This window comes from Boleophthalmus pectinirostris, unplaced genomic scaffold (genome assembly GCF_026225935.1).
Source record: "Boleophthalmus pectinirostris isolate CB_2022bp ecotype Guang Dong unplaced genomic scaffold, ASM2622593v1 HiC_scaffold_9, whole genome shotgun sequence".
Taxonomy (NCBI): Eukaryota; Metazoa; Chordata; class Actinopteri; order Gobiiformes; family Gobiidae; genus Boleophthalmus; species Boleophthalmus pectinirostris.
In genome coordinates, this window is record NW_026571541.1 from 18,385,085 (window position 1) to 18,673,442 (window position 288,358).

General features: G+C 37.5%; 6 protein-coding genes and 2 long non-coding RNA genes across 11 annotated transcripts; 5 read left to right on the forward strand and 3 right to left on the reverse strand.

Moving 5' to 3' along the window:
- Positions 1–8,293: 8,293 nt before the first annotated feature.
- LOC129407291 (uncharacterized) lies at positions 8,294–51,909 on the reverse strand. Its single transcript, XR_008631481.1, has 5 exons — positions 51,853–51,909; positions 43,899–44,010; positions 39,969–40,021; positions 38,376–38,433; positions 8,294–8,497 (listed from the first exon to the last, which is right to left on the reverse strand). It is a non-coding gene; the product is annotated as an uncharacterized LOC129407291 (long non-coding RNA).
- Positions 51,910–56,520: 4,611 nt separating this feature from the next.
- snx19b (sorting nexin 19b) lies at positions 56,521–85,563 on the reverse strand. The gene is given in 15 exon segments (XM_055166909.1): positions 56,521–59,029; positions 59,148–59,235; positions 59,764–59,948; positions 77,699–77,828; positions 78,715–78,874; positions 78,960–79,053; positions 79,439–79,560; positions 80,097–80,216; positions 80,298–80,398; positions 81,236–81,431; positions 81,844–82,464; positions 82,466–83,005; positions 83,843–84,037; positions 84,350–84,603; positions 85,484–85,563. Coding segments are annotated over 14 exon segments (2,880 nt in total). The 5' UTR covers positions 84,554–84,603; positions 85,484–85,563; the 3' UTR covers positions 56,521–58,905.
- Positions 84,847–91,822, forward strand: il4i1 (interleukin 4 induced 1). The gene is made up of 8 exons (XM_055166910.1): positions 84,847–85,157; positions 88,094–88,187; positions 88,560–88,780; positions 89,540–89,652; positions 89,747–89,948; positions 90,397–90,465; positions 90,591–90,727; positions 90,979–91,822. Exons 2-8 carry the CDS (start codon positions 88,169–88,171, stop codon positions 91,742–91,744), a joined length of 1,527 nt encoding a protein of 508 aa, XP_055022885.1. The 5' UTR covers positions 84,847–85,157; positions 88,094–88,168; the 3' UTR covers positions 91,745–91,822.
- A 2,209-nt stretch (positions 91,823–94,031) lies between these two features.
- Positions 94,032–94,938, reverse strand: timm8b (translocase of inner mitochondrial membrane 8 homolog B (yeast)). Its single transcript, XM_020926882.2, has 2 exons — positions 94,692–94,938; positions 94,032–94,280 (listed from the first exon to the last, which is right to left on the reverse strand). The coding sequence occupies exons 1-2, from the start codon at positions 94,791–94,793 to the stop codon at positions 94,113–94,115; spliced, it is 270 nt and encodes an 89-aa protein (XP_020782541.1). The 5' UTR covers positions 94,794–94,938; the 3' UTR covers positions 94,032–94,112.
- Positions 94,939–95,179: 241 nt separating this feature from the next.
- Positions 95,180–99,466, forward strand: sdhdb (succinate dehydrogenase complex, subunit D, integral membrane protein b). The gene is made up of 4 exons (XM_020926855.2): positions 95,180–95,333; positions 96,088–96,198; positions 96,889–97,039; positions 97,831–99,466. Exons 1-4 carry the CDS (start codon positions 95,285–95,287, stop codon positions 97,994–97,996), a joined length of 477 nt encoding a protein of 158 aa, XP_020782514.1. The 5' UTR covers positions 95,180–95,284; the 3' UTR covers positions 97,997–99,466.
- A 6,243-nt stretch (positions 99,467–105,709) lies between these two features.
- Positions 105,710–110,680, forward strand: bco2b (beta-carotene oxygenase 2b). The gene is made up of 12 exons (XM_020926794.2): positions 105,710–106,939; positions 107,010–107,211; positions 107,283–107,494; positions 107,852–107,967; positions 108,064–108,166; positions 108,273–108,401; positions 108,475–108,635; positions 108,722–108,889; positions 108,960–109,097; positions 109,645–109,827; positions 109,903–110,013; positions 110,134–110,680. The coding sequence occupies exons 1-12, from the start codon at positions 106,906–106,908 to the stop codon at positions 110,248–110,250; spliced, it is 1,674 nt and encodes a 557-aa protein (XP_020782453.1). The 5' UTR covers positions 105,710–106,905; the 3' UTR covers positions 110,251–110,680.
- Positions 110,681–113,230: 2,550 nt separating this feature from the next.
- sorl1 (sortilin-related receptor, L(DLR class) A repeats containing) lies at positions 113,231–191,323 on the forward strand. Of its 4 annotated transcripts, none has more exons than XM_020926823.2 (48): positions 113,231–113,585; positions 125,566–125,682; positions 125,763–125,897; positions 131,651–131,812; positions 132,862–132,929; positions 141,050–141,230; positions 153,534–153,635; positions 154,146–154,315; positions 155,535–155,727; positions 156,644–156,761; positions 159,393–159,466; positions 159,916–160,004; positions 161,134–161,312; positions 161,961–162,147; positions 163,123–163,251; positions 163,558–163,643; positions 164,359–164,531; positions 164,827–164,958; positions 165,038–165,129; positions 165,640–165,886; positions 166,685–166,823; positions 167,681–167,854; positions 168,322–168,435; positions 168,523–168,645; positions 169,242–169,361; positions 170,293–170,418; positions 171,191–171,301; positions 171,416–171,547; positions 172,596–172,727; positions 172,900–173,034; positions 176,257–176,409; positions 177,171–177,347; positions 177,820–177,948; positions 178,060–178,186; positions 178,943–179,112; positions 179,860–179,972; positions 180,075–180,179; positions 180,255–180,321; positions 180,580–180,662; positions 180,761–180,854; positions 180,937–181,127; positions 181,575–181,697; positions 183,218–183,382; positions 184,221–184,395; positions 184,481–184,587; positions 185,061–185,253; positions 187,440–187,658; positions 187,971–191,323. In XM_020926823.2, the coding sequence occupies exons 1-48, from the start codon at positions 113,271–113,273 to the stop codon at positions 188,054–188,056; spliced, it is 6,732 nt and encodes a 2,243-aa protein (XP_020782482.1). In that variant the 5' UTR covers positions 113,231–113,270; the 3' UTR covers positions 188,057–191,323. The 4 variants fall into 4 exon arrangements, with proteins under 4 accessions (XP_020782482.1, XP_020782484.1, XP_020782483.1 ...); XM_020926825.2 differs by having other exon boundaries at positions 187,989–191,323; XM_020926824.2 differs by having other exon boundaries at positions 180,764–180,854.
- A 1,341-nt stretch (positions 191,324–192,664) lies between these two features.
- LOC129407300 (uncharacterized) lies at positions 192,665–224,520 on the forward strand. The gene is made up of 3 exons (XR_008631484.1): positions 192,665–192,806; positions 210,894–211,029; positions 224,371–224,520. It is a non-coding gene; the product is annotated as an uncharacterized LOC129407300 (long non-coding RNA).
- The last annotated feature ends 63,838 nt before the right edge of the window (positions 224,521–288,358 follow it).

Genomic DNA, 288,358 nt, shown 5'->3' on the forward strand with positions numbered 1-288,358 from the left:
TATGACATCATGTGTTCGTACAGTGGGGTCATGCCTATAGCGTTAAATGTGTTTGTGACAGTGAGAGGAGGGAGGGGGCGGAGCTACAGGACAGGACTGTGTTATGGCAGCTGTGTGAGCCCTGAGCCTGTTTCTAATGTGACAGGGCTGCTTCAAAGGCCTGCACATACAAGACAGAGGAACTGAGTTTGATCAAGTATCACATATCAGTCAAAAGAACACAGTGAAATAAGGGTCAACACACACCATTAATCACAGACATCTTGAAAGGGGCAGTTTTTTATGTTATAATGAAAAAAAGTGTCTTGCCCCAGTACAGACATATAGGCCTGGACAATTCAATTGAAATTGAAATTGGAATTGAAATTTAAATTAAGCCATGTATAACCATCGAGAGGTCTGCAGTCAGTCCTTTGTCAATGAACACGTGGTTTGAAGCAGAGATCAGACCTTGAAGGAAGAAAGTTGTCTTTTTTAGTTAATTGAGTGAATTGAGTTAAACTGAGTTAATAATATTAAATGTCTGAAGATCAGTATGTCATATATCAATATAGTCCTGTTGTAAAAGCAGTTCAAAATGAGACTGATGTGAGCTGTCTGCATTATAAAGTATTTTTTATCATCACATGAACCAGGAAGTAAGGTTGGTACACTGTTTGCATGTTGTCGTTTCCATTGCAGCGAAAGTCTGAGTTTTAGAATGTGCTAATAAACTGGAATGGGGAATAGGCTTGAAAAACTGCAGTGGTTAAAAATGAACTAGATATGTTTTTCACATTTTGGGAGAGCAAAAATCTGGTACAGCACGTTTAAAACAATTTCTCTGCTACAAGACCTAAAAGTTTCATGGCACTGGATTGAGTGCAGTGATTATAAAATAAGTGTAAATTCCAGGTCCTGAATCTGCCCCTTGCTTAACTGCATCATTGTTCCTCTAAAACAGAAATCAAGAGGTGTATAGCACTGATGTGGTATGACATCACATCTCCAGATTTTTGCCCCTGGGTTTCTGTAGTAGTGGTACTGTAGTCAATTTCCTGCAAGTCTCTATATAAGAAAATAGTATGACCTGACTGTTTACATCCTGTTTCCTATCTAAGAGGCTGCAGTGAACTGTATATTCACTCAGGACCGGGAGTGTCGAGAGTTTATCATTATCAGATGGTCATGTAAACAGATGCTAAGTCAACCTCTGTTTGAAATGTTTTAGATATTTTCACACCAGACACACAACCTTTGACCTATAAGATTTGAAAAGCATTTATGGTAATTTCCAATATATTGCAAACTGTTACTCTCTAGTGAGACCTTCAGCTGTTTGTCTGGGAAACTGGAACCAATAAAAGTGTCTTCTTTTTTATCCAGACGTATTTTTCTGTCGGACTACATGAAGAGTGAAACTGTGGGTTGTTCGACATCTGGATCCACTCCAGTATTATCAACAAATTGCTGATCAAAGCTGAATAATCAAAGTGTGACTCTTATGTCATAGACAGTGCTAGTAAAGGCGGACATGGTATATGAAGCATGTGAAAGGAATCTCAAACATATTTAACCAAAAGCAGAAGTCAGGCTGAAATGTGGCCAAAGAGTTTACCCCCGAGTCAGGGATTTGTGGTTATTGGTGGATTATGACAAGCCACAAAAAAATCCTGCAAGCCTTTCCTCAATCAGATTGGCAGTTTACATACATTTTCCTTTAAGTTAAAACCAAGCACTTACCTAATCATTGTTGAGGTTTGGTTTGCTCTCTATAGGTTATTTGGGGAAGGAGGTTGCGAAGAAGTTGTAAATACATAAAAGCTATAAAAGTTATATTCTTGCTCTCATTGTTTCAAGCTACAGTGGCCATACTGTACGACATGTTACTGGAGGTCCCCTAACTATCAAAAATATACACCTACAACTGGCAATATTTACTAAAGCAAAAATGCTCCGCAGTTTGTGTAAAACAATACGCAGACATAGAAAATACAACTTGACAGAGTGTTTGGTGATCAGACATCTCTGTTTCATACTTTAAAAAGAACATCTGAACATTTGAGGACAAGGTCCCACCAGTTTTTTACACCGGGTTTACTAAGTGCGACTTGGATGCAGTTTTGGACCTGCAACAATTCAAAAGTGATTAAAATCTATGCATAGTCTTCAGTCACCCTGTAAATCCAACATTAGATTCTATTCATACAACTGATTAAAAACATTTGGTAGAATCAAAAATATGTGAAAATATTAGGTGAAATGAATAGTGACAGTTCTTGTTTTCGTAACCTCCATTGTCCACTGACTTGTCTCAACTCCCCCAGTGGTGACAGAGAAAGATGCACATACAACACTTTTCTTTATTCTTCTTTATTAAGACAGGATTAGCCTCGTGCAGCTCTCTCTGTGCAAACACATGGGCTCTGCAAATAACTCATCTCTCCATTCTGCTGGAAGCGTAGAGAATGCACTAAACCAACGCATGAAGTCATAGTGTCAGTGTGAAACTCCCTTCAGTCACGTATGGAAATCTCAACACAACACTTTACACTTAATATAAGTACTACTCTTTAAATCTGGTGGAGGGTCCGCTAACTGCTTGTTTCCATGAATATTAGACTCTCCCTGGAATATTCCACAGTATGTCATTGAACTTATCATTTTTGCTTATTACACACACTTTTAAAGCCCAGAGTGGGCTCCCCCTCCACTGATCTTACCTGTAACTTAGCCTGCTTGTTTCCATGAAAATAGATAGAGGTAATTAAGGTGTAATTATTATAAAGTGGTACTCAATTCATCACAACACCACTGTCTGTTGCCCTTCCCACATTGCATTTGAGGCAGGCTTGTGATCCCTCATACTTTTTTCTTTTTACTTAAAACTTGTAAAAGCAAGCATTAACAGCCTTGACAGTACTGACCCGAGTCTACAAAATAGGACCGGCTGCAACAATTTGGGGTGTCTCCAGTCTCTCCAGCTACCCCCCCATCATTCCAGTGCAATCTGCCATTCATCACTGTCAAACAAAATGTAGCGCTGTTCCAAATAGTTGAGTCTGACAGAGCCTGTTTAAAACATGACAGTATGGTTGGAGTTTTACAGATATGATTCACCCTAAAACAGGAGTGTAGAGCTAAATGTAAGTGATGCTATCCGTCTTTACAACAGGACCATATGATAGCTACTATACTGTCTATGCTTCGACTCAGTGAATCATATAGGATAACCTTATACATATACAGTAATGTAGCCGTATATGAGTTAAGAGCAGATGTTATTTATTTTCATTCTTCTATCTTAACATAGTGTGTGTTTGACCGTATATTCCCAGCATGAATGAGTAATAAGTACTCAGACTGAAAATTGTGGTATTATTTTTCAGTCTCAGAGACCACTCCTAAGTCGCACAGGGATTAAATTCATATAATTGAACTGTCCTGGGGCATTAAGATCAACATGATATGACCAGCTTTTTCAGTGTAAATGTTTAGTTTATTTTTTGCTAAAATGTGGTTGTGTGGTTGTGTGTCTTATGTAGTTCTTATTTTATTTATTTATTATGGACAGCATATGTGGACATATGGACAGCATCCATCCATCCATTTTCGTCTGCTTATCCGGGGCCGGGTCGCGGGGGCAGCAGCCTAAGCAGGGACTCCCACACTTCCTTCACCCCAGACATGTCCTCCAGCTCCTCCGGGGGGGGCCCCGAGGCGTTCCCAGGCCAGCCGAGAGACATAGTCCCTCCAGCGTGTCCTGGGTCTTCCCCGGGGCCTCCTCCCGGTGGGACATGCCCGGAACACCTCACGAGGGAGGCGCCCAGGAGACATCCGGAATAGATGCCCGAGCCACCTCAACTGGCTCCTCTCTACGTGGAGGAGCAGCGGCTCTACTCCGAGCTCCTCCCGTGTGACTGAGCTCCTCACCTTATCTCTAAGGGAGCGCCCAGCCACCCTGCGGAGGAAACTCATTTCGACCGCTTGTATCCGCGATCTCATCCTTTCTGTCACTACCCAAAGCTCATAACCATAGGTGAGAGTAGGAACGAAGACTGACCGGTAAATCGAGAGCTTCGCCTTTCGACTCAGCTCCCGCTTCACCACAACGGTCCGATACAGCGACCGCATCACTGCAGACCCTACAGGGCCCACATTATGCTATTTTCTGATCTATGTTATAACGTTGTTCCCTCATCAAAAACTTTCCAGGAGTTGTGTTTTTTTCAGTCACACATTATAACACACAAACACTGCATATGTAAGCTGTCTTCTCTCCAACAGAAAACACTTTGATCCACCTTGTGATGTCATGTGGTAATAATACAGGAAGTGCTCCACTGTGTTTATTAACTCCATACACCTTCACTAAAATTGTTTTAATAGTTTCAGGTCTGGAATTGCCAATCTCTACTGAACTAAAGCTAAAACATAGCTGTTAACTTGAAAACCACTTCATGACATCACAAGATGGAACAGAGCATTTTGAGATTTGCAGATGTAGACAGACTAACAATAAATAGTTACTCAAATATGTGCGAATAAAGGAAAACCCAACTGCACTTCTGTTTTTGATGAGGTAACAACACATGGCTGAAAGAGTCTATTTTGTGTAATATAGAAACTGTGATGAACACATGTATATATGTAACAGTGATAGCCAGTGTGACCAATTTCCATCTTCAGTCTCTCAGCAGGTTGAAGTCAAACAGTCTACACAGGACAGGGGGCTATCCTGTCACAATCCAAACACATGCATTTAAATTAATTTGGTAATACACATTTCCCTTTGTAAATAAAAGATGTAATGGTTATTGTGTCAACTACATTTAGTAGCAGTGCTGTCCAAAACCCTGCCACAGGTTTATTGGGTAGATGACTTAATTTATGCATATGAACACTGATTGGTCATAAAATAGAACAAAAATATATAACATGTCTTAATGGTGTACTGTGTTGCAAGTAGAAGGTCCAAGTCCGCCACATGCAACTACTATGTTACATTATAATTCAGATCTGTGGAGAGTCTCCCCTATGTACAGAAGGAATTACTGTATTTTTGAGCAATAGAAACACCCATATTGAATAAATACTAGATGTATACATTTAATTGTTGTCAAGTAGGTAGCAGACCTTAAAAGTAACAGTAACAGCACTTTTAAGTAACAGGTCAGATCCATGAAGAGGCAAGCCTGCTTTTCCCCCCATGAAAAAAGAATCTGTAATTGTGTATAAGATGCTTAATGCCATAGTGTGGAACATTCAAGGCAAACCAATAGTACAAAAACGCATGGCACACAAAACGATTTTCAAATGATTGAATTTTCATTGGCATCCACAGACACTGAATCACTTTTTAAAAAAATACATCTTATCCCACCACGGTTGGCCTGTGTTAGCCTGAAATGTGTCTTCAGGAATCGTTTTGCTCTCTGATCAGGTCCAAAACAAATATGTTTTGAAAATGAAAACGCCCAGAATCTGTAGAAAACCAGCACATACTGATTCACACGCTATAGTGATATATTAACTCTGTCACATGATGCTACCTTGTTACAAGTGAATTTCTATAAGCGCCATTTACATTATTACATTATTACAGTGGTCATGTTGGAATACACAGAACTGGCACATCAACTAAACAAGAGGTGCAAAAACAGTCCCACCTTTGGATTGGATTAAGAGTTCCTCCTTTCTCTCATAGTTAGAAGTCATCCAAAAGTAAAAAAGCATGAGAATGATCCTCCCCTCTATGTCTTATGACAGAAAAACAATTGTCTCACTCAAACTTTAAAGGGCCCATATTATGCAATTCTCTGATCCACGACAGAAAAACAATTGTCTCACTCAAACTTTAAAGGGCCCATATTATGCAATTCTCTGATCCACGTTATAATGTTAAACATACCTGGAGTTGTGTTTCATTCACACGTTTGAGTTATCCTGCATTCCTGCATTATTTGTCTACATCTCAAAAGCTCAAAAGCTCCGTTCCAAGTGAACATCTACCTTTTACCTTTAGTTCAGCTGGGCAATTCCAGGACTGAAGTTATCCAAATGATATTTATATTTATTTATTAAAAGGGATAGGGCATGCAGTGTTTGTATATTAAATATTTGTGAATGAAACAAAACACAAATCCAGGTATGTTTTTGATGAGGAAACAACATTATGACATAGATCAGAAAACAGCATAATATGGGCATAAATATATATGATTTAAGCAACATGTTTGATAAAACCAAATCCATAAAGTGTTCCATATTTATTATATATCAGTCAGTGCACCTCAATCATATGAATACATTCCAATGAGAATCCATGCAGAAATGAAACGCCCAATGTGAAAACAGGTCCTTGAGCTGAGCTGCATGGAGGACATCTGAAACAGGTTTTGTACAGACAACTTGACGGTGCCCACCTCGCCATCCTGAGACAAATGCCAGATCTGAGCCATTATTTGTTTAAATGTGAAGAAAGCCACAGAAACTCACGAGCAGATGCCACGCAAACATCTGGCTCCATGTGCCGCTATGATATCATTCTGCACCCCCCATTTAAGATCCACTAAAGAGAAAAGGCTTTGGTAAAACTACTACTAGACTCTATGTGTACTTTCAGCTGGGATTTACCGGTCATAAAAAGACAATAACAACCATATTTTTGTTTTCAATCACTCATATTCAGGTACAAACTGTTCACTAATTTACATAAAATTGCAAGCAGTGTTGTTTGCAAATGTTTACAGATGTAGTGAAGACTCCAAGGTGGATCTTAGGCTTTAGACTTCAAGAGGAAGGGCAATAACAAGATGTCAGTAATGTAGAATTGTTCAGTGTTGACAAAAATAAGTAATAAGAAGACACATGATGTATTTTGTAAAAAGGAAAGGAAAGAGAATTCCTCAAATATAGACATTTTGCTGTAATGTAACACTAAAACAAGCAAAGAGAACGCTTCATTCCCAAACCTGACCTTTTTCTCTAGATGCTGTTTATGCATAAAACACATTTCAATTTTGGTGAGGTTCTTCAAAGCGTAATTTAATTTAAAAATACTGGGCATACAATCTAAAAAGTCAATCACCAAAGACTACATAAAAACGAAAAAATATGGTCCTTCATTGGTACAGACATCAGTAGGCCTAGCTAAGAAATATATTAGTATTTTCCAACTGTATGTTGTCATCCATAAAGAAAAACATGAAAGAGTCAAGGTTAAAGTGGCACTATTAATAATGAGAGCATTGATTACATAGCGTGTAATGATTTAGACTAATCCATAAGAGATTATGGACCTGGAAACAACAAGAGAGCCCCTCACCAATCATTATCGACTGAGTCCTATCTCCACGCAGGAGCTCTGCATTGCCAGCTTAAGCTCCTCATCCATCAGCTCCACTGGTGTGATGTAGAAGGACCTCCAGGAAGACCACATGGGACCAGGCACTGACAAGAGCCATGACTCAACCACATACTATGGAGTCAACAAGCCCAGGACTGTACCACCACTGAGACAACAGCACATGACCTAATATCTAATGTGGTCTGTTTAAGAAATGAGATCAGGTAGAGCATCCACTAATAACAACCCTAGTAATGAGGGATGGAGGGTGCCTTGCCTGCACGCTGAAATCCTCCGTATAAGACTTATAGTCTAGTCAACAGTCCTTGATGTGCAATCAAAATAGTTTATTTTAGTGACAAAATAAAACTTCTCTCACCTCAGATTAACAATGCTTATTGCTTTGTTAACTGCTTTTACAGAAGTCCTGAAAAGTTTTAAAGTCCTGTGTGTCATTATTTCTTTTTTCCTTGTTAGACCCCAAACTCTGGGAGGTAAAACTAGACTAGATTTCTGTACAGAATTGGAAAAACATGTTGTTTTAGCTGGCTAGGCAAATTCTAGCACAAACATATGGCAAAATTAATATTCACATTGTAGTAGTATAACCATAGTTGCAGAGAGTCTCATCATTTTGGTCTTAAAATGTCTGTATCAACCCGCTTTGCATGATGTTGGTGTTTTTATTTAGCTATTTTGCTCATAGATAAATTCCTATTCCTAGTATGGACCTGGCTCCAAATTCGCCTCTATAACTGCGAGAATCATGAGCTTCATTTGACTGGAGTCGAATGCTATTTCTTTATACAATCTATGAGTATAACATAGCACTTAAACCCATTGACCCCAAAAGCAGCAGACACAACGGAGAACAAATCAAGAGCTTCTATATTCTCTACTGAAGTCCAGGGAGAAGAGCCATACAGCAGCAGATACAGTGAGTAGATTATAAGTGTTTCAGTGGCAGGACAGAGCTGTGCCCCTTTTTCCAGTTCATTTATCATGCTCAGATTGCACTTGTACAGTACAGAGTGGAGCAGAGGGAGGGGCAGACCGCAGAGGATGTAGATGACTTGCACACAAGATTTCTAATAAAACCTGCTCAGAAGACAAAGACTGTTTCCACGCACAGCTTCAGTTATCCAACAGGAGTCTGGACCAGTGACAGCTCTGGAAAATCACAAAAATCTGTTACAATTATGAAACATTTGGCAAATGCTGCACTAAAAGAAAAGAGGTAAGAGCTAAGGTATGAAGAAAAATATTTATACACACTACATCACTGAATACCAACGCTTGAGTGCATGCATATCCTATTCTTCATTTTAGACAAAGTTGTAAAAATATAAAGGTGAGCTATGTAACTTTTCTAGATCCATCCGTGCTTTGTTTTGAATGTTCCAAGGTATGGTTCTTCGAACACTCCTATAATTGAATAAATGTAAGTTAGATATGTTTTATGACATATTGTGGACCATTTTAGGCAAAGTAGAATTGTCTACATGGAGACAAGCATGCGGTATCGGGAAAAGTTACATAGTGCACCTTTAAAGAAGACCTATTGTGCTTATTGTGCTATATATGTAGTTATAATCTGACACCCATGGATCATTATGTTATAATTTGCACATTTTAAATCACAATATTAATCTACAATGAGTTAATAAAAGAAAAGGTCTGCGTTAAAATTCTGCGGTGCCCAATGGGAGCTGACAGCCTGTAAATGTCACCACAACAAAGAGCGGGTCCCTCCAATGGATAGTTGCAGATCACACTAGGGAGCAGCATTTTTTTTCTTTTTCATTTGTACCAAAATGAATGCACAATGATAAAGAAAATAAAAATGAAGAATGAAGTAAATAGGTGTATGCCAGTGGCAGTGAAAACTTGGATTAAGTGGCAATATGCGTCTTGAAAATGTGATAAAAGATTGTTCAAACATGCACAAATCACTTCAAATACAGGGTTAATGGTGAGGGGAAACAACTATAAAATGGCTAAAAAGTTTATTTTAGAAAGTCGATTTTGCATAATAGGTCTGCTTTGAGAAGACCATAAGCAAAATAGCATTGAAAAGATGATGTTATGATGCATCCAATAAAGCACAAGGACACAGCAACAGCACTGGTTGGAGCGGAGATTGAATACCTTAGTTGCCTCATTGATCTATCTGCAAATTTTTCTGTAATTCAAAACATGGTATGCTAAGCCTCAGACACTATTCTATCCTACAGTTGTAGGATATGATTATAGGATATGATTATTATGGAAAAGCCATGCAAGCAACATGTAATCATGTGATAAGTTTTGTATCCGCTGGCTTCACAAACAAATTGTTCAAGTGTATTTCAACATGAGTTTTAATAAGAGTCTTCTCTGTAATACAGCTGCTGAGGTATTATTATCAGTTTGACTCATGGTTTAAATCAAAATGACAGGAAACAAGCTGCAACCTCCAATCTCCACTCCACCATCTGAAACTACTGTTATGTTTATGAGACCTGTACAGTAACTATGGCACCAGCCCATGGTGACGTCAAAAACACCTTTCTAATCAGCCTCCTCTCAAAATGTGTAGTGTGTGTCCATCTGTCATTTAAAGTCTTTTCATGTCAGGAATGTTGGAATTTAAAAAAGATAGTATTTACAGAACTGATCATTAATATTCACTGTCCTTGATATACATTAATACATAAATAAATACATACATAACTTGTTTAACTACCTACCCCCTTGTCTCGTTTCTTGCCATTTGAATCCTCTGCTAAAGCGAATCCACTGCCATCTTATTTTTTTTAAAAGGTGCACTATACTTTTTTTCTACACGACATAAAAATTACCTATCAGGTTAGATCTGTGGAGAGGAGACTCTTGCTCACAGTAAGAATGCATGATTTTCAAGCCATTTCCATATTATAGACTAATAAATAAATATATACAGTATATTTAACGTGTAACTTGGTAACTTTCCAGGCAAAGCTACGGCACTCACACTTGCAAGTGTGGATTTCCAACTGAACTTTTTTCTCTTATCAATCAGTTGGCTGCTCTCGTGTTACATGAGATGCCTTACCAACCACAATCACAATATGATGACTGCAATGGAAGGTATCTTACTTAGATTATTTTTTTAATAAGTTACTCCAACTGCCCTTCAGTGATCTCTCTTCCTCATTAACTCTAAGCTTCTCATTTTCTTGTATTGACTCAAACTTAGACTCGATGTGATACAGCTGTAAAGAGGTCAATCTCCAGCTGTGCCTCATGTCCGTCACACACAAAAAACAACTGTTATTGTTCATTAATATAATCATTTCAGTAATAAGAGCTTTTCTAAAGGAACTGTTTACAGAATTGGCAGATCCAAATACTTTTCACCTTTTATTCTTCCTTTTTCCGCTTGTTAAATCTGTGTTGTTTATCTTCACGGTCCAAGCACAGAGGTCAATGAGGGAATCAACTATTAAATTATTTTAATACATAAGCCAATATTATGTGGAGAAGGAACACCTGTTTAGCATTGTTACTTTGAAGTTCTACAATACATATTCTACATTCAACAGAGCTACATTCAAGTAATAAAAGTACCAACAAAAGGTTCTATTCATTCAGTTTTTTCCTTTCTACAGCAATTTTCTTTAACAACTTCACTCACTAATATCATTACTATTACTTATTTTATTAGTTTTCTATTTATTTACTCTTCTCTTAAGCATCGTTGCCCCATTCAGTGTATAGGTCGCAAATACATTTCTATTGTAACAAAAACTGATGTTACCACTTTAACTAATGACAACTGATTTCAATTAATTACAAATCGTGTTAAAGTTTGATGCTATGCTGTAGAACATTTAAGGCAAAGCTAAATCTCAGTGGAGACAATTGGGTGATGGACCCTCCACCAGAGAAGTTACATAATACATCATGTAAAATTCTCCAGTACAACTTAGTAAAACATTGTGTAAAATTACTGCAATTAAATATATAGCTGCCTATAAAGCTGTTACATTTACAGTCTGAGTTTAACCTCCTTAAATGCATAACTCTATATATTGGCCCAGTGTGTCTGGACAGGTTATTTTGTCTTGCTTGCTTGGCGCACTCACGTGTATGCCTGACTGACAGCACCTGGGACACATTACCTGCAGTGGAGTCCCCCATTGATCCTCAGTTCTCCCCTGTGCTCGGGCTGTGGGACTTGTAAACAGTGGGGGTTAGCTTTTACAGCTAACACCTGCCCCGTATAGGCCAGAGGTATACTGTTCAACAACTCCACAATTAACCTGAAGAATGAGCCACTGCCTTCACTACATTCTTAATGCATATGTCATCGCAAGACAACTCACGATCATTTCTACCCTGAGGTGAGGTAATACAATGAAAGCACTTTTATGTACACAGGCATTAAAATGCTCTCATCTGCTTGCAATCACCATTTAATTATTTATTTAGCATAACGCATCTTTAAACCAGGCTAAAGTATCGGATAAGTGTCTTGCCCAACAACACAACAATGGTGTGGAATTTTGGAAACAGAAAGTGAAGAGCACAACAGTTACATTTTATTGTGATTATTGCTTTGGTCTTGTTTAGGGATCACCCTGCCACGTTTAAATGGTCCGTATTAGGCTATTTTCTGATCTATGTTATAATGTTGTTTCCTCATCAAAAGTGCAGTTGTGTTTTGTTTTCATTCAGGAATTCTTCTCTTAAACAGAAAACACTTTGTTTCACTTTGTGATGTCATGTGGTAATACAGGAGGTGCTCCAGAATCCATACACCTTCATTAGGATCAATTTGATCATTTCAATCCTGGAACTGCCAATCTCTACTGAACAGTAAAAGTAGTCCTTAACTTGAAAACTACTGCTTCATGACTTCACAATGTGGAATAGAGCAATAAGGATAACTCAAGGATAACTTTTAATCATGGTGCTATAATGACCATCTACATTCTAACAAAAGTTCCTATCAAAGTATCATTGTAAACATCTGTGTCACTGTCAAGACAAGACTCCACTGGGACAGCAGCAGCACAGTGTTCAGAGAGACTATTTGTGCAGTTGGCAGCCACATTACATAAACCATGCACAAAAGGTTAAATATTTCAGTTTGGGTAAGGCAAGGCAAGGCAAGTTTATTTGTATAGTGCAATTCGTACACAAAGTAATCCATGCTTTACGGAATAAGAAAGAAATTAAAACCACAATAAAAACAAATCAGAACATAAATTGCTCAAGCAGCATTGAAGGATGGATCAAATACAGAGGACACATTTCTCTACTATCAGTCAGCCCTGTGGCTAAACTAGCAACTTACCACCAAGATAAGAAATTTAAATCACAATTTTTTCAACATCATTCATGCATTAAAACCACAGGCTGTATAAAAACACACTTCCCCTTTCCTCCTTGGTGGGTGGGAAAGCAGAAAACACAGCTTAAGGCCATAGCTTCATAAAAGTGACAGCTCACTGACAGAGGCTTCAAACAGGAGTGATCCTAGCAACAGGCCAAAACATTTCACACAGGGTTACATATTTATTCACAACATGCTGGAAGAAAATCCATTCACTTAGGTTTCTTTAGCCCATCAAAGTTGTGCTGATAGAGTGAACAGTTGTGAAGACAACATAATACAGCTAACTGTAAATGTGGTTAGCATTGTTTGACATGTGCAGACTTTTACAGTGTCAGTGAAGGAGCCGTGGAGAGGGAGCTCATCACTTCACCAGAGTTTTGTGTTACTGATCTGACGGTGAGAAAACCACAGTCTTTAAGGGCTTACTTAAGAAACACTGCAGTCATTACTGGACAGTGTGAGATGTTGAAACATACTAGTGGATATCTCAAGTCTGTTTGACTGAGTGTGTTTAGCAAATAACAAGTTGAGTGGCTAGCACTGTCCTGTCACAACAAGAAGGTCGTGGGATCAGTTTCCCCATCAGCCCAAAACATGCACCACAGCTAAAATCCTCCAGGTGTCTGCTCCCAAAAGTCACCCAAGCGGTATTGAAGCACGGGTCAAATGCAGAGGACAATTTTCCTATGGGGACAGTAAACTACCTTCAGTTTAATACAGTGAAGTCCACTTGACCATGTAAATATGTTTGTTAATCTACTTAAAAGGTCCTATATTAGCGTTAAGACATATTATAATGCTGTTACCTCCTTAAAACATACCTGGCATTGTGTTTTGTTTCATTAACATGTTTGGACCTGCATAATTATGTTGTCTGCATCTCCAAAGCTCATAATGGTCTGTTCCACCTTGTGATGTCATGTAGTGGTAGTTCAAAGTTAAGAGCGATCAATTTCCTTTTGTTCTATAGAAATGGGCAACTCCAGGTAATCCAACTTCATGTATACCACATAACATCTAAGGTGGAACAGGATTTGTGTGTTACATGTGAATATGAATGAAATAAAACACAACTCCAGGTATGCTTTTGGTGAGGAAAAAACATTATAACATAGATCAGAAATTGCTTAATATGGGCCCATTAAATGTATACTTTACTGTCAACATTTTCAATTTTAGTGTTCACGCAGACTCTTCCATCTATCCCTGCCTCTTTATTTCATACTGGACTGCCTTGTCGTCTCTAAAACAACCCTAAATTTATCAAAATAAGCAGCTATTTGATCTCTCACCCAGGAGACTTTGAAAATCCTAAAATGGATGACAGTGATGTTATCTTATCTCTAAACAGCTTTACCTTTAACACCTTCTCTTACCCTGGTCCAAAAGGCTCTCTTTACTGATTACAGCATTCTTTGTCAGCGCAAAAAGATAAATTATGCTGCGTAGTTCTTCAATGAACTGGGCTGGCTGGGGTCTATTTGTTATCAGTGTTAGGGCCTCGTCAAAACCACAACATACACTTTGTCACTGTGAAAACCCATAACTATCTTCCCGTAAATGTTAGGAGCAGATGAGCGATGATGTCCTGAAGCGACACAGGAAAGTGTTGTTGTATAGAGAAGCAAGTACCTGTCTGCACCTTCAAGTACAGTAGGATGTGAATCTGAGGCAAAAAATGTACACACAAATACCCCAAATCCTATGAAAAAACGTATGTGACTTATTGTTTAACTTTCTTATATCACAATGTCAGATTTTAATGTAACAATTATTATTGTGAGAAGAAATATCACAATTTCATGATTATTAAAGGGTACATATTATGCTACTTTTTTCTCTATGTTAAAATTTAGTTTCCTCATCACAAACCAACCTGAAGTTGTGTTTTAATTCATTCACACATTAACCCTGCATATTTAGGCTGTGTTGTTCACTCACATAAAAAACACTCTGTTCCACCTTCTGATGTACTGTGATTATAATACAGGAAGTGCTCCACTGCATTTTTAACCTCCATACACCTTCACTAGAATCATTTTGATAATTTTAGCCCAAGAATTGCCAGTCTTCTGAAATAAAGGTAAAATGTAGCTGTTAACTTGAAAACTACCACTGCATGGCATCATAAGGTGGCACAGGGCATTTTGAGCCTTGGAGATGTGGGCAGACAAATAATAAAGGGTTACTTGAACATGTGTGAACACTACTCCAGGTATGTTTTGAGGAGGTAACAGCAATATAACATGACTTAAAGTTCACAAGAGTCAATTTCACATAATATGAGACCTTTAATAGACAATTAAATCGTTACAATCATTGTTGAATAGTCGCAAATATTGACACACTGCTTTTTCACCTGCTCTGCCTTTGTTTAGAGATCTTGTGTGGCCTAGACAGTTGTGTTACAGACTGAGTACGTGTTTATTGAATATAGAGTAATTTGTTTTATGTTGTTGGAGTTTTTTGTTGCTTTTTATCCCTGGATAATCAAGTGAAAGAGGTGAGGAGCTAAAACAACATCTACACAGACAGACCCAGCTGCGAATGTCTCTGCACCTTGTAAACATTCTCACATGGTCCACAGACTCTGTTTACCTGAGACCCACATGTTTTGTAATGTCACCACAAGCTGCACAGTTTTACCATTTTCATCAGATTATCAAGCTTAAATGTCCCATATCAGTGTTTCCCAAAGACTGGGTTGTGACTCTCAGGTGAGTCGCAAGAGATTTCTTTGGGTCACCTTGTCACGATCTGCATGTAGGTCTGCAATATACAGGGCTACATTTAATGTCCAAATAGATTACTTATGGATCCTTTTGTTGCTGGTTCAATTACTGTTTTTCATTGTTTAAAACTTGAGTAAGATTAATTGTTCAGAGAGACACGATCACCCAGTCAACAATAAAATATCCTCATTAATGCTCAATAATGGTTAAATCCACCTTTATTTTGTGATTTACAAATAATGTCTACTGACTTGGGTTATGAAAGTTTGTGACTATTAAAATATGGGTCCCCAGAAAAAAGCTTGGGAAACACTGTCCTATATTATGCAAAATTGACTCTTGTGAGCTCTAAGTTATTTTCTAATGTTGTTACCTAATCAAAAACATACCTGGATATGTGTTTTGTTTTATTTCACACATTTGAGTTATTATTAGCCTGTATACATCTCTCAAGTTCTAAATGCTCTGTTCCACCTTGTGATGTCATGAAGTGGTAATTAACAGCTACTGAGCAAAAGGTAAAAATCTTTTAGGTAAAAACTGAGTAAAATGTAAAAGTCTTTTGCTCAGGAGAGATTGGCAATTCCAGGGCTCAGACTACCTAAATGAAGTAAAGGTGTATGGAGTTTAAAAACACAGTGAAGCACTTCCTTTATTACCACATGACATCACAAGGTGGAAAAGAATGTTTTCCATCTGAGAGAAGAACACAGTCTAAATATACAGGTGTTGTGTGTGAAACAAAACAAATTCCAGGTACGTTTCTGATGGCCCATCTTCCATTTATTCAATCACAAGTGTTTTAACTGCTAAAATGTCTTGCATTCTCATAGCAAATGGGCTTGCTTTTCCACAGACCTGACCTAGAGCTTGGTCTAAACTTGATGAACATTCCAGGCGACACAGTTACATCTCCATGGAAACAAGCTAGAGACAAAACTTCCATTAGAAAAGTGACATAATACTCCTTTAGTCATTTCACCAAAACAAAGGCTTTCTACATTGCACATATAACAAGAAGCAGCTACACATAATCCTTCATGTAGATGTACTCAGAAAAACATGTATTCTTGGAAAATCGTTAATAAATACTCAATTTGTTGTACATGGCATATGGAAAACATTATTGAGCTAATGTACTGTGCTCATTCCCAAGACTTGATTTGATCCCATTTACTGTCAAATGTTACAAACTACACCTTCTATTGATTTCCTGTTCTTAGGTGGATTTTATTGTGCTGTTTTTGAATACGTCATGTGTCCTTTACAATTATTGTGATCCACCGCAGAGATTTTCTACTGGGACAAAGGAATTATATAAGAGCAAGAGAGGCGTAACATTTTTAATAGCCATTGTAATTAATAAGGGAGTAAAATTTTTACTTATTAGAAAAATATTAATGTCATAATGGCATAATAATGAGGTAAAATGCTGAGGAAGAGACTGTTTACACCATCATTATAAATAGTAAAACAAATTATCTTATTAAAAAAAAACATTGTCTCTATTATGATTACCAAGTTTATTTCCATACTGTGGAATAATCAAGGCAAAACAGTAATATCTCCATGGAGACAAGCAGGTGGCGGATACTGATTATCAACAAGACAAATATCGGATATTGTTTATGGAAAAAAACCAAACATATAATGCTATGTTTCCGAACTGGTGAAATTAGGGAACTTGCATAATCCTTGCGTGACTTTAACAAATTCCTTTACAGTCAATGTCGTATAAATCAGTGACTTAGAATAGGTCTGCACGATGTCTGTGAAAATACCAAAACTACACACTACATAGTTGACAGCATGCTTTGTATCAATGTTGACTGATTGGAAAACATATTTAATTTTGATTGAATTTAGCTAGTCTTTGGTCCAACTGGCACTGGTACCAGAGTAACAGGGATAGGTTTCAGAGCATTTGCACTGAGGCTGCTGTACTGTTGAGTTTGGATGACCTCATGTTTTCAGTTGTGAGAGTGTGAGAGTGCAGGGTACAGCGCATGGCGCCTGGTCAGGCTCTGGCCTGAGCTTGTTGCATGACGGACGGGTAACAGAGGCACTGGCACAGGGCTCCACAGCTGCTCCCGGAGGTGGGTTTGTGCTGCCAACACTGACTACATTCACTCTTCACATTCCTTTTAAAAAGCCTATATTATACTATTTTCTGAACCATGTTATAATGCTGTTTCCTCATCATAAACATACCCAGAGTTGTGTTTTGCTTCATTCACAAATGTTTAACACATAAAACCTGCATATTTAGACTGATATCTTCTCTCAAACAGAAAACACTCTGTTTCACCTCGTGATGTCATGATAATACAGGAAGTGCTCCACTGTGTTTTTCAACTCCATAATACACCTTCACTAGAATAATTTGCATAATTTCAGCTCTGGAATTGCCAATCTCTACAACACAAAAGGTAAAAGGTAGCTGTTAATTTGAGCACTACCGCTTCATGACATCACAAGGTGGAACAGAGCATTTTGAGCTTTGGAGAGATAGACTAATAATAGAAGGTTCCTCAGACATGTGTGAATGAAACAAAACACAACTTCAGGTATGTTTGTGAGGAGATAACAAAGTTCTAACATGTCTTAATTTTGTGCGATATAGGACCTTAAACATGGGTACACGGTTTTAGTATTTAAAATGTACAGTTATTTCAGCATAGTATTCAAGTTAAGTATAATAAGGATGGACCACAAAATAAAATAAGAAGAATAAGAAAAACAATAAGAAAAATAATAAACAGAAGGAGTGGTGGAAGAAACACAAATGTTCAACTGCTGTTAAAAGCCTTTGTTTCTTGTAGACTTCATGAAAACTTTTACTCAAGAAAGAGTATGGTTGTAAAACATCAAAATCAAGTAAAAGTATGATGTCTGCTTTGAGACAAAAACACAAAAACCTCAAATAAACACTGCAAGACACTTCACGCACTGAGGCTCTGGTGGTTCTGTTATGTGTTGAGAAGCCAACTTGGCACAGTGTGCCCCAGGGCGGATGTGGTAAGAAGTATTTGTTTAGCAGACATATTTGTGGAGTTTTGTTTAAATCATTAAATATGTAGCGTGTCAGTTAAGTAATCACTGTGTTGAGAGGGGAAAAAGTTACGAAAAATATGCTCTTATGTGGCAAACATTTCAAGGCAATAAAAAGTCTATCTTATTGATACAGCTGATGTCAACAACAACAACATTCCCTGGGAGTGTGACACTAACTGCTCTGTCTGAAGCTTTCTAACTCAAGTTAGACTTTAATCTAACCATAAGCTAGCTATCGTTAGCCAACAGTTTTTCAGTTAGTCACTGTCATCTTTTTTGTTGAAAATCAAACACCTAAACAGGACCATGAACACTCGCATTGATCACAGGCTCCTGAGAATATGCTGTTTAAATCCATTTAGTATTTTTTCTTGAATCTTGTAAACATTTTTTGCCTGTGCTTGCTAATGTGTGCATTGTGTCACTATGGTAACTAACTAACATTCCACCAATAGAGATACATGTAGTACACCTCCAGCATGATGTCACTGCAAAGAATGAATAACAACATTTCATTTTTGATATCAGAGGCAGTTTTCATATCTATGTAATGTAAACTAATTTCATGCAAACACGCTCAAAATAAACAGTTTACACTAAGTATTTGTTATGCTTCTCCTGGTTACACACTGCTAAATGCTCGCCTGTTATTAATTTACATTTGGCAGATACTTACTTCCTTTAAGAGGCCCAGGTGGATATGTTTGAGTTCAGAACAACCATTAAACTTATATTATAGAACAAATATATGCCTTAAAACAAGCAGGGGCTTTCACACCCTTTTTAGTGCAGCTGAATACTGTATGAAAAAGTCCCTTGTATAATGTGCACAATCAATGAGCCAAAGGAGCAGAGATTACATAACTTTAAAGAGTAACCTCACTGACTTACTGTGTGAATAATAACTTAAGGAAAATGTTAAACATTTTGTAATACCAACTGATTTGCTAAAAGTAAAAGTCAGAAAAATCCAGGATAACCATTCATATTGATAGTATAAGACAAAGATAAAGATCTAAGTCTGATTAAAACTAAAATACTAATTAAGTTTTAATTTCAGAAAATCTAATTAAGAATCTAATTAATTTCTAAGAGTCTCTATGATAAAGACAATATATGAGGGATAAATAAGATGAATACTTGTTTTATCATATTAATGTTACATAAACCTTGTAAAGTGACTTAAGAATACAGACTATATTACAGATAAACTTGGCCATTTTAGACCATGCTGATAATCACCAGACAATATTTGACGTTTTGTTTTGCTGCTCCTGTTTACATTACTGCAGATCTCACTTTTGTTTTTAACCATCAGAAAAGTCCAGAGGTTTGAGCACAGACTGTGATTTGATACTTTCAGCAGATGCAGCCTCTGTCCCACACAGAGGCATTCTGAAGCTGCAGCTGTTGAACATGTCCAATCCACATATGTCAGAAAATCAGGCCAGACCTTTTTCAATAAATCTGTAAGATAAAAAGTATTGTTTTAAAGAATTCTAGTTCTTTCACACATTCAAGTTTTATAAATAAGATAAGATAAGATAAAACATGTTCCTTCAGCAACCTTCATCTTTACCTCAGGGAGTGACCTGTCCATTAAAGCAAGAATACACAGCAGAGCAGTAGCAGCTTGTGTTCTGTACTGAAAACAGGTTTTTGGAAAGTGATTTTGCTTTTAGCAATAACAGTGCTCATTCCCATCAACACAAAACATGAATAAAAGGCAAGATCGTCCAGCTAAGGTCCTGAACAGGCATCAGGATCTGGATGGGTCTCTGTGCTCATCTGCAGCACTGAAGGATGAGTGAAAGAGAATAAGTATACCTCATGACTGATATCCCAATTTGATAGTTACACATTATGTACTACATAATACTACAAATAACTACAAATGATTACATGGGACCATAAGGAACCATATGAAGATTTTAATTGTAAATTCCATGAACATGACCCACATGTCCCCAGATATGTTAAAATGTTCTGATGACAATTATAATTATGATTTAATGCTGCCTCTCTCTGGTCTGCATCATCATTATACTAAAGTCCAGCAAAGGGCACAACAATCGTGACTCAGTGTTAGTGCAGCCTCTGCAGCTCAGGGAGTGAATTCTGGAGTTTTCACATGAGGCATGGTCTTTCCATATACTGAAGAAGACTGAGGAAGATTTTAAAAGATTGTAATATAGCCTTTTTCAAAACCAACCAAAATTATTATTCCTATGACGCACGTAGTACTCTACAACTTCCAGATCAGTGCCCAGTGCCTGTCGCTGAGGTGAAGACAGAACGCCAACAGTGCATGTGCATCAGTGCATCAATGTGATGTGTCAGGGCTTGTATGTGTTTACATTGTTCGACTTGACTTCAGGCTCAATCCAATGTTGTGTACACCAAAGGCTCATTTTTTTACTACCTGCAACGATTCTGCACTTTGAGAACAGCAAGAATAACGTTGAGTCTGTCTGTACACTGAAGAATTCACAGCCTCGTATAACCATGCCTGCGGAGACACAGTAATGATGATACAGAACCATGTGATTTGTCTTTCTCGCATGGATTCCTCAACACCACAACCTACACTGCATTTTTCACTGATGACTACACAGTGCCATGTCTACGAAAATTGCAATATAATTTAGAATACTGTCTTGGATGAAAGAAGTCTTGCCTAAAGCTAATCAGGAATGTGTCCAATCACAATCACAACTCATCCATACACTGCAAATGTGTTTTATTACAATGTGTGAAATAAAAAAAATAAATAAATAAAAAAAATAATATATATATATATATATATATATATATATATAATCATCATCATAATCATAATCATAATCATCATAATAATAATTGCATGAGTTATAAAGTGAAAAAAAACTATTATTTGGTGCTATTGTTTATGTACACATACAAACTGATTAAAAGCTACAGGTTATGCTTGACTACTGTAATTTTACACACTCTGGTAATTGCTGGGAAATGTTTGTTTTCTTCAGCAGCCTTCCTTGGGTTTGAAATATGTGAATGGGAAACCCAGCAAAGTTAATCTCTAAAGCTTTAATCAGCACTGAATACTTTCATTCAACATGAATTCTACAGTACTGTATTGAGCATATTGTCCATGCACATAACAGCATCCTTATCAGGTTAAAATGTAAAGTAAGGCCTACATGCGCTAAAACTAAATGACCTACACCCAATTTTTCTTCATGTATTTAAGCAAAATGTGTCTACTCTAGTACAGACATACTGTACAAGGTCAAAATAAGTCCACTATGTCTGCATCTACATATAAAGCAGCTAGTTATTGTTAGGATGACAGTGACGACAAAACTCTGCTCTAGCCTCTGAAAGTTGTGAAAAATGGTGAATAATTAGGGTTCTTGGAATCATATCTACAAGCACTCCCCTGAAATTCCACCAATCTTAAATTGACTATTTTTGAGAGTGCGTGTTAACAATGAGCATTTAATATCTCTCGCTCCTCCTTCTTTCTCTGCACTGTCAGTAATTTCAGTCACTTTGGGTCCCATCTTAGGACTGGGGTAACTGTGTTTCCCATCTTGTGACAATGGTTAAATCCTTGAGCAAAAGCAGTGCTTGTTTTGGCCTTAATAGCCAATAGATCAAAACGAGTGCTATTCACTCAAATGCAAGCATTCCTGACATTAAGTTCAAAGAGACCAGTGACAGTGAGACAAGAATTTGAGAAAGTCCGCAAGGACAATGCAGTAGCAAACTCTAATGAGTTGTAAAACTACCTGGAGTCAGTGATAGGCCCTGTGTGTGTTCACCACTTAAAAAATAAATAAATAAATAAATAAAATATAAATAAATTTAAAAAAATAAATGCTTGGAATACATACAGAAAGTGAGAATTAATTTTGCAAACTGTTTAAAATCAAGCTTGTTTTTCAAGTTTTTAAGGCAGTAAAAATCAGAAGCAGTGCCTTTAAATCAGGTTTCACTTGCACTCAACATGAATGCCACAAAGACATGCTCCAAACTTAAAACGTACAGAAATGGGAGAGATGGAGTCGTGCTGTATTGACTCAGTTAAGTCCCTGGACCCAGGATAAAGTTGGAGAGGAATGTGCAAACACAGGACTGAAGGGGCGACATCACTGTTTCTGTGAGGTGTACCTGGTCGTCACGGTTACCTTTATGGGGGTGTGCTCAGCAGAGGGGGGGGGGCTTGGTCCGCTGACAGACACTGTCTCAAACGGGACGGGGACATCAAGTGGAACTTAATACGTCAAACAGCAAGGGACAAGCTCTAACCTGTCCAGGATCCAGAGAGTCCCACTGGTGCTGTCAAACTAGAGGAACTGTTCAGCTCATTCGTTCTCACCTCTTCAACAATTCAAAGACTGGATCTATACAGAATAAACAACCAGCAGGGGAAAAGCAAGAATGCATGAAATCTCAAATTTCTTTGTTATGCTTTGCCAAACTGTATAAGCTAGAAATTCAATATTTAATTTCCAAGTAAACAGATTGGGGAAGAAAGTATTCTAATTGGTGTTTTGCACAGTAGTTTTGATTATGGGTGTTGGGAAACACACTATGTTCATTCTTTACATATTTAACTGGCCTATACAATATTTAAAAGGTCACTATCCATCCATCTCGACATAAACATCACAGGTTGAGCGGTCAGATCCACTGACCCACAGGTTGGCTGGTGTGATTCCAGCTCCCACAGATGAATGCTGCCGTTGTGTCCTTGGGCAAGACACTTAACCCACCTTGCCCACAGTGTCTGCGTACACTGGTGTATGAATGTGTGTGTGAATGGGTGAGTGGTTCCTTGTTATAAAGCGCTTTGAGTGCCTTGAAGGTGGAAAAGCGCTATAGAAAAATGTGACCATTTACCATTTACCATTTACCACTATTGACTCTTTTAGCCATGTAGAGATTCAGTACAGAATGCTAATTTCAGGTCTGAAATTATCCAATTAATACTGACGATGTATGGAGTTAAAAACAGATTGAAGCACTTTCTGTATTACCACATGACATCACAAGGTGGCGTTTTTCATTTGAGAGAAGAACTCATCTTAAATATGCAGGGTTTGTGTGTTAAATGAAACAAAACACAACTCTGGGATGCTTGTGATGAAGAAACAACATAACATAGATCAGAAAATAGTGTAATATTGGCCCTTCAAATTCCAACTCCCAACAACAGGTCCAGACTGAGCCAGTTCAAAGCATCCAGTTTGCATTTTCCTTTTTATGGATTTTGAGAAGGTCAGATCAGGGCTATCTGTAAGAAAGAATTAACCAGCAGTTTTAAAATAAACTGACTGGAAGAATAGTGTATTACAACCTTTGCTACTTGGTTAATGAAGCTGGGATGTTTCTGCCATCAGTAACTTATATTCCAATTGCATGTTGTAACAAATGGAGAGCCACCTGAAGGCCTTAGGCAACGGACTTCCAGGTCAAAGGTCATTTGTTTGAAGCTCACCTGGATGCTAATGTCTATGCTAAATTAAAAAAATGGACTTGGTGGTATGAAATCTAAAATTTTATCTCAATTAAAAAACTGTATAAAGTTACTCAAATGAAAATCCAAATATCCTTAAAGCAATAATATATAAGTGATTTGTATTTCTCTGATTAAATTTTGTGACTGTGCGCGGAGAAGCAGAAATATCACTTTATATCCTTGTTTGGAGGATTACACTAGGGATTTGTGTCTTTTTTATGTCAGTTTGAATTCCATACAGTATGTTCGATATTCTAATCAAGCATATCTCCAAAATAACAATAGCAAGATTACAAATTTTTCAATAAAAATCCCACCCCTATCTGTAAACCTATACTAGACCATTTTCAGCTGAAGTCATGAACATTCCCTTGGGTTGTGATGCTAACTGTAGGGTCTGCTCTGTCTGAGGCTTTATTCAACTTTAATCTGTGCTTTCTTTGAACACAATCTGACCATAAAGAACTGATTTAGCTGGAACTACAACAGATGAGCTGATATGTGCTGTTAATTAAGTCTCTCACACATACAGCTGCTGTCAAAAGATAGCTAGCATTAGATAACAGTTTTTCAGTTACTTTTTTGTTGAAAATCAAACACTAAAACAGGACCATAATCTCTCGTTTTGATCACAGGCTCTTGAAAATGTGCTGTTTAAATCTATTTTGTGTTTTTTCTTGAATTTTAAGATAATCTTAAAACATGTTGACAATGTTTGCTAATGTGTGCATTGTGTCACCATGTAACTCAAACATCCCACCACAGAGATACATGTACAACACCCCCAGTGTGATGTCACTGCAAAGCATCAATACTAGCCAAACGTTCTAACAGAATAATGTAATGAAACAATACAGATAACCTCTCCACTACTTTGTCTTACACAGTGATTAAGTACGTTCAGAGGTATTTGGAGAGTATTTCAAACTTCACAGTAACGATGACTAAGTAGACAAGTGTTATGGTGATACTCAAGGGTCAGCTGAGCACAAGAAGCTAAGATGGATGTCCTGGATGTTGCATAAACAGCCTGCCTCCTGTAGTTTTCCTGTGGGGCTCAACATAATGTGAAACATAGGTCTGGACATGTTTAGTCTGCAGTGTGAGCTAGGCTTCACCAACTACTGTCAATCTCATATTGTGTAACTGTGTGATGGACATACACTAATACTACAATGTAAGAATGGGAGTATTACTCTTAAAAAGACACAAACTCTGCACAGAAAGCCTCCCAATGGACTCAAATGCATTAGAAAACTATTCATTTAAAGCTGAAATACCCAACTTCATGCTCATAAAGAATTTTATTTTGTCTTGAGACTGTAGAGACAATCTATGCAACTGTCTCAGTATATCTAAAATAGAATTAACAGTCTAAATGAAACAATAATTAAAGATGGACTTTTTCTAGTGGTGAGTGTCACTCACTTGTCTCCACGAAGATATTAATGTTTTGCCTAGAATGTTCCACGGTACGTTATTAAACTTCTCTGTCTCTATGTAAACAGGCAGGCGACATCCTTGCCAAGTTACAGGTCAGATCTATGGAAGGGGGACCCCACTCATTCTAAGAGTGCAAACGTTTCAAAACATGCAATCAAATAGTTATGAGATTGATAAATCTGATGCCATTCTGTAAAAATTACAGGCAAAGCAATAACATCTCCATGGGGACAAGTAATTAGCGGACCTTCACCAGAAAACTTACATAGTGCACCTTTAACCTTAAATACTAAATTAAGAAATGACCGGACCTAACCCTACCCCCAACTGTAAGTGCTTGGTGCTTGCCCAGACTTGCAGTCATTTTGCTGCGCCCTCACAGCCCTCAGACCCATATGCTGCAGGTTCATAACACTGGCAGTAATGACGACAGTACATTACACATGTCAACAGTAAAGATGAAAGGAGCTCATTTCTTGCTTTGAAAAACAAAACTAGTTCTTTTTGCCTCACGCGCAAGGTATGTCCATGTTTTTAATAAGATGCGTGAGCCCGCCTTGAGTCAACGTATGAGCGAAAACCTCTCGTCACTCAATCCTTGTGAAACATTGTGTAAATGTTTTGAGGAGACGTTAATAGGAGAGCTAACATGCCCCAAAGGAACTGCAGAAAACGAATATTGTTATGTCATTGATGAGGCATTAGTGTACAGCAGATTGGCAGGAAAGGCCTGAGTACACAGTGTACTGGTCCACGTGAGTGTAATGTTAAACTGCTTGCACCAGGAGTTATCAAAACTTATGTCACTGCTGAGGTCCCAGGCCAAAACATAAACGAGCCAATGAAATCCCATATTAATTTTGATTACCTCACTTATTATGCTGATTATTTTTCTTAGTACTTACTCTACCCTGCACTGTAAAATGTTTTATGACAAAACACAACTGAGCATTTGAAATATATGAATAGGGTCAGGATTGCAGCATTTCTGTAACTATGGTTCCCATTGTTTTACTTACGAAACAGCCTTAAGAAAATGAAAGTGTGTGCATGTGAAAGACAACACACAAATAGCCTATTACTCTGAGCCTAGTCACAATGTTTTGAGCATGAGGCAAGGCCAGTGCATCATAAAACTTAGACTTACTGAATTATAATGGAGAGCTCCATTACCTCACAGACATAATGTTTGAGATAGGCCTGTCATGATAACTACAATATTGACTTAAGAAGCTGGAACAATATATTTTAGGGCTCAGTATTATTTATTGCAGTTCATGGATTTTAGTGATACTGTATATGTTCAGTGTTTTTATTGGGATTATCTTGCTGTATTTGATTGTATCAGCAGCATAAAATAGTTTCAATATTATCATTTATCACAATTTAGCTCTAGAGCTATATATCATGCTTCAAAATTTGTTATCATGCCAAGCCTATAGTGGGGGTATTGCGTGCACTTCGGTATGAGGGTACGTACAATCAACTGGAAATTACAGTAACTCAGTAATTGCAGTGAACACCAAAACCAAAAGTATGCAGAAAACTGAGTATAATGATGATTGATTGATTTAAAACAGCAGCTATGACCAAAGACAGAAAATAACATCTGTAAATATAATCTTAAAAACATTACACATTTTGGTGGCTGTTCCAATTAAATTATCAACCCAAAGTCATTTAATAGTGGTCAAAAATGTTCAATGTTCTGAAATGCCTTGCTCTAAAGGTCAAAGATTTAGAGTGTTCAGTGTATTTTTATATAGTCCAAATCTAGAGTTTGAATCTAGTGGGGTCTGGAATCGGACCATAAAACATGATAATGTCCTGAAACAGACATTGGTCAATAAAAGACAAAAAAATAGATCAACATTCCTTCTTACAGTTAAAGGTGCATTATGTAACTTTTCTATAAAAATGATAAATGTTAAAGCTGTTTAATGTCATATTGTGGAACTTTCCAGACAATGACATATCCATAGAAACAAGCAGGTGATCTGACTAATTTAGGCTTCCCTCTCTTTACCAGAAAAGTTACACAATGCACCTTTAAAACACTTCAGGTCAAACATAGAAAAGACTGAGACAGGGTGATTGACCAGTGCTCTGATCACATGACACATGACGTCACAGAGTCACATATATTAAGGAGGGAGGGAGGCCTAAGTCAGTCAGCTGTCTAAATACTGCAGTCTATGGTGTGATCTGCAGAAGAAATGTGATCCTCTTACACCCTTTCTATTAAAACACATGACAAATCACACACAGCAGGCTCACAGAGTCGCAATAGGCACAGAAATACATTAAATTATCCAAATCCACTGACATTGTGTGAACTATTTACATTGCAATCAACTCTGTAACTCTCTTCATGTGGCCAGACCAAATAAACAGCTCTGCTCCATTGATTATTAGGGGATGAAATGGTGTTTAGAAGCACAAAGTTTGTCCCGGGACAGTCTGCACCTGCTACGTAAGTGTGTAACTGAAATACGAGCTGCTAATTCTGGGTCATTATATGCCATGTTTCTGTTTTAAGGTAAAGGCAAAGAAAAGGTAAAAGCAAAAACATGGCTTGGCTTTTGCCTCATACCACAGTATTGATATTTTGCAGCTGATGTCATCAACATTCCCTGGGGGTCTGATGCTAACTGTAGGCTCTGCTCTGTCTGAAGCTCTGTTACTCAAGTTAGACCTCTAAGCTTTATTTTAACACATTCTGACCAGAAAGAACAGACTTACTCACTCTCACCTTTTTTGCTGAAAATCAAACTCCTAAACAGGACCATGAACACTCATAAATCAGTGTCCTGAAAATGTATTGTTTAAATCCATTTAGTATTTTTTATAGCAGGCTACCTCAAGGCAACTGTGGCTGGAATAGTATCTTACAACCAGGAACAATGAACAATGCACAAAATTTGAAATATTAAGCTGTAGTCTATGTTATAATGTTATAATGTTTTGTTTCAGGCACACGTTTAACACACAAACCCTGCCTACTTAGGCTGAGTTCTTCTCTCAAACACAAAACACTGTTCCTGCTTGTGACGTCATATGGTTACAGGAAGTGCTCCACTGTGTTTTTAAACTCTATACATGTTTACTAGTATTATTTGGATAATTTCAGCTCTAGAATCTATACTGAACAAAATGTTAAAAGATAACTGTTAACATGAAAACATATCAAACTAAGGTGGAAAAGAGTATTTTGGGACACAGACAGACTGATAATAAAGGGTTACTCACTCAAACATGCATAAGTGAAGCAAAACACAACTCCAGGTATGTTTTTATGAGGTATTAACACTGTCTTAAAGCTCACAGAAGTAAGTTTTGCTCAATACAGGATCTTTATCATTATTATTACTAACTAACTACATTTTAATTATTATTGACCTACTTAGTGTCTTTGGTGACTGTTGGAAATGTCATTGGCACAGTATGGTAGCCACGTCTTCATCTGTCTGTTTCAAGGCATGTGGGTGCAGGGGAAAATGAATAATGCACCTACGTAAGAGAGAGGATTTAAGTGAGTGGTATATTAAGTGTCCTTATGTAAAATCAATTAAAACCATTTATAACTTGTTTTCATTACATTACATTTCCTTAGCAGCGCAAAACAAAAACTTGCGTAGGTTTAACCCTCTGCCCACTCAGTAATGCGGTGACTATTATTCTTGCCATATTTGAGCGTCATTTTTGTTTAAACACATGATGTAATTTGTTCAGAATAAAATGTAGGCCAAATATACTGCGATCACCTCATAGCAGGAAAGGTTAGACTTGCAAACTTGCCATACAGAGTTCTGATTGTTGTTCACGCTCAATGTAACAGTTGTTGAACACAGAGACTGAATTTCGTGTCTATGGGGCTCTGGGGAGGGCAGGGGGGAGCAGGGAGGGTTGTTACTGGATACTGGCCATGGTTCTGTCCCTGTGCAGCTGTGAAAACCTGGACACATCTGAACACATCTGGATGAATGAGACACAGACAGAGGTACAACGTCACTGCTGCTGTCACCACCGGTCCCCACCACGCAGCTGTCACACTCCACTATGCCAAGGTACGACCAAGAGTGTATGCACAACCTCACTATCTTGATTGAAAAAAAAGATGAAATACTATACTTGTGTTTAGTGAATTACAGTTATCTGATCTGTGTATATGACTGAAGAAGAGAAGCCAGTAATAGTTTCTCAAATGTCTTTTTGTGCATTATTGTGGACTGTTTCAAACACCACCTTAAGATTTTTCTGTTTAGGAAAGCTGACAGTTAACTATATCTGCACCACCTGGCTTTTACTGATGTTTTCCTGATATTGTATTATTTTATGGTATAATGTCACATTTTTCTATAGGGCTTTTACACCTTTAAAGCACTTTACATCAAGGAGCCAGGCACCAATTCACACACACACACATTCACACAACAGTGTACACAGACACTGGGGGGCAATGGGGGTTAAATGTCTTGCCCAAGGACATAACAACAGCATCCATCTATGGAAGCTGGAATTGCACCACCAACTTGTGGATCAGTGGATCTGACTGCTCTATCAATGATGTTTATGATTAGAGCAGAATTAGAACTGCCATCCGTTGGATCAGGGGATTTTATAATGTCCTTTAATGTTTTTACTTCTTTTGTGTAGCACTTTGAGATTTGTGTTCCAATATAAACTGTGTTATAAAATGCATTATTATTATTCAATCACTCACCAAAGCCACATAAGCTACTTCTACGAAAACATGGCTGCCAATCTATTATGGCAAGATTTCCATTGCACTGTTGAACCAAAGACACTGAACTCAAGCTCTGTCCTTGTTAACATTTCTCTGTGAAAAGCTCTATCTATGACTTGTACCATCAGAGGTTATAATGTTCCCTACAGTAGTACCACAATAATGTGTTAAAAGTCTCCCGGTCCTGCACAGATGGTAAATAAACTTCTCCTGTGTTAGACATCCAGAGTCACCTGCCTGTCCTTACAACTCTCGAACAACTTGAAATATTTTCACATTATAATACATGTATACATGTGCCTTTCCAAACATGACGACTCACTCATGCAGAAGTTACATAATATAGTTGTCTTGCCAAAAGACACAACTACAGTATACACCAGTGAGTGCTAACGACTGAACCACAAACTTGGTGTTTGTGGCAAAGATTCTAACCACAACAGCAACAGAAACTCAGAATCACCCATTAAAAAAAGATTACACATATTCCTGAAACGTCTCTCACATGTTATACAGAGAACAAACTACTGATTAATGCTGGTAAAACATGAGGTGGAAATGCAATTGAAACATTTTATTTTGCTTTCTACTTTATTTATTCACTGAATGTTATTCTACATAGCGTCTGGTTTTAGCTTATTGTGGACCCAATCCAAACACTTTTGTCATCAACTTGTGTGCATTACCCAAATAATTGGCGTGTGTTTATTGTACTTTAATTCTCTGAGCACCACAGAAAGTGTTAATAATTAACCATAAGAGTGTTCATGTTTATGCTGTCCATGTGTGTAGCATGTGTGGGACTGACTGATATGGGATAGGGCTCTACAATACACTTTAGGGACCCAGATCTCCCCTAAAGACTTAACGTTCAACACGCCAACATCAACAGCTGAGTTCAGCACTGCGGTCTCAAGCTCCTAAACCTGAAATCCCCTATCCCGAGTCCCACCCTCACCCCAGTCTCCACGGTAACGCACTAACCACACACACATGGGCCCAGATCTTTAGTTGGCCCAGTGTTTCCTTGGCATCACTCTCGATTGTCCTGACAGGTTTGAACACCAAATATAGAAAAATCTTCACTCCACATTTGTACAATTTTCTTCACTTTGACGTCATGGTGTTGTTCGTAGTACGTGCAGGACCAGAGCTAAGGCAGATGTTCTGTGTTACATTGTTAACAAGCGTTTCTGAAACAGCCATACATCTGAAATTTTATCATGTCCAATTTAACATGGGCATTTCAGTTATACAGACACAGAGGGAAAGTATGCACTGTGTGATCTACAAAACGTCTTTACAAAGGTATGTGATAGGAATTATACATTAGCCTAACAGTTAATTAACTGTCAATAACAGAAATGGGTCATTTAAGGATGCTAGGAGTCTGCGCTAACAATACAAGATACAGTAATAAATTACAAATGGGGCCAAACTGCTCAAACTAAAATGTTAATGTTAAATGTATAGTGAGGTTAGTGGCTCAATGGCATAGACTGGCAGTGTCTGGCAGTTGTGGTTACATTAGTAGATTACCACCATAGCACTGCAGAGGGCATGAATAATTCAGTCAGTGTAAAACTAAAAGTAAGTTACAGGTCAGATCTGTATATAGGTGACCCCCAGTAATAGTAAAAATGCATATTTTCAAAATATTTTTCCAGTTAAAAGACCAGTAGTGAAATAAATGCTAGCTAGATGTTAGATGTTGTACTGTGTAACATTCTAGGGAAAGTAATAATATCTTCACGGAGACAAGCATGTGACAGATCAGAAAAGTTACACAGTGTACCTTTAATTTAAAAAAAAAATTGTCATCTTTGTCAGTTATTTCTGTCCAGGGCAGCCCATAGAGCAGGAGGCTACAATGAACCATAGCAACAATAAGTAGATCAGTAAAGCAACACATATGGCATTCAAATCTTTCTGTTTGATATGAATGTAATATACAAACACTGGACAATATTGTGTGTCTTAATATAGTGCGTAAATAAGTACTTTTCTATTATGTAATCAAAGTTGAAATGTCAAGCTGTGTTTATGCTGTGTGATCATTGTGGCATTAAATGTGCATTAGATTGCTTCAGGCTCTCCATAAAGTCTATATTAAATCACATGGATAATTTTACCATATACTAATTTGGTTACATAATGTTTCTGAATAAACGACCTGGATAGTACATTTGAACTGTGCCCGCTCAACCTCCCAATGACACTGTCCTTCAAAGAGAAGAAGAGGAATGTTAATCTGATGAGGGCAGTACTGCACGGACCAATCAGAAAATCGCATTAATAGGGGTCAGTATAGAGCTGGCCTGAATTAGCCTTGTAGTGGAGCATGAACTAAAGCAAACTGTTTGGAGACGTTATCATCAAAATCAAATGACTGCTACTCTTGGGACAGCAGCAGTCATGTGACAAACTACCACAGTGCTGGAAAAAGACATCTTACATAGAACTATAATTAAAGAGGCACTAACTTTTCTGATGAAAAGTTGTTGCTTTGCCCGGTATGTTCCACAGTATGGCATTAAAGTTGCCTCTCTTGTATTTATTCAGTTGCAGGTGATTTAACTGATCAAAAATACCTTGAAAGCATGTTTTCATTATTAGGGTAGGGTTGCCTCTCCACAGATCTGATCTGTAACACGTGGCAGTGTTACCCGTTGGTCTACATGAAGATATGCAATTTTAATGCTTTACTGACGAACTTTACAGTTAAAGGTTAAGGTACTTATACCATTAACCTTAAAGGTGCACTGTGCAACTTTTCTGGTGGAGGGTCTACCTGCTTGGCTCCATGGAGATGTTATTGCTTTGCCTGGACTGTTTCATGGTATGACATTAAACATATCCATCTACCATTTATTCATTATGGATGTTTCTATTGCTCAAAAATACAATAATTCCTTCTGTGAATAGGGGCAACGCATCACAGATCTGAATTGTAATGTAGTGTAGTGCTGTAACCAGCTTGTCTCCCTCATGATAGGTTTAATCTATACTGTGGAACGTTCAAGACAAAGCAATAACATTTGCATGGCGACAAGAAGGTGGCAGACCCTGCACCAGAAAGTTTGTGCAGTGCACCTTTAAATGCATAGTATCAGCTAGTTTTAGTACTGATTAGTATTTTTGACAACTCTAATCTACTACAACTATTTAAATTATTCATGAAAAGCATCTGTGCTCCATTGTGAATAAAATACAATTGGCCATGCATTAAAACCACATTAAATTACCAGGTAAAATATGCAGCAGAGCTATGTCATGCATGCATTGAGAGTGGGCTCGTTTTGACCGCTAATGTCTTCCAAATGTGCAGTGACATACTAAAAGATGACATCATGATCGCCTCAACTATTTTTTCCCTTTTTTTGAGCAGGAGTCCAGCTCAAAGTGGAAAGTCCCTCTCTTTCTGGAGTTGTGAAAGCACTAAGCAGCCATCACAACTTTCTGACCTCAGCTCTACATTCGGACGAGCTGACCTATCATAAAAACATGTTCCCACAGCAACACATTATGAAATGTTGTTAACGAAAATATAGGTAATAAATCATAATTAATATAGAACCAAATTTGTGTAACACAATAATGCTAAAGCAGGATTATTACAAATAGAAAATACAATGTTTGTAAATGTATAAAATTGTGAAAAACATGAGCTACAATAAAATAATAGCAAAAATGTAACTCTTAGTAGTTAGTAGTTAGTAGTATGTATAATGAGTCATAGAAGTTACAGGGCCTGTATTGTGCTATATTTCTGATCTATGTTATAATGTCATTGCCTCATCAAAAACATACCTGGAGTTGTGTTTTGTTTCATTCACACCTTCAACACACAAATCCTGTATATTTAGGTTGTGACTTTCTCCCAAATGGAAAACACTCCACCTTGTGATGCCATGTGGTAATACAGAAACTCCATACATCTTCACTAGAATCGTTTAGATGATTTCAGACCTGAAATTGCCAATCTTGCCTGAACTAAAACGTGAAATGTAGTTTTAACTTGAAAACTACCACTACTTGAGAGACACAGAACAGGCAGACTAGAAATAAAGGGTTACTCAAACGTGTGAATGAAACAAAACACAACCCAAAAAAACTAAAATAACACACATCTCTATACCATTATTTGACTTTGTGATGACAGTCACAGAACAGTGAGCAGAGTGTGAAAGAGTAAAGTTTGGTTTACAAGCGGTTTACAAGTTTATATCGCTAAATATAACTCTTTACAACTTCTCCTTTTACAGGTGTCATTGTAATGGAGACAAAACAGTTATTATGTTTGGATAAGGACTTGAAGGCTGCTTTGGAGTAAGTGGCCAAACTTGAATGTGAAAGAAACAATCTGAAGGACCGTCTGAGAGAGCAGACGCAAATCAACTAACAGCTCTCCACTGAAATATCTGACCTTAAAGAAGAGCTCAAAGCATTGAAAAGTGCCCATATTGACACTGAGTAATAGTTAAAGCAAGAGAAGTGTGAGAGTGCGGCTTGCAAGACTCTCACAATCATATTGTGGGCCGGCAATTCAATGATCAGATTAGGTCCCACAATGAGTCCAAGAGTATTATAAGGACTGTGCAGGACAACAGTGATACACCAAATATCAACAGGGCCACTGGAAATGAGCAGCAGAGGACTTCAGCTCAAATTGACAGGATTGTATGCCCTCTCAATGACCAAATCAGGTCTCAGAGTATTCTCATTAAGAAATTTCAAGATGAGAGCCAGAGACTGAAAGAGGAGATTAGGGTGCGCCAGGAGCAGCCCACCACAAGCACTTCTCCCCAAAGTCAAGCTACGAAACATAAATAAAAACATGATAATCTCCAGAAAGATTTCCAGAAGATGAAAGAGGAGTTTACATCTGTGCAAAGGACCAAAAACATCCTGATCTGCACCAACCAAGACCTGAAGGAGCAGGTCTAGAGTTCAGCAGGCAATATTGCCAACCCCAAAGGAGTTTCACTGATGAAAAGTGAGAAAGTGGGACTGGGTTGCAAGTATGAGGTGGACACTGAGAATCTGGACTCTGGACTGGTAAAAGAGCTCCAAGACCAGTAAAAGCACAAAACAGAGGAAAAGGTATATTACAAGAGTCGCCCAGACAGCAGATTTCGCAAACTGCAAGAATCCAAAATCATCATAAACAAGTACATCAAGGAAAACAATAATCTTAAAGAGTACATCCACGAGTTGAGGAAAGTAGACTCCAGGATGAACTAAAACAGGAGCAGGAAAAAATCCAAAAACTCGAAAAGGGCGAAAAGAAATGAGTGGAGACCTTAGCGGCAAAGATGAGATCTGATTTGAAACAGCAGAGAAAAGATAAAATCACTGCAAAGTCAAAGAGCTCGAGAAAAGACTTAAAGACAGGCGCGCATTTTTCAAGGTGGTAATAGAGAAGTGCCACACTCAGGAGCTCACTGCAAAAGTCCAGTATACAAACACGCCCACACACACAGACACATATAACAAAAAACACCACAACACAAAACCCAAACCAAACTATTTAGATAAGAGTTGGCAATAAAAAATACAAAAAAATAATAATAATTATGATATGATTTGCAATGTGTTTTGTTTTGATGTTTTAGTACTTCACTTAGTTTACAGATAGATTCCTTTGTTCTGAAGGCGCTTTTAAAGGAAATGTGTTATTATCTACTACAAAACTTTATTATGCTTCGTTCACATTGTGTACTAAATTAAATTCTAAAAAACCAAACTGCAATCAGATTAAAATTTTTTCCAGTTGGATTATTACAACACATCACACATACCACGAAATCAGTATGTGGTATTTATAAATGATATATTGGGTGTAATAATGTGAAATGTGAAGAACTGATTAATTGATTTACTGTGCACTTTGTAACTTTTCTTTTTGTTTCCATGGAGATGTTATTGCTTTGTAGTATAGTATAACATTAAACTTTCTCATCTCCAACAGGTGACATCATCAGGCCAAGTTACAGGTAAAGATCTGTGGAGAGGCGAGCTCACATAGTAAGAATGCATGTTTCACCAAGAAATGTTTGCAATAAATGTATCAGTATGAGAACTAAAGTAATAGAATTTCCATGCAAACCTGAAAAAGTAACAAAGTGGACCTTTAAAGGGCTTATTGAAAAATAACACAAAGTTCCCTACTAATACAAAGAAAAAGTACCCAAAATAATATTGTTCCATTCATATTATTCTGTTGAGACATGACTGAAGTTGACAGTATTGTCACAGGCATATTAACAGCAAACTCTGTCTCTGTTTTTCACATGCATGTGAATACCAGTCTGCAACAGGTGCTCCTGATTTACCAACTCGCCGCCTCTTCCCATCTCTCCACGAGGAATTTTGCAAGAGGAAAAACTTCACTCTGCTCTATCCTTCCGATGGGAACAATTGTGTTTCATCCACTTGGCAAGGCTCCAGTTGGGATAGAAAGCTCTCAGCTGTTTTGGTCCCAAAGATGTGGTCTGTAATTGGTTTAAGTGCAGTCTCGACTATCAAAGCAAAATATTAAACTGGCAGTATTACGACACTCTAGGAATTTGATGATGCTTTACGCAATTTTAACTCTCGTAAAACAACCAAAACATAACAAAAGGATTTGTTTTAGTGTTTCTGTTGGATCTGGGTTTTGACAAGTCGAGACAAAACTCATTTTAGTCTGGTAAAAAAAAAGTCCCAGTGTGAGCATTAGAGGTGTTAGTGGTTTGATGGTTAATATGTCAAATTACATGTTAGAAAAAGGCCTCACAAACCGCCAAAGGACAATAAAAACAACTGCATTAAGTAGAAAACTTAAAAAGGGCTACTCAATTATAGCAAAAAACATCACAAATATTTGGCTCATGCTCAAAATCACAATAATTTCAAATGATTACTTTTATAAAGTCACATGCAGAGAATGTATAGACCTAATATCCCATCTCATATCTCATTAGTAATGTTTTCAGACACTGTTTAAAAGCCTATGTAGATAAGACGATTGCAAATGCTCCAGATTTTGAGTGCACATATCACTCTGACCCGAGATTAATCAATTGTATTTTCAATGGCATTTTTGTAATTGAGTAGATGATTGAATGATTGAATTTGGATGAATTGCATAGCCCTGTTAAAATGTTTTAAGTGTTGTCCTAACAAGTCCAAGAGTTGTAGAGGCAGGAGACTCTGGATATCTGAGGAAAGTTTATTTACCATCAGTCTGGGACCCGGTGACTTTAAAACTCAACACTGCATGTTAGCATTGGCTATACAAACCCAGCTATACTTCCACACAAGGAGGTTTCAATGGGAACTAAGAAGGACAGCTTGGAGACTGGCTGGCCAAGATAAAAATAAGACATGCATAGCATACCGCTTTTGTGAGAGGAGTTGACCAAGGAAACTGATCATGTTAAAGAAGGACACATTCTGTAATAGTTGGATGGTGCCACAGTAACGACAGAGACATGTCAATAACGAAATGGAGGTGTCCTTGCTAAGACTATGCAGGGGATGCAAGATTCCACAGCAAACCCTACCTGCCTCTCTTTAGTAAGACAGAAGACAGTAAACATTTAGAACAGAAAAGTAAAATAGGTGTTTCAGTTTTGTTTTGAGCCACTGGAACCATGCAAGGTTGCTTTTTCCTTATGTTCATTTTAAGGATATTTAAGATCAACCCAAACATAGAATTTCTTATGTTTTGAGTGTTAAATTTTTGAGTGTCTAAAATGTTCATTACTTGAGCCCTGTTCAAGTCTGGTATGTTTGGACTGTTGCCTAATCTGAAATTTCATCACTCTAATCTGTGAAAAATACCAGATCCACTCCTTATTTAACAGTGGAGAAGGGCAGTGACGGATTTAACTTAAACTATTGTCCAAACGCTACACATGTAGTATTCACTGATTTCAATCTTTTGTTTATAGGCAGCATTTCGAAGACTTTTGCCTATTCAAAAGACACATTATTTCACCATGCATTGTTAATCACTATGGGAATGTTGCCTACTTTTAAAGGGCTCATATTGCGCTATTTTCTGATCTATGTAATAACATGAATGAAACAAAACACAACTCCAGGTATGTTTTTGATAAGATAACATTCTAACATGCTTGAAGCTCACAAGAGTCAAATTTGCGTAATACATAACCTTTAATCACTCTGAAACACATGGATAAGAGTGGACTGGCACTTACTTGAATACGGTGGTAGAGTTATGTGAGAACTGCTGCCAGAATCCTCCAGAGAGATCTCCTAAAGAAAAACAAAGGTAAGAAGACACCAGTTAAATTAATGTATGTGGTGATAGCCTAACCTTGAGAATGAACACAAGCAAATGTAATGTATAGAAAAGATATGCCCAGTTTCCTCCTTTAGTAGCTGTTCTTTTCAGTAACGGTGTACACTTAATGATAACAAGCCTTCGCCTCTGCACTTTTTAAGATAGTACCTGAGCACAGCTGGGCCCAATAAAACTTCCTGCTTTGTAATAGGAACATGCTCTTTTGATTAAGTCACTAATATGAAGATATGGTTCTCCATGGTGACCAGGCCTAACATGGCAAACAAGGGATGAAGAACTAGTCCTGCTGGCAAGATATCCAATGTTGATTTGTCCCATTTGCTTGGAAACTCATCAGATAATTGTACTTTCCCACACAAAAATGACATAAGACATTAGCGAAGGTATCAGCTTAGATTTTTGTTGGTATCACATAACAACGAGAGAATAAACCAGAGTCCCCCAGAGATTGGATCAAACAGGATACAGCATCGGAAAGCCAGACAAAAGATGGGGCATAAACACTTGCGGTGAAATATTTGACTGGTATTTTGATAATTGGAGGGCATTTTGTAACTTGATTCAATTTTATGAAAGAATTTAACACTATAATGCTGTTTATAGACAACAACTTAATTTGATATAGCCACATATCTAAATATACTGTATAATTACGTTATTCCACATAGTATGGTAATTATTGTTATTGTGGAGAACTAGCAGTGTGGCATTGTATATATGCTACAATTTCTCTTTTTACTGCCCTGGGAAGTAAACAAAGATCCCATATGTAAATACTTTGCAGCCACTACTGGGAACAACTTTAAAGGGCCTATATTACGATATTTTCTGATCCATGTTGTAATGTTTTTTCCTTATCAAAAAACTGGATTTGTGCTTTGTTTAATTCATGCATGTTTAACTCAAACCCTGCATATCTGAGTTCACCTTGTGTAGCAATACAGAAAGTGTTCAGCTGTGTTTTTAAACTCCATACACCTTCACTAGAATCATTTGGATCATTTCAGCCCTGAAATTTCCTGCTTTGGAGATGTAGACAGATAATAATAATAATGAATAATAATTATTCAAACATGTGTGAATGAAACGAAACACAACTTACAAGCTCACAAGAGGACCTTTACTACTTGCTATTACTACTTACTACTTATTCAGATGGTATTATGAAAATTTTATAAGTGAGAATGAATGATGTGAGTTTATGTGAAATCTATATGAAATATACAAGGGTTTCTAAGGCTCTGTTTCAGTTTTTAAATAAATGAATAGAGCAATTTACTGCAGTTGTAATAGAAATGTTCTGTGTTTTGGAGGGTAATTATTGTATTGTATTGTATTGTATTGTAGGTTTTCCAAATGCTGTCCTAAAGGAGAGTGGAAAACTGATGCTTCCTACATTAAAGTCTAGGATTCAGAGGTTTTATCACCTATCATCTGCTTTGCCCATTCAAACCTCTTTTGGCTTTGACATTTACACACATGCTACCTGTATTATATTCACAGGGTCCCAGGTGTCCAGCCATTCAAGTCCTTATAGATCTGTGATGGAGAAGAGTACAACAGAAAATGTCAACTTTTGAAATGATTTTAGAGTCTACCTTTTGGTCTACGTACAAGTGTCTGTTCATTTTTAACTTTGCCCTGGTTGATAAAATATAAACTTTCTCACGTATCAATTCAAAAGTATTCATGACTTTCAGCTTCCTGTTTATAATAAAAAAATATATACATTTCATTTTTAATTGTTAATTGCTATAATAACAAAACTCATTTTTTATCATTCTGAAATCCACAGATAATAGGGCTGAGCGATTTGGGAAAAATGTCTAATTGCCAGGATTCTGTTCAAAGTATACATTTTACCCTTCTTGGAAAATTGACAAAAAGACTATTTGAGAACATGTACAGATATAACATTTTCATTCTCTTGGTAAAATGGTAAATGGTCACATTTTTCTATAGCGCTTTTCCACCTTCAAGGCACTCAAAGCGCTTTACAAAAAGGAACCATTCACCCATTCACACACACATTCACACACCAGTGTACGCAGACACTGTGGGCAAGGTGGGTTAAGTGTCCTGCCCAAGGACACAACGACAGCATTCATCTGTGGGAGCTGGAATCACACCAGCCAACCTGTGGGTTAGTGGATCTGACCGCTCAACCTGTGATGTTTATGTTGAGAGCTGGATTCGAACCACCAACCTTCAGATCAGTGGGCGAATGCTCTACCAACTCAATCAAGGTTTAGTAATACAAAAACTGTGGGAAGAAACATCACAATTTCATGATTATTCACAATTACTGACACATAACAAAACAAAAGCAAAATCCTTGATTTTTCTTTTGTTCTTATAAATTACCATTCCTCTATTATTTGGCAATGGCAAACATGAAATCAATTCTTAATACAAAAGCAAAGTTATTGTGATATAAAGGCCACATAAAATGCATAATACATTTAGGGTTCTGTTTTTGGAGTAGTGACTTAACTGAAATAACTTGATGTTTCCTCTAAAATAGTCACGATTATAATATTTTATTCATTATGATTATGTTGTGATCTGAATAATTATGATTATCGATTAAACTATAATCTTGACATCCCTAGGCCTACTTGACTCCTTTTTCCTCATTTGGTAAACATAGCCTTAAGTGAATATTACTGAACCATATATTAACTGCAGATGCCAATGGGGTGGTTATTGACGACTGACTGGTCTGCTTCCCGGTGGCCTTTTCTATTTCATGGTCATTACACTGATGTCTGCAGTAAACACTCATCCAGTGATTTATTGATAGCAAGGGGTCATGGAGGTTGTTTTTGTCCTTTTGACCCTTCCTGAAAGTTTGCCTTGGGTCTTCCAAATGATCTTATCTGACTGGTTTCAAGAATGCATTATTGTTTTCAATGATAAATTATGAATCTCAAAGTCTGACTCAAAGTGGGACTCAGTGGGTTATTAAGTCATTGGACTCCCTGCAAGGTTGTGTCGGTAGGGCATCTAGTAGAGTTCAAAGCTAGGTTCAAACTGTTCCATTTGAAGAGAAATGCAAGCTTAGATTCGATCTTTGTTTATTAAAAGCAGGATTTCGCTGAGGATAATCATTTAAACTTGCCCTAGACTATTCGTACTTGAGAAAAGCATCGTCATATTTACAGCTATTCAAATTTTAATGCACTTGTGATAATCAACCAGCACCAATAGACAAACTAAAGATGCACCAATACAGTTTTTTCAGTTTTGATACTATAGCTTTAAGTATCTGTTAATATATGATGCCAGTGCAGAGACTGAAAACACATTTCCTTTAAGCAAAATAAAATAAGACAACACTGATCCAAATGTGTTATTTATCTCTCAACTCTCACATTTTTTATTATTGATTTATATGCCCAGCCAGTATGTATCAGCTAAAGCGATATTTGAAAGTCTATACCCAACAAAATTTTCAGTATGAGTGCAGATTTTCGATAATGGTATTGGATCGGTGCATCCCTAAGGCAAACACTACAGTGTCCGCCTCATCATATACACAAATTAATAGCAGCAACATGAAAAATCCAACATTCTGAAATTTCTTCGTCCAAAGTCTTAACTCTGCTCCAAACCACATGCTTTTGCTGACAGAGGATTGGCTGTAGTCCTCTTGATAAAAATGACCCAAGTTGATCATTGACGATTAGAAAAGACTGAATCTAGATTAAAATTTGATCAGTTGCACAGATCTAACCATGTTGAGTAATATAGCGTGCCATTTGACTAGAAACCATCCCCACTCAGCTGTTTATGCCAGAAGTGACTCAGAGATGCGTTAACCTGATGGAGCTCGTATTTTCACCCGCAGAGGCAGTAAAACCCACTCCACACGACATATCGGGCTGTTACCGACGGCAACAGCCACAGCAGTCAGTGTCATCTCCATAACCACTGGTCCAGCTGCAAACGTCAGCTTCATACAGTCATAAATATGCTCCTCTCACCCGGGAACAAGAAATCTGTAAAATGCCAAGAACTTCACTTATGACATTTGAAATAAAACAGTTGTGATGTACAAACTGTCCAATGACGTCCTAAAAACTGGGAATGACGTACAACTCTAAGAAATGAAAAGAGGTGTGAAAAGTCAAAAACTAAGTCAATGGAGTTGCAGTTATGAAAGCAATAGAACTGTTATATAGCCTTTGTTTTAGACTACATATTAGAGATGTATCCAGGTTTTTCTGTTCCAATATGGATGCCAATACTTTGGCTTCAAGTATCTACTGATACCTGATATCAACCAGAGACTGAAAACCTAATTTATTTCTTTTAAACACAAATGGCATTTGTAACTGCAGAACAGACTTGTAGAAATACAAGTTTAATATTGTGATATATTTTGGGCCAATATCGGCCTGTAAATAATCTTATTACACCAGTTTGTAGCCCTGGTATATTGGCTGAACTGATTGGAATATCTGATCCACCAAAATGTTCAATATCAGCTCAGAAATCGGTGCATCCCTGCTACACACAGGGGTCGAATAACGTTTTTTCTTATTCTCAGTATACTGGCCGGCCATGCCTCATGTGAAAGTTCAAAACCTCCAGAATTCCCTCCCTGAGCTGCAGAGGCTGCACTAGCACTGAGTCAGGATTGTCTGCAGGTGCTGGGGTTTAGGTAGTGACCATTCAGATCAGAGAGAGTCCCTTTGAGGTTTAAACCAGCTAGTCATGTCCAGTGTTCTGATAATCAATAATAAATCTGTATTACATTTTTCATCAGTAAAAGCTGTATTTGATTTTTAACATGTCTACCTTATATCTAAGGAAATATCTATCTTATCTATCTATCTTATATCTAAGGAAACAGATAGGTCACGATTAAGACATATTAAATCTAAATTCACATACTGTCCCTTTAAGAAATATTTGTAAAAAGCATCTTCCTGTGAAACCACGGCTTGGATCAAGTTAAGTCTAAGTAGTGAGGCTTGCTTTTTGCATTAGCCAACTCCAATACATTTGTCTGCAATGTCTTAATGGAGAGTGAGACACACTTAACTGTAACCATAGACAGATATATGACCAAAGGGTTTAACAAAACACAGCCCACTTTCAACATTATCTTGTGTTCATTCAGTCTTGAGATTTCACAAACTGCATAACCATGTAACCGTCAGAGATAAAGCCAGCTGTATTCATTCAGTCCAAGGAGTGTACAGAACACATAATGAATGGGTGGTCCACTTTCCTCCTATCTCTTCAAATTACACAGCATGCCCACACAGCCACTCTGTGACACGATTACATCTAAAAACTATTGTACTCAAGGCAGTTCTTTAGCCTAAACCAGCATCAGTGGTGGAATGTGACTAAAACTAAAAGTAGTGTACTTAAAGGTGTATTGTGTAACTTTTCTGTTACATACCGTCAAGTGCTTTTTTCCATGGAGACGTTATTGTGTCTTGAATGTTTCACAGTATGGTATTACACCTTTCTGTTATTATGGAGACCAAACCAGACCATGTTAGGGGTCAGCTCTGTGGAGAGACAATGATGCTCACAGTCAAAATGCTTGTTTTTCAAGGTACTGTTTAGCTATAAAGTCACCTGTAATGTAATAAATGTAAGGTAGATCTGTTTAATGTTATACTGTGGAACATTAAGTAGATTTTTTGTGATACTTCTACTTTTACTTGAGTTGATTTTTATTGGTTTTGCTCCAGTATCTGTTTTTTTACTTAAGTAAAAGTAAAATTGAGTATAGGTTACTTCTTCCATCACTGACCCACAAACAGATCCCAAAGGGAACAGCTACTGCAGTCCACTTATACTTTTTGTGCATATATGGTCATCCTACTTGATTATGTCACAGACATAATCACATGACATAATTTCATTTTTTCAATTATTGTTCACATTTGATGGACAGCTGTGCCTTGTTGAGCTTCATGTTAACTTGTACCTACAGTGGATGAGGACCAGACTGTAGGGTCAAAGGTCAAGAAGGGTTCAAGCCTTTGATCATGCGGCGATATCCAAAGCAGCCACTAATGGAACGAGTCTGGGAAGATTCAGACTGACAAGAGACAGATAAATACACTATGCTGAGGTCACAGAGGCAGCACCGTAAGGTTTTTCTATTAACTCATTATACAAAAATTTTTTAGATGTTACTGAACTAGATTTCGCTACTAAGGAAAAGCCTTGATATTCAGTACCAATTTTCAACACCATAATTATAATTGAGATTAAAAGGCTTCTTATTGTGCGTTTTTTGGATCCATGTTATGTTGTTTCCTCATCAAAAATATACCTAGAGCTGTAATTTGTTTCATTCACACACATTTAAATCACTCAAACAAAAAAAACTGTGTTTTGAAACTATGTATCTTCATCATTTAGATGATTTTAGCCCTGAAATCAACAAGGTGGAACAGAGCATTTTGAGGTTTGGAAATGTAATAATAAAGGGTTACTCAAAGATCAGTGAATGAAACAAAACACAACTCCAGGTATGTTTTTTTTAATGAGGAAACATGATTAAAACATAGATCAGAAAATAACATAAGTTTACTTATAACTTTAAGTAGCTCCCCATGAAAAAACAAGCTTTACACTGGGTAATACTTGACGTGTATTGGTTGTTGTGGGCCACTTTGACCCACAGTGGCCTGTACTCTGTCCTAAATTTTTCTCTGTTAACCTCTGCCTCACCTTTTCACCTTTCAACCTACCCCTAATGAACTGAGAGCATTTTGCAAAAATACAAGGTGAGTTCGCTTGTTAGATTCACCATAGCAAGGTCCTGTATTACACAAGTTGACTCTTGTGAGCTTTAAGTCATGTTGGAACATTGTTCCTCATCAAAAACATACCTGCAGTTGTGTATTGTTTCATTCACACGTTAGAGTAACTCTGGTGGTTTATTTGTCTGTTTACATCCCCAAAGCTTAAAATGCTCTCTTCCACCTTGTGATGTCATGTAGTGGTTCAAATTAACAGCTACCTTTTTACCTTTTGCTCAGTAGAGATTGACAGTTCCAGGGCTGAAATCATCCAAATGATTCTAGTGAATCACATCACAAGGTGGAACAGAGTATTCTCTGCTTGAGAGAAAAATGCATCCTAAATATGCAAGATGTGTGTGTTAAACATGTGTGAAAAAAAACAAAAAAACACAATCTCATTTATATCTGTGATTAAGATACAACATTATAACTTCGATCAGAAAATAGTGAAATATGGGCCCTTTAAAATTGTCACTTAAAATCAGGTTTTTGACATGCCAAGAATGATGCTAATAATAACATGTAGGGCAAGACTTGTGCGGTTGTGAATATATTAAAGTGAAAAACACACCATTGTGTGTTATAGCAATTACACAGCAAACTTAGCTCACATAAACAGCTGCTACATTTCTTGAATACGGTCATAAAATCCAACCAAGGAAATGGACTGGTACTTTAAACTTTGCAGGGACAGCACACATCCTGGGCACACCCTGATTTAACCACTCACAAATGGGACAGGGCAGTAGATTACGCACAAATAGAAAAATACCACAACATTACAGTATGTCCTTTCTAGCCATGCAACACTTTTGAAAATGTGTTGCTAGGGGCAGAGAGGGGCACTGCTTGAGATCTGAAAAATGAAGTAAAAATATCACTACTGGGCAACGATATAACAAAAACATATTTAAAAATGTTATTTTGTGCTCAGTTATCCCAGCAGGAAATCAAGAGAAGAGAATAGGGATAAGATAGAGGAACAGGCCCGAGGCAGGCACCAAATTCAGGCCACTAAGGTTTAGTTATTGGGAAAAGATAAAGTTATACACTCCAAATGGCAAAGAATACAGACTTTTATGTGGTCTATTGGTAGCAGAGGTGGGTAAAGTAGCCCAAAATTGTACTTCAAGTAAGAATAACATTAGGTCAAAATAATATTTAAAATAATATCAACACAAAAATTACTTAGGACAAAAAATTTTTAATGTATTTGAGAAAACGGCTACTCAAGTAAGAGTAACTTAAAGAATAACTGTCAGCAAACTACATTTAATTTATAATTTGAATTTCATGTAAAATAAAGCATAACATGTACTATTTTCAAAGAACAGACATAAAAATTTGAAAAAATAAACTCTTATCTTAAGGAGCAGCACAGGAAACCCAAATCTTGAAATCATTTCATATTGTCAACATAAAGCTTTTGTCACTTGCAGACTTACCGGTACTCACAGTGGGAAAAGTGACCAAAACTTTTACTCAAGTAAGAGTACTGCTACTTAATTATTTTTTTTTACCAAAGTAGGAGTAAAACGTTGCTGGAAAAGTAGCCTACTCTTAATATTACAGTTTCCTGAAGTTTAAGAGTAAATGTAAAGGACTACTAATCACGTCTGATTGGCAGTTTAGATCAAAGTTTAGTTTTGTAGCTGTAACTGACATACTATTCATTTATATTAGATTATTATTGGTATAGGACTCTATAGAAATATCTCTATTTTGAGACAAATAACCCTTGACTCCCACAATACATTATTTTATCACAAATTCACAGTTACTATCTTAAAAAATTTTCTGGTTGGGTCTGCTATTATCGCCATGCAGAGGTTACTGAATTGTCTGGAATGTTTCACCATATGGCATTAAATATATCTATCCTGCATTAATTCAGTTCCTTTTTTTATTTCCAACATTCCAGGCAAAGCAATTATATCTCCACTGATGACAGAGCCTCCACCAGAACACTTTCATTAGTGCACTCACCTGTAACAGCGGATATACAGTACTGCATTTAGGCATAAGAGTAAGTTCTGTCCCTTTGTATTATGATATAAATACACATTGTGAGCAATACGAAAATACACACATCATTATAAATTCACTAGGAGTCAAACATTCACCATTTAGGTTAAGTCATTTAGAGATGGGATTCTGAGTGCTTCATGTGACTTCTGGGTTTGTTTCCTTCTTCACCTATAGGCAATACAGACCACCACTGTAGCTCAAACTCTGGTGTTGGGTTCCTGGTCACCAACTGCTTCTGATAGGTAGCTCGCTTGGATGATGAGTGGGTCAAATGCAGAAGATAATTTTTCCAAGTCTACAAGCCTGCAAAAAAATTATAAAAACCAAACAAAATTCTTCAAGAGTATAGTAATAGTATGTCACATTTACTTAAAAGGTGCATTATGTAACTGTTTGGTTGGGGGTCAGTCACCTGTTTGCTTTTACAAATATGCCTGGAATATTTCGCACTATGACATTAAAGAACTCCACCTTACATCTATTAAATCACAGGCAGTTTTATAGCTCAAAAATACATAGAAAAACAGGCATTCTGACTGTGAACGAGATTGCCTCTCCACAGTTCTGACCTGTAACTTGGTTTGGTCTTCATGAAGATAGAAAGGTTTACCATACTGTGAAACATTCTACACAAAGCAATGACATCTCCACAGAGGCAGCCCTCCACCAGAAAAGTTATACAGTACACTTTTCATACTGAAAGTTTATGATAGTGGATTTTACTTTAGGCGATGGCATCAATAAATATGAAAATTCATCAAATTATTATGTAAAACATTTTGTATCAAAACATCCCTACACAGGCATGACTTGGATTTCAGAATGGACTCAGCCAACTTGGTGCCATGTAGTTTTAAAGATCTCTAAGCTGCTTTTCATATACAGTAGATTGAAATCACTTCCGCTGCAAAGCTCACAGCATGCCCATACTGCTGTAGGTGTTTTTATGTCCCTCCACACAACATGGGCTCTATCAGTCTCTCTGCACCACATTGTTAAGAGGTCTATGAAACAGCAGGCCCATGTTGCACTCAGCCTCCTCCTGGCAATTACAATGTTATATTTCCTATTCATTGCAGGAAATCGACAAATCTGGCAACAAAGGGAACTGTGTTGAGGTAATATGCATAGAGAGTCATGCTGTTATAAGGACAGCTGCAGACGGAGCACTAAATCTGATACCGGCAAGCATAGGACCTGGTTTAAAATGGCTATAAAATGCTTCCTAAAGGGATTCAGTGTTAGCATGGAGGTGGCGAGAAAACGTGACAAGAAACTATATACTGACAAAGCACAAGGGGATTTGCATTGTCATAAACTTAGCTTTACAACAGAAAAACAGCAAAAAGTGATTATTTTTTCACCTAAATCCGGATAAAAATGTGCCTATAGCCAATAATAAAGCTTAGAATAATAAAGTTAACAACAGTTCACACAATGTATTAATCCCATGCTAATTGAAGGCTAAGAAGCTAAGACTGCAGAGTGAGGGATTAAGGCACATAAGAAAGGCAGTAAACACCAGCAGCTGTTAAATGTTATTAGAAAATATGCTCGCGCCTGCAACTTCTCCTTGTCAACACACAATTACTACAAATTAATTTATTTTGTGCATATGGGGCCAATGTGGCAACTTCAAAGGTTTAAAGCAATAACAGTCAGATGTTAGCAATTAATCATCATAATATAATAAGTCAAGTCATCATTTATCAAGTCTAAATTCAGATGCACCAATTTCACCATCCGTAGGCTAATTAAAAAAGCAGGTTTTAGCTTGTTAATATGATTCATTACAATTTATGTGGAGTATACACATCCAGGAAGATATTGTGTTGGTAAAAATAGGCTAATACGCTCAAGCATTTGAAGTATATGAAGTGTAGCCTAAAACAGAAAAGAGCTCTTGTTTCCTCTTCACAAACATACCGGGAATAGTGAGTGAGTTCTTCTCTTAAACAGAAAACACTCTGTTCCACCTTGTGATGTCATGTGGTAGTGCAGAAAGTGCTTAACTGTGTTTTTAAATTCCATATACCTTCAATAGAATCATTTGGATAATTTCAGCTCTGGAACTGCCAAATCTCTACTGAATAAAAGGTAAAAACTTGAAAACTACTACTTTGTGACATCACAAGGTGGAACAGAGCATTTTGACCTTTGGAGATGTAGGTGGACTAAGAATAAAGGATTACGCAAACATGTGTGAATGAAACAAAACACATTTCCAGGTATTTTTTCGGGAACAACACCACATGGCTTAAAAGCTCACAAGAATCCATTTTGCTCATCACTGGTGGTTGACAGTTACTTTGGTGTAGCCAGAAATGCCCTGGGGTAGACTGACAGAAGCAAGGCTGTAAATCTATGCCATTAGTAACTCACGCAGACACATATTCATCATACACACAAAAAGTGCATTATTATTCTACAAAAAACCCAAGTATCATTGGAAAGTACATTAGTGGTGCAAAACAACTTAAATCCCTAAATTCATTACTAAAGGATTTTAACACTCATAGCTTATTAGGTTTATGTGTCTTGGTGTGTGAGGTGAACAAAGGCAAGGTAGGTGAAGTGTCTTGCTCAAGGACAACACCAGCAGACAGCATGTTCAGAGCAGGGATTGAACTGCAGAACAAAATGCACTATGTAATTTTTGGTTTGGAGTCCATCACCTGCTTGTTTCTACGGATATGTAATTGCTCTGTCAAGAATGTTCCACAATATGATTTTAAACACCTCTACCTTACATTTATTCTTTTTTTTTTTGCTCAAAAATATCTAGAAAAACAGGCATTCTGACTGTGAGCAGGGTTGTTCCAGAGATCTGACCTGTAACTTGGTCTGGTCTCCACGAAGAGATTAATATTATACTGTGAAACATTGCAGACAAAGCATAAACATCTCCATGGAGAAAAGCGTTTTCACAGATCTTCTACCAGAACAATTACAGAATGCACCTTTAATGCCAGTAGATAACAAAATGTGCCTACCAAGCCCTCTTGAAAGCTTGTAGTAAAAAGGAGCTATAAGTAAGTTTGTTGTAAATTAAAATTACATTATTTCATGAAAAAAATCATCTCAAAAATATTGGCAGAGTTTATCAGCCATCAACTACTCTTGATTCTGAACAATTAATATCGACATTGGCCATGAAAAAAATGTATCGGTCGATCTCTAATTTGAAGATAAAAGCATGAGGTTGGATCGATTTACTGTCTTCATACAGTAGCAGCCTATGACAATAAAGTTTTTCTAGAGCCCATCAATTAAAGATGCACTGCGTAACTTTTTTGGACGGGGTCCGCAACATGTTTATCTCCATGGTGATGTTAATGCTTTGGTTTAAATTGTCCAAAGTACGGTATTAAACTAATCTGTCTCGCATTTATTCAACTACAGATATTATCTTAAAAAAAATAAATTAATAAAAAATAGGGGTGAAACAATATCAAATTCTCACAATACGATATCGTCACGGTATGAACCTCATGGTACGATAATTATTGCGATATCGTGGGAAAGTTCATGATATGGTGGGGAGGCTCACGATATCCAAACCTCTTGGTATAATATTTTCACGATATACATCTCACAGTATATTTATTGCGATATTTTGTGGAGGTTAACACAACAGTTAATTTCCTACTTTTTCCTCTTAAAATGTCTTGACAAGACTTAATCCACAGAACTAAGACTTAAAAGTGCTTAGAACTGTTATTTTTTCATTTAGTCTACACTGAAATGGAGCAAAGGATCATGGTCTATGTAGTTTTCTCTGTCTTTTTCTAAGCTATTGCTGCACCATAGCTCTTAATTTAAGCAAAAAAGCTTGTAATTCGATATACTGTGATGGTCCACGATATTATTGTGAGAACACTGACGATGAGATATCACAATATTTCGGTTAATGTTACATCCCTACTGTCCACACATCTCACCTGTAATTTGACTTGCAGTGCTGTGGAACATTCTAGGCACATCTCCATGGAGACAAGCAGATGACGGACCCTCCTGCAGACAAGTTACACAGTGCACCTTTAAGTCCCCAATTAGCTAAGTCTCTGTCTGAGGTTCTGTGTGTCCAACGCCAAAAACATGTCCTGCGTCAAAAACATGTCATATCATATTGAGGTGTGTGTTTTGTGCAGGTTGTTTAATTGATATTTGTTGCTATTTTCAGTCGTTAGTCTAATGGAGCACACATTCCCAGCATGACCTCACTGTCTCTCGCTTTAAGCCTGTCTGAATGAGGGGCTAAAAGCAGGGCTGCTAAATACACCGTAAAACCATGAGTAAAACATAGTTAGGTTTGGCGTGGCCCGTCCCATGGTTTCTCCCCAGCGCTGCAGAGGAGGAAAAGAACAAAAACAGCGTAAGCCAATTATCCAGATGGGAGAATTCATTAACCAGAAGAGCACTGTGGTCACTGTGTACAGTTGTGAAGCGGGTTGGGCCCTTACAAACTCTGCTACGCTGCTACTCTAAACTGACAGAAACTTGAAATGATACGCTTTTAATTTACACCATTTCTTACAATCTACATATGCAATGATGTCTTACCGTAGTGGGCCAAACATTTTTGTGAATCTTGCGCTGTAGAAATGAATAAATCAACTCTTTCAGACTGGAGATTGAGAGAAGCGACAAGTGGAGGCACTGCTATTTGATCACACAGCGCCAACCCGTGGCTACTATGAGAATAGATATTGGATAAAAACTTTGGACATGGCGCCATCTACTGGAAAATATGAAACATGACATTGACATTTTATGTACTCAAAGCTTTTTTTTAATCTTTACATTCAAGTTGTATTCATTCATTTGTTTTTTTTGTATTACTAATACCACATTGAAGTCTATAATTTGCTGTTGTATGCCCTGATTATTGTTTTGGTACATATATCTTCAGTTCTTCAAATCCACCTGTTGTGGCTTAAACTAACTTTATTTTGTGTTTTGGTGCACAAACAATAAAGTATTCTGATTCATACTGTATACAGGACACGCTCATGAGGTGATTTAGATTACTATGCTTAGAAGCCTTATAACAAAAAATGTAGCTCTTCTTTGCTTTTTCCACTATGAAACATACTTAACAACAGTGAAGTTTGTGTGTGAGCATGTGCTGTTACACTCATAGGTTTATATAGAGAATTCATGTAATTAAGTCTTGTGTTAGTGATCTGAAATATCAGATAATTAAGTTAACCCAAGTCAAGTAAAATGTATGTATAAAGCACATTTTAAAACAACCAAGGAAGCAAAGGTAATGTAAAGTGCAAAAACAAAAACACAATAAAACAATAAAATACAAATGTTCCGACTCAGCTTGTGTTAAAAGACTGATACAAGTAGCCTGCATGTCCCAATATAGACCTGTTCTGTAATTGTCTAAAAATACTTTGAGTAAGTTCAGTTCTTTGAAGGGCACTTGAGTTCAGCATCTTCCAGAACGCAGGACTTGGAGCTCTGTGTGGATTATGTAAGACAGCAAAAGAAAACAACATTGTACAAAGTGAAGCGTGCCGCAGACAACGACCAGAGACTGTCAAACACATTTTGGATGAGTGAGTTTGTGAGAGAGAGAGAGAGAGAGAGAGAGAGAGAGAGAGAGAGAGAGAGAGAGAGAGAGAGAGAGAGAGAGAGAGAGAGAGAGAGAGAGAGAGAGGAGAGAGAGAGAGGAGGGGGGGATAGCAGGAGAGCATTGCATAACCTGTAGAGGAGACAGAGCCCATGTGGTTTCATGTACATCTCCCACACTGTGAAGCTGTTGGGACATACTTCTGAATGGACTTCACTTCTGTTGATCTCCTCCATTGATACTGTTTATTACATATCTGTGAAATATTTCCAGCGATCTTAACAGAGTGTATCATGTGGTGAAAGTTTAGTCACAAAATGTGTCAATGGTATGTTAGAGCATTTGAAAATATAATATTATATTCAAGTTAAAGAAAAGCATGCATATATTATAAGTGTATATTTTTAAATTTTACTTCTCTACATTTGAGTGCAGGTACCTGTACTTTCTACTCCAAGTTGTTTTTGAACAGGGCTGAAAAGTAAATGTATTTTTATTTTAGTTTAAGACCTATTAAAAAGGCTCAGGGTTTATTTTGATCAAGTTTATTGTTTGAGCAAACAAAAATATACAGCTAGAAAAAAACGATAGATTCAATTGTTTCTGTTGAGCATAATTCAGCACAATTCTTTATCAAAATCACTACATTTGAAGCTTTATTGGATCTCAAAATATTTGCAAAATTCTTCTTATTCTTTAAGTCAATCTTTAAATCTGTACTTTAATACTTTTACTACTTTTTAATAGTAGCTTTTTTTCATGTGATACTTTAACTTTATTATTTTTTGCTCCGGTATCTGTACTTTTACTTAAGTAACACACCTGAGTACTTCTTTATCAAAAATCAAAAGGATCAAAAAGTAATCTTGATAGTGTTAACCATAGGCCAACATTAACCATTTACCATTTAACTGTTTTGTGAAGAAAAAAATACATTAGTTACTGTTGAAAAATATTAGTAGTATTCATGTGTTCCTGCTTCCTCTTATATGATGCTATTTTGAGAACAGTTGTCCATTCAAAAGCTCTTATATTTTGTTTTTAATTGTAAATCGTGGTGGCTACAGCGCTAATTTTTCAGCATATTGAAACCCATGGAGTTAGAGGTGAAGTAATGGAGTAAGAAAAAATGGATTACAACCTAACTACTCTGTCACTGTGGAAACACTCCTATACTTAAAAATGCCAGTGATTTTCCATCTCCATGGAGATGCACGTCACTCTGTTCATGTCAGTGTACGTGTGTGAGGAGTGCCATTAAACATCAGCCTAAACACTCCATAGCGCAAGACCTCTTTTCAAAGCATACATGAGTTTGTCTGGTGTCCAACTTTTATCTTTACAGTACATTCAAACAAAAGGTAACAGCCACCTTTTACCTTTTGTTCAGTAGAGATTTGCAATATCAGGGCTGAAATTATACAAATGATTCTAGTGAAGGTCTGTGGAGTCACAAAGTGGAGTGTTTTCTGTTTAAGAAAAACATATGTGAATGAAACACACTGATGAAGAAAAAACCTTATAACCAAATAACCCTATAACTTTACCAAAATATAAATTCAGTACCTCTTTTATAGTGTATTATAATGTATTTTCCTATAGTACATTATATTAAGGGGCTTAAAAATAAACAAACAGATTTTTTGGACATTAGGTGAAGAGACATCAAGTCAACACTATGAAAGAGGACATAGGCATACTAAAAGCATAATTTACATAGACCTACCAATATTTGTGGTTCATTTTGTATTGGAAAAATTTAAAACTGCATTATGTCACGTTTTGGTGAAGGGTCCGCCATCTGCTTGTTTTCATGGGGCAGTTATTGCTTTGCATTTACATTATACAGTATAGAAATAAACATGGTTATCACAATGGAGACAAGTTACTGGTCAAATCTATGGAGAAGAAAAAATTGCACATAGTAAGAATACTTTTTTTTTTTCAATGTATTTTTGAGCTATAAAACAACTGTAATCCATGGCCTTCCACCTTAGAAGTTACACAGTGCACTGTGAAATAAAATAAGTTGTATTGGCATATTCTAGCTGAGGTGTTCATAAATTGTGTTTGAAGACTACAGTGTATCCATGCACCTCCTCCACTGTCCCTGTGAGGATAAAACAGATCTCTCTCTCTCAAAGCACTCATCACAGTAACACTTAAAGCTCTGAATAACTTTCCAGGAACTGTCCCATTGACGTTTTACTGGCAGCATGCTAACACTAACGCCAGGTTTACAAAGCAGATCAGAGCAGCTACAAGTTCACAATGCATAATATGTGGTAGGGATAGCAATAGACTGCAGTTTCCATGGAAGAGTAAAATTTGAGTCCAAATTTAATCATCAAATTATAACGTTTCTGGGGAAATATGACGCCATGCTTGGGTTATTCCAAGAAATGGGTCTGATATTAAGAGGTCCATGATGTCGAACAAAGATTTCAACATGTTCAGTGGTAACATAAAATGCCTGTTGAAATTACCATAAAATTAGTCAAATATTTGTTATGCAAAGAGAACACAATATTAAGGGGAAAAAATGTATTATTGTAGTTTTTGACCAATTACTGATCATTTACATTTATAGTTCCTATTAAATTATTTACAAATTTTGCACAACAGTCTAGTCCTCTACTTGAGGTAGTCTGGTCTAGATCTGGAGGTGGTGCTCCAGGCGCTGCACTCTGGTTAGATACATTAAGTGTACCTTAAAAAGCCCATATTAGGCTATTTTCAATTTTTCTATTGTCCTTTTTTTTTCGATAGTCCTTCTCTCAAATAGAAAACACTCTCATGTTGTCATGTCATGTGTTAATACAGGAAGTGCTCCACTTTTTAAAATCCATACCCCTGAATTCACGAGAATCATTTAATTTCAGCCCTGTAATTGCCAATTTCTACTGAACTAAAGGTAAAAGGTAGCTGTTAACTTGAAGACTACAGCTTCATGACATCACAAAGTGGAACAGAGTTTTGTGCCTTGGAGATCTAAACAGACCAGGACAAAACAGGATTACTCAGACATGTGTGAATGAAATAAATCACAACTCTAGATATGTTTTTGATGACATAACAGCATTACAACATGCCTAAAAGATCACAAGAATCAGTTTTGAGTAATACAGGAAATTTGAAGTGTGGGATGGGGGTTTGCTACCAACTTATCAGCATTGAGTTTGTTAGCTCCATTGTATATCCATTCAGTTGCAGATCTTTTTATGGCTGAAAAGCACAGTCAGTTAATTAAAGCTCTCTCCTAAAACATGGCCCTCTTGTTTAATACCATACCATGAGGAACACTACAGGCAAAGCAACAACAGGCAGATGGCAGACCCTTCAACAAAAAAGTTTCATAGTGCACCATTAACCTAACCTTATTCAGTTTTCTTTTGCCATAAATGTTTCAGTGAGATACAGTCACATTCAGACTGTACTGTTCTTTTACATGCACTCCAATATATGGAAAACAGGACCATAAAGCACTGGTGAGTTTTAGGATGACCTCCAGACGATCTGTCACTGAAGGGGGATATGAGCTGTAACTCTGAACTCATTACTGTTATAGAGAAATTCACTGGTCTCTTGTAAAAAACTATATGCAACTTGAGCCAGAAAAAGAGTGAACACAACATTTCTCAGGGATATTTCATAACTGCATATGGTAGTTTTTATTGTTTTTATTTCACACGTGTGCCCAGGAATAGAGACAGGATACACATGTTTAAGTGAAGCAATAAAATCAGACAAATAAAGTAATATGCCTTTGCCAATGCTGCAACAGATAACAATTATAATATTTTTTAAAGACACATTGTGTAACTTTTTTGTTGGAGGTCCGTCACCTGCTTGTTTCTATGGATAAGTTACATTTATGAAATTATAGGTGTTTTTTATAGCTCAAAAATACCTTAAAAAGGGGCGTTGCCTCTCCACAGATCTGACCTAAAACATTCCAGGCAAAGTGATAACATCTCCATGAAGAAAAGCAGTTGATGGACCGTCCACCACAAAAGTTACACAATGCACCTTTAAACTACAAAAGTGCACTATGTTAGACACATTGAAGGCATGTATTCATTATGTGAAGACATAATATACTGACATAATATATTAGTTATACATTATTTTAATAGTCTATTGAAAGTGGTCAAGTGGTTCACAATTAACATTTTAGTGCACAAAAATATATTAAACACTTAAACACAATAATGATGAAGGCAAAAAAAAATAAAATAAAAAATAAAATAATTAACATGTCAATTGACTCTGTCCTTCAGAACATTTGAAATTTTCTAGACAAGTTAGCAACATTTTTTCTAATCACAAAATCTGGCACAGATAATTATAGACGTTGAAATGTTCTTACTTCTCACTTCTAATAAGGCAGTCAATTATTAATATTCAAACTTCATTCAAAAATCACTTGTAAGGCAACATCCAACAAAAAAAAACATAATGCTCTTAATAAGACACAAGTTTAGTTTGACCCAATGGAAATCAACATACTTCAACAGATCAAAAGTGCAAAAGAGTAACAATAACATAGTAAAGAGGAATTACATACACATCACAAAAATGTAAACAAAAGACAAGCTTATGTTTTTGCCCACGACAACAAACACCAATCAATGCCAGGAAAATAAGGAATGTAGAGTAAGTTAGTGGTGCACTTTAATATAAGGTTAGTGCTAGGTAGTACGCTCCGCAGGGACAGGAGTGAAGACATAGTTCCGGTTGCAGTAATATGTAAACTTCTGTTGCTATGAAACATGCCTAAACCTTTTTATTTTTTTGATAAGGCTAGCAGGTGGCAAAGTTGTTGATTACTATCATTGCTTATAAGATGCAAAAATTTACCTTTAAAGCAACAGAGCTGAACTTTTTGAAGGTGGCACCTTCTTTTTCATGGCCAATGCTGACTGTTTAAAGTCCAGAGAAACCAACAGTCAATAAACTGTCAATATTTTTGAGGCGATATGTGGGGCCAATTTTAATTATTTTTCTCAAATTATGGTATTTAAATTTACAACAAACGCACCCACAGCCCCTTTTTACCACAATCCTTTAATAACGCTGCGTAGTCTCACTCTGTGCAGTTATGTCTTTGTATTAAAATAAAGTTTTGTGTGTATTTTAGGCAGCAAACCAAAATAAAATATCGGCATGTGCTGAAGATTTAAGGCCAATAGCCGATATAGTAAAAAAAAAATCTCAATATCACAAAGAAAATACACATATATTGGACAAAATCTGACCAAAACCCTGCCTGTTTATCATACCTGATGAAAAATATGTGAAGAATTCATGTACAAATTCTAAGCAATATTATGCTATTTAAAATGTGCACTCAACAGACTGACTTTAAGACGCAACATTAAAAAAAAAATCATAATGGCACATTTTCACTTCATTTTAATGACTAAAAAAGTGGAACATATTGGCAGATTGTTGGCATTTCAATGGTTTGTTTAAACAATAACCCTAAGAGAGATATTATTAGTGCAGATATGTAGTGAAAAGATAAACCATAACTTCCTTACTTCACAGTGGATATAAGAGACTACATGAAAAAATACAAGAGATTTCTAATAGAGACAATCCTTCAGGTAGGCTTGGATTAGGGAATTATGGATCTTGTTATAGATCATGAGCATCTTGTACTGAGTTGGGAGACTGTGAGTTTATGGCAAAGAAAAGAAAAGAAAAAGAGCGTTATTCCAACAGCAATGTGCAGATATTTCGTAAAGAACGGAAACAAATGTTGAGCCCACAGATTTACGTAACAGGTGTGTAGACTCAGAAAGGACCATCTGAAGTTAGTTGCTACAGTTTGATAAATAGGAAGTGGTCCGAGAGGAGGAGAGGACATCAAACACGAAACAGGCACTGCCATGTAATCAAAGCTGCAGTAGGTTTGTGTGTTCAAATTGGAGTCAGATTTGAAAATGGGGCAGACCTGCACACACCGAATACACTCACCCACATTCTTAAAGAGAGGCTGAATAAGTTAAACAAGACTGATCCTCTGTTTAGGCCTGGATTTTCTCTGGGACTTTAGACAGACTCTGCAAAAGGCTTCTTTGAAAATCCTCCTCAGATGTTTCAGGAACAAGGTACTCCAAAAGCAGGTCAAATATACAGTAAACCAGGTGTCTATAAGCAGAAATATCGTAAGTTATGGTAAATCTCACTTATGCCTAAATATAAGAGTTAAAATGATCTGTACTTCTACGTACATTACAAGAGCATGTAATAATAATAATAATGGCACCTGTTAATGTATGGATCCTGTAGAGAGTCTAGTGCATTTTGCCAGCTGAGCTTATACTTGTCCGATCCCAGCATATCAGAAATCAGATCTGCAAACAAATGGTTTAGTTACATACACAAAATTGCTACAAAATTGACACCTGTGAGCTTTAAGCCATGATATACTGCTGTTACCTCCTCAAAAACTGACCTGAATTGTGTTTTGTTTCATTCACACATGTTTGAGTAATCCTTTACTATGTCTTTATCTCCAAAGCTCAAAATGCTGTTTTACCTTGTGATGGCTTGTAGTGGTAGTTTTCATGTTAACACCAACCTTTTACCTTTAGGCTGAAATCATCCAAATGATTCTAGTGAAGGTGTATGGAGTTTAAAAAGTGGAGTACTTCCTGACCTGTACCACCAGATGACATCACATGCAGGAACAGAGTGTTTTCTGTTATGTAGGCTTTGTGTGTAAAACATGTGTGAATGAAACAAAATACAACTCCTGGTCTGTTTTTAATGAGGAAACAACACGAGCCTAATATGACTGCTTTAAGTGAAGGATTCATCTAAAAATAACAGGGGATTGAAATCATAATGCATACTGCAGGGCTTTTCATATGTGATCGTACCTGGTAGAAGTTGCATGAGACACTGCAGTGCTTCCTGTTTAGTGTCATCTTTCTGCTGCTGAGTGCGGACCACCTCTGGAGCGGTGGGCAACGTGCCCCCAGGCCACACTGCTTCCTGTATGACCTGCAGATACATGGTCCAGTACCTGGTGCACAACAGGTTAGCCACACTCACATCCAGAAATCTGCAACACAAAAAGAAAGGCATTTAACAGTTAGCTTGAGTTAGAAGAGTCCATGCAGCATAGAAGCATAGGCATAAGAAATAAAGTCTAGAGGAACACTGCATTTGACAAGAAAACAGGAATGAGACATTTTATTGATTTGATTGGCTATTTATCTTATTCATATTAGGTTTTAGGTCAATTACCCCATATTTTATATTATTTTACCTTTATTTAACCAGGATAATCCGTCTGAGATTAAGAATTATAATTAAGTCTGACCTGCAACCTGCCTTTATGAATTAAAAACTGATCTATGTTTCTAAATGAACAGCTGCAATTACTGGAAAATTGCAAAAGCAAGAAAAAACACATGATATTATAGTCTGTATTGTTTTATAATGTAGACATATGTCATAATGGCCAGCACATGTGAAGCATTTCTTCATACATTAACAACTCCTAGTTCAAGGTGGAGTGATCCTGGCAAAGGTTAGTTAACCTCCTGACCTGAAAATCCTTCAAAGTGACAGTTATTTAAATGTGTTGCGACCCTATCATCATGGCTGACCTGCCCAACACCGAATGATCCTTGGCAAACCTCTCCCTCCATACATTCCCATGCGGATTTGAAATCATGTGCGTTCTGCGGGCACTTTCCATGAATTTCTTAAGATCACAGTTGGATTTTGGGTCATGTGAAGAGGTCTTTTTGCGGCAGTGTGCAGCTCAGTGACTTTGACCCTTTTGTTGTGACGCGACCCTTTTCACACCAAGATGCCCAGAGGGGTGGAAACATTGCCCGCCGCCTCCCAGACTGGCCGGGACAGTTATTTAAAGTCTGCAAAAGCTAAAAACGACATCTCAATGTAACTCAAGCATGTCAGCATTGTATGGGTCGGACATGTGAAACTGTAGGGGAGGCTATAAGAACGCTACAGTGTCTACGTGACAAACAGCAGTGCACACAGGGACCGGGCATTCTCCATTTATAGTCTTCACAAACATAAATTCTGCAATGTTTCCAGGAGAGACAGAGCTGTGTAACACCATGCACATGCTCTTATGCAAGGTAAAGCTCACAGTGGAGCCCAAGTATGAGGGACATGTTATGCTGCTTTCACTGACTTGTGGCCCCTAATAAAGTTATTTCATTTGTGCTGTATGCAGAGGTCTGGACATGCCGGCTTCCATTTATAGTTTCCACTCTGTTTTCTTGCTTTATCTCATAGGAAAGCACAGAAGAAGCCAAAAACTCCAGGTTATTCTATACTACACGTGGGGGTGGGACCAAGTATGGGACAGTACATTGTGAACTTGCCGGAACATCTTATTTTTCCTGTAAAACATGCGTAGTATGTAATGTTTAAATAAATAGGTTTGAGACAGATAAAACCACAAATGTTTCAAAAGTGGATTTTTCAGTCCACTTGAGCTGCCAATTGACTATAAATATATCATTTATTGAAAAAGTCCAGGACAAACAGTACAAATCTTCTTGTTTATGTGGTTTCTTCCAGCACAATTACCATCTGATACAAGCAAATTACTGTCCAAAGAAAAAGTTAAAAAAAAAAAACATAATATGAGCAAACTATCCATTCTTGTTCTGTTGTTTGTCATTATGGGGAACATAAGCTTCTACTAATAATATTAGTATTACTGTGAGGAGACATACAGGGACTGTACTTGTTTTTCACAGCTATTGATCATAAAGAATTTTTAGACAAGATGTTTTGTTCTCTGCAGAGGAAATCTAGCATTGCTCAGTTGCTCAATCAAGAACTTGTTGATTAGTCGATTAGATACACAATTATTGTTTTTGTCCCCCTGATGAAGGCCAGTAGGCTGAAATGACATTTTAAATTTAAAGGAGAGTGCCTTGTTTTTTTTAATAATTTTGTATACATTGACAGTCACTTGAACAAACACCACTATATTTTGTTTGCTTTTCATCAGTGCCTGGATATATATATGCAGTGTTCCTCACTACCTTTCATAAACAATTATTATAAACCAGCTTAAGGATAGGCGGTATATCGGCACCAGTATCGGTATCAGCTGATATGATTCAATGACTCAATATCATATTGGATATATTCAATACTGATATTTTTCACACTGCCAGACTCAAAGTGCCCTTTTAGAACAGACTAATGAGTCAAAATGGAAATATAAAGGCATCATAGCCTTTTTTATACAGACATGTAAGAAATACATTTGTATCCCACTAAAATACATCCTGTTATTGTGTTTACAACAGCAAAAAGTAAATTTTTGATAGTTACTTTAACCTAATATAAATTAGTTGGCCTTGGTATGGATTTTAAATGAAAAATATAAATATCAGAATATATCAGTTATCGGCCACAGCAGCAAAGCCGAATATCAGAAATGGCTCAAAAAAATCCATATTGGGCCATCTCTAAACCAGATACAGGTGCTAAGTGACAATTGTATCTGGGGTGGGCTTACTTGACAAAAATGTAACATCTCAATATTATTTTGGAGTATCCCAATAATATTTTTATAATCTACCCACCTAAATCTAACCATTAAAGCTGTAATTATCAATGACATTTGGCATAATTGTTCGAGCTACATCTCTCCTCAGAAACGAGTACACTTTGGTTCCTGCTGCGATAAACTCAGCAGGTGTACAACAAAGTTTATTACTCTTTGGATTGTACCAGTCATAGACAAGCTCCATAAATTACTGAGAACTTTCCTCTGTCCCACAAACTGAACTCAGCACTCACAGCCAGATGTACAATAACCCAGTGACATTATGAAGGCTAATTTACAGTTGGGGATATAGGATTTCACTGTTAATGCTTTTAAACTGGAGTCAGTGTGAAAGAGATGGGTGGTCATACAGTACAGTATGTCCAGGGCTGTTTAGAAGTCTCTATAAAGATGTGAAAGGGACTTGACAAGTGCTGATTATAAATAACCATAAGACATAAGGTACACTTCATTGTCCCTGCAGGGAAATTTGTCCTCTGCATTTTACCCATCGTTCAGTTCCACTGGGAAACCTGTCAGGAGCACCCATACAAAACCATATTGTGAAACATTCCAGACAAAGCAATAATATCTTCACTGTGAAACCATTTGATGGACCTTCCATCAGAAAAGTTACACAATTCACTTTTAACCTTGCACAGCAAGATGAGTTTTTAAGATGTCTGAATTCACAAATTCACAAGAATCCATCTTGGCGTGTGACAGATGTACTTCAGCCTATTTTAACATCAGTATGGGCAATTGTTTGTGAAAAATGTGCAGAATGATGAGCATTTGTGTGCTGAGAGGATGTCTGTGCTTTTCTCTCAACTAGATGCAACAAAAGTTTGATTTTTGGGCTTGTTCCGCTGTTATGATATTTTGATGAGAATCAGATTAGTCCAATCAGCAAGAGCCATTCCAGATTGATAATGTGCAGAACTTAATTGAACAGAGGGAGACACATATCAGCCTGGCGTGAGCCAGGTTAAATATATATATCCAACAGTATTTGGATAAGTAACCCTCCAGCTATGGGTACTCTGAACAATGAAGTTACCCCAACATCTGGAGAAGGGCTATAGCCACCCACTGCTCCTGAAAGCTTGCCCCATCAACAATAAATGGGTCCAATGCAGAGGTCCAATTTCTCTCTGGGCCCTATGTAACTTTACCAATCCATAATAGACTGGACACTGGACAGATCACTGAAGATTTCTTTGCTGAATTTAAAGCTCAATTTTAATGCCCTTTAGTGATTCATGATCTTCAGCATTGTACATACAGTAGCTTTGCCAGAACAGAAAACAAATGACTGGTGCCTAATGTACTGGATTTATTGAAAACCACAGAGGAGTTGTTTATTGCACCATGTCAGCTCCTCTGTGTCATTTTATATTAGTCCCTTTGGCAGACAGCACTGTATTGACACAGCTACAAAAATAAATAAATTCATTAGCACCATAATTTCCCTGCTAAAAAATGACTGGTGTAATTAAGAGCTGGAGTGGAAAAAGTGACAGTGTGAGGAATCAGGAGCCATAGAAACCTTGGACCAAGACTCGTATTGTGTGAGTTGGCAGACGCTGACGGAGGAGCAACTGGCTGTGCATTAACTTTACATAAAATACAAAAGCATGTAATGATACCTATGGTGAAACATGTTTTTATTTAAACATCTTGACAAGACTAGATTTGATTGACAGTTAATGTATTTCTTTTTTTTTTGCACAGTATTTTTTGTATAGTTTTGTGTTCGTGTGTAATGAGTATGTAGAGAGGGGTGGGTTATGAGACTTGTTTTTGTTATGTATAATTTTAAAATTGAAAAAATAAAAATAAATAAATAAATAAATAAAATGAAAAAAATTGTAGATAATAGTATATGCATAAAATGTAATGGCATGATTATCGCATATTATTATTGAGTCTGGCTAATATTGATACTTTCCGTGAAGTCATCAACATTCTCTGGGAGAGTGAGGCTAACTGTAGGTATGCTTTGTCTGAGGTTTGTTAGACTTTAATCTGAGCTTTATTTTAACACAGTCTGACCTTAAAGAACTGACTTTGTTAGAATTGCAACAGAGGAGCTGATTTGTGCTGTTAAACAAGTCCCTCTCAAATTACATTACAGTCACAAGCCAGCTAGTATTAGCCAACAGTTTTTTAGTTACTCAAACTCATCTTTTTTGTTGAAAATCAAACATCTTGTTTAAATCCATTTTGTATTTTTTTTCCAGACAATTCTAAAACGTTTTGGCAGTGTTGCATGCATTGTGTCTCCATAGTAACCAGTGAGCATTCCACCAATACACACACATGTAGAATACCCCCAGCGTAATATCAAGTATCATTTGTTACATTATTTGATTTGACTACTACGGTTGGTGCTACATACTCACAGCAAGAAGGTCCTAGGTTCAACTCTTGGGACCTTTTTGTGTTGAGTTTGCATGTTCTCCCAAGCAGAGGAATATGGCATAAGATGTGTTCCCATGTTTTCCCTCATACTGATCAATCATAACTTCTACAATTGTTTTCTAATTAAAAAGTACTAAAAACATTTTCAATATTGATTTAATGTGTGAGAATTTTAATTTGGACAGTGGATATAAACACAGAAAATTCCAATTTATTTCTCCAAGTCTGAACTATGCTCCAAACCAAATGTTGTTACTAAGAATTGGCTGCAAACTTTTTGATTAAAAACCCCCAAGAACATCATCGACAACTTTAAACTACTGAATGTTGATTTGATTACAGTTTGATTAGATATACAGTCCTTAGCCAAACACACAACAAACCACAACACGCACTTTGTTTGTCCAATGCTGCCATGAAGACACTTATGTATTACATTCAACATCTGTCAGTGTTTTTCTCTACTTCCATTAGAAACACCAACATGTGAACATGCACATAACAGCGTATTGAATGTATGTAAAATTGCAGGCCTAAGCAATTTACATAAGTGTTTATTATTCCAACTTTCTATTTTTGGCCTTGTAATGTGTCTCATGTAATTCCCAAACATTTTTCTTGGGTCAGTAACAATGGCTATAGGAGGAAAATTACACTGGGCCTCTGAGTTGGACCAAGATCTGTTACAGGCTTTAGTTATTATTTCCACTGTGAAAATGTCATTAGGACAAATAGAAAACAGAATACAAACTGTCTAACCACTCAGTTAAAAAAAAGAAAAAACAATCATTACATAATAACTTTAGAAGAGATGCACCAATCCTATACTTTTTTGATAAGGAAAATAGACACACTAGCTTTACGTTTTTGCTGATACCTGACACATGAGATAAGTGTTGTTTCATAGAAATTACAAAAACAGACCCAATAAATATGTCAATAAATATTTTTTTTTGTATGGAGATTTGGTGACTAAAATGTGAGCTCACATTAAAACTAGTGCCTTGCCAAATGGAACAATGGCAGTATGCTGCACTGATGGTATGTACCAGAAAAACATATGTCACCTGAGCAAAGTTAAATGTGCAGAGATGAGGGGAATTAATGTAAAACTTCTGCAATGAAGTCAGTTATGATCTGCTTTGTTTGTATAATTGTACAAGACCTCTTCCTCTATTTGGAGACAAATTGTGCAGGTTTATATAAAATCCATGACAGGGAAAGTCAAAGCAGGTGACTAAACATATAGAAATCACAATCATATGTTTAGCTAAAACTTTCAGAACGTGCACAAGTGCAGGTGTTTTTAAACTTTTTCATTGACAAATACCACAGGGCAACCTGTCAGGAGGAGTGGGCACCTGGGGATCATCTCCAGATCTTGAGCTAAACTCAGGACTACTTTAGCTGGACTTTTTTTTACCTATAGTGCATGATTTGGGTATAACTGGTAACAAACAAACTTAAAATGTGAATTACATGCCTGGCTGATCAGACTTCCTATAAAAGGAGTGGTGTTTCAAATAGTGTGATATAACCACCAAACTGTATCTATTAGGCCTGAGTGTTTACTCTGGTTTCTATTAAGAGGTTCCTCTGTCAGTGAACTCTGTTAGAGCAGACTCTTCCTGAGAGAACAAATGAAGAAGAACACAATATTTACATCTCCACACATGAGACCGTTTATCTGAGGCCTGTTTGTAATAAGCACAGAGCAGACAGGGCACACGGAGCAGGACTGGCCCATAGAGCAGAACTGGCCCACGTGTTAACATTTTTCCCCTCATATTGATGAATCATAATTTTTAAATGTTTTTTTCTTTTTAAAAACAAGTAAAACATGCTTTTAATACTGATTTCAGTTTAGGCAGTAGATAGAAAATTCAAATTTATTCCCCCAAGTCTGAACTATGCTCCAAACCAAATGCTTTTACAGAGGACTGGCTGTAAAGTTCTTGATTAAAAAGTCCCAAGAACATCACTGACAACTTTAAACTAGTGAATGTTGATTTGATTAGTTTGATTACATGCACAGCCCTTAGCCAAACACACAACAAACCACAACACATACTTTGTTATATTCAACATCTGACAGTGTTTTTCTCCACTTCTATTAGACCCTAATAAACCAAAATCTAACCATGTCCGATAATGTACTGCATAAGTAACACTGCATCCCTATGGAATTTAGTTACATGTTTATTATTCCAACTTTCTATTACTCCTTATAATACATCTAATTCCCAAACACTTTTTGGGGTCAGTAACAGTGGCTACAGGACCGGCCCATAGAGCAGGACTGGCCAATGTAGAGATGGACCTCCACACCAGAGCATAACTTTAAGGGTAAACCAATACCACAGTTACTTCATATGAATACCCTACATGTGTCTACCCTAGCACACCACATGTGTGATACTTTTCTTTTTAATTTTTAGTCATCTCTTTTTTCATCTTATTTAAAAACATTTTTTGTAATAAAAAAATCTACTAAACATTTTAATACTGCATATGTACAAAACATTTGCCATTACTGAATTTGTAAATGTATCTTTCTTATCTGGGAGTACTAATTTAAGATGTTTTTAGACATAGATACAACTAGTCCAATCACAAAGCAGTAGTCTTAATTACAGTAATTACAGTAATACTGGCTGTCAATCTGTGCCCAACTCTTTCACCACCACCAATCACTGACTCACACATTACATTTACACATAGTGAAGGTGGGTAAAGTGTCTTGCCCAAAGTATATAACAAGAGGAGTACACTGGTCAGAGGTGGGATTGCCAACCATCCAAATAAGGTGCATAATGAAGAGCATCTGATATAAAGCAGGGCTCACATTTGAATGCAACACTAACGTGGAAAATTTACTGTGGAAATTGAAAGTCAAAGATGAATTGTTGTGCCATTTACCATTGATGGAAGAAGTATCACATTAAAAAATCTACTTAAGTAAATGTATTAAAGTACCTGCTTCAAAATGTACTTAAAGAATCAAAAGTAAAAAGCATTTTGCGCAGATTTTATGATCTAATAAAGCTTCAGATTTACAGATTTTTTATAAAGAATTGTACTGCATTTTGTTCAGCAGAAAGAATTTAATTGACAGTGTTTTTCCTAGCTGTTTTTATTAGAATATTTTTGCTTGCTTTGTGTTAAAAATAAACCTTCAGGCTTTTCAGCAGGTCTCAAACAATAATAAAAAATACTTTTACTTTTCAGTTCTGTTAAAAAAAAAAGTGGTGGTAGTGGAGTAGAAAGCACAGATACATGCTCTCAAATGTAGTAAAGTAAAGTAAAAAGTATTTACTTTAAAATGTCCTTAAGTAAAGTACAGATATCTAAAACGTATACTTAAATACAGTACTTTATTAATTTTACCTTGTTTGTTACTTTGTTACGTTCCACCATTGCCTTTTACAATACACTAAATGCTATCTATGGAAAATTCATACTGTAAAATAATCTCCCTGTTACTCTGACAGAGCCCGGTGCCTGATTTGTTAAAGTGTGAAGATTTGGTGTGGACCAGGTGCTGAGTAAAACCAGGTCAGGGCGGAGGCAAGGGGTAAAATTAGAGCAGAGTCCATGTGAAGCAGATGAAGTGTTAATTGTGTTGCTTTAGCACCCAAGCATTACCAGGAAAAGACAGACACTTCAGAGATTGTCTTACATCTGTTTATATTGCAGACTGTATTTGTGGACACACGAGATGGCCCTGATCACATCACAGAATGTCTGGGATCAAATGAAGCTCTTATTTTAAGCACGGGTTTGTTGATATTGGGTTTGGTGGCTCAGTGGGTGTTTATTCTAATACAGTATAAATAAGCCCAAAGTTTAAACTTTGCATTAAATAACCTGCAGTAATATTGTTGAGTACTGTAGTTACCTGACCAGCCGGATCCATGTGCTTTGGCAAAACTTTACAAAGACACATAGGTCTGGAACAGTATCCTGGTATGATTGATAGGCAAACTAACCACTCAGAGATGCATTGTCCTACGTGTCAAAACAAATAAAAGGGGAAAAACAATAAAAATGGGGGAAAACAGTAAAAAGGGGAGAAAAAAAAACACAAATGAATTCTGCAGATTCAGCAAGGAAAGCACCTAACTATTATTTACCTAAGGTTAAAGAAGTTTTATATTTTGTAGAAATTTCACGAGATATGAAACATGCTACAAATTAGCAACTGTGGCTGAACCCTCCCAAATTAGGACAGGGTTTGTCACTCTCTATGTCTGAATCCAGACATTTCTGAATTTGAACATAATGTAGATGGGACTGGCTGATCAGGCAAATTGGATAGTACAACATAGTAAATTGTATACAATACAATAGACTTGGTGCTGTCAATATATTAGTCAGGGTAAGATAGCTGTAACAATCTTTCTGATGAAGGATGGAGCCAGTGACATTTGGCAGCAGGGTGTGAAGAGTCGAATGAGACTGAAAACTCAATTTGCTCAGAAAATTTCTTGCTAGTTATCCTTGTTATGCTATGAGGCCAGTGCATAGACTGTAAATGGGCATAGCTAACCTCTGGCTCCAATTAACTTTCTACTGAAAAACCGTCACATCTCTACAAAACCGTTGCTGTCAGAGTAGTCATTTTGGTCTTAAAATGTTCGTATTAACCCGCTCTACATGATCCTGGTGTTTTGGGGTTTTTTTCACATTTTTTTCTCACTATTTGCACTATGTGCTTTCCCTGTGTTCTCTCCTGTCAGCATTGCTAAGCGCCCTCCCCTGCTAAACTAGCAGCAACGGTTTATTCAAGTAGGACTTTTGTGGGTTTAAGAGCGGTGAAAATTTAGGACCAATAGCAACTAACAACTTAAACATAACATAAATTTGTTCTACCTGAATGGTGAAAAATCCTCAAAATGTCACCTATAACAGGAATCTGAAACTTACAAATAAGACAAACACTGACATACTAAGCAGAAGGACATCCATGTATTGTTTCTGCCACAAAAACATCCATCAAACTGAGCCATTGCTGTCATCACCGCTGGAGCTTTTGGCCAGAACCACCAAGATTGCTTTTCCCTTTGCCGTATTAAACCACACATTGATTTTTAACTTTTCTACATGCACAGAAGAGAGCTCCTTCAACCAATTAGACCTGACAAATGCCAAGTAATACTATATGGGAGATTGTGGTTGCGTCGGGCTCAGTCTGAACAAAATTATTGCTACCATGAAAACCGCAGTAGTTGTTTTCCAGCTCTATTCTGTCAAATTGTTATTTTTCACGTTGAGAGGAAAGTGCTCAAAAGATGTTTAGCTGTCGGCATGTGGCCTCGGTTTGGTTTAGTATGGACACTTGAGTACAAAATGGTAAAAAATTAGAACATAATGTCTGACAGCATATCCATTGATTTCCATGCAATACTGGTTACCTTATAGGGACAAAAAGTTGAGATACAAAAGGCTTATCTGGCTTAGGGCTACATCTATTTTTGTCTGCCTTCCAACATGATTATTCCAACTTTCATCTACCATAAAGTATTATGTTAAATGAATTTAAAAAGCAATTTGGGCTGTAGTCAACAAGTTCTAGGTTGACCGAAGACATCCACTGTGCATGTCTGCTTAAAAGGTAATACAATGCACAAAGCTGACCCTTTTGAGCTTCAAGCTGTGTCATTCACATGTTTGAGCACCATAACTCTTTATTATTAGTCTGTCTACATCTCCAAAGCTCAAAATGCTTTGTACCACCTTGTGATGTCATGAAGAAGAAGTTTTCAGATTAACAGCTATATAGGCAATTCCAGGGCTGAAATTATCCAAATGATTCTAGAGAAGGTGAATGGAGTTTAAAAACACAGTGGAGCACTTCCTGTATTACCACATGACATCACAAGGTCGAACAGGGTGTTTTCTGAAGAACTCAGCCAAAATATGCAGGATTTTTGTGTTAAACATATGTGAATGAAACAAAACAAAACTCCAGGTATGTTTTTGATGAGGAAACATTACTACGTAGATCAGAAAATACTCTAATATGGGCCCCTCAATAAAATCAGTAAACAAAGATAAAATTTTGACCAATTAATTTATTAAATTACTACATGCATACAACCCTAATTTGCCTTTAGGGCTGCAGCTTTCTAATCGGTCAATACCCGATATTAACTGATACCACAGCAGAAAATAAAAACATCATTTATGTTATGTCTCTCAAGTAACTACAGAACAACTATGTATAAATAAAAAAAATCTAACATTATGAAACTTTCTATGCCGACTATGACCAGTAAATATTAATTTATGTAAATCTATATGTTCAACCAGGATATCAGCTGAACCGATATTTGGAAGTACATCCGAACGAATAAATTTTTCAGTATTGGTATGCCAATATCCGATACCAGTATCAGATCGGTGCATCCCTCATTAAGACCTCTACAAACATGGTCATAGTTATACGTTATTTGAGTATTAAGTTTGCAGTTCAATTCTCAAATGCCCCAAATCAAATTATAATTTACTCAAGATTCAAATTTTGCATATCTCCAAATCAATTGCAGTCCATTTTAGTTTGCATCTATGCTTACATAACTGTTCAGTCTTTAATGAGTAAACTGCAGGTGCCGTTTTGTTCATCACAAGCTGACTGTTAATGTTAAAAAATATGTGAATGAATACCAATGATATGACATGCAAACAGACAAAATAGCAATGCTATGACCCTGAAGACCTTCCCAGAGTTACCATTTAAGGTGGACACACAAAAGTTTAAAAGGATTGTGTCTGAGCTAAAATAAGCTTTTGGTAATCTTTCAACAAATGAGATGTCAGTGCAGAGGAATGCCCCTGGAGAAGAGGACTGGTTCGGTAATAGTGTCCTTAGGCTCAGGTGAAGCAGTGAAACCCACACCAACGATGAGAACAGCCTAACACCACATGACTTCACCCCTCTTCTGGATTTAACTGCTAATAAGTTCAGATCACTCGACTCAGGCTAAGTTTATCAAAGCAATAATGAGCCGTGTGATGTATCCCAGAGGAGCACTGGAGTCTTGATGCAACTGACTAAACAAATTGGAGAGGCTTTACTGGTGGAACTCGGCTGATGGGTGTTTTGTGGTCAAGCACATGGGAGATGACAGAAATGATCAAAACCAAAAATCTCAACATTTATAAAGAATGTGTACTAGATGGCCAACCTTCATATACTGGCCAAATCTCTGTGTTAAAGCCTGAGCTCAGATCTTAGATCTAAGAAGCTAAGCAAAGTAGGGCCTGGTTAGTACTTGGATGGGAGACCACTGGGAATTCCAGGTGCCACAGTGGAGATTGGCAACCTTGCTTCCATCAGTCTGCCCCAGGGCAGCTGTGGCTACAATAACCGCTTACCTTCACTGAGTGTGAAGTAAATGAATAATGCACCAAAATTGTAAAGCAAGTTTGAGTGTCTGGAATACTGGGGCAAACACATTTGAATTGAATTACCTGGTTATGGTTGCACAATAGTGTTTGGACTTGGCTTGGCAAAACTGAAGATATAAAAATGCAAAAAATGACATTTTTTCACCTGGTGCAAAGTGATATAATTCCTAAAAGATGATCACGTTTGATACAGTAGAATATGGCCTTTAACTCACACATGAGAGAGCTGCACATGCTTATATGAAAACCTCAAAATGTAATATTTATAGATGCGAAGCAGATGTAGTGGAGTTACTAAACGTGACAGGGCACATGGCTCACATCCATCTCAAACAGTGTGGCGGAGAAACTGTGATCTAAACCTGATCCAATGGCAGAGGGTCTCATCTCCAGAACAGCTGGGATGTCCCATCTCAAGCAGAGCTGATAGATAGTGGACAGTTATGTAACCACCACCTTTTCCATCCAACAGGCTTCCTCCTTCTCCCCATACACACACAGTCTATCATTATTCTTTGGCGGCCCACCCAGCCAAGCAAAGGTACGTGCTTGTTTTTTTGTCTGTGTCTGGAGCCCGAGACACATATGTCAGGACAGGAACACACAGACGCCCTCTGACTGTGAAAACAAGCGGCTGTGTCAAAAATCCTGAGGTATTCCTGCTCTGGGGCCAATCATTTTGGACTGGACTCTAATCTCCGGATTCCCAACAGCCTGATTCATGAGCTCTTCATAGAGTAACAAGGTTTCAGGTCTTATGTTGTATTATGTCATTACAAAAAATAAAAAGGTGACAGACATGTAATGAGTTAGAAGATGATGCCAATAAAAACATGATTCTAAAAATAGAACAGAATCCAAGAAACATTATCATCTTTTATTCTATATGGACATATAGGGTGATTGGGGTGATTGTCTGCCATGATCTATATTAAATACAAGAAATGTGTAAGTCTACATTAATGACACCACAGGATAAACAAATAAATAAATGCATGTGGGCAAAAGATCAACAAATGGTAGTAGATTTTCTCTTAGGCAATTATAGCTGAGACAAATGTTTTGCTGTAACAACTCTAAATGGCAAATCTTCAAAGAACATAAAATCCTACAAACTGATATTACAATGGTGTATAAGTTAGTCCACTATGACATCATGTATTATAATGAATGAGATCTGTGACAGGAGGCAGCAAAGGGCCACACAACTCCTTGTTCGTCAAGCTACTGTCTGTCAAACTGTTCCCTTGGTATTAATTAAAGGTGTGGTGCAGTCAGTGACAGGCAAAGCTAAGGACAAAGATTGAGTGAGTGAGACCTCACTGTGTGACAACTGCTGACAAGCCTTAAGTCCTCCAGTGCCCTCCTCATCCTCGCCTTCATCATCAAGCTGTCAGCGAGATCTACTGGTCCCAGCGCTTGTTTATGGAAGTATTAATAATGCAATATTAGAACACAAAAATAAAGGACGATGTCATTGTGGAACAGGTGTGGTTAAACACTGGTCACATGCAAAGCTCTGAGAGATTAACAAGCTCCTGTTGTGTTAAACATGAAAAATGGTTTCTTTTAATCTAGCTATAAGTGTACAGTGTCAGGCTATTGAGGCTTAAAGGTGCACTATGTAACTTTCTTGGCCCCCCACCTGCTTGTTTCTATGCAGATATTATAGCACTGCCTGGAATATTCTACAATATGCATTATATCTAACTCCATGGGGACAAGTAGCTGACACCACCAGGGCAAGTTACAGGTCAGATCTGTGATCAAGGTATTTTTTAGCAATATAAAGACATGTAATTAATGTATGTAATTATGATAGGCAACAGTTGAACATTTCAGGTGATGCAACAGTATCTCCATGGAGACAATTAAGGTAGGTGGCGAACCCTGAACCAAGGGTTACACAGTGCACCTTTAAATATGCAGTTCACCCTGCTATATAAAATTACTTGCCCCCAAAAGGGAATCTGTTTCTCAGCTGCATCCGTCAGTAAAGTGTTTGACTCTACCTTTTTCCAAAACCCGCCGGAGTTTTTGTTTTAAATATATCTTATAAACAAGAACAGCCTGTGCCTACATTTAGACATTGATATCAAATACAGCCCGTAATTGCCATGCACTGGACATCACCACAAAAATATGTAATTATTATCTCATTACAGGTGCTGACATAATACAGTTTGGCTTCAGGTGCAGTTTCCGAGCATGCTGTTTTTTTGCTGTTAGGCTATATTTATCAGAACAGTCCCACCTTCCAGGGCATAAAAATCAGACATCTCAATCTCACATTTGCTCCCATTGAGAGAAACATTTCCAGACAGACCTTTGGCCTCTGGCTCCTACACTTCAAAATTCAGAAGAGACAAAAGCATTCAAACCATACAAACAGAAACACAAGTTGTATTGTGTAATAGCCTTCCCATGTCCAATTATTATGGAGATGCTCAAAAACATTTACCACTTAAGTTTCTGACCACTACAGATTGTTAACAGGTCCGGTCTGGAATGGGAAGAACTTGTACAGTCATAGGTCAGTTTGACTGTGTTCTTGTCATAATAAATTACATGCTAAAGGGTCACAGTAAAAATTAAAGGGAAAAACAGACCTACTAAGCCCACAACAACCAATCAATGAGCATCATGTAGTTAGTTACTTTGTCTGCCAGTCCTTAGTCCTTTTTGCAATTTCATACTGCATTTGGAGGCTCTATGTTACCTTAAACAGTACCGTATCCTACCTACAGTCTCCTTGGAGTTTTATCCTCCCACCACTAACAGATGAATAAAAACGGATAGATTATGCCAGGACATCATGAAAAAACAGGTAAAGAACTCCAAGTACTTGAAAAGTGCACTTTGCAACTTTTTACTTTAAGAGTAATAATTAAAAGCCTTAATTTATTATTGACTGTAACTTTAAAAAGTGCATAAACACATTTAAGCTCTGGTGTCTTCTTCAGGGAGCACACAGAGGCACAGATGTCCCATTCTTTCCATCTTTCTGGCAGCATCTACCTGTTTCGTAAGCATAAAGAATCACCCCCGCATTTCCAATGAGCAGCTGTTTTACGCACAAAGATCCTTAAAGCACTACCTGCTTCTTAACTTTGCACAAATAGAAGAATGTTGTGTCTTGTAACAAAACACACAGAACACACAAAACACTGTCTTCTCACACTGTCTTACAATCTATCTTACAATCACCAAAGGCTTATTCTGGTGCCTAATATCTGCCAACTATTACTACCCTTGTAAATACAATACAGTTTCTATAAAGGGCTGTTTACATTCTGGACATCCCATCTCCAGTGCAGTGACACACCACACTCGGAGTCATCACAGACATGTTGACAGACTGTAGCCTAATATAGCAGAAGCCAAACAAAAGCGCGGGGTCCTGTGTGCTTGGCTAGCCGGCCTTTAAATAGAGGACCTAGAATCATTCTGAAGCAGTGGTACTTCTGTGGTGATACCCCTGGGAGCATGAAGTCAGCAAAGGGACACCAAAACCCAAGAACACTGTCCTCTGACTGTCCAGTTTACAGTGACAGTGCAGCTTAAGTCAATGTCAGACAGTCAACTGAAGTTTGTAAACATGCGTATGAATGTATTGCAACTAGTACAAGGACAAAACTTCACGGAAACTCAATACAATGTATATGTACTAAGGACAAAAGCAAAATTGCATTATACTAGTTGTGTTTTAAAGTTGCACTATGTAACTTTTCTGGTACAAGCCCAGAAACTGGTTACATGGAGATATGCTAGGGAGATTGCTTTCCATGGAATGAACCACATGGCGTTAAACCACATGGGATTAAAATGGCTTATTATTTAAGTATAGGTGTTTTTTGTTTTTCTTTTACATTAAACCAATACCTTGAAAAATATGCATTCTACTAAGCATGCCAAGTCTCCACAATTGGACCTGTAAATTTGCTTTAACCTGCAAAGTTTAAGTGACTAATTAAAGTATTTTTCATTTTTCATTCCTGATTTAAAATTTTAGTAACTCAATATTTTTTCTTGTACCACAATGAAGGTAACTAGGTACCACAAATTAAAATTAATAATTTACATAAACTGATCTAAAAAGATTATACCTGAACAATATGACTCTAGAAACCTTTTCTTTTTTTCAAAGTGGAGAGGCCACAACGATAAAATCCTTCTTGAGTAAAGCTGCTGACAGGCCAACAGTAAAAGTCAGTGTTCGCTCAGAGATTCTCCCTGTGTGAATGTACCGTGTTTTTAAAGTTATGTAAAGACCTAAGTATTTCACACTGAGACCAAGATGTTTTGCCAAAGCACAACCAGAGCCCTTTATGCTCTCCTTGTACCGTACTTCACTGACTACAGCACAGCTACCGCTTTTTGGGGTTTTAGGGGTTTTAAAGATGCTATATTTATATATTTTGCTATCGTGCTATATATTTCAGGGATCAATATTTATCATATTTATCTGTTGCAGCTCATACCCTTTAATTATTTAAAAATGTTTTACTATGATTATTTTGCATTATTGTCAATGTGTCAGTGGCAAATTTTTTTTTAAAAATATTATCATTTAGTAGTAGCAGTATACCTCTGTAGTAATATATTGTGCTTCAAAATTTGATATCATGATACACCTACATAATAACACCAAACCTGTCGCTAGCCATTTACAAAACTATATGATCATTTACACAAAGATGTTTTGAAAGACTAGTAGAGCTCTCAATGAACTTTTAAACTGCTTTCTTCAAGGAGAGAATTCCCTTTTTATGACTTTGGTCCAATGCACAGTGTAATATACCAAGGTTAAAAACATGTAGAGACGCAGACAGGTTGTCCTTCACAGTCTACTGACAGTTCTGAAAGCAACCACTGACCAAAAGTACTATATATTATAACAAGCACATTTTTGCAGCTAACACAACTCTCAACTATTATATTGTTGTTTTAATGAGGCTGAACTTGTAAAACATTTGAAAAGGCAATAATATTACATAAGTGCACTAAAATGTACCATGGACTGTTTTCACTGTGCAGTAGGCAACAAAAGTTTTCATTATGAAGCTTGGTTATATTCTCAATCATTAAACAATACTAATTTTTAAGGTTTAATTTAAAAAGGGTGATACAGAATTAATTGCTTTCCCATTAACCTATTAATTGATCAGATTTAAGGTCAAAACTGTTCTGTTTAGCTGTTATTGTGGAATCTTTATATAAATACTTGAAGAATAAATCAAACATAAACCAAGAGAGAAGACTGAATAGATGTTTTTTGGCACATGTTTAGTCAGTGTAGTTTAGATAACTATTATTGATTTTCATATTAGTCAGAAATTATTCAATCGGCAAATATTCTGATTGATTGTTACAGGCCTAGTACTGTGTTTGTGTTACACATTTTAGATTTTGACCCTGTTGCTCTCTGTCACCTGTTGAGGACGGTCCCAAACAGTAGTCGAATGGTCCTCTGGATGTTCTCGGTGCAGAGCCAGCTCCACTGCTCTCTCATCAGCAGACACAAGATGTTCAGGGTCACCTCTGCCAACGCTGTCTCGGACACTGCATAAAGATACACACTGATCAAATACAGAGGTCATACAGGGATCAGGCTACTGTGCAATAAGGCTGTAATAGCACTGCCCCCATGTGGTCAACTGTACATGCTACAAGATTTTGAGTAGTGCCCCAAACATTCCATATTAATCTTATGGCTTTTGTGTTGACAGAGAAAATGACAAAGATTGAGCTGGTTTATGTTTGTTTATGTGAATAGCACTATAATTAGAGATGTATTAACAAGGAACTAGGATAAAACTAGCAAAGCGCCCTCTCGCTTGATTAAAATATAGTCATTCTAGAGTGCTCTAAAGTTTTGTAAACACAACTTATGTATTATTTGCAGTTGCAATGTTGATAAAGTAAAGGACAGTATTTGAAAGAGTAAACTAGCAATGGATGATAAATTAAGTGCTTGTTGTCCTACTATAGGGCTACTTTTATCCATATAGAAGCAGTAATAATACAAAAACATGTAATTTTATTAATGTTAATTTTCTGAACATTAAAGATCGTTGTTATGGGTATCCTGTAACTGTATTTATTTGAAGTTTATAAATAAGTCATTGTGTTTTCAGAGTTTACATGTAAAATATGCTTAGGCATAAATTAAGTATTTATTCACTCTGTAAAGCTGTTCTTAATCACTCATGGCGGTTGAATGTGAAAAGAAAGTGACGGAGTTAAGTCTCAGAGGAAGTTTGGCGACAGAGCGGGCGGTGAGTCATGTGGTTGGTCAGACACAGGAAATCAAGGCAGAAAAACCAGGATTAGTTACACAAGCATTAAGGGCTAAAAGTGGAGATTAAGAGTTAGCTTCACAGTTGGCTGCAATTAAACCTGTTTGATACATTCCATTAAACAGAAAAACCTGATGCTCTGATTTTACCCAGTTCTTCATTGGACTTGGATCTTGTTTCGCTGTTTGAAGAAAGTGTAATTTCTGTGGCTATGGGGCTGTCGGCTGTATATGAGTCTTGTCTTAAGGCTAGTTTCTCCCGATCATAAATAAAGGCTTCCAGATCTCCCAAGGTCATCCCATTGAAAACCTGTAATAAAACATAAAAGAGACAGACAGAATTTAAAGCAATATAATACATAGAGTAGAATTTGTATGTTAATAAAATAACTTGCATTGCCATTCTGGTCAACAGTGAAAAGAGGAGGTGGTCTGACATCTGAGCCATTCATAAAGGGGACATTTTTAGTGGCAAACTTCAGACGAGACCTGAGAATTTACACAGACATACACTTTTAATATTCAACTTACTGTCAAAAAAGACTTACAAACATTTATTATTAATTATTATTTAATTATTAAAAACAAGGACAGTGCACAGAAATTATTAATCTCAGACAGAAAAGATGCTCTGTGCCAGATTTAGGTACAAGCTACTTTCCATCTGCATTAGACCAACTTCATCAGTAACAGTGACTCCTTAAAATAAACACTATCCAATTCATCTTTAAACACTTAAACGATCAAAATTAATTTATTCTAATTTCCATAAATACAAGATTTAAAACTAAGCATAAACATGTGCTTAGTTTTAATATGCAAGAAGTTGTCACATTTTAAAAACAAATCTTTTCGTAGTAAAATGGACTTTTACTTGTTTTTCTTGTCAGTTGCCATTCTCAAACCGTCGGGCTCATCAGTATCGTCTGTGGGACTTTGCGGTTCAGAACGAGGGAAGGCAGTCTTCAGTGTGTCCACAATGGCATTCACCACAATCTATAAACATAAAGCCAATGGTTTACAAACAGTGGACTGATTAAAGGTCCTGTATTACATAAAACTGACTCATGTAAGCTTTTGGCCATGTTAGAATGATGTTACCTCATCACAAAATTCAAGTTGTGTTTTGTTTCATTCAAAGATGTTTGAGTAATCCTTTATTATTTGTCTGTTCACATCTCCAAAGTACATAATGCCCTGTTAGACATTGTGATGTCAGGAAGTGCTAATTTTCCTTTAGTTCAATAGAGATTGGCAATTCTGGGGCTGAAATCATCCAAATTCTAGTAAAGGTGTATGGAGTTTAAAACACAGTGGAGCACTTCCTGTATTACCACATGACATCACAAGGTGGAACATAGTTTTTAATGTTTCTGAATAACTCAACCTAAATATCCAGGATATGTCTGTGAAGTGTGTGAATGAAACAAAACAAAACTGCAGGTATGTTTGTGATGAGGAAACAAACCTTATGACATAATATGGGCCCTTTAAGTAAGACAAAATATCATAGAGATAAAATAAAAAAAAACCTTGTCTATACGAGATGTTATAAAAGGTTTCTTCACAAAGGCAATCCGGGCATCTGTGTTTAGAGCCAGAAACTCCTGCATTTCCTCACTGTTGGCTATTTCAGGAATGGCACAGAGTTGCTAGAGAAAATGCATTAAACACACATAAATACATTTAAGATTAAAAAATCACAACATGTGAAATCACTCAAAGGCACGAACTTTCAAAAATGTCTCCAGCAATCCTTTTCTGGCCTCTATCTTGTCGCTGTCCATGTTTCCAAAAGGCATGTCGGGGAATATCTTCTTTGGGCCCTTCACCCCTGAATAACAGTCAGTGTGTTATGATTATGATACATATGTTACATTATATATAGATGTGATGTTTTACACTAGAGCTGGGTGAGGTAAAAAATGCAACTGCAAATAACTCATACTGATCAATCTTGATTTTCATCTTTCAAAATTTAAACAAAAACATCTCTAAAATGTCCTATACTACACATAATTGACTGTTGTGAGATTTAAGCAATGCAATAATTGTTAGCTCTTCAAAAACATACCTGGAATTGTGTGTTGTTTCATTTGCACATGTTTGAGAAACCCTTAGTCTGTCTACATCTCTAAAGTTCAAAATGCTCTATTCCACCTAGTGATGTCATGTAGTGGCAGTTGTGAAATTAACAGCTACATTTTATATTTAGTTCAGAAGAGTGTGGCAATTCCAAGGCTGAAATTATCCAAATCATTCTAGTGAAGGTGTATGGAGTTTGAAAATACAAAGGAGCTCTTCCCGTATTACCGCATGACATCACGAGTGAATGAAGCAAACAAGTCCAGGTATTTGATGAGGGTTTTTCATGAGGATGCAATATTCTAACATAGATGAGAAAACAGCGTAACACGAGCCCTTTAAATATTAATTTCATGAACATAAACTAAAAAGAAATCAAATCATTGCCATTTAACATGAACAAAGCCTAATTTATTCCTCCAAAGTCCAAACTATGCTTCAAGCCACATACTTGCAAACCTCTCAATAAAAAAACACTCAAACATAATCGTTGACAACTGGAGATAACAGAATGTTGATCATGTTTAAAATATTAATTGTCCAGCCAGTTTAACACTCTCAACATTGTAATGACATATTCCTGTACCTTTGATGAGCTTTCTCAGGTCGGCCCTCTCCTCCAGTCTTGTTTGTAGGTTCAGAAACTCACTGTATCTCCTGTTCACCATGTGGTAGGCAATCTGTTGAACCGCTGTGGGACTGTCAGATGTAGCCTGTGCTTCTGCCTCTTCAGAGATTGGCTGCATACTCTCCTGGTTTTCACAACCCATCGCTGTCTCATACTAAAACATACAACAATTGTTACAAAAAGAGACCTGTGAGTACATTTGTTATTCTGAATGCACAATGTGCTAATAAAAAGTGTTAATTCTTCTTTTGTAAAATTCCAGAGGCTAAAAAAATATATATGTAGTTATTTATATATTTATAGTTATAATATATAGTTACTAATGTCCTTGTATTTTTTATTAATAAAAACGCATCAAATGTCTTTTCTGTTAAAAACGTCTAGTATTTTTTACTGAAAATATTGGTTTAAGCACAAATTGTTTAACAACACCCCCTGATTTTGTCACATTATTGTCTTCATGGAGAAGTTCAATGCAATACTTCCCACCAGAAAAGTTACACACTGCTCCATTAGATTCAAGATGTCATTTTAAGCTCTTTTTAAGTATACAATATGAACATTACTTTGATGGTGTAGAGAGTGTAGGGGTGTGATCCGGTGCCGCGATGCTCTTTGGCTGTGATTGTGCCAGTTATGCGCAGGTTCTGGATGATCACTGGTCCTTCAGGGCTGCTCAGGGGCTCAAAACTGAACGTGGCCAGGGGAGAGGTTATCTGGGATGGACTCACTACGGTCAACTCATTTGGGCTTGTCAATCCAGTCTGCTCCACTCCCAAAAGAAGCTCTTTGCTGGGGTTAAATGGCGGTACAAGCTCCTTATCCATAGCCTGAATGTTGCCAGTTGTGCCTTCTGTTGCTTTCAATATTAAACAACTATTTGTGTTTTCTACAGGTTGTGAATTCACCAAAACTTTAGGGCATAAACTGTCATTTGAAAAAACATCTTCTAAGTCAAGCCCATTGTTTTTAGCACCTTCTTTCTGCTTGTCGCCCATTCCCTCGTCTTGACCAATCATAACCAAGGAATCTAAGGAGCTCTGTTGATAGTCAGTTAATGGTGAGTCTAAATCAGAATCAGTTTCTTGGTAAAACGGATTAGATTTACTTCCACGCAGAAAATGCCTCAAAAAGGGTTGTGTGGGCTCATCGTCTTCTGTGTTTTGCACGCCATCCAAATCCTCTTTCAAAATATGTTGGGATCTCTGGTGTAGGCATCTCTACATTACTGGGCACTTGCTTATCAGTTACTGCTTCTGTATCTATACTTAGCTGTTCAGGTGTAGACTCAATAAGAGAAGGTTCAGATTCAATAGTGGGCAATGGAGGAGTTGGATTTTCTTCAATACCATCTACTTGCATGCTATTTTTTCCAAATAACGCAATCACTAAGAGGTTTAACCAGTCAGGGTCGGACAGTTTATCAATCAGTGGAAGCATCACGTTACAAGTGATGAGCTCCCCAACAACAAAGCGGCCACTGCGGGTTTCTAAGTGAGGAGATGGCACCAGAACATGTAACAGTAAATCCACTATTGCTCTCATGTAGTTTATCTCCAAGCCTTTACTGGTCATAGCCACGTGCGGAGGGGTGGTGCTGGAGTAGGCTCGCCACATCCTCTCGCCGTCCCATTTGACACTCCGCTGCTGTTGAGGCACTAGCTGTTTGGTTTTTAGGAAATCTTGCAAGTGGCATCCAAACAGATCCAGTATTCTCTGGGTCAATTCCTATAATGAAATACAAAAGTATAGAAGTCAGAGTTTAAAGGATCCATATTAAGATATTATCTGATCTATGTTATAATGTTGTTTCCTCATCAAAAACATACCTGAAGTTGTGTTCTGTTTCAATCGCACATGTTTAACGCACAAATCCTGCATATTTAGGGTGTGTTCTTCTCTCAAACAAAAAAATGCTCCCCTTGTGATGTCATGTTGTAATACAGGAGGTGCTCCGCTGTGTTTTTAAACTCCACACACTTTCACTAGAATTATTTGGATAATTTCAGCCTTGGAACAAAAGGTAAAATGTAGCTGGTAACATGAAAACCACTACTTCATGACATCACAATGTAGAAAAGAGCATTTTGAGCTTTGGGGATGTAGACACACTAATAATAAAGAATTATTAAAGCATTACTAAATAACTAACATGTGTGAATAACTAGACAATTCCAGTATGTTTTTGCTGAGGAAACATTCTAGATCACAAGAGTCAATTTTGAATAATATAGGACCTTTAAAAGTTTTCATTTTATTTTTAAATGTTGGTGTATCATCATCATCATAATCTAATCTAGAATACAGACTATGCAAACAAGATCAGAATCAGATGCTGCTGATTCCACTGTTCCACATCCACTGTTATTCCTAGTTTTGATTTGAAGGTTTACTGTTAAAAAGACAACAGATTTAAGCAAGAGCTACAACTTTAGAGATATAGTTTAGGCCGACACAATTTGCCGCTTTTCAAATTCAGCAGGAAAAAATGATTTATTATCCTAATTTATAATATAGCTATATAGCTCAGATATAAACATATGCCTCGTTGCAGTGTTGTTGTACCTTTCTATCCACTTGTCTAGCTCGTCTTTTCAGCTCCATGGCCATGTAGATCATAGCGTCATGTACATCAGATTCAAAGTGTTTCTCAGTGGACACAGTGGAGTACCAGGATGTCACAAAGTCTCGGATGATCTTTCTCACTGTCTTGTGAATTTCCTGATCCAGCTTCTCTTCGTCCTCCTTCGATGGAGAAATCTGATCAAAAAATAAAAATAAAATAATTCATCATAAATAAATCATGCACAAAACAAAACATTAATCTTGACATCCTGCATTATTCAATTGGTTAATTCTCTCGTCAAGACATTTTGCAAAGTAGTGCAAAAAAGGTTTATCAATGACCACTAATTTGCTAAACTTCTTAAGGACACTTACTACTGTCTAAATACTATCTAAATACTAATATGTGTGATATCAAGTCTATTCCTTAGTAACAAAACTGACTTTGAAAGAGTAATATTGTAACACTAACAGACATATATTGCAACACGTCTGATGTACATTTACCTGCTCCATTGTAATAAACCTCTCCAGGTGAAGGACAGTATTGGAGTCCAGTGCAGCCTGAGAGCCCAGCCAGCCCCCAAGCACCAAAAGGAGACTGGTAAAGACACACAGCAGCCAGATGTTTACCAGAAGATGGAATAGCACTAACCAGGCCACCAACACACATACTCCCAGCAAGCTCTTCTGCCCCAGCACCTCCGCCATGGCTCAGCTCCAGTGTGCACAGATCAGGGAAACCACACTGACATCTTTCACTGTAATAGAAGAAATACTGTAAGCAACAAATCATAAATCTAACCACGCCCAATTCTGGTTTCCCTTATTGCTACCTTATCAATGATAAAACATAAATAAGACCTGAATAATCTTGAGAAATGAACTACCATCCAAACCCCACACCGGATGATGAGTGCTGCCACATCCTTCGACAAACAAAAAGAGAAAGTAGGGCAGTGTATTTCTGAGCAAAAAGAAAACAGCTTGGCGCTTAGCCTGGATTGTGTTTCAAGATTACCGACATAACTGCGTAATAAAAGTGTAACATACTAAAAGACGAAACAAAGCTGAAGAAAACCATTGAAAGCCGTCACCGCTATCCAGCTGTTTTTCACCCCGCAGGACCTAACACCGCTAAGAAATACTGGCATGCTAAAATGGTTCAACCGATGGTGTGGAAATACAGACAAAAACAACACAATAAACACTGAAATATTAACCATCAGTATCAATCAGCGTAATATGTTCATCTATACGAAAGATTTGTATGATAAATTATTAGATGGAAACAGCCTGTTACAGAGGTGCATAGGTAAGCTAACACTAACATCTTTCATATTATTTTGTATTGATGGGTCATCTTTATAAAACAAGGAAAAGTTAAATTAAGTTCAAAGTTTATATATTAAGTTTCTCGTAAAATGTACTTCACTGCACATTTGGAAATAAATGAAAATGTAACCTTTATTTTTTATTGTATTATTATTATTTTTATATATATATATATATATTTTTTGTATTACGCTACCGCGTGCGGCAAAGGCGTACCAGAGACGGTTTGACAAGCTCTGTCTCTATAAATGACCCAACATTGAAATATCTTTCCATCTTTTTATGAAAAATCTGAAAATCGCCAACCTCATCTGTCCAAATCCAGCAGAACGTCTCGTGAGCCTCTTTCTTGTGACAGCCTTTCGCCTTTTCGGTCCAATTGTTTACTTCCGCTATGGTGACGTCAGTGTACAGCAAAAACGCTTTCTATTGGCTGAGTGAAAGTAAAATTCATTTTATGTAACAAACAGTACAATTTTAGTATATGAATAGTTTTTTGTAAAGGAGTTGCCTAAAATAAAACAGGCCATAAAGGTCATCATGCCTAGGAAATGGTTTGCCAGTCTGTAGACACAATGCTTATAAGCATATGTGGCTGGAACATTACCCATAATTATAACTGACCACTGACCCTTGTTATTAGTTCAGTGACTTGTTTTACAAGTTGAAAGTCAAAAGAACTTCTACCTTCAGCAGAATAGATGTGACAGAGATAAGAATCCAACATGAGCTACTCTGCTGGTAAGCCTTTCCAAGCTGTATAAACATAAAGAAAAAGGAAAATTGGGCCTACGTTACCATATTTTGCATGCTATAGCAAAAATAATGTATTCTTTAGAAGTGTCTAGGTAAAAACTGCTGGAAAAATGTATCTGTATCTTTGACACAAACACTTGCATTATACTTTTACTTATTATATTATTATACTTAAACTTCAAAACAGGCTTTTTGGTATTTACAAATTGCAATTTTTTGGAGAAATTAAATATTTGGTTAGTACAGTTGTGCAAATCACAAGTGCCTCTCTCTTTCTTTGTTTCACCATTTAGGTTTTTGTTGGGTGAGCTCAGTGAAGGGAGTTTTCTGTTAACACTATTCAAATAACAAAATTATATTGTTTCAAAAGTCTTATGTTGGTACAGTGGTATAGTAGTTGGCATTTCAGTCTTTTATTACACTTATTTGTGCTCTGTGAGTGCTTTGTTTACATAATGCACACAAATTGATTTCTGAACCTTTAGGATTATTTAACCTCTTAAATGACTTGCAAACCACAAAATCTCATGAGAGTTATCAGAAGGTCCTCGACCAGAAAATCCCTTGATTTTGCTGTTTAATAATCTATCTTTCTCTAAAAATCTGATAATAATTAGAATTTGAGTGTACATGCAACCGCAGATAATGAAGTTTTGAAGATATTCAATTTATTTATATTTTGTTTTTCATTTGTACATCTGAACTATGCAAAAGTGGATGGACTTGTACAATTGCTATGCATTTCTACCTTTTATATTGTACACTGTATACATCAAATGTACTGTATTTTCTGAAGTTTAGTTTAGTTTATTTATTTCATTATTATTATTATTATTATTATTATTATTATTATTAATTATTTATTACTATTTTTATATTATTTATTTATTTTTGCAATAAATAATGCTACTCAATTTTATTTAAAAATCAGTTTTTATACTTTTGACATCCAATTTACCATTGTATTCATTCACTCATTTACTTAGTATTGCCTTCCAGTAAAATGGCAAAGGAGAAACTCAAATTGTCAATCGGACAAAAGCCTCCCTGTTACATGTCTCGCAGCTCATCCAAGCTGCCTCCCCAACCCCGGCCAGACCGCCGGTGGACACCGCGCCACATCTGCCCGAAGGGAGGCGTCAACCACACTGAAACCACTCTGAAACCAACACACCCATCTACCCACAGCCTCTGCTTGCAAGTGAGGCCCATTGAACTGTACCATAGTTTATTTGTTTATGTATCAGGGTTAGGGTTGACCTACACAAAGAGGTAATATGTTTGTGCCAGATTATTGCAAGTGTATATTATTATTGCAGTGTATATTAATACAATCACTTCAGTCAGGAAGAGCAGCCACTCAAGTTGTGCACTATGTAGCCTTTTGGTTGGGGATCAATCACCTTGTTTCTATGGATATTTTGTTGCTCTGCTTTGAATGTTTCACATTATGATATTAAACAGCTCTACCTTACATTCATAAAATTATAGGTGTTTTTTATTGCTCAAAAATACCTAAAGACATTCTGAGAGGGTTGCCTGTCCACTGATCTGACCTGTAACCTGGTCTGGTTTGGGTTTCATGATGACAGAAAGGTTTAATACCACACTGTAGACAAAGCAATTACATCTCCAAGAAGAAAAGCAGGTGACGGACCCTCCACCAGAAAAGTTGCACAATGCACCTTTAATGGGTATTCAAATAGAAAAGTAAAGAAAGAAGAATTGAAATGTAAGCAGATGAGAGGGATGGGTGTGCTGGAGAGTGTAACCTCACTAATCTGATTTGTTCAGAGTGGGTGACTCTAAGCCTCTGTGGGAAAAAATCTGTGGGCAACCTGAGGAGTCCTTGTTTTAGTGACACCATTTTCACACATACAACTCTACAAGGGCTGTGGCCATACACGAATGAGACAACGTTTGATTTTACAATAAGGACTTTTGAAATTATTATTATTTTTATTAGTCATGCTTAGGTCTGATTCAAATAATGAGACCCTACCTTTGATACAGGTGAGTGACATGGATTTTGACTACTTTAAATAAAAAAATAAATAAATAATAGCTGTAGTGAAAATTGTGTTGGAGACATGAAGTTTTGTTTTTATATCTAATTCTGTAACTGAAATTATAATGATTTGTTGTACTGATTTCTTTTAGGCTTCGTTCTCTTCTAATAGTGTTAAAATCGACAATACCTGGACCAAACGAACCTTTTGGAGCTCTGCCCAGAAGATGGCGCTGTGCAAACTTTGTAAGTGCAGTAGTCCCGTATCATCAACTAGTTTATAGACCTTTTTAAATTTTATGTCATCAGAGTTCCTGAATGGAGGCACATCGAGGTAAACTGAAATAGACCATAATGACTAACTGACATGGGATAAAAATGCTAATAGTTAAAAAAAAAAGAAAAAAAAGAAAACCAATTAGAATTTCCAAGGTACAAATGTGAGTTAGTTTGCCTTTTTCTTACAAAGGATGGAATTAAAACATTATTTCCCTTCTCATAGGCCAATATCAAAGGGGATATATTATAACATTATACAAAATTAAAGTATGCTAATCTTGAAATTCCCTTATGCAAAGTTTTGACCACTTATTTTGCATTCCTAAATATTTTCTCTAGTGTCCGTGCCATTTTTGTTGGTTGGTGTGGTTGTCTTTGCTGTGAGTGCCAGTATTGGGGACCCCCTTGACGAATGTCTTCTGGACACAGACTACGATGAGCTCCTGAGTTTAGTAGAAAATGGACTACAAATCTCACGGACCCCTCAACATGTGGCTATCATTGGAGGGGGCATGGCTGGTCTCACCGCTGCCATGTTTTTAGAACAAGCTGGTCATAAGGTACAGTACTATACTAGATTCACTTGCCTCTATATCAGTTATGTGATGTTTTTGTAACAAATGTGGAGGCTACAAATACATGCTGAACCTGGTCATTTATCATTTATTTCAGTGCCAATAAACTGACAGTTAAATAAATAGAGTTGATTAAAGGTGTATTGTGTAATTTTTCTGGTGGAGCGTCCGTCAAATGCTATTCTCTATGGAGATGTTATTGCTTTGTCTGGAATGTTTCACAGTATAGCATTAAATCATCTTCATGGAGCTCAAACCAGACCAAGTTACAAGTCAGATATGTGGAGAGGCAACCCCGCTCACAGTCAGAATGCTTGTTTTTATTTTATATAGAATTTCATAAATGTAAGGTAGAGCTATGTAATGTCATACTGTGGAACATTCTAAGCAGAGCAATGACATATTCATTGAAACAAGCAGGTGATGGACCCTCCACCAGAAAAGTTACACAATGTACCCTCAAGGCTTGTTTAAAATTCATACACTCTTCTTCTCTGGCTGGAACTACTTTTTTTTCTGTCTTCTTCTACTATGCTTGAAATGTTCCCAGATTGAGAAAAGGATTAGTCATTCATTTTTGCATATATTTTTGGTAGAAAGGGTCTCAGAGGTAAAATATTTGGACCACTCCTGGATGAATGGGGAATTACACAGACAACATGTATTTTTGTCAAATCTGCCCTTGTTTACACAGGATGTAACTTGTATTGTGACTGTGAGGTTTTCAATGTATACTCCTCTAAGGTCACAGTTATCGAGGCTAGCAACAGAATCGGAGGTCGAGTGGAGACGTTCAGAAACCTACAGGAGGGCTGGTACGCAGAAGTGGGCGCCATGAGAATCCCCAGCTTTCACAAGTAAGAAACTGGAAAGGAAATAAATATACTGATCTAGTAGTATAGAGCATGCCATCATGTCTCATAATAATCCTATTATATATCTCCTTCACAGAATTCTTCTAGCCTTTTTGTCAAAGTTCAAAATTCCGTTGAGCCCTTTTGTCCAAGATGACAGCAACACCTATTATCTGATCAATGGCATACTTCACAAAACAAATGCTGTAAAGAATGACCCCAGTATTCTTAACTACACACTGGGGGAGAGCGAGAGAGGGAGGTCTGCAGCTCAGCTCTTTGAACAGGCCCTCTGGAAGGTCAGTGCACATTTACACCTTAAATCTATGACAATAAGAGGTCAATAGCAAATTATTGACCGGTCTGGATAGTACACCTACAAATTAAAATTAAATATCAATATTGATACTACATATCAGCATCAATACAGAAAAAAATTCTGGATTGTATCAGTTCCATGATATTAGTACAGCCCAAATGCTCATCTTCAATTAGTTTTAGTAAGACCATAACAGGCTGGTGTACTTTACATGTATATTTTATTCATACAAAGCTCTTCTTTAGTTAATTGCAAGATAAATGATGCAATTCAATAATAATTCTGTAATAATAAGTAACCTGTGTTATGAAAGAAAAACACAGGTTATGGTTATCGGGTACTGACATATCTTGTAACGATATTGGTATTGGTACTGAAAAAGCTTGATCAGTGCAACCCCAATTCAAATACAAACTGATTGTTCATAGGTAAGAGATGATCTGAAGGCAATGGGCTGCTCTGCCACGATAAATAAATATGACCCCTACACAGTGAAGGTAAGTATATCGTTCAGACACGAGGGAAAAAACTACATCCAAAAAAAAAGTCCTTTTTCTTACTAAAAGCCAACAGAGGAAAGTGCAATACCTAGGCTGATTGATGCTTACATGTTTCCTAACAGGAGTACCTGGCAAAGGAGGGGAACCTGAGCCGAGGAGCAGTGAGGATGATCGGGGATATCCTGAATGAAAACAGCCTCTTCTACACGTCTTTAGTGGAGACACTCTACGTACAGTCAGACATTGGGGATAATATACAGTAAGTAATCCTATTTGACAAAATGAGATTAAATTAGTCAAGTATACTACAAACAGTGGACTTCAAATATAATTATCAGTCAAGCCATAAACAATTGGTCTACACATTGAACATTGTTACTACAATTAATATCCTATTACATATTAATAATTATCGACAATAGATAACAAGGTTGCAATGCAACAGTTTAAAAGAAAAAAAAATAAGAACTTTCTGACACTAGTATATTACCACTTATTTTTATTTTTCAGATATTTTGAAATTCAGGGTGGCTTTGACATTCTTCCTCTGGCCTTTTCCAATATTCTTAATTCTAACATCCTCCTCAACTCCAAGGTGAAAAGGATCCAACAGACAGGCAGCAGTGTCAGAGTAACATATGAGGACTGGCACAGGCAGGGCTCCATCACCAACCTCACAGTGGACTATGCTCTAGTCACAGCCACAGCTAAAGCTACTCTCTTCATCGACTTTCAGCCTCCACTTTCAAGAGACAAAATGGAGGCTTTAAGATCAGTCCATTACATCAGCGCAACCAAAGTCATTCTCAGCTTTAGCGATCGCTTTTGGGAGCATGAGGGCATCAAAGGGGGTAAGAGTATCACCGACCGGATATCGAGGTTTATTTACTACCCCAGCCACACTTTCCCTGATACGACTGCAGGGGCACTACTAGCATCCTACACCTGCTCTGACGACTCCACTCTGTTCCAAGGCATGAATGATGACCAACTCATGGCTGAGGTGCTGGAGGACCTTGTCAAGATACATGGGGAGTACATCAGACCTCTATGGACAGGGGGGTTGGTGAAAAAGTGGGGGCTAGACCCATACAGCCTTGGTGCATTTGCCCTCTTCACACCCTACCAGCAGGGTGAGTATGCTAAGGAATTGTTCCAGAGTGAAGGAAGAGTGCACTTTGCTGGGGAGCACACATCAATGCCTCATGGTTGGATTGAAACAGCAATGAAGTCTGCCCTAAGAGCAGCAAAAAACATTAACAGCCAAACGCTTTAGTTTGGTGGGCAGACTCATGATGTCTTGAAAAGCCTATTCAAGTACAGGTAAAAGAGGATGGAGGTGAATTCAGGAAAAGGCCAGTTTCTTTGTTAAAATGCAGCGTTTCTCAAAGTGTAGTACATGGTCTGCCTCTGTTGACACTATACCCTTCATATATACAGTCTATGGGCGGTACACAGGGCTCTCTGCAGTTTGAGTATAGGCTTTGTTTTATTTAGAGACAAATCTATTTTTGTTTTGTCCTCCCTTGGGCTCATCATTATATAGCACAATCTTATCTATGATTTAGTCTATTTTTAGAAATGATTTAATCCTAATTTAGGTCTCATATAGGCTGGGTTTAGATCTGCACAGCAAATTCAAAAGGCCTTAAATTCACAGTGTTGGTGTTGTTATGAGCAAAGTGGAGAAAATTCAGATATGTTTCAAGATAGTAAAGAGTTATTCCAACTATGACAGTGCTGTAGAGTAAAATAAGTAGTTGTCAATTCACAGTTTCAACGTCAAACACGTAGAAAATGTCTATTTTGAATATTACACTACATCAGTGTTGGGCTTTTGTCTCGTTTCAAATGAAAGAGCTACAGTACGACAGGAAGCCACATTTCACAGTCCGAAGCTAAACTAACAGCCAACAGCGCAAAGCTAACAGTTAATAGCGTTTGTTTTTCAGCAGAACTGAACTCAACGAGCCTCAGGTCCAAACACCTAACCTCTCACATACCCCGGGTCAGATTACTTTACCTTTTTAGGACACACTGCAGTTAATTTAATTAATAAAAATACTAATTATATTCGGTCTAATGCTACTAGTAAGCTAACTAACTTAGCTGTGACAGTCAATGTTGCTGTCACTGATGTACATGAAAATTGGGTAAAATAGCCACAACATGTATTAAATTAAGAAAGAAACTACTCCTCAAGTAGAAACTACTCCTCAAGTAACTGAAGTTAAAAGTAACTGGACAAAACATGTGATTTGCCATTTAACGTTAATGCAATTGCGAGGATGAATCATGACATAGTACTCGTGTCTGGTATTCTGACAGTGGGAAGAAAGTACAATATCTGTAAATAGTATTAGGTCATAATACATCACGTCATTGCAATGCTAGTGACAGGCCTGCCTTACACTTAGTGTATGTAACACGATGATTTTGAACATTTATGAGCTATTTCAAATGATAAATACAAAAATGTTGGAGGTAAAATGTCTCCTACGTTTATTTAATGGCTAGCACTCATGCCTCACAGCAAGAAGGTTCTGGGTTTGATCCCTGGGTCGCCTGGGCCTTTTGCATGTTTCTCCCCATGTCTGGATCGGTTTCCCCCATCAACCCAAAACAAGCTACATAGGTTTCCAAGAACAGTTGATAGTCAAGGTCAGTTAAATACAATCAATCAGTGAATCTGCCCAGGGACTACAGATAGAAATTAGCACTGGTGCTCCAACCTGGTACAATGCATCTCTCCTGTTGAGGTTAATGCAAAAATGCGCTGCCCCTGTCTCAAATCTAAATGAATAAATAAAAAATAAATTGTGTTGATTGTATGAAATACATTGTTTTAATACAAGTCGAAATGGAATTTTGTGGTGGTTTTCATTATTTTACATTTGTAAAAGGGATTATGAATTAGAGTGACCACAGCAGTAAGAGTGATTTAGAGTTATTAGTTTTTCAGTATACACAAAAAAAATCAAATCTTAATCAGTGTCAAATTCAACATGAGGAGTGTGGTTACATCACTTTACCAGTGTTGAGCCTTCTACACTTTGGAAAGCGTAGTTTTAACTCATTTTATTATGGACCCCATATGACATGGTAAAAGTATTAAAATTAACAATATATGAGTTGAATTAACACTCGTGAATTTGCTGTGTGGTGTTACTCAGAAAGCCAAATATGAATTTAGGTGGTACTTGGTATGAAACGTTTGAGAATCATTATTAATGTTTTTTTTGCTCTTTGTGAATTTTTTGCACTTTTACGTAATATTGATTATTTATTCTTGGCCCCAAAATAAACAACAAAATGTGTGCTCTATTAAATTAAAAGGCAACAGAACAATCCTGTATTTAACCGCCATTAAGCCACATTTTCTGTAGAGGGAAACAGTTTTAATGATGCATTGTACGGGATGTATACAGTATTTAGCACCACAAATATACTGAATAGGTGAAGATATGCATTCTGATCTATCACTGGGATTTCTTTGACAGGCACAGGCTGGCACAAGGGGTTGTGTACACCAAAATTAAAGCATGTTTCTCACAAACACACAGTATGATCTTCTTCTTTATTTTACATATAGGTTATGAAACAAACTGTCCAATAACTCCTATTAGAGCAGATTTAGTCCATTGTTAATGTGCTCCTTTCTGGACCATTTGTGAGAAGCGGTTGGTGATGGTCAAAGTGGTGTCGATGAATCGCTCCACACAGCTCACTAAGCACGTCTCCGTCCTGTAGTCTAACTTTGAGCCTGGAGTGTCTACACACTTGTCCCAGCAGACGTCTGTCAAGCTGTGCACCTAAAACAGAAGTCAATACAGTTAGTGCCATGTTAATAAGAGTGCTCTATAATATGCAAGTATTTTATTTTAAAGTTTCTAATTTAAGAATTGGCACAAAAGAAATTAAGCAACTATAAAACAATTTTATTGGTCAAAGTCGTATATGTCCTCAAATTTAAGGAGAATTCAAATTATTTAGTTTGTTCCTTTGCAAATCTGACAACTTATCTAAGCAACTATATAGTGATAGGTCTATAATGAAAATATTAAATAGACCGTTTTTGAGGTGCTTATTTTATTGCTATGTGCTAAACGAAACAATAAAAACATTAACCATTATAGTGACATAAGTGCGTGCATGCAGTTAACAGCAGAACTACATCCATAGAGGCATGTGGTGGCTAAGCTATCATTCTTAATCATACAAACCTGTGCCTGAAACTGTGCTTTCTGTTGCTCAATGGCAATCATGCGCTGCAGCTCTGTCGCCTCTGCCTTTTCCGACGGGCTCAGGTTATCAAAATTGTCCATGTTGATGTTACAAAAAGGTTTATAAAACGTTACCGGCTAAAATCTAATGACCTTCGGCTTCAGAGCAGATGAATGCGGCAATATCGAAACACTCCTGATACGTAATCAATTGTAAAGCTCCAAATGCACTGTGCAAGCCGACAGATATTTGCTCCAATTATTTGTAGATCAACGGAAAGGCCACGTACAGGATATGACGTTTACACCAAGCTTTGCCTTTATATCAAGAGAGTTATTTCCCTTTTATTTTTGTTAATCTGATTAGGCATTTAAGAAACTGGAAAAAGACAGGACAAACATTCAATAATATAATATAGAATACTGCGCACTAGGAACAAAATTTTGTAAACATCTCAAAATACAAGGACACATTTTTCTCGTATTATTTGTCTCGGTAATTAGTTATCTTGCGCCAGACTGTTTATCTTTGGCCCGCTTTGGCTCCGAAATTACATCCGGGGAAGACTGGTGACCTTGTTGGGTTGTTCATCATGGCGTCTATCGTCAGGTTGAGTTCTGTATGTCGCAGAGGAGTTAAACGTGAGTTCTATCCCATATTTATCGTGCTTTTTGGTGTTATACCTAGGAGTAGCTGTGTTTATTTGTAATTTAAAATCATCAGTGTTTGCTAGAAGTCCCAATGTCAGCTAAAAAATCACGAGGAGCAGAGTGGGGTGGCATCTGACTGTCTCAAGTTCACCGCCCTTGTATGCGATCCAGTCATAACTAAATATCTGTTTACGACTCGTTTAATAGAAGCTCTACGTACTTTGCCCGTTACTGACAGATTATTATTATACCGTTTCTTTAATGATCGTAAATGACACGATGAGCTACACAATCTTAATCTTTTCACATAACACAGATTTATCCTCATAGATGTTTAAATATGTTGGCAAAGGTAGTCTTTTTTATTCGTGGAGCTCTCAAAGTCAGTGAGCCAAGTGATAATTATGATAAATGTAAAGTTCATTTAAGGTAGTGCTCTATGTCGCCCTCCTCTGTTTAGTGTGAGTTTGACAGCCTTTCAAGGACGACATCACTTACCAAATTGGTTTTTATTATTTTAATTAAATGAATGTGTGCAGGGACTTTTTGACCAACTATTATGCCTGTATAAGTTGCGCCTTGTAATATGTTTAAAATCACACCTTTGAAATTATGTTTTAGTTTAGATTAGTAACTTGGCTCCTACTATAATTTTAGTTGTAAACACTTAATTTTGATTCAGTTCTGCTCAGTGCTGACACTCATTGTTTCTCTAATGGTTGATTTTTGGACTTATTTTATTCAGCTCTGTTCTACCAAACCACATTGCTGGCCAGGCCTTTGGTTGTGCCACATAAATACCAGGAGCAGCCATACCAGCTCACAGCTAAAATCCATGCATCCCAGGCTCTATACGGTGAGTGGCACATGGGCAAAAACCACTGTTCCATGATTTAACTGTGCAAATACTGCAGCTGTGAACCAGAGAATAATCACTTTGCCTGTTAATAATAATAATAATAATAATAGTATAAGCATTACATATTTAAAGGGCTCACATTACACTGCTTTCTATCTATGTTATTGTTATAATGTTCCCTAATCACAAACATACCTGGAGTTGTGTTTTGTTTCATTCACACATGTTTAACACACACATTTAGCATATTTAGGCTGCGTTCTTATCTCAAACAGGAAACACTTCTACTTTCTGATGTCATGCTGTAATACATGAAGTGCTCTGCTATGTTTTTAAACTCCATACACCTTCATTAGAATAATGTGAATCATTTCAGTAAAGAGATTTCCAGTCTCTACTAAACAAAAGGTAAAAGGTAGCGGTTAACTTAAAAACTACCATTTAATGACATCACAAGGTAGAACAGCGCATTCTGAGTTTAGAGGTGTAGACAGATTAGGATTACTTAAGGATTACTCAGGCATGTGTGAATAAAACAAAACCCAACAACAGGTATGTTTTTGAGGAAGTAACAACATTATAACATGTCTTCAAGCTCACAAGAGTAAATTTTACATAATATAGGACAATTTAAACTATCCTCTTTATTGTGAAGCATGAAGTGAAGCCCTTGCTTCTCGTCCACAGCGGGCTCTGGCTCTAAAGCTGCCTCCATGCACTGGACAGCGGAGCGTGTCCTGAGCATTATGCTACTGGCCATGGGCCCTGTGGCTTACTTTCACCCTGGTCCAGTCATGGACTACTCCCTGGCTGCAGCCCTCACTCTGCATGGTCACTGGTAAGATCTCCAACAAACAGTAACTATAGGTCAATGTAATTCCCTTTCCTCCAAGTAGTATCTATATTTATTGCTTGCAAATAGAAGCTTAGTAATGTGTTTGAACTTCTCAGTGCGGCCATGAAACCTGAGACTGGACTCTGACCTCTTCCCAGCCGAAGTGGACAGCAGTAACCTGTATTTAGCTTCTGTTCCCCATTTAGCTTTATCTCTCTTGTGAAACAATTGTGCCTATTGTCTTGTCTACACTGTTTACACCTTTTTGTCAGTGCAGCAGTTATGAAACTCTGAATAAACCCAGAGAAAAGGGAACTTTGTTAGACTTTGCATTTTCTGACTTCAGTCATGTAATAAATCGGCAACTGCTACAGTAAAATACAACAGTAATAGTAGTATAGTTGTATTGTACTTAACACTGATGATACAATTATTCCTGCCCCGTAGCTGAATGTGTACATGTTTATATGAGATTTTGTTTGTATCACACACTACACTCATCTCACTACAGAAATTTGGCCTGTCTGATGACACTTAACATAGGGAAAAGGCCTCTTCCTCTTTCATTTTCATCAGAGGAGATTGTGGTCTTAAGACCACAGAAATCAGTCTGACTGCACTTTGTGTCTCAGGTGTGCTACAAGCGACTTAAGTCATAAGTATAGCGTTTAGAGAATCTCTTAGGTTAGCATGTGGCTATGATTATTTGAATACTGTGTTTAATACTGTATTTGGTACAAAGGAATATAAAGCATCCCCTCGGTGAAAACTGTACATATTGCTTTTCTTTACAGGGGCATTGGACAGGTGTTGACAGACTACGTTCACGGAGAAGCAAAGATCAAGATGGCCAATGCAGGACTCTTCCTTCTCTCCACTGTCACCTTTGCAGGTCTCTGCTACTTCAACTACCATGACGTAGGCATTTGTAAAGCTGTGGCACTGCTATGGAGCAAATAAATAAGACTGTGGACGGGCAGCTGTGGGAGGGCAGCGCTCATCTCCTGGCTCATTGTAAAAATTGAAGGGGTTCTATGTAAATTGTTATAAATATATATTATTTTGAAAACATGACAGTGATTCAGAGGTGTAATAATTGTTATATATCACAGTTATTGCTGTACATTAATGTTGACAGTTTGTCTGCATATAAATGACTTACAGTAATGGCTGGTTGGCAAATTACCTTCATTCCTACATGTGGCAGAGCAGCTATCTAACAGTCCGCTGGCTTCCACTTTGGATTGTGATCATCCATGTGTTTGATTTACATGCTCATTTAATTCAGCAGAAAAGTCCGCTTAATACTGCCGTTGCATTATCAGAAATGTTTTTTTCCCCATAAATCTCATAATTTCCTTCAGGTCTTGCATAGATGATTTATTGACTTTGTCCATGATCACCTTTTTGTGTTGGTAACCGTATTTTAGTACTTGCCATTATACCTTTTAGCTTAGATGCACAATATGCTTCTCTGTTTAAGCATTATGGAAAGTTATTTATAATTGCATTTTTTTTTTCCGAATGTGATGGGGTAGTGTAAACCTACCTTTGGGTTCTCACCATGGCACAAATATACAGTATAATTTGGTTTCAAAAATGAATTGCCTTATTGGGCTTTAAGTGTTTTAGCATTAAGAATATTTGAGAAGAGATTTGACTCTATTTCTCCATTACACTTGACCCTGTACTCTCCATTACACTGAATGAAATGTCCTAAGTTCCTGTAGATAAGTGGAAGATTATACTGTTGTCTGTTTAAGAGTTTTGAACTACTGTCAATGCAAAACATCGAACTGTGGTGGAATACACAATAATACTGAACTACATAAATGTTAAACCCAACCTATCAAAAATTCAGGCTACATGAAATTGAAAGAATTGTGGAATTTCAATACTGCAGTACTTACTAAAAAAAAGTAAAACATTTAATCAGTCAAATTAATCTCTAGCGCTTGTATTGTATTCCACTATATTCAAATATATATAGCCTATAACATAATGTCCTGAACATAAACATTTTTTTACTGGATGCTTTCCTTTGTTTGTCACCTGAAAGGTTGTTAAAAGCTTAATGGTGTTTTGATTGAACCATGAGTTCTTTCTTTATTCTTAATACAGTCAATATTTTTTCACTGTAAAACCACAAAAAGATGTTTGATTGCAAGCTTATAGTTTCAAATTGGTCCACATGGTATAAATTTGCATAAATTAACACAGTTAAGATCATTATATTAAAGATTTGTGCAAAAACATTTACAGAAATTGTTTCTAATGAGTAAAGCACTTCTTTCCACTGCTTAAATATATTGGTGTTTCTTTTCATCCTCTGTGTCCTATTTACCCCACTGTCTGTTAAGTGTCATTTGTTCAAACTAGATGCCATCCACAACATCCATGCTTATAGGAATAAAAACACTTTTGACCGTAGTTTTTGTCTATATATTGTAAAAATTACGACCGTAACAAGTGCAGGATTACAGAATACAAATCTTATGCGTCCATTCATAAAATGTTAATTTCTTTTAAAAAAACAAGCATTTAGTCGACACATTATGTATTCAGAGATAAGTTAAAGGTGAAATATGAATTATGATTTATGATGAAAACAATGATACTGAATAAGGTTCTAAAAGTCTGTAAGAACTATAGGCAGGTTATAATGTCCTCAAGCTCAAATGCTCTATTAGTCTAAGTGCCTGTGACAAGTTAGACTACTAATTTTACTAAAACACAGTTAAGATCATTATATTAAAGATTTGTGCAAAAACATTTACAAAAATTGTTTGTAATGAGTAAAATGTGTAAAAAGTAAATATGTTTGAAAACTTTACTCCCTGTATTTTTAAAAATTTTTAACTTTTCTTCACAACGTGCTTCTTGATTTGTGTAAAGCTATATATTTACACTAGTTATAATCCCACCAAATTAAGTCAAAATCATAATCAAATGAAATCAGACAAATATGACATACACTCTTTATGGTATTTTAGATTTGATGCTTTAATGTTATTTCATGATAGTGACTATATTAGATTGGTCGTCATCGTCAGGGTCATTATAGGGGCGTAAAATCAGCTTATTTGAATCAGTGTCGTCGAACCCCAGGGCCATGTCTGGGTACAAGGAGGACCTGAATTTGTACTTGTTTGGTTGCTGATCGAGAACCAGGTAGAACAGCGCTTTATGTTGGCTGTCCTCAATACGCCTCTGAAGCTCCTGCATAAAGAAACAGAGTAAGGTTTCAGCATTACATATTTAGCCGTAGAGTGGTGGTTTAAATGAGACCCACCATTACTTCCTCCGCAGTGACTTCATCTTCATTTTTGCACACTGCCACATACTTTCTGTCATCTTTGAGGGCATACAGCATCACAGCCCGACCACTCCTTGACTGCTGGTTTAAGTCTCTATAAATGCTGATATACAATCTGTAATCTAAAAAGAAAAGAAAACATATATAGTGAATTATGTTATCTATTTAAAAAAGATTTCAAATGATCTCTGCTTACCAGAGCAACTTTGCTGTTGAATATTGAGGTCTTTCAGATCAAACTGATTTTCCTCATTTAAAATTAAGAATTTGCTGTCAAGGCATCGAATCAGATTTTGTGATGTCTTTGAGTATTCAAACATGTCAGTATCTTTAAAAACAAAGGCGACAAGAAGACATAGATGGATCACTGTTTGAATCAGGTCTTGAACTCATGCAAACTAATACAGTATTGGCAGACTTACCCACTTCATCTTCAGCTTTATCTTTGTTAAAATATGAAAAAGAACAAATGTCAAATTAACATGGTAATCTGTAATAAATACAATTATTTATCATAGTAAAAATATTGCCTACCACAAAAAAAGAAATGATTCTTATGTATTCCGGCAAAAGCCAAAGGGATGCAGTGTCCAGTCATTACAAGCTGCGCAGAAACAAATAAACACTAATTGAATACAGTGTAGAAATTAAGATAAAGCTACAGTTTACATGTGGGAAGAGTGTGCACTTGATGCAGAAAATGCTGAGGCATTTTTTTAGCCCACGCAAAATTCCAGAGTGCCACTGCCTGTCTGATAGCAGTTTACACTTTATTTATCCATTCCCACTAGATTTGTATCCTACCGATAACCTTACCTTACCAAGCCTTACCTTTTTGTGATAAAGAAAGGATTAAGAAGTTATGGGATTTGGCCACACATTCAAAGAAAATTTATATTTCACTATTACTATATTAATATTACTACCGACTATTCGCCGCGCCGTGCTGGGAACAGTAATGTTATGGATGAACTGGTAGCGATAAGCGATAAGGCGCCTATGTTTTCAATAACTCAGTGGTCTAGCCACGGGTGTGCCAGGGTGTGTTGGTGCCGATCAAATATTAACTGGCACAATTAAAAATGAAAGCCGCTCGAGGCGATGGTGGCCCTCGCCCCGGCGCGCACGCCCTCCTACGCGACCGCCGGGGACTCGCGACCACCACGGCACATCACTCTCTTCCACACAGCTGCCCAGGCCGACAGCTCGTCCACCAGAAAAATTACACAGTGTACCTTTAAATGTTTTTGAGGAGTCAATGCGCCCCTGCTGGCCAACCGTAAAAAATGCCCAATATCCGTAATATACTTTTTTGGCCACAATCATGCATAGAATTGAATCCCTGAAATTGGTACAAATCCGATAATATTGATGTTTCATGTCTATGGTAGGGGGCGCTATAGTGTTCACTTTTCATATGTTTTATAGTGTATTATATTCAGGCTGAGATCACGCATTAGTGATTGAAATTTCAGCACGATCGGACTAAGTGTAATATTTTTTTTTATATTTTTTTGGGGAGTCTTTGCGCCCCTGCGGGCCAACAGTGAAAAATGCCCAATATCCGTAATATACTTTTTTGCTCACTGTCATACCTATAATTTAATCCCTGAATTTGGTACAAGTTTCATGTCTAGGATAGGGGGGGCTATAGAGTTCACTTTTATTAGATTTCATATTTCATTACATTCAGTCCCGGATCACACAATTGTGATTTGAATTTGAGTTCTCTAGGACAATGCCTGTGGCCGTGACAGGTCACCGAAGAAACAGGAAATGAAAGTGTTTTTCGCCGGCGTGCTACGGGCGAACCGTAAGAAATATTCCAAACACGTGGATGATTTGTGTGAAGCAATGTCTGTAGATGTCACATGTCAAATCTGAGCTCGTTTGGACCAAACAGCAGGGACTAGAGGCATTGTGCACACACGCATGTCAAAACGGCGGCGAATGTTTAATCCAATATGCCCGACTTCATGTTCGTCATACAGACATGCTCCAATTCATTTTTTGTCTTGTCTCATTGTTCTCTATCCCTATCCCGAATTTCGTTTCCCTGCGACAAACTTTGCCTGTCCCCACTCCCATAGGGGTCCAATTCTAGGGTCACTTCGGTCAATGTCACGGTGCCCATTTTATCACATTTTTTGCTGGGCCGATCGATCTGATACTCGGTTCGGGAATTTACGTCGATGTTCAGGGGGTCAAAAATGCGATCATTTGGTCGGAATAATAATAATAACAATAACAAATAATAATAACAACAACAACAACAATATAGCCGAGCACGATGTCAAGTGCGCCCTAAGTTTTGGGTGAACAATAACAATAGGCCCTACACCACCCATGGCGCTCGGGCCTAATTATAACAAAGAAACCGACGAAGAACAACTGGCTCGGGCCAAAAATGTGAATAATATATATAATATATCTAATATGGATGAGCTACAAAATGCTGTTTATTTGACGAAAATCGGCATTCACGGAGAAAGATGCTTAACAGTTAATGAATCAACCCTTCGCTCCTTCAGCCCATCACGAGTGTCGCTCAGATAATAAAAAACAGTCCTGTGTCTGCCCCTCCAATCCCAGCTCCGTGTCGCTGCACGCCTTTTCCCTGCCATCCCGTGACCCACAGCATTAAGAAAAGCGAACACGGACCAAAAGATTTTTGATCTAAACTAACTCTGATGTTTCCTGTGCTGTTACGTTCGTCAAAACAAGCAGCTCGATGCTGCAACTACTATCCCCAGTTTTATGAATGTAACGTATGAGTGATGAGTAATGTATGAATGTAACGTATTTGTGAATCAAAACGTTCTGTGTGTAGAGAGCATGTGATAGTCGCACTAGAGCAGTGGCTCTCAAACTGTGGTGAGGTTCCACTGGGATCCATTATAGCCTAGTTATGTCAGGTCTCACTGTAATTAAGCAACATGAGCAGTGATATATCCAAACAAATGACTGAATAGCAACAGGTCTGTGGAGTTAACATTTTATCAGAAAAGGCTAAACTGTATATATTCATGTTGCTGCATCATAGAGAAAAAGTGTCTTTCAATATTGTCTTTAATGTTCTGCTTCAAACTTTGGCAACACAATGCTTACAAATAATCTTCGTATATGAAATTACTAAGTAAATTAGTTTGACACCCCTGCCTGCTTAAATTTTTGGGCGCACCCAATTTTTCAGAGGCACAAGGCTACGCCATTGCAATAACTGCGTCATATTCTGAGACTTTGGTTGTTTAGCTACTTAAGCCTATACGCCAATTAAACGCCAAACAGCCTACCTTTTCTTCTGGAGTGTGCGATCAAAGCGACACTTGGTGCGTCTGTGAACACGCGGGAGACAACAGCGCGCGATGACGTTTGAACACAGACACTCCCGGATTTCCGCACCATAGACCGTCCAGGAAATTACAGAAGAAAAAAAAAAAAACAAGACCGCAGGAAATGCAAACTGAGAAGTATCCGAATGAAACTTTTAGAAAGAAAATAAGACCGTAGCACTTTAGGTCACTATTTTGTAGCCTACAGATCTTGATAAATTAAACTTAACCCTTAACGTCGTTTTAAACCATAATCGGTTTATTCTGAGTTCTGGAAAATCAAAGCAGGCAATAAAGTGATGTTTGTGGGTGTAGAGAAGCAAGTATCTGAGTCAGCAATTGTTATGACATGGCTGGAAATATATTCAATTACAAGTGCACCTTGAAAATGTACTCTAAAATGTATAACCCAAAACTTTACTCTATTACACTAACATGAGCATGTAATTAGTTACTTCACACCATAAAACCCAGTGTCAGGGGTCCCAAACCACTAGTCCAGGGCCCAGAACTGGGCTGTGGGCCTCACTCAGAAGAATGCATTATATTATATATCTTTAAAATACTTCTTAATAGTCTACCATCATGTTTATGTGTTTTATTCTGAAACTATAGTGCAAATTAACCTGGTAAATAGCAATGATTGTTTTCCAAAGATTTCACTTGAGTCAAACAAAACATGATTGAAAAACACAAATCTTTACACAATTCACCTTGGCTTGTCAAAGACAAATCAACAAACCAGGATGCTGCAGGTGGGAACCAACCAACCAAGTTTCTTGCAAAACTAGTTTGTAATGTCGCATGGCTCTGACTCATGCCAAGATATTTAGATTTAGCATTCTTCTTCTTATTATTTAAAAAAAAAAACATACATCCGAAATAAAGACTTCAATTGTGGCAACATTTGATAGATGTGATAGGTGTTATGGTTTCATCTAAACCACTAAAATGATGAACAATGAGGATCGATCTTCAGGGCCAAGATATCCTGAAAAAGAGATTCTTATTCTCAATAGAACAAATCACAGCATAAAGTAAAATAAAAAAATAAATGTATAACAAAATAAATAAAAAGCATTATTGCACCCACCCACAACAGTACAGTCATGTGAAATAGAATTGGCCTTTACCGTATAACTGAAGAGTTTACACATCAGCATAGTCATTTGCATGTGCTGAGTTCACATAAAAATCTGTCTATTGTGTAACATATAATCTCTATCTAACAATGGTAATTGCTATTTAGATAGGAGCATCCATAAAGCAAGTCACAGAGATGTCAAGCAGTCTTATATACTACCTATATACTGTGGTTGAACTTGCGGTGCACTCAGACCTATCGTTTACAAAAGCCATATAACCATAACAGCATCTGCAACAAATGTGGGTTAAAGCCGGTGAGCTGCAGAGATGTGCGAATGAGGTGTGACGGGACAGATGCATACATACATTTTTATCACTTAATAAACAGTGATTGCTTATCTTATAATTGTCTGAATGTACCGATTCAATTTGTCCTGTACACTGTATTGTCCCATAGAGAAATTTGAGGGGCAGCTCAGTGTTTTTACATATTGTGTTGACAGGGAAAATCAGAGTGGCTACAAGAAAACCCAGACACGAGGAGAAACATGCATACCGGGACTACCCTGAAAAAGTGATTCATAATCTCATAAACTCCCACACCAACCAGGTGTCAAATAATTCTACAAATATGGAACAAGATAATGGTTTCTTTAAATCAAAACATGATCATAAGTTGAATACATACAGTCCTACTTATTCCTTCTAACTTATTCTGTCATATATCCAGTATTTTTAATAATCAACATACGCAGTCAAGAGAGTTTACTTCTAACTCCTCATGGTCTCTGCAGAAATCTTTCATTAGAAATGACAGTTCAGTATTGTAATTGGTAATATTTGTTGTGGATGTTCCACTGTATTTTTGGGTGCTAAAATCATTGTGGAATAAAAGTGACGTAAGTTACACAACGTCACCTGTGTTTTAGTTATTATGATGACCTAGATTGTCTCGTGGTATGCTCAGGTGTGCTGTCAGGAGTTGACATTTTAATAGTGATTTGAAAAGTCCCAAAGTCTATGCTCTCTATTTTCACTGGAGATGGCAGAGCATCAGTTATTTATTTTTGTGTGAACTTCCCACCAGCCAACTGAAGTAATACAGCTGCTGACCACTTTTTTTTAATTATTTTATTTTATTTTATTTATTACAATGATTGTTACTAGCTGTCTGTCTCTTACTTTCAATTAAATTTCATATACAGTATTATACAGTGTACATTATGTCATTCAGTGAGTTCATCTGAAGGTGAGAATGACAGCCTCTGCCTCAACTGTTTAGCCTACAAATCTATGCGTATCTGCCACACTCAGAGGCTTTTGATAAGAGCTCTTGAGACTTCTGGGCAATAATGCAAACTGTAACTGTGTACTTCCCATACATTGCACATTTCAGCAGTGTCAACAGTGTTGTCTCAAGGTAAAAACAAGGTTTTGTCTGGCTATTTGTGCATACTCAGGGATATAAGACATAGTTCTTGTCTTTCATGAACAAGTCACTCATTAGTAACCATCAGAAATACATGTAAAAGCAGATCTCAGTATTTAAGACAGTCCTGAGACCAGTTTTTTTTACTTTTCCCTATGTTGAACTTAACTTTTTACAAACAATCCAACCTCTAAGTGTTTGCCATATGCTAAATTAGCCTACTTCAACTGATTAAAGCTTTATCTATCAACGTTTAGTATGTCAATATACATTCTACCTCTGCAGTCCAGTATGGTAACTCAAATATTCTGAAGATTTTGGGACTAAATCAATAACTAAATAATTTGCATCGCCAGTAATAATAATGTAATTGTTATAATTATCATAATTGTCTTTAAATTGGTAAACTGATAAACCAAACACACTTTATCAATTAAACACATTGCTATATTTTAAATGTTTCTGTGAGCGTACTGATGTACTTGTCTTCATTTGAGTGATTATCTCTGTGAATAAGTTACCGCTTGGTTTATCTTCTGTTCACAAAGTACTGTTTTTTGAGTAGTTACACAAGCATAAAATTCACTTATCACACTGTGTTGGGGCGGAGGAGTATAAAACCAGAGAGTTAGCCCGACAGAAGGTAAGAGGCCAAGGAAAGGCAGCATCTGCTAACTCTACAGAAAGACATTGACGCTACGCTGCCATGGAGACAACAGCACAGGACAAAAAGCATGCAGGTATACTAACTCTACTTGCACATGATTTGAAGTATATTTGGAGTACTAATTACAAAATACTTTCCTGTAGAGCATAAGAAGTCAAAGCACACAAAGGAGGTGGACCAGCACTTTACTGATGTGCACGGCCTGCCTTGTATTGAGAAGATTGTGCGTTCAGTCGAGGAGACCCCTGAGCCAATTGCAACCAATATAATCGGCACAATTCCAGAGTGGATCAATGGAAACTTCCTCAGAAATGGACCTGGAAAATTTGAGATTGGGAACCAAAAGTAAGTGTTTTAATGCAAGCAATCTCAACACAGCAGGTGAAGAAAATGTGTTTGTTACTTTTTTGTACCAGGTTTAATCATTGGTTTGATGGCATGGCTCTACTGCATCAGTTCAAAATTGCAAATGGTGAAGTTACATACAAAAGCAGATTCCTGTCAAGCAGCAGCTACCAGGCCAACAGTGAAACCAACCGCATTGCTGTGTCAGAGTTTGGCACTCTGACAATGCCAGACCCCTGCAAAAACTTCTTCCAACGCTTCTTGTCTCGATTTGAGCTTCCAAGTAAGTGTTACATTGAATTGCATTAATTGTAATTCAGTATTTCCCATTAATACAAGAGACTATGGTGACCCCATAGTCTAAAGTAGGCCACCATAGTGTAAAATAATCTGGACTACATATCGGCATAACAAAATTACTTTGTTGTTCATTGTTTTATCACAAACTTAAACACAAAATAGATGGCACTGCTCAAAATGCTTAAAAATTAAATATAGACAGTAAGTAACATTTATACCCTACAAATTGAATGAGAAATGAATCTATTCAAAAATAATAATTTGTGCCACCACAGGATTAACAAAATCTATGGGAAACACTGTGTTAATCTTAATACTTATCTATATTTTATGTTTGCAGAACCAACAGACAATGGTAATGTGAGCTTCGTGACATATAAAGGGGATTATTATGTAAGCACTGAAACTAACTACATGCACAAGGTCAACCCAGAGACATTAGAGACCATTCAAAAGGTAAAGCTGACTGTGCCTGACTGAAGTTAGGCCAATTCATACAGACATAAACTCATAAACATGAAAACAAATGCTACTGCTACTTTTTCCTTATAGGTGGACTGGAGTAAATTCATAGCTGTAAATGGAGCCACTGCACACCCTCACACAGAACCTGATGGCACCACTTACAACATGGGGAATTCCTACTCCCCCAAAGGTAGTCAAAAAGTTTCCAGGCTTATATTGTGTCATGTCTATTCTTCTGACTCATAAACCTGTTACATGATTGTACAGCTGTATATGTTGTGTCACTACTCTTACAGGATCACATTACAACATCATCCGCGTCCCTCCAACCAAGACAAGTGACGAGGAAACACTAGAGGGTGCCACAATCCTCTGCTCTATCCCTTCAAAGGACAAAACCAAACCCTCCTACTACCACAGCTTTGGTAAGTCAGCTACACAGTAAACAATCAAGAAAAATAATTAAGTCCTAACTCAATTCCCGTATTTTTAAAACAGCAATGTCTGAGAACTATGTGGTGTTCATTGAGCAGCCCATTAAGATGGACCTGATGAAGATTGTCACAGGAAAGCTGACAGGAAGCAGCATCAGTGACAGCATTTATTGGGACCCAAATCTCAAAACAATCTTCCACCTCATCAACAAACAGACAGGAAAAGTAATATTTTATTGTTTCATTTTAATACAGTGTCTCCTTTAATTTCAAGTAAAACAACAAACTAACACATGTGTTTTGACTTCCAGGTGAGCTCTGTCAAATACCTGACAAAGCCATTATCTACATTTCATCAAATCAACGCTTATGAAGAAAATGGCTTTTTAATCCTTGACATGTGTGTGTCTGACGATGGCAAAGCTATCAATAACTACAATGTGCAAAACCTTCGCAAAAGTGGAGAGGCTTTAGATGAGGTTTGGCAAATTCCAGAATGTTTATTTGATCATTTTTGGACGTTGTTGATTACATTTTTTCTTTCTTTAGGTATACAATACACTTTGCAGAGTCTTCCCGAGGCGATTTGTATTACCTCTCAATATAGACCATGACACTCCATATGACCAGAATTTGAACAACCTTCACAGCAGCACTGCAACTTGCATTAGGACTTCTAAACACAAGGTAGTTTCCTCTATATACTGTGTTGTATTAGCTCAGAGATGTTGGTGACACTGGTGATTCTTAGTAGGACAATTTCATAAGTAACATTTCTTAATCTACTAGTGGCTTTAAGGTTCTAAAATGGGATGACATTGTACTCCCAGCATTCTTAACATTGTATTTTGCCTGTTTGTTGACCTGATCACTAAACCTCAAAGCTCACTGTATTGCAACAAAAATCTGCATTTATACAATATTAATTTAGCTCCCCCCTCTCCATTACTGGCCTATAGCATGTTATGATGTCATGTGAATCGTGAATTGAGACATTAAAGAATATTATCACAATGATATATTATTTACTATTTTTGCCTTACAACAAGTAGGTCCCGATGTTGCACAGCAGAAATACCTTAATCACTAATACCAATTAATTCATGACCAATATCAATTTATTATCCAGCTTGTGTTAAGACTATGGGAAATAACTCTTTTTGACTATTTTCTGTACTTAGTGCAAGTGTTTCCTATTTTTTAATGTCTAAATGATCAGACATGTGTTTTGCAGGTGTTTTGTACTCATGAGGACTTGCACGGGGAGGATCTGCATCAGTACGGTGGCCTGGAGTTCCCTCAGATCAACTATGGCCAATATAACACCCATCCTTACCGCTACTTCTATGGCTGTGGCTTCAGGCACCTAGTGGGCGACACCCTGATTAAGATGGATCTGCAGGGGAAGCACATGAAGGTATAGGCTTAATTAACTTTGAAAGACCCAAAGAATGTCAGGTTTAAGGTGGTAGTGACTTACATTCTCTTGTAGGTGTGGGAGAAGCCTGGTCTCTACCCATCTGAACCCATCTTTGTTCCTTCTCCCAGTCCCACAGCAGAGGATGATGGGGTTGTTCTGTCTGTAGTGATCACTCCAAATGAGGTCAGTTGAAAAATTTGGAAGTTTGTTGGATTTAAAAGATTCATTCATTGCCCATGGATATTTTCAGAATTTAATATTTTGTAGTGTAAAAACTGACATATTTTGTTTGTTTTCTGTTAGGACAAGAGCACATTTCTTCTGGTCTTAGATGCTCAGACATTTAAAGAACTGGGTAGAGCTGAGGTGCCAGTCAACATTCCCTATGGTTTTCATGGGGCGTTTAACAACAAAGCATAAAGGTTTCATAAATTTAAAGATTTTCAGATCTATTAATTGATGTGCTGTTTTATGCATTGTATATTTCTTCTTCTTATTATTATTATTATTGTAATGTATTGCTGTAAATATGGTCTATATGTTGGCATTTCTTTCTTTTATTTTTTCTTTTATTGAAGACAGCACCAACCTTACAGACAGTGACTAAACTCTGAGGTAAATATCCGGTTCATTTGAAGTTCATCTGATATAGCAGTTAATAATTAATAGTTTGAACCAATTAGGCTAACAGGCTGACAAGAACGTAGATTGTACATAATAAAAGCATGTTTATGGATATATGAGTTTACTACTGAATCTGTGTTATCTATAAAATTATTGTTACTGTAAATTCATTACTTACCATATTTTATTAGATTAAATAATCTACTTTTAAATAACACATGCTTAACATGACAAACAAATATATATGTAGATGTTTACAACACACACAAAGAGAACTGACAACAGTGAAATTTAACCCAATAAAAGAAAATGAGAATTTGCTGCAGACTAATACTATCATCCCATGTCAACCCTTAATTACAAATGAGTTTATCAGAAATCAACGCCAGTGTCTGTCTCAAAAGCCTTTTCTTCTCCATAAGTTGAGCCTCCAGGTTTCTGGCTTCTGTCACAATGTCCTCCAGCTCCTGCATCATGGAAATGTCTGCAGCTGCCTTCTCACTATCACAAACAAAACACAGGAGTATTCTAATAGTAATCTACAATCTATCAGACACTGACAGCATGTTCACTTTTAGTAGAGAAATCAGTAGTGAATGCACATGTCCAGGAGGCGACGCTGCTGCAAATGAATTAAAAGAAACGTGGGCTATGTTTGCATGAACATCAAAATATCTGATTTCTGGGCGATTATTTCAATTACACGAAAACCATAAAATATGATGTGAGTTTTCAGAGGCACTATTTATGAGACTGCATGTAACAGCAGCCAATATCATGTCAGATAAGTATGGTGTTTGCTGGATTAAGGTCCAGTGGAGGCTTTAGGATGTGAAAAGTACTGGAGGATAAATATCTGTATATATTTAAAATGGATATTAAATGTACACAAAAACTATACATTTTGGATGGCTTAAAATTTTGACCTACCATAAAACCACAGCAAATTTAGTGAATAGATCACTGATCTCACAGCTTGCATCTAGAAAAAAGAGACTGTCTTATTTTAAACCAAACATTTGTGTGAAATAAACAACAAGAACAAACAAAAGAGCTGACTTCCATTGTAATGTAGAAAAGCTAAATAACACATGCACACAAGAACTTTAACTGATGCAAGTAGAATCTAAAAGTCATACCTTAATAGAAAAATATAGTTAGGGAATGTCTTGAGATGTTGAGTGAGGTGGTGCATAAATTGCTTCATACCATGTATAAATCTGTACTGACCTGCAGTTGCAGCTTCAAATAAATGTGTTGGTTCTGCTATTGATTTCTTGCAGAGTTTTTTTTTTAGTGGTGATTTTGCCCCTGCAGAAGGTGGAGGCTCCATCTAAAGCAATCAAAACAAAATACAATAGAAAACAAAAATACAAGTTACTTTCCTATTTTTTATTTTTTAACGTTAACTCTACATAAAACGCAAGAGGTGAAATGTGATTAGGTTGAGAATAAATGTAACGTTATTTGTGAAAAAGTAATTGGACTCAGCTGAGGTTAATATTAATGTAAGGCCAAGTTTGACTGCGCATGCTCCGCACCCCTGAACGCGGTGCCTATATAGTTTCCGCCCTGATTCGGACTGTTCGCTGCACAATAAACGAGTCACAGTGTCTGCTTTGTCTCCAAAAGAACACCTGTCTGTCTCATTCCTCCTACATACAGACACCGACATCAGTCACTCAAGTCTAGTTGTAGAACTAGCATTAACGTTATCAGTAGTTAACTAACACTGTATGGTGGGTCTTTACAACTAGCCAAGCTAGATATTTATCTAATTTAATGGAAATTATGTGTTGAACATGACATTGAATAAGACAGTGTAATGTGTTTTAAGTGGTCTATTAAAAAACAAAAACAAAACAAAAAAAGGTTTACTTGCATTTGTAGGCGTCGTTTCATCGGGCCCCTTACTGTTGAGTGCTTGTTGATTACTGGTTCCTGGTTTCTTGTTACCAGGTGCTGTAGTCGGTTTATCTGACATCTGGGCAACTCTTTTCTTGGCTCAAAATAACTGCAAAAACTATATAATAATTAACAATAAAGCATGACTATTTATTCTACAGGCCAAACAAATGGTTAGTTAGCTATGCTAAGATAACAGTTAACTAACTTAATTTGTTATGGACAACTTCATTTTGCTGTGAAAATAGCATTTAAATGGCAAAACATACGATTAACTTACAAATTACTTATGGCAAATTACTTACAATGTATTGCCCGTTTAAGTCTTAAATAACAAATGATAACATCACGCAAACATGATGATTTTTCATCAGCAGTTAATTTAGCAACCTCAAAACGCCACTAACAAGTAGTTAGCTTGTGGTGCCTTCAGATGCCCACGGGGGGGTGGTGGAAAACGCAGTGTGAGTATCTGATATCATTGATATCATCATAACAGCTGTGACATTGTATATATATATATATATATATATATATATATATATATATATATATATATATATATATATATATATATATATATATATATATATATATATATATATATGCACAACACAAATACCGTTGTACACCCTACATTTTTGTTTTAGTTTAAAATCTTGCACTTAAGCAGTTTTTCATTATATTTAAAAAGTCACATACAAATACAGAATAATAACCACTAAAATGTTTGTTATCCGTATTATTCCATACATTTTATTGCCAAAGAAAAAAACTGCGTCCGCCACTCCCATGACCAATGAACGGCAGTGAGGGCAGCCCTGCCATCGCGCCTGCCGCCTGTAGAAGGAGCTCTTCAGTGTTACCTCATCCTCACAGACCCACACAGCCAGAGCCAAACATACACAAACATGGCGATATCACAGGCGGAGAAGATGCAGTCCTGTCTTCGCATATGTTTATTAGTCCTGCCGGTTATTGGCTTAAATGCATCGACGCTTCATCTTCACTCTGAGCAGCGCTACATGCTACCACAGAACAGAGGAATTCACACCATAAACGCAGATGTGGATTTAGCGGACGGTGATGGAGGAGGCGCCGCGGCTCCAGCGCTGCGCCTGGCCGCTCGAGGTGTCACCAAAGGCGGCTCAGATTCGGGTGATTTACCGCAGCATCGAACTCGCAGGAGTATCGGAGACTCGGCCATGCCCAAGGTGTACGGCCAGGTATGCACTGCATCTCCGCAGGCTTTTCCCGCTTATTCGTAATACCTCAAGCTGACCTGCTCTTCTGATGGTGGGCTCTGGCAGAGGGAGGTAGTAGATGCCGTAATTACACAAGTCACTTTGTTGTTATCCAAGAGGCATGGTTTCATTACCCTTGCCACCCGGTGTAGACATGTATAAACTGCGCTGCAACAAAACTTCAAAGAAATTACATTACATACACACGGAATTACCTTTTTTTCCCCCCTGAAGGGCATCTGATAGGTAGCCAGGTGACAGCCAAATGGCCCTGTTTGTTGATGAACAGTCTAAAAGCCTACTGTAGTAGTACTACATTGTTAGTTTTGGATCTTTAATAAAGACCAGACCTCTATCAACAATATTTGGCTTATACAGAGAGGGGCAAAGAATGGGTCATTGGTGGCTGTGAATGAATAAAGCTAAGAAGTGTCAGCTTGACACTTAATGGAAATGAGCTTGACACCAGTGCTATGGGCGCCAGATAACATGCCTTTGTAATTATTAACCATGTTACGAAAATTCTAATTACTTTTACAGCATCCAACAGACAATACACACATTCCTAAAACATACAATGTTGCCCAGGTCTTGATAACTGGTTCTATATCCAGCAACCTTTCGATTTTTATGACTTAAAACCAGTATTTATCCCAACTAAAGCACTAGTGCATGGGCTAAATCAGGGAATTGTGACTCTCAGTAAGTAAAATTGAATAATGTTATGAACTGCTAAATTGCTCTAATAACACTTCTAAATCAAGGAAAAGAAATCTACCTTGAGGACTGTACATTGCTGAAGAGCATGTCATTATCACATTAGGACCATAACCTGAATGGCAGTCTGGGGATTCTTGTAGCCACATGCCACTGTCACCCCATTGGTCTATTAAAATTCCTGCAACTGCTGCAGATTGTAAATAAATGCCGATGGACATTTACCCTTAAGACAAAGGAGATGGGGGAAGTGTTCCAACTCCCCTTTCTCCTCACTTGGTGACACCACTGTCTAAACAAACGACACAAATGGTCTCTTGGGAGTCTAGACCCATGGGTCAGGTTTCGTAGACCCAAACTGTTATGCAGTGTTTAACTTGTCCAATGTTTGTTTGTTGTACATTTTACTTGTGTCATTTGAGGGTATCATGGTCTGAATAGAGTTATTAAAAAGCCCAAGCTCCTGCTGTAATTATAGATAACAAACATGTCTAAGAGGAGCACTGTTTGCATAGTTAATCAGGTGCATGTTTGAGGACTAACAGACCTTAGCTGCGATACTAGCTGTAAGCAAAGAAGTGAAGGTAAGAAGAGAGGTAAATACAAAATCGAGATATTTGCTTTCTGCTGTGTCATTGTGGTCCTGGAGATTCAAAACTGTGATCCAATGTAACTACCGGTAGGCCTGTCAATATAAATACTATATCAACTTATATATGAAACTTGGAACAATTTTTTGGGGTCAGTATTTATGGTGGCTACTTTTTTCTTTGCACTACCGGGATATTTGTGGTTTTTTTTTAACAATATGATAAAATTTGTTCAACCTTTTGGTTGAACAAATCTTAATATCTTAATCTTAATAATAATCTTAATCTTAATAATTACTTCTAGGATTACATTCAGATGATACTTGATCATGCAGATTGAGTGTTTCATTCTGCTATATATTTATTGTAGGTCATGATTTTTTTAACAGTATAAAATATGTTTGTTATAATTGTTTGTCTATATTTACTTCAGCAATGTAGTGCATTTCAAACTTTGTGTTAGGCCTAGTATTACACTTGCTTTTATATTCAGTAGTTTTCAATAGCTTGGGGTACATATTATTTACATTAGCATGCATATCCAGACCACACACTAGCTTGCAAGACTCACCTAGGTAGTATTCGGCCAAGGAGCAGACAGGAGAGTCAAAATATTTTTTAATTAACATTAGCATGTATTGTGCCCTCAGAGTTACATCAGTTCCACTTCAGCAAGAATGATGTCTGATGTCTGCTTTTAACTGCTCAGACAGTTTCACTTCCTCATTGTTTTAAATATATGGGAACAGATGTGGACTGTACACATGAGACTGGGTTGCACCACTGACAGCCTCTTAGTGTATTCTCTGCATCTCAGTTTTGGATTGAATTCTCCCTTAATACATATCAACTTGTTGTTACACTGCAAATAAGTAATTATAGTTTTTGAATATAGACAATAATGTAATTCACACCTAGATCTGATACAATAAGTATTTGTTCAATATGTGAAAGCTGGAACAATATATTTTGGGGCTCAGTATTTATCATGGGTACATTTTCTTAGTTTAGTTGTAATATAAGATAAGATTTGAGCTGTAGGGGGTTGAATAAGTATATGGCTAATAATTGTGGCTAATTATTTGTTGTAGCTCATACCTTTTAATGATACTGTATATTTAAAAAATGTTTACTTGGGTTATCTTGCTTTATTTTGATCTTAATCAGTGGCATAACATGGTTTCAATATTATTGTTTATTGCAATATTTCTCTGTAGCAATATATCACACTTTTCCCACACAATTTGTTATCGTGATTCGCGACAGGCCTATTCACAACCTTTATTAGGCTTTCTTCTGTCAAGCTGCTTTTAATAGCTTCACACACTTGCTGACTGAAACTCCCCCAGTGCTGTTTGCTGTTTGACATCTGGGTCCAGGGCATCTCTGATAACTTGATGACCGTCACGCTTTGTTCCTCTCAACTCCTGACCTTGTTCCCAGACATGCTGATGGATTTTGGCTCCATAAACGCAGACTCGATGGGGAGTTTATGGGCGATGATTTTCCCCTTTGCAATCAAGGTGACACAATGCTTTATTTGGCATTTCAGGCAAATCTAAGCTAGAGAGAGATCAGATCAGGTTTAAGCTACTGACCACTGAAATGTTATAGTTCATGAGATTTGTTAAGGAGCTAATAGGCATTGTCCTTGAATTTATAGTGTGTAGATTTTGACTAAAAATGTGAGGCTAGATAATTGTGTCAGAGGTTCTGTGTCTTATCGGGCATGTGCTTGGTCTGGTTTCGATTGGGTTGAGTTCAGGATTTCAGAACTATGGTCAATTATCATGTAGTTATTTGATTGACCCAAGCTGTATTTGCATAATGGTACAATTACATAGTCCTCTTAACACATAGCCTGATTGGTGGATTATGGAAAATATTGTACAAAAGTCTCTATATTCTGTTAAAGACTATGTAACTTTCCTGGTGCAGTGTCTGCCACATCCTTGTCTCCTTGGATATGTTATCGTTTTCCCTGGAATGTTCCGCAGTATGGCATTAAATATCTTTATCTCCACCAGTCCAAATTACAGGTCTTGTGCAGAGACTATCTCACAGTAAGAATGCATGTTTTGAAGGTGTTTTTCAGATATTAAAACTTGTGTAATTGAATAAATGTAAGACAGAGTTTTGTGTATGAAACATTTAATGAAAGCAATAACATCTCCGTGGAGGCAAGCAGGCTGCGGAAAAGTTAGGTATTTCTCTTTTGAGACCATAGTAAGATAAAAGGTTCAGTGACTTGCTAAAATAACTGCTTGTAGCAGAGTCCAGCATAAACAGTCTGGGAGGGAGTCTTCTTTGGCTGCCAGTCCTGCAGAGATGATGTCATTGTTTGATATGGGCCGCGATGCCCTCCAGCCCCACTGCCGCTGAATAATGGCACGCTCAGAGCCGACGAGAGAGGGAGGGGGGAGGCTGCCCCGGCATACTGTGGATCCTAGTACTACCAGACACAGCACAACAAACTCATGTCCACACAGATGTAGCTCTAATGGAAACTACATAACTGGAATAATCTAAGTTGCAGTGTTTTCTGTGCAACCTTTACCTATCACAGTGATGACAAATTCAACCACTATACAGTACAAATGAATTAAAACATACATAAAACAATAATTAGAAATCATTTACCAAATAACAAACAGAAGGAACTTAATCTAAAAGACAAACCTAAAGGTCTTATATTACACAAAATTGACTGTTGTAAGATTTAAGCAATGTTATGTTGTTACCCCCGTAAAATATACACAGACTTGTGTTTTGTTTCATTCACGCAAGTTTGAGCAACCCTCCTGTCTATATCTCCAAATCTCCAAATTCTCTATTCCACCTTGTGATGTCATGTAGTGGTAGTTTTCAGGTTAAAAACTGCCTTTTACCCTTTGTTTAGTAGAGCTTAACAATTCCAGGGCAGAATGTTTTGTGATTTTTAAATTATTTTAATAAAGGTGTATGGAGTTTAAAAACACTTCCTGAATTTCTGCTTGCAAAATAGAACAACCTGCATATTCCTTTGAATAAATGTTTGTTAAAGCAGTAATGTAGTAATATATTTAATTAATTAAGTTGAATGGTTGTAGAAGTTAGCAAACATGTTTATCTTTCCCATCAGAGTAAATCCTCTGGAGTTCAGGTCTGGCCTAAACATGCCTCAAGCCAGTGACTAATCTTAGTGGAGCTTGATTTCTCAATACCCTTTCATTTATATGCTTCATATTTGACATTGTATGAAATGTCTTATGTTCTGTACTTCTAGTGTCAATTTGTCATTGTGTGTTTGCAGGAGAATACATTTGTATGAAGTGTAGGTGGTGTGAGGTTTTGTTTGAGTACAGGAGAGTCATCCAGATTAGACTGAATCTTCTTAGTCATAAAACAAGGTCGGAGTTGATTTACTTGTAATTTAATTTTTTAAGAGACTCCAGGGTCCACATTACAAGTCTATACATTGAGTAACTAAAAAAAAGTAGAAAGACCATAGCTTCCCCAAGTGCTGTTAATTTCTTAGCCAATGCTACTGGAGCTTTAAAGTTGATAAAGGTGATAAAAATGGAATGCTGCTGAACTCTGTAATGCCATTGTTTACTGAAAACACAGTAAATGTTCTGTGCTTCTCTAGTCACTGAGACTTGGAAAAATATTATGTAGACAACAAAGCAACATAAATACACTTTAATGGGCCCATATTACACATTTTCTGATCTATGTTATGGTGTTTTTTCATCATCATACACCTAGAGTTGTGTTTTGTTTCATTCTCATGTTTCACACACAAACACTTCATATTTAGCCTTAGTTCTTCTCTCAGACAGAAAACAAGTCACCTTGTGGTAATACAGGAAGTGCTCCACTGTGTTTTTAAACATACACATTCTTTAGAATAATTTGGATGGACTCGCTAATAATATCTACTGAACTAAAAGGAGCTGTAGCTTGAAAACTACCACTACATGACTTCACAAGGTGGAACAAGCATTTTCTTCTTTGGTGATGTGGAGAGCCCAATAAGGCAGGACTACTTGAACATGTATGAATGAAAAAAAACATAACTCCAGGTATGTTTTTGAGGAAGTAGCAACATTCTAACATGGCTAAAAGCTCACAAGAGTCAATTTTGCATAATATAGGACCTTTAACCTTCACAAAAACAATACAAAAAAAGATAAACTAGCTCTTCCAGTTTGCTGTCTCTTGAGGTCACACCTTAGACTATATATGGGCCATACTGCGGACTGACCCATGATAAGAGACACTGTTGGTCCTTCTTTGTTTCCCTTTAAAATGTCTGCCTCCTCTTCCTCTTTCTGTCTGCTCCGTCACATTTGAGGGGTCTGGGCAGATAGAGGAGGTGCAATGAAATGTATTATGTATGTGTGTGAACGCCAGACTGGATCACGGTTGTAGTCTTTCGATGTTGCTTAGGCTCCTCCCCCCTCTCCCTCGGCTCCTCTTCGGCCACAAAGCTGTCACGGAGATGGATGGACACGAGCTGATAAGGAACAACCCAGTGACACTTATAGAGACCTTTATTCTAACTGGGCTGCATTTTGGCTATATGTTGAGATGTTAGTGGTATATTGTGTGACATTCAAAGTCTTTTATGTTCAATCTAGTCTCCTGAGCAAATCTATATTTTACTAACCCAATACTGCACATTATTACAAAGGGAAATGGTATACTATAACATTATAATTATACTACAATGCCAATGCAAACCTAAAATAAATTTTGGTAGTAAGACTTTCAAAATACAATATCTGTAATTGTAGCAGCAAGAGTTGAAAAATTGTAGTTCTTTTTAGCTGTATAGGTATATTAGTAATAGTTACACGTGATGATTTGCAGTAAATATATGACCAGTGGTGGTAGTAAATACCTGGGAATCATATGGGATCTCACAGTTCACTATGTATTACTATTTTTAATACAGACCAATAATACAAAATCAACATTTTAGACCTTTTAACCATTGTAGTTGTTTACTTGTTTTCTCACCCGAAATTGTATTTGAAGTGATTTGTGCATGTTTGAGCAATCTTTAATTGCCAAACTGATATATGCTCACTGCTCTGAACTTACTTTGTTCTCCAATTTTATTTTCTTGTTCCGTGATATGCATTGGCAGCATTCCATATTCATTTTAGAATGAAAAAAAAAAAAAATGCTGCAACTATCCATCAGAGATGCCGACTTTTTGTAATGGTGACGTTAAAGGCAGTGTCAGCTCCCATTGGGCACACCATTTTTCTAACATGGAAGTAAGAGGACATGTTTAGTTTTAGATGAATATTGTGAATATTTAAAATGTGCTAGTTATAACATAATGAGTGTCATAGATTATAGATATATAGCAGAAACTAGCACAATAGGACTTCTTTAAACACACAAATAGGTTATGGTAAACCACAGTATTTATGAAATGTACGGGTTTGCCTTGTCTGGTAATTGACACTGCTTTGGCTTGTTAACACACAATATTTCACCACTGCATTTATCCAGATTGGGATGCTATAATGGCTTTAGGCTACGTACATTTCTTCCTTAACTTCTGCTATTGCAGATATGCATTTAGCTGCCAAGTTACATGCATTTTATGTTCCACAAAGACCAGACTGCAGCCACATGGGCAGGCTTCCGAGAGTGCACTGGATCCCTCTGACAGTGTAATGCTTGTGGCAGCCCTTAAAAGTGAATGTAGGGGTCACAAGGAGGTCACAGCTGTCAGACTGCAGTCGGGAGCCAAACCACAGTGTCCTCCACAGGCTCAGCAGAAGAGCACTTAACAGGCCTGTTAACAGAGATGCTTTGTGTGTAACACCATAAAATTCACCAGGAACATTGCCTAGTATATCTTTAAATGCAGATTTTCATTTTCAGCAATTTCACCATCTTCATGTAACCACAATTACTCTTCCTTATATTATGTTTTCTTATTACAAATGGTCTGTAGTGTAAGTGCCTTTGAGATCTGGGGTACTGCAGTAGGGCCTTGCTCGCTGTGACCAATGAGGCCTTAAATGCGGAGATTTACTGCAGCATCACCTCACACTTGGAGTCTGGTTTTGGCCATAGTCCTGAGAGAAGTTTGATGAGAGAGTAAAGAGGGAGCAGGAGCAGCCTGTCGGGGACCATGGGGGGTAGATTTAGAGATGGATAATAATCTAATAACCTCTGCTTTATGTCAAATTGTGTTAAGTGTTTCTCCATTGGGGCAGCCTTTGAGAATTGTTGGTCTTTCTTCAAACTTTATTTAACTGGACTTTCTATCATGAGTCATGACTTTGTGCAAAAAAGTTGCTATATTACACAAAAATGACCCTTGTGAGCTTTAAATCATGTTGTAATGTTTCCTCATCAAAACCATACCTGGAGTTGTGTTTTGTTTCATTCACAGATATTTGAGTAACCCTTTATTATTACTTTTTCTACATCTCCAAAGCTCAAAATGCTCTGTTCCACCTTGTGATATCATGAAGTGGTAGTTTCAAGTTAACAGTTACATTTTACTTTTTGTTCAGTATACGTTGGCAATTTGAATTAATTAAAGGGCCCATATTACTCTGTTTTCTGATCTACCTTATAATGTTTCCTCATCACCAACCTATCTGGAGTTGTGTTTTGTTTTATTGTCACATGTTTAACACACAAATCCTACATATTCAGGAAGTGCTTCACTGTGTTTTTAAACTCCCTATGCCTTCACTAGAATGATTTCATATCTGGAATTGCCAATCTCTACTGAACTTAATTTAAAAGGTAGCTATTAACTTGAAAACTACTGCTTCATGAAATCACAAGGTGGAACAGAACATTTTAAGCTTTGGAGATGTAGACAGACTAATAATGAAGGGGTACTCAAACATGTGGTAGTTTCAAGTTAACAGATATCTTTTACTTTTTGTTTACTTTACATTAGCAATTCCAGGTTGAAATTATCCAAATCAATTTAGTGATGGTGCATGGAGTTTAAAAACAAAGTGGAGCTTTTCCTGTATTACCACATAACATCTCAAGGTCAAGAGTCTTTTCTGTTTGAGTGAAGAACTCAGCCTAAATATGCAGGGTTTGTGTTGAGGAAAAACAACATTATAACATAAGAAACAACATAACATAGATCAGAAAGTACAGTATGGGCCCTTTAAGCCTTGTTACATATTTATTTAGGCAATTTCCTTTCATTTTGAGTGTAGCTGCACAATTGGTTTCTGTCAGAGTGCAGACTATCTAGCTAACAATGTATTTTATCAAAGTTTGAAAACAACTTTACATTGTTATATTTTGTGACAGAACCATAGAAGGATAAATTCATCCCAGCATAACTGAGCTACCAGTCAACTCAAACATTATAGAGAAAGGGGCCAAATGCTTTACCATTCCAAAACCAATATTCTAGAAATAATATGAGTTCTTAGTCTTTTCTACAGAGAATAAGCAGCTGTTCCTTATGACTGTTTCCAGTGTTTCGAGACTAAACATTTGGTCTCTAAATCTGCACATTTTGTTGAATAAGTAGCAGGATAATGGACATTCTCACTTGTATAAATGATCAGAATAAACTATTACTGGTATATTTGGAAAAAAATATCATCCCTATGTAGGCCTATCACCATAATTACAATATCAAATTATCGTCGACTATATATTAGATAGAACACTAATTTTGGGGGTCGATATTTATCGTGGGCACTTTTTCTTTGTACTAGTGTGAAACTTTTTGCTATTTTTCTGTTCTAAGATTAGATTTGAGCTGTAGAAGGTTGAATAAATAAATTCTATGACTCATTAGACACACGAACTAACTATTAAAGTGTTTCATGTTTTTCAGCCATTTTGTACATAACATTTTTTTTCAGTTAATTGTGTCAGTGGTATAAATTATTATCATATATCATCTGTATTTTCTTCAGCATTATAACATACTTCAAAATTTGTTGTTGTGACAGGCCTAGCCTTATGTTGTCACTACAAGTGGTGTTAAAAACTGGTGTCACTCTCATCATTGTCATCTGTCTGTAACTTGTTGTGGAATAAGCTGCTATAGAAGCATATAGCAGAATCAATAACGCTGTGTATTTTGTTTGCACTGCAGTATGTTTAGGCATTTGTCAGCTCGACTGGAGTTCTGCTGCTGCTTGGTACCCTGAAGATGTTTGCTCCCTTTTGACTCTTGTTTACATTGAAAGCACTATATGTTCCCAGCTGCTGAGTGAAGAAATTCATGCTTTTGCAGCTGTGAGATTTTGTCACAATCATCAGTGTTGCCAGTGTCGAAGTACTGGGGCTGACAGAGTATTGTTGTTTACTGCGCAGTGAGAAACATGGCTCTCCTCGATCATCAATAAAACATAGAAGGCAGACGTTGCAGAGATGAGATGGCGATGCAGTGACAGTAAAAAGATGAAATAGCCTATTACTTTTCATTGATCTGCGTGCCCAATGGGAGGTGCGCTGTGAAACAAAGGCTCTCTGCGTTATCCAGTGTATGCAGGTTGACAACAACAGGACTTTTGTATGTTTCTAGCTGACACACTCACCATAGCAAATCACCTGCCTCCTTTAGTCAGCAGTAATGTTGATTTTAAATTGGTTAACCATTCTGAATTAAAGGGCCCATTTTACTCTTATTTCCTGATCTACGTTATAATGTTGTTTCCTCATCACAAACACACTGGGAGTTGTGTTTTGTTTCATTCATACATGTTTAACACACAAACCTACCCTGCATATTCTTCTTTCAAATAGACAACACTCTTGTGATCTCATGTGGAAATACAGGAAGTGCTCCACTGTATTTTTTAAACTCACTATGCCTCCACTAGAATCATTTGTGTGATTTCAGACCTGGAATTGCCCATCTCCACTAAAATAAAGGTAAAAAGTATTTGTTAACTTGAAAACTACTCCTTAAGGACATCACAAGGTGAAATAGAGCATTCTGAGCTTTATAGATACAGACAGACTAATAATAAATGATTACTCAAACGTGCGGATGAAACAAAACAGAACTCCAGGTATGCTTTTACATTATAATATGACATAAAGTTCACAAGAGTCAATTTTGCATAATATAGTACCTTTAACTATGATAATCATGCCCATCTACACCAATGTAGTTCCTTTTATGTGAAAAATAGGCTTGTCATAATAACACATTTTGAAGCACAACATATTTCTACAGAGAAATATAATAATATGATAATCCCAGTAAACCATTTTAAACACATAGTATCATTAAATAGCCTGAGCTGCAACTAATAAATTACAGAATAAACCAATAATTAGCCATAGACGTGACTTATTCAGCCTTCATCAACTCAAATCATATTACAACTAAATTCTTCTCATTATTGCAAAGAAAATGAACACATAAATATTGAGCCCAAAATATATATTATTTCAGATTTCAAATGTTGAACTGTTTGAATTGTTGACATAGTGATTATTATGACAGGCGTAGTGAAAAGGTATGACTAATTCAACGAAAAATAGCACATGTGTTTTGTAATAAAAACATGTTGTTACTTGTTATGGTGACACTGACTATCCTTATTTGAATTAATTTATTTAAAAACAAAGCTCACGTTCACATTTATGACAATACAACAAAAAAAAGGATAATTTTCTTTTATTGTTTTGCTGTTTATACAAGAGGCTAATCATAGTCTCCTCTTTTCATGTTCTTTGTCACAAGAAAAACCTTTATTGTGAATTTGTATTTGTCTGTACAAATAACAAAATTATTGTTATGAACTGCAGTAAATGAATGCCTCTATAAATGATCTGAACCACATTTTATAACAAATCCTCATACCATTGTCATCCAGGGTCACAGTCCAAAGCTAAAGGCTAACTAATGCTCTTTGTCTATTGTTTTGCCTCAAACAGTGAAACTCAGTGGGTCATTGTGTGTGTGCGCGTTTATAATGCAGTTTTAGCCTTTTCCAGAAAAGAATAATGTGGTTGAATTTCAAATCAAATCACTACAGCGTTATTGCGGAGGCTTTATCTGCTGTTTGCTGATGTCTCAGATTTGATCCATATGAGAAGACTAAGGCATTTGTCTTTGTGACTGTCAGCAGAAGAGAAAACCTACATGTGGCTTAGGCTGGCTAATTTCATATTTGCTTGACTCGCTTATTATAGGGACCTCTTTATCACATTGTTTTGGCAGATTTTATGGCCAAATGGCTTTTTAACAAATAAAATTTATAGTTCAACTGATTATCTACCTAGATATTATTGTCTAATTGTTTAATATCTTATTTAAGCTAACATTTTAGGTAGTAGCTCATCTGGTTGAATATACATGAGTTATCTGGGTTTGAAAAAGGATATACGGCAATATATCGGACCGATATTAGGATTTTTTTGTGTGTATCCACTGTTGGCCTTAAAACTCCACCAGCACCTGCATCTTGAAAATATCCTTTAGAATACTTTAGTGTAAATAGGTAACTGTTGAAAAATTACTATACAGCTTGCTTATGGGTTGGTGGTGAAAAAGGGCTATGGGTTTTTAGTAAATTTAAATTATATTATTTGTGAAGTTTGTCTCTGATGATTTGATGAAATACTAAAATGTCCAATATTTGCTTAAAAGTCATACTGATTTCTTGTGCATTCACTCAAGTTGTTTTCCTCTACAGGCCAATCTCAATGACTCCCATAACCAGATGGTTGTCCACTGGGCCGGAGAGAAGAGCAATGTGATCGTAGCCTTGGCTCGAGACAGCGCTGGAGCCACGGGTCCCAAAACCAGCTCGGTCAGTACAGCAAAACTCTGATTCAGCCACAGAATAAGATGTAATATGTGAAATAACTGATATTCACTGGTTTTGTTTAGGTTTACGTTTCCTATGACTATGGGACAAATTTCGCACTGGTGTCCGAGAAGTTTCAGCTGACAGGGGCCAAAGCTAAAGATGGAAACAAGCAGGTCATCTCGCAGTTTTACCACAGCCCTGCGGACAATAGGAGGGTGAGTTAATAGCATTTACCAGCACCTGGTATCTAATAAGGACTAGAAAAACAATACAGAAACATAGAAAGAGGGCTACAAAACCCAGACTTGTTTTGTGGTGCGTCACGGTGAAGCAAGAATGTAATAATATAGAGGTGGTATTTAAAAAAGAGCAGACTATTTCCTGAGCATACTTGACAAATTAGATTTCTTCCAAAACCCCAAAAGTATATTCTGCTTTTCATAACATAACATAACAGGGTTTGAACAGTATCCAGAGAAAGTACATTCGGGAATATTTACTGCTAAATAACTCATCATAAGCAGGAGATACTGGAAGTGAAGTAAGCTGAAAGAATTAGCATTTTCATCACATAAATATAATAAGTTCAAATTCTTAGACTGATGTAGTGTTTACTTAGTTGTTTTCCTGACATGTTAACAGTTGAAATTAAGTCACAGACACAAAAATGAACACACTAAATAAATAGCATGGAGTGCGTGCACCTGTTGCTAATCCATTAATCTAGCAACTAATTGTTAGAGACATTTTGGCTGCGTTCAGACTGCAGCCTGAAGTGACCCAAATCCGATTTTTTGGCTTCTATGTGCCCTGTATCCGATCTTTTAATGACAGTCTGAACGGCACAGATGCGAATTTTTCAAATGCGACCAGGGCCACTTGGATATGTGGTCCTGAATCCGATACATATCCGATCTTTTGAGATGCGACTTCAGTCTGAACGGCCAAAGCGCATCCATCCGACCTACACGTCATTAACAAGCGACAAACGTCACTATTCTGCGCTGAAGCAGGCGGAAACCGGAACTGTAAAATCGCCAGGTGCTCAATGCTCGCGACCATATTTGGACAACGTCCGTAAACACAGAGCACGCTCGCTGCGGTTGACGCATGGGGTTGACGTCATCGTGTCCTCCAGTGTGCATGCGGGACACTTTCGGGCCGTTTACTGTTCACACTGAAGTCACAGACAAGTCGCATTTAATTGGAAATGTGAACGACCTCGCAAAAACATCGGATTTCACAAAAAAAATCGGAATTGAGCATTAAGCCCTGCAGTCTGAACGTAGCCTTAGATGTTTAGGGTTGACCCAGATAAAGCTAAAGTGAAGCTGCTTGAAGCCATCCTAATGTGGTATATTTACCATTCCAGTAATCACTTAAAGGTGCACTGCTTAACTTTTCTTGTGGAGGGTCTGTCATTTGTTTATTTTTGCTTTGCCTGGAATGTTCCACAATGCCACTAGGCCTAGTTAGTTATGCATTTTCTGCAAGGTAGTATAAGCAATAAAAAAACTGTACTCATCTCCATGGAGACAAGCATCAGAAAATTTCCACTATGCACATTTTAAGCTTAAAAATTATTCAACAGCAACCACAGACTGTAGAAATGGATGCAGGACACAACCTGCTCGTCGCTCTATTCCAAAAAGGAAGTGAGCATGGGGTTGTTTCCGGCTCCATCAACATTGGCTCCGATTCACTTTGTACTGATAAAACGTTGCCCCTCTCTCCATAACTGCTGATGTCAGGCTCCTCATTTTGGTCTTAAAACATTTGTATTAACTAGAGCCCGACCGATATGGATTTTGCTGTGGCCGATATGAAACCGATATAATGGGAGTTGGCGCTGCCGATAGTCGATATAATCGCCGATATATTTAGTGATGTAAAAATTCACTGTAAATGTTGAATTGTTTAAAAAACTTAGGTTTGGCTCTGGTGGATTTTAAATTGGGTTTATTTAGGCAACATTTATTGTTATTCTGCCTCTTTACATCATATTTCCAGACAGTAGGTTGGCTTAATGGCATTTTTGCGTCACATTCTAGACACTAGTGATGGGTATTCCAGTTCTTTTTAGAGAACCGGCTCTTTTGGCTCGGCTCACTAAAAGCTGCTGATTCTTTTGGCTCCCAAGCGACTCTTCAGATTGTTTTGTTGCAAGCAGGTCTAAAGCACGTCTAAAGCAGGACTGAATCAGGACTGAACCAGGTCTAAACCAGGACTGAAAAAGGTCTAAACCAGGACTTATATATTTTATGCTAAACTACAGCCAAATATGCTCGTTTTTTGTTTTTTTTTTTTTTAATCCTATGTACACGCAAATTTCTCAAAGTTTCGTTTTTAGCCGCTGCCGCCGTCAAACCACGAGTCTGCACGCGGCGTGAACAGGAAAAAAGTGAGAGAAAGAGAAAACACGGCTCCCAATAAGGATCAGGCTCCCGTCGTTCGCTTCAAAGAACCGGCTCGAAGAGTCATTTCGTTCGCGACGGACCCATAACTAGTAAAGAAACTAGCGCTATTAGCCTTTAGCCGTAAATGCTGCGCGCCGCGGTAATTAATTATATGCGCAAATGTCATAATTCACACGTCTATTCACAGCTCATTTCCATATCAGTGCTGGTCCAGTAACAAATATACGGCCAATGTAGTCAATTTACAATATGCCAATAGAAAACAGTCTGTTTATGTGCGGGAGCTACAGCAGCTAACCCATAACGAATGACTAAAACTAGCTTCAAAGTCGACATATTTCCAACACTCACCGCTCATACAGGCTCCTCTCACATCACAAGTCTGCACTAATAAATGTCCTTTTAATTCAGACTCAAACCTATTGTCCGTAAAAAGAATACAATCTCAATGTTTGGATCTGTGTCTGCAGGTGTAAACAAACACACGTAAGTGACGCGACTCTATGGTGTGTTCAGGGACAATACGGACACACGCACGGATAAATGACTCCGTAGATAAATACTGATGGGGAGCCACATATTAGGACATTTATCTGTCTGTAAATTGGATTAAATGAACATAATGTAGAGAGTCTAAAATTTTTAACGACGTATCACATGCCCACGTGAAATATCGACCCCTATCAGCAAGCATATCGGCCGATAGCCGATATGCCTCGAGGTGCCCATATCAGCCGATAATATCGGCCAACCGATATATCGGTCGGGCTCTAGTATTAACCACTCTACATGATCTTGGTGTTTTTATTTCACCATTTTGTCTGTAAATAAAGTCCTATTCCTAATATGGAACTGGCTCCAAATTTGCCCCTTTAACAGCGAGCATCATGAGCTTCATTTGACTGGAGCAGAACACTATGGGTGACATTACACTAAAACATTGCTATGTAAGCTAATGTGAGTTGTAGTTGGTTTCTCGGTTACCTTATTATCTTGTATTTCTCAGTAGTATTCATTTTGAGGCCCATTGTCTGTGCAGGGATGAAGCTGAAGGAGATGTTCTGTTCAGGTGATTTATTGCTCGGCTTCAATATCACTGATACAAGGCTCATAGTGTGAGTCAGCAGCAGCTCGGAGCTCAGCCTCGCATAGAAACATGACTGTGTGTCTGTGAGAGGAGGGCTGGGTTTCTAAAGGCTGTTTGCCAAAGGGTCATCTGTCTGCCTCATATGGGCTCAGTCCAGACAGATAGAGTGTGCAGTGGTGGCACTAGAAAACATAAGGAACATAAAAGTATTTTCTCCCTACACTATAGTGTGGGGTCCAACCATATTACAAAACAGGTCCTGAGGTAGTAGTTAGTGTGTTAACAGCCGCCTTTTACTTCTATTTCATTAAAGATGGGGAATTCCAGGGCTGAAATTATCCATAAATATGCAGGTTTTATGTGTTAAGCATATGTGAATGAAACAAAACAAAACTCCAGGAATGTTTATCATGAGGAAACAACATTATGACAGATCAGAATATAGCATATATAAAGCCCTTTAAAAATTGAATTAAGATTGTGAAGGTTTTCGTCAGACCATTTTAACAATTCTGTCAGTTAAGTTTGTTTTGAAGTTGGGTGTTAGTAATTCAGTTTATTAACAAGAGATCTGGTGACTAAAATGCATGCACACTTGCACAACAGTTAACCACTGGTCAGATTAGAACATTACGCAGGCTGATATTGCTTCACTTATCTGCACTGGGAAGTTTGTAGTCCTCACTTCTTGCTGCTAATATCTTTTAATAAACTGCTTCGTTTTAGAATGATTGTTATTTGTCTGCATTATAATGTGAACATCATAAAAGTATTATAAAAAACAGAAAAGGCACACCACCAAACTTTCTTTTAAAACTGTTTAGCATTTGGTCTACATAACCAGATTAAGATCCATTAGTTAATTTGCACCATTAGTTCAGTTTATACTTGCAGGTGACAGAATGATGAATTATTAACATTAAGCTTGGGTTCTAGATCTGTCTTTGAGTTGATTTAAGAGTGTACCAGCTGTGCCCCTCCACCCACAACCACACTGGTCTGGTACACTGTGAAGTGCTGATTTATCAAATGAGCTTCTTTAAATAATGAAATTGAGCACATTCGAGGAATTTTTGAATTCAATGCCTCAGATTCCATTGGGACTTTCTTTCTTATGGCCGAATTATAGTTCTGCATCGACTCAATGCAATCTGCCGCCATTGTCTCTTTGCCATTGTTTTTGATTTAAGGATCTGCTTTGAGGTCTATCCGCTGCGAAGTAATTCGCTGCCACAACGCTAGGAGGCTAGGATTTAAAACTGGTGTTCGTGTATACAAAATGCAACGGGAAAGCGGTGTACCGGAAATGTATGTAGAGCGGATGTAGAGAGAATCAATCACAGCAATTATTATCTGCTTTGCTTCCTGTGTCGTTGCTTCCTCTGTCTGTGTCATTTCGATGTGTAGTTAAAAACTTTTGGAGGTGCATGTTTGTCAATGCAGACACTCTGTGGAGGGGGTTCATGGCCACACAGAATCTGCGTTGTAACGCAGACAATTTGACTCACAACCATAAATTGGTCTTAACACGTCACTGCTCTTGGAAACAACTCAACATTTTGCTTTAATGTATAATGATGATGGATGAAAATAAATTTTCTGTTGCATTTTTCTAAATCAATTTAATTTTCTCAGCGCAGTAGAAAATTTGGAAAGGTATGTTTTTTTGACGAGGAATCAACATTATAACACAGATGAGAGAATGGTGTAATATGGGCCCTTTAAATACTTGACAGCTGACAGTTCTGTTATGGCTATCTTGAACTTAAATGCAATATTGGGCTAGTTAAAATGAGCCGATGGGCTTTAGTGCTACATTAAACATGAACTAAATCATCATCTTTTACTTGAAATGACAGTGAGCGCAGCTTTGTCTGTGGTCTGCGCCCTCCTCTCTGCTCTGAGGCAATGGTCATCAGTGGAGCACAAAATGAACTTATAAATGTGGATACATACCGTGAGATTAGATAGGCAAAGCTATGAATACAAATGTACCTCACACAAAGGCAAAAGGAGCATCTCAATTTCCTTTGAAGAATGCACACTGTTGTATATATGTATGTATATATATATATATATATATATATATATATATATATATATATATATATATATAGCTGTTAAAGGGTCTTATTTTTACTGTCCTAAAATCTTGACAGAACTAGTTCATTTTAAACTGTAGTCCTGAGTTCCAAAGTTATTCCTCTCAAGTACTTTTCCCAACTTTGAGAGGAGCTTTGTCGTCACATTAATGTAGTATATTAGCAGCTCACCAGCCTTACTTCCAGGTTTGCAGATGATAAAAATGCTCTATAATTTCCTGCAGAAAGCTCACAGCATTCTTTTGAACTGTTCTTACATTATATCTGTACTGGGGCAAAACTATTTTTACTTTATTTATCATGTACATTCCCTTTAATTTGTTGTTGTCTCACTAGTGTATTATTTGTTGTTTCTTTTCCAGTATCTTTTTGTGGACTCTACCAACAACTTCTTGTGGAACACATTTGACTTTTGTAAGACTGTCCAGGGCTTCTCTCTGCCCTTCAAACCTATCGATCTGCTGCTGCACAACCGCAAGTCCAACCTGGTTCTTGGATACGACAGCTCCCACCCAAACAAACAGGTAAATGCTGTACCACCTTGAGATGGGTTTGGCCGGATTAATGTATAGATGGGAGCTGTGCTTTCATCAGTCAGACCCAAGTCCTACCCCCACTGAGTATGGAATGAATGAATAATGCAATATAAGTGTTTTAGTCGTCATCAAAGGCACTCACTATTATCTATAAAGCCATTCTTCTCCAGACAGTTAGCATTGACAATTCACCGGGGACATTTCTATGTATTTACCCCTCTATCCATTAAGCCACAAACTTATAACAAAATTCTAAAGATTAAATTAGTTTTCAATCAAGGAGCAAACCAGGATTAAACCAGGGCTAATTCCAGACTACGGTAATCAGGTTAAGAGTGTTCTTAACTATAAAACTGGGCCTAAACACATAGACCTGTCACAATAATTATGGTATCATCTTTCGTTCAATATATGAAAGCTGGAACAATATATTTTTGGGGTCAGTATTTATCATGTGTATATTTTCGTGTACATAACTGTGATTTAATTTTTTTTTGGCTACACAATAAGATTTAAGCCATGGAAGTTGTAATTAATGATTTCTGTGACTCATTACGACTCCTTATCATTTATCCTCTATATTAACTATTTACTGCAAAATATCATACTTCAGAATTTGTTATCGTGACAGGCCTATAAACACATCAAAACCAGAATTGTTGACTTCTATACACATATAACTGGCTCTAAATGAGTCATGACTTGAACAAAATGTGTGTGCAGTATCAACATACCAAGATACAATTTCACCAAATTCTTGTTGAAAGTAACTCGTCTGGCAGCCCTTTTTTCACAACAATAGCTGTGTCCAAGTTGCCCATCTGAGCCCAGCGTTTGTGTTTTGTTCTCAATATGCTTTGGTTTTCAGCTCCTGATTTCACACACAATAGCTCCAAACGGCTCCTCACTCCTCTCTTTGTCACGTGTGTAGCAGCAAAAACGTAGAAAGGAGGTTGACCTACATTTTTACAGTGCACCATCCCCCTACTTCTTCTACCACTCTTTTTTCACTCTCCTCTCTCTCTCCTGCTCCACAGCTCTGGAAATCAGATGACTTTGGGGAGACTTGGGTGTTGATACAGGAGCATGTAAAGACCTACTTTTGGTAAGACTCATGTTGTCACCTCCTCTTCTCTCATAAGCACAAATGACCTGCTACAGTGCCTCTCAAACTGCAGTACACGTTAAAGGGCTCATGATCTATGTTATAATGCTGTTTCCTCATCAAAACCATACCTGGAGTTTTGTTTCATTCACACATGTTTAGCACACAAATCCTGTGTTCTTCTCTCAAAGATAGCACTCTGTTCCAACTTGTGATGTTGTGTGGAAATGATTCACTGTTTTTAAGATCCATACACCATAAACTCCATTCACTAGAATAATTTGGGTAATTTCTAATCTCTACTAAACAAAAGGTCAAATGGAGCTGTTAAATTGAAAACTACCTCTTCATGACATCACTAGGTGGACCAGAGCGTATGGGGCTTTGGAAACAGAGTAATAGCTGAGGATTACTCATGTGCGAATGAAGCAAAACACAACTCCTGGTATGTTTTTGAAGAGGTAACAACATTCTAACACACTTGAAGGTAGAGTCAGTTTTGTGTAATATAGAAACAAGAGTTTGGATTATCCATTTGCTTACTCAGAGTATTTATTAACAGATTAAAATGAATGACATAGAGAGGTCAATTTTTAACTGTAAGGCATTGTGTAAGATTGCTGGTATCAAGCAATTTGAGATCCAGTACATTTTTAGTTGGTTCTGTGCTGAGTTGGTCCATATGAAAAAACAACTAACTACCAAATATTACAAATGTAGACCAGCTCTAGCTATAGACAAGGTTGAACAAATAAAATCCTTACAAACCCAGTCGAACTTCCCACCTCATACAAATACACAATGCACCATTCAAATAACAAGAAAAACAAGATTCTGTCACCAGCATTCCCTCCCCCATATCTTATAATGCTAAAGAAGAATAGTATGAATCAGACATTTCCAATTTTGCAGCTCCCAAAAGCCAAATAACTTCTCTATGAAACCATGAATATAATTTACATGCATCTACCATTCTCCCATCCAACAGTCATCCACAACTCAAAGAAAGACTGAACAAGGAATGAAATCTGTCTATTGTTAAGGAAGCTTTTACTACATACCTCTCCACCTGCTGTAATATTTCTTCTTCTTGACATCTTTTCTACTGGGCTTGTCAAAAATACCCCACAAATTCCTAAGACTGTTGTCATTGTCAAGTATAAAACAATGTTACCTTTGGTAGAGGCTTGAAGAAACATCACTGGATATTTCAAGGACATTTTGACTTATTACTCGAAATTGACTCTTGTTAACTTTAAGACATGTTATAATGTTGTTACCTTATCAAAAACATACCTGGAGTTGTTTTGTTTCATTCACACATGTTTGAATAACCCATTATTATTAGTCTGTCTACATATCCAAAGCTTAAAATGCTCTGCTCCACCTTGTGATAACGTGAAAACTACTGCTTCATGACAACAGCTACCTTTTACTTTTAGTGCAGTAGAGATTGGTAGTTCTACGGCTGAAGTCATGCAAATGACTCTACTGAAGGAGTTTAAAAACACAATGGAGAGGTGGCTGTTTTACCACTTGGCATCATAAGATGGAACTGACTGCTTTTTGTTTTAGAGAAGAACTCTCTAAAATATGCCTGCTTAAACATGCAGGTGCTGTGGGTTTAAAGTGTGAATGAAAGAAAAAGATGACTTTAAGTATGTTTGTGATGAGACAAACAATATTATAACAGAGATCAGAAAATAGTATAATATGGGCCCTTTAAAGGAGACGGCACATGATATTCTCATATTGACCCTAAGAACCTCTTTTTCAGTGTATGTACTGGCAAAAAACTTATTTTGTTTATTACATGGAATAAATTCAGTACTGCCCCTTTAAGCACCTAATTTTCTCTCTCATTTGTAATTATACATTCCCCTCTCTGATGGGTAGACTACAAGCCAAGGCCTAATCTTATTTACTTTAGAACAGTCCATGTTTGTCTTCTGGGAAGGGTGGGTGTCATTATTCACTTACACAACATGAACAGTCTAGAAGAGGAAGTGGTATACTTTCACTTTACCCTCCCCTGGCCTGCTTGTGTTAGCTGTTGTTTTATTTGGGGGTGAGGGCTGTATCCAAGGCAATGAAAAGCAAAAAGCATTTTGTAAGCATCCATGATTAAAATTATAATGTTTACTCACCAACACTTGATGGAGAGTTGATGGATAGAGTAGTTGTAGTATGTGGCTTGTTTGTGTTTATATCTTGTAATCAAATGTTTCTGGCAAATGTGTGCATAGATTTAGCAGCTAGGTTTTTTTTCCAGACCAAGCAGTGCTACCCACATATACAGCTGATAAGGCGTTGGACAAATTGGGTTTTGAATAATTTAGTTTCACAACAATACATCACTCACTCGCAACCCACTTTCTCAGCCTCTAAATGGAGTATTTGTTAGCAACTTTGCCTTGACCAAGAGTCACCATTCCCCGCTGGCTTTTCTTCAAATAGAATTAAATTTATAGTTTGTTGATTTAATATATAATTTTGCACTCTTTTGTTTAAAAGTGAACTAGTTTTGAGACTAAACTTTGGCAAACAGTCATGTGGTACTCTCATTATATAACTATGACTGTATGACACTGGGTGAGGCCTTGAGAAAATTATTGCAAATGAAGCGACTGAGCATGTTCATTCTGATTTCGGGTATTGAAATAGGGGTGCGCGATATAATAAAAATAATCCCATTCATGATTTTCACAGTTCAACCATCCATTTTTTTCCCACTTACTAGTAGTTTTACTTAAGTTGCAGGTAAAACTACTTCTTTCTTCTGAGAGTAATGCATATCTGTGTATATAGATTAGGGATGCACCGATGTGTTATTGGATAATGGCGCTGATACAGATAAATATATGGTGGATCGGATATTGGCTTCCAAATAACAGCACAGCCAGTATCCTGGATGGACATTTACAAAGATGTGATAAGACTATTTTCTGGTTTTAGTTGACCCAGAAAGTCTCAGAATGACACTTATTTATACAACTTTGTTCTGTGGTTACCTTAAGGATAAATAACAGCTCCATAACACATTTGGATCAGTTTTGTCTTATTTTATATTTGTTTAAAGAATGCTGTTAAATGCTGTTTTGAGTCTGCACTGGTATTGGCTGATATCAAGTATTGGCAGAGTATTGGTAAAGTATCGGAAGCGGTATTGGAACTGAAAAAGATGGATCCTTGTATCCCTAAATAGATAAAGAAAGAGCAGGTAAATACTAGTTACAACCTGATGCAATAAAGAATTTGTATATTAGCCAAGTGATGGTATAATTAGGGGTGTCAAATTATCGCGTTAATTGCGATTAATTAATTACAGTCATATTTAGCGCGTTATGTTTTTTAATCGCGTTAATCTCATTTTTAATCTCTAACTTTAGTGTTTCTGTATGTGAGTTTCTTTATTATAAAACCTGTTTTTATGTGTTGTTGGGACAACAACACACACACACAAAAAAACACATTTATAAATTTTTTTATTTCGGTAATTCCACTCATTGCCGGAAACCCACACAAAACGCGTGCAGTAAGAGCGATGTAAACGTCATGTTAACGTTGGCGGCATCAGTCACACAATGGACGAGGTCGAACAGCCAGTAGAACAGAGGCAGCAGTGCACAGGTAAAAACACATTCGTGTCTCGGAACTTATTCTCCCGACGTGAAATATAAAAGAAAATAACAAATATAATATCGCCTGAAAACAACCTGCATAGGCTCATGATGTCTGCACTACTATCCTATAGTGACCTGCCACATGAGGGGACACGCACACAAACACACACAAACACAAACACACACCTTCATCATCGTCATTCAACCTGAGAACGCGCGGACCACGTTTCCTTCCGTAGTTACTGCGCGGACACCGACGTGCTCCTGTGAGCCGCGTGTGGATCGTGTTTTCTCGCGTATGCGGCGTAAACCGCGCTTCCTCCTGTGCGCCTCTAAACCAGAACTAACACCAAGACTAAAACCAGGACTAATCCAGTCCAGGACTAAACCAGGACTAAACCAGAACTAAAACCAGAACTAAAACCAGAACTAAAGCCAGGTCTAAACCAGGTCTAAACCAGGACTAAACCAGGACTAAACCAGCACTAAAACCAGAACTAAAACCAGGTCTAAACCAGGACTAAACCAGGACTAAACCAGAACTAAAACCAGAACTAAAACCAGAACTAAAACCAGAACTAAAACCAGGTCTAAACCAGGTCTAAACCAGGACTAAACCAGAACTAACACCAGGACTAAAACCAGGACTTAATCCATTCCAGGACTAAACTAGGACTAAAGTAGGACTAAAGCAGGTCTAAACCAGGTCTAAACCAGGACTAAAACCAGTGATCTCATATATAAAGCACTTCTCTATCAATAATATTTTTAATATGTTTAAGGAAAGACTGGACTTTTTATTGTCTTTAAGTAGACAAAGGTTATTATGTTCAGATTTCCTCGTCTTTGCTACTTTACAGCAAACAGTTTCCTATTCATGGAGACTTGGGCTCAACAGCCAAATTGGAGAGATTTGTTACAATAAATGACTTTATAAAGTCATTTTTTTTGTTCTATATCAGTCTTTTGATCTGCCACAATAATGTGATAATGAATTTAAATGAAAATACCTCAAATTTAAGCTTTTCTCAGCAATTTTTAGGTGAGATTAAAATGAAATTAATTAGATTAATTAATTACAGATGATAATTAATTAATCTCTCAATTTTTTTAATCGCATGACAGCACTAGGTATAACACACTGCATTTATAGATAAGATGTTGCCTGAAAACTGCCCAAAATGAGACTGATTGGAGTTCTTGCTTCTTCACCCTTGTGTGCGTCTCTAATCCTGTTTGTTTAGGCTTTTGTGCACAGTGTTGTGTTTCCTTTCAGAGTGTTATAGACTGGACTATCTGTGAGGCAGCACTGAGCACAGAGCAAACCCAATCTGATGCACTGCCTCCTCACCCTTTGTGAACTTACTGCTAGGAGACAGGGACACACTGAGGAGCAAATCTGCTGTGTGCAGCCAAAAACATCCACCTTGGACAGACAATAATACTCAGCTTTTGTAAGGAAACTCTTCTAGTTTTTTCTAAGTTTTCCAAATTTACTGACCAAAACAAAAAATGTATAACATAAATAATACAGATAGATGCTTTATTAATTCCAAAGGAAATTTGAAGTTTGGCAGTAGCAACATAGAAACAAACATAAAAACATAGAAAGGATATTTAAAGTTAATGTTAGTTATAATAGATATATATTAATAGTTCAAGTAAAATGTGCAACCTCCAAATACCTTTAAACCCTTTTGACATTTTCACTTTATAATAGCTAAACTTTAATTAGCCTTAAGAAGCATGAACAACTTAATTCATAATGAACAAATAGTTTATTTTTATTTATACCATGGTAAGTGAGATGGCTGTGCATTATTTTTGTATAACCACGCTAGTAGTCCGGTAATAGTTATCACTACACTGTGAGCATCACCATAGCAACAGGTAAACAAATGAAATACTGTTAGGAGGGAGTATCTTCTGCTAAAACGGAAATAACTAATGCTTTGAACATCCATGGACAGAGTAAAGGTTTTCCAATTTAAAAGTGAACAATTTTCCTTTGGTGGGACCATGGTATAAATGGATTAAACAACTTGGAGCAGGGTGTTACACAGTTTTAATTTTACTCTACAGCATGTGTTAAAACTGATTTTAAAGGGCCCATATAACATGATTTTCTGATCTACATAATAATGTTGTGTCCTCATCACAAACATACCTACTGTTGTGTGTTGTCTCATTCACACATGTTTAACACACAAATCCTGCATATTTAGTTCTTCTCTCCAGATGAAAATACTCTGTTCCACCCTGTGATGTCATGTGGTAATACAAGAAGTGTTTTTAAACACCTTCAAACACAATCCTTATGATCATTTCAGCCCTGGCATTGCCAATTTCTACTGCATTTATGGTAAAGGGTAGCTGTTAATTTGAAAACTACCGCTTCATGACATCACACGGTGGAACAGAGCATTTTGAACTTTGGAGATGTAGACAGACAAATAATAAAGGATTACTCAAACATGTGTGAATGAAACAAAACATAACTCCAGGTATGTTTTTGATAGTTTCAATCTCAAAAGAGTAAATTTTGATTAATACCTTTAATCCTTAACGTAAAGATTATTAATACACCTACAACAAAATAATTGAGTATGGCAAGAAAACACTAACTGTTCATTTAAATATTACCAATGGCAGAAGAGGGTTGTATGTCAGCTGTTTGGGAGTAAGTGTCTTGAATTAAAAGGAGCAGGCCGTAGACAACGTGCCAATAGCCTGGTGTGCACTCTTCACCCAGGCCGTGTCCATGGGGTGAACAGGCCCCTTTCAGAGGCCGGGCTGGCTCTAACACTGCTCTCTCTGTTCTACTCTCCTCTCTCCTCAGGAAACGCCACTGATTTGGACGTTAACCACAAGACGCTGTGACTTTTTCATTCATTCCTCACTGACTACTTTCCAAAACATGCTGGCTCCTACACAGAGAGTCCAAAAAAGGGGTGACTCATAGGGAGATATTTTACTCAAATGTTCAAATTCAATGCAATTTATTTTTGTATAGCCCAAAATTAAAACAGCAGTTACCTTAACTAAATTGTTGATTTAAAATAGTTAGAAAATCAAACCATTAAACAGCCTTTGGTTAAAAACATACAAGCAAATCAATTTACAGGAAAGAAGCATGTGAACTGTACCAGGGCATCCTTTGTCCTTAGACCCTCCTTCCCAACAAGAAAAACTTTCTAAAAACTTATTGTGTCTGTCTTGTATATAGCTGAGAGGTATATTTGTATTATTCTATTTGTATATTTTTAATTTTTACTTGTACATATGCATTTGTATAATTGTGCCTTATTTGACTCTAGTCTGTTATTTTTTTCTACCCATTTTGAATTTGATTGATTATCATTCATATTTTTGCTCTTTGTCATTATAATTTATTGTGATATTTGAGTTACTGTGCCCAAATCATTTCCCTTGTGGATAAAGTTTGTCTTAGTCTAAGTAAAAAGATAAACCTTGAGGAGAACTACAGAGAAGAGAGATCCACTCCCATGAGCAGTTTGTAGATGCGCATTCATGTTGATAGCGTTTGGTTTAGATTTCATATTTAGTGCTTATGTACTTGGCCAGTGTCATAAAAATGGGAAGTTTTCATTAACTGAGTGAGTAATGAAGTTATTTTTGGACGTGTTGCCATTTACACTGTTCATGTTTCCAGACTGGCTCCTCAGGGCCATGTCTCGCCACTTTCACAACACTTTCTCCAATGAAACTTTTATTGTGGGCATGAATCATCTACAGCACAGGGCACACATAAAGGGAAACCTGAATTCAATACGATGCATTTGATCCCTCCATTTATTTGGATCCCCACGGTTTTGAATGGCCTAAATATTTTCTATTGCATTGTGAAAGTCAAGCCCTTTTTTTCTTTTTTTATGGGACAAGGTGTTACATTTGGCAATTGGACCCATGTTGTCAAATGTTCTTCATGACATCAGACCAGCCTTTTAAAATCTATTAATTAAATGCTCTCAACAACATCTACATACACTGTGTTATTTAAACTGCAAATATTGAACTGGTAAACTAATACAAGAATCACATCAATTTTATAACATGATTGTAGAGTTCTAAAGACAGGAGCAAGTACGATTGTGCTATCCGTATTGACTGATCACAATTTTTGACTGACTGACATATTTGTTTGTTTTTTAATCATAATTTTATGAACAGAAACAAGACCTGAATCAGTGCATTTTAACCCAAAAATGTCTTAAAAGTTTGAAATCTGCACCAGACTCACTGTTTTTACTGGCTTGGTATTGGCCTTTGATTTGTGTATAAAAAAAATCGCAAGCTCATCATTGACAATTTGAAAACGATATCAAATTTCAATAAAAATGTGATTAATGGCACAGTAGCATTCACCCACTGTGTTTTTGTCAATAGAATAATGCTTGAACTCTTGTAAATATGATTTTAAGTTGTTCAAACATGGATACAGTTTCATGTCTAAATTCCTCTGCCCTCTCTCCACAGGGGTGTGGAGCCCTATGACCCTCCCACCACTGTCCTGGTCCAGAGGCACGAGCCCCAGGGCATCTCCACCGTCCTCAGCAGCACCGACTTCTTCCAGAGTGAACAAAACCGCAGAGTCATCCTGGAGCAGGTGGACAGTTTCCAGCTCCGAGACAAATACATGTTTGCCACCACCACACGGGTCAGTTACACCTCTTATTACACACTCTGCACAATAAGTATGTAGTATGAGTACACAGCTGTGGGAGTATGTACTTATGTTTTGTAATGGTAAACCGCATTGTTTCATGATGTGCACACAAAGCAATGTGATCTTTTGAAAAACACTATTGTCTTAAGAATAGATAAGATTACAGATCTAAATGTCTATTCTGTTCCAACTTGTGATGTCATGTGGTAATACAGGAAATGCTCCACTGTTTTTTTTAATCTCCATTCACCTTCACTAGAACACAAGATGATTTTTGCCCTGGAATTACCAATCTCTACTGAACCGAAGGTAACAGGTTTGGAGCTTTGGAAATGTAGACAGACTAATAATAGGGTTACTCAAATGTGTGAATGAGACAAAACCCAACTCAGCTACCGGTTTGATGTGGTAACAACATTTGAACATGGCTTAAAGTTCACAGGAGACGATTGTATGTAATATAGAACCTTTAAAGATGTTGTTGAATGAATCACATTTCTTTCATTATGTTGTACATTTTAATGCATGCCTCTTTTGTCTTTTGAGTAAAACCTCAACACAATTACATGGCCCTAACAGACCTTTTGATCTATTCCAGTCTGTTTCTATTGTAAAGCTGTTTGCTATTGCTGTCTTGCTATTGTGGGTTGCTAATGTAGCGTTAGCATGCACAGACAGAGGAGCAGATGGAGTGTGATTTGGATGTGATGTGTCTGCTAGCAGGGACAGATTTGCTCTTGCTGTTGTCACACGCCTGCCTTGGCTTTAGCTAACAGAGAGCCATGTTCAGAAACAGTGGGTTTATGAGGTCCGCTGTGAAGATTTGTCTCATCTGAATATCAGCCCTCTGCTTATTTCTGAGCATTTAGTCACCACACTGGCTAATTGTTGTTTATTTATGTTTATCTTTTATGTACTACAGTAAATAACTTTCTTAGGTTAGGTTAGGTTAGTTTATTTGCCATTTGTACTTAAAGAACACATTGGAAAATGTACAAAAAGCTCAAAGTGTACCATGAAACAACAACTATCTGAATAATAGCTTAAAATGAGTAAAAGGGCCAAATTACCCATTCTAGAAAATGAAAATATATAGTTAAATAAGCTTGTGCTCCTTCTAGGACCTCTACAACTAATATGGCTGCACAATCAAAAGGAATTGTTTCAAATCACAAAGACTGCGTTAAGTGCAGTTAAGTTATAGAAAGCCCTCTGCAATTGACAAACTATCTCATCTTATATGAAAAAAATAACACAACTTCCTAACCCTGTATCTCTTATTAGTTATGCAAGGTCCTATTATACACAAAATGGATTCTTTTGAGCTTTAAGCTATGTTATAATCTAGTTACCTCATCAAAAACATATCTCAAGTTGTGTTTTGTTACATCATGCGTGTTAAGTAATCCTTGATTATTAGGCTGTATCCCCAAATCTCAAAATGCTCTGTTGCACCTTGTGTTGTCATATAGCGATAGTTTTCATGCTAACACCTCCTGTAGTTCAGTAGAGGGCTGAAATTATCCAAATGATTCTAGTGAAAGTATATGGAGTTTAAAAACACAGCGGAGCACTTCCTGTATTACCATATGACATCACAAGGTGGAACAGAGTGTTTTCTGTTTAAGAGAAGAACCCAGCCTAAATCTGCAGGGTTTGAAACAAGACACAACTCCAGGTTTGTTTATGATGAGGAAACGACATTATAATATAATATTATGGGTTTATTTCAGTCTTTGAAGTATAACTATGAAGTATGAACTAAAACCTCAACTGAAAACATTAATTTCTTTTTTTTTTTTCCAAAATATTGCAGCACTAACCAGTGCTCGTGCCACAGAACTAAAATTAAACAACAATGGAAATGCCAGCATACAACACAGCGTACCTTTTATTATTTAGTATTCTGAATATTTTATTATAAGTTCTTCTTTTTACCACTGTGCATCACTTATAGAACATTAAAAGCCAAATAAAAGCAGTAGTTAAATCATTGCCAGTGGCCCTGTGGTTAAACACAGTGTAATTCTCATTGGTAATTTCCATGTGGTCCAATAAAAGCAGTGAGAGCTTTTGTGCGGTGTTGTAAATGCAATGTAAAAGACATGTGCAAACATAAAAACACAGATGGAGGGGCTGCAGCAACAACGCAACAACTACATCATTATTATGTCTCTGAGGAAACCCTGTAATTATGACAGCTTAGTTCAAACAAGCAGCTTTTCCACAGTTATACTTAAATACAATATACTTAAATACACTGTTTATTTTTACCTGTGAGTAATGATCTTTAATGTGTGCCTTTTCTTAAAACTGAGAACTTAGTGTTGTTTTTGTAATGACAAAGCAAAACCTAATACCATGTTTGAAAATAATCATGATGTTTTAATAGTGTAGTTTTAACCATGAAACATTTGCCAAACAACACAGCAGAGTTTCAGAGTTTCAGAGACTTTTTTTTTTCTATGTTGTTTTTGCCTTTTGCATTCCTGTATTAAAACAGCAAATCATCAGCCTGTGTAGTTTTATACTATGTAGTTTGACATTTAATTTAAAAGTGCACATGGTAATTTTTCTGATGGAGGGCAGGAGGGCACATCACCTGCTTGTCTCCATGAGGATTTTATTGCTTTGCTTCAAATGTCCCACACTAGGACATTAAACTAATCTATTTCTGTGGAGACAAGCTGGTGAAGAATCCACGCCAAGTTACTGTGGAGAAGAGAACCCATTCACAGTCACAATGTAGAGTTTTTGAGTAATAAAAATATCTGCAATTGAGTAAAAGCATGTCCATGTTGGCTCACCCACCAAGTCTGATAGTGTACCTTTAAAGGTGCACTGCGTAATATTTCTGGTGAAGGGTCCGCCTCCCTGGAAATGTTATTGTTTTGTTTAGAAAGTTCCACAGTATAGATTTAACCTGTCTATTGCAAGGAGAAAGGAGAAAAGCAGGTTATAGCACTACATTACATTGCTGTTCAGATCTGTGGAGAGTTGCCCCTATTCTCAAAAAGGAATTATTGTATTTTGGAGCAATAGAAAGAACCCTAATGAATAAATGCTAGAGGCGCTTTATGTTTAATGCCATACTAAGGAACATTCCAAGGACAGCAATAGCATCTCCATGGAGACAAGTAAAGGGCAAAGTATAGTTCTATGTCGACTCACACACACTGTTGCCTTGTCGCTGTTGTTTTTGATTTATGGATCTGCATTGAGGACTAAGCACCACGAAGTAATTCACCGCCACAGTGCTCGGAGGCTAGGATTTAAAACTGGTGTTCGTGTATACAAAATGAACCGGGAAAGCGGAGTACCAGAAATGTATATAGAGCGGATGTACAGAGAACCAATCATAGCCCTTATTGTGTGCGTCGCTTCCTTTGCTGTCTGCATCGTTTCAATGCATAGTTTTGGAGGTGCACATCTGTCGTTGCAGAATCACATCAACACAGACTCTTTGCATTGTGACGAGACGATTTGACCCTGGAAATTGACCTTAAAGGTTGTATAGAGGATTTTCCAAGGAACGAGAAATCCAGCGACTGTTTGTCCTTTTTCAAATGTTGCGCATGCGTGAAATCACCCCCCCTCCCCTACAGCTCCCCACGTAGAAACGCCTCCTCCCTCCTCCTCCTTACGCCAGAAACAGGTTTGTTTACAGCCGGTGCGCTGCACATGACTTGTAAACAACTAACTACAGTGTTGGTTAGGCAAGGCGGAGAAGTGAGGAGTGGGGGGAGCGGGTGCGCGGACATTTCGTGCGCAGACAAGAAGTGAGGAGCAGGGAGAAGAGCGGAGCGGGGAGCGAGGAGAGGAGAGAGGAGAAGGGAGCGGTGCGCGGAGATTCTGTTCCCGGAGAAATGAGGAGCAGGGGGAAGAGCGGAACGGGCAGCGGGGAGAGGAGCAGGAAAGGGGTGCACAGGGACCCACAGTGCACCTTTAATATCATGATATTAAAATTGACTGTCTGGTACCCATATACACGCATTGAAAGATGTTGTTGTTCTAGTTATTTTCAATAATACTAATCACGGCTTGGAGTTATATTGCATCTTTCAATCTCTTGGTAAATTACATCCACAGACCTGAATGATTTACGAACATAGAGGTGACCTATTGTTGCCTTTGTTAGTTTGAATATCCATCCATTGAGCAGAAGAGCTATTTCTACATTTGATCTGATATGAGAGGGTTGATAGAAGTCAGTCTCAGAGCCCTGAACATTACTGATGTTGAGATAAGAGGCAGAAGCAGGCTGTTGAGTTAGCATTTCTACACAATCAGATTAAAAAGCAAAAATATGAGAGATGATTGTTGATGGGTCTTGTCTGTTGATCTCTAAGACAGCTGCTGTTTTCTTCTTTTAAGATTAAACTCATCATAGTTAAATGTGACTAGTATCTGACTTTAATTATTGTAGAAAACAGAAAGCAGCCATGCCAAGAAAACATCAGATAACTTTTCAGTTTTGCCTTATACTTCTTTCAAATCCAGTTTATGTTGTAGTTATGTCAAAACAGTTAACAGAAAGACCATTGCTGATAAGATTTATAAGAGATTGTCAACGGTAGGTTGATGACAAAAATACACTGTTTAAAATAAGGACTTTGAATCACACGGCCCCCCACGATTCGATTCGATACAATACACGATACATGGCTCGTGATACGATGTTATCACGATACGATACTTGTAATAAACAGTATATTGCACATGATATTCTGTGTTATGTTGCTGTTTTTAAGAACCAAATACATTTTATCATACGTTTCTTTGTTAAACCACTACTTATGCAAAGTTAATATGAAATACATCTATTTTAATTGTCAAAACAGTGAAAATATCAAGTGTATTGTTTAAACAAGTTTCCTTTCACTAAAGAAGCAACACAATTATAGTGCCGTGTCAAAAAAAAAAAAAAGCTAAAACAACCAAAAAATACTCTTGGTGATATATATTTATACAGCAGTCCACAATAACGATACTGTATCACCAAGTTTGTATCAAGATATTACGAGTTGCACGGTTCATGAAAAAAAATTTACCTTTCAGTTCGCTTGTCAAGGTCCGGGATGTGTGTGTAACGTACGATTTGCACAGTTCCCGGCTTGCGCATGTTTTGCTTTGGTGCAAAAGAAGAGGTGTGGAGAGTGGGTGCTGCGCGTCACATGTAGAAATGGCATGCACCTGTGTCGTTATCTCGCGAAACCACAGCCGCGCGTCAATGCAAAGGCGGCTCCACCAGCAGCTGCAGCAGGACATACACGCACAGCACTGGCTCTGTGTTTGTCAATGGGAAAGCCGATCAAATTTGACTGGGCGCGTTTAGCCAAGCAGTGGAGCCAGGTCCTAAGGGCATGCGTATTTTGCCCTACGCAAGCATAACACTGCAACTTTTGGATGCGTAACTTTTAGAAAGTGAATGAAGGCGACTCCACGCATATGGAGCAGCACGTCCTGTGCGCAGAAAATAGGATCCATCCTATTTTATGACGCTCTACATGAACGTAGGTGTGTATCCCCATCAAAATACACAGAGAGTGTGAATCTTTGGTTGTATTTGTGCATTTACCATCAGTACAACGTACTCCTGGGGCAGTTCTGTGTCATGTGAAAGAGTCCAGGTCCAGAAGGACTGTTAATAAGTGCTTTAAAATTTACTTTTGAAATCCTCATGTTTGCCGTGGTCAGCCTGTACCAGAAGGTAAATACAAGTCTGTTCAGCTGTTAGTTTCACTGTAGACCTGATACAAGTAGCTAAACGCGCTCAGTCAAGTTTTATCGGCTTTCCCATAGAGAAACACGGAGCCAATGCTACGCGTGTACGTCCTGCTGCAGCTGTCGGTGGAGCCGCCTTTGTGATGATGCACGGCTGTGGTTTTGCGAGGTTACGCACGTAAACGCTGACGCGTGCAGTGGAGCCAGGCCCTTCACCTTGCAACCAAGAGCACAATCTCACTAAACCAAGTATCCCGACTCCTGAGAAGGATTAGGAAGGTGGTAAAATTTTTTCACAACAGCTGCTTATGTCCAATAATAATGTGCTTAAAGTCAAGTCAGATTCAGTTTGTGCATGATCACATTACTAACTATAATTTTATAACTTTTTTTAATGCTGTATCCTAAATTGCGGATAATAAAGATAACATAGCATATGATGAAGTATATTTCTGGAGATTAAAGATTAAAAAGAAAAAATTACAACAAGAACCGTACCGAACTGAAAACCACGACCTTAAACCGCAATACGAACCGAACTGTGAATTTTGTAAACCGTGTCACCCCTACGAGATATATCTCAAGATTTTGATATTTTTTTCACACGCCTAGCTAAAGTGCAGTGTTTTCCAAATAATTCTCTCGAGACAAATATTTAAACTTTACACCCTAAAGAAATATAAACTAGAAGAAGTGTGTTTGTGTTAGCCCTTGCAACATGACCTCTGCATTCCCTTATTGTGCACAGTATTTTATAGTAATAACTTCTATAAAGTATTGTACTAAATCATGGTTGGCCAATGCAAGACTTGTGACACTCATAATACAATTTAGTCTGGGATAGTTTACACAGTAATGGCCAATATCTGCAAAAAACTTCAACTGTAAAAGAAGTATTTAAACCAGTTTCACAAAGTGGACCTTTATTGCGTCATTAAGTTGTATTTGCAGCTTACACAGACTCTCTATTTAATGAAAGTACTGAAGCTAGTGTGGACAGATTTATGGTGCTCAAAAGCAAAAATTTTTTTTTTTTCATATTCTTATAAAACAGTTTTGACCTATTATTTCTATTCCAAAGAATGCAATGTGTACTTAAAATGAACTCAGTGAATAAGTGTGTTTCTAGTAACTCTCCAAAAATGAAATGAAATTCCAGTAAACTGCATTATAGGCTTACACTGCATTACACAAAAAACAAAAATGTTTTCAGCACATGTGTCAATAAAAATTTGGGGGACTATTGTTACCATTTTTGAAGTGGATTGTAAACTTTCATTAGAAGAGTACTTTGAAACTGTATTTAGTTACAGAATACTGAATACCTGCATCAAGATGTATTTTGTAACATATTCTGATACATTGTCCAATCACAGTACTGTATTCTGAATACCTAGAATTCTTTTGCTTTTCTTTACCAGAATATAGTTACTCAAAATTAGCATTCAGTTACCTCCTAACACTGATTATAAATAAATAGAATGATTGTGTTTGTAAGCATTAATCATGTTTCTTGTATATGTGAAGCTTTTATAGATGCCCTGCTAATATTACTTCCTTATTTACTGAAGCCATTCCAAATTGTTATCTGTTATCTTACTCTGTCTGGCTAAAAATGTGTGCTCATAACTTTTCCTCCTCAGGCTTTGATTTAGTTTAATAGGATTAGAATAATGAAATATCTAAAGTACTTTGGCACGATCAAGCTGCTTAAGCCAATTAATAAGACAGAAAAGAATAACTTTATCTAGCAATAGGAAAATATTGAAAACTGTGCCAATGAGACCTTAAATACACAAGGCTTTGGAGCAGATCTGCTTTGCATTCTCATTTAGATTACAGACTGTCTGAGGAACAGGGGGGCTGAGACTGAGAGAGGTAAACAGGAAGTTGAGTTCAGAAAAGGACCAAATTCTTGACTGTTGTGTTTTAGCTTTTGGCCCCTGTTGTTTAGGTGAGCATTAAAATACAGTGAAATATTAATTCAAAAGGCTGCGTAAGATTTCACATAAGGGTGTGACAGTCTTGAAATTAGTTTATTGATCTGCTTATTTTTGAAAACAGCAATAGATGTGCTTATTACCATAAATATAACATACATTTGTTTTTAGAGGTACATGGCAAAAGATTGGACTGAAATAAAATCAATAGTAGGGTGACAATACTGAATATTTTTGATGCAAATTAAAATAAACAAAAAATAAGAAATTAAAATAAGCAATAGTTAAAGACCAAACTGAGGCACATAGAAGGTGTAAAGAGTGAGACTATCCATAGGTTTCAGAATGATGAGAAATGGGGACTGTTGCCATAGTTATTAACAATTTACAAGTAATAATTTACAAAATATATCTTTCGAAGTGGGAAAAGTCATCCATATTACATATAATAGTAGGGCTGTAATCTTTGACTGACTAAAGTCCTTTCGTCCTTTAGTCAGTCATTTGGTCTATTGTGTCGTAGTCAACCAAAATTTGTATTAGTCATTTTATTTAGATAAGAATTTATGTGGAACAACAGCTGAAAGGAGAAGTGAGTGACTGACTTAGCTGAAGATTTGATATGTAAAAAGGCACATTAAACACATAAGTAACACATATAAATGCATTGTTTCCTAGTACTTTTTTAAGTTGCTGTTGTCAGATCATAGGCATACATGGTACTTTTGAGACCTTTTGTCACACACCCTTTTTAGCTGAATTATCGATCAACAGGACATGTCTTTATTTGAACAAAAAATTCTTTTGTTCACTACAGTCCTTTATTACACTAAGCTGAACCCAATGAATAAAAGAAAATGTTCATCATACCACCCACCCACATCTGGCGTTTTGCTAGACTTTGATTGCATATGTATGAACCAGATCAGCTAGCATACTTTAGGAGTGTCTACAAAAGCATTTTATATCCCTGTGATCGCTGAAGGATTTCTCATATTAAAGAACAGACATGCTGGCTTTTTGCTTTGTTGCGAGTGTAGCCTGAGGTGCAGCGGACTGTGGTCATGAATATGTATGAGGTAAAGGCCTGGTTCAGTGTCTGACAGTGAAGGACTTGAGGTTTGAGATTGTACAGATGTAGGGTGGGAAAGCAGCTTGTGACATTGTATAGCTTTAGTTTATAATAAAATGTCATTGTAAAAGAAGAACAGCTGTGGACACACATTGTACATCTGGTGCAGCTCTAGACCAGTCATTAAGCAGAGTCACCTTATAGCAGATGAAAAACTGCTTCATCATTTCTTCTTCTGTACACAGTATATACCAGTGTTTCCTACAGAAGACAATTATGCCCCCCCCATAGTCTAAAATAAATGGGACTATATATTGGCATAACAAAATTAGACTTTGTTACTCATTGTATTATAACAGTATAAAGGAGAGACTACTCACATTTTTACATGTACATTTATATTCCACAAATTGAGTGAGATGAAGTTATTCAAATAATAATTTGTGCCATCAGAGTATTAACAAAATCACATTCACAGAACAGAAATGAACCTTTTCTGAAAAGCTTTTGAATGATATTGAGCTGTATCAGAACAAGTATAAAACCACATAGACTAGTATACACCCATGGACCACTATGAAACCTACCTGGGCAAATGAGGGATTACACAGATATAAGGCCACATGGTAATATCAACAAAATACTATTATTTAATGTTGAAAGTAAGATTCTATGGTCTAAAGAAAGAGTGTTTCTATTATTATCATTGTGGTCAAGTTTGAAATTTTGGCACCATGACAACACTAATTTAGATGAATGTACATGACAAAAAGCTACCTAAAATTAATGTATTGTAAAGGTTTTATGTTTGTCAGCATCACCACCATGTATTTATGTATTTGATGAACTGATCAAAGCAGAAGTTAAAAGACCGTCTCTTCCTATTTCTGAAGAATTGTTTTTCTTTCCCCTAAACTCTGGTATGATGAATAGTTCGAAAATCGTGTAAGACTTCTTGGAAAGTACTAGAAGGCGTTGCTATTATACTGCCATCAGATACATGGTTCTGGCTTGAAACTCAACTGAGACAGTTTCCCCAAAATAATATTTGTTTAAGCTTCTTTCTAAATGTTTAAATAATTTTGTATCTGCTTTAAGTCCTTAATTTAAAGGGGCACAGTGTAAGTTTTCTGGTGGAGGGTCTGCCACCTGCATGTATACATGGAGATGTTATAACTTTGCATTTGGACAGATATTTTATTGATCACAAACAAAATTCAAAGTTCAGCAGCAACATAGAAACCAACATAGCAACATAGAAAATATATTAAAAGTTTGTAAATAATTCACCTTTAAGCGAAGAAATGCGAGATAAAAATGTTTAATCCCCTAGTTTGGAATATGCCAGGCAAAGCAATAACATCTCCAAGCAGGTGGCAGACCCGGCCTCCACCAGAAAGTGCACCTTTTTATACATTTTATTATCAGTCTAAATGTACAGCTTTTATATTATCGCTGCGGCTGGCAGCCAGTCCCCTCTTCCATTTTATCTCATATGTCTTCATCTTTCTATTCATTTTCACTGAGAACAGAGCGCTCTGAACTCTAATAATGAAGGCACCGAGTAAATTTACAGTTTGGAGATGAGAAGAGGACAGAAAGGTTGGAGTAAATGTAAACTGTTGAGACAATGTAATTAAGAGGACAGAGAGGAGGCTTAATAAGAGCAGATAGGAGGCTTTTTAAAAAGGAGGAAACTAGATCCTACAGCTCTGTGTTATGAATGTAAATCAGGAAGTAAAATGGCCTTGAGTAAAGAGAGAGAAGAGCTTTTTGTATATAGTTTTCAAAATATATCTGTATTGAGCCTTATAAAGTTTAGTCTAGGCGTCTTTAGATAATTTAAAGATGAGGGTTTAAATTCTGCTTGGTTCCCATGGGTCATTACGCACTGTGCAGCTATTTGAAAAATGTAAATACTATATTTTACAGGTCTGACTTGTTTTGTAGAAGAGAGTGTGTACCTTTAGTACCTCAAAAATCATGTGAGATTGACTATTGTGATAAACTTAGTTTTATAATATTTTCAAGTTCTGAATGTTCGCTAGAGAGCTTCAGCCTCCAGTCGCAAAAATTTGGGCTCAGCCTCTCATTCAGTGTTTTTCTGTATGTTTACTGCTTTCTACATTTGCTATACATACAGAAGACATCAAATATATGAAGATAGATGGAACTGTGTAGCAAAGGAAAAATTGGTAAATAACTACAGAATATTTATTTGACAAGCAAAAGGTGGGATTTTTTTTTCTTTTTAATTTAGTAGAGGTTTTTGTGTGTGTGTGTGTGTGTGTTTTTTGCTACATAATTATTTACTTCCTTTATTGTTACTTCATATTTTTGGTCTTTTCTGTGTGTATTTCAAACCCAACCGACATGGATTTTTTTGCGGCTCATATGATACTGATAAAATGGGAGTTGGAGCTGCTGATAACCGATATAAAAGTCGATATATTTAGTGATGTAAAAATTCACTATAAATCTTCAAGTGATTATAAAACTTAAGTCAGGCTCTTCTGGATTTTAAATTAGGTTTGTTTAGGCTACATTTATTGTTATTCTGCCCCTTTGCGGTTGTATTTAAAGACAGTAGGTCAGCCTAATGGAATTTTTGCATGACATTCTTGTCAGTAGAGAAAGTACGTAATCTACCGCTATCAATCTTTAGCAGTAAATACATGGCGCTGCTGTAATTAATTATGTGTAAATTCTGATCATTCACACCTCTATTCACAGCTCATTTACATATCAATACAGATCAAATAATATGTACACAGCAACTATAGTCACTCTACACAAAGCCAATGTAAGAAACAATAGGCTGTTTATGTGTGGTAGTTTACAGCAGCTAAATGCTAACCAATGAGAAAGAACCAAAAGTAGCTTCAAAGACACATTTGTAACCCTCACCGCTCATACATGCACCTCTCAGATCACAAGTCTTCACACAGTGTCCTTTCAATCCTGACTCAAAACAATTGTGGGTAAAAATAATATAATCCAGCAAGTTGACAGCTGATGTGTGTGTAAACAAACACACGTGAGTGACGTGACTCTGGGGGTGTGTTCAGGGGCAGTACTCGGCCATACAGACACAGACAAATTACTAAATATAAATACTGATGTGGTGCCACATATTAGGACATTTATCTGTCTGTACATTGGATTAAATGGACATAATATAGAGAGTCTAAGCTTTATAACGAGGTATAACATGCCCACCTGGACTATCGGTCCATATCGGCAAGATTTAGGCCGATTGTCAATATGTCTCCAATTGCCCATATGGACCGATAATATCAGGCAAACAATATATTGGTTAGGCCCTAGAAATTAGTAAACATACAGAAAAAAAAAACATTTAATGAGAGGGTGAGTCCAAACGTTTGACTGCTAGTGTGTGTATATATATATGTATGTATGTATGTATGTATGTGTGTATGTGTGTATATGTGTGTGTGTATATATATAATATATATATGTACTTCAGTCTTCTTCAACATAACCTTCACAAATACGTTTACTTTCTTGCACTTAAAATGTTCTTTTTTCTCTTTGTAGAAGCTGTTTGGCAGCCATGAGCCCTCCTCTGTCCAGCTCTGGGTTTCTTACAACAGGCAGCCCATGAAAGCAGCACGGTTTATGACCCGTCATCCAATCACTGTAAGTGTCCTGTGCCTGATGTTACTCACATATATGCTGTGTACTATACTGGAAGAAAGGACATTTTTAGACACCTTTTATAACTGTGCCTTGGTTTGTAAATGTTTCAAGTAAAACAGTAACTATTCTTGGCAGCTTGAGTGCTTCTAGGTTTATTCCCAGTTGATTTTAGTCACAGGAACTGACTGGCAACCCAGGCTCAACATAAACAACTTGATTATGCACAATGTTTTTGTAATTAAGAATAAATAAATCCTACAGTGGTTGTCAGTAAAATCAGAATTTGATTAGAACATGTTTACTTTCTATTAAGGGACACAGATAGGAAATGCTTATAAAATATTTTAAAGAAAGAAATCATGAATACAAATCCTATATATAGTACCTTTTAAGCATGAATTCTATATAGCATCTAGTTTATCCTAAAATATTGTGTAAGTTGCAATTACTATATAAAGATGATTGTTTCAAATGAGTGTCCACTTCCTTAATCTTTTCTCTGTCTGACAGGAGTACTACATTGCTGACGCATCCGAGGACCAAGTTTTTGTGTGTGTGAATCATGTCAACAACGTCACGCACCTGTACATCTCTGATACTCAGGGCCTCTCCTTCTCACTGTCACTGGAAAATGTCCTATACTACAGCCCTGAGGGCTCAGGCAGCAACACACTCATCAAGTAAGTGCAAATAAGTTAAATATATAGATAATATAATAATATTAATACATTTTATTTTACATTTTTTATTCAACACTGGATATGTTGTATCAGCCTGTGTCATACTTTGACTCAATGACAGCTGGATTGAACCAATAACAGTGAAGTGTGAACTTTAGAAAAAGCACATGACTTTATTTACTTTTTAGAGGGAGTAGAAAAAAGAGATTTGTGATAAAATTGAAATCATGATCCGGCTCCAACAAAATTGTGATATTCATCTTTAGATAGATCTCTCACTCGTATATGACATGTACAAAATATGCTCAAATAAGTGACTCAAACTGAAACTGAAACAATAGTGAATCATGTTAGGTCAAAAAACACATCCTGCATGGTCTCACTTTCCCAATATTTGACACTCATTACAGTACAAAACAAGGAACTGACTGAAATCTCACGTCTCTTTTTTGTGACTTTCAGTCTTCATCTTCCTTCCCGATGTGGCACTGGTTTGAGTCTGACCTTTGTCTTAAATTTGTTGTTTTTCCGCTCGAGCTTCTGGGTAATCACATCACAAACATCCTGTGTGCAGATGGCAGATGGGGCACTGTGACGGCTCAGGTGCTGCTCTGCCAATGATAATATCTCATGTAATAAACAAGGGTCCTCTTAATGGTGCAGCCAGGAAACACTTTAATGTTTCATAGCTGTCCTCAGTGATGTTCACTGATGGGGAACTGTTGTCATGGGTACTAGAAATTAAGACAGAAAAAATCACTGAATAGAGTGACAGCAGTAGTAGTCATGGTTGTACTGCAGATTACTTAAAATATGATAGTGCTATGGTTCTCAAACATTTTGCACTTCTGGTGATTCATAAATTCTCTTGTTTCTTCTTCTCAAATATTTGCTTGATTTAGTTTCAAATCTATAGTGGCCCATTTTTAGACCTGGCGTGCATTAACTTAGACCTGCAATAGTTCTCTTATAGATCCTATTAAGATCCAGTGGAACTTGGAAAGACATTTATTACTTTTGTGGTGCATAGTGTAAAGTATTTGAGAACCACTTCCATTCCTCATTTTTACTTTTAAATTGCCATTTGGCAGTATAATTTTTAGATTTTGAGTTTCTTTTTCACAGGAAAGCCAGATGGTGCCATCTGCATGCAGTTATAATAAGCAGGTAGCTAATGATATTTTTAAGTGCATTAGAGTTACTTGCCTTTCTTTTTCAGGTACTTTGCAAATGAGCCATTTGCTGATTTGCACCGTGTGGAGGGTCTGCGGGGAGTGTTCATCGCTACACTCATAAACGGCTCTGTCAGTGAGGACAATATGAGGTCTGTCATCACCTTTGACAAAGGAGGGACTTGGGAGCTGCTCCAGCCACCTTCAGCCGACAGCTTAGGAGGCACCGTGGACTGCCAGGTACATTCATTCAATATGTGCTGTTTTGGTGATAATGCCATTTTTTGAGTCAGTGCTGCTCTGTTTAATGCAGCTCCATGGTCAAACACAGACACTCCTATTGTTCAACTTCCCTCTTTGAGTGGCAGGTGGATTTAGCCAATCACAATGAAGTGTGGGCTATTAAAAAGCAGCAGATGGCTTCAGTTACTTCTTGAAGGCAAAGTAAAAAATATTTAGTGTACATGAATTTGAGATTAAAATTTAAATCATTTAAATATTTTTTGGCATATTCCCTCTTCTATTATTGATTCTAAGAAGTTTTGAAAATGGTACACAACATGTCTAAATATTATTCAGTATCTGTAAAGAGCAAAGCTGCAGACTGTGGTTTGTACTATCTATTGGAACAGGAACTATGGGTTTACACTTATATTTTGACAACACAACTTTCTGCAACAGTTTCTTTCCTATTATCTTAATCTTCATCTAAACCAAGGACATGGCAAGCACATGGACACATGTGGTCAAAATTAGTTTCCTCCGCAAGGTGGCTGGGCAGTCCCTTAGAGATAGGGTGAGGAGCTCAGTCACATGGGAAGATCTTGAAGTAGAGACATTGCTCCTCCACGTCGAAAGTAGCCAGCTGAGGTGGCTCGGGCATCTGTTCCTGATGCCTCCTGGGCGCCTCCCTCTGGAGGTGTTCCGGGCATGTCCCACTAGAAAGGGGCCCTGGGGAAGGCCCAGGACACACTGAAGGGACTATGTTTCTCGGCTGGCCTGAGAACACCTCAGGGTCCCCCCGGAGGAGCTGGAAGAAGTGTCTGGGGTGAGGAAGTCTGGGAGTCTCTGCTTAGACTGCTGACCCGCAGAAGCGAAGAAAATGGATGGATGGATCATCTAAACCACAAGTTAACAAACTGTTTTTTGCTTTCAGCTGAATAAAGGGTGCTCGCTGCACTTGGCCCAGCGCTGGAGTCAGTTGCTCAACATCCAACTCAGGAGAATGCCCATCCTGTCGAAAGACTCTGCCCCTGGCCTCATCATGGCCACAGGTGAGAGAGCATCACCATACACACTCATCAAGACATTTAATTTAAAGTCCACTAAGTAACCTCTGGTGGAAGGTATGCCACCACAGCATGGTTTTAAGCTTATCTTATCTTGCATTTGTAAAATTTCTGGCATTTTAATTGCCTTGGACCCTGCCACCAAATAGTTAATCAGTGCACCTTTAAAACCTATAGTTTTGAGCATTGTCACAGAATCAACAACCTAATAAATATCTGATTAACTATAAATATGAAACTGAAATTGATCCTTTTAAAATCACTTTATAAATGAACAAGTGGTAGAATTATAGGTTTTATTTCATGTTATTAATGGATAGATGACTTTCGAATTACAAACAGGATTTGCCAAATTCCCCAATTTAGGTTATAATTAACATTGAAAATGCTTGCATAGTCAGCAGCATGCATAAGGTGTACGTTTTTTGCTGAAATATACAAATTGTGAGTAACAAATCTAAACTATTACTCTGTGTAATGAGTGCCTTGACTGCCAGCAGAAGTGAGTAAGCTCTGCAGTGCATGTCGAATGTGCCCCCTCTCCCCTCTCTCCTCTTTCCCCTCTCTCCTCTCCCCTCTCTCAGCTGGTCCCTTTAATTAAACTCTTATTGGATAAAGGTGCAGAGAGAGATTGAGAGTGTGAGCTGGCATCAAGCAGAGTGGTGCCCTTCGTTATCGCTCTCACACAGATGAACTAATTACAGCTGCAGCACATGGGTCCTCAGAGCACAGCCAACATGCTCCAGAATAAAGGTTTAGGCCCACAAGTTTATGATAACATAATTAGAATTAACATATTGGAATGATATACAGGTGGGAGACTGATTCCATTATTAACAATTGGCAATTGTTATTGTTAATAGTTGTAATGTGATAATTTAACTAATCAACTGAAAGTTCGCAATGTGCAGTGCGTATCTATCTGGGCTCAAGGGGTTACGTTTTACACTATAAAGAAGAATAATAGTCATTAATTGGATATCTCAAGTGATTTACTTTGCAATATTTTAAAATATAATCACAGACATGTATGAGTTAAGACACAAAGGGGGCCCAAAGCAAATAACTTTTTTTCAGTGAAGATTCTGCCAGTCAGCATTAAAAAAAAAACTCTGCCAACCTATTTCCAAATCAATGCACGCTGCATTCTCTAAAATATTAAAAATGTAAAAGTCAGTGTGTATTAGCTAAAAAAAATACATATCATGCATGAAATTAAATAAAGTTAAAGGTGCACTGTGTAACATTTCTGGCGAAGGGTCACTCACCTGCTTGTCTTCATGGAGATGTTATTGTTTTGTCTGGACTCTCCCAATATGACATTAAAAGAATCCACATGCTTTTACACAATCTCACGGGCTTTTATTGACTTAAAAACCTGCATTCTTACTGTGAGTGGGCTTGTCTCTCCACAGATCTGTGGTGTCACCTGCTGTCTCCGTAGAGATAAATAAGTGTAATGTCATACTATGGAACATTTGAGGCAATATTTCTATGGAGAGAAGCAGGTGATGGACTCTCCACCCGAAAGTTATACAGGGCACCTTTTAAGAGCTGATACTGATCTGTTTGAACATTAAATTGTAATAATTAACTGTTGGAGGATAGTAAACACAGTACAATAACATACTAGTTGCCAGTGATTCCTGGAATAAAAGGCATTTTGAGCTTTGAAGAGGTTTTGGCAGAACACACTGTTTTTGTGAAGTGTGGACCGAGTACAGATATATTGTTGGTATGTCTTAACAGCGAAAGTGATAGAAGTCTAGTGTCCCACTGCAGCCTGTTCATACTTGCCAGTTTCATATCAACCTAAGCACTGAGCACCTTTTTGAGCATGTTGCTTATTGTCCCTGGCCTTTTCTCAGAGTGTAATGATATTTAATGAGAAGTGCTTTCACACTGTGGTGGCGTTTAATTCGTTTAGATGCATTGTTACGGTGTTGGTAAAGAGACAGCTAATCTAATCAGTGTTTGTGAACGCTATTTGCCTGAAATGATATGTGATAATTAACAAATACCTCCAAGCCACCATGAATAACAATTTGTTCTGTGTATATTGTTGTTAGATTTATTATTACCCTTTGGCTTTTATTTTATTTTGTTGCTAACACAATTCATACTTGTCTGACCATACAGACTCAACTTATCCAGGGAGCTTAGACTTAGACAAACTTTACTGACCCACAAGGGAAATTATACACATGTACTTTGACTTAGGCCAATGACATTTAGAGGAGTGATAGGTCACATGAGGACAAACCTAAAATACTTGATATCAAACAGGAATTTGGCCATATTGGATGGAATGGAAACCTATCTAGTCCTAGGTTTTTGATCAGAATTAGCTCACTCTCCACATGCTACACTTAGTGATGCTGATAATCAATAATTTTCCTTTTGTTTTTAGATATTCATTATGATTTTTTGTGTAACACAGCATCAAAAAATGCCATAATTTCCTATTTATTTGATACCTGTTCACTGCCTGTTCTAATTGTCAACTCCACTTCACAGCAACTCACTCAAAACCCTTCAAGGAGAATAGTACTTTTGACCAGAGAATACTTTTATGTGAATGTGGGAATAAATTCAACTGTATCTTGTGCCTTCCAGGATCTGTCGGTAAAAACCTGGCTAACAAGCCCAATGTTTATGTGTCCAGCAGTGCCGGAGCCCGTTGGAAAGAGGTAAGAGGAAGATGATAAGAAAAACACAACTTCAAAACATCTTAGATCTTTCTGCAGCTGCTGGAAAAGTTTAGAATCTAAACTTCTAACTAGGTCCAAGTGGAACTGAAATTGTGGAGTAGTAGTCTGTTTTTTTTTCTAATTGTTTAAGACACTTAGTTGCTCTCGGACCTAGTTAGAAGTTTATTTCAGTTTACTAAGATTGCGGGAAGGGAAATTAATTAATACATTCAAAATAAGTAGCAAAACCAACAAGAGACTGGTGTATATGTACAAGTAAAAAAAAATATACAGAGAAATATAGTAATACAAATAAATCTCTCAACTATACAAGAGGTCATATGGAGAAAAACAGTGCAAAGATGAAAGTGTGATTGACATGACATGGCTTATCTGTTACATAGTTCTGTTATTGTACTGAAATTGAAATAAACTTTAAACATTTTCAGGCTCTTGCTGGCCCTCACTTCTACACCTGGGGAGACCATGGAGGGATTTTGATGGCCATTCCACAAGGAGGCTCCACCACAAATCTAAAGTAAGTCTTTACTTTAGGATCAATAATGGCATTTCTCTGATTGACTATATAACTCAAGACATTCAAACAGCCATGAAATTTACTATTTACACATCAACTCAAGTTATTCATGTAATAATAAATTTTGAGGCTCAATATTCATTATGTATAACTTTTCTAGATACATTAAATTTTTTTGTGTGTGTTAAGAATTGAATTGAGGTTACTATATATTACAATAATTAGGACCTAGATATTAACTAAGTACTTAAATGTTTAATTCCGCTATTTAGTTGTTACAGTTTATGTTTTTATAACTATATGGTTCACTTAGAAAAGGATTTACCGGGATTATCCTGCTTTAGTGCTATTGTACCAATGATATAAAATACATTCATTATTATCATTTACCGTGGTATTTTCTCTGGCAATATATCATACTATGACATTTGTTATCGTGACAGGCCTAATTCAAACTGTAAAACCCTGCAGATTGCTTTTGCACTGAGTAAGAGTTGGATGTATTACTAACAATGAATATGTTGTAGATCTTTTATAGTAATATTTGAAAGATCTAATATTACACAACATTGACTGTTGTGAGTTTTAAGCCATAAAATCATCATGTTGTTACATAATCAAAAACATAGTTGTGTTTTGTTTCATTTACACATGTTTGAATAACCCTTTATTATTAGTCTGTCTACATCCTCACTGCTCAAAATGCTCTTTTCCACCTTGTGATGTCATGTAGTGATAGTTTTCAAGTTAACAGCTACATCTGACCTTATGTTCAGTGGAAATGGGCAATTCTAGTGCTCAAATCATCAGAATGATTCTAGTGATGGTGTCTGGAGTTTAAAAATATTTATAATGTACTTGTGTTACCTCATTACATCACAAGGTGGAACTCCAGGTGTGTTTTGATGAGGAAATAATAATATAATAACACTGGTCAGAAAATACTATAATAATATGTGCCTATAATAATTATATAATTATTATGGAAATGAATGAATATTGTTTAAACTTTCATCATTCCCAGCTCAACTGAAAATACAGTGTGCACACTTTGATATATTCCTCTTTCAGTTGCTTAAAATGCACTATAATATTATAGATTTAATAGGTTCTGACTGCATATTTTCAGGTTCAGCACAAATGAAGGGGAGACTTGGACTGACTTTAAGTTCTCAGACAGAGAAGTTTATGTTTACCAGCTGCTGACTGAACCTGGGGAGAAAAGCACCATCTTCACCATCTTTGGCTCCTATGCCGACCAGAGGCACAGCTGGCTTATCCTGCAGGTCAACGCCTCCAACGTGCTGGGTAAGACACAACTTGTCCATGGGAAGATATGGTGAAAATGATCTAGACTTTTAGCAACTGTGTGTAGTGTTATTTTTACAACTTTCATGAAATACCATCTATTCATTCATTCATTAATTTATTGCTCATGCCTTTTAATTTTGTTAGCATCAATATAAAAAGACAAAAACAACAAATGTGACACTTAAATAAATATATGCCCCAACCATTATGTGCCTTGTCATTACTGGTATGAACAAAAGGAACAGGAAGAAGAGAAATCAAACTTCAGTACTGCTTTATGCTGTACATTTGACATTTTGCTCTTTTTATACCTACAAGATATGGGAAGTGTATTTAGAAACTATATAAAGCTTTTCTTCAAATGAAAAGATTTTATTTGACATTTCTGGCATATTTAAACACCCAAGAAATGATGTTGCTACAGTGCATACTCTTATTATTTTAACACAAATACCAAGGCATACAGATAATTCAGCCATAAAAAGTAACAGACCTAACAGAATAAAAAAATATCTATTCATTTAATCATAAAAATATTAAATAACATCCTTTTGAGATGATCCATACAGTCATCATCATACATTTCTGACCTTGACTTTTGTTACTTACTACACTGTTAATTTGTTTGTTTTGCCTCTTGTGCAGGTGTCCCGTGTTCAGAGGCAGACTACAAGCGCTGGTCTCCATCAGATGAGCATGGAAATGAGTGTTTGTTGGGCAGAGAGATCACATTCAAGAGGAGGGCTCCACATGCCACATGCTTCAACGGAGAAGACTTTGACCGGCCTGTCACTATTTCCAACTGCTCCTGCACCAGACAAGACTACGAATGGTAAGGGACCAAATTAACTTTGCAACATCAGTGTAGAATAAATTGTAGGAGCCCGAGAGATGAAGAGAAGAGGCGTGGCACTGGAGTTCTAACACATCCAGCACTCAGAGACCCCACACCACACGCACGCACACGCACACACACACACATACACACACACATTATAATAGTCTTGTCTAGTACAGTTCATATCATATTTAAACTACGTAATACAGTCTTTAGTGCTGTCAGGATTAAAATTTCAAACTGAAATTTCAATACTCAATACCGTATTTATAGAAACTAGAAACTAGAAACTAGTTTTAGTATCTTGGTGTTGACAACCCTACTTAGAAGCTTTAGCAAGTATGAAACACTTAAACTTTATGGGCTTTTTTCAAACTGCTCAAAACAACTGTGAAAGCAATTATTAAACCAAGCATGCATGACCCTTTGCTTGTTCAGCTTTTTAAGCTAGACGTTCGGCATTGGTTCTTAAATTCTTTTCTGAGTCCGTGTTGGTCAAAGTGAAACAGCCATGTGGTTAAATCAGTCACGCTTCATTTACATTTGGTTTAACTTGACAAATGAAAATAATCTATCCGAAAAAGTGTGTTGGAGACCTTTGTACTATACTTAAACTGGTCTGGCTCAGATTTTTGGCTGTTTATGCTTTGTCCTGAATGATTAACTATGTCCTTTCTCATTACCAGATTCAATATTTATTCTAGAAACGACTTTACAATACATTTCAATAAATGCATCAGTAAATCAACAGATAATGCTTTTTGTTCATATAAATAGTTTAGATTGAAACTATAATTTGTATGAATAACACACTGATAAAATAAATCTTGCTTACTATGCTAGTCTGAATTTTATTATTCCTCCCAGATTACCCATCATAGAAAATAATGAGTACACTGTATTAAAATGGATGCTTGGTTAGCCAGAGGGCACTCTCACAGCTTTTGTCTTCTCCTTTTCTTTTTGTAGCGACTACGGTTTCAAACTGAGTGAGGACCTGTCTCTCCAGGTGTGTGTACCTGATCCCGAGTTTTCAGGTGACCTCTACGCTCCCCCCGTCCCCTGTCCTGTCGGCACCACTTACCGCCGCAGCAAAGGGTAAGCTTCTATTATAGGCTCCAGAAATGGGCAGCTTGGGACTCCTTTTATGTGCTTCATTTGCATAAAGCTAGTGTCTGCTACAATGCCAGACTCCAATTTACATTTTTATGAGACACGATGTGTTGTGGTGTTACTAGAAATCATTTCAAGACTGTGAAATAATGTTGGCATTGGTCTAGCAGCAGAGATGTTGTCAGTCATATAATATATACGCATGTTGTGATTTACAGGCATAAATGATACATGCATAAATACATATTGCTTATTAAATAATTTAGTTTGTTTCAATTCGTTGCATTGCAGGTACAGAAAAGTGCCTGGTGATAGTTGCAGTGGAGGAGATGTTGAGGCCAGACTTGATGGGGAAATGCTGCCGTGTCCTGTAGGAGGTAAGCTTTCTGGTAATTTGTGTAACTTAAGATGGGCCAAGTAGAATATTAATACAATTATTTAAAGGGCCCATATTACGGTATTTTCTGATCTATGTTATTATGCTGTTTCTTCATCAAAAACATACCCAGTGTTGTTTTATTTCATTCACACATTTAGCACACCAACCAAGTTCTTCTCTCAAACAGAAAACAGCTTGTGATGTCATGTGGTAATACACAAGTATTCCACTGTTTTTTTTAACCCCATATGCTTTCACTAGAATAATTTGGATAATTTCTGCCCTGGAATTGTCAATCTCTATTTAATTTAAGGTAAAAGGTGTCTGTTAACTTGAAAACTACTGCTTCATGACATCACATGGAACAGAGCATTTTGAGCTTTGGAGATGTAGACAGACTCAAAATGTGGGTTACTTAAATATGTGTGAATGAAACAAAACACAACTCCAGGTTTGTTTTTGATGAGGTAGCATCATTCTAACATGGCACAAGCTCACAATAGTCAGTTTTGTGTAATATGCATTATGACTTATGCTCATAATAAAATTCCTGTATGATGCTAATTCTTTGTTTGCTATACACAATTAAAGTCAAACAAGGAGCAATGCAAAACAATACAAGATTAATTATTAATTTGAAAATAAGAAAGCTGAATGTAATGGAACTTGCCAGCACTCATTTGAATTGTTTGTACACTGCATTTATCTTACAGAGAGTAATGAGTTCATCCTGTACGCTGTGAGGAACTCCATTCACCGCTATGACCTGGCCACAGGCAGTGACCAGCCACTGCCACTGTCTGGTCTGAGGGAAGCTGTGGCTCTGGACTTTGACTATGACCGGAACTGCCTCTACTGGGCCGACATCTCACTGGACACTATACAGGTGAGGGAGGGGCTGAAGAACTCTCGGCAATGGACTGGTTGAAGGCTGATTCACACTGGCACGCACACCACATCAGAACTCACTCTAAACTAGGACTAAACTCAGACCAAACAACGAAGTGCATTATTACCAAGACAAAGTAGAATTCTTACCTTGAAATTTCGATGATATTGTGGTACTACTGTGCTGTAAAGTTAAGTGCTTCTACCTTATGCTTAGTTCCACAAGGTTGATTGGGATGCCAAATATAATGTTCTTTATCATTAATAGTTCATTTTCTTTTGTTGCCTCTCAGCGTTTGTGTCTGAACGGCAGCACAGGTCAGGAGGTGGTTGTGAGAAAAGACCTACAGAACGTGGAGGCCCTAACTTTTGACCCCGTCAGTCGGCTTCTGTACTGGGTGGATGCTGGTGCACAAAAGATTGAGGTAGGTTGTCACTGCTTTTCAACTACAGTTTTTCATTATTTGCTTCAGAATTCTTTACTACTTCCATTGTTGTTTTCAGGTTTCTAATCCCGATGGCGACATGAGGCACACTCTGTTGAACTCCTCCATCTTGGAACACCCCCGAGCTCTGGTACTGCTTCCTGGAGAAAGGTAATCCACAAATGCTTTCCTTAGAGGGACTTTAGCACAAATTACTCCTCCTATATCTGGATTCATCAATGCCTTGTGTATGCAGTTTAGGTTCTCCTGAGACCAAATAAACCTTACCCCACTCATTCTTCTATATTAAATTAGTCTATGCCATTACCAACCCTGCTGGTTCAGATGTTATACATTAAATCCTTGTTTTTAATTTATTACACTTTCAGTTTGACCTGAACATATTTTAAAAAGAAATATGCTGTATTTGATCAAATTTGCTTTGTTTTAAAATTATGATTAAGATAACAAACTAAAATGTGCTAAAAATACCAAATATTTTAACGAATAATAATAATTAAACCTGATGCATTTCAAAACATGTTTTTAAGAGATTATTTTTTACATGGGGTATTCTGTGGTTTGCAGAGAACATTATGTAAATAATGTCTGTCTTTCCTATTTGCTAATATATTAGCATAATAATAAATATTACACCATGTTATTTCCACCTTATTTCAGTCTGATGTTCTGGACGGACTGGGGAGAACGTGCCGCTGGTGTGTACCGCAGTTTTATGGACGGTACCAACGTGTCGTGTATTGTGTCCGAGGGCGTGCGCTGGCCCAACGGCATCACTGCAGACGACAATTGGCTCTACTGGACTGAAGCCTACAGCGACCGCATCGAGAGGGCTGACTTCAATGGGGGGCAAAGAAGTGTCCTTATGGAGGGGCTGCCACATCCGTATGCTATAGCAGTCTTCAAAGTAAGCTGAAATGTTAATTCATTCTTGTATATTGTTTATATGATGTAATATGATCATATGTTTGGCACTTTTTAGCACAGAAAAATATTAAAGGGCCCATACACTATTTTCTGATCTATGTTATAATGTTGTTTCCTCATCATAAACATACCTGCAGTTATGTTTGTCTCAGTTATGTCTCACTCAGAAAACTCTGTTCCAGCTTGTGATGTCATGTGGTAATACAAGTGCTCCAGTGTTTTAAACTCCATATACCTTCAGTAGAATCATTTTGGATAATTTCACACATGGAATTACCAGTCTCTATTGAACACAATGTAAAATGTTGGTGTTAATGTAAAAATGACTACTTCATGACATAAGGTGTAACAGAGCATTTTGAGCTTTGACAGACTAATAATTAAGGATTACTCAAACATGTGTGAATGAAAGAAAACACAACTCCAGGTATGTTTTTGATGAGGTAACAACAATGTAACTTGGATTAAAGCCATTTCGATTTATTATAATATAGGAGCTTTAATAGAAGTGGCATTCTAACTAAAAGTGTAGTTACGGTAAAAACATAGCAATTACTTGTGGAAATATTGCATTCAGAATTCAATATACTTTCTAACCTCTATGAAGACATAAGGATACATAGTACATGTTTCATGGAAATAAATTTTATGTCTCACATTTATCTTTCATTTACTCAGTTGCAACTATCATCCTTATTGGTATGCTGTAAAGTGTAACCTGAACTTGTCCTATTTAATGATCGAAAGTCTAACAAATATTGCATAATTCTGTCTGTAGAATGATCTTTACTGGGATGACTGGTCCAGAATGGGGATCTTTAAGGCTCCAAAAGGGGGGTCCCAGGGAAATGAGCTGATCGTCGGGAGGCTCACTGGAGTAATGGACCTCAAGATATTTTATAAAGGAAAACACAGAGGTGAGACAATTAATGTGTTATGAGTTAGTGTATAATTGGAGCATCTAAAATTTGCTGTTCCTAACCTACTTTGCGCTTTGCTGCCATGCAGGGTTGCTAAAAAACACTAATTGATACAAAAATTAGTAGTAAAACACATTTGAACGCAAAAACAAATAAACATATAAATGGGATAAATTTGGATCTCTCCTGAATACTTTTAGAAGGATCTTACAATATTATAACTGGTCACATCATCACTGTTCACATAGTAACATTAAAGAAACTACTTTTTGTGTTCAAAATTGCAGTATATTATATAAAAAATATATTGAGATTATTATATTATGTCTGATGCTACTGAACAGTATGCTTGGGCAAAACACTTAACCCCTTGTGCCATGTTGTGTTGACTAACCAAAAAAAATGCACTTATTGTAATAAACGTTTATGTCATATAAAAGGTGTTACATGTATATCATTATTAAAGTTCCAATATTATTCTATTTATGATCTATCTTATAATTTAGTTTCCTCATCAAAAACATACCTCAGAAATCCTGCATATTTAGGCTTAGTTCTTCTCTCACACACTCTGTACACCTTCACTAGAATCATTTGGATAATTTCAGCCTTGGAATGGCCTTGAATCTTTACTGAACTAAAGGTAAAAGGTATCTGTTATCGAAAAACTACTGCAAGGTGGAACAACATTTTAAGCATATAAGCAGGATAACTCAAACATGTGTCAGTGAAATATAAACAACTCCAGGTATGTTTCTGATGAGGTAACAGCATTCTAATGTGTCTAAAAGCACACATAAGCAAATTCTGTGTAATGCAGCACCTTTTAAACTTTAATGATTTGTTCTTCCCAGGCCATAACGCATGTGCAGATCAGCCCTGTAGTCTGTTGTGCCTGCCTCAGCCTGGCCATCGTCACACGTGTGTTTGCCCTGACGGAGCGCCGACCATCACTTTACCCAGTGGAGAGCTGCAGTGCCAATGTCCCAAGGGCTACCAGCTCCACAACAACACCTGTGTCAAGACTGGTGAGTCCCTGTTGTCTCTCTCTTTAGGACTAAGATACCACAATACCACATTTGGTAGAATGTTGTTCAGACATCTCAAACTTGCCTTACATTTTGCCTGCCCCTTCTCATGCAATTTATTTTTATAATTTAAATTTTTTTTTTTTGATAAAATAAATAAATAAAATAAATCTGTGCCTTCTGCAATATCTAAATGTGTAGTTAATGTGTAGTTGATTAGAGGTGGTGTTTTTCATCACTCCAAAGCCCATGGGTAGATCAACAAATGCATAAACTGTGACATTGCTAACTAAGTGTACTAAAAATGTGAGATATCTATGGTAAATGAAGTGCTGAAGCTTTATAACATCAAAAGAATTAACATTTTATATAATTATAATTAACATTTTTTTTTTTTACATGTACTGCAAGTCTAGACAATCTCTGCTTTCTCAATTTGATTGCTGAAAATACTGTTATTTTTTCAGAGCAAAGTTGTTTACCAAACCAGTACCGCTGCTCCAATGGCCGCTGCATCAACAGCATCTGGAAGTGTGACAGTGACAATGACTGTGGAGACATGAGCGACGAAAAAGAATGTCGTAAGTCAAAGGAATTCTACATCTTGTAAATGTTTATATTATAAATTATTGCATTATTATTTTATACCTTTTTTCTGGCCATTTTAGCTACCACCACCTGTGACCCATCAAACCAGTTTCGCTGTGTAGCCTCAGGCTCCTGTATTCCTTTGGCCTTTAAGTGTGATCATGAAGATGACTGTGGAGACAACAGTGATGAGGAGCGCTGTGGTAAGAGAATTAATAAAGGATTTAACAGATGTTGGATACTCTAAAACTGTAATTGGCTACATCTTATCTACTTACACCAGAGATAAATCTGGTTTATTTTTTATGTAGCCTAAAAGCATTAAGTATAAACAGTTCGACATTTTGTCTAATTAAATGATTGTCATCATGCTGGCAAAGCTTTATTTATTAGAGATTGGCGGCAATCTTTTTTTCATTACTGATGTCAATACTGATTGTTTAGAATCCAGGGAAACTGATGACTAATAAGCTCTGCCTATATATTTGGGCCGATATGTTGGGTTGATTATTTTCACTAAATTATGAAATTTTTATTTACGACAAACTCATCTACGGTTCCTTTTTACCACAGACCTTTAAGAGAGCAGTGTAGTCACATTTTGAGCAGTGTTTAAGTTTGTGTTTAAGTTTGTGTTTAAGTTTTGTGTGTACTCTTTAGCCAAACCAAAATATCGGCCTGTGCTGGAGATTTAAGGCCGGTAGCTGATTCACTAAAAAGTGCAGATATCGGTCCTATATATCAGTCTATCTCAAATATTTATAATCTTGCTTTTTTTGGTCTATGTTTGGTACATTAGAGTCACACCAGTGTGGTCCGGGGGAGTTCACTTGTGCCAGAGGAGTGTGTATCCGAGAGGCCTGGAGATGTGATGGAGACAATGACTGCAGAGACTGGTCTGATGAAGCCAACTGCACTGGTATGCCTTCTGAAAGTGGTGCTGTGAATTTACCCACTGTAATGTCTGTCACATATTGATACTTTGAAGATGATGTCATCATCAGTCCCTGGAGGTGTGATGCTGTAAGCACTGCTCTGTCTTAGGCTTGTTAGACTTTAATGTTCTTTGTTTAACACAGTCTGACCACGAAGATCTGATTTAGCTGGGTCTACAACAGGTGATCTTATTTTTGCTATTAAACAAGTTTCTCACATGTGAAATTACAGTCACAAGCCAACTAGCATTAGCCAACAGTTTTTCAGTTAGTCACTCTTACTTTTTTGTTGAAAATCAAACACCTACACAGGACCATGAACACTCATTGATCACAGGCTCCTGAAAATGTGTTGTTTAAACCCATTTTGTATTTTTCTTGAGTTTTCAGACAATCTAAAAACTCACTACGGTAACTGCTTTTCTCTATCATTAAGCTTGTTAAGTTAATTCAAAATAATGACTAAGCATTTTCAAAGCTTTAAAGTACATTATGAAACTTTTCTGGTGGACAATCTGCTACCCATTTGTCTCTATCTTGCATTTATTCAATTACTGGTGATTTTATTGCTCAAAAACACCCTAAAATCTTGGCCTGTGGTGTTGCCAGCTTGTTTCCAAGGAGATACACAGTTAAGGGGAATTATTCAGTTTCTGCAGCTCCAATAAATATCCAAAATACAATAAAAAGGCAGTATCAATCATCCATATAAAAGCTGTAATAAAAGTGCTATTGGGACAAATAAAATAAAAGTTTAAAATGTACAAAAAGTTACACAGTGCCCTTTAAGATTGGAATACCAGGATCTACATCATAAACAAGATGATTTCATTATTCTGCATAGTTATATATAGGAAATAAATAATCTTTTGTATAAATTCATCTTCAATCATTGAATTTTGTTTTTGTTCCTAGTGGGCCACCATACTTGCGAGGCCAGCAGTTTCCAGTGTCATACAGGACACTGCATCCCACAGAGATGGAAGTGTGATGGGGACGATGACTGTCAGGATGGTTCAGACGAAGACCCTGAGCACTGCGGTAGGACCACACTTCCACTTAAAGGGCCCATATTACACTATTTTCTGATTTATTTGTAATTTTGTTTCCTCATCAGAAACATACCAGGAGTTGTGTTTTGTTTCATTCGCACATGTTTAACACACAAATCCTGCATGCTTAGACATTTCACCTACGAGTTCTTTCCATCTTGTGTTTTTAAAATCCATTCACCTTCACTAGAATTATTTGGACAATTTCAGACATGGAATTGCCAATCTCTTGATTAAAAGGTAAAAGGTAGCTGTTAACTGCTACATGACATCACAAGGTTGAACTGAGCATTTGATCTTTGAGTAACCCTTTATTATTAGTGTCTATATCTCCAAACATGTGAAACAAAACACAACTCTGGGTATGTTTTTGATGAGACAATCTGGTGTTATGTAGGACCTTTAACTGTCTGTACTCCTATTCTAAAGCATTCAGGTTCAAAATGAACAGCTTCTCTACCCCCATAGTCGACAACCAGATACAATCTTGTTTACAGTTCTCTTATCAGATGTGAAGGCAACTGTGTTTATAGCTTCACATGGTTTAGAGTTATGTTTTGTGTCCTCTTATATTGCACTGACCCAGCAGAACTTCCTTCTATTTAAGTGCCCAGAATACTTTCTTGCCAATACCTTCATTGTTTGGGTTGAATACCTGTTTAGATCAGTCAGAACATTAGCAGTTATACTATAAATGTTTTAAATACATAGTATTGGCAAAGCTAAAAATCACAATTGATGTTTTTTTTTGTTTGTTTTAGAGGGAACAAAATGTAAAGGCTTCCTCTGCTCCAATGACACCTGCCTCCCAGCAACCGCCCACTGTAACGGCATCCAGGAGTGTTCAGATGGAGCAGACGAGCAAAACTGTGGTAATTGTTTCTATATATAACAAGCATATATTGTGTCCAATATGTGACTTTTACTTTATATGAAATATTGTTTTGTTTTGGGTTTTTTTTGCTTTTTTTACACATTTGTCCCAGATCCACTATGCACTCGCTACATGGAGTTTGTGTGTCGGAACAGAGCGCAGTGCCTGTTTCAGTCTCTGGTCTGTGATGGGATTAAACACTGTGAGGACGGATCTGATGAGGACTCTGAGTACGCTGGCTGTGGTGAGTTATACTTCTGAGTTAGTTTGGGGATTTTATAACTGGTTTATTCAGTGTAAATTAGCATTCACGCTATAACCAGGCACATGTTTCCTATGACTTTTGTCTTGGTAATATATTGTTGTGCATTGTCCCTGTACAAATAAAAGCATACCATACCATAAAAAAATTATACCCAGATACTAATCAATGCTAGTATTAAATTAGATACTCATTTAAACAAATATTGACACTAAAGACCAAGCAGCAATCTTTGGCCCTCGCGTGGGCCTATGCTGCGCCATGCAAATGCCACACCCCGCAGTAACACTAATGTAAACCCCAACCATGACTCTAACCCAACCCTAATGGTAGACCTAACCCTAAACATAACCCTAAGCTTAAACCTAAGCCTAGTCATAATCCTAATCATAGCCCCAACCCTAACTTTAACCGTAATCCTAACCTACATCAATCAGAGTCGGGGTGTGCACCCACGATTAAAATTTGAGTGAAATCAGGCAAAATTTGTGCAAATTGCTAGGGAGCACTATTTCACCCATTTTTGTATTTTAACCCTAGCCCCAACCCTAATCTTTGCCTATTTGAGCCCTTACCCTAAGCCTAACCCCTAACTTGCCCCTAACCAGCCCAGGCCAACAAATCCTCCATCTGCACCATCTCATTGGGGTTGACCCCCTGACCTTCCATTGACTTCCATTCATTTTAGCAGTGATAAATATGGCCCAGTCCTTGGGCGTGGGTTACTGGGATACTGCTGTTCATGCCAGGGGCGGCCGAGAGGATGAAGATGCACAACATTCTCTTGCATTCACCCATGTGCTCATTGTTGCCCATGCGTTCATTGTAGAGAACGCAATAGACCCTACGCCCTGTCAGGGCTTGGCCCTAATTAGAGGAGCGACTATTTTATACCATTATTGCGTAATCAGAAATGAGTCAGTTCCTTTGTGTCAAAGTTGAGTTTGAAATTTTTGTATGTGCCAACAGCAGTTATATAATTGCCTGTTGTTTTTTCAGTTGATTGACAGTTTCTTTGTTTGTATTTCAGCCACACCAACAGAGTTCGGTAAAGTGTGCGACGCCTACACTTTCCAATGTGGCAACGGGGTCTGTGTGAGCTTGGAGTGGAAGTGTGATGGCATGGATGACTGTGGGGACTACTCTGATGAAGCCAATTGTGGTAAGAAAGAAAAAATATAATAATTTCAGTTGTTTTTGTTTAATTTGCTTATAATATTGTATTCCTGGATGTCTCAAAATTTGCATCAATTAAGAAAGAAACACATTATTCAAGTAGTAATATTCAGTTTAATACTTGATATTTAAGGTTTAACCCCCTTTCTCTCTCACAGCTGCTCCCACTGAAATACCAGGATGTTCCAGGTATTTCCAGTATGAGTGTAAAAATGGCCGCTGTATCCCGACGTGGTGGAAGTGCGATGGGGAGAACGACTGTGGTGACTGGTCTGATGAAGCTCAGTGCACTGGTAAACAGACCACTACTCCAATATCCAATAAATCACTGGTCTCATAGCAAAACTGCCCAAGTTATTTTTTGGCCAGATTGAGTGAAATTTACAGCCATAAAAAAAAGAGAAAAAAGAATGAAAGTTTAAATTTAATACTAGGGATGGGACAAGATCTCATACCACAAGATCTTGCAACAAGAAAAAAGATTGTACACACGTGAAAAAAATGATCTTTTGAGATCAAAAAACGCTCAAATGCTGGCAAGTTACATTTCTTGAGAAGCTGCAGTTCCAAAAACAGTTACAGTGACAGCAAAAAATATACATAACAATAAATCATAAATGAGAAGCCAAAATTGTGGACTGAATTACAAAATGTATTTATTATGAAATATGTTAAATCTCATCTTGTCTCGTTCTCATGGACCTAATCTTGCGCCTTGTCTCACTTTGTGAAATTTTTGTTTCCACCTCTAATTAATACCTTATAAAATTCCTGTGGTGGAAGTGCGATGGGAGAACAACTGTGGTGACTGGTCTGATGAGGCTCAGTGCACTGGTAAACAGACCACTCAGATCCAAGATTTAGATTTAAATTTAGATTAGATTTATTGTCATTGTTCACAATACAATAAAACTTCGATAGAGCAAAACTACAGCAGTAAAAATGAATAAATATAAACACATTTTCACGTCTATATCAATAAAAACTCATACATTAAATAAATAGATAATTGCACTGAGGGCATATATCACTGGCCTCAGCAAAAAACCCAAAGTCAATTTTTGACCAAATTGAGTTTTTGAGAAATTTACAGCCAAAAAAGAGAACGAAAGAACAAAAGTTTAATATTAATACCTTGCACAATCAGAGAATGCTGTATTGCTAATACGGAATTGCGGAAGGCTGAGCGGAAATGGCGCAAGTCAAACCTCCAGGTTCATTATGAGATTTACAGAGGAACAATGCATATGTACAACTACACTTTGAGTAAAACAAGAGAGAAGTATTTTTCGGACATTATTGGTAATTGCAGTAACAACTCTCGTGTCCTGTTTGCAACAGTGAACAGATTAACAAACCCTCCAGCTCCACTGCCACTAGAACTAATTTCCACATCTAAATGTAATGAGTTTGCAGTTTTCTTTAATGACAAAGTTCAGGGCATCAAAAATGCCATCAATTCCACAACACAAATAACAAGCATGCAGCCACAGAGACACTTAGAGCTGAATCACTTTGCACCTGTAACTGACAAAACTGTTTTAGAGATCGTTACCAGTCTGAGTTCATCTACTTGCTGCCTGGACATGTTACCCACTAGATTTCTAAAGTCCGTCCTCAACAGTTTACTTTCACCACTCACTCACATAGTGAACATGTCACTTCAATCTGGAACATTCCCAAACGCGTTGAAAACTGCGGTCATTAAGCCTCTCCTAAAGAAGAGCAGTCTTGATGCCACAGTACTGAACAATTTCCGACCCATCTCAAATCTGCCGTTTTTTGGCAAAGTCCTTGAAAAAGCTGTTTACCAACAGCTTACGAACTTTCTCCAATTGAACAACTCCTTTGATGTTTTCCAGTCAGGTTTTAGAGCCCACCACAGCACTGAGACTGCTCTTATCAAGGTGACAAATGACATCCACCTGAACACTGATGCAGGCAAAGTCTCAGTCTTGATCCTGTTAGATCTGAGTGTGCTGCTTTTGACACTGTCGATCATGGGATCCTCTTACAGAGACTAGAGGACTGGGTGGGCATCTCTGGTTCTGTACTAAACTGGTTCAAGTCCTATCTAGAAGACAGGAAGTATTTTGTTGAAATTGGAAACTGTGTCTCAGATCACATGGCCCTGACCTGTGGGGTGCCTCAGGGGTCAATCCTGGGCCCCCTGTTGTTCAATCTCTACATGCTGCCATTAGGCCAGTTAATAAGCAGCAATAATGTGTCCTACCACAATTATGCAGACGACACTCAGATCTACGTCTCTCTGGCAGCAGGAGACTATGGACCAGTGGACTCACTTGGTCACTGCATCCAACAGATCAGTGTGGATGCAAAACAACTTTCTCCAGCTAAACTCTGACAAGACTGAAGTCATAGTCTTTGGTCCACAGAAACAAAGGGACAGTGTCAGCAGTCACCTCCAGTCTCTCTCTCTAAAACCTTCAAATCAGGCAAGAAATCTAGGGGTAATAATGGACTCAGACTTGAACTTTAACAGCCACATTAAATCAATAACATCTGCACCCTTTTACCATCTAAAAAACATAGCAAAAATCAAAGGTTTACTGTCTAAAGTAGACTTGGAGAAACTTATCCATGCGTTTGTCTCCAGTAGATTAGACTACTGTAATGGTCTGCTCACTGGTCTCTCCAAACGAGCTGTGAGACAACTGCAGAACATCCAGAACGCTGCAGCTCGGGTTCTTACTCGAACTAGGAAGTACGAGCACATAAGTCTTGTGCTCAGGTCTCTGCACTGGCTTCCTGTGCCTCAGAGAATAGACTTTAAAGCAGCTCTGCTTGTGTACAAGTCTCTCCATGGCCGAGCACCAAAGTCCATCTGTGACATGTTAGTGTCATATGAACCATCTCGCACTCTGAGGAGCTCAGGGACCGGCCTCCTGCTGGTGCCCAGAGTCACGACTAAACAAGGGGAGTCAGCGTTTCAGGTTCATGCAGCTAAAACCTGGAACAGTCTTCCTGAACATGTGAGACAGGCCTCTTCTGTGACGCTGTTTAAATCCAGGCTCAAAACATTTCTGTTTAACTGTGCATATAACTGAAAGGTTTTCATTCCGCACTCTTCTCTCCAATTTATGTCTCTCTTTTTTAATTTTAATTAGTTTTGATTAGTTTTTATTATGATTTTAATGTATTTCTTATTCTGTAAAGCACTTTGAATCACTTTGTGTACGAATTGTGCTATACAAATAAACTTGCCTTGCCTTGCCTTGCCTAATGTGAGTGAACAACATTCACAAATTTGCTTTGGAAAAAAGTAAAGACATCCATTAAATTAAGGTAAATAAAAATAAACTTTGATGTACAAATACAAAATGTACAGTATGGGCAGAACAAAAGTGCAAAACTGTCAGTTCAGTTAGATTAGACTTGGCCATCTTATTTTTCTATTTTCCCAAAAACTTAGAAAAATCACTTGGGCAGTTGTGCTAAGAGGATAACAAAACTCACTAACACTACCTAACTCCCCCCTCCTGCTGTGTTCATAGGGGGTGTAACTCCGCATACTGTTTCCCCTGGACCCACCACCTGTGCCCCCAACCGCTTCCACTGTGGCTCTGGAGCTTGCATCATCAACACTTGGGTTTGTGATGGCTACGCTGACTGTCCTGATGGTAGTGATGAGCTTGGCTGCCCCACAGGTAGAACAAAGATGTTAACAGTTCAGTGGTGATTTCTGATTCTGAAAACCTACAATCTGTCTTTAAAAAAAGCCAAAAATTTTTTCCTTCCTAAATATAGAGTAGTATATGCTCAGTGGTAGATTGTTTGGGCCACTAGGAAAAAATTCAAACTGTCAGAATCAGAAAAAATAAGCTGTGTTGTCAGAAATTTGCTTTGGTGATATGTTGTCTATGTTATTTTATTTCCTCATCACAGACATACTGGGAGTTGTGTTGTTTCATTCACACGTGTTTAACACACAAATTGTGCATATTTTTGTAGTTCTTCTCTGAAACACAAAACACCCTGTTCCACTTTGTGATCTCATATGGTAATACAGGAAGTGCTCCACTGTGTTTTTAAACTTCATATACAGTCACTAGAATCATTTGGATAATTTCAGCACTGGAATTTTCTGTCTCTACTGAACTAAAAGTAAAAGCTAGCTGTTAATTTGAAAACTAGATGACATCATAAGGTGGAACAGAGCATTTTGAGCTTTGGAGATGTAGACATCCTAAAAATAAATGGTTACTTAACGTGTGAATGTAACAAAGCACAACTCTAGGTTTGTTTTATAACTTATATGTTATATTTATATAACACGGTTTAAAGCTTAGAATAGTCAGTTTTGTGTCACATGGGACCTTTAACATAAATAAAAATGAATAATGAGAGAAATACATTATAAACTGCACAATCAAATCACAATTTATTTATTATGTGAATCCTTTGACAGTGAACAGCTCTGTGACTGTGGCTCCAGTGCCCACCCTGACCCCTCTCCATCCTCCGTTTCCGGGACGATGTATGCGGGGGCAGTTCCTCTGTCACCGACCTCCAAACTGCATCCCAGACTGGCAGCGCTGTGATGGACAGGACAACTGTCAGGATGGCTCTGATGAAGCACACTGCCGTAAGTTTAAACATTTTACCAGTCATCTATAATAATTATATTAATAAGCTATATAAGTATCTATAATAAATATAATCATACGTTTAAAACGTGTACCAGTCATGTATAATAATAATTTTAACATGCACGTGTCGAGGGTTATTGAACATATAATTGCACTGACCTTAAAAATCCCAATAGATTTATTTGGGCATTTTGTATATGTTAGAGTTTTAGACTTAGATTTCTGAAAAAAAATAAGTTGTAATGAATTAAAATATCATTTTAAGATAGCAAAATTTGCAAAAATAGTAAAAGATTTATCAAATAAGGAATAAAATAAAATAAAATAAAAGTTAGTATGTCAAGGCTATACAGTGTAGAAGAGGTGGGATAAGGGGACGGCTCTGACATGGCAAGTTGTGAAATTGTATGGCGTATAGTATGAATGTTGTCTTGTATCCATTGTATAAATTGTGAATATTTTCTGCAGCTACACGAGGGCCACTGTTCTGTGTGAATGGGACTCGTTGTGCCAACGGAGAGGCCTGTGTTTTGGATGGTGAGTGGTGCGATGGTTTCCTAGACTGCTCTGATCACAGTGACGAGGACAACTGCACCCGTAAGAGCTCCATATTGTACTTTAAGCATTTTATAATAAGATCTCTGCTGCCATCTACGGGTTGTGAAAATTATAACTTTTTTTTTTTACTCTTTCACGTTTTGATTTCAGTTGAGAATCAAGCATTCAAAGTTCAGAACCTTCAGTGGACTCCTGACTTCCTTGGTGCAATCACTTTGACCTGGTCCCGGCCAAAAAACTTACCACTAGATTCTTGCAACTTCCTCATCTCATACAGGTGTGGTACCTCTAAAAATGAATATGTACTGTAGAACAATAGAACAGACTAATTAACAATTTTCGGGGTTCATTTGATTCGTTGCATAATAAACATAAAAATACATTTAAAGGTGCACTATCCTATTTTTTCTGGTAGATGTTATTAAACTTGCATTAAACATGTCATCTTGGACTCTTACTGTGAGTGGGCCCACCTGTCCACAAATCTGGCTTCCAGTAATTATCCATGGATAATTACTTTTAATACCACACTGATGAACATTCCAGGTATAGCAGTAACAGCTCCATGGATACAAGCAGGTGACAAGCCCTCTGCATAGTGCACCTAAATTAAGGTTAACGGTTGTGGCCAAAAAGTTACATTGATACTTTGCAGTGACATCATCTTGGGTGTAGCAAACACTGCCTAAAAAGCTTTAAGATTGTCTGAAAACTCACAAAAAGAACACTCTGTTGGCTAATGCTAGCAAGTTTGTGACTGTAATGTTTTTTGTGAGAGACTTGTTTAAGAGCACAAATCAGCTCACCTCAAAACTCAGATTAAAGTCTTGAGCAACAGTTTCAGACAGAGCAGTGCCAACAGTTAGCATCATACCCCTAGAGAATGATGATGAGACCAGCTGCAAAGTGTCAAATGTATAAAAATGTTATAACACAACAAAATGGTTAGTCAGCTCATTATATGTTTTATTAAGTTGTTGCATGTCAATTCTGAATTTCTCTTACTTTCCTGTACCATGGCTCTTGTTCTCAGGCTGGTTGATGCCCAGCAGTGGACAATAATGGACACTCAGAGCAACAAAACCAGCTACAAACTGACAGTGCTGCAGCCAGACTCCACGTATCAAGTGAAGGTCCTTACTCAGTGCCTCAGCAAACAGCACAAGACCAATGAGGTCATCACTGTCAGGACGCCAGAGGGCTGTGAGTGTTTGACTGGACACTAGCACTGTTACTAAAGGATACCAAATGTGCACCTTAAAAGACCCATATTAAGCTATTCTGATCTATTTTATAATGGTGTTTCTTCATTACAAATAAACCTGGAGTTGTGTTTTGTTTCATTCACAGATGTTTAACACGCAAACCCTACATATTTAGGCTGAGTTCTTCTCTCAAACAGAAAACACTCTGTTCCACCTTTTATTTAGGAAGTGCTCCACTGTTTAAACCCCATACACCTTCACTAGGGTCATTTGGATATTAATTTCAGCCCTGTAATTGACAATCTCTGCTGAATAAAAGGTAAAAGGTAGTTGTTTACCTACCACTTCCTGACATCACAAGGTGAAACAGAGCATTTTGAGCTTTGGAAATGTAATAATATAAGGATTCTGAAGCAAGTGTGAATGCAACAAAACACAGCTCCAGGTATGTTTTAAGAAGGTAACAACATTATAGCATGGCTTAAAGCTCACATGAGTCATGTATAGGACCTTTAAAGGTGTACTATGTAACTATTCTGGTGATGGCAAATGATGAGTAAAACCCCTAAAAGCAAGGTAGATAGGTTTAATGCTATTGTGTGGAAGATGACAGTTTAAATATATAGGAATTTGACAAATGATTTTATAGAAATAGATTACAATTGTAAAAATAAAAATAGTAAGGTTTGCCAGACTTTTTTGTCTTTTGTCTTTTTAACTCCTTTATTTTGTCTATCATCTGCAGTGCCAGACCCACCCAGGAACCTGCAGCTGTCCTGTGGGAACAGAGAGGACGGGACAGTGGAAGTGTCCTGGAGTCCCCCGGACAAATCCCACGGCCTCATCAGAGAGTACCTTGTGAGTTCACTTGTCTAAGCTGTGATTTATGCAGAAATTATGACTGATATAATGCCATAGTTTAGTATTTGCAGTGTTTTATGGGTATTGTCTGTGTTGTAGGTTGAATACAGTGAGAGAAATGGTCAGGACTGGACTTCACAGAGGTGTATGACCACCAGCACAGAAGTGAAGGGTCTGCGGTCTGACACTATGTATAAGTTCAGGGTAAAGATATAGATATACTTTTAAAATACACATTATTTGTAAAGCTTAGATTGTAATGGCATGTTTTTTATTTAGGTGGCTGCAGTGACCAGTCGAGGATTAGGAAACTGGACTGAAGTGAAATCTATCACTCCCCAAAAAGGTACAACTTTTGTTTTAATGCAGCGTGCACACATAAAACCCCAATGCTCAATTATGTGATTTGTATTACTTTCTTATGCTGCCCTCCTCTGGTCACTTATGGTTATAAAACGACTGATAAATTTAATTTCTGAATATCTTGTTTTATGTATGCCATAGTCGAAATATTTAAAGAACTTGTGTTTATTTATGTAATTTGTAAATTATTTTTGTAATGTATGTTAAAGTTAATTGCCATTTCCTTAAATTTGTTCTACAGCTCTTCCTCCACCTTCAGTGATCGCTGACACCATTACAGATAATTCCATAAGCTTTTCCTTCAGCTTTAGCTCTCAGTATGAGGTTAGACATATTTCCTTTTAATTAATGTTTCATGTAAATTATTAATCGTATTTTTTCAGTCCAAATGAGTTAAGATGTACTTTTTGGTGTTTCTTGAGAAGGCAAAGCACTACATGGTGGTTTTGTCCTGGCAATTTGACAGCCATATGAAGGAGAGTAAAAACTACACAGTACGAGAGAGGATATTCAAAGGTATTTGAGATAGATTATTACTGCATACAAAGTGTCTGATATGTGATATAAGTAGTTTAATATTCCACATATTCTTTTGCAGTTATGAACCTGACTGCAGGGACTGTGTATGAGGTGGCAGTTTGGGCCCACACCAGTATCGGGGACAGTCCCTCGGCTCTGTCTCATCACCAGACCACTGGCACTCAACCTGAGAGGCCACTGCTCAAAACACGTGCTCTCAACCAAACTGCAGTGGACTGTAGCTGGACCATCAGCACTCAGCCTGCTCAGGTCAGTTTAGACAATTTCAATCTTATACAGTACTTTTTAAATTCTGCCTGTGTATAATCTTGTACTTATGTAATGTATTATGTAACTGTGTAATTTTTGTCACAATATGTAACTTACAGTTCATGCCTTACTGTTCAAATGTACCAAACTCTTATCCTTGTTCATAATATTCCATTCACCTCTGCAACTAAAATACAAAATCCAACCAATTTTTTTTCATGCAAGTCTTGTGAATTATTTTCCAGCAAGTATCAGTCCAAAAAAACTGCTAGTCAAGACATTAACAAATAATTAAATAAGTTTTGTATAATATACATAAACAAATAATATATCTTAAATTCACAGTCTTAATATCTTTTGCGTATTGAGATCTCCCCTGTTTGTTTTCACTGATTATAATTGTGTTTACTGATGATAAATTGCTTGCCTTGTGTTTGGTGCTTACAGGTAGTGTATGGTGTGTTTTATGCCACTTCCTTTCTGGACCTTTACCGCAGTCCTCGTCTGGTCCACACTTCATCTCTGAGCCTCACGGTGACTGTCGACAGTGATGAGCAGTACCTCTTCCTGGTATGACTAAAATAAAATTCTTGAAGCTGCACTAACTTTTCTGGCAAGGATGTCCATCCTATACCGTACTTGTCTCCTTGGGGATCTGAGGATCTGATTGCTTTGTCTGGAATATTCCACAGTATGGCATGAATTACATCAATTGCAGTTGTTTTATTGCTCAGAAATACCAGACTTGTTTTTAAATTTATTTTATTTAGGAGGTGCCAGAATATCTCAGGTCCCAAATTCAGAATATCTCCTGATAGCAGCTAACACAATCAATAAAACACTAAAATCACAAAGCATCACATTATAAAACCATTTTCATTTCTCCAGAAAAACATACACATGTCTCGGTCACCACACTTGTTAAATTTAAGAAGAATTTAAGATAAATTGTAAAAAGTGCCACAACAGATTTGTAGCATGGCCTAGTATGTAAGTATGTATTAGTGATAATATGCTAGTCTAATACCATACTGCAGATCTTTCCAGCCAAAGTAATAGCATCTTCCTAAAAGGAGCAGGTTACGGATGCTTCACCACAAAACACAGTGCACTTTAAGTAAAGTTTGTAGCTTGGGACAATGGTGCACAGCCTCAAGTCATGAGGCATGTGTGTGCAGATGTCTTCACTCCCACTGCTCTCAAATGAATCCATCCACTCCTCCTCGGTGATGTCAGACTAAAGAAAGTTGCATTTGCAGAGACAAATCTTCCCCAGTTAAGAAAGTGGGAACATCTGGGGGGAGTAAATCTCTGCTGCTAGACATGTAATTATGCAGTGTGAGTGCAGAGAGACACAGGTGCAAATAAGGGCTGTGATCCACCCCAAAGCTGCCCCACCATGCACCACCAGCTGGGTAAAATCAAGATAAGAGTGCAGAGGGTGGGGTAGAATGAATAAAGAAGATGAAATTATAAATCCTAAACGTGTATCAAAATCTGGCATTAAATTGAAATTTGAGAAATTACCATGTGCAAAAATTAGCATGTGTGGAAAATTTTGGTTTCAGCTTTGCCAGCACAAGGGTGACTTGATTTGCCAACTACTACATATTATTTAACTACATATTATAATGACATATCATTTAACTTGGTAGTAAGAAATCTGAAAATCTATGGCTTTATACTCACCTGTGTTGCATTTATTCAATTGTGAAAATGAAACACAGGAAAATAAAAAAATGTATACACTGAATGCCATACTGTGGGACATTCTAGACAAAGCAATAACATCTTCATGAAGACAAGTAGGCGGACCAGTACACAGTGCACCTTTAAGCTAAATATTAGCTCAGTATTTTGCATTGACCTGGAACTAATTAACTGCATATGACCAATGGTGTTTATTAGCATAGCAATAATATGACATACAAATAGAAAAATATCTATAATGATGAAACTACATTACAGATTAGCTGGCCCTCTGGTTCCCCTAGTGGGGATTCTAATAAATAAACTATAAACAAACTGCTTTTACTCTTAATGGTGTATACTGATAAAATTACAGATATATTTTAATCAATTTTCCACAGGTGCGTGTGGTGTCTCCATACTTGGGCCCTCCATCGGACTTTGGTGTGGTCAAAATGATCCCCAACGAGCGCCTTCCACCCAGAAACCTTCACCGAGTCCGAGTGGACAAGACTCAGGCTACACTGAAATGGCAGCCTCCTTATGATGCCCCCAATGCAGCTCTGGTATGTAACATTACAGTACAATAGAAACCAATTACTTGGAAATCAATGTTAGTTTTTATCTGTCAATATGTTATTGCTTTATTTACCGTACTTTATTTTACCAGGAAAAATCTTATCTTCCCCCTGTAAGAAATTATTGTTGTATCAGATCTTTCAATTGTATCACAATGACACCAAGCAGTGGAATTAAAAAGCAGTGAAGTTATACAGTTTAAGCATTGAAGACTGTTAAATATAGTGTAAAACAGATCACATACAATTAAAATAGCATTTAAACATATTAGAACACAAAAGAGATCATAGACTGTATTTACGGTAAATGGACATAGCTAACTTGCTAACCTGCGGTGTTCCAAATAGGAAGTGAGCATGAGCACTCCATCGACTCTGCTCCATTTTACTTTGTAATGAAAAGACATCACCCCTCCCCTCTGTAACTGTCAGTGTCAGGTTCCTTATTTATGTCTTAAAATGTTCATATTAACCTGCTATTTGCCCCATAACTGCCGGCCTCAACAAGCTTCATTTGACTGAAGCCGAATGCTATGAAATGCTGTCTTAGGCCAGCTCTTTATACAGTCTATGAAAAAGACAAGGTCAAAAGTAGCCAACAAAGATTCATTTATGGCTAATTGAATAGACTGAATGAAATGTTACTGTGATTTGCTTTTGTATTATCTTGTAGTGTTAAACTGTTCATTGTGGATCTTCAGTGAGAAAAGTTTAAGTGCTCTACAACATGTTTCAAGTATATTTCCTGACAGTTTATATTTCTAATTAATTAAAATGCTTCTTCAATACATGCGTGATTTATTGAACATTTTGTGTGCCTGTGCAGACATATGCGATCCATGTGCGGGACGTGATCCGAAAGGAGGAGCGCGACTACAAACTCACATCCAAAAACAACACAGTGGAGTATGTGCTGAAGGGTCTGGAGCCTGGAGGTCGCTACAGTGTTTCAGTCCGACTCCGAAATATGAGCAAAGAGGCCAGCTTCACTCTCAGCACAGGTACAAGGCACTCATTTACACCCATCGTCAAATACCAAGGGCAAGTTCAATACGTGTTTATAAAATGTGCTGTTTTCTCCTCCAGTGCCTCTCCCAGCTCCAGAGGCCTTGAAGATTCTGACAGAGAAAGACCATGTGTTCCTCTTCTGGAAAAGTCTGGCAGTCAGGGAAAAAGGCTTTAATGAGAGCAGGGTAAGGGAATAGATCATGATAAAAGCTGTTTAATAGTGCAATTTATGAATTGCCAGTGTTGAAAAATATGTACACAGGTTTGCTTAAATTAAAACCATATCATAGTGTTTTGACGTTGACATACACACTAAATAGTTAAATTTGTATCTTAAATTAAGGTTGTAAGAAAATATGTTAAAAAATGTAATTTAAACATCTTCAAGTAAGCCATCTATTCTGGCACAAAATATATTAAAGATGCTTAAGTTTTGAATGTGTTTTTGGACTGAAAACAACCATGTTATGCACCTCCGGTACTACATAGCTGGATAGCCTCCATCATGTGTGTAAACTCTTAATATTTGAAGAGTGAATAAAGTGTATGTGAAAAATGAATGGGAATTTACTTCCAGAACCTCAGTTGACTTTGCTGTGAACAGGACATCTAGGCTAAATGATTAATAACTGTTTTTATGTTCTTCTCCTCTGTACAGGGATATGAGGTACATGTTTACGACAGTGTGACCAATAAAACCTCTTTCCTGGGAAACACCACAGAGACGTACTTCAGGATCAGCAGCCTCCTCCTGGGGCACAACTACACATTCTCCGTCCAGGCGCGGTGCCTCGTGAGCGGGCAGCTGTGTGGAGAGCCCGCCCGGCTCCTCTACAATGAGCTTGCTACAGGTAAACAACATGGCTGCCTGTGTGAGTGCCAACAAGCCTGAAGCCACGCTCAGAGGGCACTCATGGTACACTCATGGTACACTCGTGGTACACTAGAGGATTAAGTCTGAGGAATACAGACTTGGCAAATTAGAAACAGAGCTAAATTACTCTGGTTCTTGTTTAGAAAATTGGGTTGTCGAACGCATACATTTCTACAGTAAAACTAGTAGTTTTTTGACAGGCAAAAAATTACCGTATTTTCCGGGTGATTAGGCGCTCCGGGTTATCAGACGCATGTTTTCCCGAACTTTTTTCACATATAAACCGCACCGAAGTATAAGGCGCGTTAAACGAAACACAACAGTTAGGTAAATCAGTCAAACTTTATTTAACGCGTTTACTCGTTACGTTAACTCTCAACTTTGTTCATTTGTAACACGTAAAAAACAAAAAACTGTCTGAGACAGATAAATTGTCAGCGTATTCACAATAACTCATAATTGTTCGGTTATAACTAAAAATAACACATTAGTTTTCACAACGCTAGTTCGATTATTTGGTCCGCACCAGGCAATAAAATTGTGATTATGTAGCAAATACACTCCAGTGTGGTCCGCTTTCACACCGGCAAATTGACGTGTCTCTGTTTCCCGAGAAAACAGCGATCCCTCCAGTTATCAACACCGATGTTCCTGTTAATACCACGGGCCGTCCTCATCTCAACTTATTATCGTGAACTCATAAAACAGCAACATGTAGAACTTTGTACAAACTCACCTCATCAGCCCAGAGTTCGGGTAACATCAGCAGCCAACAGCGCTCACAGTAGCGCGCAGCTCCTCAGGACGGGGCTTAGGTCTGATCCTTGGTCCTCCTACAAGCGCGTTGGTCAGATGGTCCGGAGGCTCCATCCTCCTTGTGCTGGTTCCAAACGGTGGCGAGAAAGACCAGTGCTTGATGGACTGAGTCCGAGCGGGTACGTTCCGTCGTCTGCGCGCTGTTTCCGTGCGGGAAAAGCAAGAATGTGCTGTGGACTACAGGTCCGGGTGGGCTGCTCTGGTCCTCCGCGCTCAAGAACCGCGGCTGGTTCTGAGGTGGTGCAGCATCCGGACAGAAGCATGAGTCCAGTTTGGTTTGTTATATGTTGTTCTGAGCGTCCGTCCTCCGCGCATTTGGTTCTTCCCGGGGAAAGCGCTTCCTCAGGTCCCCGCTGGTTCGGGACTGTGGTTTGGATCTAGTCTGACTGTATTTCTCACACTAGGCTAAAAGCAGGGACTTTTTGAAGTTGTATCAATTGAATAGGCTATTGCCATAAAATTATTTGGTTAATTAAAACCCAAAATAACAAATGCTGGTTGGTACATGATCACGGGGAACACCGGGACCTCTCTGTGCGTGCAGGTTCTGAACAGACGTACACACCCCCAATTTTGACTCACTCTGGAGCCACATGTTCGCACGCTGGTACTTGCTCTGATCTTCGTGTATTACATTCTCTGTATCGGCCATTTTTGGTAAAATAATTAGAAAATGAATCACGGCTGCGTCTGGACAACAATCTGTTACTGCACTGGAGTCGCAGATCAATAGGGATGGAGATGTGTGGAAAAAGCCATCCGGTCTCTTAAGGTAAACTTCTCACAGCCAGTTGCTCATCTTTTCCTCGTCCACAGGAAAAATGAGGAATCACAGTACGTATTACTCCGCAATGCTCCTGACTACGGTAGCCGTAATGCTGCAACTGGTGCGGCGTTGTCGTTTACTGAAGTTGTACTGGAACACTCGCGTAAATTCATATAAAAGGCGCTCCGGATTATAAGGCGCGCAGTCGTTTTTGGAGGCTTAAGACCGTGCCTAATCGCCCAGAAAATACGGTACCGGTCCATTGTGTAACTTTCCTGGTGGAGTGTCTGTCAAATGCTTTCTACCTTCATGGAGGCCAAACCAGACCAAGTTACAGGCCAGATCTGTGGAGAGGCAACCCTGCTCAATCAGAATGCCTGTTTTTCTATGTATTTTTGAGCAATCAAAACACCTGTAATTTAATAAATTAAAGGTAGAGGTGTTTAATGTCACATTGTGGAACACAGATATACAAGAATTCCATGTGTACATCTGTAAAAGAAAAACAAACAAACAACAAAATCAGTAATGGTTGGATTATCATTGCTATTTTCACAGCTGTTGTGTTCTTGTGTTTTTAGGAGCCAATGATGCATCTCATGGGGGTGGAGCTGCTTCAAGTGGTGACATGGCAGCTGTAGTTGTCCCTGTGTTGTTTCTTCTTCTTTTGGTTGTCTGTGGAGGACTCGTAGCTCTGTACTTCAGACATCGCCGTCTACAAAACAGCTTCACCGCCTTCGCAAACTCACATTACAACTCACGCTTAGGCTCTGCTATCTTTTCCTCTGGGGATGAACTGGGTGAGTGCCTTCTATATTTATTTTAATTTCAATATAAAAAAAAAAAAATCAAGATTACAGTTTAATTGTTGATCAAAATTTAAACTTGATTAAATCAGGATTAAAAGTAACTAAGCTCAGAATTCAATTTATGAAGCTCATTTAGGAAATAATTTTTTCTCTGTGTCATCATAAGAATCTCTAGAGGACCACAACTATAACTTTTGCAATAATAATTTATTCTTAGCTTTTGATATTGCAAATCATTGTTTAGTCCTTATGTAAAATTGCCATATTCATGTGTTTTCATCTCTGTATACTTTATATTTTCAGACATTTCCATTCTTTCAGGTGATGATGATGAAGACGCTCCAATGATCAGCGGTTTCTCAGATGATGTTCCCATGGTGATCGCGTAGCAGGAAGTGGCCTGTTTGACCCCTCCTCTTTACTCCTGTAACTGTCCTGGTGCAGCTGGAGAAGAGAGGACAGAGGAGAGGCTGCAACACCTCCCAATGGGAAACCGTCCAGTTTGGAGTGAGAGATGTGGAAGAGAGTTAAGAGAATATGATATTTTTCAACATTGCACTTTTTTGATCCGCAATAACTTATTTTTTATATGAAATAAATATATATGGGGGAAAAGGACTAAGAAGAGCTTTTGACAACTGTGAAGGACTTGAGTTTGTTGAGCGTTCCTGGAAGGAGACACAATTATTGATGCAAACTCATTTTCCATGGGAGCGGTACACGCTTAAAGCCAAAATAAGCAGAGACTGAATAGAATGAAACAGGTACACACAGAATATAAAGATGCTGTATACGTTATTTAAAAAAAAATACAATATTGAAAGAGTTGATGCGTAGTACTGTATGTGCTATAGCAGGATATGTTACTTTGGTGGTCCCATCTGAATGAATAATGAAACATATCGTCATTTACAAGATGTTATCCGCAGTTCATTTCAAATGTTTGACTAATTATGGCTTGAGTTTAGTTATGTCTTCATATATGCTTCCTTTTTACCACAAACCCATCTAAAATGTATGTACAAAGAAGATTATTCTGGCTTTGAGGGGGGAACACTGTAAATATTGGCTTTTGAAATTTCCTCTCAGTGTAATGCTGCACCATGTCATTTGTAAAATGTGTAATGTGTTTTATTCATTCAGGACCATTTTAATTCCTCCAGCATTTGCCATAACTGTAGTCACAGAGGAAGAAGTTGGGGTTCTCAGGGAAGTGTGTTGGAGCGAACACCAGCGCAGCACCACATGGCTTAGGCAGCCAATAACAACAAATAACAGTTTTAAGTAATCAGTTACTCATTCAAAACATCACAAAATGAGATGTATGGGGTCAGCTGAATGTGGAATGGCATCTGAAGTTCTTATCAGTTTGCGTTATTTAAAGGTACATTGTGTAACTTTCTGGTGGAGTGTCTGCCACCTGCTTGTGTACACGGAAATGTTATTGCTTTGTCTAGAATGTTTCACAGTATAAATTAAACCTACAATCCCAAGGGAGACAAACAGGTTACAGCAGGTTACATTTCAAATCAGATCTGTCACCCTTATTTAGAAAAGGAATTATTGTATTTTCAAGCAGTAGAAACACTTGTAATGAGTAAATGCTAGGTGGAAGTGATTAATGTCATACCATGGAACATTTTAGGCAAAGCAACATCTCCACTTGGAAAATGCTGAGTGGACCCAACACCAGAAAAGTTACACAGTGTGCCTTTAAAAACTATGATAAGAATAATTTAATTTATTTACAGTTGAGTTGAATTGAAGCGTGTCTATCACTGTTTACATCTACATGCCTAGTTGGACCCACAGTTGAACATTTGATCGGGCATTTCTATTGGAACCGACCGTCATCCAAGTTTACATGCATGCATTTTACAATACGCCAAAATATGTGTTTATATTTCCACCTCTGCTGACTCTTATTTAAAAAATATGGCTGCCTTTTTTCTTGAAATAGGTGGTGTTCTGCTTTCTATTGATCATGTTTTGTTTAAGATGTTTTCATGAATGTATTTTATATGTGAACTTTTAAGGTACCACTTGTGAAGTTTGTGCATGCTCTTTGCTTTGTCATTGCTAAAGTGAATTTGTAAAGCACCTGTTCTCCTATGAACAGGTGATCTGTAACTCTGTAGACTGGCTTCTGCAGACTAAATATTCTATAAGGTACACTCAATGCCCAACCCAACCTATTGCACCATTTGATGTAATTGTTTTGTCCTGACATTCAGGGTTTTGTTACTTGTTGAAAATGGTTCAAATTAATTTTATTATTGGCATGGCTAGAGATGGTAATTTCCTGGACCACTGCTGAGGTTATCCCTTAAAATGAATGCCAAATGGTACAACTTATAATAATAGAAAAGAAAAGTGTCTTTAAAAACTTAAGTCCTTAGTCTGTTTGCCAAAAGTAGTAAAACATTTTTTTAATTAACTTTCAAAGCAAGTCCTGTAATTATGTTACTGGTCTAATTTGTACTTGCCAACTACTGGAGTACTGTGCAACCCCACAAATCCAATCAAGCCTCCATTATAATTATTTATTCATTGGTAGCTCATACACTGGCTTTTGGTTTATTTCAAAATGTATTTACTGACAAATCTGTTGCTCACTTTCCAATAGCAGATTTAGAATGTGCACCATTTTAAATTGATAATTTGGTCATTAGTGCCTACAAATATGAAACCAATTTTTATGAACTGATATTTAACGTTTTCATACATTGCGTTGTTTTTCTAAAGATTGACTGTGCAACTTTCCTGGCATAGGGTCCACCACCTGCTTCACTCCATGTTGTTTCTTCTTGGAATGACTTACAGTCCAACGTTTAATTTATCTCCATGGTGAACAAGCAGGCCACATCACTAGGCCAAGTTACAGGTCAGATCTGTGGAGAAATGGACCCGCTCACAGAAATAATGCATGTTTGGTGGTTTTAATTTTGAGAAATAAAAACACCTGTAATTGAATAAATACAAAATATGTTTGTTTAATGTCATGCTTTGGAACATCCCAGGCAAAGCTGTAATATCACCATGGAGACAAGCAGATGGCAGACTCTCCACCAGAAATGTTACACAGTGCACCTTTAAAATATTTTCCAGATCCTTGATCACAACATACTGTTTTTTGTTTGTTTGTTTTTTAAGCCTTACAACCTATTTTCTGGGAGGGATGCTGTTTTGAATTGTTTGCTGTCTTTTCAGATATGTTTTTGTTTTCTCACATAATGCCTTACTAGAGAACACAGATTAGGATGCTACTGTATGTAAAGTGTAGTTCACAAGGGCACACGCATGCATTAACACGCTTACACAGAAGAGGAGGAAGTCGTGGAGGAAACTACTGTCAGGTCACTGCTCTGTGTGTGAGCCAGGCACTGGTCTAATTTTAGTCAGGTTTTTACACATGTTATGTATAAAGCATAAATCTTTGTTCAAATGTGACCTTTTGACTCCCATCTGTCTTAATGTGTACTCTTGTCAAATGGTTTTCTTCAAAATGTCGTTTGGCACAGTGCTGGGTCATGTTGGACTTGGCCATGTCTGAAGATATTCATGTCTTGCTTGAAATAAGTCACGAGAAAAAAAACTCAGAGGTACAGTGAGAGCTGTTTTAAGGAACCACTTATACTGAAATAAACTTGCTGAATAAAAAAAAAAAAATCAGTGCATGACTCTTACTTTTTTTTTTTTACTAGACTTTGGATTCATTTATGACTTAAAAAATAAGGAATAGAATAAAAATGAGCCTTTTATTATTGTAGATGTGATGACATAACTGCTATAAACCGTAAGGATGGAAAAGTACTTTAATAGAACAACTTTATGACTAAACAACAATGGAGCTGAGCTGTGATAATTTAGCTGTGCTTTCATTCCTGTCCACCAGGAGGCAGTGTATGCCGCAGCTCGCTTCGATCAAACTGCAGCGCCACCATTTGTGTTGCCAGATTTGGCTGCATTTACTTTTTCTACCTCTAAACTGCTAGCCAGTCCAAAGTTAAATCTGTCATGTTCTAAACTTGAAGGTATTATGGCTACTGATTTAAATGACAAGGCTACAAATGTAGATGTTGTGATAACCTACCCACATCACAGGTTGCAGGTTGCAGCTAAACATCATGTTTCTTTCAGTTGGAATGTAAGTTTACTGTACTCCCACAAATTACATAGATCTGTACACTATGCTAATGTTATTCAAAAGTACTATTAGTATGTTTGTTATAGGTCAGACGTCTTATAGTTTTGAGCAACTATTTTTAATTAATAATGCTAGCAAGTAGCCTATTGCAAATTCTGTGCACAATGCTTTACAGTAAAATTCCTTTTTCCATGCATAATCCAATGTAGTTAAAAGTGCATTGTGTAACTTTTCTGGAAAGGGTCTGCAACCTGTCTCCATGTGTCCATGTCAGTGCTTTGGTTTAAATTGTCTACAGTATGGAATTAAACTAATCTGTCATTCAACTAGAGTGTTATTTATTGCTCAAAAATATCTTAAAAATCATCCATTCTTACTGTGATTAAGGAGAAAGACAGCAAATCTAACCTGTAAATTGGCTTGTAAGTCTCCATGTAGATTTGTAAGTTAAAGGCCATAGTGTGGAACATTCTACACTTCTCTCCATGGAGACAAGCAGGTGACGGACCCTCCACTTGCCAAGTTACGCAGTGCGCCTTTAAATTCCTATTATTTTTTGTAAACCTAAAACTTTACAGCAGCAATGTCTTTCTCAGAGTACTTTTTCCTTAACGTAATTGGTTGTCCTTGAAAGGTCACTAAGTAAGTAACGTAATGAGATCGCTTTCCAAGTTTCTGTTAAGTGTTGACAAGATGTAGAAAACAAACAGTTGGGGACCCATAGAGCGACCTGCTGTGGAGGCGGCGGGTGCTTCTTAGCTCAGTGTCATTCAGGGTCAGCCAGTGCACCACTACACATTCAGGTTACATTCAACAACAACAGACCTCCTCTCTTTCTCCACAGGTCAAGAGCTGGTCAAGAGGGGCCTGCCTACTTCCTGATCGGCTGGGGTCAAAAGTTCAAAATGCAAAGGTCAAGAGCAGGTGGCCCAGAGATAAACAATGCACAATGAGACTGAAGATCTGCAACTGGATAAAGGCACAATAGTCAGGTACAGCTAATAACGCTACAAACTACAAACATGAATTAAGGTACTATGTTAAAGCAAGGGCTGTAATTGATATAATACAAAATACTGCTCAACACTTGATGGCAAATACCCCCAAATCCATGTAAAATAGGTTAGGTCTGGTCTTTTGAAAGAGTTGTCAATGGGAACTGAATTACTATTAAATATTTGTCAGTCGTCCAGGTATGATCCATGACAAATGATAAATTCAGTTCTGCTATTAAATCATGTCTTCATTCTCCATACTCAACTATCATTGAGGCCATTGCTGCCCTCCAGCTGATTGACCAAGATGTGGCTGTCACCATTCATCTGTCATCTTCTTGAGGTATCTTAAAGCTGCATTATGTAACTTTTTAAGTGGGGAGGGTCCAACACTTGTTTCCAAGGCAGTGTCACTGCTTTCCCTGGAATTTTTATTGTATGGCATTAATCTTGCATTATTCAGCTAGCAGTGTTTTTATTGCTTAAAATATATTAAAAATGTGTATTCTGTATGTGTGCCTCTCCACAGATCTGACATGTAAATTGATCTTGTCTTTATGGAGCTCGGACCATTTTAGGTAAATCTTTAATATCTCCATGGGGTCACGTAGGTAGCAGCCATACGAAGTGACACAGTGCAACTTTAAAAACATGAATCAATCTATGGTATAATGTTATTTTCTGGTGGAACAGAGTATTTTGAGCTTTGGAGATGAAGACAGATGAAGGTGAAGACACTAATAATAAAGAATTACTCAAACGTGTGAATGAAACAAAAATTACTCTGGGTATGTTTTTGATGAGGTAACAGTTTTATAACATGGCATAAAGCCCACAAGAGTCAAATTTGCGTAATACAGGCTATTAACATAATTAAAATGTATAAAAGCAATATATTTGGAGAGAGATATATTGTCCTGAAATGAGCTCAGGCAATGCTAGCGTTTATGCAGAGGACCCCGAGTGTGGGTGAATATAAAGGTTGCATCAGAAAAGGACATCAAGTGTAAACCAATCACTATGTAAATCACTGCACTCCAGGACGCAGATGATTCGCTGTGGCCTCCCTTGATTGACAAATTCAAAATGAAACTAGCCATCGCATGAGTTTGATTATGATCCTAAACTTCAATTGCCTGACCTGCCATTGCCTTCTACATTCTGTTCGAATCCAGAAGGGACTTGAACCAGACAAAAGAGTGTGAAAATCCTCCATCTAAACCTGACTGTCCAACCACAGCTGCTAATTTCATGTGCTTCTTAAATGCGAAAGACATTTCCTCTCAAATATATAACTTATTTTACCTTAGACAAATAATAGTTTTGGTGCTTCAGTTGTTGAGTCTGTAAAAATCCATGCTGTTTCTTTGTTCTTAATGTTGTTTTTTCCCCTTTTTTATAGTAAGCAGCCATGTTTGTTTTTGATGCGAACTGGCCATGCATCTCTCTGATTGGTTATTTTACCTGTCAATCAAAACCCCTCTGAAATCAGAGAGACAGGATATAGCTCCAGATCCACTCATCTTTTTAAAGTTTTGTCAAAGCGTGTGGTTCTGGCTGGTCACGAAAAAACAACTCATAGTAGCACTTAGTTTAGCGACTTTTTTTAATTTATTTTTTTTACACAGAATACATCGTCTCCTAGTCTCCATCTTTGCCCTTTTCATCGTATACTTTTCACATGCCAGTCAAAATCACTTATAATTATGTGTGAGGTTTTATTGGAGAAGAGAGGACCAATAGAAAAGACTGGAGGTCCGACTCTCCTAGCAACAAGCCGTGGTGCTGCTGTGCGTTGCCATTAGCCGATACCCTGAGGAGAGATCATTTGGAAACTACTCTTTCTCCTCCGTGTTGTGACATTAAACTGGCTACGGTCCGTCTCTCATCAGCAGCAGCAGCCGCTTCACTGCAGCTTTGATTTGTCCCAGAGTAGAAAAACACATCTTTTACTTTCAAACAGCTCTCAGTAATCATCATGATGTCTGTACTTTGTGTGTGGAGTCTCATTTTGTCCACCGAATATGACTGGAAATGGGAGATTCTATGTAGGCACTGAATGTTTTTAGATATGAGTTCTTCTAGAGTCAAATGTAAAATAATGAGAGGACTGAGCATGTGGTTATGAAGTAAACATCAGGCAAATTCTAACATTTGGCCCAATTTACAGTATTTTCTGATCTATGTTATAATGCTGTTTTCCGATCACAAACCTATCTTGATTTGTGTTTTGCCTCATTTACACATTTTTAACACACACATCTTGCATATTTAGACTGAGGTCTTCGCTCAAACAGAAAATACTTTTTTTCCACCTTGTGATGTCATGTGGTAATACACGAAGTGCTCCACTGTGTTTATAAACTGCATACTCCTTCCCTACATTCATTTGAATCATTTCAGCCTTAGAATTGCCATTCTCTACTGAACAAAAAGTAAAAAGTTGCTGTTAACTTGAAAATTACAGCTTCATGAAATCACAAAATGGAAGAGAGCATTTTGAGCTTTGGAGATTTAGACAGACTAATAATAAGGTGTTACTCAAACATGTATAAATGAAACAACAAAACTCCAGGTATGTTTTTGAGGAGGTAACATCATTCTAACATGGCTTTTTGTTTTGCAAAATATAGGATCTTTAAACATTTGTTCTCAAATTTCATGCATGCGTTCAATTCGATATGACAATATTGTTCGATTTTCAACATTTTATTTAGTTTTTTCGTCATTTAAAACTAATAAAATTACTTCAAATATTAAGTTTCAGGACAGACATTAAATCAATGCCATTTAATACAAAATGGTCAAATTTATTCCTCCAAGCACTGCTCCAAACCACATGCTTTTACTGAAAGGGGATTGGCTGTGGTAATGACCGTTAGAAATGACAGTTAGACAATTAGAAATCTTTTTGGCATGTGTCTTAAACTGCCCTTTCAATTTATCGTGGTTTAGAGCTGATAGCTTTTAATATTTCTAGTAGTTCTCTATGGTTACAAACATATGGCGGACCTCCAACCAGAAAAGTTACATAGTGCAAGTTTAATTGTCTTAGAGTTTTATTGTATTTATTATCACATCTACTACAATAAAACAGATTCATTATTTACTAACATTTCTTTGGTTTTCTATAAATAAAAACACACAGTTGACATGTTTTGGAGAGCTATGGGCCAGACCTGAGGACAAAGAAAACTCCAGGTGGTGTCACTGCTTTGGGCCAGAGTGGAGTTAGATTACCTGAGGCTACACCTGTCTGGCTGTCTGTCTCTGTGTATGTGTGTATCTGTGTGTGTCTGTGTGTATGTGTCTGTCTCGTGTGTGTGTGTGTCTGTCTGTACCCCCCACAGAGCTGTCGGCAGGGCGGTCCGATGGAGGAGAGCATGGCCCTTCTCCTATTGGCTGTGAGGAGAGGAGTAGATATAGACATACCACAGAAGTCCCTAGCCGCGGGTTGGAGGAGCAGAGGACTTTTGATGTTCCAGTGTCGGTGTGCGATTTGTGTTGTGTTTTTGTGTGTTTTTGTGTGATTTATGTGTGTGTATGCAGACCCGCTTAAACCCTGTCAGCGTGTTGGGCCTTCAGAGACCGCTCACTGTCAATATGAGATCTTGCTTCTGTCTGACGTCTGACTGAACTATAGAGAGTCAGGTTGCCAGATTGTTTTTGACAAATAGCATATTTTTCTCTTGCAAAAATATAGTTATGTATCTTTTTTGACACTACTTTATAACTACATCTTAATTAGCCTTAATAAAGCATGAACAGAGACTTAATTCATAATTAACAAATAGTTTATTAAAGGTCTTATATTATGCTAAATTGTGCTTTAAGCCATGTCAGGATGTTGTTACCTCCTCACAAACATACCTGGATTTTTTATTTTTTTTTGTCACATATGTTTGAATAATTCATTGTTATTTGACTGTCTGCATCCTCAAAGTACTCTCTAAAGTGCTCAAAATGCTCTGTTCCACCATGTGATGTCATGAAGATGTATTTTTCAAGTTAACAGCTGCCTTTTACCTTTAGTTTAGTAGAGATGGGAAATTCTGGGTCTGAAAATATCCAAATGATTCTAATGAAGGTGTATAGAGTTTAACAACACAATGGAGCACATGCTGTATTATGAGATGACATCACAAGGTGGAAAAGAGTGTTATCAGTTTGAGAGAAGAACTCTGCCATATGTTAATGAAGCAAAATACAACTCCAGGTATGTTTGTGATGAGGAAACATAAGATGGACCCTTGAAGACGGTATTAATGAACCAGTTTCTAAACCTGAATCATTCTTAATAAACTATTTGTTCATTATGAATTAACTCTTTTAACTCTTTCTATTCATGCTTTATTCAGGCTTGTAAAATGTGGTTATTATAAAGTGTCACCATGTATCATATCATTGAGATATTTAACAGTTAAAGTAAGCAATGGTGTAACTATGGGTTAGAGGACCATTTGCGGAATACATATCACACATTTCTTTCCTTTCATATCAATGTCCAGTTCTGTATACATTATTATTATACTACATAAAGAATAAATAAAACAAGGCTTCCAATATTGGATCTCTAAAATTGTATGCACATTTATTTTTATCATCTCACAATTAAGAAGACAAGAAATAGATTTGATTTTTCCCCTATCACACTTCTTTTGGGTACTCCTGCTTGGCTGCTTTAGGTGCAGAAATTAGGTGTGAAAACTGAGTAATTACATCTGCCTCTGCCAAGGCTCCACGACAACACCTTTAGTGCACACACCCTAACCTCTTCTCCTTTAAAGGGTCTATTTTAGCCTATTTTCTCATCTATGTTATTATGTTGATTCCTCATCACAAACATACCTGTAGCTGTGTTTTGTTTGATTCACATGTTTAACACACAGACCCTGCATATTTAGGCTGAGTTCTTTTCTCAAACAGAAATTCCAATGTTTTTAAACTCCAAGCACCTTCACTAGAATCATTAGGATGATCTCAACCCTGTAATTGCCTATGTCTATTGAACTAAATCTAAAATGTAGCTGTTAACTTGAAAACTACTCCTTAATGACATCACAAGGTAGAACAGAGCATTTTGAACTTTGGGGACAGGCTAATAATGAATAAAACAAAGCACAACTCCAGGTTTGTTTTTGATGAGGTAACAACATTATAACATGGCTAAAAGCTCACAAGACTCAATTTCATGTAGTATAGGACCTTTAAATCTAAATATCTGGTATTATGCAAGATTGTTATTTCTTGAAGTTTATTGTCATATCTGAGATTACAAACTTTGCAGTTATTAACTGGCCTCCTGCTGTGTCGTCTCTCTCCTACCCTCCCTCTCTATACATTTCGCTGCATCCTCCGTAGTCCCCTCTCCCCTCATAACACCACCGTCTCACATAAAGGCTTCATTTGTTCTCATCCTTGTACCATGCGTCTCTGTGCCATTGTTCTGTGGGCCTACTGTTAATATCCGTTGCAAATCTGCTTACTTTCAAATTCCATCAATACAAGTGGGGTTGCACAAAGAGAGGACTATGCCACGGTCGGGAGGAAAGGATGTGAACAGAGGTTGTCAGTGTCCATGAGTCCAGGAAAGCGTTTGACAATGGCAGCTGTGTGCGGCTACCCTGGTGATTGATCAGTTTGATGTGGAGCTGTGTGGGCGGGACGAAGCAGGCACAATTAAACAAACAAAAGGTACAGAGGAAGTGGTCTGATGTAGGTGCACGGATTAGACCAGGATGAGTCAAGTCTATGTGGTAGGTCCGTTTGGTTAAATATAAGATGGCTTACAGGCACATGAAAAGGCAAAGGTTGGTGGGTTGTGGTTAGACTTCCAGATGGATTTTGGTTTATGAGAATATTATTATGTTATCAGATTGTCAAAATGTTTAAAGTGTTACCATCTGTGTATTGGATCATAATTTGCTTCGTCATCTCCATAACTTTTCCTGTCCTCATTCCACAGTAGGGCATCCGAGTCCTTTAGTCAGTTCATTAGTCAGTGTCGTAGTCAACCAAAAATGTCTTTAGTCAACTAATGATTTTATTGTTGTTATAAATATTCATAAGGGCCACAGCAGAAAAGAGAAAACTTTGCTGATAATTTGGGAGTGAATAATGAGTTCTGCTACATACAAACTAGTAGGCCTGTCACGATAACAAATTTTGAAGTAAAATATATTGCTGAAATAGACGACAAACTATAATATTGCAACTAATTTAAGCCACTGACACAAGCCAATTTAAATCACAAAAACTATTCTAAATGTACAATATTGTTAAAAAATTATTATCTGCAGTTAAAAAAAAAAAAAAAATAGACTAAAAAAAAACCAGACACTTCAGTACTCGGTTTGCATTTGTCATCAGTCATATAAGATTTTAGTTCAACCATTTACATCTTAAATCTCAACCAAAATTAATTAGTGCCTCTTGGTCAGAAAGTTCCTAGAAATGAAAAAGTATTCTCATCATATATTGTTTGCAGACTGATTTTGCATAGGTTTTATGCCAGATGTCCTTCCGTGTAGCTCTACCGGTCCTTGGGTTTGACACAAAAGTAACAGAACAGTGTGTGTTTTATCTGGCTGCATCTGTAGCTCAAAACAACTGAATGAATTGGTTTAAAATATTCTTTGTCTGATTCCATTTATATGCAAGGAATTTTTAAGCCAAAATTGTGTTGGTGTTTCAAGGTCTGGCTGTGTTCACGTTATAAAAACCTAAATTATACTTAAGGTAAAATTGCCTTGTCTGATCTGAGGTCAGCTTTTGTTGTATTGACCATTCTCTGTAATTGTTGTGTGTTCTCTGAATATTTTAGGCGTCTGTTCTTGCTGGAGTTTCAGTAAAGATAAAAAATGGTACAGTACTTCCTGTAAAGGTGTCTCTTGGACAGGGACTAAGTGTCTCGACCTGTTTGATCTTGCACTCTCTCTCCATTAGGTGCTTCATCTTTGATCAGAATCTCTGCTTCAGCAATGTCAAGGCCAAAGACATAAAAATGTACAGGATTAGACACAAAGAGAATGGAGTAGGTATTGTTATTTTAGGAACTACAGCTAATGGTGAAGTCTCAAATTGGGCATCTATAAGTTTAAAGGCAGTAAATGTTTCAAAAGTTGCATCGATAACGTAATCAAGTCAAGTTTTCAATTATGAACATTCGATCTCTTCAGAGAAAAATCCATGAATTCATACATTTTTAATGTCCTAGTGTTTTGCCAATCTGACTTCAATCTCAGCTACAATGTGCATGAGGTAGGGATAACAATAGATCTGTATTTTATTATTGAATAAAATACTGTTAAATACAGCATGTAACATTTCCGGTGGAGGGATCAGCCATTCACTTGTCTCCATGTACTATATGTCTGTATGTTGTAGCTTTGCTAGGAGAGTTCGAAATTTATTTGTTTAATTAAGAAAAAGATTTTATTTCTCAGAAGACATTTCCATAGATCTGGTGATGACACAAGTTTGCCTCCATGGAGATACATTTAATGCCATACTGAGGAACATCCAGGCTAATCAATAATGTCCTCTGTGACCGTCCACAAGAAAAGCTGACTGTACCTTAAAAAAAAACCTGTATGACACAGCAGACAGACAGCTTTACCCACTCATATCAGTGTGTGTAGTTTTAATTGAGCCAAGTACCCAGTCACTTCAAGAGAACATGCGGACTCAGCTACCAAACAGTTCTATTTTTATTTTTTATTTTACTGTTAGACGTCAGCAAGAACTTTTGAACCATTTCTTTTACACACTCAGAATTGGTTAAGACATTCTTGGAAAGCATGTTTTTTGTATTTTCCTCCCAAATAGCTCCGAGTTCCTATTGTTCCCACTGAATGTTGTGAATTCTTCGCAGGTTTGTTTGACCTGGCACTGCTGCTCCTGGACAAAGCCTCCATCCAAGTGCTCTCATTGTGTGTATGCTGCCTGTAATGAGGGAACTTCTCCCCAGTGATGAACCCTCATCTATTTAATTTTAGACCCACTCGATGCCCCCAGCCCCGCCCCCTACAGGCTCCTGCGGTTAATGAAAACATAACAGGCTGTTTAGCTGCTCCAAGCCAAGATCCTCATCGTGTCCCAGTCATAGCAGCCAGCAGAAGAGGAGAGCCAGCCCAAACTATCCCCTCTGTTTCGACTCTCTACTCTATCTCTATGACATTGTCCATCCAAATGCCTGAACCACTGCCAAACTTACCTCGGCCTACATGTCCATGGGCTTCCTTTCTCCCCCTATTCTCTTTCTTCTTCTTCTCCCCCTCTCCCCTCCTTCTTCTATTACCCTGTTTCTCTCTCTTTCTGTCTCTGTGTGTCTGTCGCTTCTTCTCTCTCTTTCTCTCTCTCTGTCTCTGTCTCTCTCTGTCTCTCGTTCTCTCTTCCTCTCTCTCTCACAGGCTCGCTCACTCAACATAATTCATGCCCCCCACTGGGAGCACAATTTGTCCTCAATTTGTGTCCCTTGAACCCCACATTTCTGAAGGTCCAGCTCCGGTTGCCCTAATGCCATGGCGCCTGGAGATTGGCACAAACTCCAGCAACAAGCTCTATGGCACTTAGCAGCAAGGAGGAAGCTATGTCTTCGCCCTTGTTGGGTAATATGTTTGTTTGTTTGTTGGTGGTTAGTCAGTAAAATAATACTTAAATTTAATCGCTATTGACAAAAAGTCAGTAATCATTCAATTATCAAATACAATTTTTATTTATTTTTTTAAATTGGCCATTATTCGGTACCCTTGTAAAAATGAGGCAAACAAGCCAAGCCACAAGAGACCAGTATAACAAGTAGTATCTCAATGCAGACTGTTGTTGTGCAGTTGGGCAAGGCATTTCCCCCAGGATTAACTTTTGGCTTTTAACAAACACACTAACCATATAAATTAAATTATAATAATATAGAATTTATATAGAATAGAATATAGAACTGTGTGGAATACAGTAGATGTTGTGCCTTCTGGGTAGTACTGGAGATAAGACAAAAACAGTATTCATTTCTTTGGTCACTTTTTTCCTTTTCAAATCACTAAAATGCCTTGTAAGATCATTTATCATATTAACAAGACATTTATTCAGTTTGAATTAAACAAAACATATTTAAATGTATTTAAACTCTTCACATGCTTTTACTGACAAACCTATACCTTGTGTCCTTTGCTGAAGAAATCATTTTATTTGTGTATTTTTTAACATGTTGTCAGTCACATCTACCCACAATTCGCTGTACAATGCCATATCTTTAAATATTTATTCGTTTTAGCTTGACTCAGAAAAAAACTCCAAAAACATAGATGCACAATTGGACAGGAAGTAGTTACACTAACAGTGTGGTTACCGGGCGTTGTTGCCCAAACCAGAGATCAAAATCTTAAATAGAGAGAATTTGAATTATTATTTCTGAATACAAAAGGTGGCAAAGTACAATATTATAAAGCATATAGGCCTACAAGTTACATTTTGGTGTTAGCTTTTCTACAATGTGTTCACTGCTTTACTCATTTGAATACATGCAGCTCTTCAATATGCCATGCTGATTTCTGTTGTCATAACTGCATGGTTGTATTGTTTTGTGTTTCTTGTTGGAGTCTTTGACTTGTGGTCTTCTTTCCTGTAAAATCGCTTCTTTCCGAGCTCTGAGTTTATCATATCTTTGTCACTTGTCAGATTTGCGGCTTACACTCCTTTACCCCCCTTCTCTCTCCTGGTTGTTTCCGCTCCTCTGTTTGCAGATTGGAGGCTTTGGCTGTTCCCCCAGCAGCAGCTCTGACTGTGTGCGGATAGGGACAGAGGCTGGGAGACAAGCAGCCCTGCCAGCTTCCGATGTCATTATTGGAACATAACACGGTCAGACAGGCAGACGCACAACAACGCACAAATCACACGAATCACACATGTTCTGAGCTCACAGCCGGACACACACACACGCATACACGCACATGAATACACACACACCAGGGCACCGTGACCGCAGAGAACAGCTTATCCAGCCATTGTACCGCCAGCTTAATCGTGTGCAGAATAAATAGTATAGCTGGACTGAACGCCTGGGAGTCTAAATGTTCTGATTTTGTGCATAGCTTAAATTCTTCGCATTTGGTTATCGCCAGAGTTGATTTACAGTGTGTGCAATCCGTCCACCAAGGGTCAGTGAATATATTTGGGTCAAAATTTTCAACTATTTCATATAATCAACTACATATTTAACAAGGAAATCTCTGAATAGCAGGTTTACTTGTTTGCATCTACTTACTAAGATTTAGATGCTATTGACATAGGAAATTGTTTTGAAAAGGCTAAATATGTATTCCACAAAAGTGCGACTTGGCTTCTGACTTTTATATTCTAATCAAGTTTTCAAAAACCCAATTCACTCAAGTGCTAATTACCTGTACATGGTGTTATTTCATCTTTATTTATCTTTTTTATTTTTTGGATGAGTATTGTGATTAAATAAAAATGTTTCCAAGGTTTTGGTTCAATATGCATTTGAGAACATTTGAGAGAAGACTGAAATATGAACAGGTAAATTATCACAAGAATATCATTATAATTCAACATGTTTTCCATAAAAAGACAGGCTATTTAGCTGTTAAATAATTACTGCCTTTGCAATATGTAATTGCTACACTTTAAATGGTGATTTTGATTTCATTAAATTGTGCAGGTCTGGTGAGTACTGGTCTGATGGCTTGTGACTACTGTAACTGGCCATTGTCAGGATCTACGGGCCTACATAGCCACATTTTTTTATTTATAATTTTGATCATTTTGAGTGTATATACACCCAGCACTTTAATAACAAAATAAACATAAGACATAACCAAAAACAAGACTGACACACATACAAACAGAAAAGCTTATTGTGCATATTTTGAATGATAAGTCGATTTAATACTGTCTATTTGTAATTTAATAAGTCTATTTGATACTGAAAAAATTACTTGAATTTTAGTATTTGTTTTAAGATGCACTGCCTAACTTTGGGATGGGAGTCCACTACCATGGAGATGCTATTGCATTCCCTGTAATGTTTCATAATATGGTATTAAACTTATATAAGGTGCATTTATTCAATTATAGATGTTTGCATTGCTCAGAATTACCTTTAAACACATGCATTCTGACTGTGAGTGGGGTCGCAGATCTCACAGATCTCAACTGTAAATCGGCCTGATGGTGTCTCCTGCTTGTCTCTATGGAGATTGACAAAGCAATAACATCTTGATGGAAACGAGCAACTGGTGGGCCCTGTACCAGAAAAGTTACATAGTGCACCTTTAACACTCCATGCATACTACCTCTTTTGTTCTTCGTGCTTCTCACAGCTCAGCGGAAGAGGCTGTGCAGATGAATCAAGCTGGAGTTGATGTGATTAGTTTGAAGGCTTAGAGGATCTACATGAAAGGATACACATGGAAACCTTCTGTTGGCTTTTCCCACTGACACTTGAATAGGAGGTCTGTGTGCTCCAGCTTTATTTGCCGAGGCTGCTGGGGCACATGACTTGAGATTGGCACCTTGTAAGGGCACCCTGAGTGGGTTGAATGGATGGCACTAAGCTCAAGTCTCTTATTTGCTTGGGCTCATCCTGGTCCCACTGCACTATAGGAGAAAATGTAACAATAGAAACAAAGCTGCAGTGGGCATTGTGGTATTATTGTGTCTTTGCAGAACATGTCTGCACATAACTCGGTTTGTCACAATAGTGTGATATATTCCTGAAGTAAATATAGACGGTAAATGATAATACTGACAGTAAATTATTATACCAGTGACACAAAAACCCAAGAGCCCATTTAAACCACAAAAACAATTTTAGATGTACAATATTGTAAAAAAATATATCTATAATAAATAGCAAAATGTAATTTGTAATAAATTAAAGAAAGTGATTAGTTAAACCTTTTACGGGTTAGATCTTATCATATAGCCCCAAAGAAAATGACACATGATAAATATTTAACCCAAAAATATTGATCCAGCTTTCATACGTTGAACGATAAGTAGATCTAGTAATTATTGTCATAGGCCTACACATAGCATGGCTGATATAGAGAAAATGTCAAATTTAATTTAAGTGTATATTTTTTATAATTACCCCAAAGTTCGAAAATATGTACAATAAGCAAATCCAACTAGACAGACCATTAATCTTGCTCAAAAACCACAGAATGGTCCATGAGCACAGCACTGCCCCCCACTCACTTCCAAAAGGCTGCCCCAATGGTATTTAATAGCAGAGGATCTATGGGTCAATCAATTATACAATGTTAATCCTATTATTTATCAGGGATCTGCATTGTAATGGTATAATTGGGGATATTTGTAATAACCAAATGTTTATTTATTATAACTAACATTTCTAGTGGGGGGGTCTACCATCTGCTTGTCGCCATGGAAATGTAATTTATTTACCTAGAATGTTTCCCAGTGTGGCATAGATTCTCTCTTGGTCAACTCATAATGATGATTTTGATGATGCGATTTTGTGCTTTACAAAAATTTATTTAACTGAATTTAATCTATCTTGCATATATTCAGTTACAGGACGTTTTATTGCATTATGCAAAATATGCATTGTAGGGTCACCTCTCCACACATCTGACCAGTAACTTGAAGTAACCCTGGAGGTGCTACCTGCTTGTCCCCGTGGAGATAAGTTTAATGCAATACGGTGACACACCCTTTACCAGGAAAGTTACTCAGAGCAACTTTAATTGAAGGTCATTTATCCCTCTTATGATTATCTTTTTTTTTTTTTTTTTAATTGTGAAACTGATTTACTATGACAAGGCCATTTCCTGTCTCAAGTCTAAGAAAGACAAAAGAGAGAAATGTTTGTAGAGGTGATGGGTGAACAGGTCAGGGCAGTGGATGGTGACTGCCTGCTGCACTAATGTACTGGAGTCAACCTACTGTCTTCTCTGTCTGTCTGATGGGGCTGTCTGTGATTGGTGGATTATCGTGGCCTGAATACTTGATACTGCCTCTGTTGTAATGGTTCTTTTCCTGCACTGGAGCTCGGACAGTGCTCTTTTCTCCTTTTATCTGCCCTGCTCGCCCTGGCCTCAGATCAGGTTGCTAAAAGAGAAACGCCGCCTGTGACCAACTCTCCATTTGTGTGCCACTTGCTTTTCTAATCTCCCTTTTTCATATGGGCTCTGTATACATGGAGGTTTAGCATATGAAAATACATGATATCACGACAGAGATTATGTGCTTTGATTGTACTGACAACAACTGTTAAGGGGCTATTCTACTTTAAGACAGACAAAACAATCAGTTATGGTCATTTTAATATTATGTGATGACCTGCCCCCTGTTTAACATGAGTGAATGAAACAAAACACAACTCCAGGTATGTTTGTATGTTTGTGATAAGGAAACATTATAACAGAGATCAGAAAATACTGTAAAATGGGTCCTTTAAGGTAAAGGGAAATTTGTCCTCTACATTTGACCCATCCTTCAATCACCCTGGGAAGCACCTTGGTAATTACTATGTTAGCTAGTTACTTCTACTTGAACATAACATATTTTACAGTCGAGTAAACTTGTCGAGTGAGCTTTATGTTGACAATGAACCTTTGCATTTCTTGCACTGTTCCTTCATATGTGATATAGTTTCGTAGTTTAGTTTACTTTGTCAAATATTTGATTTTCTGCAGTTTTCCCCTCTAAATTACAGATTATTTCAGATTATTATAGTTATGTTCTCTTACAATAAACTCTATTTTTTTGTTAAATACTTTTTATTCTTGAATTTTCTTGGACCAATACTAATTTTAAGTAATGTCATTCTTACACTTGAATGCAATTTTCTTATATAGACTTAATGTTCAGTATATGATAACTGGAACAATATATTTTGGGGCTCAATGTCGTGTGTACAATTTCTTCATGATAAGGAAGCCTAATCTATTCTATCTGTACTCCTACTGTATCTACCGGCTAATTTCAAGATACTTTTGCTATTGTTGTGTGAAACCTCAAGAAATACTCCACGTCTGAGCAATGGTCAGCTCTCCTTTTGTACTTTGGCTGCTGTACGCTCTTTGCATTTGGTATTCTTATCAGGCTCTTATCCTGTCCTATCTAGTGTCCTACATTGTCCTGTCCCGTCCCGCTCGTCCTGTGTTAAAGCGGAGGAGACAGAGCGTTGCCGGGGAGAGCGTTGCCGGGGCCAGGTGTCACCGTGCACACAGGGAGCACAAAGGGAGTATTGAGGAGAGAGGCAGGGAGCAGGGAGAAGCAGGATACTCTTACCACCCCAATGCTGCTTATGCCAAGTCCTGCCTTATACACACAACAGACACTGTGTTCAGTTTAGCCCCACTCCCGCTTTTGTCTTCTCTCTCTTTCTCTCTCTACTCTCCCTCTTTCTGTTTTTCATTCTGTCTCTCTTTCACCCTTTGTACCCCCTTCTTTCTCTCTCTTTCTTTCTGTTTCTTGCTGCTTGCCCTCTCTCATTCTACCTCTCTTTAGCCCTGTGTACCCCCTCTCTTTCTTTCTGTCTCTCTCTCTACCTGCCCTCTCTTTCTCTCATTCTATCTCTCTGTTGCCCTCAATATCCCCCTCTCTCTTTCTTTCTGTCTGTCTACTTGCCCTCTCTTCCCCAACTGTCTCCCTCTCATTTGCTCCTCTCTCTCTGTTTCTCCACCCTTTCTCTCTTCTTCCACCACCCTTCTCTGTCCCTCCCTCTTCCTCTCTCTCTTTTCTCTCTGTCTCTCCGTCTTTCTGTGTGTCTCTCTGTTTGGTCTTTCTCCCCCCTCCCTCTCTGCTGTTACCTCCTCTGCTCCGTAGGTCCCAGGCAGGTTGTCTTGCAGTGAGCGTGGTCTGGTCTGGATTGGAGATGTGGGGGCGAGATAGCAGAGCGGGCTAAGAGCCGACTCCTCTATTAGACTGGGCTTTCAACCTCCTCGGACACAAAGAGACACAGATTGGAACGAACTTGAGAGAAACGCAACCCGAGTCAAGACGCACTTCAAAATACCAGACGTACAGCAACAGGCAAAGGGGAAAGGAAGGAAAAAGTGGGCTAAAATGTCGAGTTTATTTTTAGATGTCTTGGGAAAGTCTCGGATAGTGATTTTGTAGGTATTCCTGAAAAAGGCCCAAATTACTGTACTTTCTGATCTATTTTATAATGTTGTTTTCTCATCACAAACATACCTGGAGTTGTGTTTTATTTCATTCACACATTTTTAACACACAAACCCTGCATATTTATAGTCCTTCTTTCAAACTGAATGCACTCTGTTCCTTTTTGTGATGTCATGCTGAAATACAAGAAGTGCTGCATTGTGTTTTTAAACTCCATACACCTTCACTATAATCATTTGGTTGATTTTCAGCCAATCTCTACTGAGCAAAAGGTAGCTGTTAACTTGAAAACTACTACTACATCATGACATCACAAGGTGGAACCGATCATTTTGAGCTTTGGAAATATAGAAAAAGTAATATTGCAGGATTTCTCAAGCGTGTGTGAATGAAGCAAAACACAACTCCAGATATCCTTTTGAGGAACTAACAACATTCTAACGTGGCTCACAAGAATAAAATTTGCATAATATAGGACCTTTAAGTTGTACCAGTTTAAATGAAATAAATAATAATCATTCCATCTTTTGAAAAAAGTAATGAAATGTAAAGAACTTATTTCATTTGTTCTGCAGTTTGAAATCAGTAACCCAGTTAAGAAGGGATTGGCAATCCAGTATCACAGCAAGAAGGCCCTTTTATTTCACTATTTTGTCCTTAAATAATTTCCTATTTGAAATATAGAACTGGCTTCAAAATCTAAATAGCTGCTACCCTCAATAAGCTTCATTTGATTGGAGCTGAACACTACTGTTTATGTCACACTCCGTTAGCCCACTTCTTTATACAGTCAATGGTTGTTTCCCACTGTTCTTGACAGTTCTAACCCTCGTGGCATTGAATGATTGGTCAAATGCAGAGGACAATTTTCCTAGGTATCAATAAAGTACACTTTAAATCGAAATATGTTTGATAAAACATGATAAGTGGAAGCGTAGATTTGTATGGACATGTAGATTTGTGGTATGAACTTTTGACCCCTGTAATACAGTAATAACATAACTGAAAAGTGATAACCTGAGGATGTCTGATACTGCAGGCGCTGGATTCCTTTCGCTAACAAAATCCTTGTGGTGCATTAGTCTTATCAACAGACTCAACCCAACCCAAAATACTTTTTTTGAGAACAAACTAATGACTCAAGGACTTTCTTTTTATCCAAAGTTCCAATACCTTTTTTCATTGCATTGAACCATGTCCCATAATAATGTGTTTACTAGTGCCAGAACTCGTAATCCAGTAAACCCTTTTAGGTATCACGGACAGTTTTTTTTTTTCTTTTTGCAAATTTGAAAATATGTGGTAGAAGCTTTTTAGATTAAATGCTATACAAGAGTTAAGATAATCTATAATCACCACAGGTTGATTTGCGCACACAAGTAGCAGATCCTCCACCTGAAAATTTGTGCAGTGCGCCTTAGTAGAGAGTAATTTCTGGTGTTAATGTGACGGCTAGAGAACTTGACACAGCTTTTAAAATTTAAAGTTTACAATGTATTTTAGGTGTAAAGTAGACCAAGTAGCTAAGGTGAGGTTTTCTGGTTTTGCCTCATATCGTCCTGTAGCAGACCGCCTCTGCCCTGGTCATTATTACACCTGGGACCTGCAGCTGCTCCAGTGAAGTGAAGTTGAAAAATGTGTGCTTTCTGACACAAAATGAGGACACGGTTTCATTTTAGATTTGTGTGACAGCACTTAGCGTCACAGCCTGCCTCAACCTGCCGAACAGGTTTAGTTAAAGGTGTAAGTTACAGTAGTGAAATGTATAGGAACAGGATATGTGCATGTTATAGCTCAAACCATGCATGCACGCTCTGTCACTGCACTGTGCGATCTTGCTTTTGGAGGGAACATGAGAAAGATGACACTGATGTGATAATGAGACCTCACCCTTTGGCTCTGGTAGAAGACAGAAAAGTGGAGTATCCCCAGGAGTGCACAGTCATCAGAAAGAAGCGGTAGCAGTAGCACATGGTCTGCTCAGAGTGGGGCTGTAAGTGAAGCAGCTAATTACCCAGGGACAGAGCCTTTAAACTGTCATACAACACACGACTACTGAGTTAGACTTTGGGTCAATTTTGGTAACAGCACTGATTACATTTAAAAGTCCTATACTCTACTGACTCTTGTGAGCTTTAGTCTTGTTGTAATGTTGTTGTTATCTCATCAAAAACATAGCTGGAGTTATGTTTTGTTTCATTCACACCTACTTGATGAATCCTCTGTTATTAGTCAGTTTACCTCTCCGCCTTCTGATGTCATGAAGCAGTAGTTTTCAAGTTAACAGCTACCGTCTACTTTTTGTTGAATCAATATTGGCAATTCAAGGGCTGAAATTATTCAGATGATTTTAGTGAAAGTACATGGACTTTAAAAACACAGTGGAGCCCTTCCTGTATTATCATCAGATATACTATGTAACTTATAACTTTTCTGGTGAAAGATTAGGCACCTGCTCATCACAAATGATAGGTTATCGCTTTGCACAGTTAGCACAGTAGACACATATTAGTGTCTATGCCCACAGACCAGTGAGTGACATCACCTGGCCAGGTTATAGGTCAAATCTGTGACACAGAGGTGGCACTATAAGAATGTATGTTTTTAAGTTGGTGGATAAATAAGTACATAGGTTTATTGCCCTCCTGAAGAGTATATTCCAAACAAAGCAATTGCATCCCTATGAAAACAGGGGAGGTGGACCTTCCTTCAGAAAAGTTACTTAGTGCATCTTTAAGCATTCATTCTTTTGGGTCAGGAATACGTTTTTGCCTTTAATGTACCTTTAATATCAATATTTCTGACTGACTGTTAACTCGTCTTGGAACCTGTACAAACAGCCTGAGGTCATGATCCCATGTTACTGGACATTACTGTTAATAATACACTCTGTTTACAGATGAAGGACAGCTAGTAATTTAAAAGACAAAAATAGTATAAAACATTTAAATTCTTCTCTTTATGTTATAGAACACCAGAGGGCGCCCTCACAAGCAGAAGGACCACTCATCATACAGTATGTGTACATTACCGGAGCTGTGTCACTCTCAAATGGACTGGAGAAGTTTGTCAGTGTGTTCTGGCTTCCTGGGGGGCACCTCATGTGGTAGGTGGCATCGCTGCATAGCTTCTCACAAGTGTGCCCTTTGTGCTCCGCTGGGCGATATCTCAGACAATAGTGTGAGTTACAGTATGAGGAAAATGGATGGTTCACACTAAGTTTTAGTGAAAAGCAGCATCTGTTGAATGTGTGTGCAGTGACTATAGGCTGCTGTAGTGGGCACGCTGTAGATGTGTGTGTGTGTGTGGGCATTTGGTGGTCTGCTCACTGCACGTGCACTGTGTGTGTGTGTGTGTGCGTGTGTGTGTGTGAGGTGAGGAGGGGGGGTTTATGTGTGTCGAAGATAATTAAGCATCCACAGAAGCGTGTCATTCCTCTATTGTGTGTCAGAGCAGACCGCGGGGGTCCGGAGCGCCAGCGGAAATGCTGATTTAGTCTCACTTTAGCTCCCCCTTCCTCTTGTCTCCTCGCTTTTTATTTAGATTACATCCTCTAGATTTATCTGCCCAATATTACGCTCATTTCAACTGGTTAACAGCTTCCACAAGGACATCTGCGGCCACACATACAGGTGCATCTGACAAAATGAAAATCATGAATAGTGAGAATGAGGACCACTATTTGAGCAGTCGAAGACTAGAGTAAGAAAAAAAACATATTTCATAAGAATAAAAGTTATTAATAAAAATAAAAAAAACAGCTCAATTTGACAGAAACAAACCTTGCCTTTAGCCTATTACAAAATCTTACATGAGTTTGACACTATGTATCACATAAACACAAAAGATATCTTCCTGGGTTCAATATGTACATTTATTTAATCTCTTTTATCAAAAAAATAATTAAAGATGCACTATGTAATTTTTTGGGTTTGGGTTCGTCATAAGCTTGTTTTTATGCATGTGTCACTGCTCCGTTAGGAATGTTCCACAGTATGGCATTAAACAGCTCTACCTTACATTTATTAAATTACAGGTGGCTCAAAAATACCTAGAAAAACAGGTATTCTGACTGTGAGCGGGGTTGCCTTTCCTGAGATCTGACCTGTAACTTGGTCTGGTTTGGTTTTCATGATAGAAAGGGTTAATGCCATACTGTGAAACTTTCACAACAAAGCAATAACATCTTCACAGAGAAAAGCATTTGACGGACCCTCCACCTGTGAAGTTACACAATGCACCTATTAATTTCACATCCTTATTGTATGCTATACGGAAACACACACAACTACCAAAACACAATGACAAATTCCATATTGTATTTTTCTTTATCCTAATCCTAGTTCTTCCCTCCAATTTTTACAGCAGATACATCTCCTTGACCCCAAACATTACCTCCCAACAGAAGCAGCAGACCCGCTCCCTGTGTGGTTGCTGCTTCCATAGGCATTCTTAGCCTGGGCAGTTTTTTCTTGTAGATCTTCCATACCGCTTTGTGCCCTCAGATTTCACGGCACAACATTAACGCGAGCTGACACAGTGGATTAGAGGCAGACAGCTGGAATGCCCGGGCCCTTTGTGCGATGTGGACCACAGCCAAGAGCCCACCACAGCCAGTGAATATAAACACCAAGAGCAAGGCCAAAGAAGAGGTGGGGTTGTACCTGTCCGAAATAAGACACGCCCCCCTGCACCTGAGCTCTGACTCCGCCCCATTTGTGCTGTGGTCAGGGGAAGTCCAGTGAACATGAGACGAGAGAGAGAAGTAACAATAAAAGTACTTAAAAGGCTGTTATGGTTCCTTTTAATAGGCTGTGCTCATGTGTTAGATTTTGACAATTTAAACAACAATTACGTCTTTGGGGTTGAACATAGAAAGTGGACTAAGGGAGTATAACGTTGCCCACAGCGTTCGGCTCCAGTCAAATGAAGCTTACCAAGTCAAGCGGTCATAGGGGCGAATTAAGAGCCAAGTACCATATTCATTACACCAGGATCATGTAGACCAGGTTAATATGAACATTTTAAGACCAAATGACAAGGCTCGCTGCAGCAGTTACAGAGAGGGATGACAATTTTCTTATGTGAAGTTAATTGGAGCAGCAGGAGTCAAATTATATATTATACATTTATATACACAGTCTTTCTGAAAAAAAAAAAAAAAACTTCTCTATATATACTGACAGGGAAGATGTTGATTTTTTTTTTTTTTTTTTTTTTTGTGAAGAGGCCCTAATACAGTACGAAGATATTACCAAAAACCAGGCTGAATGAATCCGCAATCTAAATGTCAGATTCTACCAAAGAAATCTGACCTATCCTTCAGCTAAATTTAAAAATAAAATTGATTTTTGTAGAGCCAATATCTGAATAGCAGTCACTTCTAAGGGCTTCATAAAATGTTTGATATAACCAACATAAGGAACAGAAAATCAAATAATGAAAAAGTCATTGGTCAGTAAATGGAGTGTCTAAATTAATTTTAGGGTCAAGTGAAAGAAATGTAATTAAAATTAAATTATTCAAACACATCAACACAATTAATCTGAATATCTTGGCATTAAACTTTAAATTAATGTTTTTCAAAGCATTTTTGAGCAATAAAACTGAATAAATGGAAGGTAGATATGTTTAAATGTCGTTAATATGATCAACTGAAATTCAGGAGCAGGACCACGCCTCAGCCGCCCTCTCCTCTCACCAGCGAACCACAACTCACCTCGACCACGCCTCTAATTTCCCAGAAGCCTATATGTAGCAGCCTTTCCCATCATCCCAGTTTGTCTCGGCCGTCTCCCCACACTCGCAGCAGTTCTACGAAGATGGTTCCCGGAGAGCCACGAGCAGGAAATATTCACGACACTCCTCAGTTCGCTCGGAGGTCCAAGCCGGCGTGCCTTCTCTAGCCTTCCGAACGCCATGTAACCCACACCTCCACGGCGGACCTCTCCCCGGTGCGTACAAGTTGTAATCTCCTCCTCAGACAGCGGGTCCGTTGCTCTCCTACCCCTCGTTCGCCTCTTCCTGCTCGCCGCTCGCCCGGCAGCAGCCCCGGGCCCGCGTACGTCACGACAATGGTCTCGACCGCCTCTACAGCAGCCCACTCGGAAGTCACCCGAGCTCCCGCCGCAGAGCTCGACTCTGCTCCCGCACTACACTGCACAGGTCCCCGCGCGCACGCTTCCCCGCAGGCGTCCCCGCGGGCTTCTCCCAACAGGTGCGACATCAGAAGCCGGACCGTGGCCGGCCTCCAGCAGGAACTGAAGAAGAAAGGTATCGTTTCCAGCCGCCCGGATAACAAATCCAAGCTGTTCCGTCACTATTTAGATTCGGTCCGAGCCCCGTCACCTCGGGCTCCCAGCCCTCCTCGTTCTCAACCGGCGCGCGCAGTTCCAGTCGCCGACGTCTGCCTCCACAGCGCCCCCTCGCGGGGAGCATGTTGTCTTGTCCCCTGTGCCTGCTCGCTCTGTATTAGACCAACGGGTCGCCTCTCTCTCTCATCCCTGTCTGCGTAGGCTGCACTAAATCCCCATGCACACACATCTAATTCCCCCATCCCTCCTTTATTTTCTCTTATTCCAGCCATTACCAGTCAGATGGTTCTTGAGCTCCACCCATCACCACCACAGCAGCTTCAACAATCTCCTCAGCAGCACTCATGGCCCCACAGGCCCTACAAGCTGCAGAGCACTCTTATCCGTTTCTTTCTTCTGCTCTATCCCCCAAATGTTTTTTCTACTGTGTCTCCTAAGTTGCTTCCACCAATCATTCGTCTCTCGTTCCCTCGATATTCGTTCCCTCGATATTCGTTCCTTCGATATTCGTTCCCTCGATATTCTTTCCCTTATCTCTCCGGTAGCCGCTTATTACCAGTTATTACATCAATCTCGCTCATTCGATCCAGCCCTCCTTCCATCGCAAGCCACCCACGGGATATACCAACCAGCCAGGGCCTCACCTTGCTAATACAACGAACCACTCCTTCGCCATCCAAGAATCTCACCCCCACCAAATTGGCTTTCGCCTTCTCTTTATATTGCAATGCCATCTGCTCCACTTTTGACAACCGGAGAATGGAGTTAGATGACTACCTGGCATTGGTCCTCAATCTTGCGCTGTTCTTCGGCAAGACCGGGATCCACACATATGACGTTCTATTTGCTACCCAAGCGGCAGGAAGGCCCCAGCAAATCAACCATGGTACTTACTGGGGGGTCCTGAATTTTGAGCTCTACTGCAGGGTCATCACAGCTCATGCCTCTCTCTCATGTGCTCTCCACGGAGCTCCCTTCCATCCTGCTTCCTTGCTCAGCGGTCACACCCTCCTGTAATTGTACCTCATCCTCGAAGAACCTAGTGGTTTATTGTCTGTCTTCCACTGCTTCCTCTCTGCCTGTGATTCCTCACTTCCTCAGCCCGCCCCACCGCATCATACCCATCAGTAGAGGCAGTGATCCACGATGCTTCATCCTCCATGAGGGATCGAAGTTCCGCCAGTCCCTTCACAATCGTGTAGAAACCCCCAGTCCTCGCTTGCAGATCCCACCGCTGTGGACAACCATCTGGTGAAAGACGTCATCGAAGGGTTCATGATCGGCCAATTCAAACATCCTCCTCTCGAGACTTCTGCATCAACCCCATCTGCATCGCCACACGCAAGTACACCGGGAAGAAATGTCTCACTGTCGACCTATCCTCCCCTCACGGTACAGCCGTTCCCAGCATCGGCACTCTCATTCCCGCCTCAGTTTTTTTCCGTGCAGTATGCCACCAGCAATCACGTCATCTCTCACTCGTTTTGCAGGCCGTGGAGCGTGGCCCTGTGAAGCGGACATCACCAGCGCCTTCAAGGTCCTGCCCATCCACCCAGATTCCTAGCGTTACTTCGGAGTCTTCTGGGTAGGGTTTTAATACGTTGCTCTACACCCGAGGTTTGGCTGCTGCAGCAGCCCTAGAATTTTGACTCCTTGTCCGAAACCTTGTGTCAGACACTCAACAGCAACTTTAAACTCCCGTACGCCCTACACCTCCTAGACGACGTCCTGGTCACGACTCCTGCGTCTTTCTTCCCTCGTTCCAACCTATTGTCACTCATCAGAGCCTTCTCCAATCTCGGAGTTCCCTAGACCGAGGAAAGACCCTCAGCCCTTGCACTACATCGAGTTTCTCGGCATTACACTCGATTTTATCTCATTTCAAGTGTCTCCCTCCCAAAAGGTCCAGTGAATCTCCCTGCTCCTCTCCAACTCATTCTCGCAACCCCATGCAACAAGAGACAGCTCGTTGCGATTCTCGGTCACCTTAACTATGCTATCCGCACCATGCCTCTGGGCAAGCCCTTCTTTTACATCTCCTCACACAAGCCGCATCAGTCGAATCCCAGAGTATTATACCACCGATCGACGCGTGTACATCCAACATGTGCCTATGGAAGCATTGCCTAGACTCCTTGAATGGAATCTCGATTTCGCATCTTTCCCCAAGATATCCAACTTTTCACCATCGCAGCTCCTTTAGTTGGTTTCAGAGGGTTTTATCAGGAAAGCGGTCCACTTCCACGTGCCCTCCAAGCTCCTCTCTGTGACCAGCTGACAGCTCTTCCGCCTCGTTCGAATTATACTCCATTGTTATCACAGCCATTCTTTTGGGGGCCACGAGTGGTCCAGTAGGTGCATTCTTATCCATTCCGACAGCAACACCGCAGTCCACATCATCAACAGGGGAAGGTCTCGCTCCTCCGCGATCTCAGTTCCTTCAAAGCTCACCTAGAATCAGCTCAAAATCAGTTTGTCATTCGCGCCGCTCATATTCCAGGCTACTTAAACTCCATTGCGGATTCTCTCTCTTCGATTTTACAGAAGCTTGGCTCCATACTTGGACATCCAGCTTATTCCAGTTCCCCATTTTCGGCCACGATCTTCAATTAAGCTACCCCGCTCTTGCCCCTCTCATCTCAATCTCACAACTCGCTATCCTCAACAGCCTCGCCCTGAGTTCCCTTTCTACCTACCTGGCCGGGTGGAATAGTTTCAAGCTCTTTTCAGTCTCCATCAGCTTCCCCTCAGTTCTTCAATGTCAGCACCATCTGCAGATTTGTCGCCTTCTCAAATCACTCCAGGAACATCTGCGTCTCCACCATCCAGGCGCATCTCTCAGGAGTTAATGTCATTACAAGATGATCTCAAGCAAGGACCGCCCATCTCTCTCGCTGTCTCACTGCCACTTTTCCACATTGATTAAAGAACTACTTAAGTCCGAACCTTGTCTCCCTCCTAAACGCTTCCCGCTTACTTCAGATATCCTCTACCTTGTATCCTCACACTTCGTTCCAGATACTATTCGCCGTCCGAGGACATGACCCTCGAAAGCATGTTCCTCACAGCCTTCTTCGGCCTTCCGGTTCCCGTTCTGAATTCACTGTTATCGTCAATCGTTTTCGACCCTTTCGTCCACCGCAGGCTTCTGATCTCGCCTTACATTCTATGGTCTTCGCTCATCTTCACTCTTCGCAGGAGTATAACAGACCAGTTGGGAAACACCTTCCCTATCCACCTCTTCGCCTTAACTCACTGATAAGTCCCTGAAAACGAAAGTTTAAAATATCTCGCTTAAAGTCACGCCTCCGATTCCTCCTCCATCAATCCGCTCTTCCTCACAGAAACGGGCAGATGGCTCCCAGGTTCTGGTTCAGTGACATTTCCAACTAGAAAAGCACTCAGAGAGCGGAGACCTCCGCCAAGGACTACCCCCATTTTTTATATAAATTGCGATAAAATCAGTCTTTTGGATCAGATCCGGATCAGCCTTTGGAATATGAAAGAGGATGCCATTGTCCATCCCTGAGTCAAATTTCATGGGGTTTGGTCAATAATTAACCGCGATATTGAGAAACAAAATTTTTGGCCCCATTTACCACAATGTTATCTAAAATTTCAAAGTGATCCAGAATCCAGGATTTCTTCCGGATCACCCCAAAATGAAATCAGTTCTTCCTTTTCACATTTCCAACAAATCCTGAAAATTTAATCAAAATCGGTCCATAACTTTTTGAGTTATTTTGCTAACAGACAAACAAACAAACAAACAGACAAACGCCGTCAAAAACATAACCTCCTTGGCGGAGGTAATAAGTTCTATGTTCTCCGGCATGTCTTCCCATTCGTTTTCCAACCACTCTTTCTGCGTCGGCGTGGGCACATTCGACCAAAAACTCAGATCCTCGGTCACCGGGCCTCCAGCGCCTATCTCGTCTACGTTCGTTATGACCTCAACGATCTCTGTCCATCCCGTCCTATCTTGCATTCTTTTAACCTTTTTGGGGGTCCCGTTCCGGCTGGGCCAATTGCAGATTGAGACAGAGCCCCCACCCATAGTCTCAACCCAGCCATTTCTGTCTCACTTCGTACATTATCAATAAACTTCTTTGCACTATGTTGTTGTTGGAGTGGTCCTAGCTAGTGAATATCATAGTATAGAACAGACCAGACAAGTGAAGCATCTTTAGCATAGCATTTTAACATCTGGTTGAGAATTATGTCTTGCTGTTGTTTCTGAATGCAACAGTCTTTTCAATACTCTTTTCAGTTATGTGTTGGCCCTAAGCTTGGATAAATAGATAGGATTTTCTTCTGGTAGTAGAGCATATAATATGATTAAATATTTTTCTACTTCATTCACTGCTTGCATATTTTAGTTTCATTTAATCTGCTTGGCCCCCCTCTGTAGCCAACTGTAACCATCAAATCATCTCCACTCACTCACACAGACGCAGACACAGACAGGAAGCGCGTGGTGCGGGCTTGGTGGGCGTCTCCATGGAAACGGTCTGGTCACACCTCGTTACGGGACGCCGACTGTTTGTATTGGCTGGACAGTTCCGGAATGTATTCTCTCAATGCTAATGGGCTTCAGATGCCATCGGGTCATTGCACTCAGTAGCGGCACTGTCACCCACACATGTACACACACGCATATACACACACACACATCTTGGGCTTACATTAACTTATTTATTTCCTGGAGACCAGTCCTTACCTTAAAGGGGCTATATTACGTTGTTTTCTGATATGTTCTCTGTTATGTTGTTTCCTCATCACAAACATACCCAGAGTTGTGTTTTGTGTCATTTTCACACATTTAACACACAATTCTTGCATATAGGCTGAGTTCTCTCACACCAAAAACACTTTGTTCCACCTTGTGATGTCATGTGGTAATACAGGAAGTGCTCCACTGTGATTTGACACTCCATACACCTTCACTAGAACTATTAGAATGATTTCAGTTCTCAAATTGCCAATCTCTACTGAAGAAAAGATAAAAAGTATCTGTTAACATGAAAACTACATGCATTTTGAGCTTAAGAAATATAGATGGACTAATGCAGGATTACTTAGACATGTGTGAATCAAACAAAACAACTCCAGGTATGTTTTTGAGGAGATAACATTGTAATATGGCTTAAAGCTCACAAGAGTCAACTTTGCGATATAAGACAAGACCTTTAAGTCTGTGTTCAAGCATTATTAAGGCTAAATGTGATGTTATGAAGAGTTACCCTGAACTTTAAACCATGTTTTAATAATAAAGGATTTACGTCATGGGGACCAGATCTCTATCCCCATACGGGAAGCAGGTCCACATGAATTGAGTGTGTATAAAGCTTTTAGTCGCCTCAGTGTGATAAATACCTGTCCAAACTTACTGTGCTCAAGAGATGGGCTACAGCAACAAAAATGAAAATCTTTTTTTTTTTTTTCATATTTCCCCAATGAAAAGAGCCACATTATTATTTTGTACTCCTTCAGAAATGTGTTGAAAAGTCCCTGTAAATGTCTTGAGAAAAACCGTTTAGTAGAAATTACTTTTTACTTTTTATATTTATAACAAGGTCACTTTGCAAGTTTGTAGTCTTTTTTTTAAATTATTATTATTAGAGACGATATTCATTCAAATATATCTTCATGGCAACAATTTTTACAATACTGTAAGATACAGACACTGTGAGGACATAGCCTAAATCAAAAGTTTAAAATTCATAAATTAGAAATGTGTTTTGGGATGGCGTAATCATATAAGAAATAAGAGTAATTTAAAAAATCTATGATATATAACCTGGCATGCATGTAAGATGAAGATAGAATATAATTTATTTAAAGAGCTCATATTACACTATTTTCTGATCTGATTCACATGTTTATAACACACAAACCCCCTAGTTAGGTTAAGATCATACAGAAAATACTCTTTTCCACCTTGTGATGTCTTGTAATACAAGAAGTGCTCCATTGTATTTTTAAACTCCATACACCTTCACCAGAATCATTTGAATAATTTCAGCTATGGATTTGTCAATCTTTACTGAACTAATAAATAAATGTAAAAGGTAGCTATTAAGTTGAAAACTACCACTACATGATATCACAAGGTGAAATAGAGCATCATCAGTGTCATTTATGTGTACTGCTGCTGTCGTTACACATTCCATCCTCTCATGCATATTTTTACCATGTGTTTTAGCCATACAGATGCAGTTCAGCGACCAATGCATGGAATTTAATACTGTAAAAAGAAAACACAGAAAATTCTACTGAATGATTAGTCATGTTAGGCTTCTATTGATTCTGATGCAAAGATGGAGGTACAGTAATAACACGATAAACACCTTTTTTTTTTTACTTAAGTAAAAATACAAATACCAGAGCAAAAGAAATACTCAAGAAAAGTCTCAGATGATCACATGAAGAAAAAGCATTTAAGTATCCGTTTAAAAATTTACTTAAAGAGTAAAAAGTAAAAAAAGTTTGTGATGCATATTTTGAGGTCTTAAATCCTTCAAATGTATTGATTTTTATATAGATTTGTGCTGAACTTTGTTCACTAGAAACAACTAAATCAGACATTTTTATAGCTGTTTTTATTTGTATATTTTTGTTTGCTCAAACTACTTCAGTAGTAATTTGTTAAAAATAAACCCTCAGCCTTTTTAGCAGGTCTCAGACAATAATAAAAATAAATACTTTTACCTTTCTGTCCAAAAATGTAGTGGAGAGAAAGGACAGATACCTGTTCTCAAGTAGAGAAGCAAAAGTATCTATTTGAAAATCTAAGATATCTACAGATATCTACTTTTTTTTTTTTTACTACTTTTATGTGCTTCCACCACTGGTAGTATCTCAGTTCATAGCATCACTGTCTCAGTTCTTTTATGAATCATTGCTTAATACTTAAATCACAAGGTTACCTGTGTTGCCTAATGACGTGGTGGGAGCAACAGAACATTGTGGTTTTCTTTGAAGAGCAAATAATTGGCTACAGTTCAAATATTTGACTGCTTCCAAAAACATACTGGCACATTTGTGTGTACTGTACAATAACTTATGAAGAGCAATATATTGCTGAAATAGTAGATTTAAACCTCAAAAACAATTCTAAATCTACCTTACTGTTAAAAAACTTGAGTTTCAATAAATAAATAGCAAAATAAAACACTGCAGTACTTAGCTTGCATCTGTAATGAGTCATAGAAGTTATTAATTCAACCTTTTACGGCTTAAATCTTATCACCGAAAAGTAACCAGAATTTTCCTTGTAGCTTCAAGAAAAAATATGCACTATAAATATGACGCCCCAAAAATAGTGTTCTGGCTTTCATATATTAAACGATAAGTCGATATAGTATTTATCATGACAGGCCTAGTGTACTGTTGTTAGTGGTGGAAGTAAAAGTACTGTACTAAATACTAAATACTGTACTGTACTGCACAAATCTTTATCAAAGTGACTACATTTGAAGTCTTATAAGACCTTGCAAAATACTTTTACTTTTTACTCTTTAAGTACATTTTTAAATAGGTACTTAATTATTTTTACTTAAGTCATTTTTTACTTGAGTTATTATTATTATTTATTTTTTTTTGCTTTGGTATCTGTATTTATACTTAAGAAACAAAATCAAGTCCTTCTTCCAACACTGACTATAGTGTTCACATGAACCTCTTCACAGTACCATGCTGAAATACATATAACAGGTCTAATCAGAGGTATACGTCGACTCCACAGGTTTCTTCTAAACAGTCTGATGAAGGCAGCAATAGGCAGTTTGCCATCAGCCCCTGACAATCTTACCCCCGGGGAGTACATAATTAATTGTTGACACACATATAAAACCCACAGTCTTGTGAGTTTATTTCCCACTGGGCACAAAAGTCTGCAAGCCAAAACTGAGAAGCTACAGGTAGCAAGGGGGCCGGTTGCTAGGCAGATTCTGTGCTCTGAGGCTCATTCACTCACTGGGATAAGCAGTATTTGTTCAAGGAGTACACAGACTTATCCACATGTTGTATACATAAAAACATCAATGTGTTTGGATGCTTCAGTGCTTATGTTTTATATTTGAATTCACGCATAATTACACTTTCAAAAGTTGTGTTTAGTCCTGGTATTTTCCAGGTTTAACTCCAGATTTAGTCTCTGTTTTGATGTGGTGTCTTGTGGATGCGCTCTTAGTGTTATATTATGAGATTTATTCCCCGCTCTGAAATGTTTTGAGTATCTATTGTCTTCCTGTCCAAAACTGCAGAACAAATAGACCTCACTTCTCCATAGTGACAATTCACCATATTCATGCACTTGTTTTTATTGTTGAAAAAATATTATACACTATATTTTAGACCCTATGTACAACTCTGGCTCTGAAGTTTTGAAATAATTACTACTATGTACAGAGCAGTGGGTGGAGATAGGGGTTTGGTTGAAGAAAAACCCAGACATTTTCCAACCCTCCATTGCAGGATTACTCAAACATGAGTCAACTCTGACTAAGTATCAAGAAACACTGTTAAAAATGATTAAATGCTTATTTGGTAAAGATTTTATATTGTGCAAAATTGACTTGTGTTAGGTTTTAGCCATGGTTTAATTTCCTTTATTTCCTCAAGGACATACGGTACCTGTAAGTGTGTTTTGTTTCATTCACACTTTTGAGTTATCCTTTATTATTAGTCTGTCTGCATCTCCAAAGCTCAAAATTCTCCGTTCCACCTTGTGATGTCATGAAGCGGTTGTTTTCAAGTGAATAAATACTTTTTACATTTTGTTCAGTAGAAATTGGCAATTCCATATCTGAAATTATCCAAGTGATTCTAGTAAAGTTGGAGCACTTCCCATATTACCACATGACATCACAAGGTGGACCAGAGTGTTATCTGTTAGAGCGAAGAACATAGACATCATATGTAGGGTTTGTGTGTTAAAACATGTGTGAAAGAAACAAAACACAACTCAAGGTCTGTTTTTGATCAGGAAACAACATAGATCATAAAATAGTGTAATATGGGCACTTCAGGTTAACCTTACAATCCCATTAATAAAAATGACCGTGTATTTCATTAAAGATTCCTGAAATATGTATTTTAGTTTGCTATTCAAGCTAAGACTACATAATCATAAGCCTGCACACGCAACATAAACCAATCACTCTATATCATGTATCAAAGTTACCCTGCCCAAACCTCCCACTATACAGGCAGTATGCTGTATTCATAATATTTACAAAACCAGTGAAAACAGATGTACTATCTATACGGACAAGTGACTGTTTAAATAGCGCTCCTTTGGTTGTGTGTCTGCAGTAACTGATAAGTGCTTACAGACAGTCCTTATCTGGATGTGGGTGGCTTGGGAAGGCTAATTTAGTGCTCCAATGATAAAAAGGAAGAGGGAGAAAATGGCCACAAAAAACACCTAGGGCAAGGAGTGTTTATGTAGTTCCACGCAATTGGATATAAATAGTGTGTAACATGAGACATTTTATGGAGTGGCTGTGGTGGAATTACCCCGCTCGTGGCTGGGTGATGCTATCGGCACCCTGTTCACCCATGCATTGAACAAGTCTGACACCCAGGAGTAAAATAAACATACACTACATAAACTTTAGTCTGACAGAATGACAAACTGTTTCGCAAAGATTCTTATTGCTGATTTTTCTCATGGCTTTTGCTGGATATCTTTTTATTGTTGATACTTTGCAGATAATGTCATCAAAGTTCCCTGGGTGTGTGACGCTAACTAGAGGCTCTGCTCTGTTTGAGGCTCTGTTACTCTGACTTTAATCTTAGGTTTTTTTAAACATAATCTGGCCAGAAGGAGCTGATTTAATTGGAACTACAATTAAATCAGGAACCACAAGGTGAGATGATTTGTGTGCTCAAAAAAGTCTCTCAAATTACAAAACAGTAACAAGCTAACTAGCCAACAGTCTTTTTTTGTTGAAAATCAAACTCCTCAACAGCACCATGAATGCTCATATTGATTACAGGCTCCTGATCCATTTTGCTTTTTTTCTTGAGTTTTCAGACTGCTTTAAAACTTATTTGATTGTTGTTGTTGTTGTTCTAATCTGTGCATACTGTCTCCGTGGTAACTCCTGAACATTTCACCAATACAGATACATGTGGAACACCCCCAGCCCGATGTCACTGCAAAGTATGAATAGAGACTGTGTTTTGGTCGTGTCATCTGCTCTGGAGGGGTTGAAAATGGCTCAGCAGGAAACCAAAGGACTGTCCCACACCTGGATCTGACACCTGGACTGTACCACATGGTAAGTCCAACTGGGACATTCCCGGAATTATCACTACCTCCAACCTGTTTCCATAAAACAACAATATTTTCCTAACATTTCACTTTTTCCATGTTCACTGTGGTAAATAGTCACATTTTTATATTGCACTTTTCCATCTTCAAGTAACCACTCACCTATTCACACATATATTCACACACCAGTGTACACAGACACTGGGGCAAAGTGTCTTTGCCAAGGACACAACATTCATCTGTGGGAGCTGGAATTGCAAGGATCTGACCACTCTATCGATGATGTTTATGTTAAATGTTGCACTTTTAATATTGACCACCACCCACTCCCCATCAAAAATTGTTCCTGTATTTGAGATTGAATCTTTTGTATTGATAACATAGTATTTCTTGTGGTACTAGTATTTCCCACAATCTTTTTCTTCACAAACTGCCACTTGACTGATGTAAAACTGTGATAAAGATTTAACACAACCAACTTAAGTAATAATTCAAAAGCATGATTAACTTACTTACATGCTAATCTTCTCCATTTATCTAGGCTTGGGGCAAGTACAATGTCCTTTATTACTATAGACACATTTATGTGACGTGACTGTGACCTGCTAACAAAGAAATCCTATGGCATAATACAGCGTCTCAGTAGATTTGGCTACAGAGCTGCCAAGTTACTCTTTTCATGTTTGCCGAAAACTCTTTCTAAACTTGCCTGCATAACATTAGACACAAAACGCCCCAGCTAATGGATATGTGGTAACCTGCAGTTTTTAATAGAAAAACAGCTAAGCCTGCTGTGACCGAATTCTGGGGCAGTGCATATTTTACATTTCATTTAATAGTTCTTCCGAAGTTATTTTTGTTTTAGACTTTGACAGTGAAGTTTGGGAATAAGGTCTTACAGCAGCAACAGACTGTGGCGAGGAAACCATATTTGGGAAAGGAGTTTAAAGGTCCTACATCACACAAAATTGACTCATGTGAGCTTTAAACCATGTCATCAAAATATACCTGGAGTTGTTTTTAGTTTCATTAACATATGTTTGAGTAATCTTTTAGTCTGTTTACATCTCCAAAGTTCAAAATGCTCTGTCCCAGTTTGTGATGTCACAAAGCGTGAGTTTTCTAGTTAACAGCTACATTTTTACCTTTAGTTCAATGGAGATTGACAATCCCAAGGCTGAAATGATCTGATTCTAGTGAAGGTGTGAAGGAGTGTTTGTTTGAAAATATGCAGGGTTTGCGTGTTACATGTGTGAATGAAACAAAACACAACTCCAGATATGTTTTTGATGAGGAAACAACAGTATAACATCAGAAAATAGCGCAATATGGAACCTTTAAGTTAACACTTTAATCAAAATACTTTATTAATGCACATTCTTACTGTGTGCGGACTAGCCTCTTCTCAGACCTGACCTCTTACTCTCTCTCTAAGAAGATAAATAATAATGTAGCTCGGCAAAGAAATATATTTTCTATGGAGACAAGCAGAAGGGATACATTCCAGCAAAAAAGTCCATCTTAAAGTTTTTTTGGGGGATAAAAAAAATTTGTAGTATGTAGATGTTTAAAAGGGTACTATTTGGTATGCATTAAGTCCATAAAAAACAATTTCCTCATACTCTCCTCTTAGGTCAGTAAGTTCACCTTTTCAGATTTGAATTTCGTCCTTATTTGTCCACTTAAGACCACCTAACTGTTTGTCTTTCTTCTCTAAGTATTGTTTTGTGGCTAAATCTGAACCTAACCCACTACCATCACGCTCCGCTTCATTGAGAGACTGTTGGGTCGGGCCATCTGTCGCGGAGCAGCCTTCAGGAGAGCCACCTGGTTGAGAGGGCGGATATACGATTTCTGTTCATTCACACTGTAGCTGCGTTTCATCTGCGCGTACACATCACAGCCTGAAAGCCCTCCCTCAAACTTATAATAGGGTTTTATTTGGTTCTTGAGAACAGCAGAGGAAGCCCCACAAAGCAGCTGCAGACCACAGGAGAGCCAACCCCCCACTTCGCAGGGTAAAAGAAAAGAGAGAGAGAAAGTAGATGCGTGTTTAAAATGTCTTTGTGTGAAACTTAGAACGAAGTGTACCTGCCTGGAGGAGAGAGGAAGGAGGGAGAGCTGGACCACAGGGAGGTACTCACAGTCAGAGCTTGTTAGTTAGAATCACCATTGAAGCCAACTATATTATTTCTCAGGACTAGCACTTCAATTGTTACTCCAAGGCAGCAGAGGATATATTTTTATTACTTTATTCTATATTTTATTTAATTTTATACATTTATATAATTATGCCTTTCTCTTTGTTTTTATAATTATGAGGTGTGAGCTACTGTGTCCACATAATTTTCCATATAATTTGTGGATCAATAGTTTGTCTAAGTCTAAGAATAAATACAGTGGTCAAAACTTGGATTTTTTTTTCAAGGACTTTAAAAAAAAAAAAATATTACTGCATACATTGAAGCACGACATTATTACGATTGATGGAAACTGAATGGCAGGAATCTATTAAACTAGAATTTTTATCATCGAAGTTAATGTGGTGTTGAAGGAGGAAAATTGAAAATGAAATGACCGAATTGCAGTGACCAGACAAGTGGGTCAGAGCAATGTCTAAAACTGCAGCTTATGGAGAGTGGGGGTGATTAATTGTCACTAAGGGCACGGTGCACAAAACTAATACAATACTATGAGTCATTACGTTATGTCTATGAGAAGTGCAATCCACTCTCAGTAATAATGCATGTTTTCCAGCAATAAAAACACTTGTAATGGAATAAATGTGATACAGAAGTTTAATGCATATTGTGAAACATTCAGGCAAAGCAGTAGTGCACCTCTAATGCTTTATAAAATGCATAATGTAAGTTGTAGGTTTAATAATTGTTTACTAAACCTATCCTCTTAAAGATATCAATTCCGATATTATGGCTTTATGTTTCTGCCGATACCTGATACTAGTGCAGAGAATGAAAACAGCATTTATTTCCTTTAAGCAAAACTAAAACAAGACAGGACTGATCCAAATGTGTTATGGTGCTCAAGTAACCACAGAACAACTTTGTACAAATAAAAATTCATTTATTATGAGACTTTTTGGACTGACTACAACCAGGAAATTAGGATTACATCAACGTCTATGTCCAACCAGGATACGTTTCATATTGTTCCATATTGCCACAGATGTCCGATACCAGTATTGGATCAGTGCATCCCTAGATATGACCATATACAGTAAATTATCCTGTATCATTTTTTTTATATGGTTTAAAATTCAGATTCTAATCTTTTTTGGGGGGTTGGGTTTTTCATTCATTTGAAAAAGTTAAATAAATATGACCCACACTATATAAACATGCCAAGAGACTTTTTTTCCATCATTTCTTTAAAATGTGCAGAATAATCAAAATAGGCACACAACATGAATACAGTTACAAACCTAAAAACCTATACCATTATGTGTAGCCAAAAAGCACCAAAGCATAGACAGGGACTTGGACTTGTCAGGGACACTCACTGACTGTATGCTAGTAAATCCTGGAAAAGTGCTGTTTCAGGAATTGGAAAGTGAAACCATTGGCACAGTTATAGGGTGCCAACCAATAATTTTGTGTTGATTAATTTCCATGTACTAAGTCATTCCCAGGCCAGCGGAGGTGCACATAGGGACACATTGGAGAAAGAAGAGAGAGAGTCGCCTGGAAGAGGTGGGGGGGTGATCAAATCCCCTAACAGCGGGACCGATTTGAAGTGAGAGACGTCCTGCTGGCCGGCCTCAATGGAGCGTCACATACCTTGCTGACTGGCGTTTGTGCAGCAGTGCGTAGAAGAAGAAAGAGCAAAGAGAAAGAATCACAGGAAAAGGGAGAGGCGAGCGAGGGAGGGTTGAGGGGGGGGGGTTCTTGAACTTCGCTGATAGAATCTGTAATTTCCTCCCTCGCTCTAGGCCCCTGTGTGTCTGTGCGGTGGGTAACGGTCAGCCCAGCTCAGATCTGGAGCTGGGAAACACTGAGAACCATAAAACAAATCTAATCAAACTTTATTTATAAGCGCTTTCCATACAAAGTGGTAACAGAGTGCTTTACACAGAGACAGGGACAGATACCAAAGACACTTCTGTTCAAAGAGCTGCAGTGGATCATGATATATAGATATCTGCAAAGTTTCATGCACAATCTTATAAACTCATCAGAAACTCAGCATGCAGGACTCAATTGGACAGGGCTTTAAAAAAACAAAAAAAAAAGACTGATAGATCAGAGTGTATAGATAAATGAACATAACTAAGGTGCTAGCCACTGCATTCCAAATATGTTCATTTGGAAGTATTTTTCGAGTAACTGTTATATTTGGTAGACAAAGTATGATCTTAAAATAATAACTCAACTTCAATCTTTTAAGGTCCTATATTACATAAACTTGACTCTTGTGAGCTTTAAGCCATGTTATAATGTTCTTCACACACACACACACACGTTTGAATAACCCTTTATTATTAGTCCGTCTACATTCCCAACACTCAAAATGCTCTACTATACATTGTGATGTCATGAAGTGGTAGCTTTCAAGTTAACATCTATCTTTTATAGGGGTGTAACGATATCCTAGTCTAACGATACGATATTGTCATGGTATGAACCTCACGGTACGATATTTATTGCAATATCATGGGAAAGCTTACGGCAGGGTGGGGAGGCTCACGATATTACTATATTATACATAATAACAAGACATTATAACATGCTTTGACCAGTCATTTGGTACAACTTTTATTATCATATTCTAGGGATGTAACAATATCCAAATCTCACAGTACAATATTATCACAATATTATGACATATGATATTTATTGCATTATTTTGAAGAGGCTAAATAATTAAAGATGGGACACAATTTCTGCTTTTAAAATACCCTGACAAGATTTTGGTGTGAATTATAACATTATAATCCCAAGAATTCAAGTAAAAAACATATCTCTTAATTTTTCTGCACTGAAATGAATCATGGGATATGTAGTTCCCTATGTTTATAAGCTGTGGCTATTATAAAACCATGCATGTGATTCGATATATTGTGACAGCCCACGATATTATTGTGAGACTGTTGATGATACGATATCACGATATTTTGGTTATTGTTACATCCCTAATCTTTTAGTTCAGTAGAGATTAGCAGTTCCAGGGCTGAAAATATCCAAATGATTCTAATAAAGGTGTATGGATTTTAAAAACATAGTGGAGCACTTCCTGTATTACCACATGTCGTCACAAGGTGGAACAGAGCGTTTTCAGTTTGAGGACAGAACTCATCATAAATATGCAGGGTTTGTGTGAGAAAGTAGTATAATATGGGACCTTCGGCACATTAATTTGCTCTTTTTTGCATGTCAAAACCTGGAGGACATGTGTAAGCAATCAGAAAGAAATCAGGTTACTCACATCAGTTTTAACTTGACATTTCAATAATCTGATTACTCCATAAATCAGGTCATGATCAGATTTATGGTGTGCATGTAAAAATAGCCGGTGATAAGACCATGCATTATTATTGATGATATCATTTGGTTGGATCCATATTAAGTTCATTGACTTGTCCTGCAGATATGATGCACTTAACACATTCTTTTAGTGCTTTTCTCTCTCACTCAGCTTCTCCCGAGTGCCCACATCTATACTGTTAATGACTGGAGCTCTGTCACTCTGCCTGTCCCTGCAGCCATAAGCAGGCCCTGTATACGCTCATATACTTTCTCTTCCATCACTCCCGCCCCTTGGACAATACTGCTGCGCCTGACTAACGTATTGTTCTGCCTGTGGGAACCGCGGGCCTATACGGAGAGACAGGCATAGACATAATGGTGTTCTTAAAGCGCGGCGCGATGAAAAGACAGTGGGAGAAAGTTGCACGTCTTCACACTTGGTTGGTCTCCTCCTCCAGAACTCCGCGTGCACTACTTTGTTCTTAAGAGACTCCTTTGAACCCAGACAAGGGAGTGGGACGGATCAAAAGAGGCCATGCCACACACAGCAGTCCCAGGGCAGCTCTATGCTCCAAACACACACACCTTTAACATCTGGGACCAGGAGAGGGAATGGGAGGAACAAGAGCACTCTACAGCTACTGCAACACTGTGTAGTTTCAAGAAAGATTACAGTAGATATAATAGTAGTATAGTATGAATTATTGGTGTTTTTCCTATTCACAATTGTTACTTGCAGCTGGTGTCATCAACATTTCCTGGAGGTGTGATGCTAACTGTGGGCATACTCTGTCTGAGGCGTTGTTAGACCTTAATGTGAGCTTTATTTCATCACAACTGGACTGCTTTAGCTAGAACAGATGAGCTGATTTGTGCTGTTAAACATCCCTCTCAAATGACATTACAGTCTCATAATCAAACCCCTAAACAGGACCATAAACACTCGTATTAATCACAGGCTCTTGAAAATGTGTTGTGTAAATCCATTTAGTTTTTTTCTTGAAAACTTAAAATGTTTTTCTTGAAAACTTTAAATGTTTTTTGACAGTGATTGCTAATGCATTCATTGTGTCACTATGGTAACTCCTAAACATTCCACTATTAGAGATATATGTAGATAACCCCAGCATGATGTCACTGCAAAAATGACAAAATGTAAATGCATACATATTTTTCCCATTAACCATAAATTTCACTTTTCAATCCATGAGTTATGTGGCACAAACCTGTGCATTTTCTTGGGGTCAGCCTTATGTTCCCACAGCTCTATGTTCCCACAGCCTTATGTTCCCTAAGCCCTATATTCCCACAGCTCTATGTTCCCTAAGCCCTGTGTTCCCTCAGCTCTATGTTCCCACAGCCCTATATTCCCACAGCTCTATGTTCCCTAAGCCATATGTTCCCACAGCTCTATGTTCCCTAAGCTTTATGTTCCCACAGAGTCCAGTCAAGCGGTAACGGAGGGAAACAGGGGCAGATTTTTTTTACATTCAAATAGCTCTTATTCAGAAACTAGAGGGACTATTGAAATAAGTAATGTATTAGAATGTAGGAAAGAGTTAACACTCCAACAGGGTAAAGTTAACCCTGCGATATTCTTTCAAGTTGTTGACAAAAAATAAAAAAACTCATGTCGGTAATGGAGGGAATGAAATATGCTGCACTTTTTGGGCAATAAATACAAACAGCGATAACTACTGGTTCTCACTTACATATCCTTAATAAACTGGTTTGAATATTTGCTTAATATAGTGTTCTACAATATGGTACAAGATTAGGTTGAAAAACCAGTTACTTTTTGAGTAATGAGATTTTTTATTAAGAAAGGTCATGGTAACGGAGGGAAAAGTAACGGAGGGAAAATTGTGCAAGCAAATAGAAGGTGCATGATTTTGCATAATTTGTCATCTTTTTTCTTCCGAATACTTTAATATTACTTCAAAATTAATGGAAACTATTTCTATAAAATATGTCAGTCCTTCCAAGCTAATTTTTATCATTTTAAATACTTTTTTTTTTTTAAATCATGTACCTTCATCAACAGTTCAAAGATCGAATAACACAAGATATGATTAAATACATCAATTTATTTACATGATTTGCAGGTCTTTGAAATTTGGGAAATAATTTTTGGTCCATGTTGCATACATGGTATGTTTAAAACGTATGTAACTTTAGAACCAAAAATGGTACAGAAAAAAGGTAAACAGTTTCATAAACTAGAGTACATATGCTATCTGTTGAATACATTTTTATCAGATGCATTAACTTGAATTTTTGGCCTTGCTGTATACTTCTGTTTGACCGGGCCCCACAGCCCTATGTTCCCTAAGCTCTATGTTACCATAGCTCTATGTTCCCTAAGCTTTATGTTCTCTCAGCCCTATGTTCCCACAGTTCTATGTTCCTACAGCCCTATGTTCCCTAAGCCATATTTTCCCACAGCTCTATGTTCCCTCATTTCTTTTTTGTATTTCTAAGATTTTTCTCAAAATGAAATTCTAAGTCAAGTCATTTTAATTTTTATACCACATTTAAAGAGATGATTCGGAGTCATTAAAGCAGTGATTCAGGGTCCTTTGCACCATGACCTCTACATCTGTATTTAACTGCTGCTGGATAATAGGTTGGGTGTGACTACCAAATTGGAAGAAATTGGAATAAAATTTGATGCAAATTGATGATAAAGTAAATGTGGGAACATAGGGCCTAATTTTGGGAAAACAACAAAAACAACAACAACAACAATGTAGAAATGAGGGAACATAAGGCTGAGGGAACATAGACATGCTCCCTATTTCTCAATATCGTCCAAAACTTTATTGGCATTGGGAGTCAGACATAACTCATTGTACCAAGATGGAGTTCATGCCCTGCTCATTTGGGAGGACCAGGTCCATAATAAGAACAGTCTTTCTTCGTTCATAAGTCTCATAAGAGAAGCTATATCCATCCTCGCACCTCCACAGACCATATGCACTGCTACCTGCTGCGAACCTGAGAAAGACATGGCACCTCGTCTTGTTAGCTTTCTCCTGCCACTTTGAGCTGTTGTGGTGAAAGGAGAGAGAGAGGGGGAGTGTGGATTTACTGCTACAAGTTAGTCATCATATTGTTTTGCCAGTAACAAATCACTTTTTCATTAGATTTTTCTCATATCGGTGGGCCAAGCCTTTTAAATGGCATTGTAATATTTCTGTATATTTTAGTAGGCTAATAAAAACTTTCTGGTTAGATATAAGAATCTTAAAACAGTTTTGACCAATTGAATTTTTTGTTTAAGCATGGTGAATTACTTATTAAATGTCTTATATTGACTCTAGTGCTCTTTAAGCCATGCTAGAAAGATGTAACAAGATGTAACTCATCAAAAACATACCTGCAGTTTGAGTAGTCCTTTGCAGCTTTTATTATTAGTCTGTACATTTCCAAAGCTCAAAATGCTCTGTTCCACCTTGTGATGTCATGAAGCAGTAGTTTTCAAGTTAAGAGCTACCTCTTACCTTTTATTATATTGTTATTTGTGTACTCCAACAGACACGTACTAACAGATATTTGTGATCCTGAATACTTTTTCTCATATTAATCATGTACATATGGTTTTGATCATTGGCAAATTGGACTTTAAGGTGTTTACATGAATCGTTCAGTTAAAATAAACTAAATGTTGATGACAGTATGATAGCTGTAAATACATCCATATGCATGATCAGTGGTCTGAGCTATTACTTCACATGTCACGTTTAATAAGACTAGTTGATTTTCCTGGCAGTTGTTTACGTATTTGGTGCGTCTCATTAGGCAGATCTACACATGTGTGGAGTGTGAATGCTCTAACTGTACCAGCTGTCTGACCTGCTCCTGGGGTCATGTGAGAAAAATCATGTATACTGCTTTCATACTCATTAACTGGTATGTGTCTTGATGTGTTATGTATCTATGTAGATCTATACACCTTTTTGTGTTATGTTGCAGGGAGATTTTAATTGTTAAGATGTTTCAGGGCAAAGTTCACCATGTAATCATTGCCAAATTACTGAAGAAACATTTCAAAAAAGTGGTAAGCATTATTTATGAAAGATATAGAGCTATTGAATCATCCACACATTCAGTTTTGTTTATTTTTTTCTCTTGTATATAGTATATATTGCGTGTGTATATATATAAAAAAAAAAATATATATATATATATACATATACATACACACACATATATATAATATACATATACATACACACACATATATATATATATACATATATACACATATACACACACACACATATATACACACACACACATATACATATATATGTATTTTACAAAAACTCCCACAACCCACCCCTCTCTCCACAGTCATCACATACAAAACTATACTTCTATCTGGGAGTTCTGTCAAGGTTAGAAGTTGTAAGTACTTTTTACTTCGGCCTAAACCTTTTTCATCGCCTACATACAAAAAATAATAATAATAAAAAATACATATCTACATACCTAAAATACTGTACTGTATAGACAGAGACTACAGCAGGTTCACTTGCTTTTAACGACCCTGACAAAGCTTTAGCTCTCTTCAATCTTTAATGCTAATCTGGAGTAAAACTCTATAATCTATGATGAAAAGTGATTGTGAGAGCTCTCCTGCTCAGACCAGATGAGTCAGCACAGTGTATGAGCATGGATTCATATAAAGGCTTTTTTAATCCATAATGAAGTGTATCAATCAGGCCAGCAGCTGCTGCTTCTGCTCTGCCAGAGAACTCAAAGTAGAGACTTTATCGATGGTAGGACAAAACAGCTTTTCTGTTCACTCAGCAGAAATATATATATTTTAGATATAATTTGTGAATCCTGAATAGAAATGTTTGGTGATACTAAATCGTTATCTCAGATTGCACCTCTTCTGACGGGGTGTTTGCTACCTGCTTGTCACCATGGAGACTGATACATTTAATGTCACATAGGACTTTCTTGGTGAAGCAATATCCATATCCATAACCATTTCCAAATCCATATCCATAACCATCTTGTTGTGGACCCTCCATGAGAAAAGTTACATAGTGTACCTTTAATAATTGTTATAATTGGTCGTAATACAATATTTTGGTCATAATGCAATATTTATTATAATATATAATAAATATATATTTTGTGAGCCATGTATTGTGTATTTTATTGAATGGTGATGGTCCCTGTTTCCCAGCCCTCTTCAGCTCTATATTTCAAATGTGTGAAAGCAAAACCTGGCATTAAAAAGATAATTGGATGCGTTTCACAACATTTAATCAATTCCTCGTACATTAACCAATAAGCACACAGTCATTTTCTGAGCACGCTGTGTTGGAAACCAAGACAAAAAGGAAATGAAGCCAACATCACAGTCTAGACCAGGGACAAACAGAGCAGCTCCAGGAAGTCATTTGGAAGAAACATGGCTTCCCTGTATAAAGAGGCTGTACAGGCCATGTGTACTGACAGATTAGTGCATCTTTGAAGTCTCCCATACATCAGTGAGACTCCCTTCCCCTGCTCTTTAAGTTAATAAGCTTAAATCTTCCCTCTACCAAAGCTGTTAGTCCACAGAAAGAAGAAGAAGAGGAAGAAGAAAAGTTTAATCCTGGCTTTGATGATGCGTTATGTGCAGCTACAAACTTGGGTCTGAAACTTGAAAGTAATAGCACATTTTGATGAAGAAACAGAGAAATGAGTGGTCAGGCCATTTAATCTAGGAAGTCAAGATTAATTGGTTAATCAATAATCAATAATTATAAGAAGAAAAAAATAAAAGCAAAATCAAAATGTACACTATATAAGGGTCCATTACTTGCCTCCATGGAGATGTTATACTTTGCCTGGTATATTTCATGGTATGGCATTAAATGTATCTATCTCCATGGAGACAGTTGATTACACTCATTTTTGCAATAAAAAAAAATGTAATTGAGTAAATGGAAAATAATTAAATGCCGTAGTGTGGAATCTTTCGGACAATGCAATAACATCTGTATGGAGACAATCAAGTGGCGCATATTGAAATGGTAGCACAGAAATATTGTAGTGCAAATTTAAGTCACGTTAACTCTAGTTTATCATGTAGAGTTTGGTTGTATAAATATGATCTCAACTAAAGAGGTGTGGTAACATATGAGACAACAGGAATGACTAACATTTCATATTATGACCCTTCTAGAGTAATTAGTATATGGTGGTCCTATGCTTGTGAACAGAATGGACACACAACTGTTGGCTGACCTTCACAGTCTGTAGGAAGCCAAGGCAGAGGTCAAAGGCCAAAGGCTCCACATGTGAAGGATCTAAGAGGATGAAAAGAACAAGGAGTGTTCACTCTATACAGGAGTCAAGATATATAAGCACGGCTAATGTAACATGCTGAGATCTACATTGGATCTAAAGAGTAACAATCATGAGCAGGTTATGAAACCACATATTATGGCTCTAAGTCAAGAAAGTACAGATGTGTCACTTTCTTTTAATCCTAAAATAATGACAAAAAAGTCTGCCTCAGTCTTCAGAGCTGAGTTTTAGATATCATGCAACATGCTATAGACCGCTCATTGTGGACCAAGTAAAATAACTTTTTTTTTTTTAAATCTCTGCAACACGATGCTGCAGAATCCTATGTGCATCACTATTCAAATAAACGGGTGGTGGTGAACATGGGGCCTGATCGGAGCTCGGATCGGAACGATTGCTCAAACATGCATTAATCATGTTAAATACAACTTTGAGAGGGTAAATGAGAAGAAGAAACCATTATAATATGGTTAAAAGCTCTAAAAAATGATTTTGCATAATAGGCCTGCTTTAAAGAAGGCATATTATGCTTTTTTAGTGTTTAATATTAAACTATATATGTATATGATTATTTTACACAAGGGCACATTGTGGGTGACAAACAATTTTTCTGAGCCCTCAAGCCTCAAATAGAAGACAATACAGGAATACTCAAACATGCACAAATCAATCAAAATACAACTTTGAACATGATTATGATGAGTGAACAGTGTTATAACAATGTTAAAAGCTCATAAAAGACTATTTTGCATAATATACCAGTCTTTAAGTTCCACCTCTGCTCTCTTCTGTTTGGTGTAACATTTTAAAGTTGTGTGGAGTGGAGTTTGCATGTTCTCCCTGTGTGTGGAGGTTTCTTTCAGGTACTCTGGTGTCACTCATCAACCTGTGATGTACAATGGTCTAATCCTCCAGCTCAGTTTTGACCAAAAGGCTCTGGAGATGTGTCCCTGAGCAATACACTGTGACTATCTCCCCCCCATTAATCCTTACAGGTTGCAGAGGACCAATTTCTTTGAGACAATTAAATAAAAACATCATGAACCTTACTTTTGGACAGGCACAAAGTGGGTTACTGTAATCTTAATCCTAATAAAATCTTAACGGGGTCATATTATGCTATTTTCTGGTCTATGGTATAATGTTGTTTTGTTTCATTCTCACATGTTTAACACACAAATCCTGCACATTTAGGCTGAGTTCTTCTCTCAAACTGAAAACACTGTTCTAACTTATGATTTCATGAGGTAATACAGGAAGTACTTCACTGTGTTTTTAAACTCCATACTCTTTCACTAGAATCATTTAGACTGAAAACTACTGCTTCATGACATAAAGTTGAACAGAGCATTTTCAGCTTTGGAGATGTAAACAGACAATAATAAAGGGTTACACAAACATACCTGTCATGTCCAGGTATGTTTTTGAGGAGGTAACCACGTTTTAACATGACTTAAAGAGCCAGTTTGCATAATATAGGACCTTTAAACTCACTTCTATAGCATACAGTTGTACTAGCATGTTTACAAAAATTTCTGACCCAAAAAGAAGCATAAACTCAACACGACCCCGCTTTGTGCATGTGCAGCACTCTGAGGCTCAGTGTAGATTAGGCTTTGAGGAGGAGTGGAGAGAGGACTGATCTACCAAACAGAGAGAGTGAGAGAGAAAGAGAGAGAGGGAGAGAAGAAAGAATAATGCAAAATGAAGAGGAAAGGGCTGGGGTGAGAAGGAGGAGGAGATGGTGGGGCCACTGAGTTCAGCTCCTCTGTCGTCTTCAGCCGAAATACAGAGTGAGTGAGAGGAAGAGAGAGAGAGAGAGAAAGAGAGAGAGAGAGACAGAAGAGAGATCTGCTTTGTGGTTTCTATGGCAACAGGAGGCCATTATCCTCCTCTGTCATTTATTATGAGAGATGCGACGCACACACAGGTCAGAGCATTACCTCAGGGAGCGAAAACCAAGTCAAATCAAGTGATGCCAAAGACCAGCCAATATAAGCTCTATTGAGTCATATGATTACAACGGAGAGCTATTCTGCACATGTGTTACAAGTGGAGACACCTCTTTATGTCGTTTTCTTTCCTTGTGGCCACTAGAGGTATTACAACTTTAAATACCATACTCCATATTGATTGTCCGGAGCAGTGGAGCACCCAGGGACCCATCTCCACCTCTTGAGCTAAGGCTTGGTCAGTACTGTTAGTTGAAGGGGAGTGGTGGGGTTGTTACTCAGAGTTACAAAGCCAAAGGCTGAAATGGCCACTCTGAAATTACAAATGTGTGTGAAGTTGTTTTATAATTTATGGTTACATGTTACAGTGAGGTGGCAATTTGGAGAAGTCTAATCTTTCTGGCACTTACTATGAATTATGGTGGAGCTTGAAGTCAGTAATGTAATGACCATATAACTTAAACTAAAAACTAAATAAAACACAAGATTAAGTTAAAGATTGCAGTTTGTTTAGTCAAAGCAGTATTCAAAGCCCATGTGCTTAAATCTGAAATACTGTACCTGTTTTGTCATTATCTTGCAGTTTTTTGAGCCGCATGCACTGTAAGTTAACACCCTTTGTTAAAACTGCAGTCATCACGTCCATGAAAGCAACCAACGCATTTTTGTTTAGATATGTTTGGAAAAAAAAGTCCATTATGAAAGGGACCATTATCTGAATACATAATTTGAGATGCACGCTTAATCCTTTGCAGAAATTTAATCTCTGAAGAATGAGAGCTCAGAGAAACTTAGGTCTCGGCTGGACCTCCCCCTCCCCCGGCGCTTCCCCATTTACTGTATATGGTACAGTATATGACATCTGTTCTGCATGACCGGAGTCCCACAATGAGGTCACACCAGGACATCTCCATAGCAACGGGCAAACCCCATCTGCTGATGAGGAGACGTCTGCACAAAAAGGTACCGCCAGGACATGTTATTTTTGATTTATTCGTTTATTTATTCAAGGGCAAATTTAACTGTGTCCCAAATAAAGGAATGTCATTCAGGGAGACCGTAAAAGGACTGCTGAAACTGTGTGAGTACCATGCAAAAAGAAATAAAAAGGAAAATCAAACTCAAGGTCAGATTTTATTTGGTGAGAGACTCATCACATCAAAGCAGCATTCTCCAGAGGTGAACTTGGAGTGTCCCCGATTTAAAACAGGATGTGCACAAACAACTGAAGCTGAAATCATATTTGGCAAATGTAACTAAACAAAACATTACACTGACCAGTCCAAACAGCAGATGGCATTTCTTTCTGTTTAGCATTTGGATTGTTTAAAAAATCAAAAGCAGGAGTTAGTTCAGAATTACATGATAAAACACATAGCAAGTCCTTCGATGTGTGGTCAGAGATGTCTTATATTTCATTATTCATTCACTCCACACTTGCGCTATTTCTGTAGCCACAGCTGCCCTGGGGTAGACTGATGGAAGGCGGCTAATCTGCACCATTGCCCCCTCCACTGATCACAAATAACTCACTTACATGCCACATTCATGCAAAGACAAGATGTTTGGTGTCTTGCCCAAAGACCCAACAACAACATGCACGGTTTAGAGCAGGGATCATAACAACAAACTTCAGCTTTGAACCTGCTGAAAAGGCAAACCTGTTTTCAATCATGTTTCAGATTCTCAAATGTTCCTTATGAAATATTAGAAAATTAAAAGGCCTATATAAAACTCACTCTTGTGCTTTGAGCCATGTTAGAATGTTGTTGCTTTATCAAAAACATACCTGCTGTTATCTTTTGCTTCATTCACACACACACACACAAAAGTAATAATAAGTATGGATGTAATGATATTCAAATCTCTCGGTATGATATTTATTGCAATATTTTGGAGAGGTTTATATAAATGTAGATAGGACACTTTTTTGCTTATAAAATTCCTTTACAAGATTTTGGTGTGAATTATTTCCATCATAATCCCAAGAATTCAAGTAAAAAACATATCTCTTCATGTTTTCTGCACTGAAATGAATCATGGGATATGTAGTTCCCTGTGTTTATAAGCTTTTGCTACTATAAAACCATGCATTGTGACAGCCCACGATAATATGATGACGATTATTATTTTTGACGATACGATACCACGATATTTCGTTTATTATTATATCCCTAATAATAAGTTGAGTAATCTTTTATTAGTCTGTCTGCATCTCCAAAGCTCAAAATGTTCTCTTCCACCTTATGATGTCATGAGATTGGCAATTCAAGATCTGCTCTTATCCAAATGATCCTAGTGAAGGTGTAAGGAGTTTAAAAACAAGCAAGTGAAGCACTTCTTGTATTACCACATGACATCACACAGGAACAGGAGTTCTTCTGTTTGAGAGAAGAACTAAATATGCAAGGTTTGTGAGTTAAACGTGTGAATAAAACAAAACTTGACGCCAGGTATGTTTGTAATGGGGAAACATTATTATAACTCAGATCAGAAAATAGCCTAATATGTTTTTTTTTTAAGATCCTTTAAGTTCATAAAACTTCAAAATTTGATGTATATTTTTATCTCAACATTGCATTAAAAAGTTATACCAGACAATATTACATAACTGGCAACAAATGCAGCATTACAGACATATGATTCAAAGCTCAGTGGGAAGAACATCATTTATTCATCGATGTACATTATTTACTTGGACTTTCATGCCTTCTTTAACTCGATAACAAAGACATCAAAGTACTGCACTTTACATATAAGTGTTGAACTCTCTGACCGTGTTGCCTTGACCACCTCTGGTTCTGATCCGAAACAGGAAGCTGCTCTGCCGTTTGATATAGATAGTCTTGGCTTTGTCCGCTACATGGAAACTATCACTCCCTCAGGACCTCTGCCACATAGTCCGACCCAATCAAAATATACATACACAAAGTACACAAGCACAGTTCTAGAGACCAGATATGAACTAGTGTAGTAGTGATGGAAATATCTTGTTGTTTTCGTTCAGACTATCTCTCTATCTATCTGTTTTTCACTCCAGGTGGCCCTCTCCTCTCCGAGCACTGGCTGAGGGACGGACTACGTCAAGGTCAACGGGTTTGTGCTGGCACTGCTACAGTTTCATTTAACTCCACAAGAGCCCCACTACAACTGAGAGATGGAGAGAGGGAGGGGACGGAGAGAAAGAGAAGAGGATGGAGAGAGAATGGTAGAGAGAGAGCCCCACTGCAACTGAGAGATGGAGAGAGGGAGGGGACGGAGAGAAAGAGAAGAGGATGGAGACCCCACTGCAACTGCAGAGAGACGCAGTGGCGAGAGAGAAGAGAGGGAATGGAGAGAGAGAGAAGAGGATGGAGAAAGAGAGAGAAAGGGGAACAGCCCCACTGCAACTGCTGAGAGATGCAGAAAAAAGAGAGAAAAGAAGGAAGAGAGAAGGAACAGAGAGAAAGAGAAGAGGATAAGGAGAGAGTAAGAGAGAGTGGAAGAGCCTCACTGCAACTGAGAGAGAGAATGAAGAGAAAGCGAAGAAGATGGAGAGAGAGAGAGAGAGAGAGAGAGAGACCCATTTCAACTATTGAGAGACACAAAAGAGAAAGAAGAGAGAGAGAGAAAAATTAGAAAAGAGCGAGAGAGGAAAGAGTGTGGTTGCAGGTATGTTCGGTCCAAGAGGCTCAAAAGAGGGAGCAGATTCTGGAGAATATTTTTGTGAACGCGATATGTGCTAGGGCTTTGGTCATTAGTTTGGTCAAATTATAAACTTGACCACATCAGCCAGCACAAAACTAAATGTAAAACAATCATCAAAAGGATATGGAAAATTACTATTGCTTAACTAAAAACAAGCAATTCAGAACATGTTTGTAGAGCCAAGCTGCTGGATTAGCTGGTTTATGTCATTATTAAGATCCCTTGGAGATGAGATCTTTGGTCATTATCTGATAATTGCAGCCATTCAAATTAAGCAGTAGTGGATGAAATAAAATTACAGATATGGAGGTAAAAAGTTAGAAGTAAAGGTATCATTTGAAAAATACTTAAAGTATTTAAGCAAATTTTAAAATCTGTTTAAAAATGTACTTAATACTATTGTTAAGTGTTGTTAAAATGCTACAGATTTTAATTAACAGTAGCAATAAGAATCATTTTCTTTTTTTTTGTTTTTCTCAAATTTGCTCAAAGCTGAAGCTTGAACTCAAAAAGCTTTTGTCAGGATGTTATCATGAATGTGATAAAAATAAACTCTTCAAATAATCGTATGAAAAGTACCTTTTCAGTCCTGTTCAAAAATGTACAGAAAGATAAGATAACAAATACCTGCTTTCTAATGCAGTGAAGTAAAAGTAAAAAGTATCCATAGTAAAATGTACTTTACCTAGTACAGATACCTAAAAATTCGATGTAAGTGCAGTACTTCCTTCTTGTACTTCGTTACCTTCCACCATTTTGGGACTGGTACATTTATAACACAGTGAAAATTATAGTTAAGTAGTCAACTATCTTACATGCAACTGTCAAAGTTCATTTTTATAAGAAATATTTCAAAAGGCCTTGTTTAGATCCTGAGTTGACTCTTTACTGCTATAAGTATAACAATATTTTATAGTTATAGAGTCAGTGTAAGAGTAAATGATCTTTCTCCTGTTTTGCAGTAATATGAATAGAGACACAGACATTAGACACTGCCTGGCAATTTGTAACCCAACTCTTTCATTTTATCCCGGCAGAGCTTTGTTTACTTTGTGATTATTTTTATGTGAAATCTCCCACCATTTCTGCCCTTCTGTTTTATTATTTTGATTTCTACCAGTGCCAGTTGTCTGATATTTTCCAGATCTAGAGAAACTGAACCAAAATCTCTTCTTGCCTCCTCGACCAGACCTCAAGACTGTGCAGTGTTCACCTCAAAAGTTTGAAGAATGCTCCTTTAATGGTTTGTTCCTCACAAATATTGAGTTTCTGTGGCTTGCTGGAGGCACAATGCGTGAGGGCCCCAGGCTGCCAGTCTGTGAAGGGCCTGTACACATCTAACCCATGTTAAAATGGACTACAAAACCCAGAGAGATTATCTGCCAAAAGAGAGTTCATGTGATGTGCGTAGTTACACATTCAAATATGTATTATTACTTAGACTTAGACTTAGACAACTTTATTGATCCACAAGGGAAATTATTTAGGCACAGTAGCTCACACATCACAATATATTATAAATACAAAGAGCTAAAATATAAATGGTAATAATAAATAATTAAGTAGCAAAAATAACAAGAGGCTGATGTCAAATAAGACAGTTGTATGAATGTATATGGACATTATGTAAAAATATGATCATATTGCAACCAATTCCCATTATAATCTTGAAGTTTGGTTTTTAAATGTTTGCAATACCTTTAATACAATTTTTTTATTACGTATATACAGTGGGAGAAGATTATATCAATAAACCCCATTATATTCTTCCACTAATAGAAAAGATATGCCCAAAAATATCTGTATTACTGTATATATATAAATATAAACTTAACTTTCAAGTAAAACGTTTTTGTGAATAATATTAGTCATATATTTTTATTTTAAAACTCCAGTGCACGTTGTGTACTCCATACACACTACAATAATATCTTAGGATTTACATGTGGTAAATATGGCTTCAGCTACTCCTATAGCACATAAAGGGTTACTGAATGCTCTTTAAATCCCAGTGTTTATGTGCATTGAAACGCCGCGTCTCTTGGACACCATGAGACGAGCGCGTGTGAGAAAAGCGCCGGTCTGTGCAGCACTGCCTCTGCTGTTTGTTCTCCCGTGTCCTCGCGTGGCTTTTGGCCTACTTTCGACTGCCGCGATCCAGCGTGTGCGAGCCAAATCTCACCGTGGATTTACAGGCACAGTCAGAATGGAGGGAGAGAAAGAGGGATGCAGAGAGAGAGAGAGAGAGAGAGAGAGATGGAGAAAGAGAGAGAGAGAGAGAGAGAGAGAGAGAGAGATGGAGAGGCAGACAGAATGAGTGAAAAGAGATAAGCTCAGAGTAGCGGCTTTGCACCACTACTTCTCTGCTTTGGGTCGTTTCATCCCTGTGTGAGTTTGAATGGAACAGATTACATTATTAGTGTTACATATTCTACAGATTCTACATGTTCTAAATCATGAAGCAAGTGAAGATTATCTTTAAGGTCCAGCACCTGGTTGTCCATGGAGATATGTTAGGGGCATTGCTTTCCCTGGAAAGTACTACAGTATGGTATTAAATTAGCTTGTTATTTGGTGTTAAATTTTTTTTACCTTGAATAATATGCATTCTATTCTGCATTCTGTAAGTGGGGCCCACCTCTCCACAAATGGGCCCTGTAAATTGTCTTAGTGCTTGTCTCCATGGAAATAAATAAGTTTAATACTGTTTAATATTGTAAACAATTTAATGCAAAGAAACTAAATCTCTGTAGTGACAGACCCTCCATCCAGAAAGTTACACAGTGCACCTTTAAGGAAAGACACAACAGGCGAAACTAATGTTTTCATTTTTTTGGTCAGTTTGGTCTCAAAATCCAAACCCCTCTCTGTATAGTTTTAGTATCTAATGTGTCAACAAAAAGAAGCAAGAATTTTAAACCTGGTTCTTTTCATGTTTTTGTTGTAAAAGTCCAAAAAATGCAACATTTCTGCCGTCTTTACACCTAAAATGCCTTATTTTTTTGTAAAAACATTACATGATGAAAAACTTAATTAATACATGTTTTTCTTACATTTATGTGAGTAAATTACAGCAGATGTTGCAAACATATACCTCTAAATTTAATTTGTTCCTATTCACCCGCAGTGTCTCACCTTAGGTTTCAGATGACATCCCAACGGTCTATAAGCCAATAATGTTTAATATATACTCGGAGCAGCTAAAATGAAAATACTATTGCATATTTTTTATGTATTAAGCATTTAAGATCACTATAATACAGATGATTAGGAAGGAAGTTTAGGTAAGACAAGTTTATTTGTATAGCACAATTCCTACACAAAGTAATTCAAAGTGAATAAGAAAAACATTAAAATCACAATACAAACAAATCAAAACATAAATAATCATCATAAAATGGACATTAAAAGAGGAGAGAGGAGGGCAGACTAAAACCCGTTCAGTCATATGCACAGCTTAGCCTGGATTTTTGGGTAATTCATGGCAATTTGCACAATATTAAATTATTATGATCATTTACACAGAAAAGTTGCTCCTTCAGTCTGGAATCATTGGAAAAGATAAGACTTTTATTACATTTGACAGTATTTCTTATGAGCAGGTTGAATTTCATTGTTTGGCATTTATTGATGTTAGTCCTACACGTGTTTTGACAACAATAATTATTTGTTATGTTTTTCTTTTCATTGTAGACACAAAATAAAGTCATCATTAATTAGCTTTCAATTGTTCTTGTCAAAGTAAAACCCATTATTTTAGTTTTTTTTATGTAACAAATTAATTTAACAATAATGTCATAAAGTCACTACAAGAAATGTGTTTTATACAGCCTTAACTTTCCCGTGACTTTCTGTTTGATTGGTGCAGAGTTTATAACAGAGATATGATATTTTGTGCTATTTAGTTTAGTCAGTTTCCTTTATTTTATTTGACATATTCTTTGGCAACATATTTATTTAGTAAAACACTATAATTGTGCAACAGTGTCTCAAATGGAGTAAGAAGAAGTGCAAACTTTAACAAATCCCAGTTTCTGTTGTCTATAGCTGATGACTACTCGCAGTCAGTCTACATTCATATCATTTATGCAGGTTTAATTACAGTTAAAAAAAACAATCACAGTTTCACATTTTAGTGCAAAACAGAAAATCAGAAGATATGAATGACTCTCAAATCCAGTACAGATAACTAAAGGCACTGGTACTCATCAGATATGACTGGGCTGGAGTGACAGTGTCCACTGACTTCATTTTCAAAACTGCAGAACTTCATTTCTCAGTAACGGAGTAAAATTTTACGTTTTTGTTGTTAAAAATGACTACGGAACTGTACTGTACACGTATGACCCAGAGTCAGATTTGTTTGAGTACTCACAATAAAAACTAACTTTTTGAGCACACATATTTCAACTGCAGAGCAAAGCAGAATTTGTCAAACATGCATGAACCAAATGGAATTCAAATTTGAGCTAATGATGAGGGAGCACTGTTATAATGTGATTAAAGCTCATAAAAGTTGATTTTCTATCATGACTTGTCTTTAATATGTGTCTTTAAGTCTGTTGTGTTTTCATTAACACAGTGCATGGTTACACATCTTTACCTGTCTAAAGGCATGCTGGGTGCAGGGGGAGGGCGTGTCTGTGTGTCATGTCTATGGTAGATCTTATGTTACACAGTGGGCAGTGATTGATTTCCACTGTGCTGTTTGCAGTAATCAGTGGGCGCCATGGCGACCACACACTGCCATAAAGCGTTAATGAAGCTGTGCAGAGGTGAGAGCACAGGGACTGATGTGTGGAAAAGTAAGTGACAAACTGTCAAAATATATTCAGAACTGGTTCAGCTCAGTGGGTGTTAACTGGTACACTTCATTTAAGTTAGGACAAATTTACAAAACTGTTGTTTAAAATGTCAAATTCACTAAATTTTATTAAAACAATGAAACACACAATATTACAGTATTTGAATAACATTTTATTCACTATATATGAGTGTTGTTTCTTTCGTTCAAACAGCTGGATGTTGCTATAGGCCTGATGGATTTAGTTAGTAAAGATTGTAGAACTTACATGATCTCATTATGTAGCTGTAGCTGTAACATTGACACAGTAGTTTATTTGATTTACTAATGTCTTTGTTAGTGATAGCCTTCTCTAAGTTGTTTCATAATTGGTCCAGTTACTTCGCTTCACTTTCATACATCTGTATTGGGATGCTGGGACATTTAATAATTGTCACTTTGTATGAGTAAAACTATATTTGAATGACTGTTGTGTGATACTGCTTCTACAAAACAATGTAGAAATGATCCTGTTTAATTTAAAATGAGTATGCAGGATTGGGAAAAGTTTTGTAAATTGTTAATAAACTGCCATAATGGAACAAAGCGTGTTATGCAGGTCTTGTCTGTTACATTTATGCATGTATGAACAAAAGTAGCAGTGCAGTAGTAGAATTAGTACTTACCATTATTAGTATTTTAAACTTGAGTACAGGCTGATTCTATTACACGTACACAAAATAATAATCAATAAATATCTGTATATTAAAATCATCCATGCACAAATGCATAGGCCTGTCACAATAATTACTATATTGATCATTCAATACATGATAGATGGAATAATAATTTTTGGGAGTCATTAAATCCCGACGGGAGTCCCGACATTTTCCTTGTACTAGTGGGAGTTTTTTTGCAGTTTAATATTTAAAATTCACATACAAACTAATTCATTAACAGTAGCATTCTGTTATTTATTTATTGCAGCTCATATTTTTAAGAATATTGTACATTTAGAATACTTTTTGGAGGATAATTCTGCTTTATGGTTTGGTTGCAATATTACTGCATTTCAAAATATCTTATTGTGACAGGCCTACAAATACAGTCCTATACGTTCATCAATAAGAAGTATTGGATTTGGTCTTGACAGAAGTCCTCAGGTCCATCTTGATCCTGTGACGCTACCAATACTCCTGCAGGATACACTTGTGAGACAGCAGAGACGTGTGGCTGTAAATAAGTGTGGATCAAACACAGACATGCTGATGAAGTTGAGCGCTGGTTTGATCTGCTGCTATTTTTACCCTGGACTTAAACGCACAGTTCCCCCATTTGCTAAACCGGGTCAGGACATTTCCCCTGTCCCAAACTATTCCCCTTCACAAGCATCTGGATCAGAGCTCGACTCCTCTACACACACGTTGTGAGTAAACCTCTTTAAATTACCAACCAGCATTACCAAAGAAGACTTAAAATGTGCCTTTTCATCAGATCTTGAAACTAAGCAGTAAGCACTATTTAGTTTTTATTTTTAATTTTATATATGCATGTATTTCTGCCAGTTGTTTTGAATTTAATATTACCATTTATCTTTTTTGCTCTTGGTTATTATAATATATTGTGATGTGTGAACTACTGTGTATAAATAATTTCCTTTGTGGCATCATTATTTTGTCTAAATAGAACAGTAAGTCTAAGCAAGGCCGAAGTCTGGTTAATACTTGGACGGGAGACCACCAGGGATACCAGCTGCCACAGTGGGGCAGAGAAGCTAGTGGCTCCAGTGCATGTTGTTGTGTCCTTAGGCAACTTCACAGGACACTTCACCCACATTGCCTAGTATAAATGTGTGTGTGTTGGTCGTGGTCGGAGGAACCGATGGTGCAGATGATTTGGCTCTACCTAGTATGAACTCAATGAATAATGCAATGTACAGTGCTTTGGGTGTCTTGAAAAGCACTATATAAATTTAATGAATTATTATTAGCATTTAGCTAATTGTCTCCAGCGGTAATGTCAGCTCCTCAGTGTAATATATGCATACATCCAATAAAACTGTATATGAACAGATAATTCATTATTTATACAGTGTGTCGAGCTCATTAACATGGCAAACGCAGGTTAATGGTGTATTCTTATTGTGTGAGCTGTTTCACAACACTAATAAAGAAAGTATATACCGTAATGTCTCAGAGGGGATACATACACTCAAATAAACCTTTGCAATGCTTTAATAATCTTATCTCAAAGTAACAAATCACAACATTTCCACATTCTAATAATAATCCTGATTCTGACACTTAAAAGGGCTAAAAAGACAGAGCTTCATTTAGGCTACATCTTAAACAGGAATGGTGATGTAAAGATGCACATAAACCTTCACATATGTAAGACAGTACATTTTTATGGGCACTATGCATTTGTACAGTACTTTTGAAAGCAGAGTTTGGTAGGCCCTCTCTTCAGATATCTTCCGACATATTAGTAAGCTGTATGGGTAAAGTGTCTTGCCCATGGACACAACATGCACTGGCTCAGAGTAGGAAGACCTAGATGGGATGGACTTCACTTCACTTCATTAAGTCTTTATAGTTTGTATTCATGTTTTATGAACTGTTACCATTCAAGAACACAAACTTGGCCTAAACTGATTTCAAGATTTCTTGGCTGAATGTGGTTCCAGTAATGATTCTATCAATCATGAAAAATAAATTCAATATTTGATATAAATTTGTGTTTTGTGGCACTACACAGAGATTTTGTTTCCAGGTTTTTGTCAATCACAACGTTGATATTAAGCCCTCACCTGGATGTGTGAAGATGTTTGTGTGAGGGGCATGTGGGGGGAGGAAAAGAACAATGCTGTCATTCTGTTTTCATAAAACAACACATTATTGTGAGCTTTAGACACAGAGCACTTTGTTAGCAGAAACACACAAATACACAGATATTAAAAATACACTTGTTTGATTGTATGAGTCGTAAAAAGTTTATTGCATTTCAAAATACAACAACATTTGACTTGATAATGTGACTTGACTTGAATGTTATAACTGTACCCAGTTACAAATAGAGTAATAATAAAATATAGTTGTATTAGTCAGCTATAACATTAAACTGTGCACTGTTGCCAGTCCTTCATTACTTCATTGTACAGGGTTTCAGTTTGTACAGCACATAAAAGTACACAATAAATATAATATTAAAACACAAAAGTGTACACATGTACATAAAAACAGGTGTCCTCAATATACAGAACTATTCTGTGAAAGGAACAGTAACTGTTTGTTACTGTGGTCCAGACACAAAATGTTGAGTCCAAATCTGAGGCTTGGAAAAGCAAAAGATGACATTAGAAGTTGTGTGCTTTTGAAAAAGAAGACTGTTAGAGACGGTTAAAGAAAATAATACATCAACAAACTGTCAATGAGTTTTTGGTTTATAGAGTCTGATGTGACTGTGAATTGTCACTGCAAGACTAATACTATCAGAACTTCTTGAAGTTCAGAAGACTGTGAATTGACTGTAGTGATTTTTTAGTTTTTTTCTGCAAAATATGAAAAGGGCTTTTCTAATTTGTGATTCAGCATCCTCTTTGCCTCTGTGTAAAAAATATGACAGAGAAATCCTGCTTAAAGACCCAGCCCACCAGCTCTGCTCACTACGGCCCAGATTGCAGACAAAACAGCATACAGTTTGGCAGCTGACACACAGGCTGGGAAAACAATGAGCGCTCTGGATTTGCACCAATTCCTGGATGTTTTAAAACTGGTCCAAGCCACATCGCTGACAAACGCCTCCGACATCTCAGCTATGTGCAGAGCAAATAGGCCCCAGGTGTGCCACAATCACTACAGCGCATCATAGTGGTGCCATAGGTAGCACCGGGGGCACTCATTTAGGAAGGAGGGTCTCAGTCCACGTGGAGACAGCAGACAGCGAACGCCATCTTGTTTCAGTGCGATCAGAGCTGTGGTGTGAAGAACAAGTGTGAGACTAGGCACACACACACAGAAAGGGACACAAGCATAGAGGATTATAGATGAGTCTTACAGCCCACAGCTCCTGCTCAGTGACATGGGAGTGGCAAAGAAACATGGCACTAGCAAACGTGTGCCGCTGCTACAAAAAGAAAAATATAAAAATGTTTGGAATCAATTTAAAGAGATCCGATTCCCTTGTTTGCTTTTGGAGGAACAGTAAGTTCTCCTTTGTGTAAATAAGCACATTTTAAGACTCATCAGACCACCTTAAGAGACTACCTTAAACGCAATGCATCAAAACCTGCTTTATGACTTCAAGACATTGTACAGTAATTGAAAATATTAAAGCCATAAAAGTGCAATGGTAAAGCTTATGTCTAAGCAGTTGAAGACTGAGGCCATCTTAAAAAGCTACCTTAAAATGGATTACTTTAGTTTGCAAGCTTCAATACAGCAGCAGTCACTATAAAAAAAAACAAAAAAAAAAACACAAAACTGGTATTGGTAGTTGACTAAAGAAATAAGGTGAAGAAAGACAGCATCGATTAATCAACTAAAAAGGTAGTGGCAAAAGTTCTACATTTTTAGAATCTCAAGCCAAAAACTGCATATTTTCAGAGAAGTGACTAGTAGACTGAATGTTCATAAATGAAAAGGCAGATTAAACTGTCCAGTCACTCCAAAATTTAGGCTAACTCACTTCATACATTCTCCTTTCTTATTGTGACCATAAAACCTCAAAATCTTAATAAAACAAAGTGTTGATGAATAAAAACTGGTAAGCTAAGATGACATTGACCGATTAATTGACTAACCTAATGAAGTTCTACAGCAACCCTACAAATAACCACTGACCATTGTAAGAAAATAAGTTTGTGTTGGGGTGTATATTATAATATGTACTATGGTACTGTGCCCAAATAATTTCCCTTGTGGAGCAGTAAAGTCTAAGTATATCGTTGAGTCAAAGTTGGAGAAAAATTTCAGATCACCTTATGAACCTTTCTTCAGTCAACACCTGCCTATGAGCTGCAAGATTTTATACAGATACAGTTCAATATTAAAACCTACAAAAGCACAAAAAAGAGAAAGAAAACAATATAAATATAATATAAACTAACTAATAACCTAAAAAGACTACCTTAAAATTCATCACATCAATAAACACCTGTTTCTGGCTTCAGGAATGAATAGTTTGAAATGATAAGAATTTAACCTGGGACTACCTTAAGGCAAAATCATGATCTTCTGAGTCAGCTACTGTCTCAAGTTGTAGTGACATACTTATGCACTGTAAGTAAATTGTAAATGACAATATATGGAGACCACCTTAACACAGGTACAGCCTTAAGTACGCATTACATGAATCCACCCTGGCTTCTGGCTACAGGCTTCCAGTCAATATGAAACTGAAAGATCATAGCATCAGCAGGGAAATACAGAAATACCCAAAGTAAAACAAAACTAAACTATAAATTAAGCCAGGAGCCTGGAATCAAGATCAAGTCAAAGCACATAACACTGACTACCAGCTGGCTTCTAGATTTTACACTGCAGTCAAAAGCTGACGTGAAATACTGTAATAAAACTTATCGGTATCAAAGAAGGTTCTGTCTACATTTTGCTGCGAGATAAGACCAATCTGAACCGTGCCCGAGATCCAGTATCCACCAGAGGCAGAGCCAGTCTTCAGCTGTGGGGACACCGTGTACAGACAGCGTGCACAGCAGCCGAACAATAGAGCAAGCCTCCAGCTCCAGTAGATCCAAGAGTAGTCGCTAACTCGCTTCAGGTTAGCATTAGGCTGACGAAACTGGGCCAGATAAAGGCATCATAGTTATATAATACACAGCCATAAGATTAGCAATACTGGGAGAAATGGCATAATCCTTGTTAGTTGATTAGCGATGGATAGAAGCGTCTCCGGTAATCCTCATGTTAATGGTAAAGCACAATACAGCGCTAACATCTGGACTTTTTAACCAGATGTTGCGCTAAGCTAAATCATTCATAAAATTATACGAAGGCTTGGATTGTTGAACAAAATGATCAAGCACAAAGAATACAAGCAAATAATGAAAGATAGTTGCCTCGAGAAAGGCAACAGTTTTCAAGCCAAGCTGCTCAGACTTATCATGGCTAGGGGCGGAACTCATAAAAAGAACTTATGCAGATCAAAAATACAGAAATACAAATTAGGTTCTTGGTAGCGAGACTCCAATTCATCCAAATCCATAGCCAGAAGCGTATCTAAAGAAGTGTCTGATCTTAACTTGCTAAGTATTACATTTAGCAATTCCACATCTGTTTAAACACAGGGCTCTCTGAAAGTAAGCCCTCATCAATATCCACGCTACGCCCCATTTGAAGTAGACATTTGCTACGCTATGATGAACCAAAGTCATATATCTCACTGCTATGGTGGAGTATGGCTCAAATGAATCTGAGGAGAAAAATGGCCCTGCAAAACTAAAGGGATATTGCAGGACGCAGTGATACCTGAAGGGAGAGGCTAATGTATGCTTCACTTGTACAATGACAAATGACTCTCCTCATCATAGGTCTGTTAGCCCCTCATGTCATTGATAACTGCATACAAATCGCTCTAGCAAGTTTGAGAAATGCCATATGTCTATAAGAAATGTAATAACACAAAGAAGGTATAGCTGGTGTCAAAAATACATTCACTTGGGGAGTATTAAATCTAAGAATGTCAAGACAACGCAACCCTATAGCTGATGAATGCAAGAGGATGGACTGCTAAGATTAAATATCTTTGCTATGTTGCTAAGTTTGTTTCTATGTTGCTGTTGCTGAACTTTGAATTTCCTCTGGGATCAATATAGTATCTATCTATCTATCTATCTACAGAACTTACAAAAGAGTCCTATACTTCGATCTTGTGTAGGGCTGGATGAAACCCAGCAGAAACCTGAATTAGTCTTTGTTTTTGGCCTGGTCCTGTTTCAGGCCTTTGCTAAGACTTGATTTAGTTCTGGTTAAGTCTTCAATGACTATGGATTCATCCCCAGTTTTGGCCTCTGAATCCATCGCCTCAGCTCCTCATGCTATTAAAGTGCATGACTCCAGTCCATAGAATATGTTAATTATACATAACCAAAATATATGTTGCCAAAGTACAGTTAAAGCATTGCTAGATAGTTGTCATTAGTAATGGGAGGATCGATACCCAAATATCGATACACTGATACTGACTGAGGTATCACAGAATATTGATCCTCATGCAAAAATATCAAATGCTGTTTTTAGTAAAAATAAACAAATTAAATACATAGTTCATACATCAGTTTATCTGCACATATATTTAATTTTTATCATTTATATATTTTAATTAGTTCAAACTGGGGTGGATCGAAGATAACAATAGCCCCTCTACACCAAGGTGTTTAGTGTAGGGGAGTTTCAATGCATCTTCATACAAAACTCATTGATATCGGATCAATATCGTGATACTTGCCACAGTATTACTTGGTATCGGATTGAAACTAAAACTGGTATCGCCCATCACTAGTTGTCACACACTATAAATCTCAAACTTGTCTCCATGCATCCTTCTCACTATGTCGTATGAATCTCATGCATATCCAGGATCCTTATTAAACTAATGGGTCAGTTGCTGTTGACAGGTTGCAGCACCTTTCCGGATGTGTTAGCAGGCGGCACTGGGCCATCGCCACGACGACGAAAGTTCACTGAGGTCAAGCACATAATGTACAGAGCGGTCGTGGTCACGCTCTCCACATTAGTCTGTGCCGCTCTCAAAGTCATTAAGGCTGTGCCCAGTCTGCAGCCCTGAGCCCCGCGCCAGACTAGACAAAGAGCCATCACACTGACAGATGTGCTGCAGCCTCCAGTGGCATCCCGGAGGTTAATGCTATCACTTTACCATTAGCTTTATTTCGTAGCTACAGATGCTTCTCTGTGGTTCATCTGTTTTTACATACCATGCAAATTAAGAGTTATAAACACCAAACTACCAGCCATTAACACTAAGCATTTATGGCAATGTGCTGGTGTTTCATGAGGCTAAAATTTGAAGATGCTGGTAGCTACTTGTTAGCAATCTGATGAAGTTTTAAGTACAGTTGTATGTTTTACTGTATAGATTGGTAATATTTCTGATCATGGCATATATTTAAGCATATGTTTAAACTGACTAATCTAAGGTACATTTTTAATGCTACCCAGTGATGCAAAAACTAGCTACAACCTTGAACTTCCCAGAGATCGTAAAATCATAATATGGTTCTTGTAATTTTTTAAAACTTTTTCAGACAATGTTTGAAACTGGACAGAAATTACTTTTGATCATCGGTTATGGATACCATTTGTTACAAGTGTTATATGAATGCTCTCCAGCCAAGCTAATAGAAATCACTGGGTTTTAGGCTTATTTAGCATTTGTGTCTTGACTGGACAAAGTTAGTTAACCAACTACTTTACAAGTGATCAAGATATATCACCAAATACAGCGACAGTGTAAAAGCTGTACGTTTATGGGTAGCATCGGATTCAAATGGCCTACAAGTTACCTTATTTTATGCTATTGCCTATATCTTACAGCATTTTTACGTCATAATTAATAATCTGATCTATTGCTAAACTTGCAATCACAACCAGTTCTTCAAATCTCGTATTGCCCGAACAGCGAACTTAATCAATATCAAGACCCGACCAGGATCATTGGACTTGATGGGTCGAGCGCGGCGAAAGCGTGGCACAGTATGAGCGAAGGTGGTGAACGCCTATAGCACACTGCGCCATGGCCTTCCCTTTGCCTTTTCACTGTGACTCGGCCCGTCGTGAAAAGGTAAAGCCGCAGACAGCAGAGGAGTAGATTTAGGTCGTCGCCAGAGCATCTCTCTCAGCTCCCGAGAGCCTAACCCGTGGACATGAAAACACAACGTCACAAGTTAGGGTCTCAGGGATGGAGGGACATGCAATCAGACCATCCGAATGACTCTAGACTGGGATTTGAGAAGTGGCGCGGGTGTGCACAGAGTCAAATGAGGACTCACACTGTCTGAGCATCCCTGTTACATCAGACATACGCGAGTTTCGCCACAAATTACATGTATGCCTGGATTACTCTGTCTCCCAAATGCAAAGCTAAGGGCATACAACAAGTGCAAGCCCCAGCCAGACACAACATTGACCACCCCCCCACCACCACCACCCCTCTTCAACTCTCTTTCCCCCTGGTCCCCCTCCCCCACATTGCTGGAACAATACAGCACTTTGAAAAATGCCTCCTGCCATCAGGTAGGGAGCCTGCTGCTGCTGCTCCTGCCCGCCGTACAGTAACACAGTAACAATTCCAGTCCATAGGAAAATCTTTAAAATCAAATCTCATTATTACCAAGACAAAGAGCGACCAGAGCATCAATCGTAGCATCGATATCTGAAACTAAGGCCTGGCGTACATCTAACAACCCCTTTGACGTGATGTTCTGAAGAGGCACACTGTCATAGCTTTGTTAATAATAATGAAAATCTCAAGGAGGCTAGCTCTGTCCTGCTACTGCAAAATCGCATGTAACAAAGCGCTGCGTCTTTGTCAGTCTACTGCGGTGGTCTGGTGAAAAGCAAAGAGTGGAAGGTTAAAGATTCTGTTTGGTATCGACTCACCCCCTCCCAGTCTTTCGGACCTGGATGCCTGCTCGCGTCTGCCGTTCCTCCAGCCTGCTCCGGAGCGGGGAAAAAAAGATAAGACAGAAAATACTCAAGTCTTTTTTTAAATTACAGAAAATAAAACAAAATGAAAAAGTTTGGGAAAAGCGAGAGCTCCAATTGGGACAGATTGAGATGGTTTTGTCGGGACCGAGCTGGAATGAACCATGTGCCCATAGACTCTCTCTCCGTCTATCTCCGCTGCTCCTTCCTTGGCGCTAACTCCTGTCTCTCTCTCCCTCTCTCTCCACTGTTACACACATACATACACATGCGAGCGGACAGAGGCACAGCGCGTCTAGCCACCAGGAAACGCGACGATGCGGCGAAAGGGAACAGCAACGGCGATACTTAGGAGGCAGACGCACTTTTTTTCTTCTTCTTGTTTTTCTTTTCGTAGCCCGAGCAGGTATAAGGAGAGGAAACAAGGAGATAAGCGGAGAGAAAGTGCATGTAGCCGACAGTGCCAGTGGAGCATAGCTGGAGAGGAGAGGAGGAGGAGGGGGGCGGTAAGAGGGGAACACACACATGCATACATACACACACACACACATACGCAACGGCATTGACACATACGCTTGCCTTTCCTCGCAAACGCAGACGAAAGACTTTTTTAAAAATACTGTAAATTCAACAAAAAATTCAACAAAATTTACAGTTCTGTTTCTGTCTCAATATGTTTTGCTCATTGCTTTATTTGTGTAGTATTAGTAGTAGTAGTATTCAAAGTAGTAGTACTAGTAGTGGAAGTTGTAGGTAGGAAAGGATCCAGGAAAAGGAAGCGAACTCCCAGTAGATTTACCACATGAACGCACACTCCCCCTTGTACAATATTCACCTATCCCCTCTGGCTCTTTTCTCCTCTGCGTTTGGCGGGAGTAAAAAAAAAAAAAAAAAAACATACCGCCATATCACAACGAAGGAGGTGGTGTTTATTGGTGCTATTGGTGGTTGAGGAGGAGGTGGGTGGGGGGAGAGGGAGGGAGGTGCAGGAGGAGGAGGAGAAGGAGGAGGAGAGGGGGGCTATCTTACATTAATTTGCCTCACAGCTGTAATCGCTTACAGCCAGAGCTCCCCCCTTCCCTTGATCAGATGAGAGACAAAAGGTGAGGAAGCAAAGAAAGTGGATATTCTATTGTTGTGCTTTCTTATCTGCAAAACAACTTATTCTAGTTTCATTTAAGGCCATACAAATCCAAAATATCCCATGGCGAATTGGTAGGAATGACATGCTCAGAGAATGGATAAGGATATTATTATTAGATTGAAGGGGGCCATAGAAACATTGTGATGTGCTTTGGCTTATAGAAGCTACATTTAATCTCCACTGGCTTTGGTATGAGCGATAGAGAGAGAGTGAAAGAGAGAGAAAGAGAGAGAGAGGCAGTAGAGACGATGGGGGGAGGGACAGACGGGAGGGATACAGTCAAGGAGTACAGCGACGTACGGCAGACTGTAGAATCAAATCAGCGACCGGAGAATGAGAGGCTAGCAAAGCAGATCCACACTGCCCTCTTGCTTTGCTTTCCATGCCTGTCTGCGTGGGGCTCACATCGTCAATCCTCTTTGACTGCCAGACGACGCATTGTGACTGTGCAGTTTTCTGGCCCTATATAGCTACATATACCTCTGGACAAGCAAATACTCAGGGATGGGAAGAATACTTTGAAAATGTACTGTATTTAGTTACAGAATATTGAATGCTTGCATTAAAATGAAAGCATTTTTTAATGTATTCTACATGGGACAGTCAGAGTACTGTATTCTGAATACTTTTACATCAGGTTGCTTTTAAATTATAGAGTAAAGATTAAAACAGCTTTATATTTGTTTCACCATTTTCTTATTTCATTATAGAAAGAAAAATCACACATGCCTCACCAAAAGAGCAGTGTTTTCTATTTTTCTCACTGCGCAGTTTGAAGCTTAAATTACATGATCAAATACCATAATGCATTTCTTTGATTTTAGAAAAGTAACTGTATTCTAAACACCACCAAATGAAATAGTAACTGTACCAGGATATAGTTACTCAGAATTAAGTATTCAAGATAGATGTTTTCAGTTACTTCCCAAAACAGCAAATATTATTACTACAGTAAACATCTGTTGCTAAAACGTCTGAATGATTTGAAAGTCATACGCTGCAGCTCTCATTTATCATGTGCTTTGTGTGAGATGGAGCCAGACGCCGGCTAATATTAGACAAAGGCTTGCACTTGGATTGCATGGCTATTCTGCATTTATAACATCTTACTTAAAATGCATGGACTGAGTCATTTGTGGTGAAAAATTACATGGTTACCTTAATAAGACAGAAACTAAAGCAGATTTCATGAGTTGTTTACACTGTCGTAACAAAAATAAAGATTTCTATTCACAATTGTCAAGATTCACACAAAATATACTAAATATATGAATCAATTAGACAGTAAACGCATAATCTGATTTGCAATGATGTCATGGTCTCTTCTTCTTCTCTTCTTCAGAAATCTAGAGCTGTCTCTGTGTCATATGATAAATTAAGAGCACAAGAATCGTTTTGGTACCAGCCAAATTCAGCACCAGATTTAGACCTACTTAAATGTTTAATAGGTTTTGCCCCAGTTTGAACCAGTGATTTCAGACATCTTCATACATTCAAATGGAAAAGAACTGTCTGGGAATCCAAGATAGCCTATCAAACTATTCAGCCCAGACATGCATTTCACATTTTGTCTAATATTGACTGTGATACCAGAGAAACACACGGACCATAACTTTCTAATGTAGTTTTGTCTTTCACAATTTGCATGACTACACAGACAAGCAATTCTACTTCATAAAACAAGCACTGAAAATATGAAAATGAAAAATGAATAGTGTGTTAGAATAATATATATATATATATATATATATATATATATATATTAAGCAAAAATAAAGGCTTGCTGCTCAATAACACAATGCCAATAAAAAACTAAAAAAATACTACAATACTACTACTAGTATGTTTTTGTGTGGTTTTAAGACTAGTACTGATATAGATCAAAAACTATTCAGAAAGTCAAATTTTGTCCTTGTTATATTATTTTTCATACTTAAACTTATTGCATGTCCAAGTACTTTGCACACAAGTTTTAGCATCCATTACTGGCATGACAATCTTACCAAGAAAACACCACATATACTGCACCACATGTACGAGTAGGAGGAGGACCAGCAAATACCTTTAGAAGTAAAAATCAAACAAAAACAACAAACTCAGCATTCAGGTATAGGGACAGACCGGGGTCATTGATTTACTGAACCCATTCACCTCCTTTAAGTATCCTTATCTGTTGGTAATGGCCAGGAATCAGGCCTGCAGCCAAGTAGTACATCAGCAGAGACCCAGATCTGTCAGACTGAGCCCACGCGGAGGGCCCACTGCACAGACAGACCCTCTCCCATCACCAAGAGGCCAGTACGCACACTGTGTTACTGGGACTTTGGGCATGTTAAGTCTATGGAGAATACTGGCTCAACAAGCATCAAACTACATGTGGACAAGACTGTAGACATGTGTTTATAGATCATGAGAATAGATTTATAGAATAGGGTTTCTGTTGATATCATTCTTGGCCTATAGTCATTTTTAAGTGCAGATTTTTATAGCAAGTGGAAGTCTTTCTATTTTTATTTCTACTCGTACATATACACCAGCCTCTTGTCTTTTGTTACTTATTTTGATTTATTGTTACCATTTATATTTTTGCTCTTTGTTGCTATAATATACTGTGGTGTGAGAGCTACTTTGTCCACATAATCTCCCTTGTGGATCAATAAAGTTTGTCTCAGTCTCAGTCTAATGATCAAATTAAAGTGCCTACGTCAGGTTATACTACTCATTTGACTAAAACACAGTTACAATCATTATATCTAAGATGTTTGCAGATTTTCCCAATTTGGTCTTTTTTAGGTTTCAAATTTTACTTTCTGGTTGGAAATCGTGACATCACACTAGGGACTTCCACAACTGTTACAAAACACCTTTATTTGGTTAAAATCACATTAAAGTATCAGAAAAATTAGTTTCTTTTGTGTAAATTATGCCAAACTTTTGAACAGAAATCTACCAGTGTGGTGCCATCAATATCTTTGAACTTTCTACTTCCTGCAATTTTCAACACATTTTTCCAACTTTTCTTCACAAATTGCTTCTTGATTTGTGTAAAACTATAATTTATATTTACAACAGGTATCATCCCATCAAATTAAAACAAAATTGGAGAATCCTGAAAATCTGTCATATGCACTTTAAACAATGGTGGATTTGTCCTTTGGATTTGGATATTCCTAAGAAAATATCATTATCAATAAATTTCACTTTGAAGATCTGAAGAACATTTCATAGGCTATAGGTAATTTTTAATACACAGATATTCGCAGCTCTGTGGCAGATTCAACTCATTACATGATCAGGTTCAATCATTGTGGATTTTTTAAATTAATATTTATTATACACGTAATCAATTTGGAAAACCATCACTGTTGCCTGGGTTTAAGGCATGGTTTTATCCCAGGATCGAAAAACAGCCTGGACTCTTTGGGTTTATTTGATTTACGCCATTTTTATAGACAGATGCACATTTTGAGAATAAATGAAATTCAAAAGTAGCTAATAAATATGATTGGTATACAACATGGTACAGTCTGTCCTACAGGAACTAAAAAGCTGTAAAATGAAACACCAACTTCAATATTTTGATATATACAGTAACTGGCTATCTGTAACTTTGTGGATTTATTAACCATGATGCCAGTTCACACACAATACATTATCTTTTGGTCCATTTTGTATCTGTTGGGGAGTAGACACAAGGATCAAAATAGCTTTTCTTTATCTCTTATCACTTCACTACAGGACTCCCCAAATTAAACAATTTATCTCATCATATGAAGCCGCATGTATACAGGCCTATACTCCTGAATTGAGTTATATTTGGGATTTAAGTTAAAGCTCCAAAGAGCATGAAAATTACATCCATGGCATGTTCTTTTAGTTTTCAAACGTTTTAATAATCCTACCATTAATTTCGTATTTGTCATGATTTGAACTGTGAACCAACAGGGGGCAGTCTTCAGCTCCTCAGCTCTGCACACCCAGGCCTCTAACTGCCTCCTGCCCAACGAAAAAGGCCAAAAAACGCTCTGCTCCACTGGGGGATTCGGCACCCTCCCACCCAAACAAACTGTCTTACCGTGGAGAATGACATCAAAAGAGGCCATTTTAATATCACCTTACAAGAAGAACTAAGAGAAATAAAGTTTGTGCTCCTAAAAGCGTTTGTATTTGATTTGGACACAACTTTTTTTTTTAACACATTTATCCCAAATACGATCTTTGGCTTTTACCTGGGGCAGCATTTTCAAGTTTTTAATGCACATGTTTTCCAGGTTTAAAAGAGGATTTGAGGTAAGTTGAGTTTAGTTTCAGCTAATTTGATCCTAAACTTAGACTTGTTGCGTAAATGATCATTAAGAATATTTTTGAGCAGCTCACTAATTAACAGCTACGTGAATAGTACAAACAAGTATAACAGCAAGATACTAATAAATACTGTTACTCTATAGATTATAATTAAATTCAAATATAGCAGATTGCATGTTTGTGATGCACTACAGCTAAGGAGTATCACTAAACATACTGCTGTTATTCTAAGGGTTTTTAAAAAGTTACTCATAATAAAATATAAGTTAATATCTTAATCACAACCATTGGCACATTTGTCCTTTACTGACAGTAGAAAAAATTTAATAAAATGTACGCAAATAAACAGAAATGATTCACTCTCGTCTTCACAATAAAAACCCCTTCTCATTTTCCTGTTCATTTACTCTGTCACAATCCCTCTTCATGTCAAATACTCAAATTCTGGAGAGCTGATTAAAAATATTTTGACAATAGTTGTTGTGGGTGACGAGTGGCTGTGACGGATGAGAACGGACACGTCTCTGAGCTTGCGTGTGATCTGCTTTACAGAGAGGTGTCACACAAACAGCACAGGTACCAGGCTCATGTCAGAGTTAATTAGGTTATAACATGGAAATGTATATACAGCTCTGTCAGACCCAGCACAATGGAAGACTTCAGATGTGCGGTGATGACAGCTGATATGAGCAAATATAAACAAAGGTACTTCTAACAGGTGCGACATGGGGAGGCAGATAAAAGGACATCTTTAAGGAGAGAGGGGGACTGAGCTTTGCATATGAGATGAGATACCTGACTGGACTTCTGGGGCTGGATTATGAAAAGTGTAGACACATCAATGGAGAAGAAAAGAAGAGATTGAATAAAAAATATTTCTAGAGTAGTTTGCAGTCAAAAAAATAAAAGCCATGGTGATGATCTGCATTATAAAGACAATAAAAAAACTACCATCCATCACATTTTTAAACACATTTTAACCATTTAATTGTGTCTGTGTAATCCCTCTGAAGTCCAGGTATAAGTAGCATAAAAAGATTGAGTTTCAACCAAAACAATCCCAAATGTAAACTTTCTAGCTTCTGTTTAGGCCGGTCATGATAATTACACAATTGACTTATCGTTCAACATATGAAAATTGAAACTATATATTTTATATATAAGTAATACTACTTTTTGGTAATATGATAAGATTTGAGCAGTCCAGGGTTGAATAAGTATCTGTGGACAATTTTTAGTTCACTCTATTCTTTATTTGTTGCAGCTCATGCCTATGAAAGATAAAGTATATTTTAAAGTGGTTTACTGGTATAATCTTACTTTATTATTATTTTGTTATGGGCATAAAGTAATTTCAATATTGCCGTTTATTGCAATATTTTTCTGAGACTACATATTGTGTTTATAAATTTGTTATCATGACGGGCCTAACTGTATTCATATTTTTTGCGTTTGAAATACAGAACAAGCCATTTTCTATATCATTCATAGGTTTAAACTTTCTGTGATATCCAAGATTTTGAGTTTTTCCCATTCAAAGTTTTAAATGATTAATTGCTATGGCAACAGTCATATTAATTCATCATCCTGAAACCCACGGATATTTCCCATTTGAAACAATTTAACTGTTTATTTAAGGATTTCACGACAACAGTAAATAACAAACAACATTTTAATACACACTAACTGTGCACGTAACTCACAAAAATCTTGGTATATTTTCAAGTGCTGCACATTCACCAAACACTTGAGAAAAAATCAATTCAACTCAATAAAAATATAAGTGTGAAAGCTCTTATTATTGTTTAAAAAATCTCTAAAAACTTTTAAATTTATCTTGAAACTGCGTTGTGTCAAGAGCTGGCATACACCTTGAGAATTTCCACTGTAATCATTTGAAATAATAAAAACATCAGAAATATTCAACTGAACAGATATTAAAGGCCTCGTCAAACTGTTGGCACGTTGTACTTATAAATACCTTAGAGTGGGACATTAAAATGCACAGGAATTTCAGAATTGTAGTTCTCATTCAATATTTGTTCAATCTTCAGCCTGTGGTAAGACTGAATTTTTGTTCAACATAATATCACCTGATCCAAGCCCCAAACCTCAACACTGCAAAAACTCAAATCTAGCCCAGTTAAGATTACTTGAAGTAACGTTCACTTGACAATTAAAATGATCTATCAATGGAAGAACACTTTTTGTACTTAAAATATGAAAATATATTTTGGTATACTTAAGATAGAAAAAACAAAAACTCTTTGCACTTAAAATAACAAAATAAAATCTAATGTTGCTTGAATTAAAAAAAACAAAACACTTATTCCGCTGGTACATCATTTTACTTGTCAAGTCGACACTACTCAAATAAAATAAAATGTTCTTAATTTAAAGATGAACAGCGTAACATTTCTAGTGGAGGGTCCACCACCTGTTTGTCTCCATGGAGATGTCACTACTTTGTTTAGAATGTTCCACAGTATGGATTAAACCTATCTATCACAAGGGAGACAATCAGGCTACGGCGCAATGCTACATTACAATTCAGATCTGTGGAGAGTCGTCCTTATTCACGAAAAAAATTATTGTATTTCTGAGCAATAGAAACAATCCTAATAAATAAATAAATGGTAGATGGATGCATTTAATGTCATACCATGGAATATTCCTGGTAAAGCAAAAACATCTCCATGGAGACACGTAGGTAGCGGACCCTCCAAGTCATTTTAACTTACCTAGATTAACTTTCTGTTATAAATGATATACTTCTATATGCTTTAACGCTACAGTACACTCCTGAATCCTGCTTTGGCCCGTCTCCAGAAATCTCCCTATGTTATTTCCAGTGTATAGTCCAGTGTGCATTCAGCATTCTCCACACTATACTGTCTTTAAAGTAGAGATGTTAGGGATCGATGAGTGCAGAGTGCCATGCGTACCTCAGGGAAAGCTAGGAGGTTGTACAGTTATCTCCCAGGGTGTAATTCTCAACTATACAACCTACTACCTCAACCTGGGAGCAAGCCAGGGCTGAGACCAGGGCTGCAGGCTCTCTCCAGGCACCAGCTCGCTTTCAAAATAAAAGTATTACACACACATGGGAAGTGTTCAACTAGTCAACGTGGACTTCTAATGATATCCAGTGGTGGAATTTCACTTTTTGAAGCACTGTGTTGTGTGCGTCTGTGTGAAGAGTTCCTTTGCAAAAACAGATAAGTGCCATTTGGAAAGCTTGTAGTTTACTCTTAGTGTAGTAATATTTTAAAAGTCAAATGTTTTTTACTGTTATCAAAATATTATTCCATCCCTTCTTGATAAAATCCACTATAGATTATTGGCATTACAAGTGTCTCTGGAGAATGGTAATAAAAAGAAAAACATTTTTTGGCAATTTTTCTGTTTTTGCTACTGAACTCTTCATGTGTATTTTAAAACATGTACTTTTCACTCAAAATTATGATTATTAATAAAATTTGAATTGAGAATGAAGAATCAAGAATGAGTCATTTTTAATGGTCAATGAAATGTTTTTGTCTTATATATGGAGATGCCAATCCTCCAGCCAATTAGAAAAGCCATGTGGTTTGGAACTGAATTCAGGATGAAATTTAACTATGTTTTTGTTTTAAATTGGAATGAATGTGTATTTTTATTGTTTATGTTCAGGAAATAGTCATTTTAAGCCTTTTTATTAGTTTTTAATGAGACAAAATAAAATTGTACTGCAAATCATCAGGCAATATAAGATTTTTTTTTTTGGTCATGTTGCTAGCTCTACCTTACAACAGTTCTGCACCACCAACGAACTCATTAAATACAGAAATATTGCAAAATGATGAATACCCTTATTACGTTTTTTGAGCTAGTCTTTTTTTTTTTTTTTCACTTTCTCGTGACAAAATTTCAAATATACGTAGACGAATTACACAAAAGCTTTTATTCCACCACTGATGATATCATTTTGAGAGCTCCATTGGCAAAGCTGCTTCACTGTAACCTAGAAACAGCTCTACACATAACAGATAAACACGCCTATGACTAACGCATGTGTCCAAACTGTTGATGTCACACTTCTTTTAAACACGCACATTAGCAACCAAAATGTTGATCAAATTTAGCTCCCCCCGAAGTTCAGAATACGCCTTGCTGTTTTGGCTCTTCTGTTCTGAAAAAGTATCAGTGCGTGGGAGTTAATGGCTGGAGTAAGAAAACAAGCATTACTCCTGCCATTCAAATGCATTTCTTAATTGAAGCCGAATTAACGCAAGAAAGACCAAGATGGAGCTAATTGTAGAGGGAATACCACTAGAACAAACAAATAGTGGTTTTGATTATGAGCTTGAAAGGCAAAATAATACACAGAATCTGCTGGAGGATGCAAAGTTTTGTTCAGTGTTTTGCCGGGTTAATTGTTGAAGAATCGTTGAAGAACCGTTGAAGAGAGAGCATCACAGACTCAGACCTGTAGATTCAAGCTTGTGGAGATGAGAAAACACAAGTTCGGATCTACGGGTTGGAGGTTGCGAGCGGTCAAATCCAAATGTTGAAACACTAAAATCTCCGCTAAGAAGGTGGCTCTGAAGTTGAAGCGTTAGCACCACTTATTGCTGAAAATTAGATGCAAAAATGTCCACTAATATTCAACAAAAATAATGATGACTTTGTGTATGCCTCGAAGATGAAATGGGATGAGAGAGATTTGGTGTGGAGGAGATTTGCACATTAAGGGAATTAGTAGTTTGCTTAGAAGTGCAGGTTTGCTAAACGAATTTGGCTCTAAGAATATAGATGAAAAAGGTATCATTATGGAAAGACTTTTAACAGGAAAATCCCTATTTCCAAATATGGGCAGACACACAGGCTGCTGTAAGAGAACACTCTCATGGTTTGAATACATATCTGAATCTTTAATATAGCGTGAATGCGAAAGAAAACTTTAAATGAGATGCAATAATGAAATTTGAAGTTTGAAAAATGTCAAGGCAAGGGTCGAAGCATCAGTATACGACATAATATTTTTCTTTTAGTTTGCAAAAAGTATAGTCAGTTTTTATAACAGATTTAAGAAGAAAATTTAATGAGCCATAACTCAAACTATTCCAACTTCCATAAACATGATTTGATGTCCATGATGAAACAAAAATAAAACACGTAAATATCGCGTGAATGCAAAAGAAAACTTTAAATGAGAAGCAATAATTAAATCTGAAGTCTGAAAAATGTTAATTTTAATATTTACCAAGACAAGGGCCGAAGCACCAACATAAGCTACAACAAACCAAATATATTTTTCTTTTAGTTTCTTTTAGTTCACGGCTTGTCATTTTTTACAATAGATTATACATTTAAAAAGAAACAACAATTCCAACTTCCATAAACATGATTCGGTATAATGATTTGATGCTATCATTAGTCAAAACATGCCCATGATGAAACAAAAATAAAGCGTGTTGATGTTGAAACAGACTGAACCATTTAAGCTTTTTTCGAAAACGCATCACAATATTTCACAAAGTGTATTTTGTTGCAACAGATTTCATATAAACAGCGGAGAAAATTAGGAGGAAACACCCTCAATACACCACAAGCACATAGAAGACCATTTTTCATTCACTCATTTTTAAAACAGCTATCAGCACACACATCAACTCTGTATATGCTTTTAAAAATAAAATAGTTTTCAAATCGAAGAAGTTGTTTGCAGATTTTTGCCAAAACTTAAAAGCATTGAAAACTGGAACACCTTAAAAGCACTGTCCCATACTGACTGTAGTGAATAGAGCTGTCTAATGTTCTGCAGCACCAGCAACAAAAAGTGTGAGATGAAACAGCCAAGAGGTGGTCCAATTTCAACTTTTTTTCAACTCCATCTGAAGTTCCCTCTCTTCTTCTCTTTCCCCCTCTTTCGCCTGAATTTAAATGAGATGTCTGACTTTGAAGCCGTTGCCAAGTTGCTTAAAGTATGTCAGTGGGTCTTTGCCAGCCCCCTCAAAGACACCTTGAGATTTTGCCCCAACAAAAGAGGTCACCCACGGGATTCACAGCACCCTGCCGAAACTGCCCCGCCACCGAAAGCACCCACACCAGCTCCACGCCACCACCTGCTGCTCCGTGGTATCTGTCTTCATTTACCCACAATTCATAGCACAGCGCATAAGAAGTTGCATTTGGGAGAAAAAATGACCAGTACCGCACGGTGTAAAGCTGAAATCTTTGCAATCTAGTCTAGTATTTTTTCGCCAATTAGCAGATAGCGCCGGTGGATAAAACTATAGAGGTATTCCCCGGTTTCAAATCTACCCAGCAACAACTACGAGGACTGGGAAAAAGGAGAGAGAGAGACGAGATGAGTTCAGAAGAGGTGTGAGAGGTGAGAATTTGCCATATCTTAACCGCTTCATTAATATAGTATCTAGCAATGTAAACAGATAGCCACCTAGCCGACATGTAGCCTTCCTATAGGCCGCTTTCAGTTCAATGCACAGAAAACTTCCAAGAAAAAGCAACCATAGGATAAAGTTAATAAAAAACAAAGTCGCGTTAACATGTTTACAAAGATTTATAAAAGTGACTGGGAGAAAATTGAAGTATTGATCGCAACTTACCCGTTTCCTGATTAGCCTCCAAATGCTACTCAGGCCTTATAGCACATTGGCAAAAGGTATATAGGTATCATATCCAGCAGGGGCCATCCAAAAACATGCTGAAGTACCCCACGATCGCAGGGAGAGGGCTGTTACAGTGAGCAACGAAAGACTGAAAACACCAGAGGGGAGATAAATTAGGTGCTTTGATTGTTTGGGTTTGCGGGGTGATCGTAATAATAAATACAAAAAGGAGCGAGAGTATTTGAGGCGGTGAAAAAAAAACGAGTCTACCACAAGCTTCTTCTTCTTCCCCGACCAAATGACAAGTAACATCTGTTTGCAAGACGGCCGAAATCCCAATTTGGAAAAAAAGGAAAGCGGTTTAAAAAAAAAAAAAAAAAAAAAAAAAGAAAGAAAGAAAATTGGCTTGATTTTTGGAAGTCTTGAAGTGCTAACTCTCCAGCCCTCGCTCAGCTGAAACAGAAAAACCAATGTGTGGATTTCGTAGAAGAGAAAACGCAGCCGTCCTCTTGTCACCCTTGAACCTCTCCCCTTCTGCTCCCCCCTCCTCTCCTCACACACACTCCTACCACGGTTTTCAGAGCAGCCTAGTAATGCTACTTTTCCCACTCTAGTACTATTCACAACCAATACTCCACTATGCTCGCTATATTTTGCGAAAAAGTTACGCAATCTCGACATTTCCATTTCTGATACCTTGCTATGCTGATTATTTTATACTTTCTTTGTGGCTAAACGCCGTAATCTGCGTACAGTTTTTATGTTTTAGCTGAATATATTTGTACTACTATTTCAATCAGTACTTAATCAGTAACCCAAAAATGTCCATTTTGTCTTCGTTTACACATTAACAGTTCTGAAGATGGCTTGCAGCTAGCAGCCGAAACGTCAACAAGGTAAATACATCTCCTAAAAAAAACAAGAAGTTAACACACATTTCTAAGTAAGTCATTAGACACATAGCTATGTTTATTTATGTCTATTTTAAAGTCACTCTCACTTTAGTATGATTTTTGGATACTCTGCCTTCCTCTGCCGGCTTCTTCCCAAATACAACAGGGAGCAGTCCAGGTACTTACCACTTGCAAAAAACAACCCTCTACTTCAACACATAAACATTTGTGAACTTGTCTCCTCTCTCGTCTCCTACAGCCTTGCCTTCTACTCCCTTGCCTCCTAGGGCGTCAACCAGTGTGATCCCATTTGCAGACATAATTTTGCAAATCATTAACATTGTGCCCCAAATCTGTGTAAGAGAGGCTTCTGGAAGGCATCCAGTAAAAAATGAATCAATACATATTAGGTCTGCACAACATATCGCAATTGAATCAGATTTGAAATTTGAGTTGCAGTAATTATTAAATTGCAAAGACTGCAATTATTTAGTTAATAGAATATCCTCTGGAAATAACAATACATGTATCCTGTCTGTTTGGACCTCTACAAATAGTATTAGTATTGTGGTATTGTAGTATTATCAGTTCATATCTGTAGTAAGTTTATCACTTCATATTTCAGTTTTAAACTATACTAAGTTCATCCTTCAGTCTCCTCTCAAATGTTAATGCTGCCAGAATGACAATTACAAAGTACTCTGACCAAAATTATAGCATATTTTGAAATATATATTGCAAATCTAAGACTCCAGTACTTGTCAGAAAAATAACAATTTAATTTTTACACAAATCATGCACCCAATATAGTAAAATATGTAATTAAACTTCCCCCAAAAGCGCTCCACTATTTCAGCATTAACACACATTTGTGTCTCCTCTGTCTAGACTATTGTCTCCTTGTTTCCCAGTCTCCTGCCTCCTAGCCTCCTTGAATGCTGCCCTGAGCCTGAAGCCGTCTCACTGCTTAGATTTTGCACGTATACACATTCACAGATGCACTAAGATAAACCAAAATACACACGCACACACATTTCTTGGACTGCATCCCTGCACCAAAAACAAATACCAATCTTTAGTTAGCCTCCGCGGCGAACAGAAAAAGAAGGAGTCGTTTCAGGACTTGGCTCTGATTTAGTAAGGAGCAGATAGTAGAGCAGCCCTGCATATGCCCGCCATTCACACCTCCTCTGGATCAGGACCAGAGGTGAAGGAGCAGCCAAAAATGTACTCAAATAAAAGTATTGTGGTCTCAAAATCATACATGTGCTCCTATGTTTTTTCCAGAAATCCCCTTTGAGGCAACAGTTTAAAGTGTTTAAAATAAAAAGCAGGCATCCAAATAAGTACTGAACAAAATTATAGTATTATTATGTGTATTAAAAATGTCACAAACTGACCATGAAATGTGTTCACAATAAAAAGTAACAGATTGCACATGGAGGCTCACAAGAAAACAAATCACATTTTATTTCTTACACTATAAATCTTCACAAATTTATATCTAAATTTGAGATGGTACTATTTATATGATTTGAATGTAACATATTCATTTAAAAATGCTTTTATACAATAGTAAAAATAGCAACATAAGTAACACGCAGTTATCTTTATCGTCCTATCCATGGGTACCACGTTGCTGTTACAGGTGTCATTTTGAAGACTTTTCACCATTCAAAACATATAATATTTACTTTTAAAATTGAGAATTTCTAAGGAAACAATACTAATTGTTCATCATTCTGACACCCATGGATAGACCTGTTTAGGTATTTCAGTGATCAAAAAAGAAAAGGCATTGTGTGTATAAAGGTTGGCCGTGTTGTGGATGATAGTGACAACAACACCAGATCTGTTCCATTACAGGACATAAGTGGTGCCAAGTGAATCGATAGCACTCTCGCACAAAAAGCAGCTTTAATTTCGGCTGCAGCAGAGATGAGATATTTCCACACTTTTAAAGCCCCACTTCCCAAACAGTGAGAAACCCCAGAGCTACTCTGCAGCGCTGCTCTCTGTCCACAACATCAACATTAACCACAAGACTTCAAGACAGAATGCACAGAGGAGTTTGTAAAATGGACTGATTTATACAAAAGTTTGACAACAAAGAATTAAGTACTCAGATACTACTAAAATCAAAACAATTCATTCAAGTATCAACACTGAAAAACTCCCATATGACAAAACTGGACCTTTCCTGAATAGTATTAGAATGAACTTTAACTATATCTAGGGGGGTGGGATTAAATAAAATGTTAAAATTTCTTCCCACTTTTAACATATTTCATGTATGTATTTTTTCTTTTGTCTGCAGTGTTCAAAAAAGGATTAAATGAAAAGGGTAGAGCAGATGGAAATACTGAAACTAATAATATTATGTGATGAAAATAACATTCTTGTGTTGACAAAATTAGCATTTTAAAATTTGTCATTGTGGTATCAAAATCAGTATTGAGGAGCAAGACCTTTCTTTTGTATCATAAATTTGTAAAGCTAAATCTAACCAGTTCATTTGTGTCCTATCCAGACTCAATAACGTGATCACCAAAAGAATTTAGGAAAAGAGACTGACAAAATACACAAAAGCAAATAGTATTTGGAGTATCAAACATTCAGTCTACGACTCATGTCTTATCGACTACCAGATCTTAAAAGTTGGAAATCTGCCTTATTTAGTGGTGGTGAAAGACACAGGGTGGATTGTCCCAAGTTTAATATGTGTTTGTCTTCACTGTTTAATTACTGAACATAATAAAGACATACTCTAACCACAAGTTGCACGGAGGATGGTACTTAATGAAGATGATTGCGTCATTAAGGGCATTTGGTGTAGATTAATATGTAAATTACTGCAGATAATTAGTCAAAGCAATCCCAGCTGAAAAAAATGACAACATAATTTAAAATAAAAAGAATGATATATATTTTTTTCATTTGAACAAAACTCCATAGGGTTTGGTCTGATTAAAATCCTCCCCCGGTCTGTCTTTCCCCTCGGATTTGACTGACTGCTCTTGTAAACACGCACTCACATCACACTGCAAGAATTTGGTGAAATCGAGTGGAAAAACTACAATTCCCTCCAAAATAAAAAATCATTGACTGGGCCTGCGTTACCATGGCGCCCATGAAACACACTGGCCACACCACAGCCAAATGCAATCTATCTCACCACATTGAACTGCAGCATGACCTCAAATGACCTAAATCTTTCACGAAGCAACATCCTTGGCGTTTATTACATGAAAATAAGAATATCAAATCAAGGTGACATTGTTGGACTTGTTTGGGAAAATAAAATCTTACAACAAACTTATGAATAGTTGTCAAGTGTCTGGGATTTTCAAGACTAGAGGCGGTTTCAAAACTTTTCGTATTTGACAGGTAAAAGTATTTTAGAAATGTGCTTTGTGAAACTTTGTGAAGTATGTTTGGGCTTATGTTTTTCTTTTATTTGCCTTTGCATGCAATTATAAATAATAAAACAAAACTTAATCTTATGTCTATGCGAGACTGATGAATTTGCATGCCAAGATGAAAATAAAATCCCAAATAAATGTTTTGTTTTGGGCTCAGAAGTAAATTGTTGTATTTATCCTTCTCCAGTTGTAAGTTTCTATTATACAGTTTAGTTAAAAGGCATGTTATGTGAAGACAAAATGAAATGGTATCTACACATGGCACAAAGACGGATGACATGCGTTTGTATCTGTAGACAATTATTTTGGAAAAGGGAAATTTCCAGATGGAATGTTGGGCACAGTTGTAGTAGTGTCTGAGGAGCAAAGAAGTTGGAAAGAGGCTGGAAGAGGAGGAGAGAGAGAGGGAGGGGGTAGGGGGGTGAGAGGGAGGGAGGGAGGTGGAGGTAGAGAGAGAGAGATAGAGAGCAAGGTAGGGAGAAAAAAACAGAGAGGGAGAAAAAAGAGAGAGAAAGAAAAAGGAGAGAAAATATATAGGGAGAGCCAGGGAGGGAAAAAAAAAAAGATGGAGAAAAGAGAGAGGAAGGGAGAGAGAGCGAGAAAAAAGAGAGCAAGAAAGAGAGAGTGGGAGAGAGAGAGAGTGAGGGAGGGCGAGAGACTACGTGTGTGATAGAGAGTGAGGTAAGCAGTGACGTCTCCACAAACGCTGCAGTCATTTGTCACTGAGTCTGAACATCTCACCAACTCCAACACGCTATACTTTCAACTCTATACTTCAGGTGTTCACCAAAACCTACAGTATGTGTGTCATATTTACATTATTTACAGCTTTGACATGGATTGTAACCTTATTATACTACTCAAACAGCCATAGAAACAAAAAAAGACATAATAAAAGCTGTACCACACCTTTTCTGGAACACAAAATGCGCATTATGATTCAAGATTTCACACATATACTCCATAATATGTAATTTAAAGTATCATGATATTAACATTAATTCAGTTTGAAGCTTATGATACTTTTTAATTTTGTGTTTTTTTTTACCCAAACGTTGTTGCAAAAACTAAACTATAGCTGTGACAAATTTGCCTTTACCACAAACTGATGACGAGTCTGCTTCTCCAACTCCTGTACCTCTATAACTTATAAAAGTACTGTCTCTTTGCAATTTATTATTTATCTTCTGGATTTAAAAAAATGCTATCAAAAGAATAAGACCTCATTGTTACTGAGAATCCATCATCAAAAAGTGAAAAAGTGAAAAAATGAGACCTTCCCCAACTTTTTACAGTACCCCCATTAACCTCATTCACTGCGACTGCTCAGACTGCTTTATATTCCCCCTGTATCACTTCTAAGAGGCTGGTGTTAAAGTTTACCGGCTCTGTGTCTCTGTACTCCTTCCATCTCTCCTCTCTTCTCTTCTTCGTCTGATATTCTGCTCACGCACAACTGCGGCAGCCCTCCTCCAATCGCTGGCATTAATCCACACCTAGACCCCCCAGACACGCCGTCTCTCTCCCACAATGCACCTCTGCGCCCAAACTTTCCCAGACACATTCGGCCCAGTGTCTGCAGACCCTTCTCCCTCTGAGCGCTCATTTCATCGTACGATCGCATTTGTTCGGTCTCTTTATGTCCAAAACTCTTTAAATTTCCTCTTTCTCTCTCCCTATTCAGCTGCAGGCCTGTTCACAAAAGTATGGCCTAATCTTCCCTTGGTTCCACTGGGCACCAAATGGCAGCACAGCAACCTCCCCAGAACCAGAGCTGTTAAAATCGAGGAGCTGTGATGGTGGGGTTTTGAAGTTTTACAGACATTTACATCTCTGAGACCTCCAAGGAGATTTACGGTGTACTCTGGGCCAGTCAGGGTTCAAGCACAATGCGTTTTATACAACTGTATGCACACTCAGACATGGTAAAGTTTAACACTGAAGTCTTCATTCATTTGGTTATTTACAGGAGCCAGAAAAGTGTGTATTGTTTGACACTAGGAAGATAAAACAATGGGGGGAAAAATGAGAAATTTTAATAAAAGGTGTACCTACTGTCACAATATGAACATTACCTTGATTACTAAGGAATAGTTTTGATACTCAATACCAATGCCAAAATGATGATTAAAAATGCTATTTAAAGGTGCTCTATGTAAGTTTTCTGGTGGTTGTCTGCCACCTGCTTGTCTCCATGGGTTTTGTCAGGAATGTTCCAGTATGGCATTAAATCTATTCATCATTTTTTATTTTTTATTGACCTACATTTGCACTTACAGAGTGGGCTTGCCTCTAAACAGAGCTGACATGTAACTTGGCCGTGTGGTGGTGCCTACTGTCTCTGTAGAGATAAATAAGTGTAATACCACACTGTGGATCATTCCAGGCAATATATCCATGGAAAGAAGCAGGTTTTTGGACTCTCCACCAGAAAAGTTACACAGTGCACCTTTAAACAATAGATTCATTTTAACATCAATTTCAACACAAATAATGTTGTACATACTATGTGGTCTTATAGGAGTTCGGATAAAGCTCTGGATAACTCTACAGAGTGTTCAATAAAGTAATATCTGTTTTTAGTACAGATATTTACAAATAGTAAGTACTAAAAAGTACTTTCAATACCAGGTTTAGTATGGATTAATGTTTGATTTTCAAAACTTTTGACAACTCTTCTTCAGTGATCACCTAGTATTAGTGAAACTGAGTCCACTACCTTACAATTCAGTTTGATATACTTAAAGGTGCACTATGTAACTTTTTAGTTGTGGGTCCGTCACCTGCTTGTTTCTATGGATATGTCAGTGTCACTGCTCTGCCTGGAATGTTCCACAGTAGGATATTAAACAGCACTACCTTACATTTATTCAATGACAGGTGTTTTATAACTCAAAAATACCAAGAAAAACTGATATTCTGACTGTGAGCGAGGACGCCACTCCACAGATCTGACCTGTAACTTAGTCTGGTTTGATTTCCATGAAGATGGAAACATTTAATATAATACTGTGAAAAATTCCAGCAATACCATCTTCATGGAGACAAGAATTTGATGGACCCTCTACCAGAAAAGTTACACAATGCACCTTTAAAATAAGATGCAAATATAACTATAAAACTACCTATAAAATACAAAATCTAAAACAGTCTATGAGCAACATATTAAGGGTCTAAGGTTCAACAGGGAGTTTATTTTTGAGTGTTTTCTTTTTGTCAAAACCTCTTGAAGCTTTTGATATGCAAAACCAAGCAGCCACATTGATAACTTATTTCCCCTTGTTCACAAACAAAAGTAAGAGCATTTCATTTCCCCTAAAGCCACATTACTTAGCATCACAGCAACAGACCACAAAGGACCCAGACTCAAGGTTATATTGTTTGTGCAGAATCAGATTTGACCAAAACAATGATGTTATTGAAAGCTGCAGGTAGCTCAGTGCCCGACATGGATGCTGGTTTGTATGGATATGACCTTTCTTCTCTTATCGTCTGCCTCTAAATACAGTCTACTGACTTTAACAGCTCCAGGCTCTTCTGCTGAACGATGTGGTGATGTGCTCTATTAACTCCTGTTCTCAATGATCAGTCCAAAAATGAGGAAAGCTCAAAAAGTTCCTTCATCTCCTAGTGCTGGGTTTCAGATAACATCACAATATTCTATAGGCCAATATTATTTACTACAGACGGGGGGCACCTAAAATGAATATAGTTCAACTGCAGATTTTTGTTGTAATATTGCATGGTATTGGCTCTAGTCAGTAATAGAAATGATCAGGCTCCATATTTGGGACTTTACCTTTCTTATATTACTACTATATTTCTTATATTACTACTATATCGATGTATGTGTTTGTATGTAATAAGGTAAGATTTGAGCTGTAGAGGGGAGAATAAACAACTTCCATCTCTAAATATTGGTTCATTTTGCCATGTATTGTTTGGAGTTTTTAATCATACTGTCTTTAAATGGTTTATCTTGATTTGTGTCAGTGGCATAAAGTAGTTTCAATATTATTGTTTATCGCAACATTTCTCTGTCACAATATATTGGGTAAGTATTTACAAATAGAAAATGGTTTGGTCATAAAATACTAGAGAAATAAACATGCATTGCATTTTCCTTACTCATGTCCTGTATGTTTTATGAATATGAATGAATCTATGACTCTATACTTGTATATATACACACTACTTTGTATTTAGTTCACCCTCATTTTATTAATACTATTGCTGAATTGCTTTTTGTGTTTTTAAAGTGTTTTTCAACTTTTGTGAACTGCATTATCCTTACTTCATATTAGTATATTGTATGTTATGTAAGGATCTATATTTTACTTGTATGGATGGAAAACAAATCTTGTTTATTAGTACCCATTTCAATACACTACTTTGCCCTCATTTTATTTATACTATTGCTGAATTGCTTTTTGGGTTACTAAAGAGTTTTTCGAGTGGCAACAAACTTTTGTGTTGAATAATATTATGAAATGACTCCAATTAGAAAAAGGAGCAGTAAATATCCAAGCCCATGTCATGCACTTAGGATTTTTGTAATAGTGGTAATGTTTCTGGTTCAGAAGTTTACTCAGGGCATGCTAGAATGACAAATTATTTGAATAAGTGAATAATAAATCAATTGGATGTTTTTTTTAAAGCTACACCTGTCAATCTCTCATGGTACTCTGTTTGAAAATGAAGGTTGTGACTAGTGAGCAACTCAGGCGAGACCTGTCACAATAATTACTATGCTAACTACATGAAAGCTGGAACAATATATTTTGGGGCTCAGTATTTATTATGTGTACAATTTCTTTGTAATAGTGTGGGGGTTTGGGGCATTTTTGTGTTAATACTATTTGAGCTGTAAAAGTATAAATAGGTGACATGGTTATGGCTAATTATTGTTTCAATCTTATTTATTTGTTGCAGCTCATGCTTCTTAAAAGTGCAATGTGTAACTTTCCTAGTGGAGGGTCTACCAAATGCTTGTTTCCATGGAGATGTCTTTGCTTTGCCTGGAATTTTCGATACCACGGCTTAAAACAGAAGAAAAGAAGCAAGAAAGTGATGCTGCAAAGCCAACTACGCTGATAATGAGAATGTACGTTTTTAAGGTATTTTTGAGCAGTAAAATACCTGTAATTAACTTAATGTAAGACAAATAAGTTTAACGCTATACTGTTGAACATTCCAGGCAAAACAGTAACATCTCCATGGAGACAATTAGATCGCTGGCCCTCTACCTGAAAAAGTAGAGTCTTGCATTATTGTTGCAGTATCAGTGGCATAGAGTAGTTTCAATACTATTGTTTATCACAGTATATCTCTCTAGATTGTGCTAGAATGTGTTAATGTGACAGGCATAACTCAGCCCAAGAAATGTCCTTCATCAATCACTCAAGTCCACGTTTGAAGTATTTTGTGTAGATTCAAAGTAATCCATAACCTGCACCTGCTGACCAGAACCACCAGTGAACTTATCAATTGTTTTGACTAATCTTCCGTTCCCAGCCCCTTAACATTCCCTACAGCCTCCAAAGTCACTGCTCCAGCTCTTGGTTCCTCCCTGGCATTGGAATCGTGTGAGAACAGCTCTGTGGTAAAAGGTCCACTAATCAGCATCTGTTGGCTGTGTGCTGCGCTTCATACGGATTCTAAGTTTTATCCGTGATCTCATTTGGCCCTGGCTCTTGGGAATGGCTGTAAAAGACAAAGCTAAGAGGATTGGAGCTGGACGCTGTGGGCAGACATGATGGGAAGGGCAGATAAAGAGAGTTCAATGAAAGACTCCACATGTGAAATTCAGCTAATGAGAAATAGACTTGATACATGACAAGTTAATACCAGGACTCAGACTCAGACAACACAGACTTTGCTCTTGTATTAATGTTGATGAGTCTTGAATAATATAAGCCGTATGCTGCAAATTGTTATAGGCTTTTATATTACTATTAATTGGACTGCGAACTTAAAAGGTGCATTATGTAACTTTTTTGTTGCTTGTTTTCATGGAGATACTACTGTTTTGCCATGATTATTCCACAGTATGAAAATAAACTTGAAGATCACAATGAATGGTTAATGGTCAGATCTATGAAGAAGCAGAAGCCTGCACATGGTAAAAACTCATGTTTAGGTATTTTTGACGTATAAAACATCTGTGATTGAATAAACGCAAGGCAGAAATGTTAAATGCCCTACTGTGGAACATTCCAGGCAAAGAAATACCGTCTCCATGGAGACAAGCAAGTAGCCAACACTCCACCTTAAAAGTTACATAAGTGCAACTGTGTTTGTTTCTGTTGCTACTACTGAACTTTAAATTTCCTTTGGGATCAATAAAGTATTTATCTATTATTTACAACGTGAAAATGTATGGGGAAAAAAGTTGATTTGTTAAAAAAAAAAGGTACACAAAAAATACCATTTTTATTTTAACACCACCTGGCATTGATTGAATACATCAGTTCTTCCAGATGTAAATTTGTCTCTACAAATGAGGCTCATAATGCCACACTGTCACAGAATATACTTTTAATTATTGCGGAAAGTGGCTCACAACTTGAGGTGTTGAGTATCTTATATAAATCACAAAGTTAACTTGGTTCCATTAATTATAGAAACAGTTAAATTGTTATAACCGTGGTAATCATGAGTTTCAACTTAGAGTTTTAAGCACCACTTTTGAGAACTTATATTTTGTTTTTGATTCTTAATTGCTATGGCAACAGTGCTTTTAAAAAAAAATGCAACCTCAGATTAAGATTATGGTAAAAACAAGCTTTGTGTGTTGCGTTGTGTCGATGCCATCACAATACGACAATGTTGTACAAAACATTAAATTAACATATGACACTGATGATGGTGAACTAAAAAATACCTGCATTTTAAAAATTCGGACTAGTCTTAACCGTGGCGTTTTATCACGTATAATATGAAACGCACGAATCGTCGCCGTGTGCCCATAGCGCGGATGGGTTAATGCCTTCTCATTCTCCCATTGTTTCAGCTTCATATTAAACCCTCCAGCCTTCCTCGCCCGTCTCCTCTCCTCTTCCTCCCCCTCCCACTCCTCTTCCTCCCCCTTCCTCCCTTCTTCCCTCCCTCCTCTCTGCAGTCATGTCCTCATTTGACCCAGCGTTCGGACTCAGTGCCCACAGCTGGCGCAGTCTCAGACACTGCCATTATACCTCTGCCATCTGATGACAAAACGCTGCACTCAAAACTCATTTCCAACAACATTTTTTACACTTTTAACTTCTGCTTTCATTTTATTTACCCATCTGTCTCCTATTCTTCGCTTTCCCTATTGTCGTAATTGCCCAATCTGGGTCATTTAACTAGCATCTTATCAGTGGAGCGCTGTGGCATTGTGTCCAAATAAACAAGACCAATTTGAAGATGACAAACACAAACATGGCAGCCATTTTGGAAAATTTTGGACATGACAGAGAGCGGTTCATATGGTCTGCTCCGAGTCCAATCAGATGTCACGGTGTCGATAATGGACCAGGAAGTGGCATGTGTGTACTGGATGCTGATTGGTCAATCCGGGAGTAGTGGTTTCACTTTGTGCCAGTAGCTGATAAGCCCAATGCAAGCCTTGTGTGTGGCAAAGAGAGAAGACAGACCAGACAGAAACAGAAGATGATAAGAGTTCAAAAGGAGAGAAAGATATAGAGAATAAGTATGTGCTAATTGTTCTTATCATAAAAAGGATTTAATGGAGCATGTGTGCAGCTAATGATATTAACATACAGACAAATAGACAGAATACTGAAGCCATAATAGGATTCCAGTGTTTGAAGACAGATTCATTTCTCAAAGGAACTTGGATAATTACAAGAAAATACAGGCTGATGATTAGGTAAATCTCATTTCGTAACAAGTAATGAGTAAAACATGGCTTTTAATGAAGCGTTTGGCAGAGTGGAGTTTGGTATTACTGTATATCAAAGGGGTCAATCTATTTTGCTATAGTTGTAATAGTTTAAACCCATAAGAAGATGCACTGGTAAAAGTAGACACACTATAGCTGTATTTAAGTATGGGACGATATTGAAATTTGGTGTCATGATTATGGCCAAAATAACTGTGATTGACGATCATTTCATGATAATTATTAAAGTTGCTGACAGTTTAAATATGGAACGTATTCTTAATATTAAAATTATAATGATTCATATCCATAACATTTTACTGCTGTGAAAGTACTGAGTGAAAACAATAATGACCTAGAAGAAAACATCACGGATGACTAGTTTTACAGTAGTACAAATTTGGTGTAGAAGTACAAATCTAGTACCTGCTGATATAATAATTATCTTTGTTGCAGATTATCATGATTATATTAAATGTCCCATGAACGATTACTGTCTACTCTTATTATAGCAATAAACAAAATAATTGTTTATTGCCCCATCACTAGCTTCATTAATTCAAGAGACACCAAAAAAAATTGGAACAAAACTAGGACTAAACCTGGACTATAAGAGGACCGAACCAAGTCTACGCCAGGTCTTAACCATGACCAAACCAGGCGGATCGATGTGAACACAGGTTAATTGCACTACTGGGTTTTGTTAGGAAATATTTTCACAATAAAAATGAAGTTGGAATTTTTAGGTCAGAAAGAAGAAAGAAAATTCTAGCTGTGGTTTGACAAGGAATTCAAAAATATAACTTTGACCAAGGAGAGAATCCTAAAGAGAATATATAAAAAGATAAGCTCAAGGCCAGGTACTTCTACAACTGAGAAGGCAGCATGTTATCCAACAGTTGTTCAATATAAAAGATAAAGTTTGAGTTTGTGAGTGTATGTTGGGAAACCAATTTTCTTTGTACACAATGCTCATTGGTGATCTTATACTTAAAGGTCCATTGTGTAAATTTCTGATGGACCCTGTACTGTCTTTCTATCTTCATGGAGACCAAACCAGACCAAGTTATAGCTCAGATCTGTGGTGAGGCAATCCCACTCTCCATCAGAATGCCTGGGTATTTCTAGGTATTGTTGAGCTATAAAACCACCTGTAATGTAATGTTTAAATGTTTAATGTCACACTGTAGAACATTAAATGACAAAGAATGACATATCCACAGAAATAAGCAGGTGATGGACCCCCAACCAAAAAGTTACATGGTGCCCCTTTACCTATTTATGTTAAAGTAGCAATAGACGATTTCATGTTTATTTGAATAACTATTACAAATACCTCATACATATATTTGCCACCACCACAAATACTTTGCCACTACCATTACAACTACTAACTTCATCACCATCCGTTTGCCTGTACGCATATTGTATAGGCCTGTCACAATCACAAGTGAAGTGCGATATATTGCTAAAGTAAATAGACAATAAGCGATAATACTGAAACCAAACCATAAAGCAGAATAATCCTCAAAAAGTATGCTAAATTAACAAAACTATTTACAAATTATAAGATGCACTAAATTAATGTCTCTATGAAGATTCATAGTTCAATCTTCTACAGCTCAAATCTCATCATAATACAAAATAAATAACAAAAACAGCTTCTGTAGCCCAACAAGAACAGTAATAGCATTTTTGACTTATGATGGCATATGTAACATAAACAGAGGTACTCACAACTTGAACCTAAGTACTTTTAATTTAAACAAAAAAATGCAGCAATAAAGGCAGTGTTTGTTAATGGACACTTGATAATGCAAAATCAATGTGTCGAGACATTGTTCTGCAGTAAAGAATGGAAGCCTCAGACCACTTAAACAGACCTGGATGTTTACACCTTGATTATTGATGTTTACATTGGATTCTTTAATGCATTTAATCCTTAAACCCCTATAGAAAAATACAGTCAGCTACGATAGAATTTATTTCTCTTCTCACAACCAAATAAGCAAATTCAGAAAATAATCTTGGTAGTAACAAAGGAGATAGTCTTCTAAAGGCTAATTAAGGGCCCAGACTAGTGCATTTTAATTGAGGCTGACACTTCCAAGATGCAACACCTCTTTGTTTTAGATTGTATCAGTGAAGTTGTTTGTGCTATTAGTGCATTATTAATTATAAAAGGGGTCCTAATGAGCAGACACAGAGAGACTGGCCCTTTGAGGATAAGGTGGACTTGTTTCTGAGCAGTTTTGGAGATCTGACTCGAGTCCTGCCAGGAGTCTGTCCCAAAAGATCTACTGAAGGCACTTAGGCAGACGGAGCTACGATCTGTCATTGAAACAAAAGGGTGGGGTTAACTCACAACACCAAAGAGACAAGAAAAAAAAAACATTGATTGGAAATTATTCAGTCATTGTTGGAGGTGCTAGGGTAATTGTGATGAATATTCTAGTAGGAGCAGTAGCTGAAAGACAAAAGTGGAAGTGGGATAACAGAATAATCGTCACAATTTTCAGGGTTAATTCTAGTATTATTATTCAATACATGTATACAGGACATAATGCCGTAATTTGTTTTCAATGAGTTTCGCTTTGAAATCTTTACCCAATTAAAAATCTAAAATAAAGCTCCAATTCCAGTTTAAAGTTAATTAATGGCCATGTGGCTTTAAACACTTGTGTTAATGAAAATATCTTAGTATGGAGAAGACAAATACAAATACAGCCAAATACAAATAAGTTGGGTTAGGCTGAAAAACATGCAAAGTAAACAACAAATCTCCAAGGTGCATGCGCGGTCTCTCTTGCATACCAGTATTTATTTATTTATTTGCACGCCTCATCTGTTGAATGGTGAATGCGCCAAGGACTTCTGCAGAATTAAAAAGATCAGGGTCCGAGACATGTATTTATTCATTTCAAATACACTGACAGTAATGCGTACTGCATGTGTCCGTCCACTCCACACAAGTGCTATTAGAAAATCAGAACATTTCCTAAGCCTAATAGATGTTAAAATAACATCAGGTAAAGTTATGAATTATAAATTAAAAGCTGTTGTCAATTCGTCAATGTTTAGCACTTACTGAATGCCCCATTTCATTTCAAATAAAAGACGGTATATTAAATAATTGATTATATTGTAATTTCATTACAATTGCAACACAATAGAATTTAAATTGTTTCCATTAGTTCCAGACAATGGCAAAGCTCTAAATTGCAAACTGACTTAGAGACAATTGAAGACAATAATTATTAAAATTAATTGATGTCAGCTCCAATTAAATATGCAAAGAAGAGAAAAAACCGCCCTCTGGGGTTTTGCTAAACATTAGACAAAGCTGCGGATGGGACTGTCTGCTGCTGTGTCTGTGTGTGCGTGGATAGGTTGTATGAGGACACGCCGTAATTTATTCTGCTGGATTCACTGAATGGAGACAGCCAGCCGGAGGATGCCTAACCCGGGAAAGAAACATGCCAGGAATTTGAGAAGATGGCTCAGCAGAGGCTCCAGATGTAGGCAGAGAGGAGGCTGTATTACTTATAGAAGAGCGATAGAGAGTGAAAAACAACCAGGGAATCGGGATCCCCGCTGGTTGCACCACGCTACAAGACCAAATGAAGAGCGCAGATGGATTTCAGACAGGAAACTGGAGGGAAAGAGTTTGTGTCTAATCTAGTTGGTGCATCCTCAGAAATTGTGTTAAAACTAGGCCAACGGGGAGGGAGTTTCCAATGCCTTATATTACAGTAAAAATAAAATCGATTAAATATAAAATAATTTACTATACTATGCCATGTGAACCAAATGACAGAATTTAGAGTTTGATTAATACAACAAAAAAGCAAAGACTGATTAAAAAAAAAAACACTGGCAGAGGGAGGAGGTAGAACTGCAGGTAGTACAGCTGAAGATGCTGAGGTTTTCTTTGTTCATCCTGAGGATGTGTTGATAATGAGAAAATGAGTTGAGATAATGCTTTGGAGAAAAAGAGAAATTATGGTATATTTTATGGACATTAGAGGATGGACAGGGAACAGGTAGAAAGGATTAAAAGAAGAGAAGTGTGTTTGTGAGAGAAGAAGATGGAGGATATGCCTGGATGACATCTCTGTATTTTTTGTACAGATTGATATCAGTCTGGTCCCCACGTCCTGCGTTGCATTTCAAGCCCGGCCAAACATGATCATACAATCAGATTTGTTGTTTTCAGTGACACGTTAAATGAAGGAGCTCATTGGCCATTTACAAATAAACAAATCACAATTTATCTCACCTCAGATGAACAGAGATTAGTGCTTTGCTCATTGATTCTGCAGAAATCTGCAATGTTTTTCAGTCCCCTGTGATATTTATTTTGTGTTATTTATTTAGTAATACATTTTCCCCTTATTTTTTCCAAAACAGAGAGACCGTGCCTGTCCCTGATTGGCTAAGCCACCTGTCCAATTCACTAATCCGCCCATTTGAAAACAGGAGATTCACAGGTGACCAGACTCCCATCTCTGTAAAGTTTTGAAGAAGTGTGCGTTCTGGATCACAGGCAAGAGGAGAATGGGTTTTGTTCACAAAAATAGCAGTCAATATTTAAACATTTAGTGAAACATTATACATGCAGATTTACATGCAATAAATACCAAGACACTATCCTCACTAACCCTAGATTAATAGAAAAGGTAGTGTGGCAAAGAGCAGATAACAAATATTTATTTATCTTGATTATTGAGTGCCTATTTCTATTGTCTTGCTGTTCTTGAACTTTGTGTTGTAACACTAGAATCTCCCCATTGTGGGACAAATAAAGGTTTTCTTATGTTATTTCTTATCTTAGACCAAACAATACTGTAAGTGAATAGCACTCACCTCACAGCAAGAAAGTCTCAGGTTTGCACATTAGACAAAGTCCTGCAGCTAAAATCATCCTGACCAAGCCTATCTCAAGATCTGGAGGTCCTGTACTGTCCGAGTGATACTGACAGATGAGTCAAATGCAGATGGAAGAATGGGTCAATTGAAGACATACAAGACAATTTTCTCTACAGAAACAATTAAGTATAGACTTACACAGTCTTTCCCAATAATGCAAGAGACTTTGGCGGTCGCCCATAGTCGAAATTTTTACTTAAAAAGTGACATTTATACTCCACAAACTAAAAGAAATTTAATTATTATTAAATTAAATTTTATTTGTACCACCATAGTCTTAACAAAATCTATAAGAAAAACTGCATTATAAGTTTCACTGCACTCTGCAAGAATAATCATCACCCATAATCTGCCCCAAAATCCACCTTTCCACCATTGTCGACAAAAAATTAAATTCATTCAAAAACATCTGTAAGCCATAGGAATCATAAACTCATCTATAAAAACTAGCTTGTAAATACTAACTGACAGGGTAATCCATTTTGTGTCTGTTTCCACCCAAAACACAGCGGTAGTAAAATGTCTGACTATTTTAAGGAGGCAAACTTCAGTTGTCAGCAACCCTGCAGTGATAATCTACAGTATCACCACAGAGTCATATAATGTAATACTGAAACTGCTCCACTGTGTTTTTAAACTCCGTAAGCCTTCACTAGAATCAGTTGGATAATTTCAGCCCTGGAATTTCCAATCTCTGCTGAACAAAAGGTAAAATGTAGCTGTTAAACTACCACTGCATGACATCACAAGGTGGAACAGTGTATTTTGATCTTGGGAGATGTAGACAGTGTGACATGTGAATGAAACAAAATACAAATCCATGTATGTTTTTGAGGAGATAACAACATTATAACATGGCTTAAAGGTGCATTGTGTAACTTTACTGGTGGTGGGTCTGTCAAACACTTTTTGTTATGTTATGCTTTGTCTGGAATGTTTCACAGTATGGCATTAAACCTATCTTTCTTCAAATCAGACCCAGTTACAGGTCAGATCTGTGGAAAGGCAACCTCACTCACAGTCAGAATGCCTGTTTTTCTATTATATTTTTGTGCTATAAAACCACCTGTGCTTTAATGAATGTAAGACAGATATGTTTAATGTCACACTGTGGAACATTCCAGGCAGAGCTGACATGACATACTAATAGAAACAAGCAGATGACATCTCCTCCACCAAAAAGTTACATAGCACACATCTGAAGCTCATAAGAGTAAAATTTGTGCAATATAAGACTTTTAAATTCTTACATTTGACTATTGTGCTTTCAGGAGGCCAACCTCAGCTGTCAACAACCCTGCAGTGATAATCTACAGTACCACCACAGACCTGCACTTGACGAAATCGAAATCGAGTGTCAGCTGGATCGAATGCTCAAAATAGTCCCATATATCACTCGGATTTTAAAGACAAACTGTAATCAATCGTACAATAAACGTGGCTTCAATAAACTGGTATCCTGCGTGTATTTTCAACTCACATCGGCAGACTGTTTTCCATGAGAAGTCGATATAGTTGGTAATAGAAAACAGTTTTATCGTAGGGGAACATTGTGGCCGCTGTGCACATGTGAATCATTATTTATTAGAGCTGGAGTCTTCTTTTGTGTTCACCCATATGTGAACATGGCAGTGCGTTTATAACAGATGACAATGATTGAAGAAAGGAGGGCAAGACAAGAATTGTATTGTATAAGATGTCTTTAAGGAATGCAGACAATAAAAGAGATTTTCAATAGGACGTAGCTTTGTTTATGTAGCGCACCCTTTATCAAATACATTCATACACTAACTCAATGCTAAGAAAAGCTTAAAAACGTATTATAACACAGTTCACCAATAACAAAATATGTGACATTACTGTCTCTGTAGTGAAATCTGAGTGCCCAAAGGAAATCTATACACAATAGAAACATGCAAACTCTGCAAAAAAAAGCCCTGGAGATATTTGGATTAAGTCTTGGCATTTTGAATATTGGGCTAATAGATAAAACTAAGCATAAAATCAACAGAGATGTCTATTTTAATCCTTGTCTCTTTATCTCCTGCTTGCTGCCAATCATAGCCTGTTACCTGTGTAAACCAATCACCTTTTTATAGTTTTTCAAAGGATATTTAAAATGTATTTCATATCACGTTATTTTCTGATCTGTTAAATATTGTTTCCTCATCAAAAACATGCCCAGATATTTGTTTTTTGTCATTCACACATTTAACACACAAACACTGCATATTTAGAGAGAGAGAGTTCTTCTCTGAAACAGAAAACACTCTGCTTCACCTTGTGATGTCATGTGGTAATATGGGAAGTGATCCACAGTATTTTTTTTAACTCAATACAGCTTCACTAGAATTGACTGGGTAATATCAGCCCTGGAATTTCCAATCTCTACAGAATAAAAGGTAAAAGATAACAGTTGAAAAATACCACTGCATGACATCCCCCAGTGGAACAGACTATTTTAAGCTTTTTTTTTTTTTTTTTTTACATTCTAATGTGGCTTAAAGCTCTCGAGAGTCAATTTTGTGTAATATAACTTTTAAATTTTTACATTTATGGAAAAATGTTATTCTATATATCTATTCTAAACAGGAGATTGACTTGAGCTAAAATCTGTGGGACACTGCAAAAGAAAAATATCATGTCCAGACCAATAGATTTCAACAATAATACAGGCTGTACCAAGGTTGAAGTCCTAAATGTTGGTACTGACAATGGTCAAGGATGCAACTGCAGTGAAGGACCAAAGC

Coding starts and splice junctions, on each gene's coding strand:
- timm8b (XM_020926882.2), bottom strand. CDS start 94,793: ATGGACAATTTTGATAACCTGAGCCCGTCGGAAAAGGCAGAGGCGACA. Junction 94,281..94,691: donor AAGCACAGTTTCAGGCACAG/GTTTGTATGATT, acceptor CTTCTGTTTTAG/GTGCACAGCTTGACAGACGT.
- bco2b (XM_020926794.2), top strand. CDS start 106,906: ATGGAGACAACAGCACAGGACAAAAAGCATGCAG. Junction 107,212..107,282: donor TTTGAGATTGGGAACCAAAA/GTAAGTGTTTTA, acceptor TTTTTGTACCAG/GTTTAATCATTGGTTTGATG. Junction 110,014..110,133: donor TAGTGATCACTCCAAATGAG/GTCAGTTGAAAA, acceptor GTTTTCTGTTAG/GACAAGAGCACATTTCTTCT.
- sorl1 (XM_020926823.2), top strand. CDS start 113,271: ATGGCGATATCACAGGCGGAGAAGATGCAGTCCTGTCTTCGCATATGT. Junction 165,130..165,639: donor GTACTGCTTCCTGGAGAAAG/GTAATCCACAAA, acceptor ACCTTATTTCAG/TCTGATGTTCTGGACGGACT. Junction 181,698..183,217: donor ATGAGCAGTACCTCTTCCTG/GTATGACTAAAA, acceptor AATTTTCCACAG/GTGCGTGTGGTGTCTCCATA.
- il4i1 (XM_055166910.1), top strand. Junction 89,949..90,396: donor TTGAACAGGCCCTCTGGAAG/GTCAGTGCACAT, acceptor GATTGTTCATAG/GTAAGAGATGATCTGAAGGC. Junction 90,728..90,978: donor GACATTGGGGATAATATACA/GTAAGTAATCCT, acceptor TTTATTTTTCAG/ATATTTTGAAATTCAGGGTG.
- sdhdb (XM_020926855.2), top strand. CDS start 95,285: ATGGCGTCTATCGTCAGGTTGAGTTCTGTATGTCGCAGAGGAGTTAAA. Junction 96,199..96,888: donor TGCATCCCAGGCTCTATACG/GTGAGTGGCACA, acceptor TCTCGTCCACAG/CGGGCTCTGGCTCTAAAGCT. Junction 97,040..97,830: donor CTCACTCTGCATGGTCACTG/GTAAGATCTCCA, acceptor TTTTCTTTACAG/GGGCATTGGACAGGTGTTGA.